Below are 246,852 nucleotides of genomic sequence, written 5' to 3'. Positions count from 1 at the left end.
GTGTTGTTACATCTCCGCGGAATGGAACAGCCGGGTTCACTTGTCTCTCGCCTTCGCCTGCCACACTAACGAACTATCCGGGGGTGGTGGGTGACGGGTGCGAGAACGCGGTTCAAACGCGAGTTGATCCGCACAAGATCAACGAAATTGGGATGTCGGATGTGGGAAAGCGCGCTGAAATCTTCCTAACAAGAGGAAGATTGTTCGTGAAAGTAGGCAAGTTTAAACTGAGCCAGCGTCGGCAAAACAATCAAGCTATCAAGCTCAAACTGACGCACGAAAACTATTAAATAATAATATTCACGGTATGGTATCATCACACAGATATTTTTAAATTAAATATTAACAATATCAAACATTATTACGTTTATTTATTACACAATAAATAATAAACAAAAATAGTGCTTTGTATATTAGAACACTCGGTTTAAATTATTTTCTACACGTGGGTTCAAATGTGTGAATATGTTAACTTTAACACCGTTGCACAGCTGAAATAGTTAAAGTTGTTGGCCTGGTTCCTGGAATTGTTGAAATTGTCGAAATTCATACACTCATAAACTCATATTAACTTTCTTAAGTATGTGACATCAACTAGGTCGCTCGCATTCGCACTGCAACTGCTGTTAATCCTCGAAAATATATTTCTATGTGGCGAGGCGTTGCTCGCTGTAAACTTTTCCAACTATTCAAACTTTGCGTTTTATTTCAACGTTAACACCTATATCGTACAACCGTTTGGATAATTAAGTAAAATTTATATAGGTTTAAATTTATTTCGTTAACCTTGGTGTTAATAAATAGTGTATATTGCATGCTAAATCTAGAACAGCAAAAATATATATTATAATTGTTTTAAATTTTATGTTATTAATTATAAAAACAAAAAAAATTAGGTCAATTTATATTAATTCTATATTCAAGAAATGTGTGAAACAATTTATTACACGAAGAATTTTTTGGTAATTTTTTAGCTTTTTTTTAATAAAAAATTTAATAAAAGAAAAAATCGTTTTAGTCACGTATTGTCTGCTTGATTTTCGTCCGAAATTTTGGAAGAACGTAAATTCCCAGCTACTGTTAACATAATCTACGTGCTGTACACGTCGAGAAGCCAAAATTTATTTTAATTCTGCGTGTTCTACTGATTTTTACCTTGTTATTAGATGTAAAAAATCTTCTGCACCAAACAAATTAAATGTACAATATTTCAAAATAATAAAAGTTAAAAACTAGGTCAATCTTTTTCTATGTTTATAATTCAGCTTTCCACTAGAGAATTTGTACATTTACACATTTTCTTTTTCCGTTCGTGGGCGTTTCTTCCGTCTTTTCGCTTTGCTTCGCACCGGTTTTTTTATCACCTCGCGCCGCCTTAATTTCCTCCCATTCATCTTTTAAACACATTACCAGAACGTTACCAAGTGTTTTCGCTGTTTTCGTATCTTATCAGTTTATATTTACGCTATATTGAAATATTTACAGGGAAAAGTGTTTAAAATTTTACTGGTTTTTTGTTTAAATAATGTAATGTTGCAACAGTGCAAATTTACATACAAGAGTATTTTATCTTCATGTTAAGTCTTGTCTTGTCTCAACGCGCCTCTTGGATTTTATCTCCAAAACACTTATCTCTAATTCGTTCGTGTTTTAAGCTAATTTTAACTTAAATTTAAATTTTATTGCGACGTAGTCTAAGCGTTAAATTAACGACTTGTATTTCATTAATTACCTCATTAATTTTTGCTTAAAATTAAGCGCGCTGCAAGTTTCACCAGGACTCTAAAGTTGGGTGCGTGAAGCCGACGAGTGTTTAAACATTTATTAAAGTTTGCCTAAACTGCACACGGCTCAAAATTAATATTAAAATAATTCCTACGCGGAAATAAAGTGTTTCTTGAATTGTGAAGTGAGCGTTTCTTGGAGATTAAGCGGGCTCATCCGTTTCGTGCAGTCATAAAGTAGATTCGTTAAAAACGTCTACATCTTCTATAATAAAATCCCTAAATCTTCTTATTATGCGATTCGTTATTGTCGCCATTTTGCCGGATTATTCCGCCGACTCTGACTCTTTTGCTACGGTTTACTACTCGTAGGCGATGAATTCGCCACGTGGCACTAGCGCAATCTATTTGTGCGAATGCAAATTTTATTAAATGCAATAAAACGCATTAAAAGTCAAATTATTAGCATCATAATTATTTTATATTCAAGTTATAATTTGATATAAGAAAAGATATTAAAATTTTATATCTTTGGCAATAAATTTTGTCAAAATTTAATTAAAATAGTAAAAATTAGATTTTTGTTTTCATTGATATTAGGTGTACCAATTTTCAGATCAGAAGTGCATAAATTTGTTACAGACAAACTTTTGCATTGTGCTGTTTTCTTTAGTCTTTAACTTCATATGAGTATATCATATCATCATGATTCGATATGGCTTGATTCGCCCCCGAAAGTTAGTTTCCCAGCTAGTTAGCCCTACCCCACCACTAGCGTCTGGGGCGTAACTCTCAGGACAATATAAGAACGCCGCGTTTATCTGATTATAACCGACTAATCCGTTTACGTCGCTTTTTGCCGGCTCCGCTGCTCTCCAGCTTTGCTTCGCAGTTGTTTTATTGTAGCACTTCGTTTATAATTCGAAGCCGGAGGAAATTTCGCAGGACCAGCCGGAAAGGATCTCTCGGGCGAAATTCAAATTTCGTAATAAAGCTTGATTTTAACGCTCGGACGGACTTAATCTACCTTTACAAATTGTGTTCGGGTTTTAAATAATTCGCCAAGATAATCATAAACTACCGTTCTGCGCAATATTTTTTTATAAATAACATATTCCTGCAGCCTTTTTGCCAGATTTAGATTTATTTTGGTGAATAAACTGAGTTTTACCTAGACAATCCTCTAAAGGATTACTTTCTTAATCAGTGATATAATAACAAAGTTGGCCGTCTGGGAAATATTTTCCTGATTACATTTCTCATTTTCTCATTTCGCTTTTGCCGATTTCGCTTTCATTCACTTTTCGTTGCCTTTTTTGTTATGTCATTATATTTAGTACACTTTTATTTTGTTCAAGCTTTTACATTTAATGGCATTAACCCAATTTTCAATGTAAAGTTAACTCTGAAACACATAATTTAAAAGTGTTTTTGTCCAATGCAAAAAATATTCAAAAAATGCTGAAACAAGCTAAATGTTCGTGATCAGAGCGCAGGATAGAAAATAAAAAGGTCGAAGGGTATGTGCTTAATCTACCGAGAGATAAGACACTGCCAGGACAAGGACGAGGACGATTTTTTTGCAGTAAAAGGGTAAAAAATGACAGGGGGACTTTTTGCATGAACCTATTCATCATTCAACAACAAACACTTCATTTTTTACCTCGTTGAGTAATCATTTAACGCGTCATTTAAATAAATATATATGTATATATTAAATAAAACAGTAAAAATAATGCATTTATTAAAGTGCGAGAAAATAGAAATGTTGCAGGTTAAACAAGTAAATTTATGTGAGTTTTGAAAAAACGATAAATACTCAGAATGCAATGCGAAAAATATTTTCTACTTTACAACACTCAGCTTTCAACGCGAGTAACGAAGGGATGATTTATCTGATGGAAAATGTGTGGAGCACGAGTTTCGAATATTAATTAGCTTAAAATCTGGTTTGCACTTGGCTGCGTTTGGCCCGCAGCGGGCGACAAATGATTCGAAATTAATAGGAATTTATTAAATTTTGTTCATTTCCGAGTGCCTTCGAATGTGACAAAATTAAAAATTGTTACAAATTCTAAAATATTGTTAAAATGTTACAACAAAACTACACCTATTTGTATTTCTTTATATTTTAGTCAAACATTTGTAGTTTTATAGTTTTTATTTCTGAACTTTGTTGGTATACTCCACAACTTCACAAAAATGTTTTCCGGACTTTTTATAGCACAGCAACGACATGTCCACCATATTTTTCTTGCAATGTTTCTCCCCCTTTCTGGAAAGTTTTTATTGCACTCTTTCTGGTTTCTTTCTTTTGCTCAGTTAGTTAAACTTATACAATGTCGCATTAAGGCTGGCAAAATGTCTCACCGAGTGCGTTTTGTAATAAATTTGTTTTCGTCAAAACGTCTTTAATGCACCTCTTAAAATTTAATGTTTACAACGACCATGAAACAAAATTGATTCATGTTTCTTTTAATTTCATTTCATGCATAAAAACTTTGATATTAAAATATTACGACAGGTTGTTAAAATATAAATTAAAAGCTCGAGATTTAATACATCATGTTAAAATTGTACACATAAGCTGTATTTCCACAGGAATAAAACTTGTTCTAACGAAACTTTTAGTAATTGAAAGTTTGTTTCATTTCTAGCAAACATTGTACATAATCAAAAAATTTATTAGCTAACGTTGAAAGCTTTCAATGGCATTAAAAGTTTTAGTTTTAATATTATGCTTTTGTGTCATCCGCAAGTGCTCAGAGTAAATCACTTCATATTAAAATCATAATAATATTTCACGCTGGAGCGTAATAGCGACGCGATCAAAGGTATGTATGATAGCGCAGCATTTCCAACCCCATAAAAGCCCGCACGACTTTACCGACGTGCATAAAGATAAAGAGGTATGAGGAACTTTGGAATATTGAACTATCTGCCGACTTATAGGTGGTTATCGACGGTTTCCGGACAATGATCTAGTCCTAGTGCCAGGGGTGCTTGGAGTATTCTATTTCCCATTCGAATTTTAAAGCTTCCTAACTCACGCAAACGAAGCGGATCTCGTGTTAAGTTATTGCCGTTTTATATTGCTCTATTACTTTATATTATAAAGCTATTTATCACAAAGTTGTGGTTATCAAAATAGGTGTGGTCTTATAGTAATAATTTATTTATAATATAACTAGAATTGTATTTTGTTTGTTTGTCTAAAGATTAGATTTTAAGAAAAAATTCTGAGGGAGTAAAAAATTGGTTTTTAGAACAATTTATATTTTGATATTCTAAACCACGTGTTTGATACAGCGCATCAAAACGTCCATTCCGCATAAAAATATGTGAAAACTATTCAAATTCGTGCATTGTCTCTCGACATCCTGGCAAGGAGAATGTCTGCGCGCGAGCAAATATGTGTTTAGCAAAATAAGCAGAATCCCTGCAGAATTGCGCGCAGGGGCAAGCGATTTGCCTGAATCTGCGATTTTCATGCACAGATGCAACAAATTGGTCGAAAGTCTAAACATTGCTGTAAAATCTGAGTCTCAGCTGAAATTCAAAGATGTGCGTTTATTAAATTTTTCATTGAAATGCCATCATTAAAATGTAACAAGGTAAAAACATTAAATATAAAAATATCAGAGACGAACTTAAAACAAAAATTTAAAAAAACACGATGAATATATTTATTTTAAAATATTTGGTGAATTTTTATAAAAATACTGTAAAATTTAGTTTTATTAGTAAATATTTAAATTGAAGTGTTTAATGCGGTGCTGTGTTTGTTTTCTGAATGTCCGCTACAAGTCAAAATAGCTGGGAAATGAAAAATAACAAAACGTTATTAAGTTATTTTCCTCGCAACGTTAACTAACGTTCTGGATGAGAAAATACGAGCATAAATCCTGCTCGTGACTTTATTCAAGCGTCTAGTGCATTTATATCTTCTCAGTTTGCAGCCATCCTGCGAGTACAATTCTTAAAACTCCGTGGTTTGCAATGAGGGCAGCAAGTCCTCACACAATTCTAGAAATTATTGAATGCACTGCATATTTAAATATAATTGTTTTGTAATAAAAAAGTTGAAGTATTTTTATTAGAGGCAGTTATTCTTAATATATCTTTTTATCTTCAATCAAACGTAATAGGATTGTGTCTTATCAGCCAGGAATTGTGGTAATTTGTGTAATTTGGCAGCGAATTCAGCATCTCGTCTTCTTGCATTTCCATCTAAACACATTTTTATACGCTCGCTTTGTCAAAAACGCACAATTTATTCCGCTATTTGCGGCCATGATGCGGCCAAACGCGTGTAATTTAATCCCGAATCTTGAATAAAATTAGCTTCCATTTGCCTTGTTTCGCTGCCGACCACAATAGTCTTCTGGAAGCGAGCAAAGCAAAAACAAATTAGAAAAAATGTTGTAATATGCAGGCCGCAACAATAAGTAATATCATAAATCATAAAGATTCTAATCTCTATTACACCCTCGCGCCACAGGGTCGCATTGTGTCTCGTCGCGTGCATATCTTCGAGAAGGCTGCATCTATCTTGTCTGCGGTGGTGGCGGCGGCGAAGGATTTCTGATATGATGCCACCGGAGCCGTCTCCGAATGCGGAACGGCGAGCGGCGACGGGAACAATGCAATGAGGTCTATTGTTTTGCTGAAATTCATTTGCACGCTCATCGCGCTCGTCAGCGGCGAGGAGCTTTTGGGAAGCCGCGAGGATTTTCTTCCTTCGTTGGAATTCTAAAACGGGCTGAATGAAGTACCACGAAGAAACGGGGTGAGGGCAAAAAATTTTCAATTTATAAATATTAAATCAGGGCGAAAACATTTTATGGTATTTCAAAATTAAAAATATGCAGTTTTGAAATAAATATATTATACGTGTTGTTTTCATTGCGTTTACAGTACAATGCTTTTATTTTGAATATATTTTCGAACTAGTGCAAGTGGTTGTTTTGTTCCCATAAAATAAATTCCCAGGCGACCAACCAACGATTGGGTAATTACATTTAGCATATTGATGGAGTTATAAATTGGAGTTTGATCGGATACGAGGATGCACGTCGATGCGCATAGATAACGAGACCAAGCGATCGCTGGCAACACAAAACATGAAGGTAAATCGTGATGCAATTCCCACTGTACTCAAATATTCCCTGTGTAATGCGACGTAATATACGCACCGCACCAACAAATTGACAGCAACTGAATGAATATCAATGTTGTGTCTAGACTGCATAAAAGTTTAAAAATATTATGATCAATAATATTTATTACTTGATTAACATATATATTATTTATTTTACTATTAAATTTATTCCAGGACATAAAGTGACCTCATAGAAATGTTTTTTGTTCGGGTAAAAATCTAAAAATCTTGTATAAGCCTAAACCGTGCTTAACTAGTGAAAAAAAAGGAAGCGTAAAGAGTAAAAGCGGATGATTGTAATATTGTGCTGTTGTGTGTTTTGCGTGGGAGATGAAACGCGCGCAAATCTTCTTTTACACATGAAGCGACCGACGCGGAGGCTGAACGTTGTCTTTCCGGGCTTTTGGGGGGTGCGCCGGTGAATAAAGAGTGTTACCGGTCGGGCGGACATCACAACATCATCCTGCTTCTCTTACATGAGAGGATTTAATCCGGCGCGTGTGGGAGATTTTCGAATGCGCTGCTTGAGCGATTGAATGTTGGATGTTGGGATTAGAGGAAGGAAATCTGAAAAAGATTAACTTTCAATGCGATATTTAATGTCTACATCGGCAAAATAAGGGATCGATTTTCAAAAGATAAGAGTAAACTGTTACGAAGGACAAATTTTAGATTTTATTATATATTACTGTGCAGTATTGATGTTTTGTATAAGTCCCTATGGATATGTCACATTTATTTGATAATCAATAGTCTGTAAAGTCTGCAAGCAATACATTAATGCAAAACATAGCCAGATTTAGAAGCAAATCTGCCACGCTAATTTCCATCATTCGACGCTAATCCCTTTTTGCCGGTGTGCATTTATTTGCACCGCCTGCGTTTGCGCTGCGCACGGAGGCAGAAAACCACCCTCGACGGGCGCCCACCGCAAGCCTGCCGCTCCCTTGCACCCTCGCGATGTTCAAAACTCCGGCTATGCATCGAACATCGACTCTCGTTTGGCCATTCGTTTTGGGGCGCTGAGGCGACGGCTGTTCTCTATGTTTCCAATGTTCCAGCTCATGTCGGAGGCGGCGAACATTTCTATTCGACGTCGCAGGCATCCGAAAGTGAGGAGCAAAGAGTGAATAGTGAATGAATAGCAATGAGCGTGATGGAAATGTCGGAATCCAGTGCGCTGGCGAGCGTATGTGATGAGAGGGCGCAGAAGACGAAATGAAGTGGTGTACGCCAACCCGCACCCTTGATCGACGGCACTTCGCTGGCCCGCCGAAATTTAATAAACATCATATCCTCGTTATATCCGATGGCTTACAGTCGCCCGGGCCTATATTACGTTTGAGCGTTGCGCTGCCGAACCAATATTTGCACAGATATAAAAGGTTCATCCTCGGACGCTTCATCTTTGGGGGAATATTCTTTTGCTTGTCATTGCCGGCGAGCTAAAATCGACAAGCGAATTGAGCGAACAAAAGGAGTGTTTAGTCAGTCGTGAATACCCATACGAGATAACTCAATATACTTTTTGATCTTTTTATTTGAAAGTTTTATGTTTGCGTTTGATGGTCATTTAATTTCCGCACATCAAATAAATATACAAGCAAAATATAGAAATAATAAAATGTGATAAACGAAAGAAGTGTTTTGTTCAATTTTCTTTAAATCCCATGAATACTAAAATATTTGTAGGTAAAAACAACTCGTTTTATGAATTTTAATCAAATTGACGAAAAGCAAATTCATTAAATCAGAAATTTAATATGCTACACTAAACTTTTGAATAACTACGAAAGCTGACATCTAATACCGGGAAGAGACATAATTGCATCTGAAAATTAATGATCGCAACGCAATCATTCGTCGCATCCAAAGACTTAACTTGTAAATCAAATTCCAAATCTTCAAAGTAAATTAATTAAATTATAAGTTTAGAGACGATGTTAGTTTGTGTTATTTTTTTTAATATACGGATATATCTTTGGTTTGCATAACGTTAATTAATTACCTAAATAAATATGAGTTTCAGGAGCCACTTTGCCTCACATTTCTGCTGTTTTCTTTTGTACCCTTCAAGTTTTTTCCTTCAATGCTACATTTCTCTATTGAATTTGCAGCACTGTACTTCTTTCACTTCTTATTTAATTTTTCTTTCTTCATTTTTGCTCGTTACGATTTTTTTGCAGACATTTTTAAAGTTTTTATTTTACTGCTTGAAGGAGTTGAACATCTCGAGTTGGAATTAAAAAAATCAAGCCAAATATAAAAATAAAAAAGAAATGTTCGAATGTTTTTTAATTAACAGCGTGAAGCAGGTCGGGTGAAAAGTTTGGAATTAATTAATACTTATTTGCACGCTTTCAACACGTCCGCATGATTTTTTTCTTCTTTATATCAATTCATGTTTTTATTTTTAATAAACGGAAATTAATATTGGCAATATGGCAACAATTATTTATGTATCGATTAATAGATTTACATAGCAATAAAGTTGAAATTTAGAACTTGCAGTTAAATTTATATGCGGGTGAAATTTTTGACACGCAAAACTGAAAATTTTAGGCGCAGTCTGCGAAAAGGATTATTTTGGATTATGCAAATCGAGTGACGGTTTTTAAAGCATCGGGCGACGGTAGTAAACCGCCGCCAGTTGCCGTCGTTAATGCAATAGAGATTACTATGGCTGGGTTGACTGTGCGATGGTTCGAAAACAACACAGTTTGCAATTGTTTGACAAAAAAATTTATATACAGTGTTAATTAAAAACAATCAATACTATCTCAAAATAAAAACTGATTCTGGGTGTCAGGATCACACAATATTGAAATTTAAAAATAAAACAGGAAATATTTAATTAAATCAATTTACGTGTTCATTTCGACAAGTCTGCGGTTTTTAAAAAATCAATTAATAAAATTCTTTGATTTTGCAATTGTTGCATATTTATGAATCAATATGTTTGTTAGATGTAGGTATTTTTAAGTAATCAAAGCTTAAGTATACGAGCTAAGATTTTTGTCGCATATTTTATCTCTGTTAGCTTATGGTTTTATATAAACAATTTTCTTTCTGTAGTTTTGGCATGAAAAGAAAACATACAAAGTTATTTTTGCATTTATTCTTGTTTTAATGAAATATACTCGTATTATTTACACTTGCGATGAGCAAACCTCATTTCCCACGAAGAAATCACCTCGATTTGCCCAATAACAATGATTCGGCAGTTGTAGCGAATATTTTATTAACGAACTAAATGAAACGGCCGACACTGCGGACCGCGATGCCATTTATGCGTCCATTACGAAGCATTAATAACCACCCGGGTGCGATGCGAGTCAAGTCCTCCACAATGAGGGCACTCGAAGAAGTCGAGCGCGATAGAAGCGCCGCATTCGTAATATATTATTATAGTGGTCGTGGAGGCATTGTGGGCAATGCGGAGAAACGGCGGAAGTAGAAAGTAGAAATAGTGATGGTTGGCGAGGGGCCGTAAAAGCCATCGAGATGCTCGTGATTAATAACGCGTTTTATTATAGCCACTGCTCGAACTTTCTATGTCGACTAACTGGCATTAAGCATCACCGGTAAGATGTTCTTCGATGGCATCATCAATAATATTTAATGAAACAACAAAATAACCCGAGAGCTAACTCTGGCGTTCATTGCATAAATATTACGAAACAATACCGCGGAAATAATTAACCGTAAATATTGCACATACTGTTATACGAGAAATAATGGGTACTATTTCTTTGTGAACAATGCAATTGTGTTATTTAATTATGATACATGTTAATTAGAAATAAATTTGTTTGAATATTGTTTGTATACTATTGTATTGATATCAATACACGTATGGTGCTTGACTAATAATTATTATTGCAAAAAACGTGAGGAAGTATTGTAATTAAGGGTTTTGTAGAATTTTGTATGCTTTGGATGATGTTTGAAGCATTGTATGAATCATTAGCTAAAAATTATTATTTGCAAACAAGTATCAAAGTAATAAAATAAAAAATAACATTAAAAATAAATCTATAAATTTTTATGTAGATCTACTGGTATGCTGCGCTTTAAGCATGAGAGGTTTAAAACTTATAATTGGCAACAATCGACTCCCAATGTAATCAAACAAATCTTGATAATAGCTTGAAAGCACCAGGTAAGATTCAAACTATCATATTAGTTAATTTTGATTGAGGTTATATCAAAAGGTATAGCCTTTGAAGGGATTTCCGGAACTGACCAAGCACAACAAGAAGCTTTTGTATGGATGTCAACAGGCCAGCCTTTCAGTTATACTAAGTGAGGTCCAGGCGATTTGAGCAATAGTTTAGGTGTCGAACATTGTGTACAAGTTTGTGCCGCACCGCCCGGGCAGATCCATTGGAACGATTTGGCATGCACAACAGTATTGTCCTTCGTCTGCAAAGACAAATCATGCGGCAATTATTATAATAATGATAATAATATTGTCAGAACGGAAATTCTGGTGGTATTGTTACAACACTTCTCATTACACTATTGTGATACAAATTTTAATTGCAAATTGTTAAATAATCTGTATCATGTTTTGTACAGCAATCAATTATAGTAAAAAGTTGTATTTTAATTAATTTTGATAATGGCTCAAAATTTGGTTTGATGTGAAACAATGGTGATAATTCAAAATGTTTGCTCTTTTGGTATGCTTATTGATGAGAACCTCTTTGCCTATTTTTTGGCAACCACAAGTGACTTAATTTATACAGGAGATTCGTAGTATTTTTCATTTGACTTTCTGAAGGCTTAGACGTCTGAACATCTTCATGTCTCTTTATGATTTTTTTTATCTAAGGATATGTACAAAAGATACCAGCCATTTACTATACTCAAATTTTAAATAAAAAATAAATAAATAATTTTTATTTAAACTTTTTTAGGGTATGGTTTCAGACACTATATGGATTTCGGCAACGGATCAATCGCAACAAGGTGCTTTTGTGCGAATGTCAACTGGACATCTATTCACTTAGACCAAATTGACTCAGACCGATCTAGACAATGACGAAGGTGTCGCAATGTGTCCCATGCATGCCAGGCTGATCAATTGGTACGATTTACAATGCACAACACTCCTGACCTTTATGTGTGAATACAAAACATACAGTAATAATAATAATTGTGGATGTCAGAAAAATTCCGGGCTAGTTCCAACAGTTTCTAAAAATATTTGGCAATTATATCATAAAATCTTATCCTACCTACGTACAAGTAGGAATGCTACATTTTCGATATACTTAAAATGATTGTGGCCATTCTAATTCGATAAAGAAATAGCTTCTTTGCTTTTTATATAACCACAGACATACCGCACAAAATACCACACAGCTATTAAAGAAAACAATTTTAGCGTCAAATTCCTAAAACAATACAAGCCTTCGATAACCTCCTTGCGCCTACGATGATGAATTAATTGTTGCTCAAAACAGTGTATTTCCCAATGCAGAGCATTTCATATTTTTCTCCATATTGCAGTTATATTTAAAAACAGGCAATGCAACGTTACACCAAATTTCAAATTTTATTTTTACGTAGTTTTGGAGGTTTCAGTCCTTCACATTTCTGTTGTTTACAACGGCATAAAATTGTGTGCTCAGTTCACATGCGTTAGTTAGATAGTTAGAGTAAAAAATATTTTTTCCATTTCTGGGAAATGATAGCCAGGTAGAATGGAAAATATTGTTTGTTTTTTCTGTGAAATGCACTATTGATATACAGCGCCAATTACTGTTTTTGATTTTGCTGTCTAGTATCAAATCACACAGATTCTAGGAAAGTTTCACTTCAAAATATACCAAAAATGAAACTATTTATTGCATGCACTTTTTCCAATTTCAATTTAACTTATCACAATTAACAACATATTTTTAACTTTCCAACATTGCATAATATTAGTAATGTTTAACTAAAGAACAATTACCTTCATATGTTTACACTTTTTATTTTAAAACAATTCCGTATTGAATTGCATAATTTTAGTGCTTTTCATATTGATGATATTAAATTTATGATATAAATACAGGGAGAATTGAGATAATTATCACAAGCAGTACATCAACAGTACAAGTAACTTACAAAGTCATTACTAAGTTATTAATCAAAAATATACAAAAATGAAATTGTTAATTGCATCCTGCTCAATATTGATGGTTTTTGGGCTTATTGATAAGGCATCAGCAAAAAAGTACTATCTACAAACTACTACTAAAGTAATTATTTTATTCAAAGTTTTAAAAGCATGATTAATATTTGTTTTATTTGTATCTAGGTAAATTGATATGCAGCTTACGAGGCTTGTGCGGCTCAAAACTTATAACTTGTCACTATTAACTCCCAATCAGAACAAACTGATTTGGAAAATACTATGAAGGCAGCTGGTAACTATTTGATAAAATAAATTTATTTAGAACAATATAATTTTAATTTGTTTATTACAGGATTAGCCAATGAATGGATGTGGACTTCCGGTACAGATCTCCTTTGTTTGGTTTTCTTCAGGACAACCCTTCACCAATACTTCATGGAGCCCCACACAACCTGACTTATTGGCACCTGAATTACGTGAAGTCGAAAACTGTGTGCATGTTTGGCCCATACCCGCTGGACAAATCAACTGGAACGACTGGTATTGCACAGAGCTTTTGTATTTTATCTGCGAGGATAAAATCTGCTCAAACAACAATAATAACAATTGTGGGCATGGTAACAGTTGTGGCTGCGAAGGAGGAAATTCAGAAGGTCTAGTAACTACACTTCTTGATCAACTTTTGTAAATAATGAGCTCAAGTGAAAAAATATATATCATATTTAATCTTTGCATATTAATTGTTTAATGATATGTATATCAATTTGTATAACATAATGAATACTGTATTGAATAATTAATGATTTAATTAAAACAGTACACATTTAATTAAAATTGTTATTTAATACAAATAAAAATACAATTCCTTCAATTCATCTGCATTTTATAGTTAAACTAACCAGCTATTTATTATTGCTTATTTCCTACCGCCCAGTAATTTACACGCTAACAAGTATATTAAAATTTCAACTGGAGAAAGTCAACGTTTACTGATTGAGACAAGGCACGTGACAGAATTTGGGGAATATTGCATCAATTGATTGTCTATTTAGTTGTGTTTAGTTGTGCAAAAACAAGAACACATATCGAAAAATAAAGACATACAAATGAAGAAATTAAGCGGAAAGCATCAAATATACGAGTAAAGAGAGACTGGACCAGAAACTTAAAGAACTTCAAGATACACAACGGGCAGCAGAGCTATGGAGACAGATGAAAGAAGAAAGAAGCAATGCTCGAGACAGCAATTGAAGAATGCGGACTTTACAATGTAATGAAGAAGAACCAAACCAAATGGTGGACTGAAGAAATAAAGGAAGCGATAATGGTGTTCGGGCCAAGTCCGACAAACGTATTGATAACGCGGCGAATTGTTATCATACATTTGGCAAACACCTGCCAGGGGACAGCTGCAATTATATACTTTGTTCTCCCGGTCAGTCCAGACAGCAGCTGCATCATTCTTGCAACGTTAGCAGGAATGTCCCCAAGATCTGCATTTACTTGATTTATAAAATTCATTCGCTCTTGAGCTCTTGTGCAAGTAACACGGTAAATAAACGGTTAAAATCAGCAAGAGTTTTCTTCACTGCATATCTCATCCACCACATCACTATCATATCTTGGAGCGCGATGTTAGACCGGCTAAACTCAGTCAGAGTCGCTTGAGCATCGCAAACAAAAATCGGGCAAACCGTCTTCGGAACCTGGAAGACAAGCAACGCAGGTTTCGCCCCAACAAAAGGAAAAGGAGAAGGCTTGGAAACAATATTTACAAAAAAGACGACATGAAAAATACAAGGAATATCAAGAAAGAAGGGCAAAAGCTAAGAAGATAGTATTAGAAGCAAAAAGAAAGAATTGGAAGAAATTTGGAAATATAATAGAAAATAATAGTAAACATAACAAAAAATTATTTTACAACGTAATAAAAGGATGCAGAAGAAGCAAGCAGTATCAAAACAAACAAATAATAGACAAAAAAGGAACTGTGTTAACAAACGAAGACAGAATTATCAGAAGATGGAAAGAGTATTTTGAAGAACAACTCAACACAAATGAGATTGAAATACCAGAAGAATGTGAATTTACAGAACAACTAGAACAAGAAGAAGAAAACATCTCAGAGGAGAATATTAAAATAGTACTAAGAGAACTGAGGCTTGGTAAAGCAGCAGGCGAAGATAAAATTGACGCCAAAATGATGATGAACATTGGAGAAGTAGCTACCAAACAACTATATATATACAATAATGCAAAATATATGGAATGGGGTAGATATACCTAAGGATTGGCTTACATCACTACTAACACCTATTTACAAGAAAGGAGACAAGGAGAACTGCGCAAGTTATAGAGGAATCACTATCATCAACACTGCCATAATGATACTGGAAAAATTTAGAAAAAAAGATCACAATATAAAAAAAATTCACAATAAAGAAGTTAATAGAGAAATTATATCAAAATCGAAAAAAATATATACCTTGGATTCATAGATGTAGAAAAAACTTTCGATACAGTGAATTGAGTAAAATTATAGACAATATTAAAAAATATAGGTATTAGTGATAAAATAATCAGAATAGTGCGTCAAATGTACAATAATAATGAAAACAGAATAATTTATGAAGGCAAAATTTCATAAACCTTTAAAACTAATAATGAGCTGAGACAAGGGGCAGGATTGAGACCAACATTATTTATTATGTATATATCGATGAGATAATTAAAAATGTAAATCAGAAATACAAACAAATTACAATAGGATATAATAACATGGTACCAGTTAGAATTAGTCAAGCAGCATTTGCAGATGATATTATGTTAATAGCAAAAAGGAGGAAAATTTGCAAAATAATATGACAATATGTAATAATGCGTTAAAATAATTTGCTCTGACAATAAAGAAAACTAAAACAAATGTCATGATTATAAGCGAAGAATATTGAAAATCAAAATAGACCATAATAATTTAGGTCAAGTCAATAGCTTCTGTTACTTTGGAATAAATATTATAAAAGACGAGAAAAACAAATTAGGAATAAGTTCCAGAATTGAGAAAACTGCTAAATTATATTACCAATTTAATAGAATAATAATAAATAAAAAAGAAATAGCGAATTAAACCAAAATTAAAGTGTTCAAAGTAATATATAGGCCAATTCTATCATACGGGTGTGAAACATGGGTGCTAAATGAAAATGACAAGAGTAGAATACAGGCGATAGAAATGAAATACCTAAGAACAGTAGCAAAAAGACTAGGCTTGACAAAGTGAGAAATGAAATAATAAGACAGGAACTAGAGATAGAAGATATTAAAGTGTACATAGAAAGAAGAACGCTAAGTTGGTGGAATGAATGATCAATCACAAGCAAAAAGAGTGTGGATGGCAAGACCGAACGGAAGTGGAAAGAGAGGAAGACCAAGGAAAGAAAAGTATTGTTTAGTAAGGGAAATTTTAGGAAATTTAGGAAAATTTAGATAGCAGAAAATTAACTATAATAGAGGCTATAATGTTATGTAGAAATTGAAGAGAGTGGAAAAAATTTATAAACACGTAAATTAAGAATTAGAAATATTTAAAATATGTAAGAAAAAAAATGTAACTGTAAAAGAAAAATCCGACACCGGAAGGTAAGTGGAGTATGACAATATATATTATATATTTTTAACGGAATGTTTAACTGAAGAACAATTACTTTTATATGTTTACACTTCATATTGCTACAAAGAAGATATATTTATTTTAAAACAATCCCATATGCAATTGCATAATAATAGTGTTTTTCATATTTATGATATTAAATTTATGATATAAATACAGGGAGAATTGAGATAATTATCACAAGCAGTACATCAACAGTACAAGTAACTTACAAAGTCATTACTGAGTTATTAATCAAAAATATACAAAAATGAAATTGTTTATTGCATCCTGCTCGATATTGCTGGTTTTTGGGCTGATTGATAATGCATCAGCAAAAAAGTACTATCTACAAACTACTACTAAAGTAAATAATTTATTCAAAGCTTTAAAAGCATGATTAATATTTGTTTTATTCGTTTCTAGGTAAATTGGTATGCAGCTTTCGAGGCATGCGCGGCTCAAAACTTACAACTTGCCACAATCAACTCCCAAGCTGAACAAACTGATTTGGAAAATACTATGAAGGCAGCTGGTTAGTACATGATATCGAAAATTTATTTAGAATAATTTAATCTTAATTTGCTCATTACAGGATTCGCCAATGAATGGATGTGGACTTCCGGTACAGATCAGGCAACAGAGGGCTCCTTTGTTTGGTTTTCTTCAGGACAACCCTTCACCTATACTTCATGGAGCCCCACACAACCTGACTTATTGGCACCTGAATTACGTGAAGTCGAAAACTGTGTGCATGTTTGGCCCGTGCCCGCTGGACAAATCAACTGGAACGACTTACAATGCTCACAGCTTTTGTATTTTATCTGCGAGGATAAAATCTGCCCAAACGACAATAATAACAATTGTGGACATGGTACAAGTTGTGGCTGCGAAGGAGGAAATTCGGGAGGTCTAGTAACTACACTTCTTGATCAACTTTTGTAAATAATGATTTCAAGTGATAAAACATATATCATTTTCAATATTTTCATATCAATTTGTATAATATTATGAATAATGTATTGAATTATTAATGATTTAATTAAAACAGTATACATCTAATTAAAATTGTTATTTGATACTAAACAATACAATTCCTTCCATTCATCTACATTGTATGATTGAACTAATCTAGTATTTTTTATTGCCTACTTTTTACTATCTAATTATTTACACACTAATGTACCGTCTATTGATTAAGAAAAGGCACATTGCATCAATTGATTGTCCATTTAGCTTATATTGTACAAGGTCTTACAAATATTATAACTGTATTTAGGAACTATTACAGTAATTGTAAAATTAGAAAAATGTGACTTTTAACCCTATGTCAAAGATTGTTTTTTACTCTCGTTTTATTTGCTATCAATTTATTTTTAAGCAAATAAAAATATTATAAAACACCTCTACAGTTATAAATCAAAACTTCAATTTTCTAATATAAATCGGAATTGCACTTACCACCAGAACCCTTAAAAAGATAAATTTACAATTTAATAAGTTTACACTACAATTGAATTATAAATAAAATACAATAAAATTCGCTATTCTGTTCTACTACTCTGTTCTCTCCTCTGTTCTACCATGGAAAACGCACAAACTTTGAAAATTGATTGAGTAAGTACCTACCACGTTGATTAACCAGGTATCAAATATAGGTTTGGTTGGTTGATGACAATTTACTTCTATTTGAAAAATACTCATATTTTACACGTTAAATTAAAAATTATGTACGCTTGGTAATATTTATGAAAAATAAACAGTATCATTCTAGTATTAAATTCTTAATTAAACACTAATTGAATGAAACAAATTATATATACCTGTCTAATTATATTCTTAATGCATTGTTCTATAGAGTGTCGTAATTGATTACATGAATGAACAACAATCTGAAAATACTGTTGATTACAGAACAATACCTTATTCACTTGCGTGATTCAATATTTTCATTAAGTAATTTCTTGGTAGTATAAAATGCAGTGAAATTTCAGATAATTATCATTGTATTGATTCACCTTATCAACAACAAAGCAACCGTTTAAGTAAAACGTTTTTAAAAAATGAAAGTTATACCTACCATTACAATGATTGTCCTTATTGGAGCTATCGATAATGTTTCAGCTAAAAAATATTATCTACAAACAGCTACGAAAGTAATGTTAATAAGAATAATGTTTAAAAAATAATAATTCGTATCATTTCAATATTTCCTGTAGTTGAACTGGTATGCCGCTTTTGAGGCATGTGCTGCCCAAAACTTACAACTTGCCACTATCAATTCACAAGCTGAGCAGACTGATCTTGAAAATACGATGAAAGCAGCTGGTAATTAAATAATATATCATAGTTTGACGGAAAACGGTATAACATTGTTTCTTGTTGATTTTTAAAGGCAAAGCAGCTGAATGGATGTGGACTTCTGGTACAGACCAAGCAAAAGAAGGTGCATTCGTCTGGATGTCTACTGGAAAACCCTTCACTTTTACCAAGTGGAGCCCCACCCAACCGGACAATGCTCTTGGAAACGAAAACTGCGTTCACGTATGGCCCATGCCAGCTGGACAAATCAACTGGAACGATTGGCAATGCACTCATCTCTTGAGCTTCATCTGTGAGGATAAAGTCTGCAAAGATAATAACAACAATAACAATAATAATAATAATAATAATAATTGTGGTGGGCATGATGATGGTTCCGGCGGTGTTTTACAAACACTTCTAGACAAACTCTTGTAAATTATGTAGTATTGATTTGTATAGACATTCTGTAAATGCTTTTATCTTTTATTCTATATGATAATAATTATGATAATAATGCAATTTTAAACAATTTTGGTATTTGTCATATGAATATTCGGTCATAATTTAAAGGATGCAGGTACTCTACCGACAATTCCATCTAAATAAAAACAATTAAATGAAAAAATCAGGATTTTTATGAATCAAAAATACCATTATTTGAACTCATGTTAAACGGTTCATTTACTGGTATATTAAGTAAGTATCATGTGGTAAGTATCAACGAGGGCTTTACTCACGAGATTGATTGAGAGTGAGCGTAGCGATCGTTTAATGAATCGAGTGATTAACAATGTTTAGACACGCTTTTTTTTCTACTTCCATTCTATTTCCACATTTAGGTTTTTGTATTTAAACTTTTGAATTTTTAAAATGCTCAGGTGTATGCAAAGTACCACTTCTTGTGTTTAAAAACCGTGGAAAAACTGGAGCTTATAGGTAAAAGTAAAAAAAAATATATATATATATACTAGCTGACCCGGCAAACTTTGTTCCGCCTCGCTTTTCACGTGCAATTTCTTGTTCTTCTTCAGTCCTTTCATTCGCAATCCTTCGAATCCTAGTTGCATTACGGTTTTGTCGGATAAGATTTGATCGTTTTGGTCGCTGCATGTTGAGTGGGGATGCTACGAAGCATCGCACAAAGAAGAGACGGAGAAAACTTGTTTAGTATCTTCCAAAGAAGTTTTCATTTAAAAAAGTATTTAAAAACGTATCCTACACTTACTAAGTCTTATTCAAACAAACACATCAACCGGGCAACTTCAACCAACACGTACAAACCCACGCACGTCTATGCTTAGGAGGACGCTACGAATCGCACAAAGGGGAGACGGAGATAAAAACATTATACTGGTGTGCTCTTTTTTTCCCGTAGGCTAAACCATATAAGCGAATATGTTTGTTTCCTTTTACACTGATTTGGGTTGCGGTTTCCTTTAAAAATGTAACGTTTCACGCACGTCTAGGCTTAGGGGGACGCTACAAATCGCACGTCTATGCTTAGGGGGAAGCTATGAATTGCACAAAGGGCAGACGGAGATAATAGAAAACATTATATTTGTGTGCTCTTTTTCTCCCGTAGGCTAAACCATATAAGCGAATATGTTTGTTTCCTTTTAGTGTCGTTTAGTGTTCTCTAAAGGAGTTTTCACTTCAAAAAGTATCCTAGTAACCTTCTCCAAACAAAAACATCAACCGGTCAACTTCAACCCACACGTACACACATACACACGTCTATGCTACGAAGCAACGCACAAAGAGGAGAAGGGGATAATAGAAAACTTTGTATTTGCGTTCTCTTATTCTCCCGCAAGATAATCCATATACGCAAATATGTTTGTCTCTTTTTAGTGTCGTTTAGTGCCCTTTTAGAAAAGTTTTCACTTCAAAAAGTATCCTATTACCTTCTCCTGGCCCTAAGCTACCTATCCACCAATTTTTTGCTAAATTGGATTAGCCGTTCTTTAGTTATAAAGGAGTTAACCAACACGACTTTCTTTTATATATATAGATAATATACACTGTTCAATTGTCTCATTTTTATAGACTGCAATTTCTAATAGACATAATAGGCAACCTACTATTACAAAAACAAAATATACATAATATTATTCAAGATATTTTTCGTAAGCAATTTAAGAAAACTTATTTACATTTTTGGATTTTGCCTACTCGGTATTGTGTTACAGATTGTTTAATTCTTTGTTATGTTATGCCGCAGTGTAGGTACATATCTTCTTAATATATATAAATCTCGTGTCACAATGTTTGTCCTCAATGGACTCCTAAACCACTTAACCGATTATAATAAAATTCGCACACTATGTGCAGTTCGATCCAACTTGAGAGATAGGATAGTTTAAATCTCAAATTATAGTCGCAATTTTAATTTATTGCTAATTATTTGTCTGTTATTACGTCTCCTCTTTGTGCGATGCTTCGTAGCTTCCCCCCCCCCAAGCATAGACGTGTGTATGTGTGTACTACTGGGTTGAAGTTGACCGGTTGATGTTTTTGTTTGGAGAAGGAAAGTCGCTTTCTCTGTCTGTCCCTTTGTATGCTTAAATCTTTGAAACTACGCAACGGATTTTGATGCGGTTTTTTTCTTCCGTGCGAAGCCGGGGCGGGTCGCTAGTAAATTATAAAACCTAAATATTATTATTTTCTTACATATGGAAAAAAAAACTAAAAGTACTTGAAATCTATAAATACGGTCTGATAATAGTTGCCAACCTCGCCAAAACATGAAACAAAACTGGCAATTTACCTATGAATAATTTGGTTACCTTTGAATTAATTATCATGAATAAATTTTGTAGATCTGCTTTAAATATTTTGACACACAAAATGCAAACAGTAAATATCCAGAACGTTGTTTGTAACAATTCAAAATGAAACCTTTATTGATATCAATTGTAGTATTATTGGCAGTAACAATAGTTTCTGCTAAAAATTACTACATATTTAGAATTTACAAAGTAATATCACCAAAATATTGTGCGTACAATAATATTATATCATTTATTTGTTTTAGCTTAACTGGTATTCAGCTTTTCAAGATTGTAAATCACGCAATTTGCAATTGGCAACAATTAACTCAGCTGCGGAACAGGCAGATCTTGAAAAAGTTATCAAAGCGAATAGTACGTAATAACAAATATTTAAAAAAGAATTTATGTTACTATGGGATCTTTAATTAGATATGGTCCAAGAATGGATGTGGACCTCAGGCACTGATCAAGGTCAAGAAGGAAACTTTCTATGGATGAGTACTGGAAAACCATTCATATATACCAGATGGAGTGCAGGACAACCTGATAATATGGACAGGAGCGAACATTGCGTGCACGTATGGCCCGTTCCTAACAATGGATTTGGATCGATTTATTGGAATGATTGGCACTGCTGGAAAGAATTGTATTATATTTGTGAGGATAGAACAATGATGGGTTAAATAATATTTTCTTGATGTTTAATGCTTCATTAAAACAATGTCAAAACATTCAAAGCTTAAAAATACATGTTATGCCATTGATATTACCAAATAATTTACATAATTATTAAACAGACGTAACTAATGAACTGATTTCAAAACATTATTTGGGACAAAATGTAATTTGCATTAAAATTACATTAAAATTACGCACGCACTTGCATGATAATAACTTTCATAGAATATCAAGAAATAAATATGTGTATATATTAACAAATATCTTTTACTCATTTTTTTATTTTATAAAGTATGAATAAAAAATTCCATGTTTAAATATGTTTACCAGATAATTAAGATCAGGAGCAAAGCATATTTTCTTTCGTAAATAGCATCAGATTTATATAAATAAGCAATTAATTGCAATTAAATACATTGTATTGTTATTTGTTATCTTTTACGATTATAAAACTCATTAAGATATATTTTTTACGTATTTTACTCGTATATATATCTTGTCATATATATACTCCCACGATCATTCAGATCTTGATAAAAAAAATAATATTAAAATGAAATATATCATTGTGATTTTTCTTGTTTTATTATCTCCGGGAACATTGGTTGAAGCAATATTTAAACAATACTACCTGCGAACAGATACAAAAGTATGAATAATCGAAATATTATGACTTTAAAAAATCTCATTCATATGTAATTGATTCTTTAAAAAGCTGGACTGGTATGATGCTTTTGATGCATGTAAAGCGGAGAACAAACGACTGGCTACAATTAACTCTGCTCTTGAAGAAGCATCGCTTGAATTTCAAATGATTGCAGCTGGTGAGTCATAAACTATTATAAAATTTAAAGGTATCAAAGTTTCATTTAAATTTAAAGGCAAAGATTGCGAGTGGATGTGGACGTCAGGTACTGATCAAGAACAAGAAGATTGCTTTGAGTGGGCGTCCACTAATGAGCCCTTTACTTACACTAAATGGAGTGATGATCAGCCTGATGATTACGGAAATAATGAGGATTGTGTCCATGTTTGGCCTGTACCCAATAATCAAATTCATTGGAACGATTATGAGTGCTCACAACTCTTGTACTATATTTGCGAAGATATATGTTAGTAATAATAATTACAACTATATTTGCAACCTTTTACTTGAATCAAAATTAGAAATAATAATTTTATAATTACCGTAATTTACAATAATGTACATAGAATGTGTAAATGTGTATTTGAACATTATGTATGCCCTTAATTATTAAAACACTTTTTTGTTAAGTTAATCGCTAAAATATTTGTTTTCCACGCGTAAAATATTATCAAGCATTATGCAGTTATGACGCAGAAAGAAGTTATCTCCAAATAAATTATTGACTTATACTACTATAAATTGGAGTAGATTGTAGTATAGTTATTTATTGAAACAAAAAATGGAGTGTTTCCCACGATTACTTTTAGTAGCTATATTTATTGTAGCTGCTTCTTCGAAAAACTATTACGTTTTTAGAAATAAGGTATTATAATATAATGGCATTGACGATTATAATTACTACTTAAAACAAAACATTTCCTTAGCTCAACTGGTTTGGAGCGTATCAAGACTGCCAATCACGATGCATGCAATTAGCTACGATCGAATCTAGTAAACAAGAACGTGCATTAAATAAAGCAGTACATGCTGCTGGTAAATAAATTTAAATTAAATTTAAGTTAATTATATGATATTTTAATAAATAATCCTTCATATTAGATGCCGCCGCAGATTGGATGTGGATCTCAGGAACTGATCTTCGCGAAGAAGGGAAATTTGTGTGGATGAGTACTGGTAAACCATTCCAATACAACAATTTTGGATCTGGTCAACCCGATAATTGGGGAAATAGGGAACACTGTGTTCATTTATGGCCTAATCAAACTAATACATCAGAAGTAACTTGGAATGATTGGGAATGTACCCAGAAATTGTCATACGTATGCGAAGATAAACCAATGCGATGCCACTGTAATCGTTCAAAAGAAGAGATGTAAAATATATACAAATAATAAATAACAAATTAAAAATACACGTTTTAAATTATTTATATATCTGAGCAGATCCATTAATTCTCAACGAAAGTGTGCGCACTTAGGTCAGCTATTTTAATACCGATTTTTTCTCAAAAGTACGCCATTCAAGAAGACGATCCTGAAAATTTGGGCCCGATATAATAAAATTCGGCCGCTGGAAAATTATTTGATTTTCAAAAATGTTGATTTTTTTTATTGATTCAATAACTTATATCTCAGCTTCTATTCAATTTAAAGACTCCTACCAAACGGAATTCTTCTTAGTCGACTCTCTACTTTTGAGAAAAAAAGAATAGATATTTAGTCTAAACTTATATCGAGTTTATCTAATTATCTCTGACTAACAAACTGTTTTGGTAAAATTTTACCTATTTATAAAATAGGTATATGTACAGTATTTGAAGTTAAGGGATAACCAGCATCTAATGTCTTCTCTTGGGGTATACTTTAATAGAATCTACGCAACATTTTTGAAAATTCAAAAATTTCTCCAGGGGTGGAATTTAATTATATCAAGCCCAAATTTTCAGGATTATCTTCGTTAAAGATGTACTTTTGAGATAAAAATTGGCATCAAAATCACTGACTTGAGTGAGTGAGTCCATATATATGAATATTGTATTAAAATTATTTCAAAAATATTTCAAATTTGAAATGCACACTTAAAATAAATTTGTAATATTTAATATTTTTCAATAATATATTCGGTAAGCTCGCACAATATACTTATCTTTAAATATACTATAAATACCAGGGAATACCCGTACTTATATAATACATATTTATATGATTTTGAAGTTATTTATCTTAAAAATTGAATAAACGACTAAATTTAAGACTTAAAACTTAAAAATGAATAATGTTTTACTATTAGTATTAGTATTAGTTGCAGCAGTCTCTGCTAAAAAGTACTACATATTTAGAAACAAAGTATTTCTTTTTCTATAAAAAAAATCTTAAATTAATGTTTTTGTATTTGCAGCTCAACTGACATGGCGCATATCCAGACTGTCAATTGCGAGGTTTGCAATTAGCCAGTCTTTGTTTGCAAGACTCTCTCTAAAAAAATCAGTAAATTGTGTTGGTAAATAAAACTTACTCGTATATTATATCAATTATAACGTTTAGAAATTATTTGGTGGTGTTTAAATTCACTAAAAGAATGGATGTGGATTGCCGGAACAGATTTGGGGGAAGAAGGGAAATTTGTTTGGATGACTACCAGATTTACCATTTTGCTTATAAAAAGTTTAGCGCTGGTAGGCTTGATAGTCTAGGAACACAACGGAGTTGTTTTTGGAATGATTGGCCCTGTAATAAATTATTAGTCTACATCTGTGAGAATAAACCCAAAAATTGTCGCACATAATAGTTGTTTTCAAAAATTGGAAAAACCTAATGTTAATTGATAATAAAATTTTAAAGCAAACTTTATCTATGTAACTTTGACCCACAGTTGATAAAAGTTATATTTATCTCCGGTAGTGGATATATAAAACAGTATAGCTCTGTTTATAACTCATCGTAACAGTTTACATCTTTAAAATGACTTCAACAACGTCGCCAATAGTTATATATAAACTTACAATAATTATATTTGTGGGATTATTAACATCAGAAGTGTCGTCAAAACATTATTACTTCGGTCACATCACTAAAGTATATTTTATTTATTCCCAGAAATTATGTACTAAAATTATATGTTTTTAGTTAAATTGGTATGCTGCCTTTCATGATTGTCACTCTAGAAATATGACTTTGTTGACGATACATTCCGAAGCTGATCAAAATGATCTTGAAAAACAAACGACGGATGCCGGTGACTGTTATTCCCCAAAAATGAAATATACTTATTTATTGTTCAAATGTTTTAGGATTACCTCTTACATCATATTGGACTTCGGGCACTGATCAAGCTGAAGAAGGAAAGTTTGTTTGGATGAGTTCAGGAAAACCAGTAATATTTAGCAGATGGGCTACTAATGAACCAAATAACATTGACTCTGTTGAACATTGTATGACTATATGGAAATTCTCTGACAAAATTCTTTGGAATGATTACATTTGTTCCCACCCGCTATACTACATTTGTGAAGACATACCAGATTGCTCTAAACCAATTGTTTTTGATATAACTCTAGATTAAATGATGATATTACAAAATACAATATAAAAATCTGAAGAAATTAAATTTGTATTCGTGACGCAAATTTAAGTATTTATTTTTAAACTTATGCATTTCTTTATTGTACTCTTATATTAAATAATTGTTCAATTATTAATTGATACTAGTAATTGTGTTTCATTAGTATAAAAATCATTATGGACAGTATTTTGGATCGTATTTTTTTATCTGCATAGCATTAATGGTAATTGTGCTAGTGCTACATCAAACGCAAGCTAAGAAATACTACGTACAATCTACAACTAAAGTAAGTATTAACATCACTTAACTGTTAAGTCTTTTTAGTCTTACGTTGTATTGTACGATTACAAGTTGGTATGTTTGTGATTCCTTTACGCCAAAACAACCGAACTATTATTGATAAATTTTCCTACAGAAACAATTTTAAGCAATGAAAAGCATATGGATATGTTTTGTTGCAAAAATTAAAGTTGTAGTGTTCAAAATAAAGGAGTAAAGTTGGCTTGGTATTGAATCATTGCTAAGTTCACTTTATATTTAAATTAAGTACTTAAAGTAATATTTGATTATAACTCAACTGATACGCTGCATATCAATCGTGTGCATCTCAAAATCGACAATTGGCAATAGTCAGCTCCCAAGCAGAAGAAACTGATCTTGAAAATACCATAATCGCATCAGGTAAAATAACCGTAAAATATACAAAAATAGTTTTTTGTTTTGTACATAGTAATAAATACTCACATTTTTCCATAGGCAAGTCAACCGAACAATTCTGGCTTTCCGGTACAGATCAAGCGCAAGAAGGTGCGTTTGTTTGGTTTTCTACAGGAAAACCTTTCACCTACAATAAATGCAGTTGCTTGCAGTTATATTCCATAGCACCTGGTAAAATTGGCTGGAATGATAGAGCGTGCTCAGTTCAGATGTACTACGTCTGCGAGGATAAAACTTGCAAAAAGAATAACAATTCTAATAATAATTGCAATAATAATTGTGGATGTAATGATCATTCGGATGGTGTGGTTACAACCCGTATTAACCAACTATTGTAAATTTATTACCAAATTTATTAACTTGTATATATTGTAAATATGTGAAATTTTAATCAAAAATTTTAAAAATCTTAAACCTATATTATTGTCATATACTTTAAGGTCGCCTTGATTAAAATAATTAAAAGAAAAATGTAGCAAAATCTAATTACTTCTAACCATCTTCTTATTACCTTCTTCTTTTTGGTTTAATAGGTTCACAACTGTCCAAGGCAAATTCGCAGTGTCCGATTGATTGTTATAAGTAAGAACAACAACAACTTGAGAAAGTTTTGAAAGATAACATTTAGTAATATTTTATTGTTATACTTCAATATGTTTATTTTAAATTAATTTATTTCTTTGTGCATTGTTATAGATGTATTAAAAACATATTACTGGGCTTCAGGTAACAATCTAACCTAGATTCTTTGTTGAAATATATCTTTTTCTACTTCCACCTATAAAGCGTCAGTTTTTCCACGGTTTTGCACGGCTTTTAGAACCTTATAGTTTGTATAAGTGTGCGAGCAAATTTCGATGATTTAAAATACAAAAGTTGAAATACAAAAACCGGAACGTGGAACTAGAGTGGAAGTAGAAAAAATAGCGTAAGCACCTCGTGGCACCTCGAGTAAAAACTCGATTGATTGACTGCTCGCTACGCTTGCCCTCAATTAATATCGTCTATAATGCCTTCGTTTAGCCACTTGTTACTTAATATACTATTTCGTAGAAATCTTTTGATTTGCAAAACACCAGGAATTAAAATTAACCTTTAAATTAAACATATTATACATTTGTGAACAAATATGTATACCAGACATTTACTGCAAGTTATTAATAATTACAACAATCCTTGATAAACTTTACGTAATAGGTACCCTTTGCGACCTGTTTCATGAAATGACCACGACCAGATGCAGCTTATCAAACTCTCACATAATCTAAGTGCAAATCACATCGGTCCGGAAAAATAATTTATATACATTATCATATTTACCCATAAATAACATTTACCTAACTATATCAATGTAAAAAATATCACAGCAAACACTATGCACAATAAAATATTGTTCACTTTATTGTAAATATAGGACAATTAATTCTACGAAGAAAGTAACTGTTACGAAATATATCCAATGTACAATACGCAATTGCACCACAAACCAAGAATTGTTCAATTACTCAAATAATAAGGTCTTATATAAGTCAATCTATGATGCTAACAATCATCAGTGTATCCTGGTCTTCATTCACCAATTAATTAAGTGAAGTACAAGACAATTTGAATTATAACAATGTCAGTATATAAGAAGTTAGTGTTATTTGCAATTTTTGCTATTCTAACAACAACAACACTAGCAAAAAATTATTACGTTCAAACAACAACAAAAGTAGGAACATAACTATTTAAAATGCTTGTGCAATAAATAATTCTAAATAATTACAGCTTAACTGGTACGCAGCATATGAATACTGTGAATCTCAAGGGTATCAACTTGCTACAATCAACTCGCAAGCTGAACAAGACGATATAAATGCAGCAATTAAAGCTTCCTGTAAGTGAGATAGTAGAACTCAAATTTTTAAAAATATATACAAATATTGATTTTTTAAACTTTTATAGCAAAACCATTAGAATGGATGTGGACTTCGGCCACAGATCAGGCTAAACAAGGAAGTTATGTATGGATGTCTACGGGACAACCATTCACCTACACCAATTGGGCCCTTCTTGAGCCAGATAACGTGGCGGGTGCTGAACATTGTGTGCATCTTTGGCCTGCCCTTGTCAAACAATTCACTTGGAACGATTATCCATGCGGAACTGCATTGTTTTTCATTTGTGAAGATAAAATTTGCAATTGATTAATACTCGTATATCTATTATTATTGTGAATATTGTAGCAAATATTATAGATACAATGTCAATATGTCAATATATTTCAATTTACGCTCAATTTTTTTCTTTCTTCTACTTCCACCTATAAAACGCCACTTTTTCCGCTGTTTTTAGACATAAAAAGTGATACTTTATATACGGACGGCCAAGCCGTACATAATATTCATTATGTACTTGTTTTATGCACGGGACGGAGCAGCCGCCTGAGCATTTGCCTACGGAGCAGCACGAGGCGGTATGAAATGCCATGCGACATCAGTCAAACACGTCAAAGCAGGTGCTGCTGGTGTTCGTATCGGAGGGGCATGATGTGAACCAAAGTGTCACATAGGCCGGCGCGGGGCACGACATTTATAATTTTACGGTTTGTAGTAGTATGCAAGCACATTTCGATGATTTTAAATACATAAGTTGAAATACAGTGGAAGTAGAAAAAATAGCGTTAGTACCTCGTGGGTAAACGTTGTTAAAGACTCGATTGATTGACCGCTCGCTACGCTCGCTCTCAATCAATTCTCGTCTGTAATGCCCTCGTTTAGCCACTTGTTACTTAATATACTATTATTATTGGTTTATTCATTTAAATTTATTATATGATTTTCTGCAATTTTTATATGGTTGTGGACTATTATCCTCCCCAACCAAGGTCCTTTTTGTCCCACTTGATTTAATGATTTGTCGGTTTTGAGAGCACTACAACTTCAAGTCTGCATTCATAATAATCGAAATAATCGTTCAGATAAAAAAAATATTTATATCTATTGATATTAAAATGCGCACAATGATGTCGATAAATCCTGAAAGGAGCACGTTACGCTGGCGACGTATGTTCCTAATGGCTAAGCAGTTAGATCCTCGAATTGTTGGATCGCAGGCTGGGCGCAGTATTGATAAAAGGAAAACAATCAGAGGGATTGTGCCGTCAAAGTACGTCTGTCGGAAAACGGGGGAAAACGAGAGTAATAGGGTTTTAGGATCGCCGAGATTCGCTCCAACTGCGATCGACGACGATGTACGACTGTCAAAGATTTAATTAAGCCATCTCAATGCGATCCAGGCATTCCTATCAGGGATAAATTCACAAAATTACAATTAATGTTTTTTTACGCTCAAAATATCATCAATCAGTTGCTTTTATAAGTAAATACACAATGGATACAATTTTTAAATCATTGTTGTGAATATGTTTGTACGAATATACTGAGAGTGCTGAAATATGTGGCTTGGTGCGTGTCCTATGCTACAAGGGTCTTCGCCAAAGTAATTACGTGCGCAGCTTGCCGCCACCCCGCCGCCTCCTACACACTGGCTTCGACACATCTCGCGCCCGTTTTGCCACTACTTCTGGCGTATTTCTGAGTAGACCGGTTGGTGTGCAGCTGCGACCTGCCGCCTTCGACATAACTCCTTCCACATGCAGCGCCAACTTCACTTTGAGCATCCACAGCGTGTTTCTCCCTGTTATTAAATTAAGTCTCTAGGTGCACGTCGTACACGGCCGTTTTGGCGGCAACCGTCGGTGGAGGCGTCTGCTGATTCTGCCGCCCCTACGCCCGAACAGCGAAACTGCCTCGCTGCTTCTAATTACTTATGTAAACTGCAGAGTAAAACTGAAGCGGTAACACAAGCGAGCGCACGAGGACAAAGAAATTTCAACGACGTCAACTCGTCCACGCTCAGCCGCCTCCCGACAACAGCAAATAGGAACGGGAATTTCGTGTGTTTCGACAAGTGTACGATTTACATGCCAGGTTAACTTGTTTTGCTTAAAAGATAAAAATAAACCTATTATATTATTAAATGAATAATATATTATATTCTATGCCAATAATGAATTTTTCAAAATTATTCATTAAATAATTATAGTAATGCAAATAATATACCTATACTTATTTGGATAAAATATAGATTATTAAAATCATTGATTTTCATTGCACATTACCATTATTAATAAAAAATTAAATCAACAACGCAACATAACCTATGTTTAGACCGGGTAACATAACCTGCAAAACATAAAATTGAATGGATTTTCATAAATATACAACATAGAAACAGGATAAAATTACCAACTAATGAAGCATAATACCCAAAAAATATATCTAAAATTAGAGAACTACATTTATAAAACATAAAAGATTAGTACTCGTAGACAATTCCCCTTCACCATTTCCACAGTCATTCCGCGACGATGAGTCAAATAATCAAGTTATTCGAACCGTTCTTTCTCGTTTCCTACGTGTTCACCAATGAATGTTTTGTGTTTGATAATGTTAGTAATAAAATGATTATGGAAACAACATTTCTCACACGTTGCAAACATTTAATTCACGCTATAATTGTTATATTCACGCTGGGGTACTACTTTCCTTTGCATGAAAACAACACAAATACAATAGTAATCCAAATGATACAATTGATTATATACATATTGGCCTCTGCACTGCAAATCTTTGGGTATTTGGATTACTACACAAATGGCTCTACTATTATGTCAATTGTGCATAAAATGAAAAAAATCGAAGAGAAACTGGCGCGTTTCAATGTAACATATGCGAGTAAATTTACAAAATCTCTACGAACTGGACTACTCTTAGACATGCTTGCAATTTACATGTTATGCATTGGGTTTATGTGTAATACGATTTACCAACAAGAAAACCCATTAATTTTAGAAAAATTACATGTGCTGTTATCATGGACAGTAAAAATGTGTTATTCGTTTGTGATGAATTTGGTAGTGAGAGAAGGTTTTGTGCATGTTAATAACCTACTGCAAGAAATTCGAGATGATGTTGGAAATATTTGTCAATTATGCAATAATATTGATTTCAACCACAACATCAAAGATATGTGTTTAAAGCATGCATTAAAGTAAATTAGTAATAAATATTAACAACACACATAATTACCAATAATGTTGTTTTGTAGTGCTGTGAAGGATTTATACAACGACTCATTGGAGTTATTTCATGCGCAACACGCTGCACATCGATCACGACATTTTCTTATCTTTTCCATTCTGATGCTGCAACTTGCGGAAACATTTACTGTTTATCCTAAGATATGGGAACTGGAAGTTCCTCGTTCTTATCAAGCAACAACTATTTTCATGCTTTCTGTAATGTTTGGTTTTGGTGTTTATATAATGCTCATTTTAAATCTTGAAAGTCAAGTGAGCTATTTTTACTTTGTGGCAATTGCTATTTTATCATTGTGTGTTATAGCATGCTGCAATTGGTAATAACATACATAAATTATTCTCACGCATTGGTTACTGGAGCGATTACAATACAAATGATCGCCAGATTGTTACAACATTGAGACATTTTTCATATGATGTTTATTCGAATGATGTAAGCACACATTGCGGTGTATTTTATTTGAATATGGAAAGATATGCAACGGTAAAAAGCACAGAAAAGATTAATAAATAGTGTGATTTTTCAAATTGCTGCATTTCTAGATTGTAACGTTTGCATTTTTTATTGCAACTTTATCAAGAGTATTGGAGATTGATTATCCGATGGTATTTTCGTAAAATATTAATTGAATGTACATTTAATGTGCTTGGTAATGACTAAATATTAATCAAAATTATTTAATCAAGATTAGTACATAATTTTGGGATTTTGGAATCTGTTTTCCTCATTTTGTGACTATGAGTCAAGTTATCAAGTTATTTAGGCCTCTCTTTTTGGTCTCCTATGTATTCACCAACGAAGGATTTGTGTGTAACCATGCCACTGACAGATTTATTATGGACAAATCTTTCCTTACGCGATGCAAAACATTCATACATGTAATATTACTATTTGCGCTGCCAGTGTATTATTTTCCTTTAAGAAGAAACGACACATCTACAATATTGGTTGCATCAGCGCAAATGTTAATCTTCACATACACTCTAATTACACAAATTACTGCATTTTTTGACTACATAGTTGGAGGTGCTGGTATTTATTCAATTGTGCATGATTTGAAACAATGTGAGCAGAAACTGCAATGCTATAAAGTTGAATATGCAAGTAACTTAACCAAACTTATACATCTTTTTCTAATGCTTTATATTCCGCCGACGTATTTATTTCAAATTTGTTTTACATGTCACTCTATATATCATAATGAAAATCCGTTGATTATGGCAAAGTGGTATTTGATGGGTCTTTGGAGTATTAAGATGTATTATGCAGCGCTAATCAATTTATTGATTCGAGATAATTTCCTGCGTATTAATGATCTATTGAAAGAAATACGTGATGATGTAGGAAACAATTGTCGAGTTTGCAATGGTATTGAATGCGATGATAAAATTAGTAATCTCTGCTTAAAACATGCGCTTCAGTAAGAAAACCTTACCATGTAGGTTGATAAATTGTTCTCAAATTGAGTTTTTGCAGTGCCGTGAAAGATTTTTACATTGTATCTTTGGAAGTATTTTATAAACAACACGCATCATACCGATTTAGAAATTTTCTTGTCTTTTCTACGATGATACTACAGTTGAGTGAGTTATTAAGCATTTATCCAAAAGTATGGGAATCAACTGTTCCTCGTACCTATCAAGCAGTAACATGCGGTGCGTTCTTGTTACTAATTGGTTTGGGAATATATATGAAAGTGCTAATAGATCAAGTAGATCAAGTAAGTTGAAGTTTTATAGACGTATAATTATATTAATTGATTGATTCAGCATTCTGCAATTGGTCATAATCTCCACCATTTGTTTTCACGGATTCCATATTGGAGTGACTACAATGTGGAGGATAATGAATTAGTCACAATAATTAGGCATTTTTCTTATGATGTTTGTTATGTTGATGTACGCACAGAGTGTGGAGTATTTCATCTCAGCATGGAAAATTATGGAGCGGTAACTTTTACTTTAAAAATGTTTTGTTAGGTATTATTAAAATTAATTTATTCTAGATTGTTAATGTTGGTATTTTTATTGCTATGTTATCGAGAGTTTTAGTTATGGATTTTAGTTTAGTGCTTGCATAAAATAATCTAGCAAAATGCAAAAATTCTATTGCAGAATTTTTGGTTTGTTTTGTTTGTTTAAAATGTGTAGTTTTTATATTAAGCTGCTACAATCACCGAAGTTGTATATCTGTTTAATAAAATTTGAATAATGGTTTCCATCAGATGCGAAGAGAGGCACATGGACATATCACGGTTTTATTTTACTTTTACAGCTTTTAATAATTCAACGTTAGCCGTTTTGTTTTAGCATGGAAATTTATGAATCAGTAAGTTTTAAATGTTTAGAAGTCAAAAAATCCTGTAAACAATTATTGTACTTTAAGATTGTTATATTTAGGTACATTTATTGCGGCAGGCTTACTAAGAAGTTTGAATATTGATTATTCGTTAATAATTATAGTATCCGAACAAATTATAATAGTATGTATCCAGGACATACTAGTACTAGGAAAAATGGTAATAACGGAAATTTACAAAATTATATTTATTTTTGTTTTTGAATAATGATTTACATTTTATAATATTTTACTTTTACCTAAATATGAATTAAAATTTCCTTTTATGTTTATACATATTTCGCCTTTAGTGCATCGTCAGAAACTGACAATAAAATAAAGTATTATAAAACTAAAAACATAAAACTATTGTATTATTGTATTTATTAAGTTGATAACGTCTGTAAAAATACTTGATCGGTATAAATAACCAATCTGCATTTCCGAACCTTATAACACACCCTGCTCTGTGCCGGTAATATAATAGTTGCTGAATTACAATCGTACATCTGTGAGCAACGTGTCTTAACATGTGACTTGTGCGGCAATAGATAGCAAATTTGTTAGATAATGGGAATACTATATTGCATTGCTCGAATTGTGCAACTATTCGTTTTTATTTAACGACTATTTTTAACTGACCCACTAACTAACTAGAAAAATCATGGATACTATTATAGTGTTGTTATTCTAAAGTGTGGTTAATTTAATATTTATAAAAGTATATATGCAAGGTTAAAATAAACATTAATGAGACAGGTGCAAACAGTAAAAAATGTTTCTCTCTGAGCATCGTTATCTTTTGCGAACGTTACCTACGGAAAACAATGCTAAATATTTCATGAAACAATGGCGTATAAAAGGTCGCCTCACCCATTGCCCGACACTATATTTCGGTGGGAACCGTACTGCAGGTTGTCCTTCCATTTCGATTCGGGAATTCGGCGGCGAGAAAATGTTCCCACTGCCTCGTTTAGAAGCACCCATTTTCGTACAACGCTATTTCTGTTTTTGTATTTGTCTGCTTATGGCATCGTGTCTTGCATTTGAAAACAAACAAAAATGCAACAGAAGTTTATTTAGCAGAAAAGCAGTGCTGATACCCAACCACAAATATAAATAATATATTGATTTTGTTTTGTACGATTTATAATAATATGCATATGAGTAGTCTGAAATATTCGATGCGGGAAGGAAATTTGTTGGTTTGTAAATGTGCGGAATATTTACCCTCTCGCCTGGCAGGAGAGAAAAAATATCGGTGGCAATAGTAAATGCCGAATATCGAAATGCTTCGGAAGGTTGGTTGTTGGATGTTGAATGTGTCCACATGCGCATGGTGCAATTTATTTTTCTTGCCTTTTTCCGGCCGTTTTCGCATCGACTACTCGTTTTTCACTGATAAAAAAACGAGTTTTCCATTTCGTCGAATCTACATGTCGGTTTGTGTATTTTCATACATTTTTATGCCGAGTAATGTAGACAGGATATCTTAAAATCATACCACAATAAAATTTCATTAAATTACTATGTATTGCTTATCTTTTAAGTCAATTAACTTTTAATATCTGTATTTTCTAATGAATAAGAAGATTTTAAACAAAAATTAACCTAGTTTTAAAACACTTTGTATAAAATAAACGCTGTGATTTGGATTCGTGACACAAAGTTGAATTTTTGGTTGATGTATTCAAATGATAGTTATTTATTTCAAAACGTTTTAAAGTTGAACAAGTTGAACAATTTTAGCAATAAATAAATAGTTTTCAGGCTAGCTATTAAAATATTCATTCACTGTCAATTCAGAAAAAAATTAAATATTTTTTGCTCATTTTTGACATGATAAATTCCCTGCTTTTATTCATTCGTCGATGTCGGTTGTGAAATTTCTAATTCCTACATTTATTCTTACTTTTAATCGCATTCATGCGAAAATTGGTGGAGTCCGTAGAAGCTTTCGAGAAGAATTCTCCCCTCGAGCGACAGCTTAACGGATTCGATGCCATCCACCGCGCCCGGCCATTGAATCGCTGAGTGAGTTTATGAATTCAATAAATTCCTATTAACTCGTGTCATTGTTCGTTTTCCATTCTTCGACTTCGACGCCGACTTCGGCAGTAAAGTATTGTTGGCCATTCGGCTTGTTCGATTTGCGTGTTAAAGTTATACCCGCAAGTCCGAAGGTCTGGAAGGGAAAGTTTTAAATTATTTCCGGGCGCCATTCGCGCTTAATCCACTGCTCAAAAAATTACATTAAAAAATCTAATCTTTCCAGTTCCATAAAATGTTTCTTTGTTATTTTTACGTTATTATGTTAAATAGTAAATTTTTGTTTTTTAAATTATATTTATTACGTAGCTTAAAAGAAAATTTTGAATTTGCGTCGTCAGATTGTACAACTTTTCCCACAATGAAACGTTTCAAACTTTTACAAAAGAACTTGTTTGCCTTTGGGCAACTTTTGCAGATTACGAAATGCGTAGGTACGCGAAAAGTTACATTGCGGCTCGAATTAAAACCGCACTTTTATTATCAACTATTGGCTGAGTTTGTAACGCTGAAAACGTGCTTTATTCGATGACCGAAAGCAAGATAAATCTAAGCGACAATACCAACACAACAATAGGTTTCAAGTTTTCAAGCTGACAAAAGAAAAGTTTTCACATAAATTATTTTTCCTCAAAAGATTAAAATAGATTTAAAGATTACATTACCAAGAAAAGTACATATAATATCTACTTTGGCGGTTAATCTAAGGTTAAAAATGTTTTTTTTTAATACATTTTAACATAAAAATAATACATTATTATTTTCTGCCCACTTTATCGATTTGCCTAGTTTGTCCTTTGTTTTTTTTTTAACCAACATTCAGTAAATAAATATGTACGCAATGGCTTGGCGCGTTATGAAGAGCAAAAGGTAGTCCGATCACGTTCGGGTCACCGCAACGTGTTTCCCGTTCCAATCCTATCCATCCCCCGGACCTGCCAAAAACCCCGGCAAAGTCAGACTGCAGAGGATCGAGGTTAAAATATAGATATAGTCTATATCGTCATCATCAACCCCCCGCTTGCCACCAGCCGGACTTGTAGCGCAGAATTATAAGCAACGTGAGATAAAACTTCTCGCCGGCTGCTGGAAAAAGTTTGCGACGGCGGACGATGTTTGTTTATTGCGTGGGATACGAGACGCCGTTGACATTTATTAATTAGATTTTTATTTTTAGTCGCAGCGAGCGAGCGCACGCAGGCAGGCGACGCAACGATTAATCAATTTTTGCACAGTTTGTAAGTTTTTAAAAAAATAGCCGGCTAAGTGGTGATTTTAACATCGTTACCAATTCGCGAGGAAAATCTGATGATGGAAAAACATGACCTGGAGTTTTTAAAGTTTTCATTAGAAAACATTTTGCTGTGCTTACAGATTTTTTATCAACGTCGTGATTTTTGCAAATTATGCATTATTTGTGATGCTGAGATGGTAGAATGTGGGGAAGATGATGAAAAGGAAAACTTGATATTGTAAGGATATTTTTTAGAGCAAGTGTGCACTTATTATGCTTAACAAGTTTAAGTAAACTTTAGACGATAACAAAAAGTGATAGAGTGAATATTTTGCTAGTTTTGACAGAAAATTAATTTCAAGACGTCAAGAATGAAAATTGATATTGTGATAGTCTTTGTTAGGGTTAAATTATATTCACCCCTTGCAATATTAATATCTATACATTTACATATTCTAATCTTGCTCAAACTGTCATATCAAGTGTTCAGATTCACTTTATACAATGAGAGATTTGTTTAACTTATAACATTAAATCATTATTTATTATAAGATTTCAAGATTTGCTTTTTTGAATTTTTGATTTACTGCAGTTCACTTCTTCGGATCTCAATGGAAATGTAAAAAAGGTCATCAAGTTTTGGGGCTGTGCGAGAAGTCGAGTGGAGTCGACATAGGTGATTGGCGATTTTGCTCGCCCGGCTTTGCGAAAGAGAGCTCTCCGAATATAAATCGACAATTCGGAAATATGGCCGCGTCGATCCGCAGTTTATGCGCGGTCCGAATGCAAACATACCTACATCGATATTGAATTTATTAAAAAAGAGAAACCCCGAAAAGCCCGAAAGCCCCGAAACGCAGAAATCGTCGGGTTCGGGGTCGTAAAACTTTTATAACTTATGGAAAGCATCCGAAGACGCATGAGCGCGGAACCGGAGCGGCAGTGAGCAAGCAAATCCTAATAAATATTTTAATAAATTTTAATAAAACCAAATGAATACGAGGATGGGCCAAACGCTTTCGCCAACATTATACGACCGGCTATCAATTGTTAAACAAATGGCCTCCAGGTTTTCGTTAAACCTTTTTTTCTTTTTTTGTTAAATAAGTAATATCACCGTTTTCAAGGGTCATATTCAAAAAAGAATGATCGAAGGATTTTGGACTTTTGTTAGTGACTAGAATGACTCAGCTTACTATCTACATGCTACATAAACTAAGCATGATTTGAAGAAATATGAGAAACCTACGGTTGTTTTTGTCCTGCAACACATGGTATATTCTTGAATGACAAAACAATGAAATGAAGTAAATCCTTCGATTTGTTGGGCCGTTCCGTAGAGTAAATGAAGTGTAATCCCGGCCACTTGGAGCTCGCTCAATTTTTGTTCCTCGAGCTTTGGGCTTTTGTCCCGAGTCACTCTTGAGAAATATCCTTTCAATTCAAGGATTGAAGAACTCTTGAAGCAAAGAAAGCGAAAATTCGCGCTAAAAACACAAGCCGTTAATACCATTAAAACGAATTTTCTTTATGCAATTTCGGCCGTTAATTGGAATCGAAAAAGCTTCAAGAAAACTTTCCCATCTAACTAAAGTAAATCTTTTTTTGTGCGCGTTTTTTTGCAATTGTAATTCTACGGCGCACTGAAAGGGCAAGTTTTTGATGATTCAGAGAAAGCTCCCATTGGAGCGCAAACTCCCCCAATAAACATAAGCTCGCGAACAGTGCTTAACGCGCCTAATGCGATGGATGAGATGGAAATGAAGTCTTAAGACGGTTTCCGTCTTTCTGTCTTTTCGTCCGCCCTCGCGAGATGCGTCTCCCTATTGCAACGACGAAGTCATAATAAATGCGGTTTTGCGTCGCGGCAGACAGATATTTGCAAATTAGCTATCTGCGCATAATGTCACAGGATATAGACCAGAAACGCGATGAGCGAATGCGTCAAGCTAGCTAAGTGAATAAACCTAATGCAATACGGAAGCAAGGGAATTCATGTCTGATTGGCTGTTAGAACTTATTTAGGCATTGATTTTTATGTTGTCAAAAATACCGTAGCTATATAGGTACGAAAGAGATGCAAGTTTGAGCAATTTTTGTAATAGTCTTGTATTTTTGTATTTTTTGTTCGCTTTGTCTTGGGAGGTAACGGCGACATCATAAATCTGCCGAGACTAAAGCCGGAATCAACGCAAAGCCGGATAAAGATACCTTGACAACGCGCGCCTGTCCGCCCCGTCTGACTTTCAGCCGCCCCCTGTAACCGTTCCAAAATGCCAACCCCTTAACGCACCTAACTCACGGAAGGCATTCTTGCATTTTCCACTAGGAAGACATTCATGACCTGGAAATCCGGCTAAATTCTACATGAATGTAATTTTACTTTTCAATACCGGAAATAAGTACCAAATTTTGACAGATCATGTTAGTATTAATAAACAAACATATTTAATCTTTGATAAACACATTTTGGAAAATATTGATTTGATAGATTTACGTCTCTCAACTCGCAGAATAATTATGTATTAAATTATGGAAATAATTCAATACGAAAAATTATAGAGAAGAAAATGCAGTTGCTTTGATTTTTTTAGTTATTAAAATTTGGTTGATGAATTTCTAAATTATTTTTTATCTAATGAAAGCTGCTAACGCGGCAAAATGTTCCAATTTGATATTCTGATTAGAATTTCCTGACATGACAGGAAACATGGCAGTGTGAACGTCTGCAGTGACACTGAGTGGACGACAACCACGCCAGGCGTTCCAGGACTTTGTCCAATTCGATGAAATATTCATTGAAATTGCATAACTTGCCACGTAACTAATTCACGACCTGAACAAAAACACGATAACTGCAAAATTAATACTTTAAATAATAAAACTAATCAAAATAATCACTCAGCACTTCAGAATATATAATTTACTCGTTAGAATACTTCATTAATTTGATTCATTTTTGGCTCTTAGCGACGTTGTTATAGGTATGTTGTTGTTGGATGCATAAATAACTTTGCAAATTCAAACTCATTCGGCGTGTAACTCTCAAATAATTTGATATTATACTTGCAAGTAATGTGGTTATCACAAAGTTCGCGCAAACGTCGGCGAGTGCTCGTGTGTAACTACAGCAGCGCAATTTGTGCCAAATTTAATTAATAAAGGAAGGTATTGACGTTGAATGCCGAATTGGCACAACTTGCCGTCAACGGCGAAAGCGCTCGAGATGCCACTCTACTGGCGGTACGTTGGGGAAAGAGGAAAAGTTTGGTTTGCAAATTAACGAAACTAATTGGAAATATTACGAATGGGAGAGGAAATATTTGAGTTTGGAAAATGGCAAACCAAATACCAAATATGCTACCAAACATGAAAAAGCACTTTTATCGCAAATTGCAAAAAACTCATTCCTAAAAAAAAATCAATATCGGCTACAAATACCTAGAATTTGTAAATAATAGCAATGATTTTTAGTATTCCGGGCAAAATGTATATTTAAAATTACAACAGAATATCGGGTGCAATTTGGAGGTTAAATAAATTTTAATCAAGTGTATTTTACAAATGACAGTGATTAGGTTGCGAGTAAGATAGAACCAGACATGATTAATACCAATATTAATAATATTCTTTAACACGAAAACATGCCTGCACAGCGGTGTAACTAAGCACCTAGGCATTAATAAGTGTCACTTGATCCTGTTTGATTTCCGGGATTAATATCGGCGCTCAGCGGCACATGGTGAGGGTGGTGAGAGTGGTTGTGGCACAGGCCGGTTGGAAATATGGCATACATCACTTTTTGATTGCGGCCGGTGTATCGAGCAAGCGAGCACTTGTTTTGTCGCAGAATGACCCGTTCTCCGGGCACAACCCTTGTTATTTGTTTAAAAGTGGTGCTTTGACAAAATAGCAACACACAGAGGGTGACAGGTCCAACCAGCAGGTTCAAAGTTAATCAAATTTAATTAATTTGCTTGTTTATTACAATATATGTTGGTACAGTGCACAAAATAATAAATATTGGTTTTATATACGTAAAAATTAATTTTAGATTCAAATTGCACTGTTAAATTTTGCGCCTTACGATTGAAACCCGACAATACCCGAACAAAACTTAGTAAACTACCGTTTCCCGCCAAAAATAATCAGCTGCTTTATGTTCACGGCGTTTGTTATGTGCAGTATTGTTTAACAGTAATTGTTAAATAAAACTAAAGTGTTAAGTGTGTGATGTGGTGAATATTCGATTTGATGCTGGCAGTTTGTAAAACTTTGCCAGGTTAATCAGTTTTTGCGCTCTGCTTCAATTCGGCGTACTTGGTGCGCGAAACTTTTCGTGCGCTCGTAAATCATAACCGCAAAAAACTTAAGAGCAGCAACTTTCTGCTACTCTTATTCCGTTCGCAACGTTCAAACATTAATCAGACACAACTTTAACATCAAGTTATTTGCGTCTGGAGTGTTGTGCTGTTTTAAGTTTATTGGCAGTGTGTGAGAGTGATAAACAATTGTGAAACATGTCATCATTATTATCAGCTGAACTGGTTGCTACCTGCAACTCACTGGGATATTATGATGTACAGCAGAACAAATACTATGCTGATGAGAATACCTTAGAGAGTGTTAAAGATTTGATTAGATATCTGAAGCGAGATGATGAATCTCATGACATTCGCAGGCAACTTGGGGAGACAAAAGTGGTGCAGACTGATTTATTGCCACTTCTGAAGAATTATTGGGAGCAGACTGATCTGTTTGATGTGCTGATAAGGTGACTGATTAGTATTTAATTATTTTAATCACATGTTGTATATTATACAAGTATTGTAAGTATTTTTTGAAATTTACATTATGTGTATATTTGGTTGCCGCGCATAATAATAGAATAACTGGAATGTGTTAATTTGATCTGGCATCCCTCAGATATACCTGCATATATTGAAATCATTGCCAACGGTGCTTTGTGTATTTATCGTCAATAATACCGCTAATACTTTTTAATTTATTGCGATGAAATGCGTCGGAGCATTGAATTGCGAAGCTTAAAACGGCAATTAATGGCGTGCGTTTGTTTGGTAGTGGTGATTTGGAGATGAAATTTATTGCGGCGGGGTAACAGGGGTGCGCTAATCAACATTATTTACGTCCGAACGCATTCATTTAGCATTATAGCGACGAGTTCGGCAGGCCGGTGATTAAAATTGCTTTGTGTTTTCGAAAAACAATAATATAATCCTAAAAATCATCTAAAACCAATTTTAAATTTGTAGATTGCTGGTTAATCTCACCACACCTGCATTGATGCTCTGGAATGAAGAAGTTCCCACGGAGAGGACTTCTCGTAACCAATATTTGCAAATTGAGGATCATTTACGATTATATAAGCAGGCGTTTACTGATGAAGCAGTTTGGGCCGTTTTGAGTACGAGAATCAGTAAAATATTAGAAGTGGTAAGTGGTTATTATATTTTGGTTTCACCCTGTACACCCTGCTAATTCTCAAGAATCTTTGCGGCGATGTGTTTTGCGCGCAATTAGCCGGAAGCAGGATCGCATTCTTCGCGAACAGACATTCATGCTCTGCGCATTAATACAATTCGCAATTAGGTCACTGGACGAGAACGACGCATGCTAACTTTATAGTTTGACTAAACGTGCTAATTATCAATGCTTCACCAGCAGGCGCCGGTGGTGCTCCGTGCTCCGTTTCTTCGGCTAAATGCTCTCGCGCCACTATCAGCGTCGAGAAAGTTTGCATAAGAAGTCCTTGAGTCCCGCTCGCGTTTCATTATTGCATAAATTAACGAAGCGCGCAAACGGCGCGTCGCCGAAGCGTGATTACGAACAAGGAGGCTATTTATTTTCTTCAAAGCCGGAAAAACTACAAGTTGAAATAAGTAATTTTATATTTTTTTGTTGACATAAAATGTTAAAACTTCTTTCAAGCAGCTTTTCTTTTATAATCATTGAATAGAAATTAATTAGTACACGGCAGGAACATCAAACGAAAAACATCACCCACCGTGCAACACGACTTAGGCGAGACTGTTAATGAAATACTCGTTTTGCAACGGTTTCGATTTTCTTTTGACGTCGCAACAAATCCGCAGATGTATTAAATTTGTACTCGGTCGACAATTAAAGCGGTTAATTACAAGTTCGAACATTGATTTTGCAAGTTAAGGCTTAAATTTTAATCTTTGCCAAATGACTAAATATTCAAAAAGTCGAGCCAAGTTTAATCAAGCTGTAAATATGAAGGAACTTTCCGAAAATGAAGAAAAATTATGTTTTCCTCGAGAGTTTCTTCGATGAACAGCGATTTTTTTTGGGTGAGCGAAGGGAAACAATTCGGAAATTCCGATAATTAAAACTTTTCGCCGAAGTTTTCCAACTTTTTGGCCCTCTAACAGAGTGGACGTCGCTTGCAAAAGCTTTACTCATCCTTGATGTTTCTCGCTGGCGAATTGTTTATGTAGTTGTTTACGCAATTTGTTCGACATGACGCGCGCGCGCCCTGAAAACGTTTGAGAGCGGAATTTGAAGAATTTTTGGTTAATGGTCGGCGACGGGATTAGTTAACTTGCCGGGGCATTTTTTGACTGAACGTCAATGTTTATTGGAAAAGTTTCGAAGCGGCAAATGAACACGCCAATCATATAATTGCTGTGTTAAAATTTATTAAATATATATTTTGCAAAACAAAAAGCGAAGCCAGTACAAAAAGCCGCTTTTATTTGTGAAATATAAACATAAATATCGATGCGTCCACCGGCATTTGTATGCCCAATATGTAAATGAAACCGCTTTTCATTCAATTTGACTTTTATTAATTAAAAATTAATTCCGCGAGCCGCACACATTTCGCGACCCAATACACAACGAAAATATCGAATGCCTGCATTGCTATTTGTAATCACATTTATGCTGCAATTTCTGTAATTTTTTAACGATTAGTTTTTGACTGCAGGCTAAAACGCAGCGAATCGAGTTTCATTTCCGAGTCTGAAAACTTGATTAAGTTATGAGAATGGCATAATACCGTTTTTGTGCGCGTCCATTTCTTTCAGCCAGTTTCTTTTGGGCTTTTTCTTCTTTGTTTGTTTTTTTGCGTGTCGGTGCTAGGTCGGATCCGATGGCATTTCCTGCGTTCGTCCTTTGACCGGACCGCAGGCACTGAACTCGTGGACAGGACAGCCTGCGCACTGCCAACGCCAGCCAGGCTTATATTTATTTTTTCTTTTTCTACGGGTTTAATTTTCTTCTTCGTATTATTTCGTGTGCTTTGATTTATTTTCTTTGCGAAATAATTGGGTAAACATTGATAGACTCTTCCGTCTTCGTTGCGGTCTGCATCTTGCCTGAATTAAATAAAAATAATAGAGTTTAGGAACTTTTCTAAACTATTAAAGAAATTCGTTGTGTGTGTTTATCTTTTTGGTTCTGCTGTCTTATGTCATATTCTGTGGTCGTCCTATCATTTCCATCAGGGTTATTTTTCATTATCTCTGGCTTTATCTCTGCGCGCCACGACATCCGAGGCTTTTTCAATTAACTTTTCCAACTTGCGACGCGTCTTGTGCAAGGCAGCGCGCACGTGTGATGGACATATTAATCTAGCGTTTTTTCATTTGTTAAAACAGTGCGCATTGTAATCATGGTAAAAAATAATTAGATGGTGTTTTTTTAAATATGTAACTTTTTTTTTGTTAAATTGATTTTTTTACTCAAATCGCGATTTTTACGTGTAATTAACTCTTGAGACTAAGTCATGACTTGCCATTAAATTGACTAATTAACCAGTTAATTAAACACGTAATAGCTTGAGCCGGCGTTTGGCGGGTTCAAGTTACGCCAGACTTTCTTCGTAAGACTTTCCAATAATTAACGCTTGCCGTTTCGCATCAAGCGCTTGAAAGCGGCGCCAAACTTCATTTTTTTTCTCACTCTCCGATAATTATTTTGTATATAGGACGTCGGCGTGCGCCCCGAAGAAAACGGGCTCATCATCGAACGTATTTTAATCCTCGTCCGGAATATTCTACACGTACCGGCCGATCCGGACGCGGAAAAACGCCCCGATAACGATGCCAGCGTGCACGATCAGGTGTTGTGGGCGCTGCATCAATCCGGAATGCTGGATATCATCTTATACGTCAGCTCGGCAAACGAGAAAGCTTATTACATGCACATTATTGAGATCATGTGCTACATGCTCAGGGAGCAGAACGCCAAGGAATTGGCGTCGGCGGCGCTGCAGCGTTCGCAGAATGAGAAAATGCGCGACGAAGCGGAATTGCTCGCGATACGACACAAGGAGACTAATAAGCGACAACAAAAGGCCCGAGACTTTAGTGGATCCAGGTAATTTTATTTATAAACATATTCTTACACTGTTACAACAACAAAATTTGTTTATTTTATAGACATAGCCGTTTTGGTGGCACTTTTGTGGTGAAGTCAATGAAATCCATCTCAGACAATGAACTCATCTACCATAAACCATTATCAAAACTGGATGAGATTGATTTTGACGGTAACAAGTCAAAACTGAAGACTCCAAAGAACAGGGCTCCTTTAAAAAGCACAACTATGGAACGTAGATCAGCGTTTTCCATTCGTTTGTTTTTGAAAGAATTCTGCATTGAGTTCCTTAACGGCGCTTACAATACTTTTATGTATACTGTCAAGAACCGATTAAGTCGCCAACAAGCGCAGAAACACGATGAAACTTATTACTTGTGGGCTGTGCGTTTTTTTCTCGAGTTTAATCGCAATCACTCATCCGATATCAAATTGGTGTCGGAAACTATGTCCGTAGACGCCTTTCAATACGTCCAACGTCAGCTGGAACAATATTCTGAGATGATGATATCCGATAAAAAATGTGTTCTACTGTGGGCGAAGCGCTTGCATGTAGCACTTCTAGCCTACAGAGAATTGATCTATACCCTTTGCGCAATGGATAAGTCTAAAGACGAAGCTGTGCGTGCTTCGTCTAGAGTGATCAAAAGCAACATTTTCTACGTACTCGAATATCGCGAATTGATCCTACATCTAATGATACAATACAACGACGTTACCATGACAGCCGAATATTTAAGGGATGTCATCGAAACGCAGCATGTGTTTCTAAAGATGTTTCAATCGTATTGTGCCGGTAAGAGTTTACTGGTGGAGGAACAGGCGAAGCGAAAGAAGAAGTCAGCACAGAGTAAACGTGAGTTCTCTTTGAATAATGTTCACTTAATTAATTTAATTTTGCTTAATTTGGGTTTAATGCATGTTTGTTGATATTTGCTTAGGTGCGCCGTCAAAGCCCAAAGGGCGCGAGAAGTCTGTGGACTTGGAGGAGCTTTGGCAGCACACGTCCGCCAAGCTTGTCGAATATTTGGACGGGAGTTTAGGGGTTCGGGAAGAAGTTCAGTGGAAGGTCAGTGGAATAATAAAAGAGCGGATGCCAGGCGAAGATGGGAAAACACCTGAGGCTAGGTAATTGAACAAAAATTTGTTGCTTTGAACGTTTATCAACAATGTGTTTTTTTTTTGTTGCGTTTAGTGATTTAGCAAAGTTAGGGGTGCAGGTATTAGCATCGGAGAACGAGTTTGAAGAGGCTATTGCACTAATGCTTGAATCAAGGTTAGTAATATTCTTTTTTGGTTGCTATTTTATTTTAATAAAAATGAACATTTGTTGTGCAGAGAGTTGTATCCTGAGATAGTTCATCGCTTTGAGGATACTACAGAGCAGTTAGAAGAGTTTCGAGCAGTCTTCTTCACAATTGGTAAGTGTTTACTTTTATATTATTTGTTACATATTAGAACAGCTTGTTGCGGACCTATAACAAATTAGATTGCCGAAGTTTGGCTTTCAAAAAGGCAGAGGAAAAAATATTTTATTGTTTCCACTTGAAAATATAGGAATTTAATATCGGGGGTAAAGTTTCCGCATAACAAAAACCCATTGTGGCGTGCGAAATCTTAAAATTCGATTATGTTTCGCGCGTAATTCGATTACAACGCCATATTTTCCGCCTGATTTTTCCATTTGCACCCTCCATGCAAAACACAACGCGCCCGAAATTTCATTACGCTGTTAATGCGTCCCTATTGCGCCAATTATAAAGACCAACAGAAATATATTTTTTATCAAACATTTGAATTGTACTCGCAATTAATGTCATTAGTAACCACACCCGATTCGTGTTTGGAACGGAATTAGAACATATTTTAGTGCTTTTAGTTTGTTTCCCTTTCGCCCCGCTCCCCGTGGCTTGAAAGCTTATTGGAATGGATGCAGACCGTGCAGGACTGATGCAGGAGTGCAGGTAGACGGGCTGGTTTACGCCGCGTTCGATCGCCAATTAAACGCATTCGTAATTAAATTTGGTGCCGGCGGCGGCGCGGCTCTTGTTTGGCCGGCGGTATGCGAGCGTGGCGTGCATCATCAACCCCTTTGTTGAGCACATATTGCCGTTGTTATTGCTTTTGCCCCGTTACGATAGTGTACCAATTGGCGGCGGGCGATCGGCGGGTTGCGCCATCGGAACGAGGCCGCAAATGTGGTCGTGGTGCGCGTTTCATTGCCGTTTGCGATTTTGCAATTGTAACTGCACGTCGATGCCGATGTGTGTTAATAATTTCTCGCTAGAATTGCAATCGAAGCGCAGCATCGAACGGGTATTTGTTTCATCAATAACATGCTGGTTCCGATTCAACCGAAGTTTTTGTTCCATATGCAATTTGTATTGGAACTGTAAACTTATTTGCTATAATTACAAGAATAAAACTTTTCTAAAGACAAGAAGATTTAACCTTGTAACTTTTAATGGCACGCAATTGTTTTTATTTTCACTAAGAGCTTCTAACAAACCGGGTTAATTCCTAAATAATTGCGATGTGTCTGGAATCGAATCCATGAAAAAAAGTTCTCTAAAATCCCCTGGGCTAAGTGATTTTGATTGATATAACGACACAATCATCTTCTCCTTCATCCCCATGCCATATAGAGTCCTGCTGACTGTTGGATGTGTCGTGCAGCAACTTGAACTCTGCTCGACTGGCAATTTTTTTGCTTCTCGCTCATCGAGGGTTTGAATTTTGAATGGCAGCTCGAAGCCGGCCCCGCGCATACACAGCCACCCTCCCATCATGCTCGTTTATCGCTGATAACGGTGGCGGCGGCTGGGGTGTTGCTACTTGCTACAGCTGACATTTTAAGCGTCGCCTGGCGTCGCGTTGTTAGCGATCGCGCGTCTGCAAGAAGTCAGCCAGTCGCTGGCGCTTTGGCGATAAGCGAAAAAATCCAAAAGAACGTCTAGACGTCGGGCCTTGTTTTTTTTTTCTGTTTGCTTCTGACAGCGGGCAATTTTTATCATCATTCATAATAAACCTGAACAGGATTTGCTAACAAATTGAGAAGCGAGAAACAAATTATATCATTGTTGAAATTTTTTATTTTTTTATTCTTCCCTAGTTGTAGGTGTGCTTTTTTTATTATTGGGTATTCTATTGCTTTCTACGCGTATCTTTCAATCGCACACGTGTATAAATTATATTGATGGATTGATCCTTTGTGATTTCACTCCCTTTTATCACTTTTTTGAGTATTCGTTGTATTCGATTTGCCCCTTATTCTGAAATGCCATTTTTGACGACGTTTTTGCTTTCCTCTCGCGTTTCTCGAATTTCTTCAATTTCGATTTAACGCAATATATTCATTCCCACCCTCGAGATTTTGAATTTTCCTGATAGGAATTTTACGTTAATTAAATTATTTATATTTGATGCGATGCTGAGTTGCTGTTTCGAAATTCAGAACGATTCAATTACAAGCTTTTCTTTGGAGGGTATTAGAAATAAATTTAATGCAGCAAATTACTTTATTGTATGCCGTGATAAGAGGAAATATCTATATCTTATTAGGAGAGCATAATTGAAATGTCGATTTAATACGATTAAAGCTAAAAATAAATTATTGTGCAACCCAAATTGTAACAATAATTTTAAGAAATGTTACGTTATGATTTATGAAATAAGTACCAGCATCTGTTTGCCAACTTTAAAACATTTTAAAGCACAAGCAGATGTTGATACAGATGTAAAAACTGAAATAAGCATTCAACAAAAGCTAAATTCGCCACTGTTCATAACAACCGACAAGAAAAAGTTTAAAAAAATGTGCACGTGGCCGGAATGGCGATTTGGTGATTTCTTTCATTTTATTTTCCAGCATTTTTTGTACGTTTGCCTGGTTTTTTTTTGCTCTTGCTTTTGCGTTTTAGTTGTGCTCCGAGTTTAACTTTAACTTTCCCTCGCCGTCGTTTTTTGCGCTATGGTTTTTCTTTGGTTCGACGCGTCGCCCTCCCGACGACTTCAAACTCTTGTGTGTCGGCAGTTGTGTTGCGGCGTGTTATTTCTCTGCGTCGCGGCGCCCTTTTCACATCCCTAGAAACGTCGCTGGGCGTTTGAAGGGTTGAGCGCTAACCTGTGCGCCAAACAGCACCCACCCGCTTGTTCCGGTCCGTTTGGTTTGGGAATAATAAGAACACGCGGCACGGTGAGGGGGGATGCTCTGGAATGGGTGGAAATGCGGGAAATACTGGAAAGAGTTGGAATATTTGAGTTGCGCACGTGTCTAATATAGTGGCACGGTTCTCACTCTCTCGCACTCACACTGATTCAAGAAAATCGTGTTTATTCACAGGGTGTTTAATATATTTTTTGTGGAAAATATTTAAAACCCTCGGTGTAAACTGATTTCGCCTCCGGTGTTCGTGCCACCACGTTTGCACCCTTACAGAATGTTGGTAGCCGTCATCGCCAGCGGCGTCCTCGATGTTCGATGTTCAAGTTAAAGTTGTGAGCAATCGGTAGAAGAATATAAAGTACATCGATGGTTTTCCGCCCCGACTAACAACAAACCGCTCTTCAACTATAACATAAACTTTTATTTTTATTGTTTTCCTACCGTCTCCACGAAAGTTTCGGTTGCGTTAAGAGGATAGCATCAGATGACAATTAGTTAAAAGTTTTATTTGTTTATTTGTTTCAACCTTATAACTATCACAAAATTACATCGAACAAATTCGCAAAAGGAATGAACCATTTTCCGTTTTATGTTTCATGTTGGTTGAGTTGCTACATTTTTATTTTTGGCGTGTGAGGATTATTGTATTATAACGTTGGTTTTGACATTTATTCTCCACATTTGTCGAAATTCAGTTTAATTTTGGTGTTAAAAAATATTTAAAACGAAACGTCGGGGAAAACACTCAACGTGTATTGTTTAATATAAATATAGGCATTGTATATAATATATGTTATGTTTTTGTGACATTTATATACAGGTAATATTTTTTGTAGCAAAATTTACACTTTCTCTTAATTAATTCATCATCATATTATTTTCTTTTTATCCAACGATAGTGTTATAATGATCTTAGATTATTTGTGTGTGATGTCAGAGTCAGAGTAGTTTATTATCATTAGGTTTCTTTATAATTATTATTAGTGTTAGCAAATGTATTTGTACCAGTCATTCAAACTTAATTTTAAACATTTAAAACATCTTTTACAACATATTACTTGTATTGGATACTTGTTTGGCTTAGTTGACTTTATGAAGACTTTGGAAGTAGTTGTGGGCGCGTATTTAAAAAATATATATTTATATTATGTTGAAATTAACTCATATCTTAGATATGTCTGAAATTTAACTTAGAAATAAGTGTTTGTTGTTTTATAATATTTCTTTCGTCTTGTATACTGTAATGTTGATTTTTCATCAACTTCTTGTTGACTTTGCGCGATCATTTTTGTTGCCATCTTTTCCATGAAGTTTGAAAACAGCGTAAAATAAGCAGTTGATGTTGAAATGCACGGAAAAATTTGAACGTATAATTTTATTTTAACTAGACTAGACTAGATTATTCAATATTTTATCAACTACTGTATCACAAGCACTTTTTTCTTAGTAGTAATCTTATTCACTTATTCACTTAATCAAATATTTACTTACACTTTACATAGTTTTGCCGATTTGGTTTTACACAATGTTGCTGTCGTAGAGCACCAGGCCGCGCTCCTCCTCGATGGAGGAGTCGGATGAATCCGAGCGCAGGTGTCACCACAGCTCAGTGACACTCGGCAGACTGCTCACCTCGATGAGCTCACCTTCGTGCTGGTCGTGCGGGTATGCGCGTAGAATTTGAAGGTCATCGCGCGATTTTCGAGACATGCGGGACGTGAGCGTGATGAGGATCAAGGTCGCGCCCATGATGCCGACGATCAGTAGATACATGCCTGGATGTGGTTGTTTCGGCCCCTCTGGTTGGCTGGTATAGGAGTACATGGATGCCTCGGTGTGACCGGTGGTGTTCTCTTGATGTTTGGTTTCCGTCAGCGATAGTGACTTGATTTGATTTGGTGCGTGAATTTCGCTATCATCTTGGCTTTTCGGTGGTGGTTTATGATCGTTAGCATATTGCGAGGGTTTTTTGCCGGATTCGCTCGAGTTTTTCATGAATAAATTACTGTGCGTTGCAGTGCTTGCCGGTGGGGTGCTTGAGATGCCCGCGATGATGTTCTGAGTGGTTTGGGTTGTGCTGGAGGCAGCGGTGACAGTTTTAATAGCTTTGGGCCAAATGATCGACTTAATAGTCGCGTCTAGGATGTCGTTCTCATCGGCCATGATCCTATTAAGCCTTGGTCGTGATGGAAGCACCGTGGTAACGTGCGCAGCCGGCCGTAAAATATTCATGACAAACGGTGGATTGAAAATATCCTCAACAACTTCCTTTTTTGCGAACTCATTTCGAGTTTGTTTTTGTGTTGGTTTTGCCTCGGTTGGTTTGCTTGTTGTTGGAGGGGTGGTTTTTGGTTGTTTTTCGTCAATATTTACCTCCTGCAAGCTTTGCAAATCGACTAGCAGAGTACCCCACAGTTCCCCGGGCGATTGACAATGCACATCTCTGTACTCCGCCACTTCTTGCAGACGCATCCAATCGGCGAGCCACTCTAGCCCGCTGCAGTTGAGCGTGTTGTCGCGTAAATGAAGCGAGCGCAGCTGCGGCAGATAGTGCAGTGTGTCTCGCGGAAGGGTTTCGATCGCACAACCGCTCAGGTCCAACTCCTGCAGTTCTCTGGCTGCTGCCAACGCGGCTGTGTCCCCCAACCATTGACGCGCTACTGTCGGGCTGCCGCTGAGATCTAGAGTAATCAAAAACTCAGTGGCGGGTAGAGGAAAAGCAGTTGCTTCGACTGTAACCATTGACACATTCAGCTGCGATAGTCGCAGAACTCTTAATTTTGATGGCCCGGCGAGGCAACCAGCTGGCAGCTCAAAAATTGGATTCTGAGATAAGTCCAGCGTGACCAAGTTTGGCACTTGCACAAATGCTCCGTCCGTAATCTGCTGAATATGGTTTCCACTTAGCAGAAGTACTTCCAACTGTGTTAACCCATCCAGATCCGCAGGGCGTAATGTTGCGATCTTGTTACGCTCGAGATGAAGCACTTGTAATCGTTCCGGCAATGAATGGGGCATCTCACTTAGCCGATTATCGGTCAGGTACAAAATGGTTAACATTTCGAGCCTACCCAGAGCATCCTCTTCGACTTGCGTCAGTTTATTGGAAGCTAGATCCAACAATTGCAAAAGAGGATATGAGTCCATGTCTCCCCTGCCTACGATTTGAATTTTATTTTCGGCCAAATGCAACGTTCGTATCGAATGTGTTAGTGCGCTTGGCACTTGCTCTAGTGCTATTGATGTCGCGTCCATGGTCTGTAACCGTCTACCGGTTGCGATGAACAGTGGCGATTCTCCATTTGACCCCAGTCGTTCATTGCCCGCAAGCACCAATCTCGTCAGAGTGGATAACTCCAAAGCACCGGGCGCGATATTGGTCAGGTCGTTGAAGGACAAGTCCAATTGTTGCAGGCTAGATAATCCTTTGAACGTCTCGTCTGCTAGCGATGTCAATCTGTTGCGGCTGAGATTGAGATGCTGCAGGTTGGTGAGGTTGTTGAACGCCTGCGCTTGGATTAACGAAACGTTGTTCTCGGCCACATCCAAGCATTTCAGCGACGATAAAGCGGCGAACGCGGCATTTGGGAGTAGATACAAATGATTGGCACTCAAGTTAAGCAATTGCACTTTGAAAGTCCGGAAATCAGGGAATAATCCGGTCAGAGACGTAATGTTCTTACGCGATAAATCTATCACCGAATTGTTTGACACTTGTTTCACTAACTTGTCTCCACTAACGTTAACATGATTGTGGTTAATGTTGATGATGGCATCTTTATTGTCCTTGTGTTGGACTGGTACTACATTCTCGACAGGGGTTGTTGTTATCGAAGGAAGACTTGGCTCTGTGACACTCGGGATGATAGTCTTGGATGTGGTTGAGTAATTTGTGGCATTTTCGGTATTTGTCTGTTTTAAGCTCACAAGAAAAATCAGCAGGACGAAAATGAAAGCGAACGATCGATGGCGGCTGATTCGAGTGTCGGGCCTCATGGTTGCAGCATTTTTTTTGCAAACCGCGTGAATGTTTAAATTAAAGTTGATGATTCGGCGCTTGCAGTTCGCAGTGCGTGCGCGGCGGATTGGTAATTAATTTAACGAACATCGCGTACGTGCGTGTGTCGTCTAAAGGTGCGTTGCGCGAACGGGAGGCGGCTGGACGACCGACGTCGACCGACGCTCAGCGAGGACTGAACGCTGAGGCGGCCCGGCCGGCGGCGCGCGGATGTTACGCGATTCGTTTCCGAGCGGCCGACAGCCACCCCCGACGACGGACGAACACATCCTGCCGCCTCCGTACTATCAAATTACTGTGGGTGGGTAGTGGGTGTATGTGTCGTGACATTTTTTGGGATTTCAAGAATATTCAAATCTACTTTGAATTGTACCTATTCTCTGTTTCTTTTAGAAATTTTTGTGGAACTATAAAATTAGGAGATATTCTGTATAATTTTATTCAATTACCGTTTTCTATTTTGTCTGGTTTAGTGATTGTTCTTTGTTATTTTCGAATGCATTTATTTGATTTATCATCTGTTTTATCACCATAAATCAGACAGGTTGGCATGGTGCTACATCCCGCATCGATGTTTTCAGTTGACTGTCTGCCAACCCGGTTTGGGCGCTCCATCCGCCCTCGCACGCTGGACACGATGCAGTGGCAATTTTTCGTACCTGTGGCGATCGAAACTGCGCCTCCACCACCTCAGCGGATGACTGATGGTTCTTTCGGAAACATTCTGTCTGTGCAATTTGTAAAATTACAAAAAATTCGATTCATTCGTGGTGCGATTACTTTCAAAACAAAAAAATGTGCTCTCATGTGCCAAAAAACTCACTCTTTTCTATATTTATCGAAAATTGGAAAAGTTTGGCGATAACACGGATTCGACACGGATAGTTTCTAAAGTTTTCATCTCTATTGTTGCAAGTTTTTGACTAGATTTGCTCTACTATATGACCGTGTGGATAGCCATCTAAGTGCTTGTAAATTGGCAATAAATATTTATTAACAGCGATTATTGATAATTCCGTTTGTGGCTGTTGAAGACCCCCTTGCTGGGGTGTGAGTAGTTGGTTGGTGGTTGTTGGGTCATGTTTAGCTGTAATGCTTCCCAGCGTGCGTTCTCGCGCTCCGTGGGTGCGTAATAGCCGGAGTGTATTGCCGTAGTTGACGGTAAATTCCCGAATCCCCAGTTATGCATATAACATAACCGAAATGCGCCCGCACTTTCTGGCATTACGCTCATTCCGTTAGGCAAACCACCGCGAGAGCACCGCCCCTGCGGTACGATTTATGTTTGATGTTGAACATCATACTTCTGACCTTGTCTGCACCAGCAGCTAACCACCATCCAGGGGACAATAGCATGTTGAAATCAACGTTTCTTGCTGTTTAAGAAACGATTTATAAATTAAAAATTAAACCCTTTTATGAGGAATAAATACGCTACAATAGGAAACGTCGAGTTTGCATTATTAAAACGTTACCTCTGGTACCTCACAATACCGGGCTTGATTTTGTGAATGTGGATTTTGGCATAATTGAGGGGTGAGCTCTACGCGGACATGAAAGTTGCTAATTGAAAGCACATAAATTCGTAATGCACCATCCACGCGTCCAACAAGCGAATCACTCACAGCACTCGTTGCGCTATTATACTGGAAATCACTCTCAACGAAAAACAAACAGTTTTCGTCTACACCCTCTCACAACAACGCACCTTCCATCGTTTTTGGATTCAATTAGTCAATCATTGTATTGTACTGTATTGATTCGATATTTTTAGATTCAGTCACATGTCAGAATTCTATCATTTGCGAACCCAATCCAGTTGATACTAAATAATGTAATAGGTATTGAATTTGGAACAGCGCGGGTGAAGATGAATATGTATCTCTGAGTCGCCAATCAATTTCGGAATTATGGTAATAAATGCCTGCGATTCGCTGGAGTGCATGACGCTGGCAGTGACTTCTCGCTGAGAGAATGAACGTGCATTGTACATGCGCCTACAATATGAATAATAGTCGTGGCGATGAGCCGCACACTGAGACTAGTTTATTGTTCACGATGACATGTAAATCTGGATGGTGCCGACTTAGACAATGTGGAAACAGTGACAAACGTCTTTACCGACGCACCACTCGCGTTTCAGGGATATCAGAGATTTCAGAGATTGATGATAATCATGCGCGAGGAACGGAATCATACATTAATATACATGGTGTGATGGATTGCAATCACCATTCTATTGTGTCTTAGACATAATATCAATGATGTCGTAAATATGTATTTCGGATCCGAGTGATTATTATTGTTAAACCTTTCATTTTACCTCATAATTCTTGGTTTAGCTTATCTTTCTTTTCAATGCGCTACTTACACGACTCTTATCTTGCCGGAAAAAAGGGCAAAGCTGACGAGGGTGCTTCCTGTCCCGTGACTATTTATTTCTATTTTGTTCGGCCGCGTGGAACGTCGTTGTGCATCGGATTATTACACCGATGCGATGCATCCGGCTTCGGCCGCATCTTCCCGACGCTAATAAATATAAAATATATCTCAGATACTTCCCTTGCGAAGAGGGAAAGTTACCATTGCCATGAATCGCCGACTTTCCATACTATCGCATTGTGTTGAATTCCGACAGCTCGAGAGAGGGTGTAACCTAGTGTAAGTTATTCTTTTTCTCTTTTGGATTGTGTCAGATTTCAACGCGGTCTGAGTGCTGCTGCAGCTGCATTCACCCTCAAAGTTTTCAGCTAGGGAATGTTTTCGCGTTCCTCGATAACAAATTGCACTTTTTGCTTTGACGGAAAGGGACAACAACAACAAAAATTGCAAGGATGGAAATTTATGGCAAGTAAAAGTTGCACCTTTTTTTAAGAGGGTTTCAAAGGTCAACTCCAAAGGACAACAAAATGCAATTTGGCGCAATAAATCAGGAATTTTAGCATTTAATTTTTGATTAACCTTTTCGAATAAAATGCGCTTACTTGGCCCGGAAATTGAAACTTTTTAAAACTTGTTAGTAAATAGTTTCTGCCGGAAATTAAATGTGAAATCAATAAAACTATTTCTATCAAAATGTCTTACACATTGCGTTTTCCTGGTTTTATGTGCGCTGCTGTGCATGGTTGGCGATTTTTCTTGTTTTTGGCTGTTGGCGGCGGCGGCGGCAGCAACGAGCGCAATTTATGCGTTTGTAGTTCACGACATTATACTCCCACTCGTCCCGGCATGGTTTATAGTTTATTGCCACCACATGGGTGATTCAAAATGTGAAATATATTTCAATCGAGTACTTTCCACGTACACCAGGACAATAAAGAGCTTTCTTTTCTACAGGATATTCCATAATTTTAGCTCAATTTACTTCGTCCCAGTTATCTGAACTTGTATTTTTCTTTGTACGATACCTCCAGATTTTCTTTAAAATTCGCAATGTTATAGAAAACTATAAAAAGTTATAAATGGATTCAAAAGAAAGATATTTCAGCGTTTTCAATTTCCACTTTTGGTTTTATTTTGCCTGTGACTCTATTTTTGCCAATTTATATTTTTATTTGCACAGAGTTTTTTTTTCTTCGACAATTTTCATGCATATGATGAAATTTTTATTTTATATCCTTTGATAATTCGACTTCATTTTGTTGCGCTTGAGTCGTGTGTTCATTACACTTTTATTTGCTTCAGCCTCGCTGCTTTATTTATTTGTTTTTCTTGCGCGCATTCGTATATTAGCCCAGTTTATGTGCTCGTCCCGATTGGAATTCGCATTGGAATATTTAAACCGTGCGGAAGAAAGCTATGTATGTGGATGTTGAGCATGTGTACATATGCAAATAGATAAGTTTGGATAAAGAAACGCGAATACGATACAAGTTTTCATTCCGGCAGGCAAACAAGTAAAGAGGCGGAGATGTTGTAGGAGGAGTGTAACGCTAAATTGAAAACATCAGACGTCGAAGAGTCGAAGCATCTAAGGCATCCAAGGAAGCGCTCTTCCTGGGTAACTTGGATATCGAAGTGAATAAAATAAGTTGGCAGGATGTGTTGCGTTGCAACGTGCATTCGCTGACATATTTTTTCATTGCATTGATATCCGGCACGGATGCTGAACCATCTGTGACTTTATACACTGGAATTGCTTATTTTATTTTTCGCTGAAATAAATATTCTAGACTTGATAAAATTCTCAGATTGTAAACGTTTTATCTTAAATATTATATTTCCTAGGGCAATATAAAGCACTAGATTCTCAGACAAACTTTGTATTACCTCTTCAGTAAATGCCGTTATGAAAATTCACCATTTCCTGATTTATCCGTGGTGTTTTCTTTTCTTCACGATTTCCAATATTGTAATTAGTAATTCTTGTAATCGGGGCCGAGGTTAATCAGAATCTAAGAAGATAAACTTTATTTTTTTTAATCATTATATTTCATTTTGGATTTAATTACTAGTGAAATATTTAACGAAATTCAAAGACTTATCCTGTCTTTTTATTGAGATAACACTGATATTACAGTATTGTGTAACTTTCTTAACACAACACAATATATAAAAATGTAAATAAATGAATATTATAAATTATTATTTTATATTAAATCTAAATTTCCCCTTGGTTAGATGTGTTTAAGTTATTCTTACTCTAGGTTTGTTCCAAAAATGTTATCTACATAGAGAAAGCCAGGAAACAACGCGAATTATTCACAGATTGAATAATAATGCCGAGTTTGGCGAAATGAGCCCGCTTCCTCGTCCATCCTCGTCGCGCATAATCCGTGGGCGGCAACGTCTTGTGTAATATGAAAGAGCAAGTTTCAGGCTGAACCCCCCTCTAAAACTTCCTTGACTAATTTATCGCCATATTAAGCAATGTCTACACTCTTTGAGCTACCTAATTGTCTCGCCGCTCCTGTTTCACTTGCTCTGCCTCGCTCGCGCGCTCATTCATTAATTATCATCTTAGCGAGGCGGACAAGGACGCCTGCACAAGAGTAAAACCCCGAGCTATATTGTTTATTATTTAATTTGTATTAAACTTCAATTACCCGTGCGCTAGCGTCGTCGGAGTCGTTGGTGTTTCCACCTAAGTTTCGTTAATTGTTAATTGTTTGTATTTGTGTATAATTAAAGTTAATTCATTGCTAACGCCTCGACTCTACGCACTAACGTACTTTAATTAACTTTTACATTCATTAAATATAATGCAGAGGTTCTGTTTTTGCTGGTAAATGATTTTCTTTATTTCGTACAAGTTTCCACTTAGTTTTGAAAGCTATTATCGAGTGTTTTATTTTAGTTAAACTTTCGATTTTAGATGCTGCGATTAGAACTTTTGTTGTCTGGTCTTTTGGTGGCGCGTTATCAGTACGGCGCCATTCGGCCAGTTCGATTTGCTACTTGTTTATAGTTTCTTATCGCCTGGTTTTCGTTTATCGTTCACTCGCAGCTAGGCTCCACTTGAGCGTTGCCATGTTCGAGTTTTTTCTTTCTGTTTATTGAGATGGCAAGGATTGGCCAACTTGTCCCGGTTGTGCGCGATCGGGAATCGCCGCCCAAGGACATTCGGGGACAGCGAGGACGAGATCGTGCATCTTGCCTTTAACCAATTTTGTCTTTAAACAATCTGGATCCACTTACTTCATTGATACATACTGACTGTTTGCATAAATTACTTAACTTGTCAATTAATAATTCAAATGATTGCACTGTAATTAACTGTTTAGAAGTGACGTTTGATGTGCAAATTTATGCACTGATTCGATTTATGTAACTAACGTTTGCTTTGGTGTTTGGCTGTATGTTCCAACTACTTTTGAAGGACTTGTAGGGACGAAAACAAAACTTTCCTTTGGAGATTTGCAGCTCGGGGATGGACGCAAGGGACATAAACACATTTCCTACAAACACAAAGTCCTCTTCGGACAAACTCTCTTCCTACTCTTTGGTTTCCTTTGCCGTTAGAAGTAATTTTTTGCTTTTGTTCTTGTTATCCTTTTTTATCTTCTAACACTTAAATGTCTGGAGATAATATTTTTGACTTTTTGGTCTTGTATCTTTGATAATCTGCTCGTTTAACACAGATGATTAACTTGTTATTAAATCATGATGGTTTCAAGCGGTGATTAGTATGATAACACGTTGGCGGTGTTTTCCTGCCATCAGGTGCAGTTGATGACCGTTTAATTAGTTGCTCGCACCTTAATGACCGTAATTTTTCGTTTGCATAAAACTTACGCTACATTTAAACTTGCTATTTACCTCTTTTTGCTTACTTTGTGATTCCACGAATGTCCCAAGTATTTATTTATCAGTTTGTTGGGAAACGAGAGGGTTGCACGCCCTGATGCACTCTGGGTGATGCACCCTGTATTGCCGGCGCACATCCCCCAATTCTTGCTGTCTGTTTGGGCCGTTATCTGTTGTTGTCTACTTTCGCGCCAACTGTGCTGACTGGTTTAGTGCTGGTTGCGCTTGTTTATCTGCCCTTTGCGTTCCATTGTCTCGTTGCGCCGTCGCGTCGCGCTGAATGATCGACATTTAATTGCTTTTCCTGCTTATCACTTGCAGGAGGCGCGCACGCCGCCGAATTACTTCCGGTGCGCGCCAACATCGCCGGAATAATAAACAACAAATTTGTATTGTTGCGTTCATCCCTTGAAATAGGGGATGAATCAAACCTTTTAGGATTTAGCTGAAAGGGTACAAGAATCGATTATTGCACATTAACTAATATTACAACACTATTTTATTGCGTGTTTCACACATGTTCACCGCGCTTAATAATAAAGATATTAAAGCTTTGCGCTTAAAGCTCTTGTGTAATTTTCACACGCGATGTACTGCTCCAACCATACTTGGTAATCCAATGCGATGGAGTCGGCGCGCGTAGGGCAATAAAATTATTATGGTTATTACCCGATAATGGTGTTATTTTACATGTTTACAATATTGAATGCACTTACACTACAAATATTGTTTTTCATCCAAGAGCATGTTAAATGATATTTACTGTCTTAAGTTTAGTCTTCGGTAAAATCACATTTACTGCGTTAGAAGAAAGATTTTTTTCGTATTTTATCTTTCAATAGCTCTAAATTTTCTTCCGGTTTTTTTTGCGCGCACACTTATCTGTGTCATCTATTTTTATCTCACTGCCAACGTCTTCGCCGTTTTTTTTCTTCTGGGGACGACTTGGAGTGGCCGGCTTTTGCAGCAGCCGTAGGGTCAGTCTGGATTACACCTTGGCCAGGTGCACCCCGACACGTCCCTTAATGGCGACCAGAAAAAAGATCGGAAAAAACCAAATCGACCACTCGTTTGTCCTTATCATTCGTTAATCCTTTACGCTCGCCAGCGTGAGCAAATCTTCCACACCACATCGTTTATTATGACGCTGGACACTGTCCGAAAATATAAATCAAGAAAAAGGATCATATACAGTTCGTTTAAAGTCAGCATCAATTTATTAGTGATTTTTTTTCTCACTTTTAATTTAACTGTGGATGATTTTGGAACTATGAAGTTTTCTGGGGTGTGTGTGAGGGGTTCTATTCTACCTCATCATTTATCATCCTTTAATTCTCTCCTTTCTTCCCATTGTTTTATCCCGATGTTTTATCATCCGTTCGCGTGTGGTCAAAGCGTGTTCTTGTGTTCGCCGTTCGGTCGACACTTTCGGCTATAGTTTATGACCGACACGATGACTTCCTGCAATTACCCTACTTTATAACCAAAAATGACCAACGCACGCACACGTCGCGCGTCCTTTCCTTCCTGCGCCGGTTTTCGCCACCGCAAGAAAATCCATCGGTTTTTTTATACGCACTACGACTCCTGCAAGCGAAAATAAAACATTTTTTTGCGCCTGCGAGTTCTTACATTTAGCTTCATCAAAAATTCTCTCTTCCTTTTCTTTTTTTACGTTGTTACTTTGCTAGGTCTCTATTTTATTTTTTTCTAAGCTGCATGGATGGTGAGGGCAGGTGCGCGTTATATTTTACGTCGTCTTTCTTGTGCGCAAAATAGCTCTGATATTCTAAACGCCCGGCATAAACGCAACTTTGGCTCTGGCATGAAGGTATTTTAAAACCGCTTACAAGTTATGGCCGTATCACCTATCTGAGGCGTAAATCAAACGTTTTTCTTTCGGGGTTGTAACGCACGACTACTGCATTCTTTTACGGATGAGGGAGAGGGTGCGTATATTTTAGTGTTATTATTTCATAACTGTTTTTGATAACGAAATAACGAAATTTAAACAGCACAGAGCTTACCGAAGGGGAAGCCGAACACTTCAACCGTTTTTTTATTTTTATTTCAAACACAATACGAAGAAGCAAAAATTCAGGAAAAAGTTCATTTTACAACATGATTAAATTGAAGTGGGTACTAGAAGTTTAAATAAAGAAGTTTTACTATAAAAAACATAGTTGCTTAAAATTGGTAGAAAAGTAGAAGGAATTTACTGGTATCTGATGGATTCGGACGCATTAAAAGTGAAATCACATACTTTCTTTAGTCGGTGGAATGTTTATAAAATGTTTTGATGTCTAGTGATGAAAGAAGTATAATACTGCTTGTAAGGATCGCTTTTAGTTCTATTTTTTTATTCTGTCTGTGTACCTATATTCATGTTTCAAAATGCAATGAATAACTACTTTTTACAGCGTCGTATATTTTCATGTTTGATTCACTGAAGCGTTTAGCTTAATAACATGGGAAACTATTTATAATATTTTTGTAAAATTTAATGCTTATTTAGATAGGTACCTATAATATTTTTTTGTAATTAGTTTTTTTTTGTCTGTAACGATATTTTTTAACGCTTTTGCTACCCTGCACTGAATATTTAATGTTTTTCACCTTTTTGGGCCATTCGGACGCAATGAACGCATGCAGTAAATGCAAAGCCCGTTGGCGCTCGCCGGAAAAATGTAACGGCGGTACGTAGGACGCGGGAAAATCTTTATGACGTGTTGTATGCCCTATCAAAGATGTATACCACCTATTCGTACACCGAACGAATACAACGTAAATAACCCATAAAGGCGACTCTGCGCCGCGCGGCATAATAGAAGCTCATAAAAAGCGCTTTTATAGCCGGTCGTTACCCGTGTGCTTCTCATTCTAGTCGCGCGGGGAAAACGCACCCCCAGCAGGACACATCAACGCGAAAATTGCGCAAACTCCAATTATCCAATGACATTGCACACAAGACAAACGAAGAACGGATCAGGACTGAAAATATGCTTTGGACGCACCCTCAGCTCGAGTTGCAAAGGGTGCATAAAGAATTCTATTATATGCGACTTGTAAACGATATTTTTACAGAGTTAAAAAAAAAACTAAGCGTCGGACATGAGAACATGAATGTATGATGTAAATATTGTTTGGTGGGGGTGTTGGTATAGAAACGAGGGGTTGGCAAACAAAGACGTCTTGAGGCGGCGAGTGACTGCGGCTTTGAAATGCAATCTCAAACAAAGAAACGCGAAAGTGATGTTTTACTACCATGTCGGTCCTAATAGGAGGGTAGTAGCATGTTTATATGCATTATTAAGGCAATAAATGACACGAAAGAGCGTTATTTAGAGTGTTTTCACCCTTAAGAATATCACCATGGAATTTGCACTCATGACATTTAAGTAAGTCGCGGATTATGATCATTTGATGATATGACGGTTGCTAGGGGATGGAAATAAAAATCGAGGAAAATTGCATGATGGCGGCGTGTGATGGACACGCATGCGGTGTCCATCATAATACGTGTTGCGGCGCGTCGCGACGCATATTAGTTCAATTACATGCATGACGGCGACGCCAGACTGCGGCGCGCCGAGCGAGACAATTAGACCGAATAATTACCCTCATTGTCGACGCGCGCACGTTGTAAAAGGGTGCGTCGGTGCGTTTCCTGGCGCGACGGGACAATACGTGCCCATAATTCATGCACGTACGCGGTATTAATTTTACTCACCAGGTGTTACCGAAAACCGCACAAAAACCGCCCTCCAGGGTAAAAGTCACCCCTTGATATTGCGTGAGGAAATTTAATTTCATTAATTGTTATCAACATTTTTATCGACAAGAATTTTTATGAAAATTAAATTTTCTACGCTTTATGTGCACTAGTGCGCTAGCGGTTCAATTAGGGGATGAATGATTCTCCCCATGCTTGTGAGATACGTTACGAACATGAACACCTATAATAATCGCATCACGCACGAGCTCGATATGTCGATGGGCGACGGGCTCCTTTGTTGTGCGTACGAATGCATTTATCGCAGACTTGGGGTGGCTCACAAAGCGCCATAAATTGCATCTGAATTGGAATGGCACGCCGACGCACAATACGCGAAAAAGCTTTAAAACGCTCGCGTCGCAAGTAAATCACACGAGATTCAATCATGTACGCCGATATTTCCATATTTCAAAAAGGCTCGGAAATTTCAAGTCCATTCTTCTATTCAACCCCATCGACATGCGAATCGCGCTCGTCCTGGGTAGGCCGCCATTTTATTAGCTTAATAAATCTGGGGATGCGAACCGAAAATGCTCTCGAGTAATATTAATTAATGCTTTATCGCGTTATCGCTTTCATAATTCATTTGCGGGGAAGCAAGTGTTTTAAGATTGAAATTTTTAAGGGTGGAGTGCATTTAAATTTTTCGCTGCTTATCGATCGATGCCATGGTGCCGCCGCGATTTCTTTCACGTCACTCGCACATTTTTGATTAATTTTATTAATTTGCGAGCGTAATTCAACCCCTTTTGTTTACTGCGCTTCGTTTACTTTGTGTTTTTTGTGCGTGTCTGCAAAGAGCCCCCTTTTTGCTTTTTTTGTGGTTCATATTTTGTTTCTTTCTTTCCAGTTCAATTCTGTGCGTGATTAAGCGGTCGTTTTAATTTTGAAAATTGCCACCCACATAATTGGTGGCATACATCACTCTGCAAGCGTTTGCACCCTGTGTGCGCTAATTTGCCCGCGTATTTCCTGGTGGAGCGTTTGTTGTATGAAATTCTTGCGAATTTTTACGCGCTTGAAACAAGTTATGTGCTGCTCGACGTGCGGGGGTAATTGCCGAGATAACAAAACGACTATTAAAAACAGATGAAACAGAGGTTGATGGAAAAACGCAGGAAGCGGAAGTTGGAATGCCAAGCCCGGAGCGGCAAACCTGAAATATGAAAAAATAAACGCTTTCCGAAGCGAAATTGTAGGGAAAATTACCACATGTACTCATATTTTCTTTCAATTTATATACTGGATAAATAATTTCCTGCTTCCAGGAGGGAAATTCAATATTGTAAAAGGAATATTCAGGGTGTGAAACAATGAAATTTAAATTTTTAATTCAATTCGCAATGCACTTGACCGCCGAATACACCGTAAAAGCACACGGTGACGGGACGCTAACCAACCGTCATGCGGTTTCTCTCATTTTCCGACTTTTGGTATGCTTTCCACCATTCCGGTTTTCGGTTTCTGCGTACAGTGTTTTATTTCCACCGCAAGCGCTACGAAACGCCACAAAACCAGCTTTTCTCCAACATTAATGAATTTAAAGGTGTGAAGGCGCTGCGCAAAACAAAAAAATGCATTTCACACATTAACTCTACTCACCGAATGCCATTATGTGTTTGGAAAAAACACTTTTTGCCATCAGGTTTTACTACAACTCACTTGTTCGTACATTCAGTCGGTCGGTCATGATTCACTTCACTATTATTCAACCTCCATACGTCGCCCGTCGAAGAAAGGGTTGTTAGTTACCCTCCGACACTTTATAAATTACGATCGCTGCGTAATTAATTAATTAATGATCAAAGTTTTCGTCCTCTCGGCCTGAGAGTTTCGAATTCGTAATTCGCAAGGTGTTTAACGAAAATTATCGTTGCCAAAACTAAATCGAAATTGTACGGATTAATAGCCGTTGTGATCAACTATTATGACGGGTTAATGTGGAAATTATTTGTGACAATATTTGCTTAAATTGTTTCGCATTTGATGAGGGTAATATTTCTGGTATTCTGTATGATAGAGTTTCGCGGGGATCCGGTGGCAGTTCGTAATAAAGACGAAACGCAATGTACAAGCTCGACGAGAATGACATGCATGTGTCGAGAGTGTCAGGCCGAAGGGATGCCAAATAATGCGGAGCATTTAATAAATTTCGACACTTCCGAACTACTCTCGAACAAAGTTTATCGCGGGGGTGGCGTAATTAAATCGTGATAAGCCATATTGTCAGCGTGAATTGACAACTATTACCTAAGTTAATATTTGGATGAAATTCTGAATACAATGTATATTTTAATTCTGAAGTTTCACTTTTCACCATTTGCTCGGAAGGTTTTTCTTGTCGAAAATGTGTGCCCGACGATTGTTCATTCGCAACATTTTATCGCTCGTTGCACGCAATCACCCTCGTAGCCCTTAAGGTTCTCCCTTGACGTTGCCGTGGCTGAACAAGGAAAACAACGGAAAATGCGTTTTTCATTCGCGTGAATTCTTTGCTTTTTTCTGCCTAGGGTGGTACTTGAAGGGGACTTCATCGTGGGCATTTAGTTGAATAATGTCCCGTCAACGTTTCCAATTGTTTCTTAATTTATCTGGCGGCAGCTCAAGCGCAAACGCAGGAATGCACTACCCTCTTGCTTTTGGTGGGTAATTTCCTAAGTCGTTTCTAATCTTGCTCTTGAATTTACCGCTTTATTTCTTATTCTTAGATACGCGCAAAATTTGCATTGGAAATTAACATTTTATTCTTTTGATTGCGCCAAGACGAATGACTAATTTGAAAAGCTGAATAAAATCACTATAAGAACGGAATTACACTCGTCGGGTGGTAGTTTGTTGGAAAGCAGGATGCGAGAGTTACGATGAGCCTGCTCATGCAATAAATGGCTTTTTTTGCTACTGTTCGATCTTCGATACAATTCGCCGGCATTCATCCGAGTCTATAACATTCAAGCAGTGCCTTCTTATCCGCCTAAGAACGTAAGAACACTAAATGGGCGCCGAGAAAGAACTAGCGTATAATGCCGGAGGACTCTCAATACAGTGGATTCGATTGCAGCTGATTTGAAAGGCGGAAACGACGGCGGGGGAGCACAAAAAGAATTAGATAAGCGCGGAGGAAAGAGCCTACAACAGTCATCAGACAATCGGTTGATATTCGTCGAAAAGAAGGAAATTGTTAACTATTGTTCGAACATTGGCAATTCATTTGACGCTTGAGTAATTCACGATAGTACGAAATTGGAAAGCGGATCAAATTTACTAACAGCAAATATTCACTAATCAATTACAATCCTACATTACGGCAAATATTGATCACCATATGTAATTAAATTTTGGCGTTTGCAGTTGAAGGTGGATTAAAAATTATGGAAGATGACGGGCCAGAACCAGAAGAAGAAAATAATTTCGAAGGTAAGTTTTTGCACTCGTTTCTTTTTCTTGGGTAATTTGCAGCGGTGATTTATTGCCACCGTCGGTTTACATTTAGATGAGGAGGACGAGTTGGAGCACGGCTACGAGATGCAAGAGAGCGATCTGAAGTTTGAGGATTTCGGCAAGCGGCTGGCGCATCCGAAGATCGTGCGTGCGTGCGCGCTAGCGCTACGGCGCTTCGAGGCCAACTCGCTGTTGACGAACCACTGCATCGTGAAATTGCTGCATCGCATCGCGTTCGACTCGAAAATGCCGACGATGCTCTTTCAGGTATCGATTTTTCGCGTTTTTCAGCGCATTTACGAGGCGAAAACTCTCCCACAGAATAAGGTACTAATATGACTTATAACAAAGAGAAATAATATAATCAAATCTGTGTTTTTCTTAAGGAACTGGTTAAATTTGCAACGTACGTAATCAGACAGTTTTTCCATGTGGCTCAGACGAATGCCAATGTTTACATGGAGGCGCTGTTTTGGAAGAGTGCTCGAGAGGCTATTGATATAGAGGATGGTTACAGCAGTTATAATGACAAGTAATTATTTTTACTTTTTTGTAGTCTGAAGAACACTTTTTCTAAATTTTGCAAATATTAACTGAAATTTTGATTGTCGAGTTGTACCAGTAGTATATTCGCACCTCACAAAGTCATTTTTCTACATTCTTCGCATTTTCCGTGCAATTTTAAACGTTTTTCCACTTCGCCAACAGATCGAAAGCTTTGGCACAGGCATGGAGCGAGCACGAGGAAGACGAATTGCGACGCCTGTTCGTGGAACATCAGCAGAATGCCATCGAGCGAGGTATTTACCATAAAAATTTTCATTAAAAACTAGGAATCCGACGCCTTTCGTTATGCGCTCACCGATGTGCGTTATTTTGCAGACGTAGTTGATTGGATCGTCGATAACCTGGTGGACAACTCGAAGACGCGTCGTGCTGTTCTCAAGAAACTCAAGGCGATGTATCTCCTAGTGGACTATAAGGCCGGGAAAAAGTCGGTGGGTAAAGTACCGATGAAGCAGTGGAGCGAGGAGGAGGAGGAGCAATTACGTGAATTGTTTGCGCAATTTGCTGAAGCAATGGGTACGTACCGGTTTTTTGCGTCAGGGTGACGATTTCGAGCGGTTTGTCCAAGCGTGTCTAATTGCGCGCAAAGTTTTCTTTTCGCAATAACGAGTGTTTTGGTCTCTTGTTGCAGATCCATTAACGTGCATAATGGAACGCCTGAATGTACGTCGGACGAAAAACCGCATCGTGGAAAAGTGTCTGGAGTTGGGATTGGTGACGGACAAAAAAGAGCTCCGAAAGAAGCGCATCGCAAAGGGAAAGAGCCAGAACAAATCTGGCAACCCCTTCCAATACGGTAGGAAAATTGTGGTTTTCTGTTTTCCACGTTTTTTTTTTTAGATTTTTTTGTACGTGGCGCGTTTTGTTTGTTGTAATCAGGACGACTCTAATGAACGCGTCGGATATATCGGATTATGTAACCGATGCCAACACGACCGGAAAAACATTTGCGCAAATTTTCCCAACATCATAAATGCCCGGAACAGTTTTTGCGAAATATTTTTATGCGAGATTTAAATTTGTTTAGTTTTGTAGTGTTGAATTTATTGAGTTATAGTTTGTCATAGTATGTGGACCCTCATGTCCTATAGTTTTGGCATTAAAACAAGTTGATGATGCTCTGGGTTTCGTAGGGTCGGACGCGGGGTCGAGTTATTAGGGCTAAATTGAAACAACAAGGAGCGTCTACGTTAGGACACAACTTATTCCGGGATGTCGCGCTAGTTGGGCTAGTTAATAGAAAATGGGCGCGCCGGTAGTAAATAAGCAAATAAGCTATCCTTACATGCGCAAAAACTCATCACGCTATTCATTACAGACACGCGCTTTGGTGCACAAAAAATAAAGTAAAATTGTCACGTCGGTTATGCTTGCTGTTTTTGTAAAATATACAGACGTATTAAAACGTGAAAATATTACTTAAAAAATACAATTTGATGCGTTTTTGACGTTTTCGAATTGAAAACATTTTTGATGGGACAATGCAAAACCGCAATTGTGCACATAGCTTCGACGTTTTCATTGTTTATCGTGCGTTTGTCGCTGATGTAATCACACCTACGAATTCACGATGCACAAATGAACAAACAATGAAAATGGAGCGCAAATAGTACCGGGATGTGTCCGACGACTCTGTCATTTTAGTCGTGCCGGTCGTCGATAACGGCAACAATACCCACCCGCACAAAACGCTCTCGGACTTTTGCACTTTGATGTACACGCCGCGCCAACTCGCCCATCGCCGTTGCTCGGACATGTTTGGTCGTTTAATGAATCGACAATATCGATAACACCTCGCTGGATGGCTGACGCGTGGTCGACAACGCTTTGTTATAAAATTGAGCGCTGGTTTGAGTGTAATGGAACGGCAGCACGTAACATTCATTACGTGCCATTACGCGCGGCAACAATTATAGCCCAAATTTATATATTAAATCAGAGGCAATTTGTATGATGGTCAGCGGAAGCATTCACATGGGTGTCCGATGGCGCACGTTCTTTCCGCCGATTGTTTGCCCCGTTCGCGTAATTTCATTAAAACGAAAAAGGGTTGCCTGTTCCGGTATTCTGACACCTAAAATGTTAAATAGAAATATATATGTGCGAAGGTAGCATGCTAATTAATTTGCGCGATGTATATTTTGACATTGATTTTTGCTTAGCATGGAGTAATCTGAAATGATTCGAAAACAGCTTGCGGGCGTTGTAACGGATCTTTTGAATGCGTGTTTGTTATTTCACATTTTGTTGACATTCCATTATACAATCACGAGGCGGCACGCAGGACGAGTCGAACGTTACGTTCACCTATTTAAAAAGCGAACCGCCTGCGAGATTACGTTGCGCTGTTCGCATTGTTGCTGTGTGTTTTGTCGGACGTGCCTTTAAATTATTGAATCTAATTGAAGTCGAACCCTTTCGCTTGCTGCCATTTGTTCTCGTTTATTCCGTGCGCGTTTGCTGCTCAGGACTTTCAATCTTCCGCGCAAAAACATAGCACGGACGGAATTAGAGTTTTGCTATGTTGCGGAATTACAAAACAAGCAATTACGAATAGAATAGAATAGCAAATAGCAAGGTTAAATTAAAAACAAAACAAAAACTATTGTGTTTCAGCTGGGGATGATATAAACAGTGAAGATGATTCGAATTCTGATTCGGCCCAGTCGGACAATGATGAATCGGAGAATGAAAGTTTTACTAGTAAGAGTTCAATAACAAACTCCTCTCAAGCCAAGATTAAAACTGCTAGAAAAACTCAAACTGAGAATAAGAAAAAGAGTAAAGCTAGACTGAATACATCTATTGCTGAAATCACCAGAATTCTTATTGATTTAGCCTCAGGAGGTTGGTACTTTTGACTAAACATGATGTAAAATAAATATTGTTTATTAATTTATTATGTAATCAGATCTAAAACAAGGAATTGACTGGCTCAAAGACAGTATCGAAGATGCAGCTGAAGACTGGAATGATATTTCTGAAGATGACGAGGGAGTACCTCTAGTTCCAATTCTTGAGTATTCCATTGCGGCTATGGATAATCCTGCATTTTTAGGCCTCCTGAGGGCATTGAACATTCAAGAGCCTTCTGCTGATGGACAAGTAAGTTTTTGAATCCTTAACGACCTCTCTTATCCTGCTTTTGTAAATACTTAAATAGCTCTAATTTTTGAGTAGATAACTTGACATTATTGATTTAAAGGAAGCATACTGGCGCATCCCCACCTCTTTGTCCTTGTCGGAACTGCAGGAATACGGAAAGCTGCTCACAAAAGCACTGGATGGTAGTTTAACATTGGAGGAAAATCCAACAGAGGGAGGTACTGACATAACTCAACTTCCTGATACCGATGGGAATCCAATAGAAATTGAAAATGTTGAAAATACCGAACATTTCGTAGCTACCCCAGAAAATAAATTAATAAATGCTATTAAAAGAGCAAAGAATGAAAAACTGCGCGCTATGATTAAGAAGATGGTTTCTAGTAGAGAAGAATCTGAAAATAATTTAGAATTGAGAATAGAAGGTACTGATCAACCTCTTAACAATGAAAATAATAAATCCAATTCTGATATTGATGAAGAAACGTCTCCTACCAAGAAAAACAAACGCATTCGTATTGTGGATTCGAGTGATGACGATGAAGAACCAATTGATAACAGATTCCTAGGAGAGGACGAGTCTGATAAATTGTCATTTAGACCAGCAATAATTCACGATTTTAGTGACGAAGATGAACCTAGTAGTACGCAGCGTTCGATTTTACAAGAGAACACTGAAGAAATGTTTAAGTCAGCTAGGATTATCGTAGAAAGCGATGATTCAGAGGAGGAACCAAGTATTCCTCTTAAAAAATCAAAAGCTAAAACAAACATTCTAGAAAGCGATGAAGATGGCGTGGCTAATTCAGATAAAGAAAATTCAGAGGAAAATAATGTGGATGAGTCGAAACGGCTTCGATCCACATCAGACTCAGAAAGTGAAAAGCCCAAGCCGAAAAGATCTCGAGTAATTATAAGTGATGATGAAAATTAGTTATGGTACTGTATTTAACGTATTTAAGTATTGAATGCTGGGGCCGTATATTGTATGCTGTGTCCAATTGATTATTGTTTCAATATATACGTCGTCTTAACCCAAAATAGTATGAATAAAATTTTGAAGAAATGAACCAACACCTAAATTACTATTAGTTGTTGTATGGGTACTTGTGTGTGTATGGCTGGAGGTATGCGTATGCGTATGATGCGATGAGTGATGGTCACTACAAGAATACCAGTCGTTTTCACTTGTTGATGTGTGGTCCTGAACATTTGAAGTATGCTCCTCAACATTTGATGATTGATTATCTTCATCAGATGTACATGATGGCTGGTTCTCATCTGCTAGGAGATATGGAGGCATGTCATTGTAGTTACCACTGAAACCATTAAATACGTAATTACTGGAGTTTAAAATATATTATGTTCTGAAGTACCATGGGCCATAATTGCACGTGTACAATGAACAAAATGGTGTCCATGGTTTCTTCGGATCAATGTACAAAATATAGTCACATCCTAACGTGTCAGAATCTGCCCAGGCCACCTACAAATATAATCAGGTATTTATAACATCACTTATACAATTGTAGGATTTACTTGTGTGTAATGTCCAACTTCACGACCCGTCAAGTCAGTATTCGGATATTGAAAATCATTACATTCATAAAACCATGAAGCCAAAGCTGCTGTCCAATTTTGTTCTGCGATGAATTGTGAATGCCATGCAATGTAAATATTCTGGCCCACACAATGCCATCGTTCTGAAGAATACATTATATACGTTGCGATCTAATTTTAATACTAGACTTATTACCGTCTGAGACATTTAGATGATTCATCCAGCACTGATTCGATATAGGCACACACTTCTCTGCGAGGATCTCATCATAAATCTAAAAATCACATTTTTGAAATTTATACCAGTCACAATTGAGATTTGAACAATTGCACACCATTGTTTTCATATATTTGGCTCGCGGTTGTCCGGGCACCACGCCGTCGACTAACATTTGCCGAAAACGATTGTGTTCATCGGTGGCAGCACGTTTATCGTCACTTGATAATCCTCTTACTAATTGTGGCAGACGGAAATATGAATCTGGTTTTATATTGCTCTGCTATGTTAATATATGTTTGTTTTTACTTACACAATACGTAAGAGCCGTCTGGACACGTATCTATTGCGTACGCGGACACGATTATTATCATTTGATATAATACTGGATAACGAACTTTCATGCTTTAGCGTTGGCGGGTTCAAGTTTGCATTTATACAAGATTTTTATGAATGCATTATTAAAGTTGTATGTGGTCATGTGATGTTTGGAATTCGACTGGAGTACTTTATTTGATATATTCGTTTTTATCTTGATCGCTTGAGCATATAACAATATTGTTATTATATTAAGTCAATACATAAGAAAAATGCATGCGTCTTCAATAATCTATTGTATCTGGAAAATTGCTCAAATAACAAATAAGGAATGGAAACGAGAAAAGGATTGATTAAATAAATGTTTACAACTTTACTATGTTCACATTATGATTTCAACATCGGAAACTATCCAGGTTTATTATAACGAGTATTGACAATTATTTTGATAAATCATGCAATTTCGTATGGTGCCAAATCAGAAAATCCTGGATTATTGGCACTAATTGAAAAAAATACATATTTAGAACAAATATTCTAATATGTGATTTAAACTCACCATTGACCATAATTGCAAGTATACAACTTACAAAAGGGATGCTCTGGATCATCTGAATTAATAAACAAATAGAAATCACATCCAAATGTATCCGTATTTGCCCATGCCAACTAAAATATTCATTGTCATAATTCAAATTAATTAATCCAGTTCATTTATACCTGTCTATAATGACTAACATCCAAGTTTCTCACTCTTACATTTGGATAAGCGAAATACTGTTTTTCGGACCACCAAAAATCTACTGCTTCATCCCAGTATTGATTTGGGTCAAAACGATCACTGCAAGTGTAGTATATGTTTTGGCCAACGCATGGCCATCTTCCTAAAATATTAAATTGACTCTTGTATTGTCACTAATTTTATTTATAAAGTAGTATATATTATGCAACACAGGTGAAATAATTTCTTTATTATGCCTACTTTGGTGACGCTTTAACATCATTATACCCTTGTTGTATAATACGAGCCTACTCTTAATTTTATAAGTACTTACTGTCTTTTACATCAATTGGGTTGTTTGTACATTGTTTTGAAACCGGTGTTGCTTTATGTGCCAGCAACTGGTCGTAAACCTGAAAAGTTAGTAAGTTATTTAAAAATAAGTTAGTAAGTACTGTCTACTACTAACCATTGTTTTCATGAACTTGGCCCGTGGCTGTCCTGCAACTCTTCCATCGGCGAGCGATTGTCTAACACGATTATGTGCACAGGTTGCAGCGTCCTCATCTGTTTGTTTTAATCCCTTTACTGAAATAATTACAGATTGAAGAAAGTCACATGTTCCGATTGTGTTGCTTCTTGTTTACCTATAACAAGTGTGCCACTAGGACAATACTCGATACTGGTCACAAAATTGAGTAAAGAATACCATAAAACAATGTGATAAAAGCGCATGGCGTGCGAATATCATACGGAAAATATATCTTGCCAGTTTCTCGTGCATACGGTCTACTTTACAGCACCACAAACGCATTGTTTATCAGACATGTGGGCGTGTATGTTTGCGCAAATATTTTTCTTAATTTTACTAATATTTTACAATTGGCTTTGTTTTCTTTTGAAGACATTGCAACGCGGAAAATTCTTATTGTTTATGAAAACAATACAATTCTGTAATTACGTAAGTAATTGTTTGCTTTTTGAAATCAATTATTGACAACGTTTGCAACCTAAAATATGTATTAAATATGTTTACCTTTAATTAAAAATAGCCATTCAATATTAACTTTATTTCTTTCCATTTCTGAATTGTTTTGCATATTTCTCAATATTACAATTTAAAGTTCCCTATTATCATGTAAATGCGAGAATGTTCCATAAGATGCTAGCTTAAAATGAGAAACGCTCTATAGGTATCTTTGGAGCTATTTCACTTATTTCGAGTTTCTCGCGATTAAGTTTGCAATGCCAAAGATCCTACTCATGCCTTTTCAATACCCAATACCCACAGAAAGTGCCTTAAAATGTTCATTGAAAATTAGAAGTTTTCTAACAATTTGAAAACCTAAGTGGAAAGCATTTTGTATTTACCTTTGTTTTTAGTTTTTTTACCATCGTATTATAGTTCAAGATACTGTTACATGATATATATCATTTTATAGTGCCGGAAAATGCTCATCAAAAATTCTCATTATGTTCAATGAGTTAAAATTTCTGTCAAAAAACAGGGTCTAACGATTATTTAAAATTAATTTTTTCCCAAAGACTGGGCCGCATTTTTGTCTTCATTTTTTTTTCTACTTCTACCTTTAAAGTTTTTTCACGGGTTTTAGGCACAAAAAGTGGTACTTTAAACACGTACGGCTAAGGCCGCGAGTAAAGTACCTACTTTACTAGCGGGCTTTATTCACGGGGCGCTTGCGCTTTTTCCCACAGTGCCACACAAGCAAGTGCTGCTTCTGCTCGTGATATTTCCCAGTAGTGTACAAGCGAATTTCAGAGATTTGCAATGCAATAACCTCAACATGAAAATAGAGTGAAAGTAGAAAAAATAGCGTAAGCATCACGTGGCTAAACGTTGTTAATAAAACTCCCGTTTAGCCACTTGATACTTAATCCTTACTAATATTATAAATGCGAATGTCCTGAAGTTTATCGTGCTTTCACGCAAAAACTACTTAACAGATCATCATGAAAATTTGTACACATATTCTTAGTGGTCCCCGAAAGGTTATAGGCTACTTTTTATTTAATAAAAAATATTATTTTTTAAATAAAATAAAGAAATTGTTTAGTCAATAATACCTCGGCATCTGGCGAATACTTTAACGCCATCTAGCATTCCAGCAATGAAGCTCAAACCTAAGTACTATAGTACCATCACACTGTATTATCACTGTATTACCGACAGCTACGTCAACATCAAATCCAATTGACTACACTATGGAGACTGTACACTATACTTCCATAGACCATGGCTGGCCAATCCCAGGCCCGCGGGCCACAAAGTGGCCCGCCAGGACATTTGAATTTGCCCGCCGCAAAACCCAAAGTTGGAACTTTTGTATGTGTATAATATTTTATGTATGAATGGCCATAGTCTGTGGCCCGGTGCCGCCGCAATCTAAAAGATTTTGCCCTCCAGGAAAATCCATTGGCCAGCCTTGCCATAGACTATACTTTCAGCCATTTTAAACTTCCCGCCATTCTACTTCATTGTTACTTCTTCTGTGACTACAGACGCGTACGGAAGCAACTTCATTGATTTCTAATATTTATTTGATGGATTCAACGCGAGCGAAGCCGCGGGATAAAGCTAGTATTCTATATTGGTCGAAAAGACAGGGTCGAATTTATTTTGACATTATTATGGCTTTCGTCGTGTTGACAACTTTAAGAATTTAATTTTTACATGCCAGTTTTGCCATTTTGTACATTTTTTCTATATATCTTCTTAATATATATAAATCTCGTGTCACAATGTTTGTTCTCAATGGACTCCTAAACCACTTAACCGATTATAATAAAATTCGCACACCATGTGCAGGTCGATCCAACTTGAGAGATAGGATAGTTTAAATCTCAAATTATAGTCGCAATTTTAATTTATTGCTAATTATTTGTCTGTTATTATTTTACAAAGTTTTCTATTATCCCCGTCTCCTCTTTGTGCGATGCTTCGTAGCTTTACCCGTAAGAGTAACATAAAATTAAATTGAATTACGAATATAGTCTAATAGTATATTGAATCATAAATTATTAGCCGTTATAAATAGATATTAATTATTTCACAAATTACTGATTGCACAATGTTAAATTATAGTTTAAATATTTTTACAAGTTACTTTTAATTTGCTGATTTAAACTAAGTAGTGAAAGGATTAAAATTGTTACGTTCTCCTCTCTCGAGCGCATTCGTCCATCATTTTTGTATCTCCCTCATCATCGCTTTTCCGTTGATGAGATTTTGCATGCTTTTCAGTGTGCGTAGATTGTAAATGCAGATTTACCCCGAGTTGGTCCTGTGGTGGATGCGGATGATGCTGAAATTGCTCGTCCAATCCGGGTGGCACATTGAAAACGCACCCCAGCGGATTGTAGTACGGCGCAAAGAGCGACGAATAGTGATGCGGCTGAGCGGGCGTCGGCGGCGCGAAATAATGCGACGCGAACAACCCCTGCCGTTGTGCCATCTTCAACCGTGTGGTCAACTGCTTCTTCCACTTTGTGCGCCTATTCTGGAACCAGGTTTTAATCTGCACCTCAGTCAAATTAAGTGCTTTTGACAACTCCATGCGTTTACTGACGCTCAAATATTTATCAATCTTAAATTCCGTTTCGAGTTTCTCAAGTTGCTTTGCTGAATAGGCTTGACGCGGTTTACGGTCGAGTCCGGGCTTCCTCGATCGACGACTAGACGGTTTCGGAGCTGCAAAAGTATTTAATATAATAATAGTTAAAGTTTATCACATTTTAGACTTGTGGTTAGATGTTAGGAAGTGTTTGACTAGTTAAACCATTTTTATTACGCGCAAAGGTGACAAATCACGTAACGAGAGCGGGGCGCGACGAATCCGTGCTGATGAGGCGGTAATTTAATTGTCGCCCACTCGCGATGTTTGCCGATCGTAAAAAGCGCAACGCGACCGCTTGATGCGTGTCAATCATCGTTAGCGGAGGCGATAATGTCGTTTAAAGTCGGCTCATTGTGAGCAAGTAACGAGGCGGCGCTAATTGTTGCGCCAATATTGTTTTTTTAAACTTCCACATCAGCGGGATGATATTATTCACTTCTAATCAAAGTTATTTTCCATCTGAATATATCAAATCATGCTTAAAAATATACATTTTCCGCAGTAGTGAATAATACCTCATGGTTTAAACAGTTAAATGTTAAGTTTTCACTTAGTAAAAGAGGAATTTGAAGAATTTGCCTTCAACTATGACGTCGCTAATTGTAAAAATCAACACGGCGTCATTTTGTCAAGTTTTAAAACGATTTACAACGTGTCGGTAAACATTATCAACGCTAACTTCTCGCGACGTGAAGAAACGCTCGTAAAACGATCACTGCATGTACAAACAGAGATGCACCGAAAACATTCTCATTTTCATTTGGACATCTCATTAAACGGGCGATAAACGAGCTGATAGTTTCAATAACAATTGTTGCCTAATTAATGTGTCAAGTGTTATTTGCGAACTGATTAGTATTCGCATCGTAATCACGTCGTGCAAAAAACAAAAACTTCCATACTTAGCATCTACATATTCTACACCTTTTGTCGATAATATGCATGATTTTCGAGAGGGTAGTGTTTCATAAATTAAGTTTGAGATCAAACAGTTGAAAATGTTGAGATGGTTGTGGTGTCCAGGAGGGGATGTTTAAGCGCACGCGATCTCGCCATTTAGACGGCCCTTCATCGCCCCCACTGGTATTATTGTTCATCCGCGCCGGCCCGCTATTGTGCGATAATGGATGGCAATTTACTTCTATTATGTGATTAATCGAATAGGTGTTAAAAGCGATTTATGAAAATATTATTTCATTTATCACCTTCACACGCTTCACGGAACCCTGAAGAAAGGAAGCAAAAAAAGAAAACAGATGAAAATCTGCTGTTCAGTTTTGCTTCCAAGATTTTCATTCTCGTTAATGGTTTATTACATCATCGAAACACAATGAAAAGAAAACAAAGTAAAATGTGGGTTTAGTATTTATGAAAATTGTGAATTTGTTTAAATATGAATTAATTACCTTGTAATTGAAATAGTTGACTAGATCTTTTTTGTTCTTGATTTAACCAATTCGAATACAACGCTGTTGATGATGATGAAGTTCCCGGATGTAAATATGGCAGAAAACTGGCTTCACTTGAAGATCTCGGTGGAGTAGGTGAGAATTTGCCGCTTATCAATTCTAATAATCCTTGATCTGCTGCGACTTGATTGCGACTATATTGTGGAAGTTCAATTAAGGAGTGATACAATGCTAAAAATCAATATTTAATCAATTAATTCAATTAATTATTTAAATTTCATATTATTATTGTTATTGTTATAAAATTACTTACCACTTCGACTAGCTTGAATTGGCGTAGGTTTTTTAATTTCTTTTTTGCTGCTAGAGTTCCCATATTTATCCTCGTCGATGCCCAATATTCGATCAATTGAAAATTTATTATTTCCACTTTGTTTATTGTTATCCTTATGACTTTGTGCTTCTGTTGATGATGTGTTGTGATGTCTTGCTGATTCAGTAGGATCAGACTCGCTAATAACATCGACGCAATCGGGATCATCTTCGTCACTGCAATATTCGTCAGTGTCGTGTTCTTCGTGATGATTTGCAGCTGGGTCATCATCGTCATCCGACGGTAAAACCTGATTTGGTATATAATTCATTATATTAACTGGGTACTACTTGTAACTTGGAGACTTTAATGCCCGTGTTAAAATTAAATGATTTAACAAAAATCGCGTTCACAAAAACTGTTTATTGAGTGTTATCGACGGTTTTGGAGTGTTAGGTGTTTGGTCCATTTAGTGCGCCCTTTTTCGAACAACTAAACATCACACGCTCGGACAGGTAGCGCACGCCGGCGGCGTATCTCGGTTTCCCCGCCCGCCTTGCGAGACACGTGAAAGATCCTTTCACACCTCCTGCGGCCGGCGTGTTTTCTATCTCGCTTGCGTTCGCAAACGAGGCGGAGGATGAGCGGATGGATCTAATGGAGAGAAATGAAGGAAGCCGCACGCCCTCAACGGGAGCCCCACGTGCTCATCCTTGCCGCCGCCGCCGCAGATTGGTGTTTCGCGTGTTTTGGCCGCGCCGATGATACGGACTCTAATCCATTTTTACACCTCGTACAACTTTCTAGTGAAAACAATTAGGAAACAGGAAATATCAACATGTACATTTATAAACACACACAATTTTAATAAATAAATCATTACAAAAACAAATTGTTTAATTTGTTGATATAAAAGTAATTAAATTGAATTCAATATTTTATTTTAAGGTATCATTTTACTCCTAAAAGAAACAAAACAGTTTGAGATTCACTGTCCAGTGCAATCCGTACCTATTATAATTTTCCCACACTATTCAAACCTTTTTCTTCATTCCCAACAATGGGGTGTGAGCTTCATATTGCCACTTAAAACGTGATGAATGAAAAGCACATTGTTTTCACTCGCATTAGCAAAACTCTTTTATATTAATCTTTGCTTAATATTTATCGTTCTAATCTTCTGCAAAAAAGCATTATTGTTTCAAAATTTTCAATAATATCATGAATATTTTTGTAATGTTTGAAGAAGGTATTGGTTTGTGTGCGCAGTGTAAGCGTTCGGAGAATGAGAAAAGCTCAGCTCGCCGCAAATGGCATCTGAAAGGCTTTTAAGCGTGATTTATCTGTTTATGGATAAACGCACCACCGGGGCGCGCTTTGTGGGCGACGCTGGTGGCGCGCGAGATGTGTGCGGTGGTTGATTGTTTGGAGGCGACGACGGTAAGGACCGCCAGCACGCGCTCACCGCGCAAAGAGCTTTAAACAGATGTTTCGGACGTTTTAGTTTCACATTACACACATTACCGGGCGCATTGGTAAAAGATTACAGATTACCAGCTAGGAACTACTTTATACAATCACTTAATCATTAAATTCATAACCAAAATCAATAATATTTAGGACAACTTTTGTTATGCAGAATATATGTTATATTGAGTGAAATACATTGAAACATTGTTATTGCAAATCTGCCTACGTTGCTAATTGTTTATATCAATAGAATGGTTGCGTCCCATCGCACTGCGCGACTCGATGCGATTGGAGGAATTTAAACGCCATGCGCCTTGCCTCCTTCATCTCATCCTCCTCGCAGAATGCTTGCTTCCATCTTGCTAAATGCGCTCGCGTTCTGTTTATTCGGTTTAGCGGCGCAAATGTATTTCATAATAAAACACGTAAAACGCGCTTTTATGCGCTTATTCTCGACCCATTTCCCTAAGCTTTCCCGACGCTCAAAACATCCCGGGAAATGTTATAAATGATGCTTTGCATCGTTTTCATCCTTCTATTTAGCCAGACACAGAAAGGAATTGCTGGCATGAATGGAGGATTGAATTAGTAGCACTTTAGATTTTCTTTTCACGTTTTTAATTCAAGATATGCCCAATGAATAAATTAATCATTTTCATATTTTATACCTGTACCACATTGACGGTTGAAAAAATTTTACTAGGTAGAGATTATTTAAAACTGTATTTTAAGTGATTAATGTGCGCACGAGTCGAAACTCAGTCACAATAATGAAACATCTGTGTCAACTGTGTGTCTTGTCTCAAGATGAAATTAACATTAGTCAGTCACGTCACGTACATTTAAACTCTTTCACGCGGTCATATGCTGGAAAATTAGCGTCGAAGACATCTTCTTGTTGATAAACTTCCAGAAGAATATTTAGTCTCAACTTGGGCATCAGATCAGCAACAACTTCCGATGTCAAAATGCGGCGTAAATTAAAACTTTTAAATAGTTTTCATATAAAAAACTTAGTGTATTGTATAGTAATTAGTGTTTTAATCAATTTAAATGTAAAAACTTGTGATGCGGTGTATAATGTCATCGATGTTGATGATATCCTCTCGGCGGAGTTTATGCCAGGCAGTTTGCTCATGCTTGAAAATCCTGAAGAAAGTGTCAAAATATTGACAAATTCAAGTCATGATTATCATCTTAACCCGGAAAGTAGAGGTGATAATACTACTCTTAGTAAACATGCCAGTGTCGGAACTGACGGTGGTATTATGGATGCCTTAAATACCATGGTATTTCATAGGTTTGTTCTAGATATATCTAATTAATTGAGTAAATAAGCAAACATAATTTTAGAGGAAAAATGAATGAATATTTGTGTCGGAATTTTATTGCTGAACAAATCATTGAGGATATGACTGTAACACGTATTAAAAAACGTCTTGGAGGAACGGACAAAAACTATCCAAATACTACAATTAATCCTAACCATAAAGGATTTTCATTAAGGGACAATATGATTGAAGATGAAGGTTCAAGTCAATATAAAAGTTGGCTAACAAAGTAAAACAACTGTAAATTTTTAGTATTTTAACTTATTTTGATAATATGTTTGTAACAGGAGTACTACTCTAGAAGATATTTATAAACACTATCAAGACGTTGAACGTCGCGAGGATGAGGAAGAAGAAGAAGAGGATGAAGACAAAGAAGAAGAAGAACAGTATGATCCGCATATTGCTGGTTATGCTTATGCACCTCAAGCTCAGCATCCGATTGCCACGCATCAGATACCCATTGGACCAGCGAAATTGGGCCATAGCGGACACAGTGCACCCGGAATTAGCTATCCGTCTAGCGTCGGTTACGGTTATGGTGCTCCGCCGTCGGGCGGTCACGCTCCAGCTCAATATGGTCACAGTTCCTACGCGGGTCACAGTGCTGTGCACTCCATTCCGAGCAGTCATGGTTATGGCCATAGCGGTCCACCGCTTAGTAAGAACTAATTATTTTTGTAATTTAAATCTGTCTCTAACAGTTGTTAATTGTAGCACATCATGGATTTGATGATCATGTCACAGTGCATCATACTGAGATTCATCACGATTCACCTAAGTATTCGGGAGGACACGACAGTGGAGGAAAGGATTTGAGCGAATTGTTTGAGATTGCTCTCACTGCTTTGGCGTATTTGTCGTTTGGAATGTTTATCGTACACGTAGTTATGTGTATATCGCATGGGGTAAGCGTTGTTGAACTTGTAGCAAGTGTTTTGTCCTAGTTGGCTGGAATTGGTTAGATTGGTCTTGTTTTACTTACAGAAAGAGAAAAAAGATTCCATGACAATTATTGTGCAGGCATCATCAACTACTGGTACGGTAGGAAATGGAATGGGTATGGGTGGAGGAGGTGGTAATGGAGGCGGTGGCGATGATGGGGGTGATGATGGTGGTGGTGACGATGGAGGTGATGATGGGGGTGGTGATGACGGAGGAGGTGATGATGGGGGAGGTGATGATGGGGGTGGTGATGACGGGGGTGGTGATGATGGGGGTGGAGATGACGGGGGTGGTGATGATGGAGGAGGTGATGACGGAGGAGGCGATGACGGGGGTGGAGATGACGGAGGTGGGGATGACGGAGGAGGTGATGACGGGGGTGGTGATGATGGGGGTGGAGATGATGGGGGTGGAGATGACGGAGGAGGTGATGATGGCGGAGGTGATGTTGGGGGTGGTGATGACGGAGGAGGTGATGATGGAGGAGGCGACGATGGTGGGGGTGATAATGGAGGTGGGGATGACGGTGGTGATGACGGTGGTGGCGACGGAGGAGATGATGGTGGAGGTGACGGTGGCGACGATGGAGATGATGGTGGAGGTGATGGTGGCGACGATGGAGGTGGCGATGGAGGAGATGATGGTGGTGGAGATGCCGGAGATGACGGTGGAGGAGATGGAGGAGACAATGGCGGTGACGGAGGCGATGACGGTGGAGATATTGACGGTGATGGAGGCAATGATGGTGATGACGGTGGCGGAGATGCTACCGGTGATGGTGGCGATGGTACTGAAGGCGATCAGATCCGTTTTCCTTTTATAACCAGTACCTACAACCGTCGACCAATAAAAAATTGGAAACCACCATATCGACCACCGCGCAAACCTTCCCAAAGACCTTTAACCTACAAACGACGTCCTAATACCATCAGAAAGAAACCTATTATATTACAAACGCAACTCCAGAGACCTCCAACTAACAAAAAAACAAAGCGCAAAAAATCTAAGAGAAAAAAATATAAATTCAAAAAAGCTCATAAAGCTGATACTGTTACTTTTCACAATGCTTACAGTGGTGACTGGAAGTCATGGGATAACATGGGGTCTGGTGAAGGTACCATTGATCCCGCCACCCAACATCCAATAATCTGACGTTCTATCTCTTTCAGCGGCATCAACGGGCCGTTCAATCCGAAGACGTCGCCGACGCCGTCGTCGTCGCCGTAGGAAGCGTCTAGTAGAACCACGCGATATGCCATCTCTTATGAACCCCAACATGGATGGTCTCAACGAGTTGGCACGACATGTTCTTACCTCTATCGAAGCGGCATTAGTAGCACATCAAGACGACGGAGCATGCTTACGAAAAGTTCTTTGTGAAAATAACAGATACTCCAGGAGCTTGGATAATAGTAATAAGATGTGGATTCCTGTTTGGAGGTAATGCTAAATTATTTAAAGTTAACAACTACAACACTAAAAACATTATTTACAGTCTTGGTATGAGCTGGCTGTCGGGCAAGTTAACAAAGGATGTTCCACAAGCGACATCTATGCTGGACATGCTAAAAGCTTCAGTCCTAGGATTGGGAAAAGCCAACTGCGAGATTATTTTCCAGGACTGTGATCTAAAAGCGCAGCGAAACAAACGTAGGAGGCGTCGCAGGAAAAAGTAGATTCCAGCAGCGTATCGATCCATTATATTCATGTAAAATTAGTTTAAAGACTGGCACACAGGTGGCGGAAGTCTCTGAAGAAGATTCTCTTTGTGTGGGTGACTTGATGGAGCAAATACATTACGTAATGAACCCCTGTAATTCCTAGCGCTTCAGAAAAGTATGATTATTCCCAAAAAAATCTGCTGCTTATTTTTGTTTAAGATAATACCAATTAATAATTTTAAGTTGATCATAAGAATTAAAGAACATTGTGAAAAGAAATTTTTGTTTTCAATTCAAAACGTTAATGATAAAATGAAAAGCTTATGGGATGCAGGCGAGAGAGTTACAGATGTTTGGCAGTATTCAGCCCTTCATTAAAAGCTATTGCCCAGAAAATTGCCATTTTTGTGCCTTCATGCGCTGCAGCTGCGTTTCCTTGTTGTGACATACAAAACACTAAAGCAAGCACGCACGAACGACCCGAGCGGCGTAAAAATTGCATGCGTCATAAGTTTTCGGCGTTGTTTAAGGAAATGTTGCGCCATTGCGCCACTGTCAACTCCAACCCAAACCCAGGCCAAGATTTAATGGCGTGGGATAAATTTACACTCGTTATTCATACAAATGCAAAATATTCTTCTGCGTGCATTGTTTGCACCAAAATATTTGAAAGCATCAACAAGATAAAATATTAATAACTAGAAGAATACAATTATTGATTAACTTTTCTGGGGTGCTCTTAATGATGGTAGCCTCTTTCAATTACGAGCTAAAACGTAAAAAACGCTAAGTATTAACTAGAAAAATAGGTCATGTAGAAATGATTGATTCTGAAAGCTAAAGCAAAAAATCGCAATAAAAAATATAGACTTTCTTTGCCTTTTTCTCTCTTTTATTTTAGCAAAACTGAACATATTTGTGTGGTCGGGCAATTTCGTATCCTTGCATTTGCTTGTAGTTCATCGAAGGTTTAATTACCCAGTTATGAGCGAGCAGTCTCGGCATGCGATGGAAGTGGAGGTGGAGGAATAATTAACCAGCAAGGCGCCCAAGACGGAAAGGACGGCGGGCGATTAGCGTTACGTTTGCGGGCAGCGTTCGAGGGGGTAAATGCGATCTTCGCTTCGACGTGTCGGAGGTGTGTCAGAAGTGCCCGAGGGGAACACGCTAACGCCTTGATCACAAAACGCAAAACCGTTTGTTGTCTATCTTCATTTTCAACTACTAGCACTAATCTCAGTTTGTATGAGAATACTTTTAAGAAAGTACAGCGCATGACAAAGTTTAAATATGACACCTGGTGATTTGCACAGGCGGAGCTATAGCATGTTTAATAGTTTTTATTATTTCCAACTTTTGCGTACAAGATGAAAAAAGTAAACTTTTTGTGGGGCAGTAGGTTTGTAAGGTACTTTACTGCCGGGAGCGGTTGTTCGCGGCGCTGGCGCTGCGCGCGAAATAAGGGCGCCGGAGCTGGCGGGTCTAGCGGCGGCTGGCTGGCGGCGGGCGGCTTGCGCGCGTATTCAGTGTGGCTCCAGAGTGCCGCGGTGTCGCGTCGCGATGCCTCCCACCGCCGCCGAAACGCTGCGCGCTTGGTTGCTGTCAGCGCTGGTGGTGCACGGTGCCGTCGCCGGCAATCCGGACGCGAAGCGCTTGTATGACGACCTCCTCTCCAACTACAATAAGCTCGTCCGACCCGTGGTAAACACCTCAGATGTCCTACGGGTGTGCATCAAGCTGAAACTCTCGCAGCTCATCGATGTGGTAAGAAAACAAAACTATCGAAAAGACAGAAGCAACAAAAACTATACGAAGCGGCTAACCTAGATAATCATCGTGCGTAAATGTCTAGATCTGAAAAACAACGCAAAATGACAACCTAGAAACACGCAAAACAATCATCTTATAAATCTAACATTGATATCTTGACTTTAAAAAGTTTGTTTCAAAGTAACTTTTAATTTGGCAGATATCAACTGGGAATGATTGAAATAAATAATTTTGGCCATTTGGCACTGATCATTCGAAATTGGCGAAATACACGCTGCTTCAGGTTGTGATACTAACAAAAAAACAACCAGAATGTAAATTTATGCTGCTTTCCGTGCCAATCGCACACGCTTTGATTCATTTCAAACAAATAAAGCAATACAAAACAAAACAATTTGAAAAAATCGGAAACGAACAAATATATAGCTACCAACCAATTAAAAACAAATATGAATATAAATAATAACTTGAAAAGTGTTTGAATAACGGATTAACTATTATTTAGCAACATGTTGTCGTGATGTATTGACATTTTGTGTGTGTTTTTTTGCCAATGGATACTTTCAGCCTTTTTTGGCCTTTTCTGTCGCTGTTTTTGCATAAAATAATTAATCAAAAACGCTGACAATGAGGGCCTTCGACGATGCTACAAAAGGCCACGCACGAACCTGGCTCGCGCAATATCCCTTCGAGACCCGCAGCAGGACGCCCGAATTTGGGGCGGTGCGTTTCGACGAAAACGTGCAGGCACCGAGAAGCGTTACGTAATTATCCGTCGGTCGGTCGGTTCCATCGCAAATCTCTCATTCCGACCAGGATCGTAGCATCTACCAATTTATACTGGCTATTTCATAAGTTAAAATTGCGCATGCGTAGATTTAAAAGTGACACGTAACAGTCTCATGAGGGCGGAGCTTACTGTACACAAAGTACATAAAATGCATAAAATCTTAATATATTTTTTATGTTTTGCAAAACGTTGACATAGATTCGTATAAACTTTTTTTTATTAAAAACGAGCCGTGAAGCAAATGCAAAATTTTCTTAAACGCCTTCAAAGTGCTAAATTATGTATAAACAGATTCAAAGTTAGGCGTTGCGCTCTGTGCTAAATAAACTAAAAACGAGCAAACAGGATGAAAATGCCCAAAGGAAGAAACAAGTTTTGGGGACGAGCTGCAAAAAAAAATTGCAAACCGAGGATAAATTCGAGTTTGCAAATAGGGCTTTAATTAACTGCAGTTAATCATCAAGTTTTTAGGGAGTTTTACTTCATGCGGCAACAAATTTATCTCCGTATTTTTAGTTGAGCTTTAAATACGAAGCAATTTTCAAATTAAACTCAAAGAAACGTGTGAAAAGTAAATGAAAAGTTTGAAATAACGAAATATATCGGTAGTTTTAGGAGTTTTTATTATATTTATGATCGAAATTTTGTGTCAAACACACGTTTGTCACTTAGAAGTTAAAATGAATATTTATGGACTTTTCGGTTTGCGCTCACCATAAATTTCAAATCAGTGATTTCGGGTGTCTTCAGTTAACGCTCAGTATACAGTGGAATCTATTCGCTGGCCTGTCGTCTTGTTGCACCCATAAACACTGACTAACAAGAAGTGCCCGCGCGCCTCGGATGACTTGTACAACAAGAAAATATATGTTCGTCGCCGAGTAAATTTGAACCGTACAAGAAGTGCAACTCCCCGCCGTCGTCAAATATATACGAATGTTGGACGGCGGCATGTCCTTCGCGCCCCGGGGCGTTGGCGAGAGAATTCCAAGTTAAAGGCGTCGCGCTGTTGTTCCTTCGTTTCGCATCGCGTTACTCACACCTCCTCGCCCCTTCGACTCCGAGGTGAAAGTCAGCGCACGGTTACATAACCGTGAATTATGGCGCGGGCGCGCTCTTTCTGCACTTTTTACTACATAAATCATATCAACGGATGCGGCCCCCAAAACGTAGAACAAGCAAAAAAACAAAATTGCACAAGGAAACCGCAAATAATTGGAACGTAAACTAATTTTGTCGACAAATTTTGGGAAATTTTATTTATAGACCTTTAAAACTAGTTCAATAAATAAAGTTACATTAGTACATGCTTGATTTGCATTCGATTGGATGTAGAGCGTTGCATTTCGGCCACTTTTGGCGTTCGACCTCTGACGTTGTGACCAAATGAAGCGCAAGCAAACACAGCAGATAGTCGTTTGTTGGAGTTTGCAATCGATGCTCTTCGCGCCGACATCGGCACCACACGCCGGGCGTTCGCACATCGCTTGGCCTGCCGCCCCCACGCCGGTAAACAACAAACAGGAGCGTAGGGCTTGGTAAACCGCGCTGATCACTTTACGAACCAACACCGCACACTGCATCCAGTTATTGACAAAACTGTCGAACGGCCACGACGTCAAACACAAATTTTTAAGTTGCGAGTAAATTATAAGCATAGAATAGTAAGGAAATATTGAAAAGTTTAACAAAAAACTTTGAGTAGCACAATTAATCACTCTTTGGATGCTCAGTTTTTAATGAAAAATAATTTAGTACGTTAAAAAATATCGAACGTCAATATTCCATTCTTTTCCTCTAGTCTCAGTCATTATAAAGCTTTCTTGGTGAAATTCAGCTTTTACGCTACGCCTCAAGATTTTCATTATTGAGAGAAAAATCTGAATAAATTATACGCGCAGCGCCGAGTCGTGAAGACCGCCTCCATGGAGGAGCGATGATGTCAACCTCGATTCCGGCTAAATATATGCCCTGGAAGTTAAGGGTCGCCGTTCAAAAAAATAAAAAGAGATTTTTCATTCGCAGGTTTCGAAACTTTCACACAAAAACACGACCAGCAATGGCAAATTGGAAAGCTTTAAACAAATTAATCAAAATGCAGATTTTGCTTATTTTTCACGCCACCAACAACGGCGACAGGCCTTCATTATTTTCTTCCGGCGAACAAACAGCGAATGCAAACATGTGACTTGGTCTTGTCTTATTTTTTAACCAAAAAAAGAAAGAAAGACGTGCCTGACGGATAATTAAGATGCGTTCACAAAGTACTGAACAATTAATTCAAGTCAGCTGAATTTAGTTTTTTAGCTTCTGGCATCAAGAATAAATCTCCATTCTTTGCGAAGCTAACAAAAACTTTTTCATTTAAATTGAAAATTTGAATAGTGGAAACTAAGTTACGTAAGTGAGCAGTTAATTAAAATTTTACTTATAATAGTCAAAGTTAAATATTCTCTTTTGTATATTGGTACACAATTTGAAATTGATTTTTTTTTATGATATGTGCTATTCTTGTCAGTTTTGATTAAAACAGAATGATCCGTACTGGTCGGTTTGTGGCGATAACGAGATTTTTGTTGCGAATTCAAAAATGCGTGTGGAAAAAATGATGGTAACGTGGTTTTGATAACGGCACGCCAGTAGACTCGCCGTGCATATCAATCTCGATTTTGGCGGAAAGCGACAGCAGGACAGCACTATTATTTGGCGACAAGTAGTCAGAGACAGAGAAAAAAACGTTTTGTGCGAAACGAGTGACGTGCTGGAATTTAGAATTTGAGAATAATAAACAAGTTTTTATGTTTTCGGCATTCGGCGACACTTTTTCGTATTTGTGATGTCAAGCACGGAATTCAAATTTTACTAGTTTTTGAGTGACATAAACTTGAAAAAAATTACTTTATTGAGATGTACGTATATTACAACTCAAATTTACCATATTTGTATATATTTGCGGTGATGATAAATAAAATTAAAAAAACCTAAAAAGTTTATTTTTTTCGCAAATGGACAAAAAAAGATTTTCCATAATGTGACATTGATATGCCTTTCAAAACCTGCTTAACATACCAAATGCAGTAAGGATATTTACTTTAGATAAAATTCACTCTGTGTACTTTGTGTACTCCGCTTGCGCCCGCTTTGAATTTTTTCCCCGGATCATTTTGGACGTTGTGTTGGATCGTTGGACGCACGACGATTTACATATAAATGCGGAGGTGCCGTGGTGTATAACATTCCGGCAGGACAATGGAAAATAGAAAGCGGGACGTCGTGCACGAGTCGGCCGGGAAAGCGCATGCACGCGACGTGCGTTCACCGCCGCTGGATTTATCGCTTCCAAAGCTCCTGTTTCTGCGATCCTGCTGGATGCGTGTGTATCCGACGAGCGGACAAAAGGTTAAAATTGCACTCGTGTTGTGACATGTATCACTAGACGGCTTTAATTAGTTTATGAAACTAAAAAAATCAACTTAAACCCAAATTCAATTTATATAAAAAGTGTAATTCTAGTCTAAAGTGCAAAATGTAAATTTGTGCTTTGCCTGTACCATTAGTTCCGTCTTAAGACTCGTGTCTACAAACGGTGTAGTTAAATTAACAGCACAGCATGAAGAACGAACAAACGAGCGTGCTTCGCATCCCAGCCAGGCATCGAATCTTATTTCATGTCGTAGAATATTCCTGGATGCGTGTTTATACAAACATACAACTCATACCAAGCCCATAAAATGTTGTCAACTTTTAATTGAATACTTACACATTTAATCACGGTATTTTAATATTCACCAAACATAATTAAATGTTTGTGGGGCAAATTATTAAAGTTTAGCTTTTAATATTTCGCTGTTTGTGTTACACGTTTAAACGTTTGGTATGTTTGATGTAGCAAACCGAATATTTGTGTTCCTGTGTAGTTATTTAGGCGCGCGCATAAAGGTTTCGCTTGTAATTAAGACAGTCGCCTCGATTAATTTATTTATAAAGGCGTCTCTACGACCCGACGCCCAACACCAACGCTCCGGTTTACTACGAGCTGGCGCTTGATTGTTGTCGCTGTGCATTGATATTAATTACTACTACTTTAGCGTTGACGTTTTAATGTCGCGGATATTGTCGTGGCGGAAGAAAACCGACGACAAGTGGAAGAAAACTAAAGTGATTATATTTATTAATTTTTATTTTAAATATTACATGTTGTATTGTGGTTTAGTACTGAAACCAATAATTTTTTTAAATTTTGCACCATGCAACTTTATTTACACATTGAGGTTTTTGCAATAATATAACTTTGTGAATAATGAGTTTCGCGTTTTTTATTTCATGGTTTCGGATTATCTGCGTTAACGAGTTGACCTAATTTCATATTTTGCTAGTTTTCATCCTAAAATTAAATGCACTCAACTCAAAATTCACATTATTTATAAAATATGTAAATATATTAATAACTGCATAAAATTATTTAATTATAAAACAATCTTTTTGTCACAAATAATTTAAAATATTTGGTGTATCAAATATTAAAAAAATTTTTACTACCCTTAATACTTGGTTTTTATATCATTTTCAGTACAACATAATTTTTAATCCTGTAATTCAAGCCCGGCTTTTCAACCATTATTTTTATATAGAATGCTGTTAATTACAGTTATCTGGTAAAATTTTAATAACCAAATAACTGAGGAGATTGCTTTTCATACTTTTTATTTTTTTAATGTTTATTTTTTTTTGTAATCTTTGAATATTTGTTGTGGTCCTTGTAGTTGGACGACGTCCATTTCCTCGATGATCCTCGGACCGCACCCGGCTTTGCAGCATGCGCGTCCGTTATCCATTTCATCCGTCATTTCATCGCAACGTTTCATTCCGTCGATATGCCTTTCTTCAGTCGTTATCCCTTTTGTTGCGCCTTTATAGCGCGGAACTTTATATGGGATGCGTTACGGCGATTGTTACGACTCCACGGCCGTCCGCCTCGGACGCGTCGACATTTTTGCCACTTTATTTGCTAGTGCACAAAAGTAAAAAAAAGCAAAATGTAAAAATATCAAATATTGTAAAAATCCTAGTTGAGCATGACATATTTCAAAAATTTAAATAAGAATCGCTTTAAATTTTTGCTTTTTACGAATATTTTTGCCGAGGATTTGCCGATAAACGTAATGAAAGATATGTGCCAGAAGCCGATTAAACTAGGCATTTTATTGAAGTCTGGCCACCGTAAACGTAGGTATATTGCGCACGGCGCGCAGTAAACGCAGAAAGCTATTCGTTTTCTTTTTTTATTATATTGTCTTATCAGCGCGTAGTTTGCGCTCGTGTGCATCTAGGCGTGTATTTTTACGCGCACATTATATCCCTTTAAGCGTAAATATTAGCAAACATTAAAAATAAACGTGCAGATAAAAAGACATAATCTTCTTTACATTTTAAAAATATAACTAGTGTGATATATTCAAACAAATTTGTCATAAAGTTTTACAACCAGCAGAATATATTTGTTTTAGTTTATGATTAATCGGATTTATTGTTATTTGCAAAGCGCACAAAGAGCAGGTGCTATTCAAACTACAATTTCAATACAATTTATACAAATATATTTGATAAAAACGGAGTCAATATTTTTGTTATTGAACCTTTTGGATTAATTTTTATTGGCGGAAAATTTTCATTAGTGTGAAAGCGCTTTGCGCCTCGGATTATTGCGTGTGAAATATTGCCCAACGCTGCGATAGCAACACAAAAACAAAATAAGGTAGCAATTTATTTTCTATTTATTTTCAACTAAAATACCAATGATTATATTTTGAGCTTTGATATGCATTAGTTTGTAATAATATTCCATAAATCGCAAATAAACACAACCCTAGGTCGTTTAATTTATAATAAAAGTTGAATGTTGAATGGTTTAATCTCAGTATGTCAATTATGTCAATCAATCTTCATTATTACCAGTGTAGGACTATTAGGTGCAGGTAGTTACAAAGTTACAAAGTTTTAACATTGGTGTTGTCGATGTTGTCCAATTTGCAAAATCCGAAACGTGTAACAAACCAAAGTGAAACAAAATTAGCAGATATCTTGATATCCGATATCGAGCATTGAGTAACATGGTGTGCAGGTATTAGATAATTACGTTGTAGATAATTTTAGCCAACTGTAATAGTACTTCTGCACTACTACAGAGGATGTTGTTTCAAGCCACAGCCCGTAAAAATTGCCTATATATTAAGTTAATTAATAGTTGCATAACATCAAATAATAGATACTCAGACTCAGGACATCGACACTTTGTCCATCTGCTAAACTAATCAAAAATTTCCTAATATGTTGGTACAAATGTTTTTTCAATTTCGGTTAGAAAGTGCAACTGTTTACAGCCTGATTTAAAGTAATCCAAGTGTTTCCATATAGCAACTATAACAAAATGTTTTACGGGGCACAAGTTGAGAAACACGGCTGTATTATATTATATTATATGATAATATTCCATACAGGTACCTACTCAGAATAGTAGCAACCTACATACGATATTGTGTGGTAATGTTCTTGTTCGCTTCTTGCAACGCATACTGATATCTAGATATTATGATATTATGAAGCACCTTAGAACCCACAGCCGCCATCACTACCTTAGGTTACAGTACTTGCATGCGAAGCATCCACGACGGTGCAGCTTCATATTCGCGGGGCGTATTTTCAATAAATCATGCTTTATGTTACAATATGGCGGATGGCGTGGCATGTAATCGAAAGTAATCGATTTTCGATTAACACTCTAATAAATATAAACGTCGTATATCTTGGAGTAAGCATGGTGAACCCCACATTCAAAACATATTTAGGTTGTTTTAAAGGAACGATTTAAGTCTTATAAAACAATGCATGTATTGATGTAAATATGATTTATACTAGGCCAAAAAAAGAAACTCAAGTTCCTTTACACGTTGTGACTGAATGCGATAGAATGAGTTTGCGAAACAGTCAAAAGACGCGCGAGCGGAAAAGAGTTAATGATGTTTACTGTGGAGAACATATTGCCTCGTGCTCCAATCTTCTCCTTCGGCTCACACAGAGCCACACTCTGCAACAAGAAATATCACACGCCACACAACACGCAGGACGGCGAAGGAGCCGCATCGGTTAATAACGGCTTGCGGTCAATTTCGATTCGTGGGAAAAGATTGCCTTCAAGAAGAAGAGACGCCCGACCATTCCAGTAAATAGAAAAAAATGTACAAAGAAGTTAATAATTTAAGTCGCCGGGATGAAACAGGCTTTAGTCTTGTTTTTGATTATTAGGAAACAATGAGAAAGGAAATAATTGAAAACGCAACGACTTATTCGTTTTCCAACTAGTAAAAAAATTATATTTTTAAGGAGAAACAGAAAATACTTATTTTATTCGGAATTTTTGTTTAGGGTTTTTAGTTTAAAAGTTGATACATAGTATTTAGGAAAGGTTTTCCTCCAGGATAATGTTGATTGATGATAGCTCTATGTCTTACACCTTGTACTTGTAGTTTGTACTAAAATTGTGTGACATTTACAAAAGTGTGAACATTTTCACGTTCAATTTTTTCCGACTTTAACTGACATCGTAAAAAGAAGTAGGTTCTTTTTTAAACGGTGAAATTAGCGCAAACAGCGATAATTTTCTTTCGCCAATGTTATCTATCTGAACTTAGCTACAAGTGCAGCGCAATGCTGTAAATTATAAATTATCTCAAAGTGGAAAAAGTGAAAAACCCCAAGCGCCAAAACGAGCCGGCTAGCAAGCAGAGGAGATAATGGAAAATGAAAAAGTATAGCGGGAGTGATAAATTCTTTAGATGCTTTTTGGTGTACATACAAATGTAATTAACTCTTTTTTGAGCCAAAAATTGTGCAAAACGCAAAAAAAACGTTTCTAATTTATTATGTGCGTATAATTTAAACAAAAGCACGTTTTTGGCAAACTTTTTTTATAGAAGTTGTAAAATTGTTAAAACAATTATTTTAGGAATTAATACACAAAACGCGTTAATTCGTAAATTTTAATAATTCATATCAATAATACATATAAATCAAAATTTGATGGTTATCGAAGCTATTAAATGTTTTGTGGACTAGTTAGATTCAAACTAAAAGCGCAAGTAATCTCTTAATAGAAATTAATTAGGATCCTGATGGTCAATTTATAACGTCGCTGCCCATCCGGCAACTGATCACGGTAACTGATTAGGGTATAGGATTTTGCATTGCGCAGCCTCGGACGTTTCAGATAACCCTTTTACCATCAGGTGCACAATCACAAAGCTCCCGAGCTTTGCAATTCACAAATAGAAGCACATAAATCCTTCACTGCTTCACTCAACAATGAATTAAGTAAGATAATACAATAATCCCGATATAATCACAATAATCACAATGATTCATAATAATTTAAGCAATTAATTGTAGGTATATTAAATATGATTGAGCAAAAGTTTCTGAAACTTTCAAATACGAGGGACTTGCAACTCAGAGGAGCAAGTGAACAGTGTAATGGATTCGGTTGAGATCGGATGTTCGTATAACTCCTTTTAGCTGCGGAAAGAGTAGGAGCAAAGGCACAGAATAAGGAATCAATACTTTGTTGCTCTGAGTGAAATCCAGAATCGAAAAACCTAAAATCTGCAACTTGGGAGTAGCACGCAGCAAAACAATAGACATAAATTGTTCTGTCTGTGTCTCAGATTATTTTTATTTTCAATTTACAAAACATTAATTTCACGCTTGATCGTGTGCATTTATATTCTGAGTTTCTAAATTTGGATTGTGAACAAACATGAGATTCCTATTTGCATTAAGTTGACATTCGATATCTTTTTTTATCTGATCGAACATTTGTAACGTTTTCAAGAAAAGCGACTTCCCCGATAAATTGAAAATGTAAAAACGTAAATATTTTCGTTTTATTTATATACCTATACTAAATAACAGTTTTACAACTTCAATTCAAACTTTAATTTAACATTTATATTGATGTAAAAATATATTGAAGGAATATAAAAAGTTGTGTATATTTGTACCCCAAAATGTTGGCAGTAAAACGCCTTGGCACTTTACACACGTTTGGCGAGTTCGAAATTGAAATGGTCGAATTTCATGCAATCGAGAAAAATAGAAAATTAATGGAGCGAAAATATTGTTGGGACAGAGGCCGTAGTCACATACCAAACAACGGGTGTGCAATACAACACGAAAACAGAAATTGATTAATGACGCGACTTTTTTTCCGTCAGGCAAATTTAGAAAATAGAACACTTCATTTCAATAATAAGTTGTGCATTTAATATAAAAAGTCTGAAATTTTTTATTTTATTTTTTTTTGATCGCTGAAGCCAAAGAATCTTGTTAATATTGCATTGCTAGTTTTCTTTCATTGGCCAAACTTTTAATAGCGTTTGCAGAACTTGAAAGTAACGTTTATAGAAACAGTTATTTTTATAGAAATCACACAAAATAACATTTATATACTTATTTCAAAACACTTAGTACACACAATTTGCAGACCCAACTTAAATCATAAAACTTTTTAAATCTTTAATCTGTTCCTGCAGATTGCAGAGAAAAAAGCTGCAATTACGGAAAGACTTTATTTTTTATTGTCTTAGAAATGAAATGCACTCTACTTCTTATAAAAGTTTCAGGATATCTGCAAGATTTGTTTTCCAATTAAAAAAATAAATCTAAGTTTTCTTGTAATCTCATGTTTTCTTATAAATATTTGTGTTGGAGATTGAGTTTACATTTTCTTGGTTTGTTATATAACGAACAATTGCTTCGAGAAAAAATATGACGAAACCAATTACACGTACAAACCAGTGTAGACATAAAAGGTAAATATTGCTATTAATATACGTTGGAAATAAACCATTTTGCACGAACGTGCCATTAACCTCGCAGTATCTTAACTATTTACTTACAGTTGTATATAAAACTGCACAACAAATGTTGACTCCCATTGGATGTTAAAACTTAATACCGAATAAACTAAAAAACATCAAAAACTGGAAATATGTTACTAAATATATACGGTTTTAGTGCCATATTCATAACTATTTTCATAGTTGTTTATCAAGTTGAAGGACTATGTAATCCAATTTGCGACTTGGCGTGTTATGATCCACCAAGCAATTGCACTAGAACAGGAGGTGCCATCAAAGCAATGTCTTGCGCATGTTGTGATACATGTGTTTATACAGTTGGTAAGAATAATGCATTTTATATTTTTATTGAAATATAAATTAATTCTAATTGAACCAATATTAGGTAAAGGTGATTCATGCGGGTATCAAAGATCTCTGACTGTATATAACGAATGTGGGTGTAACTTGCAATGCAATTCAAATACTTTGAAATGTGAAAAAGCATCGCAGTCGAAATAATTTCTACAAATATCGAAAAGAAGAAATAAAAACAAGATTTTATATGTTGTGATTTTATTTTACCACTCTGTATAAATCCCTTTGCCTGACTCAAAAATCTCTAGTCTCAAAACAGCACAGTCTAACTTATTCAGTTATTCGTACCGATAAGTTGACTCATTTAGCATTTAGCGCTCGCCCTTAATGTCGCTTCGCTGCTCCGGCTGCAAAACCGGCGGCAGCAAACTTTATCCACACGAACAACTTGGCATACAGTAAATATTGCATAACAAAGTACAGCTCAGCCATTCGAAACATTTCGTTAAGGAGCGACGCGCGCTCGCTCGTGTCAGCTTCATTATGAATTATGTATAGTCACTATTCATACGGGGTACGTAGCTGGAGCACTAGCTCTGTGCAAAAGTTAGGCTTGTAAGGATTCGCCAACATCTCTCCACCCTCAGCGCAGCAATGTCTCGTTTCGAGAGTGAAGAGTCGGACTATTTAGTCTGACTGCTGGCTTAAGTTTAGTTTGTCGTCGACACAAGCATCCGGCATGCCATTTGCACCAGGAAGTGATCCGGCTATTATTCATGACGAATGCAATTCGCTAGGATGTGGAAATCAAGCGCTAAATGCGTTTTCTCATTACTTCCGCGGTTTTGCATGCCTTAGTTGCCTGCGATTGAATTTCAAGGTAAATTTGATGTAATTTGCAATAAGCTGCTTAGGATTATGTTTCGCATGGCATGCATCATCTGGAGCGCTCGGAAGTACGATATTATTAACAAGATGCCCAATTTGCAAAAGCTTGCAATATGAATTCAATTTATCATGCACTAATTAATCATTGATAATATAATATTTATATATTTTTAAAATAATTTTATATTACCTTCACTGTTTAAAATGATGAAAAATGACGGCGAAATAACAATGGACAGGATATAATGAAAAATCAATGATGACATTTTTGCCTTATGAGATAGCCGCGGATAAATTTGTCTTTATTTATGTTTTTAGCAAAATTGACAAAACATAAATATTAAATACGCGCCACAGTGGAGCCTTGATCCTTGAATAATGCATTTTTATCGGAAAATATTCCTGGATTATACCGTCCGCCGGAATAACAGATTAATGAATGTTGAGGATGAATAGGAAATGCGATTGAGCTCCCACTCAAGCTGTGCGCACCGCACCGACTGCGAGGGAAAGCGACGGAAGTAGCGTGCGCGAGGATACAGGACGTTTGGAAGGAGTGCTTAATGCCTTAATCCAATTGTAAGACGTTATCAATGCGCTCGCAAGCGCGCACACTTTATTGAAATTCTTTTAGATCGGTATTTATATTTCAATGTTCTTCAATTCGCCTTCACAATTTGACTTAATCTACTTTTTGACTGAACAAAAACACAAAAACATGCATTTATCTACAGAATTTTTATAAGAACATTATACAAGTATACAAGTATATTAAATTTAAATTTAACACCCAGTATTAACACATTTATTTATAAATATATTGTACCCAAAAGTTTTGTAGATTATTTTTTGCTACTTTTAAAGGAAACACTTGCTTGAAAAACTCTCGACACATTCTTTGAAACAGCTTAGTACGCGGTGGAAAAGCGTTATTAAAATTGCATGTGCCGCAGGTTTTCTTTTCTCGTTGTTGTTGTCTCGCACACGTACTCATCGTACAGCTGTCAACAGCATCCCCGAGTGCATTTGTCTGCATTTTTTCAAATAAAACCTATTCAAACATTGATTACATTTGCATGAATACCGCCAGTGGTACTTAAAAGTATAATTCGTGCTATTCATTCATTTATAGATAGCAAATTCTAAGTACTGGAAAAATATCGTCGTGGTCGTTTTGATATCTGAGTACTTTATGGACACGAGAAAACGACAACACTATGTAAACTAGGACGCTCGAAACGTGCGCTTGAATGAAATTCATGTTAGCAGAAATTGCAAGCGTTGCAAACATGAGTTGTGCAAAGTGTTGAGAGTCACTTTAGAAAATAAGGCATATTATGCTGAAATGAAAAGAGGTCTTATTGCGATTTAAATAGGACGCGGTTTGTATTTATGTCGACTTTATTTCCATCTAGAAAATATAATATCTAGTGGTTTAAAGCAGCAAGTCCTTGTTTGTAAAACATCTATTCTAAAATATAATCCGGGCGGTTTGTTCTTGTGATATTGTTAATGTTTATGTTCTTCGCCAAGCCGTAAATTTCCATGTCCTCGGTTTAAAAGCGATGATTCAGGACCAAAGCGCCCGCCGCAGGTTTCAAAGACAGTTCAAGCAGCACACACCCACACGATTGCTTCCTTCCATGTGCGACCGCTCGAGAGCATCTTGAGGATAGTGTGGGTCACAGACGACGTTGTGGTAATTTGTTTCGAATACGGTTCAACATGCCCAAGAAAGTGGCAAGGAGTAGGAGAACACCAGCATCTAAGCTATTCGAGTGGTTGGGAAACTTGAAATTTCAGCTTGGTCAGCGAATGTTAGAAGTTTTAAAATTAGAATACCAAAAAATGCGAATAAATTCAGCGTTGGGATATCAACGCAAAGTGTAATTGACTTATCGGATGTTTCCACCAGTAACCAATAAACCTTTTGTGTATCGACGTGTCGTGCGTGGCGCGTTGTTTTCCTTCCGTTGGAAACACATCCGCTTTTGTGCGCATCAAAATGAAACTTCCCGCTTTTCAGTCGCGTGGTAGGTACTTTGTGGTAGCGGCGGTCATTAAAATACCCGGCGGTGCGCCAACCGAGATTGTTGTTTGTTTTAATTCCGCGTTTCCGAATTTCGAGTTTCCATTATTTCAATATTGCTCATGCTGAGTTCCAACCGCAAAATCCACTTAAAATGATTAATTTAAACAAATGTAGAAAAGATGTTAGTTATAGTTTTGCAACTGCAATGTTAGTGACATTTTTGAATACTGAATATACAACTTTGTCGCCATTAAATATGGATTTAACGTATATGTTTGATGTACATCATTTTATTTAACAAGAAACTAGTAGGTATTATAATTGTTTGGTTTCAGGCTGTACAATTATTAATGTGAAACTTCAAATTTACCATGTATATTAAATGTACATGAAAGTTATTTGCTCTATTATATCGATGAAATTACAATTATAAGCGAGCAATGCAGTATATCAGCGTATGATTAATAAACTTCCTGGTTTAATTAGAAGTGGAATGATATTGCTTTGATTGCCTCGATTTTCCTCACTGCCGCATCTACTGCACTTGCTTAATAACTTCATTAATATAAAGACTCATTTAGAACACTCCAAGTCGCTTTAATCACAAGTATTTAATAACAAAACAACAAAAATGATTTCTTTTTTCTGCAAATCAAATTTGTGAACAAATCGAATAATATTTTATTGCATAAATTTTATGCGAATAGAATCGAATCAAAAGATTCGATTGATGTAAAAATTTTCCCATATAATAAAATCACAATAGCGGAGACGATATAGGAAAGCTTGGACCAATATAACAACTACATTTTATTATCCAAATCCATTCTCGAATACAAAAATCGACCATCGAGTATACGTGCTCCTGTGAAGCGCGTTGGAATTTCTTAAGGATCTACTTTTTTTTCATAAGTCTGGTCCGTGCGGGAATAAAATGAATTTCCTATAAAGCTACAATAGACGTGTTAACGCAAGATATATTTGAGCATATTTCATGTGCTTTTTTTGTTTGTCCCCAAAGTAGCTAGAAAATCTATGAATTTAATATAAAGGAGACGATAAAACTTTCATTTTATTACTTTCTGTTTTTTCCAAAAAGAAATTAGCCAAAACTTACTGAAAGACAGGAAAAAGTTCCAATCAGAATGACGTTAATTGTGAGATGAATAATAAATAAACCGCCTAGAGTGTGAAACCTTTAAGACTTTGAGAAATCCTTAGCACTTTTAGTAGTCTTTAAGAAAATATGCGAGAAAAACTTGTGACGCCAAAGAAAAGGCAAAAAAAAAAAGCGTATAAAACCTGCCGTACTTCTTTACATCCTGCATCCTTGCATCTTTGGGCGTTTGGGTTTGTGGGTCTTTGGGTTTTCGAGTTGTCAAGTTTTCACTAAAGTCTTCAACTTCAGCTCATATCTCGAGAGGAACTACGATCTGCTGAAGCGGTAGCGCTGGCAACGTGCATTTTGTTCCAAACGCCCCGAAGGAATAGCGTTAATAACACAGGAAAACAGGATGAGGATGAGAAGGGACAGAATCTGCTTTTCAGACGCAAGCATAAAGTAGAACTATAAAAGTACCTTCCGAACTGTATAGACCAACCCAAGCAAAAAGATATTTTTTAAACAGGATATTAAAATAAATCAAAACTTAAATTTAAAATAAAAAGTCTTAAATTTTGAAAATGATTTGATAACAATGGTAAATTTATAGTAACTTTTTAAACAGTATTCAATTTAAAATGTTTTGTTTTTGTGTACATAATTTTTGTCGTTTTTTAAGCCTTTTAGGCCACATTTATTTGGTTTGTGAGATCCTTGTGTTTGCGCCCATCGGGATTATTCTCCGGAGTGGTTCCCAGAGGCATCTTTTTATTCGTTGCCCGTAAACCTAACGCAATGCAATAGTTGTCCGCCGCCCGGTAACCTCCCCACACCCTGACAGCAACTAATGTCGAAACAAAGAACTCCCACAAGCGCACACCGTGCACACAGCAGGCGGATACGTTGCGCGTAAATAAATGAAGATGAATATCTTCTATTTATATTAATAAACGTTTGCGATGTATGTTGGTACTAATGTTCCGTCAGGGGCGCTTTAACATCCAACTGGGATGAAATTACAAAATTTACAGGAAATACTTACCTTCCATTACGTTGCTAGATATTTAATACATACATCTAAGGTATTATATGGGCAATAAATTATAACATTTTGTAGCAACAGCAGATTTTCAAAAAAAGGTTTTCAAAAAAAAGTAAGGACCTGTTTTGATCGTACAAATAAAATCACATACTCGATTGTGATAACTTGTTGAGTTAGCACTCAAATCTGTAAATATTTACAATAATTGAATGAACGGTGAAACTCAATTCCTTTTTTGAAGGTTATATTTAAACATGTAATCTTGTACCAATAGATGGTAACGCTTGGGTAGACACAATCATGTTTTCAATAGTTTACTTTCAACTCAAACGATTTTCAACCTTTTACGTTAAAATTCGTTTTTATCGCGTAGCTAACGACGCACTAATTAATTTTGTTATACAAAAAACAATATGCTTGAACATGCTTGTTATCATCACTCGGGCCGTTTTAATTTCTTTATAGTCTTGGTCCTCAGCCATCAAGCACAAGGTTCTACTGGTACCTTGTGTTTTTGTCTTCTTCTTCGTAACGTAGTTTATGTACCTACTACCAGCGTGGGCTTGTTCTTGTGCATGTTCTTGTATTTTAGATTTCCGTGTGCAAACGGGTGAGCGCCTAAGCGTTTATTATTTTCCAAAAACGAGCCCGCGCATTTCCACCCTCCAAATATAAACGCGGCGCGTGAGAGCGCTAACGCTTTAATTAATGGTTTATTAAACGCCAACGCCTTTTCATGTTTGCGCCTGTTTGTTTGCATTCATGAATGCAAACGCCAATATGTTCAGATTGGAATATTGATTTAATTTAATGTTGATTTTATTTTGTGTGTTACAGAACTTGAAAAATCAGATTATGACAACAAATTTATGGGTGGAACAGGTAAGACTTTTTTATCAATGACAAACACATTAAAAAGTTGTAATTACCAAACTAATTTATTGCTAATTGCGTTGTAATCTTTTAGTCGTGGTACGATTACAAGTTGCGCTGGGAACCGAAGGAATATGGCGGCGTACAGATGCTCCACGTGCCGTCTGACCACATTTGGCGACCCGACATTGTCTTATACAATAAGTAAGTCTTGCAAAGCACTTCAATTTATATTAATTGCTATGAAATCAATTCATTTGCAAATTTCACAAATTTTCTTTAATATTTCTTTTCATTTGGTAAATCAAAGCCTAATTACTATATTTGTGGATTGTTAAAATTTTGAAATTTGAAACGATGTGAAAAGTCTCAAAGCGCTTGCACTAACTTGAAAAGAGTAGAACTTTTGCAAACTTTTCCATTTGCATACGCTACTTGCGCGCGTCTTCGGTATCCGTACACTCGAATAGAACGAATAGCGAATATCACGGCCTTCATCGGTGCGCTATCGCCGGTTGTCCTTCCTTTAGAAAATCCCGTCCTGCAGATTGCACTGCTTCCTGAGTTCTGCGACGTGTCCTCGCACTGGCACTCGTTTCCGTTCAATCTAACTTGGTAAATACTTTCCTTTCGGTCGTCCTTCCATTCGGACGCTTGCAATACCAGCGAGAAAGAAAGGACGATGGTAAAGAAAGGCGTGCGTTCAATTTACCGTGGGTAATCGTGAATTGCCTCGATATTCTACAACGTGCATTTCACATTCTTGTCACTCTCTCACATTTAGCATCACATCAAAAGTCTCACATTAATTGAATACAAATTTAATTTCTTGCAAGTAAACACAAATATTATTTTGTCATACGGAAAAAAGTTTCACGGTTAGAAAAACAGCAATATAAATAAAGCGGGAAGAATGAAGAATCGTCTTCCTGATATTATGATTTCAGGGCACGCATGCCAGGAGAAAAAAAACCTTTCCGGGTATAAGAATGCTTCGAAGTAGTCGAGTAGTAGTCAGTATTCCAACTAGTTATCTCTATCTTTATGTATGAGCGCCAGAATGGCAACGCGCAGTCACCCATTATCCTTCTTTGCGTGCGTGTTCGACTTACATACGCGGCGATACTTTCCAACACCTATAAAAACGTCAGGAGTTCGAGGTCTTAAATTTGGCTCGCCTTCTGCCTGCGCTGCAAAGTTTGCCAACCTATTTCGGCCGAAACATCAGCTGCATAACGCATAAACCCGTTCGAGTTTATTTTATTAATTCATTTTAACACTAGCAAAAAAACACCTTTTATAGGATAAAATATATAACTAAAATATTGAAATAGTACTTAGCTTATAAAAAATTACTATAAAAAGCACACGTTTTTGTACATTCTAAGCGCAATTCGTTCTTTTTCTTTAATGAAAGTCTAACAAAAACTATTTTTTGCTTTTCGTGGAAAGTAATTTTCTGCGAAACTTTGTTCCCAAAGACCAACAATATATTTATTAACTAATACTTGGAAACTCATGATAAGATTATGAAATTAACTATCCAAACAACTTACACAAGTAGTTTTTCAAACTTTTTTGTAGCCCAAAATTAGCAATAGACGGCAAAACAAAACAAAAAATAAAGTTTCCAACAAAAACTTGGCAATTTCCTCTCATTGCCCTCTACATTGCAACTCATTGCTTCTTATTACGCGCGAAGGTTCATTTCTAATCTTCTACAAAGACGGTTGCGGAAAAACTTTTTCTAAACCTAAAATCGTCCAGCAAAAATTGCTTCTGTCTCTTCCACTCTGCTCATGAAAATGTGTTGGAGTCCAAGTCCAACATCAAAGAAATGTAGATACTGTTACTGTTAAAGCGGTTACTCGACTACTTTCCGAGAGTGTTAAGTGAGACTGAAGAACTAAAATTCACTGTCGGAAGCGTGACGAACAAAGAGTCGAGGCGCGAGCAAAAACGAACGCAAGGAAGGTTCTGCGCCTGACACTATCAAAATAATAGAAGTCGTTCATTGCGTGCGTTTATCAACGTCAGTTTTAAACGAAAACCGAGTTCGACCAGACACACTGGACGCCTGCTAATGTTCTTTTATTCTAGCAGTAGAGGTCATTCTATGATCACACAGGAAGAATCCAAATTCTCACTGGCAAGGTGGGATTAATTGTGGATAATTATCTTGGCCATTACATTGACACTTAGTTAATTTATTTTAGATAAATCAAAATAATTGGTGATTTTTCTTTGTAAATTTGGTAATATTACGTTTGCTTGTTTTTTTTTATACTTTTAGGATTATTAGGTATACAGCAATAATTCTTGGTTTTGTGAGTTTGCACTCGTGGTTGCTTTTTTATCGAGTTGTTCCGGCTTTTCGTCCCAAAACGTGCGTCTCAAACGACGCATTTACGGTTTTATGCGTTGCTCTCGCCGAGATTAATTTCGGCGTTTTTGGTTGCTGGCTTTTGGCGGGGGGCGGCAATCTGACGTTATGCGCGAGGAGTCGTTAGAGCGGGTATGAAAAAAGCATCAGGACCTGCGATTCCAGGGTGTTTTACGACGAGCTTGCTCGTGATGAGTCGTTATCGCAACTTTCGCTTCGAGAAGAAATTCCGGAGACAATTCAAATATAAAAATGTTTCAAAAAATTTAAAATCTTCATAATATGGACAAATCCAACAGAAGTTGTACCAACATAAAAAATATTTTTTGCAAATAGCAATGGGTTTTATTGAAGTAGGTATTTTCTTCTGTAAATGCATGATTCATGAGTGTAATAAATTGCACTTTATCCGACGCACGTTTTTACGCGGTTTGCGGCAAAATTGCACAAAAACCAACGCAATCAAAGCGATGCAAAGACAAAATCCCTTGCGTTGGAATGGCTGGCATATACACTCGGCACGTTCTGAAGCGCCATCAAAGAGCGTGCTATAAGTGTGTTGACTGAAGCGGGGTAATCTGTTTGTTCTTTTTGTGTTACAACCGTAACAGCAAGTATGGATGCGTTACATTTTTGTTTACACGCGACTATTCGCATATGAGTCGCAAAATATCTCATATTATACATGAGAAAACTAAATTTGATCCAAAACTATTATGTCACACTCTGTATAGCAGAGATATGATTTTGAATCTATCGCGAAAGTGCTTCTCTAGTCATGTTTTGAATAGATATCCACAGTAGTTGAACAGTAAACAAACGCGTTCTTCTTAAAACACAAACTCATGCATACGCAAGCATACGCCAGTGAATATATTCGCTGATGGAATTTTGAGACTTAATGCTTATTGACATTCTGATGCTTCCGACACACTTTGAAAGTTATTAAAACACATGGCGTGTTTAGACATAATTGAAACGCGTCAGAACGAGCCAGTTTTATTCATTATGGGTACATAATTCTTTATGACTGCGCTCGAAATAGGTAAATTTATGAATTTATGACTTTATGAGACCGATGGAAAAACTGCCCTGTCTTGAGCTATTATAAACGAAGTAACGTTTTAATTAGTTCTTGGCCGCTTTGCACTTGACACATTTGAGTAATTTATGAGACAATAGTATCAGCTATAAAAATAATTTACTACTGATAGTGAATTTAATTTAATTTACAAAATAGTTTAAGTTCAAAAATATAAATAAAACAAATCGCATTTTAAGTTGAACATTTATGCCTCTTTACATATTCCCAAACGAAATGAAAGTTTATTTTCATTTCCCATTTGTTTGGGAGTTTTTTCCCTCTCGTCTCCCAGAAGAATTCATTGGTTTATGTTTATTAGCGAACAAACCACGCAGGACTCCAAGTAAATCTGTTTAACTTTCTTGTATACCCTCATGATGCTCACAGTTGGATTTGAATCAATATCAAACGCGAAGACCATGAGACAATTTCTTCGCACGCGAATTTTCAACAAGAAGTAAAAGTTTTAAGATGTGGAATGTTTTATGGAATAGATTTTGCGTGCGCCCTACTGTATTTTGGTAAAAAATAAAAATTGCTGTTACGTGAAAAACGTCTACTCAGTAAAATATTACAAAAGTGCAAAGAAAAAATATAACACGCTACACACACGCACATAGAATATGAATTGTTCAAAAGTGTCATTCTTCATTCGCGGAATTCTAAAAATGCGCAACGTTACAATTCCAGCATAAAAGAGAAATATGAATATGATTCAAGCATACTACAAAAATGGAGTTTTCATTTCTGAATTTAATAATTTACGCATTTGTATTAAAATTTTATGTAGTAAAAAATGCTGTCATAATATTTTTGACATTTTTCATCTGAGTCAAAATTTGCATTCGAAATTTGAAAAGTGTTAATATTCTGAATGTTGGACGATGTCTTTAACTACGACGCGCTTGTTCACGCGTGAGGTAGAGGACGAATCGTGTCGCCGTCGCCACCATCGCGAGAAACTGGAAACAACCGAATCGGAGGATCCCAATGAACGCGGCTTGCAATTGGAGAGAAAATTGGCCTCGATACGTCGGTCGACGCGCCACTTGAGAGATAAGCTGGCGGCGGAACACGACGAGCTGGAGGCCGCTCGCGTCAAGAACGCCACCTCCTTCGCCGCCTCGCATCAATACCTTCCGCAACCGCCAGCAGCACATCTACCACAAACATCTCTATCGGTATCTCATTTTAATTTTCTCAAAACCAGCACGCCCGTGGAATTGAACCGAAAATTAGATTTGAATAAATTTAAAAGTTTAGGCCATTTCTATTGGAAATCCAATTTCAAAGGGGTTGAAATGCGAAATAAGGGATAATTTTAGTTGCTGGCAGCCAAGGGTCAAAAATGTGGCCAGTTTTATATGTATATACCAATGCGGGTTTGATTAATGCACAACGTAATAAAAAGGGTCAAACGTCCATTTAGGCATTCATTACCCACGTAAATTATTTATCTAAGGTGAGAAATTCAACGTGTCAGAGTTGTGTTTGCACCGGAACTCAAACTACAAATAAATACATCAATTTCAATTACCAGCTGGCCTAAAAATACAATGGTTGTTTTTAGCATAGTCCAGCGCTGAACCAGTTTCTCGCATACCAAATGTCAATGTCAGCATGGATGCCCTACGGTTATCCTGGTTATGCTGGATATCCCGGCTGCTACCCGATGGATGCGCGCAATCCGTACGCGTCGTTGCAGAATTTGAATTACATGCCATTCTCGCCGATGCATCGATTATCGCCCTTCACATGGATGGACCCATACTCGTCCTACTCACCACCCTACCCGTATCCGCCGTACACACCGTACTCTTTGTTCGATCCACTCGGTACAAGCAGGATGGCAAGCACGGGAAACTTAGGAGATATTTTAAATTCATGCCCATCAGTCATTCCAATGATTTCGGAAACCAACGATCATCTGGATCGAATTGATAGGATGTGCAAAGAAGAATCCAAAAAGTTAAGGCAGTACAAAAAGAAAATAAAAACACTACAAACAAAAGTAAATTATCCGAGTGACGATATGTCATCTGATGGGAGCTATTCATTTCGAAAAGTCAAAAAACGAAGGAGATATAAATATCATTCATAAAAATATGTGGCGTCTGTTTTGGTTACATAAATAAAGTTTTTGTTTAGACAGTTTATTTCTTCATTTAATTCATCGGAGCAAATTTAAGTAAAATTATCTGGATTATAACTAGTATCAATTTTCCTAGTTTTGATTATATTTTGATAGACCATTGCTGATTTTTTAGGTGTTCTCGGTCTGTTTGGATCATTAAAATCAACATGATAGAGTCCAAACCTTGTTCTATAATCAAAAATTTATAAATATATTTATAAATGCCTTGTTGGCATTATTACTTACGTGTAACCGCTGGTCCACTCAAAATTGTCCATTAGTGACCACCAAGTGTAGGCATCAACATTAGCACCTTGGTTCATGGCATCTAATACCGCTTGTAAATATAAATTCAAATAATCAATGCGGGATTGATCATTGAAAGTTTCATTTGCATTTCCCGCATAACCATTCTCACTAATTACAATACGAGTTTTATTATTAACGTTATTGCCAACCCATAGCAGTAGTTTTGTTAGGCTGTCAGGCTTGACTGCCATTTTAAAGTCCTCAGTCTTTGTCCAATTCGGGTTAAAATATTCTACCTCATTTAGGTCGTTAGTACTATTAGGATATTTGGATGGTGGCTGATTATCAAATTTATTAACTACTGTTATATAATGATTCAAGCCCAGAAAATCAGCAGATCCGTATATCTCAAGCTTTTCCAATAAAGTAAACCTAGGAAGACGAGACTTTTTATAACCTTGCTCGCGACTGCGTTTAGCAACACTTTCAATCAATGAAAGCGGGTAATCGCCAGTTTTAAAGATTGGATAAGCAAACCAACCGAACTAAAAATGATTTATAAATTAAGTAAACAATTAATTCATAATTACAGCACAATTTCTTACATGAGCCTCAAGTGCTTTTTGAGCGGCAGCGCGATCCTTTGCAAGTTTCGGATTTTCTGGCTCATTCCAATAACTATCCAAAGCAATGCTAATTTTTCCATTTTGACTTTTTGTATTTTCTTTGATAAAGCCGGTAGGCCTTAGCATGCGCTCTGATTAAATTATGTGCACAAAAATACTCGCCGAAGCCTGAACTGTTTAGATACGGTGGAAATACAAGATTGTATCCACATCCACAATAATTGGCTGGTTCATTCATTGTAGTCCACATCTTAACCCTATCCCCAAAAATCTCAAATGCTTTATCGGCATAGTCCACAAACCATCCAATCATCTTATCGTTGGCCCAACCACCAAGATCTTGCAATGATTGAGGTGTGTCCCAATGAAAAAGGGTGACTACCGGTTCAATGCCAACTTCAAGCAAACCATTTATCAATTTGTTATAGTAGTTAACTCCATATGGATTCACAAAATTAGTTGTGCCGTAAGGAAATAGACGCGTCCATGAAAAAGAAAACCTGTAGATATCTACATTCAGTTGCTTAAGAATTTTGATGTCCTCTTCTACTTTGTGATAACTATCACAAGCCACATCGCCTGTAGAGTTGTCAGGAGTAAGGTTGTAGGTATGTGTGAATGTGTCCCATATAGATGGAAGTTTGCCATCTTCGTTCCAGCCACCTTCAATTTGATACGCGGATGTTGCAACCGCAAATTTGAAATATTTTGGAAAAGAGGTTAGATTTTCACGAGCACAAATTGAACTTATAGTAAGGCTCAAAAACAATACTACCTGTATGAAAGTCATTATTAGTTAAAGGTCAGTAAACACTATGGTAAAATAAATGTTATACTTGCATTATATATATGAAATAAAAAAATAAAACTGAATATTTTCTATTATCTTTATTACTAAACAACCAATAATACGTTAGTTTCCGATGAAACAAGCCTTTTACAGAAATAAATCACATTCAATTGACTAATAACTGTTCAGTTCTTACATTTTTGCTATGACTAAAAGTTTAATGTTTAAAATAACTTGGGTTAAATGTGGGATCAACTTTCCGCGTCACAATAATGTTTTGATAAACTTTTGCTGATTTCTTAGCTGTCCTTCGCCGTCTTGGGTCGTTAAAATCAACATGGTAAAACCCAAATTTTTTCCTGCAACACACAAGTTAGAGACGTAAAAATTTTAAAATATAATTTATTACGTGTATCCATCTCCCCATTCAAAGTTGTCCATCAAACTCCACCACGTGAAAGCTTTGACGTTGGCACCTTGATTCATAGCGTCCAAGACAGCCTGAACATAACCATTCAAATAATCTATCCTTTCCGGGTCATCCAAAGTTTCAGTGTCAGCTCCGTTGTATCCGCTCTCCGTAATAGCAATTTTGACATGACTGCCCAAATACTGGCCAATCCACAGCAGCAATTTCCGGAGGCTTTCCGGTCTCACGGTGAAACCAGATCTTGAGGTGGGTTTCCATGAAGGGTCAACTGATTCAATAAGATTACGATCGTTTTGCCTTGTTGGGAACATGCTAGCTGTTTGATTATCAGGTTTGGTCAAAAAAGTTGCGTAATGGTTGAGACCTAAATAATCAAAACTACGACGAATTTTCATTTGTTCTTGCCTTGTAAAAACAGGCAGTCTAGAACGCGGGAAACCTTGTTCTCTACTACGTCGTGCTATTTGAAGTTTCACTGCATCTGGATAATCTCCTGTTTTGAAAATTGGCCATGCAAACCATCCAAACTAAAAATAAATAAATAAATTATATTTCATTTTGTTATTAATTCTATACACACATAGAATTCCAATGAAAATTGAGCAGCTTTCTTATCTTCTTCAGAATTAGGATCAGCAGGTTCATTCCAAAATGAATCCAATGAAATACCAATTATTCCTTTTTGTCTGCTTTTGAACTTTTTCTGATACAAGTCATAGGCCCCAGCATGAGCTCTAATAATATTATGAGCACACAAATAACTTCCAATTCCAGAACTATTCAGAAACGGTGCTGAAACTTGCGTATATCCAAACTGGCAAAAATTTGCAGGCTCATTAAACGTCGTCCACACCTGCACGCGATCCCCAAACAACTCAAAGACCCGTTCAACATACTCCAAATACCAAACTATCATTGTCTCACTAGCCCAACCGCCTAGTTCTTGCAACACCTGAGGTGTATCCCAATGAAACAGCGTAATCATTGGTTCAACACCAACTGCTCTAAGGCCATCAATCAGATTATTATAGTAATCAATTCCGTCTTGGTTTACATTGTTCACTGTCCCATTGGGAAAGATACGCGTCCATGATATTGAAAATCGGTAACAGTGGACTTTCAGTTGCTTGACTATACGAATATCTTCGCGATAGTTATGGTACGAATCGCAGGCTACGTCCCCGGTAGACCGATCTGTGATGTATGGTGTTGTATGAGTAGCGCGATCCCAAATAGATTCTCCTTTTCCTGAGAGGTTCCAAGCTCCTTCGATTTGATACGCCGAAGTTCCCACTCCAAAGAAGAAATCTTCAGGAAAACGGTCATAAATTTGATTCTGTATTTTGTGACTATCAACAACCACCCAAAACATTAAGGAAAATATGAAAATCATCCTTACAGTGGAACTATTGACACAAGTGACTCAGAGAAAATTATATTTATAGCCAAGTATAATTATTCGCATAAATTATATCGTCGGTCGTTAAGAAAGAAATAATGTTTATTGGTAAATAAAAAATTAATTGCGTTGCAAAATTTACTGATAAGGTACAATTGACGTGAATAAATATAATTATAGTTTTGATTCGAACATGATGAAGTTATAAAAGTTCGTTTGCGAACTATTTTCTGAGAGTTTACCGGAAATTAGTGCGAAATTGCATCGCTGCCGGGCACATTTTCCGCACGACTGGAAATTAGCGTTTAATTGTGATGCATGCGGAAAGTGAACCGATTACGTATTCCGAGCGCGCGCGTTTCGCCAAAAAAATATTCATTATAATGTCTAATGAATCTCGGAGTACATGTGCTTGCATGCATTAAAAATACTGGAATACGCCGCGGAGAAATGAAGGCAATTAATTCAACTTGCCATTTTAGGCATTCCACTACTCGGAATATGATGACATCAGTCATTTTAGTATTTGATTTGGTTCTTTACATTCTTAATGCGATAAAGTAAATTTAATTTAGAATTTTATTATGTATTTCAATTTAGTTGTATCCTCTTATCTGTTTCTTTTCTGAAAAAGGTGGTTGTGGTTTAGTCAAGTTGAGAGAGTTATAGTCAGCAGAGTTAGAACTACCCCCAGCAAACAACTAAAACTGGAGAAAACTTGTTCCAGTCGGTTGGTTGGCACTAACTGTTTCTACAGTCGAATTTCTGAAAGGGAGGTGGGTGAACGACAATAGATCACGCAAGATTTAGCTTTGTGTAAAGTGCTTTTATTGAGAATTAAAAAAAATAAAATTTATTTGTGGATTCTAAATCTATTTAAATATTTAAGCAAGACCATTAAATAATAAAAGGCAAAACTGACATTCGACATTTAGGCCTGGTCCATTGAGAGAACTTGTCACTGGAGAAAATCTGGCAGCAGAGATTGAAAGGCCCGAAACGCATTAGCGAGCTGAAACCGCGATGGAAGCAATGCCACACCCAAATCAAGCCTTCGATTCGTGTGTCAGGCTAATCTCTAATTTCTATTCCACATAAACCAGGAGTTAATATTATTTAATAAATTCATTTCAAGATATGCTTACAACTAAAATTTCTTCAAATTTGAGTTTAGTTCACTGATAATATCGCTGGTTAAGATGACAAACGCATTGATGATAACGTGCAAATATGTTCTGATACTGCCTCATATCTTCGTCTCTTGACGCTTCTGTATACTTGCTTATGTTTTGTCTTGACTAGTCGTGCGTTCTGTGGTTTGGGTCGAGCGGTTTGAGGGTGCAAGCTCTATGGGAATGCGAAGATGTTGCGCGTTTCGCTTTGAATATCGTGCTGTAATCCGGATATCTGCCGAGGCATATCGCATGGATATCGGGGCGTTGTGAAGAGGTGAACTGGCAAGGGATGCGAGGCCCGCGGGGGATTCTCAAGTGTTTCGGATGCTTGAGTGCTAGCAGTGAGAGTGCCACCATCCATGAAGCTCAAATTTTGTGCGAAGCTATAGTCATGTCATTTATTTAAGGAAAAAAATCAATATTTCACAAATTTCAAGCAGAAATTTACAGTTGAATTTTTTGACAATGAATTTTAATAATTGTAGGTTATGTTGAAAATAAGCGAGCTAGGAGACAACGTGAATAGAGGTTAAAGCTTCTTCCCCGCTGGGAGCTTATCGATTCAGCGCGGGGGTGTGTAGGTGTGGTGCGAGCGGGTTTTCGGCAACGCATGCCGCGTTTAACAGTGCTGTGGGAACAATGGGCTAAGAGTAATTCAGAAATTCAAGCGAATCTGCGTGATATTGCTTCTGAACATATTCTGCATATTTTCAACTATTAATTTTAAACTAGTTAGCTTTCCTTAATTAAAAATAATAAAATCAGTCATTTTGCCTGGTCTATTTTATTTTCTATTTATTTGCACTTGGTAATTATGCGGCATAAAAATCGATATCAAGTACACGAAAATGTTTGTTAACACATACGTTGCAACACTTTTCCGCGCATAAAAATGCAAATTTTGCCATGGTAATTAGCAAAACAATTTGCATTTAAATTTGGCGTAATCTTTTTTACCTTATTTGACCTTGATATATTCTAGCGCATCCATTTATTTTTGTTAAATAATATGTTCGTTAGAGTTATAAATTAAAATGTACACACGGAAAATAATTGCTTATTAATTATTCATATTTATAAATTATCGGAACAATTTAACTATAACATGAGGAAATATGTTGAAAACAACTAAAATCTGTGCAGAAAGCGTGAATTAAAATTATTCAGCAGGTCAATTTTGATCGGAAAATAATTCAGGTTAATTATTGTATGGTAAATTTACGCTTCATTTAATTACAACAAAATATTAATCTACAAATTTGTTCTAATAACGAGAATGCAACTATTGAAATAATGGAAAAGCGCAAATTTTATTTTTGTTGAAAATTAGTGAAAAGAATTTTATACACGTTTTTGGCATTTCATTTGAAGCCTAAAATAATATCCTTTGAGTGACAATCCGTTCCCCGAAGGTGCAATAACGGTGAAAATAGGAAATTTAGCTTGGGAATGAACCGCATTCGAATGTTCAAATAATTGAACATTCTACGGCTTTCAATGACAAAATGACAACGAGAAAATTACAAACACATTGGTAGCGGTTGATTTCTACAAATGTATTATATACGAATTACTGAAATTTTAACAGAAATAGAAAGACCGGAATGCAAAATTATGGTATATTGTGCGCTTATTGTCAAACAATGGTGTACTCGTATTAAATAATTAATTATGTGAACTTGAGTCTTATAAATGAGTGAAATAAGAAGAACCGAAACCAAAATGCGGAAATGTCCAGGATCCCAAAAATTGATCACAATGTGCTGAAATCATCAAGTCATGAACTCGAGTCTCAAGGGTTGAACAATCAGCGCTTCGTTTATTTAAGCCTAAAACAAATCGGGTCTAAATATTCTGTGGAAGTCAATTTAAAAGCGAAAGTAAATATTAATAAATGTAAATTGCTTTCGATGGGAAATTTACATTTGTTTCAATTTTGTGAACAACTTTATAAATGCATTTATTTGAATTTGCGCAAAAAAAAGAGATTTCACTAATTGAAGTGCAGGTTGCATCATGAACCAAAATAAACTAAATCATGAATGTTTTAGTATATAAAAAGGGAGTTATGCTTTGTTGTCAGAGAAATGCGCTGTACTAGTACATGTTGAAAGGCTTCAATTTAATTTTAAAATTGTCTTATTTTAATGCAAAAATAAAAAATAGAATGTGAAATAGAAAAATCTACATCATTTTAATTACATTTTAATTTTTCGCATAATTCTACGTCAGAAAGTCTCATAAATTTAAAATATTTTAACAATTCCACAAATATGGTGTAAATAAAAATGACTATATATTTTATGTTCCTAAAATAATTTAATAAATAGCTTCTGTTTTACTTCTTTTATATTTTCAGTCATAAATTAAAACAAAATGTGCTCGCACGCATTCCAAACAAATAATTTACATTCCATCTTTACGCTTTCATCGCAAGTGCCTATGTTTTGGGTTTTTGGGTTTTTGATTTGTGAATTTTGAGTTTCAAGCGCGTACGAAAGAAGAATGCGTGCTGCAATGTGTTGATAAATGCAAACATTTATTCTCTGCTCATAAACTCACACGTTCTCATGTAAAATTCATGTGTTTTCTCTTGAGCGTAAAATGTACCTGTTTCACTCGTGTGTAATGTAAGGTGCTCTCTATCTTTCTCTCTTATTTTTTGATTTTATATTTCGTGTGTGTGCGTGGACAAACTAAAAATTGTTGTAGTCGTAGGTGTAGTTCATGCTGATTTAGTTGTTTTAGTCGGCTTAGACCATGAATACAAGCGACGGCAACTGTAATACTCTTTGAATCATTTTCAAAAACACAATATTTTCCTACTTGAAAACTTATTTTGCTCATAATTTTATCAAAAACAAACAAAATCTTGTTGCGGTTGCTGGACGTGGTTGTGTGTGTGCATTGTGACCGATTGCAGCGCCGACGGCAACTTCGAGGTGACGCTGGCGACGAAGGCAACTATCTACCATCAGGGTCTGGTCGAATGGAAGCCGCCCGCCATTTACAAGTCGTCCTGCGAGATTGACGTTGAGTATTTTCCATTTGACGAGCAAACCTGTGTACTCAAATTTGGTAGTTGGACCTATGACGGCTTCAAGGTAAGAATTACTTCACAATTTGCCACAAAAAAAAAACAACCAAATAATAGAAAGCAAAAAAAAAGTCGAGGAAAAAATATTTGGCCTGTAATATCAGCGGCACATTTTTTGTATTTTATTTTTGAGCAGTCAAACAAAAGCAAACTTCAAAAGTTTGTTTGTATTTTGATCGAAATTTATACCTCCCTTTTATTATATTATGTGATTTATATAATATGTTCCTCTATACATTTGTGAACACACCAAAACACCAATAACACACAAGAAATGTTAAATCAACTCGAGCATAAATAACTTGGTTTGATTAAACCGAAGCGGATAACTAAAAAATTGACGCAGAAATCGAACATAAAACTAAAGCGAACATAAATAAATATTAAAGATAAAACTGGTAATGTTGAATATTGTTATTCTGAACGCTGTACAAAATAAAATTAAGCTAATTTAGTTCTAGTTGCTGAAACATGAATTTTTCACGATGCAATTTTCTCCCATTCAAAGCAAATTTAGATTTTTTGGTAATTTAATGTTTGTCGCAGCGAGTTTTCGTATTCTGTCACATTTTCGCGATGAAATATCACTCACGTTGAAAATGTTCAACAAAGCTAATGGAGTATGCGACAGTATCACGCATTTCGCCATTTAGCATCTACTCGCTTTTTTAGCAACGCGGTGAGTGGAAGAGGGTGGCAAAAACAAGCCCAAAACGTTGAAAAACACTCTTCTTCGACGGTGCGTCGCGTTAATAGCCCTCCGACAAATCTAAATCATTTACTTGTATGATTACGTCTCATTAAGCACAGAAAGTTTAAAGTAATTTATCGTAGAAAAAGTTTTTCAAAAAAATAAGATTATTGAATGATTAATTAAATTCTTATCAATGCAGTCATAAACTAAATCAATTATGAATTCTGATGAGAATTTGATATGATTTTAAGATACTCGAGACTCAGTTTTTAGTGCTTTATTATTCCGCATGATTTTCATCACTTTTCATCACTTTCAAGTAAAATGAACGAAATGGAAAACGTGATATCGGTGGAAATTTAGTTTGAGATGAGATTGGGGCCGACATGGGAAATCGGATATGATATAAGCAACGCGTTTTCGACGATTTCCAGTAGTGGTTGTGTGCGTCTGTGAGCGAATAGGCGCGCAAGAGAAGAAAACGAATCGTCCAGTTTCTGACGACATGAAAGGTTTTATCGGTCAGCGCGCACGATGACAACCTGCCACGCAACACGAGAGTGACGCTTTTCTGATGTATCAATTTCAAGAAACGCAAGAGGTTACGAATGATATCGCGCAATGTGACAGCGGCGAAAATTTAACTTGAAATAAATTGATATTGAAAATATATCCGGAAGGAGAAAATAACTCGTCAAAAATTCAAGTATTAGATGAAACAGAATATTGTTAAAGTAAGAATAACATCGTGTGAATGTATGGGTATGAGTGCATAATTAATTTCTGCTATTGTACAATAATTTTGTAGACTTTTTTCTAGCTAGATGTATAAAGTGTATGCAGGTCTCATCGTTGTGTGGGGATTAGAATCGCAGTTGTGAGCCACAAAAAAAAAGTTTGTTTGTTTCTGCTTTGTCTGGTTGCAGCGCCGACGGCAACTATGAGGTGACGCTGATGACGAAGGCCAACATCTACTACAACGGCCTTGTCGTCTGGCAGCCGCCGGCCGTCTATAAGTCGTCGTGCGCAATTGACGTTGAGTTCTTTCCGTACGACGTCCAAACATGCGTGTTGAAGTTAGGAAGTTGGACCTATGACGGGTTTAAGGTTCGCGCACACATTCCACACCATTTAACCACTACTTAACCGTTTTACCATGACTGATGTACAAAGCGAATGATTTAATATATATATTATTATATATATTAATATTTATATATTTGCGAGCGCAACATTTAAGTGAACGCCCTAGCTCGTCACGATATGAACGAGATGCCGTAATGATGATGTTTATCTTTATATACCAATGGCCGTTATTCTGTACATTGTGATTTTATTTTTTGGTTTTTCGTTTTCCACTTCTTTGGATTGTCATGATTGATGTGTTTGTTTGGCTCCCTACTCGAGCGATTTCGTTTTGTCTAAATGATCATGATTTGAACGATGTGTGTTTGCTACTTTTACATTCAACATTCGTGTTTAACGAACTTAGATGCGATGAGTTTTGATGATCGACCATGCGTACAGTGTTTGCGAATACGTATATGAATTTAATGTATAAAGCAAGAAATTCACTTGTACATATGTTATATTTTCTTGCACATTATACATTTTTATACAGGACTACAAATTTAGACGTCAATAAAATTATTTCATATTTAAATAAGTCCTGTATAAATTTATATACCAATAGAAATATACAAACAAAAAAGGGAAAGGTATAAAATTTTAAAGAATTCTACCATTAAATGGTAATTATTTACAAAAACAAAAGTACACAAACCAGTTTATAAAAAATGTTAAAGTTTCTCTTTCTCTCAGTGTGATTTTTCATAATTTGCCCATAAGATGATAAAAAGAAAAGCATGCGGCAAATTTTTTAGTGAAATGGAGCGCAAAATTGCACTTGGCCATTAAAGTCAATTTACCGACTTTAATTTCACATATGCTCTGGTTCTAATGCACAATTTTTATTCTACATGTTTTGTCGACAATTTAATATTTATACTCTTAAATTTAAAAAAAAATGGTGTGAGATGTGTAAAACCACTCGAACATAATTAAACAAAAACAAATCTAAACCTAAACAAATTACACGTTTTATTAAGTTTCTTAAACATTTGTTTAACCTGATTTAAATTAAAATTGTTACTAAATAAAGATATTTGCTAATATTCTTAATTTTTGTTATTTGTTCTTTGATGTTGGTTTGCACAGCGTTATTTGTACTTTTGTGTCGCTTTGTGTAGTGCATGAAGAAGTAAACTAAGCGCATGCTTTGACAGGTTGCCGTTAAATTTCAATTGCAACTCACTCGTTACTCTTTGCGCGAATTTGCGTACATTATGGAAATTATAATAAGTAATGCTAATCTATTCACGGTCAATCTAATCATTTGAATAGTGGATTTGCAGCGTGAAATTGTGATTGTGTTATGGTGTGTGAGCATCAAACGTGGGCGTACGTGGGCTTAGGGTAGGGCAGGTGGAGGCGCCGGGCGTCAATTAGGATGATATGCAAAGCGCGACCCCAGCAGTGCGACCTCCTTCGTGTCGACGCTCACTAATTTGACACCTTGCTATTACTCCGACTATTTCAAGGATTCAAATATGTAATTAGCAAATTGGATTATGCATTTCATCGTTTTTGTCATCACCGAATTAATTAAAAACTCAAAAAAATTCATTTTGTCAGTTGATAGTTACCAAAAAGTTTTAGTAGATAACAAAGTGCGAACGAGTGTGGCCGCAGGATGCAGATTAAGCTTCAAGCAGGACGAATTCTCATCGTCCGGCCTTTCCGCACCCGTATGTTTTATGCATCCGGCCGCGAGACGCGGACCGGGAATGAGGTCGGGATTAAAACGTTTCTCTTTCGGCGCACCAAGCCACAGCCAAAGCCAATCGATAGCACACACAACACAGCGTCTCGCAGGGCGGTGAACACAAATGAAATTAAGAAAGTACATTCATAACTTCTGCAACGAGAGTAAAACTTTTGGAACTTGTAAAAGGCAGAGTCAAACGCAAACAAATTTATTGAATTACGAAGGATATGATTCTTGTTGACGTACATGAAAAAAATAGTAAGAAATTTAATTTCTGCACAAATGCATAAACCAAAATAATGCTAGAAATTTGCATTCTTTTGTATGGTGCAGCAGTATAATGGGTTTTTAATTTCACATTGAAATAATAACGCTTGCGGAAAGAAAAATAGTGAATGCACGAATCACGAGAATGAAAATAAAACTAGAGAACTAGACTAGAATTGTATTGTTTCATATGCATCATTTTCTTTTGCTCTAATAATATTCTTTTCAAAATGAAACAAATAACAAAAATAAAAGAGTAAAGTGAGTTTTTTTCAATGTTTTATTCTTTGTTTACTCAATGTGCTTATTTAAATTTTTAAACGCTTCTCTCTTATATTTTGTACTATTTATTTTCAATAATTTAATTATTTTTTGATTTGTCTGTGTTTAAAAAATAAACAACAATAAAACTAAAACTTTAATCAATTTATTATTAAAAAAAATATTGTATTTGCAAATTTCAATTTTTGGTGGTGTACTTGATGATTTTTGACGCACCACAATTTTATACCTTTTCCAATCAGAGCTTTAGATCACTCATTAGCGTTCAAACCGAAACCAGTTGGTGCTTGGAACTTGGGAAAAAATCAAATGTAAACTGCTAGACGTTTAGTCGTGCTGTCAGTGTTCTACATGTATGTCCGCGTGTTTGACGTGTTTTAGACACGAATCTGTGTTGTGACTCAATGTTAGGTGAATGTAAATTGTTATTATAAATCTGTTAAGATCCTAGCGCTTAAAACGCTTCAAAAATTACCATGGCATGATGAAAGTGAATGCGCTGAAGCATACTAATACAAAAATCAATGCTTAATATCTAAAAGCATGTTATTAATAATCGGCGTTAAAACTAAGTCTTGCTAAGTGTATTAAGACACAACCCATGTCTTGATAATTTAATAATTTCGTATGGCGTCGTATCTGACTCCGAGCGATTAAGCAAGCAAGAAACTAAATTTCACGCTGATGGTGGCGGCGCCGGGCAGAGCCGACCAGTTAATTAGAGTCGCGTTGTCCTTTAAGCCTCCACGCGCATAATTCATCGCATAGTTTCACTTTAATGCATAGTTGTCGCATTCCGGCGTTATTCATCGGCTCTGCTCGGGCGAGAAACAAAACACGAACCATAAGTGCGAGGACAATATATCCTTACGCATAATTGTATGTGCAGTAATAATTACTCATTATTAATATAACATACAAGCAAAACACAGTTTTAAATGTTATTAGCATTTTAGACTGATTTATACGCATTGGGTGTAGTTATTCATTGTCACGTTTTATTAATTAGCGTTTAATGTTGCATTTAGCATTACTGTTGTTAGATAACTGTAGTTCACTAATTAACAAAGCTTTTTAAGTTTTTATCTAGTAAAAAATTGCAAATATTCCACATATTTCATCTTGTGTACATCACTAAATGTAATCTACTGTAATGTTTTGTCGTAAAGTGCAACTTTTGAATTGAGTATGGCATGAATTTCTAATTGGTGATTTACGAGTTGATAGTTTTATGTTGTTTCCTAGTGTTTGGGGTGTCATTAAACGTAGTTAATATTAGTTAATTGTTCAGGTAATTACACTAGAATTGTGTTTTGCACGTATAACCGTATTAATTACATAATTGATTTATTAATAAATATTATTAGTAGCCGTTGAGCATGTATTCTGCGTAGATGGAGAAAATAATGGTATTGTGAAGTTTTTCTTAAATTTTCTCCACCAACTTTTTATATTAATTACATATTATTTTGTAAATGTTTTAAAATGAGGTTTCTAAAAGTTGTGAGAAATCGTAGAGTTTAATGATCATAAAAATTGATTTATTACCTCAAACAACAAGCAATTTTCTATGCAGCTTAGTAATATACAAATGCATGCGCTACTTGTCTGCAAAAAAGGCTCGGATGTAACTTTCCTTTGCATTGCATTTGAAACACTAATATATATTTTTTACTTGTTTGTGAGAATCATAATACCAAACCTACTTCTCTTTTAAATGTATGTTTGTAGAACGTAGTATTTGTTAACAATAAAACGTTATATTTATACTCTCTTTTTGATAAAGGTTAAAAATAAATACAACGTTTTATATATTTCGCTTTGAAAGCTTTACTTTTTATTTGATTTATATTGATTTAATAATATAAAAATTTATTTATATTATTTTTTTAGTAGAAATTATTTTAATTTTTTTTAACACTACCGACAAAATACTTACAAAAACATTATTTTCATATTTTAATAAAATATCTTAAACGCTTTCTATTATCAGAAAAAGCAATTTTCTTTAATTTATATTTATTTTTGTTTGATATCTGTGTACATACATTTTTTAACTCAGCCAGCAATATTACTGATTTTTCTGCTCACATAAACCTTAAACGAATAATAAATGAATGATGATTGTACAGATTATAACAATAATTAAATATCAATCTATATATATTGCGATAATATATATATTTATAAATAAAAATAATTGAATGTTGATATCGTTTCGTTTTTGATTAGCGTGTATGTTGTATGTGTTTTTCGTACGTAAATGTGTTTCAATATGTACTCAGATTTACCTAAGCGATTGACATTATGATAATTGTGATAGTTGATAATGTTGATATATACGTATGATACTACTACTACATGTTGAGAGAAAATATTTGCAATTTTTGTGTGCTGAAAATGCAGATGCATCTATGCAAAACATGTGTTTATGATTCTAATGAGTAGTTAATGGCCGCGTGATGCGACACTAAAGTAACTGTCATTTTGGTGGATGCGCAGGTAGACTTGCGACACATGGACGAGAAAGCCGGCAGCAATGTGGTGGAAGTCGGAGTGGACCTCTCCGAGTTCTACATGTCGGTTGAGTGGGATATACTTGAAGTACCTGCTGTCAGGTGAGAATTAAGTCTGAATTTAATTCTAAATTTAATATTACCATGTTGGATCATCTTTATCTCGTTGTGGCTTAGTTGAAACTTTGTCGCAAAATTCTTCATTCGTTTAGGGAGGCATAATGTGTTTCCAAAGTTAGGGTAGCGCGTTAATTACACGCGAATATTATTCGACACGTTGTGTGTAAACTTCACGAAAGCGCACAAGAAATATTTCGCAAGTTGACAAAAGATCTGCCTCCCAGATGATGGCAAAGTTTTCCGAAAGTTTCGACTGTATCAAAGAGCATATTTTTAAAACAATTAAGGCAGCTACATTGTTTTAATTCCGTTTCGTTGTATTTCAGAAATGAAAAATTCTACACCTGCTGTGATGAACCATATCTGGATATAACATTCAACATCACAATGCGTCGCAAAACTCTCTTCTACACGGTGAACATCATTATTCCGTGCATGGGCATCTCGTTCCTTACCGTTCTAACATTTTACTTGCCATCGGATAGTGGTGAAAAGGTAAATTATTTACTTTTGTACACACTCTGTATGTCAATTGAAAATTTTATCAGAGTTTCCTTTGAAGTGTTTTCAACTCCCCGAACGTTTTTCTCTCATCGATATCGCTTCGTTCGGTTTTGTTTCTCGTTTTTTTGTTGCTCGTTTTTCAAATGCGTTTTGGGCCAACGCGTAAACAAGAAAAAGTCGAGTACACGAGCGGAATCGTTCGGCGCGTGTTGGTCGGCTCAAAGATGATGAAAAAAGTTTTCACTTTGCATCCGCGTTTACGATCGGGATCGACCGAATTCTGTTGTTTTTTGTTTTACATCGACGTTTCAATTCGCTTCATTTTCATTGTTTTGCGTCGCATTTTTATTTATTTTTATTTCGATTCAAATTCAAAATACACTTCTATTCATTGTGGCTTTGTTCATGTGAAGTTAGTATTTCCTATTGTGACGCAAAACATCGGCAATAAAGATTAACTTGTGAAAAATCGCAGTCGATGCAAGTTTTTTATTTTATTTATTGCTGTTATAAAAGTTTTGTGATAAATAGTGAAACAGTGAATAAATATCCGGATTCTTGACAAGCACGTATTTTGGGAATTAATAAGCGCACGAATTTATTTCTGAAAGCCTTCTAGTGTTTTCTTACAGCTTTTTAGTGACAGCGTATAAAGTAGTAAAAATGACACATCATTTATAAAATTTCTACAAATGTTACGAAAAGAAATAATGTGTTGTAGTTTTTCTAGTATACGTTTGTTTATTCTGTTGTTGTTTTGCCTACAATAATAGATTTATTACTAGATTCGCTCAAATTGTGGTAATTAAATTCTGAAAATTTAAGAAAATATTCAAAATTTTCAGATCATAATAGTGAGTTTATCAGGTGAAAATGACACACAAGTAAAATAAAGTCTTTTCGTATACTGAAAATACCCTTAGATTGCATTACTGATACGGAATATACAAATTGCACAAGATAAAAAGAGTTTTGCTATAAATATTTACTAAATTCTAAAATTTAAAGGATTATTCTCCAAAATCATTTACATTAATGTTCTTTCAAGAAGATTCGTAAAAGACGTAAACTCAAAAGGGACAAGGAAATGTTTAATGTGATGATACAAAAAAGTAGGTATAAATTACGCGCACTGGAGGTTTAATTTAAATACGGAAATAAGAAAATAAGGAAATGAAGTTCACTTACTCAAAATAATACAGAGTGTACTATTTCCACGTTATTTGATCCACCAGCAAATGTAAGATGTGTTTTATCTCATTACACTTTGTAGATGAATCATGACTGGCATACCTTAAATATTTCTCAGTCAGAGTAATCTTTCCGACGTTACATCCAATAGGCGTGGTTGGGAACGTCTTAAAAGCTTATTCGTACATTAAGAAAACCTTCCTAAAATGAATGAGAGTTGAGATTTTATTTTTTTATTTATTAAATATCCTCACCAAAAAATTCAAGCCAAGGAACAACTTGGTATTTATTTTTCAATTATAATCAAGAACACTCCAAGTTTTGCATATTAAAGATTTTTTGAGTTTTTAATTTGTTAAATTGCTTCTTTTGCGTTTGTATGATTAATACAATGCGAAAGCTTTTTAGAATATTGTTTTCACAAACGCAAATGCTTGTCGCAAGTGCATATTTTAATTTGTGAAATTGCTGGATGGTATAACGCCGTACAACTGAACTATAAATTTCATTGACTGTTTACCTTGACAAATTATAAAATTGAAACATCAAAAGTAGCATATACAAAATAAAATAAAGTGATATTTAAATGTCGTTCGGAAAAAAACTCTATTTTCCTGATTAAAAAAGCTTTTTGGATTAATTTGACGTAGTGACATAAAATGTGAGTTGTTTACCAACTGAATTGTAAGGCAAAGTTTGGTAGACACCGCATGGGCGCGATGGTGTTCGAGGTGCACTATCGATTGGGTATTTGCACCCTTTGCCGGCCGAAAGCACGAAGCGCGACAACGCCGACAAGCCACCGAGCTTTACGCATGCCGGCGGCGGCGCGAGAGCGAAATAAGTGCCGGAAAGCGGTGTTAAAGCCATGCCCAGAGTGCAATAACACTTGAAAATGCAGGTCAGGAGTTTCACACTGATATAATCTAGCAGGACATTAAAAGAAAAAAGTTAAAAAAGGTTCTAATACACTTAACACATTGATTTATTTACTAAACTCCGATTTTGCGAAATAAACGAATCAAATTGATGAATGCACGTCTTGAGCTTTCACTGAGATTTCACATTAGAGCGTGACTTTGAGTGGCAAAACCACGTGAGGTTGTCGTTTGTCATTGTCAGAATTTGTAATGTTTTAACGCCGGCCATGGCGATGCTAATGCGGCAGCCATTTCGCTCGAGTCCTTTTGTACGCCTTGGCAAGGATGTGGCGCGCCGTCGACTTGCGAAATTCCATCGTCGAGAAGACGGAATACTTGCGTCAGCGTTGGCTCAAATCTCGATGCATCAGCATAATCGAAAATTCTAAAAAAACACACACACATAAAAAGGGACAACCAACTTTAATGAAAACCATTTTTATCTTTCAAAAAATAAATTACACATCAATCTAATCATTACCTTCACTTGCAGGTCACATTATCGATTTCAATCCTCATTAGTCTCCACGTGTTCTTTCTGCTGGTTGTCGAAATTATTCCGCCGACTTCACTGGTCGTACCTTTGCTTGGAAAGTACCTGATATTTGCAATGATATTAGTATCAATAAGGTAAGTAACACTCAGTATTTGTAGTTCTAACCATTCAGAAAAGTCTTTTTAAACATTTTCTTTGTCAGCCTCTAGCGACTTGATGTATTTTCAACACTGGCAACCGAACCACTTATCCCTCTTTAACTTTATGTAAATATTATCTTAACATTCTTGGCATTTGTCGTCCAATTCGTTTCCTCTTCCATTGACATTCCCATCCAAAATATTTGACTTTCATTCATTTCTTTATGCTCAAATATTTCCGCCCGAAAAGAAGCAGAAGTAAGTTTGTCATTTTATTTAACTTTAATGTGTATATTTAAATATTTTTCAGTATATGCGTGACCGTAGTTGTGCTGAACGTGCACTTCCGGTCACCGCAAACGCACAAAATGTCACCGTGGGTGAAACGGGTCTTCATCCACATTCTGCCGCGCTTGCTGGTGATGCGACGGCCGCAGTACATGTTCGAAACAAACAGGTAAGCCGCCTCCGCACGCTTCATTAATAAACGACCCAACTCGCAAATTGCGACGTCTTCTTCGGTGTCTTCGGCTCGGCCGCGTCCCAATCGATGGTTAGAGTGGCACGTGGTTAGAATTTTCATTTATCTCTTTTCGGCACCGGCCACAATTTCAGACATTCGGGTGAGAGTTTGAAGTTTTGGGTCGGCGATTTTCTCGATCGCTTCGCATGCAAAGTGCGAATGTCATGCACACAGGAGTGAGGAATAAGAATGATGAAAGCAGGAAACAGCCGTAAAGGCAGCCGACGTTGAAAAAAGGCAAAGGAGAAATAAATAAATATTAAAAGGCGTTGAAAGCTGGCAGCATTGAAGCATTGTAGGAATTGGATGGAAACACAACTTTGTGACAACACAATCGATTGAGACTTTTATTCATAACTTCTTAATTGTTGTTTTGTCCACAGTCGGTATGTCTCCGGCCGTTTGATGATGCGTGGCCGTCAATTTTCCACGTGCATGTACCCGTATCGAGGAAACGTGCAAACGTCAGACGATTGCAGCCCCCGACGATTTCCCAGTCGGACGCCGTCCAAAGACGATATGTCTCCAGGGTAAGTTCTACATTTATTACTCTCTATTTGCCGTTTTTTTCTTATCTTCTTCACTTATCTCTAAAAGCTAAAATATTTATTTTAAATTCAATTTAAATTCAAATGTTTAGTTATTTTTTAACTATAGTCGCAGTCGTTTCTTAGAGATGTTCTTTTTAAAAAAAGTTGTACCGTTTAACCGCACCTCAAAACTTTCACCACACGTCACTAGAACATGTTCTAGGACGTCTAGAGCATCATGAAAGTTTCGTGTTGTTCTTCCCGGGTTTGCGCTCACAGCGTTGTTTATTGTACCTTGGAGTCTACTTCCGGTCTTGAACGTGCTCCCGGCTGGATTTCTTCGGTCAGAACTAATGTTTTTTCACGTGCAGTCGTTCGAACAAACAAGCTTAATGTAAACTTTGTTTCTTGCAACTGTACGCTGTAGAGAAAGTGCTCCGACTGTTTTCTTTGTCATGTTTTTGCTTTAGTGGAACGTCTTAAGCCAATATTATCATTTTCTTGTCGCTAACATGATGTCCGGTGAAATTGCAGAGCTTTTCCGGGCCTCAGCGGTCCATTCGGCGGCAGTTGTCAAATCCACGGGCCGATCGCAATTCCGCCAAGCGAAAGCGAGGATCTGACAGTTTCTGGACTGGACGAATCCGGAATCAAATCGCCCGTGTTGCGCAATCCTGCGTTTTCACATTCAAGATGCCCGCCAGAGATACACAAGTCCTGCTTCTGTGTGCGCTTTATTGCAGAGCACACAAAAATGCTCGAAGATTCAACAAAAGTAACATGAAACACATATTTCTGAAACATTTATTAAACTACTCAAATTGTAGGTAAAGGAAGATTGGAAATACGTCGCAATGGTCTTGGACCGGCTATTTTTATGGATATTCACACTAGCTGTGCTCGTAGGCACGGCTGGTATCATTCTACAAGCGCCATCGCTGTACGATGACCGTATACCCATCGATAAGAAGTTTTCAGAGTTCGCAACCACGACAGTGTTGCGATGTCCACCTCCACAATAAATTAATTAAGCGCAAACGAATGCAAAACGAAACACAAATCTCTTCAACCGAGTCAAGTGAATGTGTAATTGGATTACAGCCAGAATAAATGGATTGCAGTGGACTGAGACTGAATATCTTATGAGTAATAATTAAATAAAAAAATTAATTAGGAAAAATTAACCAACAGTCGATGGCAAATATATACAAATCTTGTTCAAATTATATTTAACCAGTCGATGGGGATACAATGCAAGATGATATAGAAAGAAATATTTAAGAAGACATTAAATGCATTTTTATATGATTAAAATACTATTAATATATGATCAATGATCGACGAACGCGTTGTATAAATATATTTCGACGTATTGTATATTGAATAAAAACCAACACATATATACAAGAAGTACACACAATGATTTGTGTGACACAACAAGATTATTGCTCAAATAAATAATTTTTTACTTTTATTGAAAGAAAATTGAACTCAATTTGCTTCATTATTGACTCAATATTTGCATCAGATGCGTACGTAAGTTTTGCGATGCAACAAGAAACAACAACTGTAAAATTAATAAAACATTGTAAACGTAATAACAGAAGAACGTATTTTTATAAAATTTGCGAATATAAAATTTTAGAACGTTTCGAGAAAATAAAAACACATTCATCGCGGAAAAATGAAGATATCTTAGTATTACTAGAAGAGAACTTTAAAGGTATATTGAAATTTGACACGATGTTGATGATAATTATTTTACGCGAGGAACCAACTCATTTTTGGCATTGTCCACGTATTTTGTGTAAAAGAATATTGCATTATTATAACAAAAATAATGGCTTGAGAATACTAAGTTTCACAAATGCAATATAATGGATATGATAATAACAACATTATTATTATTAATAACAATGTTGATGCGTCTCCAATTTTATGTATTTACTGGAATACAAATTTAGTCTGAACGTTTATATCTCATTTCAAAAATATCATTGAGTCAGCAATATGAGCCGAATATAAATATTAATGATTTATTATGGTGACGATGCTTTTTCATGAAAATTATATGAGATATAAATGTTAAAAAAAATAAACAAAAACAAGATAAGGTGGAAATGTTAAGTAAATCTTAATGAGTAACTGTAGTGCCATTATATATAAAGATATCAGATAGATTAAATAAATGTTAAGTCTCGACAACAACACAACGCGCAAACATTGCATGTATTTGAAAGACGACAAATACAATAAATAATTTTTGCGTTCCAGTAGAAGTCACATTCCAAATAGAACTGATATCGTAAAATGGAAATCATAAATTAACCCAATCCAAAAAGAAGAAAAATCCTAAGCAGAATTAATGTAAAATGTAATAACGTAAGAAGATGTTAAAGTAAAGAAAATATCTAATTCAATGAATGTTAAAAAGTAAAACAGAAAATGGCTAAATATAAACGAATAAATATAAATTAAAGAATAATCTAAAGCAGAGTAAACCCATGGATACAATTTATTAATCGACGCAAAAAGATGAGAATAATTTCCCCGTAAAAAGTAAATGAATGTAAATTTATGTGTGTATAGACAAAACCAGATTAATAAAAACTAATGACTAACACATTCGAGATTCTTATATAATGATACGATACATTAAGAATACATTAAAACACGTTAACATGTATGAGATATATCGATGAAAGAATGCGAAGTCGTTCGTGTGAAATCGAGAATAATGTACGAAAGTTTCTAGTGTTTTTAGATGAATATTAAATTGATATAATGATGCAAATAAGATATTATATAACGACAAGATACAACTTGAACAAGAAAGACAAAGAAATATAAAAATTTAAGAAAATTATGAAGATTATAAAAATATTCTAATGACAAAAAAGAAATGAAAATAATGTGAAGAATTTAGAAGCATTTAATAATTATAAGCAATGTTCAGTAATTTTAGAAACTGGTGTTATTTATAAATTAAAACGATTTTACTTGTATTTATATTAGATTATTATGTTTATATATTGCAAGTTTTAAATTTTTTAATTGTTTGATTTATTTATAAAGTTAAATAAATAATGTGTTAGTAAAAAATATTGCTTACCAAGCCTTTTAATCGTTTTAATCCGACTGTCGATTATTATTAGAGACCGACCGAAACTGTATTTTAGCCGAAACCGAAACCGAAGCCGAAATTTCGGCCCTGCCCCCAGTTTCGGCCGAAACCGAAACCGAAACCGAAACTGTAACTTACATAAATATAATTTTCTACTTCTACCTATAAAACGCCAGTTTTTCCACATTTTTTAGACACAAAATCAATCTCGTGAGTAAAGTCTCCGTTTAGTCACTTGATACTTAATATAATATTAATTTAATTTTCTATGTGCGAACTGAGATGGCAAGGAGCGACCGCCATTAGCTGCGAAGTTAGCCGAATTTTCTGCCAATTTTTGCCGAAACCGAAACTGAAACCGAAGCTAGAATTCTTGGCCGAAACTGGCCGAAACCGAAACCGAAATTTCGGTCGGTCTCTAATTATTATATTGTTTTTGTACTTTTAATATTATTTATGCAAATTTGCTCATGGATATCATAATACCTATGGGATGGAAATATTCCACAACAAAAGATTTAAACAAAAATATTACGCTGGATGTTATTGCAGTATATTTCCAAACGTTAAGATGAGCGGACAAGGCGAAATCAATTTAGAAGATGATGGGAAATATCAGAAGTACGAATTTTTAAATTTAATTTATATAGTATAAATTTATCAGTTTTTTCCTTAAGTTGCAGAACTAATAAACTAGAATTTCTTCTGAATGGAACTAAAATCACTGGTATGTACTATTTAATAGTTTTCTTACAAATAGATTTTAATTTATTTTCTTAGTGGATACAACAACGATTACTCCTAAAACCACGCTTAATGAATATCTCCGTAAGAATTTAAATCACACCGGAACTAAGTACATGTGTTTGGAGGGAGGATGTGGTGCTTGTGTGGTGGCTGCTACTTTCACGAATCATAAATCTAATACCAAAGAAACTAAAGCTGTCAATTCGGTAAAAGGTCAAAAGCTCTTATTAGGCTTATATTTTAATATAAGATATTCATTCTAGTGCCTAGTTACTGTTCTGATGATAGCTGGTTGGGAAATCACAACTGTTGAAGGCATTGGCAATCGTGCCGACAGTTACAATGAAATTCAACAGAAAATTGTTCAATTTAATGCCACTCAGTGCGGTTTATGTACTCCTGGTATGGTGATGAACATGTATGCTCTGAAAGAATCTGGTGTAACCAAAATGGCTCAAATTGAAAACTCTTTTGGTGGAAATTTATGTAGATGCACAGGCTATAGACCAATTTTGTCAGCTTTCAAATCAATGGCAAATGATTCGGATAAGATGTTGTTAGGAATTGTTCCTGATATAGAAGATTTGCAACTTTGTTCCAAGAAAAATTCATGCCAGAAAAGCAATGCCTCACAAAGGCCTGTTTGTTGTAACGTACCTACAATCATGGCGACTAATACCGTTGGAGTTGAAATTGCAGACAACTGGTACAAAGTATCTAAAATTAAAGATATTTTTTCAATATTCAACAAGAATTCAGGAAGCACATATCAACTTGTGGCTGGTAATACAGCAAAAGGTGTATACCGAGATATGTCAAACAAGGACTATTTTATCGATATCTCTAGTGTAGCAGAACTGCAAGGCTATTCTCACAACACATCAGATTTAGTACTGGGTGGCAATATTACTTTGCAGGAAACCATAACTGTTTGTCAACAAGTTTCTGAAATGGATGATGATTTTAATTATTTGCAAAAAGTTGCTCTTCACATTGATCTTGTAGCAAATTTGCCAGTTAGAAATGTAAGCTATTATTTTAAAGTCACATAAATCTGGAATAAAATATTTATTTCGCAGATTGGAACTATTGCTGGCAATCTAAGTATCAAGCACACTTACAGAGACTTTCCATCTGATATTTTCCTGTTATTAGAAACCATAGGTGCAATTTTGGTTATAGACGATAGCCGACGTCAACGCAAAATGTCTCCCAGTGAGTATCTGGATTTTGACATGAACCAGAAAATTATTAGGAGCATTGAGATTCCACCACTAGATTACTCTTACCGATTTGAGTCGTACAAAATTATGAAGAGAGCACAGAATGCCCATGCTATAATCAACGCAGGTTTTCTCTTTAAATTTACAAACAATTTTGTTGATGAATGCACAATTGTGTTTGGCGGTGTTAATAATCATTTTGTTCATGCGTGTCAAACCGAATATCTGATTCAAGGTAAAAATCTCTTTAATAATAGCAACATGCAAAAGTTTTTTGCGAAATTATTGTCTGAAGTCCAACCGGATGATAAGTTACCACAACCCTCACCAGAATTTAGAAAACAATTATGTGTGAGTTTGTTCTATAAATATATTTTGGGTATTGCACCTATAGAGGCTATCTCAGAAAAGTACAAAACTGGTGCGGAAAAACTACTCAGACCTCCTGTTTCAACTGGTGTTCAGGATTATAAAACAAACACATCTATGTATCCGGTTGGAGAACCTATTCATAAATTGGAGGCAGCAGATCAAGCTTCCGGGGAAGCAAAGTATATTACAGACCAAGCAGATATTTACAATCAGTGCTTTGCTGTTTTTGTTGAGGGTAAAGCGTCACCTGGATCAATTTTAAAATCAATCAATGCTAATAAAGCTTTGGTAATTAATTAATTTTTATTATATTTGACTACTACTCTTCTTCTACTCTTATTTTTGCAGAATATGGATGGAGTAGAGGGTTTCTTCCAAGCTAGTGACATTCCAGGTGTTAACTCATTTACGATTCCAATAGCAGCTTACGATTTGGACGATGAAGAAATATTTCCTGCTATCGGCCATAAACTAAAATATTATTTTCAACCAGTTGGTGTTATAGTCGCACGATCTCAAAGTATTGCTGAAGCAGCAGCCAAGTTAGTAAAAGTTAGCTATGAGCCTGCTACGGAACTACCTGTACTTACCACCAGCGAAGCACTTGATCATCCTGAACGTATAAAACATTTTAATACTTGGATGCCAAAAAGTCAAAGTAAAGCATATTTTTTAGAAATAAACCTGGTTATTCTAAGAATACTTTTTAGATACCGAGGTTCCCGTAAAATTTAAAGGCGTTTTTGAGTCATTACCACAATATCATAACTATATGGAACTTCAAGTAGCTTCAGTTCATCCAGAAGACAATGGTGATTATACAATTCATGTAGGTACCCAATGGATGAGTGTGGTGCAATCATCAATAGCTAGGTCTATGAACATACCAGCTCATAAAATCAGTGTCATTATTAAACGAATAGGTGGAAGTTATGGTGGTAAAATTAACAGAGCAAGTCTGTTAGCATGTGCAGCAACATTGGCAGCAATCAAACTAAGGAAGCCAGTTAAATGTTTTATGAACTTGGAAGCAAATATGAACATAATTGGCAAAAGACATTCAATAAGGTCCTCCTATGAAGTTGGAGTTGATAATGATGGCATTTTTGGCTACGTAAACAATAATCTCTATAGCAACACAGGACTTTATAAGAATGCAGCAATAGAAGAGTTCTTGTATGAAGTATATGCAGGCCCCTATGTGACGGATACGTTTTACACTGAGGTAGATATTGTCAAAACCGATACTCCAGCAGCGACTTACATGAGAAGTCCTGGTTATATGGAAGGTAGTGCTATTATTGAGACTATTATGGATCATATTGCTCTGAACACAAACAAAGATCCTGTTGATGTTAGATTGGCTAACTTAAAAGATAATGATTTATTGAAGAAAATTATTAATGACGCTTTAGACTTTTCGGATTATAGAAATCGTAAATCTACAATAGATAAATTTAATGAGGAAAATATTTGGAGAAAAAAAGGGATTGCCTTAGTACCAATGTCTTATGCTCTTACTGGCTATACTCCGTATTATGCACAAGTATCAATCTTTATAGCAGATGGTACGGTTGCTATCGCTCACGGAGGTACTGAAATTGGTCAAGGCATCAACACTAAAGTAGCACAAGTGGTTGCATATCTTCTAGGCATAGATATGAGTATGATCAATATCTGGCCTTCTAACAATTTCATTGCTCCCAATAATTTTTCTACTGGCGGGTCGGTAACTTCAGAGTCAATATGTATGGCGGTCAAAGCAGCCTGTACCACTTTATTAGCCAATATTAATCAGGCTGCCACTGCTGCTAATCTTTCACCTGATGCTACATGGCTCGAAAAAATACAAAATACATACAACAGTGGTTTATCACTCAGCGAGAATGCATGTTACTCACATGATCAAACCAATCCCACGTTTTATGTAGTTTATGGAGCAGGTGTCAGTGAAATTGAATTGGATGTGTTGACAGGTCAAATTATTATACAGAGAGCTGATCTTGTTGAAGATACGGGTGACTCTTTAAATCCTTTTATTGATATTGGACAGGTAGAAGGTGCTTATGTAACAGGTGTGGGCCATTGGACGAGTGAAGAAATTATATATAATGATGACGGCAAGCTAACAACAAACAATACATGGAATTACAAAATTCCTGGAGCAAAAGATATTCCGGTTGATATGAGAATCAAACTTCCGGATGGCATACCTAATCCGTTGACTCCTTTTAAGAATAAAGGTAAACATATATTTAACTTTTCTTTTTTATATGCAGTTTTACTTCAATACTTACAGCAACCAGTGAACCGCCATTTTGTTTGGCATTTTCTGTTCCATTGGCCATTAAACATGCATTGCAGTCAGTTAGAACACAGTTTGCTCCAAATATTGACCCTTGGGCAACAATGGGTAAGCACTTTTTATTTTCTACTAAAATATGTTGAAACAAAATTTTTCATTTTTAGAAGGACCATGTTCGGTGGAATGGATTTTTATGAACTCTAATCATGATATCACACAGTATACACTGTAATTATAAAATTAAGCAAATTGAAGTAATATAATAGAGCTGAAAGCTAGTTATACGTATGATAATTATTAACAAACCATTTTCTTTATTTCTGGCCGAACTGAGTTGTTATTATTCATTTAATAATCTAGTAATGATAATACCCCAATTTAAAAATAATTGTACAAAATAGAATAGATTAATTAAGTGATTATGTGGTAATATTGGGCACGTGTATTTAAATATTACAATTATTCCAAGGTTATTGAACATGAACACGAAAAAGTGAAACCGCTGGACAACGTTGGAATTGATAAAGTTATGTAGACATTCTTTGATTGTTTGTTACCGAATTGTGTTACTATCGAAGTAGAATTTTTTTTTATGGATGCATGAAATTATATCTAAACTTACGTTATACTTTTACATTATTTTTAATCTTGTTTCTATTACATAGATTTATTATATTTTGGAGCATAGTGTAACTCAGTTCTAACATGAGGCAGTGCTAGTAAGGTATCAATTGACAAACAAACAACTTTGTAGGGCCGATTTTTTTCTACTTTGGAATTTAGATTTCAGAAATGTGTTTACATAAAAATATTTCTCATTGCATGTTGATATGTCATGTTACGAAATCTATAATATAATTTAAAAATTCTTATGTAATTATGGCATATTTACCAACCATTATTATAAAAAAATGTCTGAACTTAATTACACAAAACGATAAGGCAATATGTCCGCCAATAAATATAACTTGATTTGCACATTTTGGTGTAATTCAAGTCAAGATGAGCAGTGAAGAAGGCAGCGAAAGCGACTATAACAATGATGTTGAAAATAATTTTGGTCCTTGGAAATTTCAGGAGTGATTACTTTTTTTTAAAACTTATATTATATCATAATAAATTGTGTTTTAATTTTTAGAACAAATAAAATAATATTTTTCTTAAATGGCACTAAAATAACAGGTAATAATAAAAATATATTTTCGTCCAGTATTATATAAATGCTTTTATAATTTAAGTGGACACAACTACGATTACTCCTAAAACAACTCTTAATGAATACCTTCGGAAGAATTTACATCTTACAGGAACAAAATACATGTGCATGGAAGGCGGTTGTGGTGCTTGCATCGTATCGGCTACTTTCACAAACTTAAATACAAATACAAAAGAAACAAAAGCAATTAATTCGGTAACATTTTCTATACAAAAACTTTTGTTTCATTAATGCAATTTTTCCTTATTTAAGTGTTTAGTTACGATTTTAATGGTAGAAGGATGGGAAATCACTACTGTAGAAGGTTTGGGAAACCGCATCGACGGTTACAATGAAATTCAAGAGAAAGTGGTCCAATTTAATGCCACTCAGTGTGGGTTCTGCACTCCTGGTATGGTGATGAACATGTACTCTCTGAAAGAATCTGGTGTAACTAAAATGCATCAAATAGAAAATTCCTTTGGAGGAAATCTATGCAGATGTACTGGTTATAGACCAATTTTATCAGCTTTCAAATCAATGGCAACTGATGCCGATGAAAGTATTTTAGGCATTGTACGCGATATTGAAGACCTCAAGCGTTGTTCTAACAACGAAAATTGTTCCAAAAAATGCTTGGAATTTTCAATGAACGACGAAATACCTTCAATTATAATGACAAACCATAATCACGTAAATAATAACGTTACTTCGGCAGATAACTGGTATAAAGTATCTAAAATTAAAGATATTTTCGCAATATTCAGAAGGAATTCAAGAAGAACGTACCAACTTGTATCTGGTAATACCGCAAAAGGTGTTTATAAAGATATATCAAATCGTGATTATTTTATTGATATTTCGGGAGTAAAAGAGCTTCAAGGCTACTCTCATAATACTTCAAAGTTAATCTTAGGTGGTAACATGACGCTAAGTGAGACAATGCAAATATGCCAAAAAGTTTCTGAGATTGATGATGGTTTCAAACATCTGGCTAAAGTTGCAACACATTTGGATGTTGTTGCGCATGTGCCAGTTAGAAATGTTAGTACATTTTTTAAGAATATTACAATATTAAAACATTTTATAATTGTTTAAAATTACAGATTGGTACCCTTGCTGGTAACCTAGCAATGAAGTATACATACAATGAATTTCCGTCCGACATTTTTCTGTTGTTGGAAACAATTGATGCGGTTTTAGTTATAGACAATGGTAGACGTCTACGCAAAATTTCGCCCAGTGAGTTTCTTGATTTTGACATGAATAAAAAGATTATCAGAAGCATTGAAATTCCAACATTGGATAATAATTATCAATTTGATTCTTACAAAATTATGAAACGAGCACAGAACGCTCACGCCATCATAAACGCGGGGTTTTTAATTAAATTTAAAAAGAATGTTGTGGATAAATGTACAATTGTATTTGGAGGTGTGAATTCAACATTTATACATGCTAGTAAAACAGAAAAATTGATCAAAGGAAAAGTCCTTTTTGACAACAAGAATTTACAAAGTTTCTTCGCCAAATTGCAATCTGAAATCAAGCCGGACAATACTATGCCAGATCCTTCTCCAGAATTTCGGAGAAAACTCTGCATAAGCTTATTTTACAAGTTTGTTTTGAGCATTACTCCAAATGAACTAATTTCACCGCGCAATAAATCTGGAGCATCAAAACTAGTCAGACCTTCAGTTTCAACTGGTGTCCAGGATTATAAAACGAAGGAATCTATGTATCCGGTGGGGGAACCAATTCATAAAATAGAAGCCGCAGCCCAGACATCTGGAGAATTAAAATATGTAACTGATGAAGCTGATAATTATGGTCAATGTTTTGCTGTTTTTGTTCAGGGTAAAGCAGTACCAGGATCAGTTCTGAAATTAATTGATGCATCAACAGCATTGGTATGATATCATGCATTTATTATTTTTGTTGTATTATTTAAATTTTTTAGAAACTAGAAGGAGTTGAAGGTTTCTTCCAAGCTGCTGACGTTCCTGGAGTAAATTCATTTACGATTCCAAACAAAGTACTAGAATTCGATGATGAAGAAATATTTTTAGGAATCGGTGATAAACTAAAATATTATTTTCAACCAGTTGGTATAATTGTCGCAAATTCTCAAGAAATTGCTGATGCTGCATCAAAATTGGTTAAAGTTACTTTTGATTCTACTAAAACAGAACCAGTGCTTACGACTACAGACGCACTTAAACATCCTGATCGAATAAAACACTTCAACACCTGGATGCCAAAAAATCAAAGTATTACACGTTAACTAAAAATAATTCAGTTTTTCTATAAAAATATAAATTATAGATGATGCTCCTATAAAATTTGAGGGAGTGTTTGAATCTTTACCTCAATACCACAATCACATGGAATTACAAGTGGCTTCTGTGAATCCTGGAGATAATGGCAACATAAAGATTCACATTGGCACACAATGGATAAACTCTGTGCAATCATCAGTTTCAAGGTCAATGAACATACCAGCTCATAAAATCAACGTTGAAGTTAAATGGGTAGGAGGTAGTTTTGGTGGTAAAGTAACTCGAGCAAATTGGATGGCATGTGCTGCTACACTAGCAGCCATCAAACTAAGAAAACCAGTCAAGTTATTCATGTCCCTAGAAGCAAATATGAACATTATAGGCAAAAGACACTCCATAAGATCAACTTATAATGTGGGTGTGGACAAGAATGGAGTTTTTGGGTCCCTAAATACTAATTTGTATTGTAATACCGGTGTGTACAGAAACTCTGCAATAGAAGAGTTTATGGTTGAGTTATATGAAGGTCCTTATGTTACGGACACGTTCTATACTGAATTGGACATTGTTAAAACAGATAATTCAGCAGCAACTTACATGAGAAGTCCTGGTTATATGGAAGGTAGTGCTATTATTGAGACTATCATGGATCATATTGCTTGTAAATTGGATAAAGACCCAATTGATGTTAGATTGGCTAACTTAAAGAATGACAATCTTTTAAAGAAAATCATTAATGATACTTTAGAATGGTCGGACTATAGAAAACGAAGATCTGCAATAGAAAAATTTAATCAGGTATAATTTAAAAATTAAGTACCAAATCACTTACATATTAAAATTATGTATTTTTAGGAAAACATTTGGAGGAAAAAAGGTATTTCCTTAGTACCAATGGCATATGCCCTAACAGGACTATCTCCTTACTTTGCACAAGTTTCAATCTACCAATCTGATGGTACCGTAGCCATTACACATGGAGGGATTGAAATTGGTCAAGGTATAAACACTAAAGCAGCTCAAGTTGTTGCCTATGTTCTGGGAATTGATTTTAATATGGTCAGTGTATTGCCTTCTAACAATTTTACGACTCCCAATAATTTTGTCACCGCGGGATCAGTTACTACGGAATCTATCTGCATGGCTTTGAATACAGCATGTACCAGCTTGATCACACGTATTAACCAAGCAGCAACTGACAATAAACTTCCTTCTGATTCGCCGTGGCTTAAAAGGGTACAGAATGCACATGCAAATGGGTTATCTCTCACTGAAAATGCAATTTATGCTCATGACCAAACTAATCCAACAATATACGTAGTTTATGGAGCGAGTGTCAGTGAAATAGAGTTGGATGTTTTGACTGGTCAAATTATCGTTCAAAGGGCTGATTTAGTTGAAGACACGGGCGACTCTTTAAATCCTTTTATAGATATTGGACAAGTAGAAGGGGCTTACATGATGGGGTTAGGTCATTGGACGAGTGAAGAACTAATCTATGATAATAAAGGTGCATTGAAAACAAACAATACTTGGAATTATAAAATTCCTGGAGTGAAAGATATACCAGTTGATATGAGAGTGAAATTTCCAGACGGAATACCAAATCCTTTAACTCCGTTTAAAAACAAAGGTATGATATTAGTTAATATCAATATTCTAAGTCGTAATTAATGTAAATTATTTATAGCAACTAGTGAGCCACCATTTTGTTTGGCGTTTTCTGTCCCACTGGCAATCAAACATGCGTTAAAATCAGTCAGAACACAGTTTGATAAAAATCTTGATCCTTGGGCAACAATGGGTAATTATAAAAACAATTGTGTGATAAATACATAAATACCTAATTAATTTTTTAGATGGTCCTTGTTCACTGGAATGGATATTCATGAATAGTAATCATGATATTAAACAATATGAACTATAATTTCAGATTAATTATATTTTTAATTTGTGAAGATAACATCGTTAATATGTGACTAATAAATTACGTTTGGGCAATTCATTTCTTATCACCAGTACACGATTGGTCAAAAAGCAATGTTCATAACGTATTTCAAATTACATCCGTAAATATACTAAATAAATTAACTTTACACATACGTTATGATTATATAAATAAATATTTTCTAACTTTGAACCAGCAGTATGAACACAACAATACGATAAGCCTATCATCAAGAAACTGAACGGAAATTTCTCAACAACAACTTCAATCCAGCTGTACACTCGAGTGACATTCCTCTGTGTAGTTGATTGGAACTTTTGGTCGCGTGATATCCACGAAGCGTTGATACGGGCAGAACGCTTCGCAGTTATCAATTACTTTCACTTCCGGTTCGTACTTAGCGTCAACGTCACGGACGTATAATATCTGTATAAAATAAACATTTCTTAACATATTTTATAACCTTTCTAAACAACGTTGCAACTCACTCTAACTTTATAATCATCCATCTCCTTGGATTTGAAATTGTGCAGTTCTATGATAACAGCAGCGCTGTATTTCGGCACGTGCGGCTCGAAAACGTCCAGTGCGCTGAGGATATTGACGACGTTATTCTCGTGACCCGAATACAAATGGATTTTTGCGCCCGCCGTGACGTTTATCATCTTTACGCTCATGTTGTTAATCACATGACTCAAGCTGCGACCTTTAATTTGTACAATTAAATGTTTTTCACGATTTACTAAATGAATAAAATGTATAAAACAGTATCATGTTGTTTATGTTTATGTTTGTGTTGCAAAGTGAAAGTGATTACCTCCATTGAGTCGTTTCAAGATCTGATTGGAGTTTTCGAAGTAGCATTGACGACCTGCCAAGTCATGAATTTTGCGCGGATATACCGATTCAGTCCATTTCGGCAAGGTCATGTTCAATGCCTCTTCAGCATTTAGTGTTTGATAGAGCCGAAACACGTCCATCAAGGTCACCATTGGTTTATCTGTATTCTTCGAAATGTAATTTAACACTTGTTGGTTTTCTGATAATATTTTCATGATTCTTGGGTCAGTTTCAAGCACTTGATTTAGTTCTTGTACATATTGCGGGCAGTAGTGTGTTGGACGTCTTAAAAACTAACCATTTGTAAGTTCATAGAAAAATTATTTAAATTATTTATAGTTACAAAGTCATTTTCGGCTTTTTCAACATGATATGGAATAGGAATCCACGCCAAATCGTTATTCCATTTTTGTGCACTGGATGGTTGAAACAATCCGGCTAGCACAAGAAGGGCACTCATTTTAGTTCGGTCAAAATCTGTAGATTGAGTATAAGCCAAACCAGGCGTGTAAATATCACCAAGTAAAGTATCATAACGGGTACGGAGCAGTTGACCTAATTTGTACGCACGACGTTTGCCGTCCTTAAAAATCAAACACACATTAAATGTTAAATTTGCAAAATCATGGTCAAACTTGCGCTAAGTAATAAATTATAACTAATTAATAATTAGGTTTGAATCGAATTTGATTATAGCTGTGAGTGCACATTGAACATGAAAAAAAAGTAAAGTTTTGGTTTCCTCGCACGCGATACGTTTTTACATTAATTAATTTTAATTACATTTGTTAATTGTCCCCAACCCATTGGCATAAAATCTTTAGCGGTATACGGATCCATAGGATAAGTATCCTTTAATTCAGGAGTTCTTGATCCATGCCTAAAAAACTATCACAGCCACTTAATAGATTAAAATGATTTAATCTATTTTAATTATACTTACAACTTGAACTAGTTCCAGAGATGATGACTGCAACGTTGAATGCACCACCAATACAATACTCAAGCAACACACAATTAACTTCATATTGTAATGAACTTTTAAATGCAACCAGTCACTATATCGTCAGATTATTATTTATTTGTATATTGTTTTCCGAACGCTTGTTTACTTATCAGTGTATCATGTGAGATTTATTATCTCAATTTTACACCTTTGCAACCTACGACGAGTGACGCTGAATGAAGTGAAGCAGATAACACTTTCGTCTTTTTATTCGTTTATTGACTTTTATTCATGGCTATTTGCGTCCAGTGTGGGCATTAATAATAGTCCGCAAAACGTCATCGGACTGATAGCATAATATGTCGTAAGTGACCGCACGGAACTACATTGAACCAACACAAACTAATTGTAACCAAATTTGTTGCAAAGTGAGATGACCGCACGAGGAATAAAAAAAAGTACACAATGATTACGCTCGCGGTTGCGACGGGCACTAAATCATCTAATCTGTGCGTTCTTCTTTTATACACGCGACTTAAGTAACTTCAGTTGAGTAGGCATGGCAGCTAACGCATTGAGAGAGAAGGTCCGGTGATTTTATGCATTTGATAAGCATTTTAAACCGCTTTTAACTAGACAAATCTGTATTACTATTTGAAATATAAAATATATATTTAGGCTAAGAAAATCAGTGTCAAAGTCAAGATTGTGATAGTTTAACATGGGTTATTAGTAATAACTAACAATCTATCTAGGCATTAATTTTTATGCGTGGTTTTAAATATAAAATACCTAAGTAACTAATATTTATACATACGTTTCTTAAATTCTAAGTTAAGTCTTAAAATGATATAAAATACTTCAATTTGGTTTCAAAACAGTAGAAAAATTGTTCAAGTCAATCACTCTTAAATACTATTAAAAAGATCTGTTTGATTTTTAAAATTTACTGCATAATGGGATTTTCATCTGGAACCGCACCATAGAGACAATCGTCATGGGAATCTTTCCGAGAACAATTTCCAGTTTCGCTATAAATTTAAATATTGTTCATAATATGCCAAATTAAATTATAATTGAATATTTACCACATTTCAACATCACTAATTGTATCGGCCAAAGTATTTCCAGAATCCGGCAATGGTAAAATCAATATACTTTGCATGGCAGCACAAATTGCAAGTATTATCAACGGTAAAAACGGAACTGACTGTCCCATGGATACAACAAACGGTGAAATCATACTTCCCACCCTCGAGAAGGTAATACAGGCGCCAACTCCGACGTTTCTAATTACAGTTGGATACAACTCGCCGGTGAACAAATATAAAGTTGGTGTTGCAACCTTAAATTATAAATTGTTAATGTTATTTATGTCTTATTTTAGAATTTTGCCTTACCGATAGTCCGAACACGCCCAAAGCAGCAAATATGACCCTAGGCCAGTCATTTTGAAAAGATTGTGCTGGAATGAGTAGAATCGAAATAAAACACGCAGAAATGAATAAATTGGTGCAGAGAATTGTCCACTTGCGTCCGCATTTGCTGATTATAAAAACGCAGAGCAATGTGCCGGGTATAATGATTAAACCACCGACCGAGACGTTGAAATAGATGTTGGAACCGAGGTGGCCCAAGTATTGCGTAAAGCCATATAATGTCAATCCGCTCATAAACCTATTAAATAGAGAAAATTTCATACATATTAATACGCAGTAAGTGGCACTAAATAAGTACTATTCTTACCAACTTGATGTGAGAATAAAAGTGCGTTGTCTTAATGTTGGTGTTCTTACTAAATCAGCAAATCCAGGAGTGGATTCTGGTTTTTAAATCTTCTAGTTTCTAAAAATCTGCTGCGGACCCGCATTACATCAATATTGTTCATCTCAGCGGCTTTTTCTAAAATTTCACAAGCTTCTTTTCGTCTGTCCATTGCTAGTAACCAGCGTGGCGATTCAGGAATTATCCTAAACATATTTTATTAGAAGAAAAAACAATAAATAAATATTTATAATATTACCATGCGTAAACTATAAAGATTCCACTCATAAGTGATAACGTAATTTGAAATTCTCTCCAAGTCCGGAAATAGTAAGCAACTAAAGCCATTATAGTATTGCCTAGTCCGAAAGGAATTTGATATAAAATCGGAACAATTCGACGCCATTTTCCACCGACAATTTCCATACAGATTACAAAGGAAACAATCATTGTACCCCCATTGGCCATCGCCATGAAGAATCTGAGTGCTAGAAATATACTTATCCATGGGGACCATGCAGATACTAAACCACAAAAAGCTTGCATGACGATACAAATCATAAGGATGATTTTACGGCCAAATTTATCTGCTAATGTTCCAAAAACTGCACTACCTATAAAGTTATTTTTATTTTAACAATATTAATGAGATTAAAACATGTTTTATGTCATACCAACAAGAATCCCAAACATTAACATTGATTGGGTCAAGTCTACAAAATGTTCCTTTCCGCATACCAAATTCCATTCACTGATGATATTTGTTTCAAAAATAGAACGATCGTAGTCCATTCCCCATTTACAAGGTTGCAGGGCCCATGAATCTGAAGGTAGTTCTATGTTTCGCATCACACATCGTGCACTGTTTCCCTATGATAAAATGTATTTATTTAAAAAATTACCTTCAGAAAAACATAATTTATTCGACCAAATATTGAGTTATTATTCGTGAAATGATTACAAGGTCATATTTTTAATTGAAAAAAACAACCTAAGATGACCATTCATTATAGTATTAGTTAACAACATATGAAAATACAAGTTTGGACTGACCTAGCGTAAATTAATGACTAAAAATAAGATAACTGCAGTGCAATTCGCATTTGCATTAACGTTGAATTGATTTGAACTCTCTCATTTCCATAAATAAAAGGCGCATAAAAACCAGCACGCGTTGCGTTCATAAATGTCTTTCTTGTGCTGATTTTGCTTGAGTTTGAAATATATAATTGCAATTAAGTATGATTAAATTATTGATGCAAGATGACGACAAAGTATTACCTGGTCCACGGCACGTTTGCATTTCAATTACACTACGCGATAATGAAAGAAATTATACACCAGTTGCGTGTTCGCTACAAATTGGTTGGTGAAATTGCTAATTGTCGGTGAATTATAGAAAAAAACCGGCTGTTTGCGCATTCTAGCCAACTCAAAGTAATTATTAAATATGCGACACCGGCCAAGAATCAGATATAGAGTGTATCATTACCGTAATGAATCGCGTCAGTAATAATTATTTCGGTTAGAAATGAAAAACGCAATTTTGTAAAAAACGAATAAAAAGAAAATCTGTTTACGTGAACATTTTTTAGTGCCGCTTGGAAAGGTTACAGTGTGATAAATATAAAATTTTGCTTAATAATGATATTTAAGAAGGCTGTAAAAACAAGAACATAAAAACGAACTTAATTAATGGAAAAGTGCTGTTTTCGTCTGTTGAGCAATATTTTAACTGTGACACAAGTATATTACTTTTTAAAACCAGTTTTATTTAATATTGATGCACTTATCTAATAATTATCCGTGTACATCAAATAATAAATCTAAAAAGGCGATGCGTGTTTCTTCTTGTCACACGTGTGCGAATTTATTGTACATCCTTTTCACGTGTAACATTTTAATTACTATTTATTACTGCATATTGAATAATAATGACGAACAATACAAAACTTTTGTTTAAGATGGAGATTATTCTATTATTTTTTGGCGGAAGTTCAAATCTACTTATTTGTTATTTCGCGTTGCAAACTTGTTTTGCTTGCAAATGTTTTTTTATGGTTTTATTTAGAAGAAATAGTGTCTAGACAATTAATTTCTTATCATTTTATGTTTATTATTTTCGCTGTTTAAAGCAGATGTTTTTTATGAGCATGGTAAATGATTAGTTTCAGTCGGAACCAGAAGGCAATTCAACTTTCTCTTTATTTGCCTTATTTATGTTATTTCATTCAATACGTAACCGTCGGTAATCTTTGGGAAATGCTAAATGAGATAACCTACCTCAAAACTAGATGCATTTCCTGGTGCGATCAGTTCGATCCATTTTTCACGAGTATATAGTTTATAATCTTCCGGAGCACGACACCAGAACTCCGTTGGAGGCGCTAAGAAAACAATGCCTAGCTGAATCCACGCAATTGGCAATTTAAGCATCGCCATACAGAAAGAAATTACAAATTGCCATCGCCCAAAACTTCCCACAGTGGCTTCTAGGAGATCTTCTTTCTTTTCCGGTTCATGATCCTGATGATCATCATCATCTTCTTGGTATTTTAAATCTTTTTAAAACATTTATTAAAATTATTTAAATGTATGGGTATAATTTTATAACTTATTACTTACCATTATACATTTTGCGATGTTTTGTTGAAATGTATTGATTATAATTAAGTCATAAATCACTGGCACACTTAAATTTAAGTGAATTAACACGTTGTAACACAAATCAACTCAATTTATGTTTGTCTTTTAAAGGTGTTTGCACTTTATTTATTAGTTTTTCGTCGTATTGAAAATTCATTTACGACATTTCACACTTATATGCGAATTTCGACCACTCTTTGCAACAAGCGTTAAGACTCTCACCTCGCGCTGCTTCAATATCCACGCGCACACTGGAAATTGAAATTTTAAAATTTCAAATCGAAGGTGCGCGGCCAATTTCGCGAGACGACGCTTCTCTCGTTGTGTCACGTCATGTCATGCGTCACTAAAGTTATGTCATAATTACACTTTGCTTAATGACAGACAGCACTTACACTTAGTTATTTGATTTGTAATATTTTATTTTGGCAAACAGTTTTTATTTATTTGAATAACTTTATGAACAAAACTTAAAGGAGTCTTACTTGACATTGAAATTATTGTTGTTTTTTTCAAGCACACTTGTTTAAGAGTTGGTTTAATTTAAACTTTGATAACTAAGAGTTATACTAAATCAAATTGCCGAGGTCTAGCTCACGCGTAAATTTTCGAACAAAGCAATACGAACTCAGAAGGAAAACGAAGAGTAGGTTTGCGTACTGGAATTCAGTACGAGTTTAATATTGCCTATGCGCGCCAGTGAAAGTTGCGAAAGACGCTTAAACTTGTTATGCGAGACGCGTGCGATGGCGTGCTTGCTCGAAAAATCGTTTATTAAGTGCGCATACACGTTATAAAAATAGATACGTACCGTCCCGTGCTTTAAAAAGTATAAATAAATAATTATTGTTGATAGTCAAAATAATTATAGCTGGAGCAAAGTATTTTATGTGTTTTATTGCACTTTGATTTGCGTTCAAAATCGAAAATGAAGTTGAACAATGTAATGATTTTATACTGCACGCAATGCAATGTTTTATTGATATTCTGTCATCTCAAATTTAGTATTTTAATATTTGTTGAATAATATTATTATATGTTTATAAAACTTTATGCATTTTAAAGTAATATAATAATGAAGCCTTTTTTAGTTTGTAAATAGATACTAACGCAAATTTAGAAATTTATTTTGCGTGTTACAAAAATTGATTACAGTTATTATTTGATTAAACTATATACACAAATTGTTTAGATTAAGTTCACGAGTTCAAGTTTAAAAGTATGAATTTTCGCAATCAAAAATAAATCTTATCTGTGCAAAAATTAAAAACACTATTTTGGTTCCCAAAATAAATCTTCAAAAAGAAATGTCAAGAAATAATAATAAAATTATGCATAGCATGGACATCTAGTTACATTCAAATGAATTAAAATGTATTTATACATGGATGTTATGTTTGGGTTTGTATTGGCATTTTATAGAGAACTACTTAGCACTCCTGCAGTCTGTTTCTCTGTTCAGCGATGGCGCTGTGCAGCATTTTAAAATTACCGCTGGAAAGAAACTTGAAGAAACTTTTCAAGCCATGCGCAATCAAATAACAAAAACTGCATAATAAATATTATTAAATTATAATTCAATTTAATACTAAAAATTAAAGTAATATTGATTAAAAATTAATTGCATTTGGCAAAAAATTACAATATGTATTGTCATGATTTTATGTTGTTGTCTATGTCATTCACCCTGCGACTCCTGAGGTTGAAAAACGCGTTAGCGAACTGCTCAGCTGTTTTCCACACATCCACACACTTGTGCGCGTGTGCACACAGAAACGGCCTGCATGCATAGTACCGCAGGGCCGCAGGAAAATGCCACACGCATGCCGCACGCCGCGCAGAAAATGCGCCAATTACGCTTGCAAAATGTTCGCAAAATAGTCGTCTTTAAACTACGATTAATATTTCCGTTTTAGTTTTCCATAACTTTAACGCATTAACTCTAATGTGTACTTAAGTGGATAAGTATTACTCGCAAAGGTAAACATTCGGTGGGTGGTCATTTAAAATTAAAGTAAAAACTAAAATTCATATTTTAATAAGAAGAAGAAAAGAAATTTCAATTTTCTTTATTGGTTGTCTTCCGACCTGACTCGGCAAGTTTTCTGACGTTAAGTCATAGTAGAGATAGATCTTGTGAAATTTTTCGATCATCACGAAATGGATCCTCATAGATCTTTTATGTAATCGCCGCTGCGTCGGCCTGCGTTGGCTTGCAATCGACGCTGACCAGCAGGAGGGTTTTCTGCCACAATGGCGCGCGTTCTGCGCATTTTCTGCACGCCGGTGCCGGCGATGGCGAGATGCCCTGCCGCTCGGCTATTTCGCGCGACGACGACGATGCTCTCAAAGGCTAGGCCAACGACCGAGAGAGCACAGAGCTTTCGCGTTCGACGTTTCGCGACCTCTCGCCACTGCTCCGACTCTAAGTCTAAGTCTAAGGCCTTTAAGACCTGCACGGACCTTTAGTGGTCACACTAAAGACTCATTCATGATCATCAACCAAACTTTCACCATGCGTCCAGAATGCAGCCACTCAAATAATACAATCAAAGAACAAAGCAAATAAATATATCACAGCAAAATCTATAGTCGGTAGGTATATTATGCAATACTCCCGTTTCAGGTGGAGTTAGACCTGTGGAAACGCCAGAGCGTCGCCACCAGTCGCCACCGTCTAACTGTACAGATATCGTTCAAACTCGTCCGGAGATTTTTCATATCCATACATCAACGTACTTTTACACTCCAACAAGTCCAATGGTGAACTAATCCGTTTCTTGGTCTCATGCCTGTTGGTTCGTGTGCATGGTCGGTTATTTACTTATCAAGTACGCCGCGTCTTAATTAAAATAATTATCAAAGCATTACAAGATATTCCGAGACAGAGCTAAATAATTACCGCATAAATTCGCCAGATTAACATTTTTTGACGATCATTTAAGACTGCATTTAAATTGTAGGAAATCGTAACGTAATGCATTAGTATTCGTTTTTACGGTGTCTATGGAATAAATATGGTTTTTGAAACCTTCGGAAGTTTTACGTTTTTTTATGTTTGTTGTAAAGGTGATATAATTGCGCATTGTCAATGCCAGAGACCAGCCGGACCGTTAGTTTGAGGTTGACTTTGAATTCGAATTAACATTGAGTTGGAAAATCGTGAATATTTATGTAATGTTCGACCTTAGACATTCAAAATTTAATAATGAACGATCTACTATCAAACAATTGTAAAAAATAATTCTAATAATTGTGTACAAACAATTTTAATTTACAAAGTTTTAACTTAAAAGAGTTTCTTATTTCTTTTTCTAAAATCGAAAGCAGTCTGGAGAAGATCAGGAAATAAAACGGATATTAATGTAATCCTTTTTATATTACTTTAATAACATTCATATTAAAATTACATCTTCAATACCTACCTTCATACATAAATAACTATTTTCTCACCAAAGATTTTATTATTTTGCAACAGGGATTACATGAATATTCTCTAGGTGCTGGTCAGTCGTTATAGTAAATAAGCGAGTGTAGTTAATAAATCCTTTGGTGGAAAGCGCTCGTCGACGTCGACTTTCCTACGGTCGTTCACACCGCACCAACATGCATGCACTGGCATTATGCACATGAACATGACCACAAACCGAATGCACTCAGTACATACACACATTCGCACACGGTTATAAACAAGAAAGAAAAAAAACAGCAACAAGAAAAAAGCGTGCACACATGACAGTGCGGTGACATTTACAATAATTATATTAATCCTCATCCATTGTTGATATGTTAATAATCGGTAATTTAAATTTTACTGTCAATTTTATAACCGATTCAACAGAAAATTAACAATTACACAGCAATCTTGTAGAAAGTTAATTTTCACATAATTTTGACATTTAAAAATGTCTCCGGATTAAGAAAAATTACATTTACACACATGAGTTGTTACTACGCATGAGTGGAGTATTCAAACGCGGATGCATGTGCACCGCATTACTTAATTAATGCGTAATGAGCACGGAGAGAAATTCGGAAACGTGGATGCACTTACTTCCGATGTCGGCGGCGAGTTCCCAGCGTGCGCTGGAAGTGCATGGCAGCCGGGCGTCGAGGAACTGCACGGGCGAACGAACTGCAATGAGTGAAAGTGATTGCGTTCGTGTGCGAGCGCAACTAAATATCCATACTTCCACAATTAGCGTTTTGCATCTACATCGACAGCCGCTTGCATACATAATACGTCATTCAGACTTCCATCATGCGCATGTGTGGTATTAACTATGCATGCATTGAAGAAAAAAAAAATTAGAAATTTGCGTTTTGATGGAAACACTGATACGGCAATGGAAAATGTGCAAGATCAAAATCAGGAAATGAATTCATAATCGCGGTTTTGCATTTTACAACACCACAAATTGCTAATTTATTATTTATTAATGGCGCGTAGGAAAATGTTTAAAAAAATAATCAAACTTTCTTTTCCACTAATTCTTTGCATATTGTTTTCATAGACCTCAAACCAAAACATTGATTAATTGTGGTCAGACTTAAAAATCAAATATGATTAATTTGTCACATATTCATCTTGTTAAATTAACCAGCTGAATAGTTCGACAATAATAACATATTAACAAAAATTTAAAAAAATAATTTTGGCGTAAATTCACTACTTATTCTTGGTTATTAAAGCAATTATTTTAGCAATAAAATTATATTAATATTTCAACAAACGTTACATACATTATCGTGAAACAACATTTTTAACATATCTCATCGGTAATCAATTTAATTTAATAAGATAAATATCAATCTTTCTTTTTGTTATCAATTAAAATTACTCAATGCAGTTAATGCGAGTTTATGTTTGTTATTACGATGGCATCGAGTATTACGAATGTTACGCAGTGCGGTCGGTGCGGCGAGGTTGCCATCGTCGCGATTACCGCTAATTATCGCTAATTATTTTCGTTGTTTTCACTTTTTCTTCGCTCTGCGTGCCGCGCACGTCATGCGATGTGATTCAATTCACTCTTTATCAAGTCTAATGCTTGCACTTATTTCGTTGAAGTTTATTCCGCGAAAAGAGATAATTGAAACCGAAAGTGAAAGTGGGGGTGGAATGTTAAATTGAATAAGTATAATTTATTAATATTTGTTTCAGAAAATTTCCAAGTGTTTTCAAGTGATCATTAATATTCGCGGTGTTATCTTGATTAATCATAATTTAAAATTTCTATACGATTCGTTTACTCATATTCGATAAATAATGCAACAAGGAAGTTGAGTAGACTAAGGATAAAATTCAAAGCGTAAATAACAAAATAACAAATCGCTATAATCATAATAAGAATTATGGAATTAAGAATTAAGGAAAACGCTATGCGAATTACATTTATTCGCATTATTGTATTAAATATTTGCTAGTTTTAGATTAGCGGATGGTCATCATGCCTGCCCATGGCTGTCATGGAGATATCCTTGTTATTGAACAGGACCTTCTTCGACGATTTAATGCCGACAAAGGTCGCCGCGCGCGAAACCAACAAAGCAAGGACGCATCTCGGGAGAAACCTGTCGGACCGATCAAGGAAACAGAAAAAAGAACGCAAATTAACAACGCACAGCGCGCAATTAATTTGCTTCAGTTTTAATTGAATAAAGTGACAAAGCAACGAAATTATAGAGATGATAATCGATTCAAGCAATAGTAACATAAACAGACAACAGTACACCAGCACGGTAATTGATTTATTACATTCGTAGATGTAACAATCAACGATGGTAGTTATTCCGGTGGCGGGCATGATGGAAAAATCAAACAATGTATGTGAGAAGTTAACAATTGTCTAAAATACTGCCTGTATTAGTAAATTTTTATTTCAATATAAAAAATCATTATTTATTTTAAATTCTAGCCAAATACGAAAATGAAACTATTTAAGATTTTTGTAGGTTGAAGATTTTTTTGTTGGGATTTTGAGTAACCAGTATAATGTATCTAAGTCTAGTTGAACGAATCGAAACGAAACTGAAAGCGAAAGTAACTTTCTTCTGCCGTTGCTTATGTGTGTATAAATGTGTGTAAGTGTGTGCGTTGTGTCGAAGTCAAGTTGAGCAAATGGCGCGCTCCCGCGAGCATTGAACTAACAACATTCGAGTGCGCCGCCGTGCGTTTTTTCCATTCTTGTGTCTTGGCTCTCGACTCAAAGCGCTGGCGCTGCGGGCCTGGCGTTTTTACTTTCGGACGACGCTTCGTCTTGCATTTTGCATTCGGTTTCATTTCCTCGCGCGCGCGCCGCGTTCGCAGCCATCCTCGAAACAACTTCTACTTTCTACTAACTATCTATCGAGCGAGTGCTCTCACCCGAGCTGGCACTAAGTATTACCGCGTTTTGCACGAAAACCGATTCGAAATTGTCGACCGACTGTTACTCAACAGCCTATTCAGGAGAAGCGGTCTTTAAACACTCCACTTTACTGTCACCATCCGCAAATGATTGTTGCCGATGACTTTTTTCACATTCTCACGACTCGAAACTAATTTTATTGTCGCCGTCCAAATTGTATCATTATCAGCAGCAATCAGCAGTTCAGTACATAGCAAATTAACAATTCGTTGTATAGATTTTAGAGAAAGCGACTCTAAAATATAAATGATAGAATGACAAACGTTGGGTTTTCATTGAATCCAATCAATATTGATTTCAATGCCTTGTCTTTAACAGGTAACGAAAAACAGGTCGTAAAAAATAATTAAGGCCATCATCATTGCTGTTTTAAACAAATCATTTATACATTGCGAATATTCACATCTCACACACCTCGCATCACACACAAAGTTTGGGTTTGGGTTGTGGCTATGGATTTCTCTCTTTGTTTGTTACGTCGGATTGTATTGTTGCGCATGGCACTCACCAAACCTTGACACACTAACGAAAATTCGCGCTATTGACATTGGCACTAGATTTATTGTGATGCCACACGTCCAGCGGCGACCAATAACCGCCACACCAACTTGTTACGCTAAGGCTATCCATTAGTAAATTGTAAATTGTTTACACATTATACAATGTTAGACAACATAGCACTCTGTGAACATCACCTTCAACACTGACGTTAAATCACAAAATTCCCAATCAATATTTGGGCAGTGATAGTTTAACTTCAAGGAAATAGCATTGGCATAACTCATTTTAAATTTAAATGATAATATTATACATTTTTATGGGTACTACTCGTTGACGCCCGGCGCCTCCACCATATGCAATAAAGCTTTGTTTTAGTGCGGCTTAGAAGTGTATGCGGATGCAATGGATCGAGAACCACGTGGTATTGTTTGAGAAAATGCCTGAAAGTTAGAAATAGCTACGCTGCGGCCGATTTTGCAGCGTGTGCGAATTTAATTTCGAATCTGGGTCAAGTCGAGTCTCAAACTTCTGCCGATATAATTCCTTCGAATTCAATGCTCTCGACAATTCGGCGATTCAATGTAACAATCACCTTATTTGTAATGCGTTACATGATCAACATGTTTAAAAATTATTAATGAATTTTCCATCAGTCATACCTATAAAATATTTATATAGAGTTATTGATAATTGCAGTGAAATTAAATCAACCTCGAGTTTTGACTGATGAAAACCTAAATTACACTCGTTTTTTTTTCAAGTGCGAAACAATTTGTTTAAGCTTTCTAATTTCACTCTCATTCGAACGGTTTGCAAAGTTACTATCCGTACTTCTCTGTCCGTTATTTTTTCATGGATCGCAACTAAACTTATTCAAATTAATACGAGTACAAATTATTCTGTCTATCATGTCCTCGTGATTCGCGTCAGACAACAAAATTACATTCCGTGTAGTGCAACAATTAATATATTAGATAAGAGTTAACCAGCAGGCGTATTAAACAGAGTGTTGTCCGAATCTCTATATCATAATACTTCTAAACTTGTAAGTATCGATAGGAAAGTGTTGGATATCAAAGAGTAATACAAAACTGCGAAAATGAACGATTGCATTATGCTGCTTGTCTCATCGCATTGAAATGGCGTTTTCCTCTTTCGCATTTGTAAGCCGTAGAGGCAGCAGATAAACACTAGGTCAGGTCAATGCACCTCTCTCCAACATGCGCGGAAAGTGCAGATGCATGGCGGCGATCCGCACTCGTAAAACGCACCAACACACCGCCGGCCATTTTTCCATACCGGCACGAGCACGTAAGTACATTCCGAATAGATCAGAATACAATATCAATAGACACACAATCAAAACAATTCAAAATCAATCCATAGTAGTATATTCGAATATTTTGACAATTATTGACCTTTTGAAAACGTTATCAAGTGGTATGGAGTCAATGCCATCATTATGATATTTCGGAAACTTGTTTGAAAGAGTTAATTAAGTCAAAACAATAACTGTCAACGGCTATTGTTCTATGAACCCGAACAAGTTTTATTGTATTTTACAGAAATCACTCTACTATTTGATGACACGTTAAATTCAACAAAATGCACGTTATATCATAATCCAATCAACACTCGTTATCCTTGATGTTAGACTAGATATTCACCGTTGATATCACGGACTTGTTGATGTTCTACAACCAAGTACAGGAAAATGACAAGGATATTAATTGCAAATGAATTACCGCATCCAATCATAATCATGGTTGACGGCTGTTATTCAGCTACGCCTCTATGAATATCTTCAATGATATTCAATATATATTGATAGTGGAATATTATATAGTCATGGCGTCCTTTAGTTGCATGTGAATGTTATAGTTTTAGTTATTAATTAATTAATTAATACAAATACTCTCTTTTTGTATTGTTGGTAGGTGTTTAATTATTACCGATGGTTATTTTAGGGAAATCAAATGGACTTCTTTTGTAATGTTTAAATAAACTAAAAAATAATGATGGTAAAGAACGATTGAGTGGTTTATTACGCGCACGGCTCGTGTGGCTGCGGCGCGAGTCGCGCGCAATGTCGTCGAAACCTCGGAACCGCGTCGAAACGTAACAACTACCGAACGGATGAAGCTGAAAAAGTAGGTGACCCACATTCGGAATGTATTTCATTGTCAAGTATCAAAACGCTAAACTTCCAATATCGCACGCACTCCACACGACGCAACTACTACGAAATTTTTGCCATTGAAAAAAATACACTACTTGTACGTGCTAATATGACTAAGTAATGGTTTTATGTAATCGATTACGCACACTAAAAAGTTACTTAAAATATTTAAATAATAGTTGAAATTAAATAATAGATGTAGTTTATGTATAATTGTTGTTGTTGCTACAAGATAGTTGCTTTTCTTCGAGTTTTTCTGCTGCAAAAAGTTACAGAAAAAAGTGAACGTGGAAGATCCAGCCGAAGACTTTGCGGATAAGGCAAATGGTTGGTGCGCGCACGCCGCCACGTTGTTATGCATGTGTTAATAGACGTGAGAAAGAAAGTCAATGCACTTTGGCGCACGACGAAATGCAGGTAAAAGTAAAAGTGAAACAACTTCCACTATCACTCGTCATTACCATTTTGAACTATTCCGAAGTCAACAATCGCTGCATCCACAAACACTTTGCTAAAACATTAAGTTGGTAGGTGTACAAAGAAGATATGTGGTGTTTATAGGGTTGTAAATTATAAGATATTCTGTAAAAGTTTTTGCTTAGATTTTCCTCTAATAATAACTCATAATTTATCGTAAATTCTTATCTTGCGATGGGTCTGCTGGAATTTTCATTTCGCGAGCAAGATTTCAATACCTCGGCGGCGTGTCTTCAGCGCGGCTGGTTGCACTACATCTCCTCTTGTTGTCGGTCCGAGGCCGGAGTGTATTCACCCCGAGCGTTTACATCAAACGCTTCGGCGTTCGTTATCCGCGCGTTTCGCGCGCCGCGAAATGAGATGATAGCGGGCAGAGGCCGGTAATAGTGGTGGCGGCAGAAGATGGCCGGTGCGGCCGCCGAACCGACGCTCTTCTAATGCGCGGCGACTCTTCTATCGCTTTACATGCGCATTGTGCACCATCGGAAGGCCCGTGCTCATGACCAATGCGCATCCGTTGCAATTTTTTTTGATAATCTAAAGAAGTCGAAGAATCTCGTGAGCATTCGTAGAGAAAGTAGAGGGTTACAAGTTACACGTTTGCTTTTACTTTCATTCCAAGACAAATTCAAGTATAAATATTTATCGCATTCCGAATACTCTTCCCGAAACTATTCGTCTTTTGATTACCCTTGATAAGATTTATAAAATTTAAATGTTCATGGGCAACATTCACAGACGAACCTTAATTATTCTAACATTGATGTTTATTATAACTATGAATGTGAATCGACTTCCATGAATTCAGCGTCTCAACCGGAAAACGGCCTTGCTTGGAATTTGAAATAATCTGTTGCGTCGTTACTATCATTATGACAATTGTCATTGGCGACATTACAAACATTTCCTTTTTTATTATACCAATCAAAATTTAGAAGGAGAAATTATATCCAATAATAAGTTATCTATTTTATATTAAATTATTTAATAGAATCCAATTAATTAACAAGGATTTTAGATTATGAATAACATTAGAATTTAATATGTAATAGAATTAATATTTGAATTCACATTGAAGTTAGCATTTGTCTAGTCTGGCTGGCGTGATGTTTTTATCTCGAAGGGCAATAAAATCGTTTGTCAACTAGATAATAGTTTCGAATGCCGTTTGCTGTGAAGTGGGGGCAATTATAGGATAGGATAGAATAGAATCGCATGGAATAGAAATCGCGCGCCGTCGTAGTCGTTGATAATTCGCGGCGATCCTACGCATTTTAGTCGACCGTCAAATCATGGCCAAACCCGCACAAACGTCGCTCATTGACAAACTAACCTAAGTTAGCAAACCACAATCGCGAAATGCGCAAATCAAAACTTAAATTCACCAGCCACGACTTTCATTCTTTTAATATTGCAACAAAAAATGTTTTTAACATGTATTTTTTTGTGAAATTATTCAATAACAATAAAATTTATTGATGCTTTAAGTTGACATCGAAGGCAAGCTGCCTCCGGAAACGCAAACTGTCGTCATTGCGTAAACAACATAACTATAAATAATTTGATCCTTGAATAACTCCACAATCTTGATTCTTATTCGTTTCTCACTCAAATGCTATATTTTCTCTAATTTTTTCAAATATCTAACTGTAAATATAATTTAACTTATAGATGAACTCACTGATTAATTACCTCTTTCATCCTCTCTTTGTTTTACTCACTACTTGGACAAGTTGAATTCGATCGCGATTACTTCGGCAATAAATAAATTGCAAGCCGATGATAATAATTGGCGAGCGAAATTGATGCGATTATAATTCATCTGAAATGCTGAAATTATACACTCACTGGGCGTTGAATCCTGAGCTTAGAAAACTCGCCTTCCGACACCCAGCCATGCATAGCTATTATGAGATAAGCATGCAATAAAATGCAAAAAATCAGATTCTCTACTTTCTATTGAGAGCTACCCATATACAGTGTTGCCATGTGTATAATATCACAAAATTAAAACTTTTCAACGTTAAACATCCTGGGATGGTTCAAGATGAGTGCGCGGAATCTTCTTACCCGGTGTACACACCTCCAGCGCGTCTTGGCGGTTGTTGTCGCGGTCGTTGTGGCGGTGATTTATTCGAACACGTGGTATGCGTTCCTGCGCATTCATCGGGTAACGTACGCGAGCGTGAGCGCGAGCGCCGCTCGTCGAAACGTAGTACACATTATCGAAGTTGACCCATTTCACGGCGAGTGCATTCAGCTAGCGACCACACAGGTTCTTCACCTCGCGGTCATCCTGCCCGCCTGCAAGTTCGAGCCACGGCGAATACAAGTACGCAACGCGCAAGTACTTCAAGTACTGCCAACTCCCAGTGCAAAACTGACTTAAGTCACCAAGGCGTACAACCAATATGCTCTAGGTAGTCCAAATTATTAGAATTACCAAAAACTATATGCACTATTATAACATTGGGGAGAATGTTTTTGATTTTAAAGTCAGAAAATAAATATGGCAGTTTGTTATTAGAATATTTATCGATTATTTGTTAACGTTTACAATTATCGATGGCGCTGATCAATGCTATCAGACGCGGAAGTGTCCTTAATACAGTCGTTGCGCGCCTGCCTTTTTTTCGGTCCGGCGAGTCTTGAACAACAGTTCAAGGCGCTTGGCTTGCAGTTGCAATTCGCCGCATTTCACACCGGGCCTTGTACTTTATTACGCGGCGTGTGAGATGTTTTAAACAATATGATTGCACGCCATACGAATCAAATTGTTTTTGTGTACGCTTATCTACGAATCTGCTACAATTCAAAATAGGGCCTATAAAACATAATGAGATTTATCAAAAATACATCAAACTATTATCAAAATAATTTATACAGATGAATTGGTTTGGTTTTATTTTATTATTATGCAATAAATTATTATTTGTAAAGTTTAAGAGTGCATGTAACCGACGTTGGTAACCAACTTATCTGACATACTATAATAGTATTGGAATTGGTTAAAAATAATTTTACAAATATTCCCTATTTTTACTGAATACTTCCGTATTTTACTAAGTACAGTTTAGATGACAGCAATTATTTAGTAAAGTCGCTAATTATCCATACAATGTAAACTATAACAATTCTTTCTTCTTTTTGAATAAGTATCTAATTAAATTTGGCAATTATAAGTCATCTTATCTAGACATTTTCTATTTTATAGTTATATAACTTCTGCATTTCTAAGTTCATAAAAAGTTTATTAAAAGTACTTATGTTCATTAGATTACCATTTAATTTAAAATTAATATTTCCATAATATTTCTTATTATAGAATTAAAACGTGTGTTTCATAATAGAATTATATTGCATAATTTTTATTATTTATTATTTTTATCAAGAAGAAAATTTTTACCGTTTATAACAGATAAGTAATCCTTAAAGGAAACAAAGTCAAAATAATTAAATTGGCTTAGTATAACTCAGTAAATTGATCAGTTTCACCGTCGATTTTATAAGATGTTATGTGATATAAAGTGAAGATAAGTAGATTAGTCATAACCAAAACTATTCTACCCGCCCGCCATAGACAACAATAATAAAATAATTCTAGTAGTGCGCGCTCGCGAAGGCCGGTCCCCGGCGCAGCACGCCGCGGCCACAGCAAAGCCAAAGTACGCCGCGAATCGCGATACGTACTCGCGAGGTGAGCGTGCGTGCGTCGCTTTTAGTCTGTTTTAGTCACTCGGCGGCCGTTTGACGAATCGCGCGCGCACTCTCCGCACACTCAGCCGATACCGCGTCTTTGCAAAGCGCGCTAAAACTACGCGCAACATTGCCAAAACTATGCTCCAACTTTGCATCGATCACAAAAACTCACAGACAATCGTGCTGACACAACCAGCATCCAATCAAACCTGAAAATGACACTCAAATAAAAATGCAACCCGATTAACATTCAACCTGTATGGATTATATTTTGCTATGCTATCATGCGAAGGACTTAATTAGAGTTTAGTGATTAGTGATAAGACTCGAATTGGATTATAACAATGTGTGACAGTGATGATCAACTGTTAATAACTCAGTGACTTACAAGAATAATTTAGTTTGTGGCAAATCAGTGAGAGTGTTTACCATACTTGGATTATTTTATCGATCAACAATGTCATACGCATATCTGCATTGATACAACCTATAAACAATTTGGACCAGTTTTGAGCACTCTGGATGCACCAGAGATAAGGTGTGTTGTATATTTTAACCTTAACTAATTAAGTAATAATTAATTCGTTCACTGGGTAATTGTTATTGTTTAAAACGCACAACCGTTTGATTTTTTAATATAAATTAAGTTTATGTTTCTTATCGGCGCATTTAGAATGTTATTGAGGTAACCAATAAAAACAAAAATTTAAAAAAGTCATTAACCTGCGATAAAGATTAGGAATAGTTTATGTTCATGAACGTGAAAATCGACCACGCGACCAGAATTTGAACCGCATTGTTTAGTATTGTTTTAGTCGGGTTCACACTGAAATATCTATTGTTTAATGAATATTATTGTCATCATTTATAGTCTTACATTTTCCTGTAATCATCTACAGGAAAAATGTAAGGTGCAGCGTTATCACAAAACATAATCGTAAAGCAATACAGACATATTATTATGAAGTAATTTATTAAGCGGTGGGTTTAACAGACGTCAAGCCAAAAATCAAGCGCGAAATATAAATTTAAAGTTTAATTTAATTAAAAACACGCACCTATATATACCAATATTTCATATTATTGATTATTTATGATTTTACAATTTGTAAAATAAGTGCATTTCCGTTATTAAACAGGCAGAGTATGATTTTGTTGTTGTTTTGTATTTCTGGTTTCTTGTTGTTGTGGTCGTCGTGAGGCTCGTGTGCAACTAGCATGTTTTAGTAAGTAATTAAGCTATTTTCGTAAAGAAAGCATTAAACTTTGAGAACGATGATATTGTGCGGTAAACTATTATTGCTGGCGATTTTGCCACACGCGCGACGCAGTAAGCCGATTGCGCAACGTGCGTGCCATTCATAATGCGTCTGCGAGAATGCATTTTCAAAGAAAGGAGGAAAAAAGACAAACGGACGTACAAATCACACCAGAGCAAATTGCCGTGTGCGGTACTCTAACATCAGTAGAAAATCATAAATACTTCTATGAATTCAAATTTCATTCATGGTTACAAAAATTGTTTACGCAAAATCATTCTTCATATTTTTACACAAGACATCAAATTATTATTAGATTTTATTACAAATCTTGGTTTACCGTAAACAAGTTATTCTTTAAATATTTTATATTTACTGTTGAGTAAAAGCGTTAGTAGAAAAACGCCGACAGATTCGGTGAAAGTCTATCTTAAAAGTGTTTTTATTTACGATTTACATTTCATCTAATTATCCATTCGTGCAAGAAGTAATTAGAAAACCGAATAATCAAAATTACACACTGGTATATTCTATGACTGTTATTAAATATTTGTGTAAAATGTTTTTATTTAGAATATTATTTTTATTATAACAGAACAGTTGTAAAACTAGTATATAAATAAAATTAATGCAATATTCAATGACACGCTTCCTCAACAAAAACAAAAACCGCAAAACTCACCAAGTAACACACATTCAACAGTGGCACTGCCATTTTTGCAAACTCGTCGCGGCAGAATTTTAATTAATCAGTCTCCAAACTTGCCCAAAGCGTATTACATGTGTAGGAATAAAAAAATATTGCCTTGATGAATAATATTACCGCAGAAATAAATTAACATACAATATGTCTCAGAAACTAATCAGAATTTAAACGAAAATAAACGAATATCTCCTAAAAAATATAAATGATTAAATATTTCAAGCCAAAATAAAAAATTAATATGGTGATGATTTGATATGTAAAATGTTTAAAATTAATTAACATTTAAGTTCATAAAAATAGTCGAGATATTTCTTCCTACATGACGACATTTTTTAAGCAAATAAATAAATATATGCCGTATAAATGCACTAAGCGTCTTTGGAGCGTACAACATTGCAAAGAATAGAAAACGTGTGTAAAGTCTAATGTTATGATTGGCGGCCTTGCGCGATCGCGATAAACACTACCTGTTCGCCTCTAACGAGCAATTCATTAACGCGCCTATGGCAGAGCTCGCTATTTTTATTGTTGCGTCCGTACACGCCCGCCGTGAGCATCTTCGCCAGCTTGTGCATCTCAACGCGAATAGCCTCTGAGTCAGTCTTGTGCTTTTCAATTTCCGTGGTATCGATCACTTCATATGAAGGGAAATACTTCGCAAAGTTTTGATGGCTTGAGGCTTCACCTGAAAACACAGTAATCTCGGCGATAAAATTTCAGTCATCTGTTTTTATTAGTCAGTTATCGTACCAATCGCGGGCGTTTTTGCTTTTTTTCTTCTGATCCAGTACTCATTAACGTTATTCAACGTCATGTTCCAGTATTTATCGAATGCGGTAACTTTCGCGGAGATTACACCCCGAATTCCGTGGCTGTGGCGAATTTGTACCTGTAGAATTAGATTATAATTATTAATACGAAATCAGGGAGCGTCACAAATCGCAAGCAGCAAGTTAGTCGCAAAAATATAGCGTGTAATTGAATTGTCCTTGTGATTCTGACATTAAAAAAGAATTAGAATTGAATTTCACAAGGTCGACCGCCCAGCGCTGACTACTTCATCATAAAACCTCAACCGAATAGCTTCAAGTAAAGATATACTTCATTTCCTTCATAGAGTATTAAGAAAATTGTTATTAAAATTTAACTAAAAAATTTTTATTGCCTATTCTAAATTTCTTGTTGTACTTGTGATTTGTGGTGTGATGTAGGCTTGTTTATTGCTCAATACAAGGAAATGTTCACGCGCATTCATGGCCTCATGGCTAGCAGACACTTTTTGTCGGCAGCACAATTTCTATAAAACTCACGCGTCGACCTCCCCGCCATCGGCTGAGACATTGCAAACATTGGCGATTTGCTTGCTCGATAACGAGCCTACCTACGTTGTCTCTGCGGCGCATTACTGCTCACCTAGGCAGCGCCCAATGCCACACCAGAAGGTTAGTTAGTCAGTCGGCCGGTCGTTTTGCTTAATATCATGGTCAACGCCATGGCCAACACCAAATTCAAAACCAAAGCGAAACCAACAGCCAAATCCGCAACTTTGTCTTAAGTCATTATTCACCACAAAAGCAGTGGATTTAAACCGCATCATTTAAAAGATGATCACAATGGTAAAAACCATTATGTTTATAATAATACGGTTGAAGTGTTAAGTCTTGTTAAAACAAAGAATTATGTTGAGAAGGTTAGGCGCAAAGTTACAGACGTGAATAGCAAAAGCAACTTTTTACTTTCTCGGACCTTGTGCGAACTTGTGTTAACATTGAATCGAGGACTAATATGACAATTCAATTTGTTTAAAAATCTACATCAAATCAATAAATATTGCACATTTGAGGAATGAAAGAGCGAACACTAATTTTTCACCTTGTAAGATGATAAAATTAAACATAATCAGAATATTGCGCATAAAATTCGTACATCGTTACGTCAATGTCAGTAAGAGTTCGCTCTTTGCATGGTTACTTCCATATAAAGCGAAGAACGCGCTCACCGCCGATGGCATTGAAATGCGGAGGACCTTGGCAAAGGACCTTAAATTCAAAACCGTACACTTCACCTCAGACACTCTCACATATACAGACACAAACACAAAGTTAATTCACGTAATATAAATACATAATTATGTATAAAAATGTCCAAAACTGAGCATCATGCAAAAAACTTCAATAAAATAATAAAAATCTCATTATCATTATGATTTAGGATAATAATAACAAAACGTCTGTTCGCACAATGTTCATTAGTAAATATAAACTGTTGCGGTGATGAATATTTTGTTAGCAACAAAAATGTAATATTTGTTAACTTCAAAACGTAAACACTTAATGTTTGTTTCGGTTGTGGAAGAAAGTGAACAACATTATTACGAGTTTACTTCGTTGCGTCCAAATTCAATGTGGTGTAATAACAATGCGATTTACGATATGAATTAAATGAGTTAATATGAATGGGTAGTAATATCTCAGCTTGGATAATTATTACGTTAGAAAGCATGTTTGTTTTCACTTTCATTTTTACTGCAATTTAATTCATTGTGGCAAGAATAGCGTTTTTTAATGGTTAAATTACTTTAACACTTTGATTTATTGTAGGTTATACCTTTTTTGTGTGAAGGCGCCGGGCAATAGGATTTTTACAAAAATATAACAAAATAAATGACGATATTTGGATCAAAATACCTAACTTTATTTTGCTTGTTTTTAATAAACTTTAATGTGTTAACTCATTATTAGTACAAAAAATAGTAAAAATTGTTTAATATTATGAGTCTTATTAACGCTATAAGATAAAAATATTGTTTAATTTTTATTTTCGTCCAAATTCTGTAGCCATTAAGTTTGTTTATAATCACGCGGCATTAGAAATTGATCGTCAGAGTGAATGACTGCTCGGCTGGCGCTAGATACCGGACCGAATGAGAATGCGCGGCGGTTTGCGAACCGCGAGCTGTGAGTGCAGGCGCGACGCGTTCACTTTCTTTGGGAGAAAGTGCTTTTTACGCCAAACGCACCGCTAAACGCGTTGTAGTGTTGCTTTTTTTTCACTGGCATTACGTCGAAATAGCTGAACGTCGTAAATAATTAAGCTCACGCAATCGCCATTGAACATAATCCAAACAAAACATTGTTATGCATTAATAACGCATCGAAATTAAACACAATAAAAGTCAAATAAATTTATTTCCGTTACGCAATAACAAAAATAATTAAATTTTGATTACTTACGGTGATTTGAAGTTGATGAGTTCTTGCTTTTTCTAAAACACCAAATACTCCTTCACTATCTTTGTATGATTCCATTTTGGTGAAGATTGTTTGCAAAGGTTTACGCGTTTTCGTCGATTTTATGGGCACTGAAATTTTCAGAAAAAAAAAAACATTACGTTATGACTTACTCTGTATAATTATTGTAAACTTATCATCTTATCAATTAGGTCATGCATTTGTTTGGTAATTATTTTTATTAAAATTTACGCAAATCCAAATCATTTACATTTATTTATGTAACTATAACACAAGATTTTAATGTTTGTATATTTTTCGCTATTGCCTGAAAGAAAGTCTAGGAATGTCCAAATAACATTTTCTAAACATTTTCCGGCGATTCATTTTCCTAGGCTAGATTATAACCGCGATGCTATTGCCGTGTGTGTGCATGTGTAGCATGCGAACTTTGCGCGGTCGTTCAACTCGACCGAACCGCGAGCTCGCGAGCAAACGCGACGCGGAGAGCGCGAACGCGCGCGCGCGCACGAAACGAAACGCAAAACGGCGAAACGCCCGCCGCGACCGCCGCGACGAGCGACGTTTATTACGGAATAGTCGCGGTCTAGGATGCGCCGGCGAGGAGTGCATCGCGAAAGCGCGCAGATGAACGCGAACGCACTTGCACTTTGAGGAGCAACGTGCGCTCCGTTCCCTGTTCGCATCTAGTCGATCTAGTCTCAGTTCGTCTAAACAAGCTGGTCTTGCTGTGGAGAGAATGCCTTGCACTTGGTCTTGTTGCTTGTTGCTTTATGCAACAATCGTGTAGGTACTGAATGTCATAAAAACGCACGCATTATAACAGAAATAGTAATTTGCAATTTACTATTTAGCAAATTTCTAGGCAAAAGTGAAATGCACTCACTCGACTCCGTAATAGTGGAAGTAAAAGAAAGTTATTGCGCAAACACGCACCAGCATTATGATTGCAATTGCATTTAATTCCATCACAATATCTAAATTATAAAATAATGATTTTATACTTTAAACACAAAAATAACTAGATTATAGAGATTATAATCCAAATTTAAAAGAAATAAACTTGGGATAATGGTTGGCGCGACACAGTTTTGCGTTTGTAAAAAACCGTGCATGATAAAAATAGATATCCCTGACGTTGGCCAGGAAACTTGTGCGACACGAGGACATTCGAACATTCGTACATTCGTCTAGGTTCACTAATATTCATCTAAAAATTAACCATGTCAAACTTCACACACGAAACTTTTGCACAATAAAATAATATTTATTTGGCTCCCGGTAGGCATTCAATGAAGTTCATTAATCTGTCAGTGGCAAACCTTGAACCTATTCCGAAAAGTTGCACAATTGTCGCGTTTCCCTGCCAGCTTTATTCGAAATTATATTTTTATTCAAAACATGTGATAATAATAAATGCTGGTAAATTATGGATGGAATTTAGATGCTTAACACGGTTTATCTCTTTAGCGTAATTCGCCGCATTTTCCGACCACCAACAAACGAAATATAAATTTCTGTTTAGTCTGATTTTGCACACACTCATAGTAAATACTGACTCATGAAAACTATTAGTATACATTCACATGTATGTCAACACGTGTGCAAAAAAAATATATTGCTATAAAGTTTATTATTTATTTTCCCTGCAAAAGTATCACTTTTTTATCCCCTTGACCTACTGATATAATTTCCGGAATAAAAAATGTTCGATATATAATTTTAGCTTGCTGCAGAGACTAATTTAAGAGAAACACAGATAGATCACCAAATATGAGACCTTTTCACCGATGGAACTCCCGCTATCCTATTTATATTCATATAGATCTACACGTGTACCTCATTTCCGCGTATTGTTAAATCTCCATTATTCTTCTGCTGTCATCGTCGTGCGCCACTTAAGTTTTATTTCAAAAACTAAGCACACACTCATTTGAGATTTTTTTTGTGACATTTCCAACATTTTCTTTTGTAGTTTTTCTCATCTTTCTTGTATTTATCTTATGGTGATAAACCTTTACGTCTAATTAATTACCCAAAACAATTTTTCTTGTGTTTGTGCGTTTGCGTATCTGTAGATGTATGTGATTGTTAGTTTTGGCTTATTGTGGGTCGCATGTAAATATAGAATGGCCATAGACGGGACAGCGTGCGGAAAATTACATAAGTAACAATAATAAAGATCTCGTCTTCTGCTCGCGTCTGGCGCGTTTTCCTCGCTTTTCACGCGCGCACGACGAAAAACGATCGCGCCTGCCAAGTCTGTGCAGGCCGTTGCTCCGAAATTCAAGCGGGAGCACTGGAACAAAACTATATTTAAATTAACTGTCAATGACTCGCCGAACCGCATTCGATATACTACATGTTAATACAATTTATTTCCTGTATTTAATATGGCTATCAGCATTATTCAATAAAACATCAATCACGAGTGGTCATCTCTCACTCATCGAAAGATCTTAATAAAATATTTCACCCAACGCAAATACTATAAATATTTACTTTTATTTTTAACTCGTCAGTTGTCACTTACTTTGATGCGGTTGGAAACGTCTCTGAAACTGGTCCACCTGTTGCTCCTTAGAACTCCCCGGCTTGGGTTTTTTAAATACATCGCGCTGTGGCTGATTTGCGGTAGCGCCACCTTGTTGCATTCGCTTTAAATGTGAATTAAACATTGCTAGGTTATCAAACGTTTTCGCGCCAGGAACTGGTGGTCGCGCCGACTTGCACTTCAACGCTAACAACGGATCGAATTTTTCACTATAAAAGTCCAACTTTTCTTCAGTCGTCGTTTCCTTCGCTCCCGTATCCTTGTCATCGTCTTTTTCCTTATTTTTTGGCGCACTATCACCAGGACCAGGCTCCATTTCACTCGCTACCGCACATAAACACAATAGAGTAATTATCAGCTGGTTTTCGTACGTCTGGCGCCATCTGTTGCAAACTAGAGGAAGTGAAACATTACGCGCGCGCGCTTAGTGTTTAAATGTTTCAATTTGCAAGCGCACGCGAAAACTTTCACTGCTTGAAAAGTGCATAATTGTTTCCTTGTGTTTTCTTCGCTTGGCCCCCGCGTAAATATTCTTGAAATGCAAGATTATGAGTTTGTAAAGTTGCATGCAACACGCGCGCACGCCGTAATTGTGTAAAAGGACGAGTCGTTTGCATAATTTCACACAGTTTTAAAACTATCTGATAGGAATGAACTGAAAGACATTGCAAAAAAAGTTAACGAGCTGCTGGTAAAGGTGATAGTTAATCAGATAGAAAGTTTTGTCGTGTGGTAATGGACATGAAATTTCCATATGTTAAACTGGACATTAATCCTACAAATAAATATGATTTGCTCAAACAAAATGTTCCTGTGCTAATTGTTTCGTGAAGCGATCGATTTCCGCGTTTCTAAGCCACGCACACGAGACAATAATTATTAAATTAGTCGCATCAATGAACTGTGGACTCTTTGGCATGTTGCGGTGCTGCTGTTCAAGATGCAAATTGCACTTTCGCTCTCGAACCGATCACCGCCGCTGATTATATTATTACTTATTATTACCTGCCGAAGAGCGCAATTAACAGCGGCACTTGCGTGTTGAACGCCTTCCGCATTTATTCTAATTAAGTCGACTATTTTTTAACTTTTTATTGCATACTTCCCTACTTCCTACCTTTTTAATAATTTGTTTCTAATCATGTTGCTTTTTGGCTTATTGTTGTATCTTATTGTTGCAGGTGCTGTCGGAGCGTCAGCGTTCATGTGTCGACAAAAGTTCGATATCTATCGCGAAATCTCACGGTAATTCATACTCTATAAAATATATCACATTATGTATACATATTGGTAATGATCAAAAAATATTATTTTAATGGCTTTGACATATGAATGGGTGCATGCAAAATTTAATGATTCAATTTTACTGCCAATACATAACAATAAAATCGTAAAATTCAGTATGTGGATAATAAAAATCATAATATTTACAATATCCCAATGTAATGGATTTATTAATATAATTTTTAGATCTTTGTTAAAAGCCAATTGCCTTGACGGACGCGCAACTTTTGGGGGATAAGTCGGGGCAGCAAGTTTTGGACCCAAGCAGCGTCCCTCAGCCGCGCAACCGTGGCGGGGACCCACGTCCTGGGGGCCGTTTCGCCCATGTCGCTGGCGATGCCCTTTATTGACAACGACCTGCTTTGGTGTCCCGACAACGATGGCAAAATGGTCGATTTGTCTTCCTGCCTGCAGGTGTGTACAATAAAATATTACCTTAGTATTAAGTGAGCTAAACAGTAATTTAGTCTCACTATACTTACGCTTAACTAATCGACCCTGTAATAAAGTTTAGAGGCGTGATGCCTTTGCTATTTTTTTACTTCCACCCAATTTTCATATTAAGGTTTTTGTAAGGCACGGCATTTTATATGGCCCTATCCAATATCAATGCAGCCGCGACAAGTTTGGCAAGCTTTACCCGTGACCAAATCCCTTGACTAAAGTACTTCGGTCACGACATTGACCGTACGTTACCAAACTGTCGCTTTTTGGGCCACGATACCGTGGTAAAAGAGGCGCTATAGTAGTGGAAGTAGAAAAAAAAACATATTATTTGCGGAATTAAATTCATTTATTATTCAAATTCCACTCTTTTTACTAATATTACCATTTATGTTAGGATGCATCAGTTGCAATTGGGCAACAAAATGGCGCCGCCGGAGGCGGGTTGGGTGAATTGTCCCAGTCTGACCTCTCAAGCCTGGTGCCGCCGATGCAGGAGGATCAAAATCACATGCCCGACACCGAAGACATTTTCAAGCATCTCAATGATCCCACATTTGAGTTGGACAACCTACTGAATGAATTTAATGCTCAAGAAATTAAGGTAAATATTACTATACAGTTGTTTTCCTACCATGTTTGAATTGTTTGATTCTAAATTTCGTACTTTTTAGCAAGAAGAAAATAACAATAATGTGCCGAATATGGATCACACGGTGAGCAGTTCGAATTTGAACCAAAAGAATCCGCAACAGGTGATGTTGGAGATGCGTTCCACGGCTATTAAATTTACTATAGCCGCCGCCAACCCGTTGCTGGCGGAAAAATTAGCAGCGCCAACTACAAACGGTCAGCATCTGCACAATTTAAATACTCCACAACAACGGCAACAGATGGCGCAGCTGACACCAAAAGTTGAAAAAGGTAAGTGTAGGAATGGTTGCCTATGTTGAGACACTATAAACCACTGCCAGAATCGTGAACGTATTTCAATACCATGAGTCGTGACGAAACTTTAATAAGACATTCTTACGAGTAGATCGAATTTTTTTGAAACTGTATCCCGAATGGAGGTACATATTTTGAAGATTTTCTTGTATTTTAATAAGTGATTTTAAGTATTTTAATTGGACAGCATTTTACTGGTTCACTTTTAATTTTAAAAAATTAAAATTTTCTGCGAAAAGAAATTTAACACTATGAACGAAAATACAACTCTTATGAAAAATACACCAATTTGAAACATAATGCTTGTCATTATGCGCATTATTGGTCTTCGTCCATGTGTCTCACGCGATGTTCAACTCACGGAGGGTCGAAGGGTGTGTATGCACCACTTAATCACTGACGTATTCATTCGGTCTGCGCTCGAAGCCCTGATCTACAAAGACACAACGTAACGTATTCAAACAGTAGTCCAGTCACGCACGAAAAATGCCATCATTCATCCGAACGACAGAGTCAAGTGTCACAACTTCCAAGCCATGGTGGTGTCGAACTGTTTAGTGTCAGATTTATTAGGGGGTGTTTTAATTGCCCATTGAGTAGCCATGGATAAAAGTTCATGTAAACAAAAAATACTATGGGAATAAAACCTCAGAAGACAAGATAAAAAAGGTTGAGATCGGGTAACTCCAATTTCACGTTGATTTCATGGCTGTTTATTATATTTCATGTATAGAAGCTGTAATGTCGTTAAAACTTTGTTGTAGACAATAATGAGGTCTGTGTTTTTGAATAACAGTTGCTTCCTGAAGAAATTTAAACAAACATGTAGCCACTGAATTAGTCTTTAAAAGCTTTACTAATAATGTACGAGTATAATATTCATCACATTTTTTATAAGAGATTAGGAATGTTATAAGACGTGACATTTAATGTTATTTTAAAATTCTCCCTTACGAACAAAATTACTCGACTGATATATTTGAGTGTTAGGCACGTGTTCAATTTTCACCCCCAAATTAGTAAAAATAGTAAAAAGTTAACTTAGATAAATATTTTAAACGATAATTTTAAAATGTGGAAATAACATGTAAAAAGTTTTTTCCTGGCGTGATAAATTCCCCAAAAAGTAAATTAAAAATAGAATTCGTTTTACTGCATAAATCTCCACATGCATATTTAATAAAATTATATTGTTTTAAATACAACAATAGTTTGCCTAAATTCATAGTTAGAATGTTTTAGGAGTATCACATATTATATAATACATGCTAACAAATTTATAACTTACGAATTCAACTCGCAGTAACAAGTCCATAGTTATTCAAAGAACTTCTCCCACATTTCATAAATTTGGGTCGCCTTAAATACTTCGGAAGTAGAACATGGAAATAAATCATGCGGCACTCACCGAATATAACGTTTGCGACTTTATCTGCGTTTTACGACCTACAAGTATGCCTAATTAATTAGGCCACCCCAGATATCATACAATTAACGAATGTGGTACAAACCTTTGAAACATGGCTGGCGTAGGCGTCGAATTGAATCAACAGGCACAACCAGACTCAACAAAGACAAACAAAAAACATGAATAGGGGGATAAATTGGGAAGCGGCGCAAAAAGTGTTGATTAATTGCTCTAGGGTGATGTTCAAATATTAAAAGTAGAAAAAGGGTTAGTCTAGAAAGGAGGTGACCTAAAAAGGACCACTAGAGGATGTTCCAATGTGTAATATGAACTTTACAGATGATTGATAATAATTTACCGTGTAGTAAGTTGAAAGAAAGGAAAAGGAAACTGTAAAAACAATTTCCTTTGCTGCGGATTTTCTGTTGTAATTTATCTACCAGGTGCAGTTTAACATTTTCGTTAAATATCAAAAGTTTGAAAGTCTTTCATAGAAAAAGCTAGTTTTTTTCAAACTACGCATTAAAATTCTAGACTCTTCGAAATTCTGCCAACCTGAACTTTAGATAGTGTATCGTAAATTACGGCAAACCACCACATGACTATTAGCAACAGGTAAGACGCGATCGAGCGTTCAACGAGTCGAGCGTATTCTGTGTTCAAAATCAGCCTTGTAACCGTTTCGCCGTATTTTAATTTTTAATAGCCATCGCGCGAATACGCACTCGTGCTTCATCATTTTCGTTTGGACATACTAAAAGACGACAAAACAAAATTTTCTAATTATATTTTTATGTCTTTTAAAAATTATGTAAATATCAACGCATCTGCAATTAAATACGTGTTGATTGGTGATTCTGATAGTGATTGTAAGCATGATTCCAATTTCTAAGTATCCGGTGAATTGCGCAGAGGAAAAAACGCAAAAAAGTAGCATTTGACGTCGTCGTCGTCGTTGGCAGTAAGCAGGTCATGGCTGCCATTGCGTCAGTTTCACTTCTGCATAAGGAAGTCGCGTAGCGGCGTCGAAAGAAAGGGAAATCCTTACGGGCGCACCGCGAAAAGCAGCCACGAAACCGCTCTCGGCGCGATTGGCAAACGTGTACGCGAGATTAAATTGTTCGCGGAGATGCCGCAACACCTCCTTCGCCGGTTGCCACACACACCGACTAGCATTTATTCTGCGCAGTTCTCATCATCATCATCATCCTAGCCGATCGCAAGCGCCGCGCAGAGTCATTAAGACGATTCCTTGGTTGGATGCCTGAATTACTCTTTCACAATACGAGAGGCATTTTAGCGCAAGACTGTGATGCATGAAATCGAAAATGCGATTTTTAACGTTCACTAAAGAAAATGCATAGGAAATGCACCCAGTTTCAAATGTCGTTATATTGTGACAACAATTGGTTTGCTATTATGTCGTCCAGAATGCCTGGCTTGACTTTATTGCCTTGCATCAACTGACATTTAAAACGAACATATTAGTACATACTATTAGTACATTTGATATTTAACTTTAGTTTTGAAACTTTAAATTGTATATAGTTTGTTAACAAAAATATAATTCATTCCTTATATAATTCTGTAGAACTAAATTAATTTCTACCCATACGTAGATTTTCTTGATTTTATATATTGGTCAGTATTGACGATGTAACTCTTGATAGTTTTGAATTAGCACGAGCTGGGTGATTAAAAAATCACACCGTGTACGGCGTTGCGTTGTTGCGTATCGCAGGGAATGCGGTTCAAAACTCGCCTCAACTTGAGGCGACTTAACGGTCAGAGCGCTTATCTCGGTTGCTCTTTACGCACTTGTCGATTTAACTGATTTTGCAATCGTCGTAATGAAATAATGAAAACCTGAAATATACCTTATGGATACTGAGATATTTGGGTATAATTAATATCAATAATGATCTGGAAATATTCAAACATCTTGATAAATAAACTATATCAAGGATAATACACTTTGATTAAAATATTTTCACGTATCAACAGCTTTTACTAAGATTTAATATTTGCCCACGGTAGATGTGTACATGTAACATTTATTGAAAAACGTTTAAAGCATTTAAGACGCTTAAAACGCTTAAAATGTTTACTGGCTTCACTGGGCTTGCCAGATTCGCTTCTTAGCACTCTGTGTCTCCGCTGATTGTACACGGCGAACGAATCGAACGCTGACTTGCACAGGTGTAGTTCACCTCGTGCCAAATAAATACTCATTTTGGCACGAAACGGATTAGGTCGACACTCGCGGCACGAAGCCGCAGAACGTGAGACATGTGTACAAGATGCGCACACATCCAGCGAATTCACCACCACGTCTTTTTTCTAATAAAACTAAATTCTAATAACTAATAACTAGCTGGTTTAGCAATCGAAGGAATTTCCAACGCAAAAATTTCAATCTTTCTCAATATTAATAGTAGTTGCAAGTGTTTGTGATATCCGAGGAAATTAATGCGGAATTGCGCAAGCGCTACGAACTAAATTATAATTTATAAACTGGAATCATACATCACGAGCGCCGCAATGAAAGAGAAAACACATGTGAAAAAAGCGCTCTGGGCTATTGTTGTTGTTGCAAGCGCACGAGCGCACGAGCACAAGTGTCGTGTCGAAATTGAGGCGTCCAAGAACAGAAACACAAGAACTTTGCGCACGATGTAAATTGGTGAAGTGTTAAATGCCATAATTGCAAACTTATACCTTTTTTGCCCAACTACATATTAAAATATCTTTATTGCCTCTTTACTACCGTTAGGGTAGTACGATATGGGTTGCTACACTAATATGATACAATAACATTAAATTTCTGTTTAATAATAATAAGTTTTGTTGTTTGTTTCAGGTACGTCTAATTTTCTTTTGGATTTTTGATGATAAAGTGTGAGTACGCTCATGATTTATTGAATTTTGTTTAAAATCCAGTTGGGCACATCCTGTTTCTTTTTCTGTGCGTCAAGTCATTAAGTAAAAATAATTAAGGGTTGAAACATTTGCAAAAACACAAACGTTAAAATCTGAAATTTCCAGCCGCGCACGTTTTTGAGGGTGACATATGTTTCCCCTTTCCTGACTTTTGAGCTTTCTATGCCCCTGTGTTTACATTCCGCAACATAAAAAATACATAAAGCGCTTTTTGTAGTTGCATCTAAACAGTTCCAAAATATTTTTACGGATGGTAGCGGTTTATTTCGTGTTTGAGTTAAGAAGTAGCAATTTATGTTACTCAATAAGATCGTCGTCATCGTTGAAAAAAAAAAGTGTTAGAAGAGATACCGACACAGAAAATGATCATCGAGAGCCATTAACATTCCATGCGCGCAGAAATGTGCACTTTGAAACGTTTTTACGAGGCTTGCTAGTGTCATGATGACCTAATTTTTTGCATGGTAGTCAAAACATTCAAACAACGCTAAAACAAACGGCAACACGAAAAGATGAAACGTGACAAGGAAAGGGAAATCTCTTGGGTGTTACAATATCATAATTATGTCACACTTCAACGTACGATAATACTTACACTTTGACTCAGCTTTTAGTTTCCAGTTTAAAGAAAGGCCGAAAGCGGTAGGAATCAATCTGGAAACACTTCAATCGCTAAGGGCACTTAAAAGGTGCCGATGAATAGTTTCAAAGTTTTTTGATTTGAAATCAACAGGTGCATTTTTTAACGTTTACGTAATTATTACTTTTCAAATGCAAACGCACCAAATTAAATATCATATTGATTGTTTTTGTCACCTGTCACCATGTTGGAAACTCTGCAACCACAACTGGCATTAGAGTAAAAGTAGAGCACGCGCGGATAATGCCAAACCCACTCGAATCAATGCTGATGTTGAATATTGAATTCAATTGAATTCCCGACAGAAATTGGACATGATCGCTACACTGTACAACGTTGTTGTTTCGGAAAACACATTTCCGGTAGTATCAAACTATATCAGCTCGACAAGATTAAATTTCCTGCAAATTATTGTGCTTAAGCTTCTCAGTATCTTATTCACAATATCAAAATTTTTAAGGGGTTTTCAAAAAGTCAATTAAGTGAATATTTTAGAATAAATTTCATTTCAAATGTGCATTTCTGTCATAACGTATTTGTAGTCTAAATTTCGTATTATTTGATTATGCTAATTAAACTGATTTCATTTAGTTATGACCACTCTTGACATTTAAGTATTTAACGAAACCACCAATTTCTTTACATTACTGGGACACATAACTAAACCAAACAAACATTTTGATAATCATGCAATCGACAACTAGTCGCGATTGAGTTCAACAATCAGCCTTCAATCGCAGTTGAATCGGCCACACAAGAAAAAAGAAATTTGAACTGTCCTGCTTCGATTTCATTGTTGTAATTGACATAATAGTTAAATACACAACACACCTATTTGCACATGTCGCACGTTTCAAACTCGTAACCGCAGTGTGTTCAGAATATTAAATTAATTTAGCGTACCGTAATGCTTTAACCAAATGTGTTTTAGCGTAATAATTTTTTGCAAAAGGGTGGATATCAGCCGCAAAATCATTGATGCACACACGCAGGATGATACTAAATGAAAACGAAAACAGAAAAACAAGTACGTGTCGACGCACGTTAAAAAAAAGAATAAAATAAACGAAAACGAAAAAAGTAGGTTAACATTGTACGCTTAATTTTTGCAGTTACGTAATGGCCGCGCACGCGGTGTAATCCGTGTCGGCGTTATTGTCCTACGTCCGCGCGTCCATACACGGCATGAATCTTCACATTCATATACACTGTGCACCAAACATTTCTGCTCGCTAAACGAATAAAAACGAAATTACAACGCGCACATCATCAGGCCAACGGTGTTTGGTTATGTAAACAAAAATGTGAACCAAGGTCAGCAAACGTAATATAATACGTCCTAGTTATTTCCTTAATGTTTTCACATGGAAAACGGAAAGTGGGAAACCGAAAACGAAATAAAAACGGTTATTTTAGTGATGTGGACTCGATTCCATCGGTTTTTGGTGTTCTTTTATCGTTTACTTTCGTTTTCACGCGTGATTTACGTATGTTATTGTTTATTTATAGCCGAGCAGAGTCTAAAAATATCCATAAAGCAGTTATTCTTCTTTGAATATATTTTTATATTATATTGGTGAACGTGATCAGGCAAAGGATTTATGATAAAATTCACTTTTCGCCCGGATTTAATTTTCTGCGTGAATTGTTGAATCACGAAGCGTTTTGCATGACGTCCGCCGGCGTCCATTCCGTGTCGGTTTCGGTTTCAGTTTCGTTTCGGAAAGTGTTATACGGGGTCATGGTAGCCGCCGGAAAGAGAGTAATCGACACAAACCGACGCACGCAGGCATAACCTACAAATCCGAACGTTACACAGAATTATCTCACCTTGCTAACCTGAAGTAATAATTACGTTTAGGTTATTTATATATATATATATCACCGAATTTTGTTTCAATATTGACGAAAAATGAAATTATCTTTCACTTTAACCCGGATATTATAATATTTTTTATCCAAATATTATCCAAATTAATTTATACCTGGTTTTGTTTACGACTATGTTACTCAGAATTTTAGTAATATAGTACGCATTCTGAAAATAATTTCGAATAATTTTTCATCATCATGTTTTTATGAGGCACACCTACCCATATGACCCAACTACGTGCTTCACATTAAGTCTGCAGTTAATTCGGAGCGGTTTGCTTTGTTTCGGAGTTGGCGGCCGGTGTGTTGAGAGTGAAAGTGAATTATATTGTTCTTCCACGACGAGACACACCGAGATCTCGACAAGTAAACCACTTACCACGCGATTACGTACCTTCAAGTACTTGAAATTTGGAGTCGTCTCATGTTCTCTTCGCGGCAAAAATTAAGGCGGGCGAAGAGAAACTTTTCTTATATTTTGACATGTTAATTTTTGCGTGGTCGCCAAACCTACATATGTACATATTATGTCTATTAGCTTATTATGTAACTTATAGCACACTTTTTAATGCTAGTCCTTGAACTTCACGCGTACATTTGACATTTTATCTGTGAGGACTTTAACTGTCAAAAGTTCTCCCCATTTTGTCCTGGATTTGTAGCTAACCCTGAAAACCGAATGCAGAACGCATGTCATGTCATGGTACGCACTAATTTCTATTACTGGTAGCTCTTTCATTTAATTAACTTTACCCACAATACTCTTACTCATTATGCCTACGCAGCTAAAACAGTCTCCAAGGACAAAACGCGCGTTACACCACAACTGAATAAGTTGAACAAGTGTTGCCACTCTTAAGTGAAGGACTTTTCCCGGACGCTTTGCTTCTGCTTGTCAAGTTTCCGCAAACTGCCGAAAAGATAAGCTCTAGCAAAATGTAGGTCAAGAGAGGGCTAATGAATATTTGCGCACCCAAGCGGTAATAAATTTTCACAAAGTACAAAAAGTATTAGAAAAAAATTATTTTCTTCGTAAAATACGTAATTCTAGGTTAATATTATGTTTATGAAAATTTTACTATATTGCCCTCGAGGCGAAAGATGTTTAACTCAAACAAATTGTAATTCATTCCCGTATAATTTAAATATACATAATATTAGAAAAAAATGTTAATTAATGGATAAAAGATTTTTTTGAAACAATATGTCACTTACTCGTACATTGTTGCGCCCGAAACTTTCGGTTAAATATACTTAATCAACAGCACGTGTGCATAACTTGCAAAATTACTGGAATGTCAGTTAAAGGAACAAAATACTTTAGCATTTTTGCAGAAATAGTTTGAATTATTTAAAAAAATGAAAGTGGAAATGCAATGATTTTTTACAACACACTATCATGCTTAAATATTCGGATATTTCATATTTAAACTTTGTGAATTAGCTTTTGCAAAATTGCAAATTTCAAGGTCATCTTTTGGGTATTATCGACCAAAACCGGCCGTAAATGGAATTATCACCCGTTGGGCATGCTGCTACCGTAAATAATCCAATTTTCATGTTTTGGCGTTTTACGCGCTAACGGAGAACCTGCAACAAATCTACTGAGAAACATATTTATTACAGAAATATTTGTAATAATTTTTTTACAAGCAATATATTTAAATAATAGAAATCAATTTTATATACAAATCTACTACTGAAGAAAATTATGGATATTTCTTTCCGGAACAAGTCAACTGCGAAAATATAATTTACCCGCCGGGCATATTAAAGCAAAAATGTTCCAATATAATAATTGCGTGGTGGTTTATGGTAATATGAAACACCATGTGCGTGCGTGCGTGCATTCCCTGACCTTTCCTTCGCTATCCTTGATTTATCCTTTGGCGTCGGCTTCCAGTTGAATCCTACCCCAACAGTGTTCGCCTTAAATCTTCGCTGCCAGAGCGGTTGTTGTCGGGCGAGTGCGTGCGTAGGAGGCGGCCGTTCAATAGTGCCGCAGGACTCTCGGCCGGGTTGCTTCGTTGCCAGGATACACGCACAGGACCAGCAGAAATTACGATTCATCGATTTGTTTTGTGATTGTTATATTTTGAACTCGATGAAAAAGTCGAGTAAAGAAATGCAACTGATTCCATAGAAATTGTTTTGATTGCTCTCTTCGGCTAGGAATATTTTTTTAATCACTCAGTGAATTTAATACGGATTCGATTTGTGTCGACGTTGTGACCATAACCTTTGACTATATTCCTCCTTTCCTCAAGGTCGTCGCTGACCCACTCTACTTTCTGTCTCGCGGCGCCGCCGCTGCCGCCCCCGGACACTCACACAACTACCTGTCTAGCCAAGTAAACAAATATATTATCATCAAAATATAGGAAAACATTTGTTTTCATATAAAAATAGTCAAAATTAGAAGAATACCAAAACAAAAGCTTATTATTATAATTAAGTAAAAAAAATAACTACAATATTTATAGTTATTTATAAAAGTATGCTTGGTATCCATATAGATTTATTTATTTGCAAAGGTAAAAAAGATAAGATAATATGTTGATTAAACATTACTGACCTAAAAAATACACCCAAGTCTCATTCTTGCTCAGTAGTTTTTATTTCAGTGGTTAAGATCACGAGCAACGCAAACAAAAGCCAGACGCAAATACGTAACACTTCTCAGGGCGCCTTATAGATTGTTAGCAAAATAAAAACCGATCAACAAAACGTCGCCCTGGAAAAGCCATACATCTTCGTCGCGGGCATTGTTATGACACCTCTCGAACACGTTCAAACAGGTTCAGTTTCCAACTGCCTTCTGTGTCTAGCGGCGACGGTGGTGGTTCGTGGTTGGTGGTTGGCGTCAAGTCGAGACGTCGGTGGTGTGAGCGGGCGTCGACGTCTGCCGTCCTCGACCTTGTCCCTAACCTAGCACAACCGATATATCGTAGCGACGACCTAGGCCTCCGCCAGACGCAACTCACACCAATGGTGTCGGCGGCGCGCAGCCTTTTCCAAAAAAGCGTCTGCCCATCCTTGTTCCGTCTGTTACGACAGGTCGGGTGCAAACCGGGCGACCCAGACGCGTAGGCCTCGCCCGGCCTGAAACCAGACGGCAAACAACCGGGTTTATCTGCGCCAGACGGCGGCGGGAAGAGGGAAGAGGTAGTCGTGGTGGCGGCGCCGAGCGGGTGCGACGTGACGAGGGATGTGGAAAAACCCAGACCCAGACAACATTCGATGTAGTGCCTATTACCGCCGGAATCGGCGAGGTGGCAAAGGGGGTGGGGGAATACCCGGCGGCGGCGACGGCGAGGCCCATGCCCTCATAATGTCACACCTATAGATTGTTACACCACAGAGAATTCTACACATAAAAAGTTTTTGACAAAAACATCCGAACAAAACCATTTATAATCTGAGACTTTGCATCCAAGTCTTAGCATAATGAAAATTTTCAGTTTATTCAAAGCTCAACCAGAAGTAAATATCTTATAAAAACATAGTCAAACCTTCAAAAATACCAAGTTCACGCAATTGACTATCGATCCAAGGTGGAAAATTCTCCGAAGGCCGCGTGTCGTCGTTTCAATTCCGCTTTCCCTTTCCACCTACAGTCTCGACTCTCCCTTTTCCCATTTCCCTTTCGTTTGAACCCACCCCATCTCCGATTGTGTATCCTCGTAATACACGTTCGAATGTTCCAGATCGTGGCGTGCGCGGTGTGAGTGCCGCCGCCGCCAAAGACCTCGTCCTCGTCCCGGGGAACGAACTTGAACTTGAACAGTTTTGGAGGGCGTCGCGCCAACGCCCAAGCGGCTTCGTCCCGAGTCTGCCTGCCCGGCTGCCTTCGTCCTTGCCTAGGGTTAGGGCTGCCGGCTGACAAAGGACGCGTCGCCTAACCCCCAGTTCAGAAATTCGGCGTGCTTTTCCGGGGCGGCCGGAGGCGCCCGCGGGCCAGACGCTCTTATCGATTTTCCGCTCGCGAGGAATCACGTCAAGCACCCAAAATGCTCAGGCAATTTACGAGCGGAACACACTTTCGCTTTTATTTTTATTATCCACGATAGAATCGAGCTTGGCGAACAAATCGGATTTACATTTGAATCTTTTTGCTAAAACAATTTTATTTTGGACACATTATTGCGTAATTCTCCGCTGTTTATTTATTTTTATGGCTGGTATATGTGGAATTGTGCGTTGCAAGCAATCAGGCGAGTATTTACTTATTGAAGCAAGCAATAAGCAAACATTTAGCGTTGTTTAACCCGATGCCTTGACACCGATTGTCCCCCGTTCCGTTTTTGCGTTTTGCATTTGCCACACACGGAGATAACCGAGCTTGGTATGTTTGCTACCAACTTCTAAATAAATAAAATCCTCCAGTAACTATCACAGATGTGAATAAAATTTACTTACCTTGTCGTAATTGTCTTAGCAAATCAAGTTTATATTTAATAATAGTTGACAGTTCAATTAGTAAACTTTTAAATAGAAATTAATGGGACAGCTCACTGACGTTCACCACATCTACGGAGCATCTTTGTAAAACGTTGTACTTGTTTGTACAATCTTTGTGCGACTTTAACGATGTTGGCGCTCTTGATGAACCTCTGAATGCATCGTGTGCAAATTGCAAGAAGAACATCTGCGAGACCTGATGTTGGAGTTGATCTGAAGCATCTAAAGACCAATCCGATTTTGTGTGGCAATCCACGCGGCGTATTAGTGCATCTTGTACTATTTGTCGATTGTACGCCATATTCTTTTTTCATTCCATTACGGTTTTCTATTGCTGTGTGCCACATCCAAAAGGGAGAGACTTTTTCACGTTCACTTTTCGCAACTGGATTCATCTACTAATTCCATGTATACAAAAACATACAGTGTGTTCTTATAACAAGATAATTATGTCTAATTGAGGTCACAGGCGGGAAAATTATAATTTAAGGATTAACATTAAGGATTAGCAGTAACATTATTGCTTTATAAGCAACAATGATGAATTTAATTGATTGAATTTACATTATAACTGAATTTGCTGAAATTATTATGTTTTTATAACCGAATCAAATTTTCATTTTCTTCGTTTTGTACGAATGAACGCATCACAAAATAGCATATCGTATAAAAATATAATTTAGGCGAAAGCTATAAAAAATATTTTCGTCGAATTGGAACTTCTTTTTGTGCTGACGGAACGATAGCTACGATATTCTTAGTATTTTATTATCATACTGAGTGGTCGTATCAAATCATAACATTTATTGCAAGCAACTACGAGTACGTTTTTTAAATTAAAATAATTTTTCTTGTTAAATTATGCACTTTGGTCTTTTTATGCTGCAACTTTAATTCTGACATTTAGTATTATCGAAATGCGTGACAAGCCAAATGTTGACTTCCGAAAATAAATTATGAACGTCACTTTGGTGCCCCCGGCCGGAAAATACGGAATCGTTTCGTGCGTGTCCTATTTCTCCTCGTTTGGCGGATTTCCGAGCTTTGTACGAACAAAATCTCTGCATTAGCACAAACCAACACGTTTCCACTGTAATTCAACATCATAATAATTTTGCAATTTTATTTTCATTTATAACATTTACTTTCGGTTATAAATAAATAAATTAACTTGTACCTATACAATGTCCTTGAACTTTTTGAGTTTTAAAGTCATGAAGCGTTCAAGTAACAAATACAAATTCGATTGTCCTTGTTTTATTTCGTTTCTTTTTTTACCATCCTCATAATATGTGTTTTATCTTGTTTCCGTTCGGCTTTGCCCTTCAAGGACACGCCTGCGGAACGATGAACAGAGCTCTAACGCGCAAAGGAAATGGAAATGTTTCGGCAAGGCCACGGGTCGTTTTGTTCGTGCGCGTTAGGTTAGGTTATGATCGTCCTTCGTCCTTCGCGAACGCGCTTAGCAACGCAACGCGTCGCTCTCGGCATGAATATTTAATTGTTTAAATAAAGAGTTTCCAAACAGCCGTTTACTCCGGGCCTTTCATAACAAGGCTATGTGCTTTGTTTTGCGCAGTATCAGGGTTGGATTAATACAGATTATTCAGAAATTATAATCACAACATAGATAGCTGTCAACTATTTAACAATTAATAATTATGAATTTTGTCTGCCATCTTCTAATAAATGAATTATAGTGTAATTCTTTAACATATTAAGTTTTTAAAACAACTTTATCATAACGAAATGCATCGAAACAAAAAAATTTTCTAAAAGAAAATGAATATTCTAGTTTAGTAATCAAATAAAAAATTAAGAGGTGAAATATACGCTAAGGGATTGATTTAAAAAGACTTTTATAAAGAACACAAGCTTGTTACGGACCTGGTTGAACACTAAAGTAACAAGTATTAAACAACAGTACGCTTCACTAACATCCCAAAAAGGTCTCATTATTGACGAACCAAATGAAGGCAAAATGATGAGGAAAATATTTCACACATTGTTTATCTTCTCCACTAAATTAATTCTAGCAAGTTTCTTAAAACAAACTTGTATTACATAGGCACCAATTTGTTTTTTTTTTGTATGGAATTTAATTTATAACAAACAGTTTATCCAACAAAATACTTTTGGGATGTAACACCCATGTGCTTAATACATTAACATTGTTGACTTTGAGGAAGGACGCGTATTATCGTGTTTTTCTCCTCAGATCTTTTGTTCTCTCATCAACGCGCCCCCGGTCGACAACGAGAGGGAAATGTCGACCCTCAAGGACGCGCTCAAGGACCAACCATACCCGCCTGTTAAATAATTAATTAATTAATTAATACAGAAGTTAAAACCAAGTGTGTCAAATTTTATTTTACCGTTAACATCAGAACACCTCGTTTTGTATGAGATGTAATATTCGAAAAATACATTTTTAGTCAGGTATGCAATGTATGACTTGTAATTGGTACTAGGTACTTGCCAAAAATGTTTAGTCGCGACACTTATTTTTATTTTTGTTTGTGGAAGATATGTCGCAAATGTTGCTATATGATTGCTCTATCTGGCCCGATAAAAAAGACAAATTAGTCGGATAACTTGACATTTTTTCTTGGCTGCATGAAAGTCCCGGTTATTTTATTTTTAAACATTTTTTATCAGCACCAAGCGCAAAAATCACTTTCACCGCTTTTTCTTTCTTCCTTGTGTGCTTATTTTAAGCAGATTCACATACGATTTTCTCGCCAACATGAAAAATGCTATGTTCCAAAGGTGACCAAAATATATTATTGTCAAGGATACGACGTATCGTCATAAATGAATCTTATATATTTTGTTGCGGTCAACTTCATTAGGAGTTGATTCTTGTGTGAATGAAACTAGGTGCAATTTATATAATCATCATGTTTGAGATTTATTTGATCTTGATGTGCATCTCGAGTGAATTAACGATGCCCCCAGCAGAGACGGCGGCGCACCGACGCTCCGCAAACCAAACCAACCTCAAGTCTCGCTTTAGTAACCAGGGTCAGGGTTGATTTAACTGATGTAAAAACTATTTCTACAACTCCCTGCTGAGTTATAACTATCTATCAAATGAACTAATTACATTGTTGGCTAAGTATGTTGATTCGTAACTGAAATATATAATAATGACAGAATATCTCTGGAAATATATAATCGCATTACTTTCAAGGTCAATAAAAGAAAACAAAAATTAAAATTTTAAAGTGATACTATTAAACAAGTCAACAATGTTGATAACGTGACTACCATAGTCTAGATTTTTTCTGAGACCATTGTTGCCTTTTTGCGAAGTTTTTTTCGCTAATTGTAAAGTGCAATTTGAATGCCGACATTCTATTGACTAAAATTGACTTAAATAAATGCCTAAACCGGAACAATGACAATGAAAATGACATTTAAAAACGAAAACTATCCATGTTTATTAGAGTATAATATCATGTCGGTAGGCAGGCTCGTGTGCAAGAAAGTTGAACGTGAGTGAATCGTGCATGAGACTGAAATGTCAAACCTAATTTAATAGGAAATTATTATTAAACAATATCATAAACAAAGCTTCTTAATGAATATTAGTACGGACCAATGTAAGTTCCTTTATTGATACCGTACTATGATTATTTAACATTCAGTACCGCTTCTGAGATATTTGATACAAGTTTCAAAGCAGTTCTATGCTATTTTAAAAAACTGAACACAGCAAATTAACCGTTACATCGTTTTTTATAAAATAATGAAGAAATAATTTAAATGTAGCTGTTTAAACACACGAGACAGGGTGTTGCACACCTTTTTTTGTGAAAAATTTCAGGCGGAACAGAATGCTCTAGGATGTGTCAAAAATTCGAAGAATCATACAACCTTTTGAATATCAGAATTCATAAAAACATTTATTCCTATTTATATTTTAGGATTTTGTAGGATTGAAAGTTTAAAGTCATGTTTTTCTGTAAGTAATATCAACAAGTCGATTCACTTTCTATTCACTTTTCCTCGTTTGCGTGCGGATTTCATCGGATGTGCGTTCAGTCATCTTCCATTTTCATATCCAGTCCATCGGCGCCGCCAAGGAAAACGCAAGAGGCGCGCGTGCAGTCGCGGTAGTTGAATAACATTAGAAACGAGAACGAGAACGACTCGCTGAGAAATGAAAAACAAAGCGTGAAAACTACTATACACGCACCTTGCAATATTCCACTAATACAGGGCGAAACAAAAGTAAACAAAAAATACAACTTATTAATAATGATTAATAGTTTAATTTCTAAAACACATAGTCACCAATAACAAATCAACCGGATACAATATTATTTTGTTTTCATTTTGCAGCTTTTGTAAATACTTTAAGAAAACAACAATTCGAAATGATGCTCGTTAGACGTCGAAATTCTTCGCTCACGTGTTGCACACACAAAGATGTGTGTTTAATTGCGAGCGCTTTGCAGAAATAGAAATTCATCGCGTACGCGGATAATTAACGAAAGCGAAAAAGTGGAAACGATGCATGCGCGATTTTCATAGAAGAAAACGAGCGCACGCCAAGAAATCACTTCGGCATAAATTATCGCTTTTAATACAGCATACAAAATTAATAACATATTAACGGAAATCACGGTTTTACAATCGGGAATAATTAAATGAAAGTGTACCACCTGCAACAAAATACAAACATTCTATCTCAAGGTGATTCGAAAAAAATTTCAAGTGGCAATAATAAATGAACTTGTAGGAAATGACGAACTTATAATTTTACGACGTAATTCCAAAACGGTAATTGATAACCATTATCTCAACTGTAAATGCGTAAAATGCATCTTCACTTTAATCTTTAATCGAGAACCTATGTAGTTTGATCAAAATGTACGTAATTGTACCATGCATTAAATAATGGGAAATTTCCGGGATTTGTTTATAAATTTTCAAGTGTCACATGACTCGAGTGATTCCTAAGTGAATGAAATTGAATAAAACTTTCATCGAAGCATAAAATGCAAGTAAACTGCATCTTCGTGCCGTTTTAGATTAGAAAATTTGTTTTCCTTTTTATGCGCACAAAAAGTGTAGCACGTTCGCATGCATCGAACCCGGTTTCGCTATTATTCATTCATTCATTCATGTCGCAGTTCGTTTCACTATCAACGCGAGGATAACCAGCGAGCGAAACCGACTTAGTCACTGTGTACTCGTATGTGTGTGTATATATATATATATATATATATATATACTGAGTGTGTGTAATTCTACTCCACTGAACTATTTTTTCGCTACGATGAAGATGAAATGAATAATCATTTCTCTTTTATGGAGTAAAAAAAATTTCTATTCCGTGCGAAATTTTTCATGAACCGTCACATTGATCTTGAAATTCTAAAATAGATCATTGGATTTCGATAACTCTATAAAACTGGTTATGTTATGAAATAAAATAATTCAGATAAGATTATACGAGTAGCTATTATTGCATTTATGCGCAGTTAAGATGCAGTTGTGAAATTGAAATTTTTAAATTGTTGGTATCTTGGTTTGTTGGTCTGTTGGTCGCTTGGTCGGCGGCGTGTGACGAGGAAGAGGACGAGGAAGACGTCGGATTCTTGTAGACCCGCCCCGGTCGGCCGCTCTGCGGATGCTTGTGCATGTGCATGTGCAATCAAGACACGGGGTCAACGCCAAGCACCACTGACCTTCAACCATAGCGTTGAAGAAAACTAAGAAACCGGCGCGAAACATCGAGAAGGAGCGAAAAGGAAGCGACCGAGATGCTTGTCGCTTGCGATTTAATACTACATGTTACAAGAAATATTTATTTCAATTATTTATTCATATAAAGAAATAACTTGAGTCAGTTTCAATATTGTTTGCTTTGTTTACTTTTGAATCTAAATATTTATACAAATATTTAACATAAATGTTAGTTTTTGTAATAATTTATTAAATTATTATTTTTTCTCGTTCTGGGTAAGTCTATCGATAGAAAAATTGACATCACAAGCATCAATATCATGTAAGTTTAACTCAGTGAAGTTTAAGTAAATGACATAAGTCGACTTGACGCGGCAATCGAATGAAAAGTACGCAAGTACGCGTAAAGCGCGACGACCGAATCGGACGAAAGCAAAAGGCGCACAGCGAAAAGTAGGAGGCCATGACATAAAAATAGCCCCGGCGCGCATAATAACTACCGTATTTGTCGTTGCCGACATTTCCAACCGAACAAACAACAAGATTAAAAAATAAATTTCAATTATCAAAAAAATATAATTGACGCAAAATATTTCGAGTACTTTGATGTATAGAGTTATTTAGAGTTAATTAGTTCGAAACATTGGACGCTTTGTTACTAAGTTACAATGATTCTTTACGTCACCCTGTATAAGTTTAAATGGCGTGTTTGTTAGGGAACAAAATAATACCCGCGTTGGTTATACGAGTATTATAAGAGTGAGAGTCAACCTTGAATGCGTTCGCTGCACTTGCACTTCCTCGCTGGCCTCCTCGGCCCCCACCGCCCTGCTGGCGTTCGCGAGTCGCGAACGTTTTGTCGCGGACGCGGTTGTTTGCGCGCGCCCGGCAGGAACACGACGTTCGACGGCGGGGAATATGCCCGGAGCCGCATACCGACGGACACTATGCGTGCCCATGCGGCAAAGTCGTCTCAAACCAGAAATACACCCGATCGCAGGAAAGCAGGAACAGGCCAACAGGCTGCAACCGCTGAGGTGAAGAAGTAAAGATGATCGTATCAGATTCTAACAGCTCTGCTTGTGCGAACGAACGAGCCACTTTTCTCTGCCAAAGCCACGCCTACCTGCTTAAAGTTTTCGCGTTTGCAAAGTTTTGCGTTGATACAAGAATGGCAGCAACTGGTGGAGCAGAAATTTCATCTGTGTCAGATGTTGCCAACTTTAAAAGCAAACATTTGATGGAAATTAAATTTATTCCACATCTTTGTTGTTTTTCGTCTTTTGTATCTTCTATATCAATTAATTACCCACTGCCATCGATAAATTGCCGAGTCGTTGGTTGGTAATTATGCGCGCCATGTTATTATCAATTTACCTTCCCGCAAACAGGCTGCCAATAAATTGCTAATTGTCTTTGGCTACCGAGTAATGAGTTGAGCAGGCAGCGCATGCGCTCTGGGCAACTGCAATCATTAGAACATCCCAGCCAGTAAATGAATAACTGGTTGCATTTTCGCGAAACGAAAGTGGTCGACTCGAGTTTCATTCAGCGTTCACTTTGCTTTAGTTTGCATCAATTTCTGTTGCAGTAAGTAAAAGTATGTCCGATGGTTGTGTTTGTTGTGCTCGCGCTTCTCGAGACTAGAGGCGGGGATCAATTTGCAATTTGAAGCGTTAATAATTTCAATGACTTGTTACTTATTATGCATGGAGCTACTTACAAGCATCTACCAGCAGCTACTTGCAGTTTTGTTTCAGTCGGTTGGACCGGTTAACTGGAATTCAAATGCATTGTGCACATATATGTACTTATACTCTCTCTTTTATTAACTAAATATGTATTTAAAAATATCCACCTTACAAATCCTGACTAATATTACAAATGTGAATGTGAGTTTGTATATTTGGTTGTTTGTGACGCTTTCACGCTACAACCACTGCAACAATTTTGATCAATTTTGGTGTAGAGATATTTTTGGTCAAGGAAAAACAACAGGGTTACTTTTTGTTGCCAAAATATAACTTGCAAGATGTGAAATAAGGGATGAAAGTTTATAAATTGCATTACTACTATTTCTTATTTCTTTAAAAGAAAATCTTATTGGCATAGATTCACTTTTTAATCTAATCTATGTGGACAAAGCGGTGGACACCGTTAGTAAAAGGTAAAATTAGTTGATTAGTCAAAACTCTAACATGTAGAGGGTGCTGCTGCATAAATTAAACGTTTTCAGTTTTTATAACCAAACAGCAAAAAATTTGTTTATTAAATCTTTTTGTACTCGTAAATTTTGAAAATTACTTAGCTTCAGTGCAAACGCATAAAAACACTACTTCAAGTAGATTTGAAACAACTTTTCCGCTGATTACGAAAAAAATGTATTAATAGAACGTCAAAACAAAATCATAATTGATAAAATCAACGATACACCCATTTGCACTTACACAAAACTAATTATAACATTATCTACCTACGAAAACCATCATATAAAAACAGCGTCTAGCTCTAGTGAAAAAAAATACATGCATAGTTATTTAATAGTTCTATTATTAGAACTGACCTGTAAATTATTAAATCCTGCCTATTCAAATATACAACGTGTTCAACAGTTAATCACTTTAAAATGCAATAAAATGATGTCTCGTCTAGTTTATTCACCACAGTTGTAATTTTACACACGCTTACTACGACCGTCATAATCATGCCTCGAAACTACTAAATCATTAATAAACTGTGGCGCATGTGTGCGAGCGCGTCGGATGCGATTTTATATTATTTACTAAATGTCGAGCACGTGTATGCCCCCTACATGAGTAGAGTTACTCCTCATTTGTACGTACAACGCATATGATCGCATTGTAATTAAATAATTAATGAACAATTGTTGATGTTGATCACAATGTTATTCTACATCTAATGGATTTTCTGATTATATGTTATTTCTATCAAGATTTGCATCCGTTTATCAGTGATACTTATTGTTTTATCAATATTGAATCGAGATTTTTGGTTGTATGTAGCGCCACGAGCACAAGTCGCGTATTTTTTATCTCGTCGTTTCGCGTGGCGAATGTTTACACCAAAAGCGTCCTGTTTACATTTACGCCTGTTTCAAGTGGAAAATTATCGCAATTTAACACACTACACAATTTGCCTAAAAGCGAAATTTTAGTGTTCTGCTTCAATGAGGAACCGGCAGAAAAACAAACTATTATTAATTTAAGTCAATAATGATAAAAGTTATGTATATCTACTACTCAGTTGATTTTATTATGCAAGCAATAAAATTACTCCAAAATTTGCGGATAAATTAATGTATTTTATGAATAATTTTGATACAATTTACGCTGCAATAACAATTCAAAATTTTATGAATTAATATTTTATTAAATTATATCTCTAAATAAAAAGGAACGTTATTGATTGGATTATTGTTTACAAAGTTATTAGCTATTAAAAATGGTATTTTTTTAAAATTTTTAAGTTGTTGCACAACACGATACGGAAGTAGGAATGTGAGTTGCAGGTATTTTTAAACTTTTATAAATTTTAAATTAACATTGTAGCTTTACATTATCATTGTTGCAAAGTATGAAAGTAAAAGCATTTCAGAACATTTGGAATTTAGTAAAGTACAACATTTCCACACGTGCGCACTAAAATGAATTTATTATTATACATTTCTTTTGACGAATCCAAATCGGAATGTGCATATTTTTACAAGTGAACGAAACGACGTCACCAGCGAAATTTATGTTGCGCAGTTCAACTGCAAACTGCATTAACGGTCAATTATTTGTGGTGCGACTGATTGCCGAATATACAATTAGTCGTAATAGGCGCAAAGTGTCGTCTGATGACCTAAGCACGATTTCCTTTTTCGCTATCGCGACCGACAAGGAAATGATAGCATCAGTAGTTTACTAATGGTCAAATAAAAACAAATTTTGTTTGATTTATATAAAAAAATAATACTATATTGATAGTGTTATTATTTAATGGATGACAATGTCACGAGTGATTCGTGACATGTGCGTGAAATGAAAACAACTTGCTCAATACGATACGCATGCGATTTCATCAATTACGAAAAAATAACCCATTCAATTCGGAAATGTATAAACCATTAATCAGCACACGTTTACTTCTTTATCAGTTTTGCGGCTGCCACGCGTGTGTATTACATAAAAATATAGTTTTCGGATATATTTAGCTTGGTAAAAACCGCGATTAATTGTTTTATTGATGAGAGAGTGTTTATGTAAGTTTTTTGTTAGTCTGGTAGAAGGCAAAAAAATGTTTGCGGCGCCGACACCTCCAACCCTAACCTTTCTCAATGCGGAGCACGATCATGCGCCATCTCCGGCTGAAAAGGGGAAGAGGGGGTGGCAAGCGAAAGTGCCAGCACGGTGGCGGTGGCGGCGGCGCGCCTCTTGCGTCGAGCGGCGTGCGCACTCTCGCCGGCCGAGTCGACACGACGCGCCGCACGACGCGCCGCGCCAGATATCTGAGTCACTAGGCCATCGTCGCGTTGCGCCGGCGAGCTACTCGTAGTCGTACTCCAGCAAGCGCACGGACGGCGGTGTTCGCACGCCACGCTCGCAATCGCACGTGATAACTCGCTCCAGCAACACACACGCTGCTGCAGCGCGAAGAAAACTGCGGACGAATTTTTTCACCTCTAAATCAATTTTATCGAAATCTTTAAAAACAAAAATAGCCTAACTTGAGTTTGTGTCAGTGCAATTGAAACATTCTGGATTACATTCGTAAACAATCGACTTGGCGACAAAGTGAACATTGTGTCAAAGTGACTTTCGTGACATTCCATCAAGTTGTAAAGTGATGAACCACACAAAATAATTTCATTGTTATAATTCTTAAATCAATTTTATCAAAATGATACTGCAACAACAACACGCGCCGGGTTTGATTATTCAACGAGTTCAGGAACAGGATCATGATCAGGATAAAGATCATGATGTGCATCAGACAGTGATCAAGGAGGAAAAGCCGGATACAAGCGAAGATCTCACTGAAATTGATCATGATGCTGATGTTAATGTGGACGTTGAAGATGAAAAAATGACAAATATAAAAGACGACGATGAAGAAAATATTGACGTTGTGGATGAGGATGAAGACGATGAGGAGTGCATGCCGTTGGATTTAAGCTGCAAACGGATGGTGGAGTCGCCACCGATGATGAGCAACATCGCTAAGAGGCGTAAGTTGCGCGGAAATTCCTGCGGGTCTCGGGATAGAGATTCCGGATCGGAAAGCGATGATTCCGCAGGCGGGAGAAGTTCACCCGGCGATGGACACGATCACAAGGCTTACAAGAAAAGTCTAATGCGGCGATATTGTAAGTTAAAACTTATGTTTCTAAACGATTTCTACGCCTATTATAGACCTGCAAGAATCATTAACCATGTTTATTGGATATGTTGTTTGTAAAAGTTTGCATCGAATAATTGCCAAGTGAAATTGAATTTTGAGCCGTAATTTATGTGGATTTTATGTAAGCGCGTTTTGCGTTTCTTTACTTTTTATTTTTATTCGCGCTCTATTTGTGTAAACAGGAAACCGCGTCAAAAAAATTTATATTTTTCCAAGCGCGCACGAAAATACGCTTTTTTCCTGAAAAATATGGCGTCTATTTTTGGTAACGTACATCTCAAACATTCCGGTCGTTATCTTGCTACAATTTACATCGATTTCCGCAACAAGCCGCAACTATTTTTCATTATGAAACAGAAAAATTTAAATTTACTACGTTGGTGTCAAAGTGGACTATAAACAACTATGGCATTCTTGGAAATGTATGTAGTTTAACATGTGTAGTCGAAAAAAAAGTGAGAACGAAATTTTTGATTTGTAATTTATTTGCTAAAAATATTATCAGACTTCCTGTTGCGAAATTTTCGGTTTTTCTAGTTTATTACTAAGAGGAAGTTATCGAATAATTTGTTATATTGGTGGGATTTGTCACCCGGCGCGGAACTCGTCATAATTATCATTCCGATGCGAATTGATATCGATTGATATCGATTGTGAAGTGTCGGTTGCACCTTCGAGCGGCGGCGTGATCTATCCGGCGAGGCGGCGCGCGAGTGCGTGCGCTTATATACAGTGCATTAAATACGGATTCCGATTTAGAATCGAGGTCAGGACGTGCCTGTGGCGCGCGACTGGCTTTTGCTTTTTGCACAACATCCACAATGTTGTCTGTAGCCACATCGCGCATACACCAGAAGGTGTGTGTTGCAATCGCGAAATATCAGTCGGAATACACTCATACGCGCTCTGCAAACATTCAAATGAAAACGAAATTAATTTTTTTTTTAATGTGAAATAAAACTCTCAAATTGAAATCGAACAATTTTTTGATTACTGTAAAAATTGTTCGATCAGCACATTTTTAATATTTTCACCCCCATCTACAATTTTGTGTGTACAAAAGAATTTTCTCACCTTTTTTATTGAAGATTTTATATTATTTGATGCTGACCTAATATTATTTTGGTCTATATATCCTAACGGGTCTGGGTTAAGATAGCAACCCCTCGATCTTGAGACGGCTCAAGATTATTTGTATGCATTCAGCATCCACCAAATTTTCTACCTGTTCACCCCGTCGATCAGTGCCTCAAAGCACCTTTTTTATACATTCGCGGCGGTTTTTGCCCCACGCACGGTTAAGTAATCAAATATTAGAAGGTCTACCTGTTGTAAATGCCACCCTCGCCATCGTCGGCGTTGTAATGACGAGGAAATGGGAAAGAAACAGTTGATGTGTCGATGCGGATGGATGGAGACGAAAAAAAATTACTGTAAAATCACGCTGCACATTTCGGGGGTGAATTAATCTCGATAGAATAAGGCAAACAACAAAGGGAAACTAACTGTGCTGTAACATTGTAAAACTGTATTTTATACAATTTCACAAGTCCTAGTATCGAATAACAGTAAGAATGTAGTAGGTATATCAGATGTACTGTAAATTTTTTTTGTTCCTGACACGATGTTAGCAAAAGTAGGTCATTTTTGTGATGTCGTTTTTTGTTTCTCTTCATTTATAACTACAAAAAAGTATTGGCATGTGAATGGGTTTCATTTAATCAAAGATTTTCTATTTTCTTGAGAGTATGCGAAGAATGCTTGAAATTTGAAATGCGCAGAAAAAGTGTTCTTGTTTGAAATAGCGAAATGTGAAATTGCGTTTTCACTAACTTCCACTTGGACACACTTGCGCTATGGAAAATTGCTTGCAAACTGGTCGTCCACGTGGAAGTAGAAGTGTTCCGTGCGTGTAAGCTGAAAATCAAGTAGCAAACAAGCATCATGAAGAGTCAATTGAGATCTACTCTTGTCTAAAGAATCGAAAGCGCGCTCGCTGTTATTTTGAAAACAAAATATTAATAATTTAGACAACATGATAAGACTTACTTTGATTTTTGATTTATGAATAAGTATTTACTTGTTGTTCATTATACTTAAACTAAATTTATTCATTTATTAAGAAAAAGGAAGGCATTCAATTTTGTTGTCTGCTGTCGATGTTGCCGTCGAAAGAAAGTAATCGAACGGACGTTCGTTCTCTAATTCTCTCTACCGTTGCAAGCTGCAACCGCATGCAAGAGTGCAACCTCATGCGCCTACTTCTGGGCGAAATGAATGGCGTCGGATGCGCGCACATTCAAGTTTCACATTTTCATTGCCATAACTTTCCCGCGATTTCGAACGCGCCGGCAAAGCGCAAGCGCTTAAACAATTTTCTTTTCCATTAATTAGACCAGCCTAGACCAGAAGTATTCAACTAACATAACTAAAACGAAAGAAGAAAAAACTGAAACGGAAATTCAAGTAAAAGTTTTCAACTTTCCGAGGGCCGTTCAAAAATCAGAAACAGGTATAAATCGTCCTCGATGACCATTCATTTATTCTTCTTAAGTCTTAACTCCTAAGATTTTGGGGTTTAAAAAAGTAAGAAAAATGAGTCGAAGCGTAAAAAAATAAATTTAACCCTATTACGAGGAGTAGTACTATCCGAACCGCTATTATGGGGGAGACTACTCGCCTTCTCACAAGCAAACCCTTTCTTCTGTTTTTTTCTTACCTGTCTCAGCTGGACGGTTACGGGTTTGACCTACCAACCGAATACTCGCATTACTACACTCTAAATCTAAATGTGGAATATCATTAGGCATCACATTATACAAGCAAGTTATAAAAAATAGTTTTAACCCTTTTTATTTCAAGGGTTGACTAAAATTGAGCGTTTTCATCAATCATGTCATATTAGCTATTATTCATTAGATTCTCTCTGTTTGTAACTATATTTTCAGTTTGTGTATTCTCTTAAGAATTTCTACAATGTAAACAAAGTGGAAATGGAAAGGGAGGTCGAAGAAGGTGAAAAACGGAATTCAAATATAGTTAGTCGTAAGTGGGGCGCACGCGGAAGGAAGCGCACGTGTTCGAAAGTGACCGTAGTCGGCGGTGGTGGCGGCGGCGGCGGTACTTATTGAATTATTAACGTATCCCGTGCGCGCGACAACTTGTGCACGCGGACGGTGGAAAATGGGCGGTAGAGGCGCGTGCAACTGCAGCGTCATCCGTTTAACACGAGTTTGACACGACCCGAAAGCAAACACGTGGCGCGGAAAATAAACTACTTAAACGTGCGGAAAAAAACTTTATATTTTCTATATAAATGTTACCATCTATCTTTATAAGGTTTAACTTTAGAAATTCAATTGACGTTATACCAAGAATAAAATGGTGAAAGATGTTAACTGAAACTCCCTTGGTGTTTTCAACTTTGGGCTTAAATTTTTTTTGCTAGTGCGTGGGCGCGTTTTTGATGCCCGAACGCACGCCCGCGGAGGGTAGGTTCTGTTCGGCGGCCACGACCCTGACCTAGATTCGCCTTCGGCGTGAGGTAGGCGCTGCGGACGTCGATATGTGCGTGCTGCCTCCCACTCACTTCCGCGGGTGCGCGCCACGCACAATCCACCAAGGGGTTTTCATCCCTTTGGAATGTTGGAAAGGGCGCGAAGTAGGAAAAGTGGAATACTCTGTAAAAGTGGGACAGGCCAAATTCTTTCTTTCGCTGCTCTCTTCGCGTTTGTTCATTTTCATGTTCATGCTGATGTTGACGCTTTAGGCCCGTCGGGGATGAAAAAGTGGAACACGTTACGCAAACGAACCGTGCGCGGGGGTGCGGCCGTTTAGAAAATTTTCCACATGCGCAACAGTCCACACAGAAGGAACGATCCCATGGGCGCAGGATGCGCAATCGTAAAAAATTACCCTCTAAGCATCCGCAGTCTTTTTGTTTGTTCAACACTAAGTTCTCTCATTTATTATTACCTTCCAATTAAATTGTTCCACCTGAATATGAAATTTTCTCTAATATCATTGCACAATTTGCGCGCGCGACGCAATCGCGTTTGTTTGCAATGTTGCATAATTGCACCTCGCATTCTTTCCGCTCGGCGCATGCAACAACTGCAGCGGATAAATAACTGTATCACCTATTTATTTGCCACGCATTAAGCGCATATCAAATCAAGTAAGCGGCCAACACCTCCTGAACTAAACAACTGTAACAACTGCATAAATATTTGCAATATTTACTGTTAATTTGCTCTCGGCAATCACTTGATTGAGTATATTAACGGTTTAACACGTTAATATTATTGAAGATTAGTCTTATATTTATTTCCGATTATGTTTGATCGAAAATATAAACTGAAGTGTAATTTCACCAATGGCATTTCGGAATAAACATAAACTAATGAATTATTGCTAGGTAACAATAACAATTATAGATCTGACATTCATGCATTCAGATAAATCTAAAAGTGAACTTGAAAGTGAGAATGATGTAATGATCACTGTTACAACGGTAGTTTGCTTATTCTTGTAATTAAAAACACATTCATATATTACGGTTTATTACACAGTTAACTATTTATAAACATTCAGTGTACCAATAACTAAATATATATTGACAAAAAACGATCGAAAATATTTACCAACGTCTTATGCTGACCTAGCTCAATCGTGGCCACAATGAAAAATTTAATCCGAATGTGAATAGTCATAAATATGTTTTCTAATGGTTGGTCACAGGTAAAAACAGATTACAAACCCTTCCGGCTTCTGAATGTTTTCAATTTTCAATCGTCCGTTATACGACTGATGTTTTGAAGGTTTAAACACCGTGGATCTTAGCCATTAAAGTTTTTTATTTATTACGCAATGCGGACGTGTGTCCGTAATAATTCAACGCGCCAATTTCAAAATTGGGTCGAGCTACGCAAATATCCGCCGAAAATCAACATTCGCAGCGATAAATACGCAGTCCGTGTCACGACCACTCATGCTTCCAAACGTCGTTTTGATTTAGTGATGTTTGCTGTTTTCTAAGTTTTTGTAAATTGCGGAATATCAGAAAATTAAAAATAATTAGCAAAGACGTTGGTATGAAAAGCCCACGACGGTAACAATTTTTTTTTTGAGTTTCACCCACAATATTTTTTTTAAATATACCACGGCTTAGGTGGTCAGTGCCAAGAAGCATGTAAACACATTAAATTCGACAATTAGTTGAATTTTTTTAACGTTTATTTTTTTATGCGCCTAATTGACGGACGCCTAACCGACCGTGACAAACCGGCAGCAGGTACCTATTTCTAATGCGGATTATAATTTTTATAAGTTTTGTTCACCACGCAATTCGTTAAGTGAAAGCGAACCGGCGTTGATTTAATTTTGACAAGGTCGTGTCCGTCACGTACGCGTAATTTCCGATTTGTTTTTGTTATTGTTTCGTCTGGTTTTACGCGAAAACGTTTGTCATTAACGTTAGACGCATTGGAAAGTTAACAATAAACTCCCGCAGCCAACAATAACATATTCAACGGAAATATTGGAATTTTAAGTAAAAAATATTTTTTTTTCATATCAGATACATAAAAATGATTCTAAGAAATGGCGGAAGTAGTGGAAATTAAAATGTGAATGAACGCACAATGAATAATTGATTGCGTGGTGTCGTTGGCGTTTGGCGGATTGTCAGAGAGACGCACAGGAACAGGAACTCGGACAGACTGAATTGGCGCAATCGCCACCGCGCGACACACATGCACACACGAAAAATGCGATTGTTTAACATGCAGCAGGCTTCGGCTAGACTAGACACTACGTCGAAATGTCGACAGCGTAAATAACAGGCATGCCGATAAGATAATCTAAATCCACGTTTTGAGTTTTTTTTTAATTTTCAACAACAACGCACGCACTTCTGCTACACAGACCAGACTAGGCAAAACTAATTTGCGTAAAATTTCGCGCCCAATTTTGGCTGCAGTTTAAATTATTCCAGCGATAAACATTTCAAGCCAACTGCTGAAGTGAATAGATAACGGTTCGAGCACATTGTGTGTCAGCGAGTCGCGCAGCGGTGAAAAAGTGCAAGTGGTTTTAATGTCGGTCGTAAAAAGCGAAATTTTTTGGTACACTCTCGCTTTCGTAAAGTTGAACAAGAAAAATAAAAAATACAAGAGCATTAAATATTTTAACATAACATTTTCGGCCTAGTAATGAAATAACAAAAATTTTCTTGAGCGAGGTTCCGGTTGTCGACTGGGTGACGTCACGCCAGGAAACATCGATCCGTTTTCGTCGGCAGCGAACTCAACACGGAAGCAAACAGGAAGACGAATATTCCAGCACATCAAAACATTCTACTACATATTTAATGGACATAATCTGAATGTTCTATACGTAAAAATAGGTTATATCGATAGTGGCGCCATCATACTGACAAAATATCAAGACAGTTAAAAAATAATATGATGATGATTATTAAGATAATTATACGCAGGATCACTAGAGATGATGCTAACATTTACTGAAATATTTATGGCTGCAAAACACATGCAAGTACATTGGTTGCTTTGAAACAATCACGCGTGACATTTAAAAGACGGTTATATAAACGCTTAAGATGCATCCTTGTGAACTTCATGTCTTCATTTCTTCATCCCATGCTGTTTAGTTCAATATTGATGCAGCAAATGCAAGTCAATTTTTGTGTTGCTGTAGAATTTTGACATTCATTAGTTATTCGTCGAATGTCGAATGCGTGTTTTAATTCATGCGTGCTCCTCACACTGCTCGTATAAGTTGAATAATAGTCGCGGCTGTTGTATCGTCAGCGTGTACTCGTAGAGCCGGTGTGTAGAAATGAGGTATCTAGGTCGACGTTCACTTATTCAACTTGTGTTTTCGATGGAAGCGCGCCGTGACACACACGTACGACAATTTATATTTTGTTGCTCGTTTTCATCAAGTACTCTCACGTGGTTGAATTTTTCGCCATATTTTTTCGCAAAAAAAATATTTTTCTTCCATTTTTGTTGTATTGTAATTATACGCACTTAAGATTACTCTAATACACTTGAAAATTTTAAAACATTAAAAATTGTTTGTTTTTGACTTTTGTTTTGAAATATTCAAATGTGTTTTCCGATGACATTTTGCACAATTCGTCGACACGCCGAGTGCTGAATACGTAAAATCGAACACGATTGGTCGACTAATGTGTCATGGATGGTGTGCAAGCGCCGACGGGTTTTTCGCAAGTTTCGGGCGGTGTTTTGCAATCCGCGCTCGGCGCTCAAGACGGACGCACAAATCTAGATAATCCGCGCACGTTGTCTATGTGTGTGAATGTGTACGAGACGCGGTTGTAAAAAAAATTGCGCAATTGCACACAAATACGAACGAAACCACCAAACGCGAAATAATTCCTGCGAGAGGGAACGCGCATTCAATTGCGGCGAATTAACATCTCTTCAAAAACCGATGTGGCAACTTTACAACTTAACAAATTTTACAACGCGTGCGCTAATCATCCACGTAATTGCGAAACATTTAATGAGACATCATTTTGTGAAAAAAGACCATCCTAACAAATTAATGTTAATTCCATACAAATTTGAATTTTGATGATTCGTGCAATTGCCAAGTATGAAATCGAAAGTTTGTAAACACGTAGCCAGTTATAACATAAATATGGTGGTGTTGACCCCAGTTGTGTACTCGCTGGGGATGAGTGCTTCCGCCGCCTCCACTGCGGCGTAATGCCGTGCAGTTCACCGATATCAAACTATATCTGAAGTGAGATAGCGGGCACTGGCTCCGGCACTAGAACCGTCTGCGTGCACAAAGCGAAAGCGCAAAAACGACATCACCCCGTCGCTGTGTTGACTAAACGGTTCAAGGGGGGCGGGCGGCTTTCGTCTAGCCGTATCGACCTCTCTGCTGCCGTCGCCGCCACCGCGTGCCAAAGTAGCGCAAACGAGACGCTCGGGACAGACTGCATTTTACGACCGCAGCGGCGGCGCTCGACGCTTTTTTGATGTTTTTCAACTTGCCATCACGCCTCCGACCACCCAACCGTGCCTGCCAACGATAGCGAAAGTTTATGAACGCTATCAGACTGAAAACTGCAAAAAATTACAGACCACCAGTATAAAAACTACCTTAAACAAGGTTTATTAAGTTGATTCGTATAGAAAAGTATTGTAAAGTGTATATAATTAATATTAAGTGTAGATGTAAGTTTTAAATTTTGTTTACATGCAGTCATGTTTCGCATGTTGCGCGTGTCACTTGTTTATATTTGAAATCTATGCGATTGCGACTTGTTTTCTAGACAGAGACCCACTTAGAAGTGTTTGTATGCACTGTTTTTGTTACAACCTACATTGTAATTTCATTAATTTTTCTCATATATAGAACAATTTTTAAATTTTAAAATCCACCGCACTTGATTTCCGCCGACTGATTGACGTAGCGCGCGCGCGACAACAATTCCTTATTTGAAAATTGATAAGACGCATTTAATAAGTATGTCAGTAGAGCACTAATTGATTGGTATCACGCACACATGTGACGGGGCGATACAATTTTTGAGTTCTATTTTCACATGAGACGAAATCATTTAAAGACACAAATAGATAATTGACTGCAATCAGTGTAAATTGTCACAATTTACAAGAACAAAGAATTTAATTTGTACTAATACATTTTTTAAGTTATGCACTTTAAGTGAGTTTTTTTTGTGATATTTTAGAGCCTAGTGTAATTTGTTAGTACACACTCAAAGTGTTGTTTGCGTATGAGTTAGTTAAGAGCGGTGCGCGCATGGTTTGTCGCTGAGTCGAGCGCGAGCCGACTATGCCGATTTGGGTTAAGGCTAACTGGTAGGAAAAAAATTAAGTACTTGATATGTAGTTTTTTTTATATATATATTCACGCGCATGTGCACGCACACACATTACAAGCTTGTGTAGTGAAACTATTACATAACCGAATTTTTCAAGCTCATTCTCAACATGAGGTCTATTGAAAAGCTTTTCGTGAATTTCTCATGAATTGCATGGATTTGTATTGTTTACTTTGGGATTTGATTTGAGGCGAAACATTGCAATACCGTACAAGAATTTCATCGTCTGCATGTTTCTGTAGAAAGATTGGAACTTGCAGACGTTGCAAGCCAAACGGAAGATTGACTCGATTTCAGCGTCTCTTGTGTCGAGGATTGTTTCGTGATAGTTTGCTCAAACCGACAATCTTGTAACGCGCCTAAAGAACAATCGTCGAGCGCACTACCGCGCTGCAACACTCCATTTGCAATATTGCGATAAAATAATTACGCAAGGATCGTTCAACAGTTTCTCGCTTCATGTGCGCGGTTCAAGTCAATGCAACAAAAGTTAAGAGGTTAATTCTGCCCAACCCAGTATAAAACTTTGTTCTCAAACAAACAAGGGAAGTATTAACCTAGTAGAAGACTAAAAATTTGCGTAACTTTACGTTGTTGTTTGTTGGGTTTTTTCCTCGCTCGGTGCGAGATGAATAGGCGCGAATAATTATGAGTTGAGATGTTGTAACGCGCACTTGCCTACTTTGTTTGACGGTTTGGGTCGGTTACTTCATTTCCCGTCATCCGACGACCGCATTACCATTAAAAATCGAGACGCGTCCGACGAAATTTTTGCAGAAATCGAAAGCGCACTTTTTTGGGCAGTGTGCGACGACGTGCGTGCATCAGCCTAAAAAGTATTACGCAATGTGTTTTCGACGTGTGGTCTCTTCAAAGTTTACAGCGTTGTTGCTCTTTGCGCACAAGAAGCGATCGTGTCTTGTTGAGCGCGCGCGAGCGAGAGAAGGCATTCGGGTCAAGGGGACTTTCCCTTCCGGTCGAACGAGAGACACATCTAAAGTGCCGGAGCCCCGGTTCTCTTCGCCTTCTTGCGATCGCGCTTTTGCTCGTTGAAGTAAGTTGAAGTCATGATGCGATTGCCACATACTCACACGATCGGACTTAAGCCAACTCAATGACTTATGTCATAACATATGTTTGTTAAATACTACGATAATAATTGTAATATATCATACAAACCTGATCATGTGTGGTTGAGATTTAAACAGTTTATGATAATATGTAGGTGAATAGTAATCATATTCCGGTGTCCTTAAAATTGTCTCCTGCCGACAACAAGCGAAATAAGTGGAACACAAAATCCTTGGAAGTGAAGCCTTAAAAAACAGCGCAATTTCCTTCTTTGTTTTCGACATATCAACACAAAATATACGAAATTGTGTATATAATGATTTTTGTTTTTGTTTTCAGACAATAGCGAAGTAGTTTTCAATCATTTGTCACCATCTCCGCCACCCCCGAGTAAACTACATCGTTCAGCTGAAGCAAATCGCGCATTACTCCATGGCATCCTCTCCGGCCAGCATCCGAACTTACATCATGCGCACGCCCTCATTACGGCGCCCAGAACGTACTCAACGACAACCGGTGAGTCCGCTGAAAGATGCATGCACGTGTAGGCCCTTATAATTGCATAAATCGTATGCTGCATACTGCTGCACGTGTGTTTGTCGGCTTGTCTAACAATCAATAATGTTACGTACGGCAAAAACTGACAGGCCCAAGTAAACAAGTACATCTGTACTTTCTGCACACTGAATCAATGGAATGCAAATTCTGTTCTATAACTCTATAGATTTATTCTTCTATTGAGTGCCAATCATTATATGGATACTATTGAATTTCGCTCTTGTTGCGTGTTAGCTGAAAAAGGGTCAACCCTTTTTCCACATTCGTGGAAACCTGACACACGGCGCGTGCATCTGCCAAAATATATTGTTATGTCATCGTGCGTTTGATTACACAGTGTTGCATCAAAGGATTGATTTTGGGTTTGGGATGACATGCGAGATGGACATGTGGGCGAAAGCGCACACATTGCACAGGGATTAAATTCCGCTATGTCACCATTGACGGTAGAGGGTGGTGATCGGTCAATGTTTAGTCAGCCAACAACTTAATTCGTTTTGCTAATATTTACGAAAATATCATATAGATTCATATAGAATCGGACTTGTAAATTCTAAACGCGAGAGAAAAAATTAAACCTTTTTTTACTTGCTCTAAACCTTTTTTTTTGCTAGTTCTCACCTCATAATCGGATGTTGTGATTTTGCGGATTGTAATTGCTTTGTAATCCACACCCGGAGGGACGACCAGGTCATTTTCAGCCTCAGTTCGGTTACACAGTAAGATTAAAGATTTAACAAACAGATCTCAAGGTGTTGCAAAGGTCCATTTTGACCTGCCTCTCATCTATTTAAGGGTGTTGAACTAAGAGGCTGCCAAAAGGAACAAAACGTCTCGCATTTCACAGCATTGTCTCAAGGTGTTCGAGATGTGTGTTTGTTTGGATACTTATCTGGTGTTAGGCAATGGCTGTCACTGCCTGGTTCATCAAGGACCTTACCGGGAAGTAAAGGGTTTGCTTTACTTTACCTCACTTTTTTTTTGTTTTAAGCTTCTCCAACTCCCAAACTGGAAGTTAATCTGATATGATTCATAGAGATGACTTGCTTTGTCCACGAGATTTGCTTACAATCAAATTTTGAATACCTTCAAGGTCTTATCAGTAGACACAATCTGAATGCCCAATTTTGAGGAAGTCTATGAATGCTGATTGATTTTTTAGAATACAATAACCGACCGTTCTCACTATTAGGTACATACAGTTTTTTAATTTAAAATTTGAACCCTTAGAATTTATAAAGTAATTTTTGAAAAGGAATACAATTTGAAGAGCACCAGTTTCTGTCCGCTGTCACACGCAACAAGTTTCTAGGAGTAATTCCATTACTTTGTTCCCGGTTTTCTAAAAATACTGATAACTGGTTTCTCTGTTAGATCGTAAAAGGGTCAATCATTATTGCAACACTGGTGAAATTACATCCATGTCAACCCTCAAAACGTTCACCTAGTAGAAAAATAGAAACAAGTCCGCTACGTTTGACCAGTGGTCAGTATTCAACTAGGTGTAATCTTTGTACCGGATGACCACTCAAGTCTAGTCTAGTCTAGTCCAGTTAGATTTTAATTCCTTGTGCCGGGTATAACCCACTTGTCTTGTCCTGATGTGATGCTTTCATCAAAGGTTGAAGCAAAGGGGAAGCATGGGAAAATTACATCGATTAAACTGACCACTGGTCAGTTAAAGAATAAATTAAATTTGAATCCAAACAAAAAAAATTGCAGATATTTAAATTTATTTTTGATTTAAATCTGTATGTTTCATGTATTAACGAAGAAAATTGTTTCCTCTTCCTGTTGGTGCAACATTTAACTGTAATTTATAGCGAGGCACGTTATTAAGGCTTTGATTTAAGTGTGTTGCACGATAGTGGGATCAAGCACTCGGCGTAAAAAGTGTGAGAATCCGGATGGACGCGTATCGAAAACGCGCATACAATGGGCGCAAGACAAAAGAAAAGTAATTAATAAGGGCCGGCAGCCGTATCATTAGTCACGCTTGCGTTCGTCCCCTCATTGCGATGCATAACTTAAAGAAGGAACTCGTCGTCTTGTCGCTTTCCGCTTCCAAGTGCAAGTTTTTCAATGCATTGAATTGGTAGGTCCAAAAATCTAAGCCGCTTCTGGTATTCTGATGTCCAGGTATTCTCTCGGCTGTCTCCAGCTCTTCCTTTGGCACACTGGGTGAATCCGGCAGTAAATAAACAGTGCTTAGGCACGCAAAGCCCTTCTGGCTCTCGCCCATATTATCCTTTGTCTCCTCGGCCCCTCGTGCTGTAGGAAGGGTAGACACTCGCCGCGGTGTGGTGACTGGTGGAAGAAAGGCACCCGAGCCTTGGAACCTGTTTGGATTCCGCGATGCGCTCCTCGCCGGCATTGTGTGCTTTCTGCGCGTCTGTCCGATCCCTTTAAACATGTCCGGCGTGACCCGCCGACCTCGCTGCCCATTAATCACGTCCATTATGCGCCGCGAGGTTTCGGCGAAGGGGTCGGTCGCGAGCGCCCCTTCATCGGCGGCGTAATGATGACTGGGAAGATTCACCCGATTATGTCGTTACCTACGATGACCGTTGGATAGTTCCGTCGTCCGGCATTTCGGCGATTCGCAAACGCGTCGTCGTCCTACCTTCGTGAGAACAATCCCAACCCCTTCAGAGCTTGCCCGGATCATGGGGATCATGTGTTTTTTGATTGTTTTGCATGCGCAGTCAGGCAATTTGCATAACGCATTCAACACTATGAAATGTTTTGATTTATTATTTCGCCGTTTTTTTCCTTCACTCCTCGGCTTGAGAAACTCGGACACTCGGACAATCGCACAATTGCACAATAGTCCCTTCAAAATGTCTCTTTTTAGAGAGGATTCAATTCAGAAAGACAACAAACAGTTGCTGATTTTTTGCGCACTGTCTGTGCGTGTTTTTTTTTATTCTAATGTCGCAAATGTTTTGCTTGCAGGTTCATTACCACCATCTCCGGCGGACTCTGGTGTTTCGGACGTGGACAGCTCATCTAGTGGTCACACCTCCACCGACGAGCTCAAAGCACGCCTGCAACCCTCTGGCTCGTTGGGTCCTCATTCACCACTCGGCTATCATCACAACCAGCAATTCCTCACGCCCTATCACTATCCCACCGGACAGCAGCATCGCTCGCATCTCTCGCACCCGCAGCATCATTATGCGTCGGTGCGGACGCCAAGTAAGTGCAAATTGTTATCGGTGACCTCCTCTACATTTTTTATCTTGTGATAACCGACGAGTACCATTAAGAGAGAAACTGTATAAAAACAGGCGATATTGTAATCTTTTTTAAAACAAGCTCTACGCACGCTACAAAGAATAGAACACGTTTATGGGTGCAATTCGCGTACGGGTCTTATCACTCGACTCAAACATGTTTGCGGCTCCACATTACAAATATTACAAAATGCCTATCTCAATATAAAAAAGCGTGATGCGTACGTCGCATAAAAAATACTCCCAACGTCGCCGCGTAACTAAATATAACTTTCGTTCGGTGCGCAACACGCGAAAAGAAAGCGAAATTGCCCTGTAAAAAAATCCCAGTCGCAAAAGAAAAACGTCTAGAGGTTTTCTAAATTTACTCTGGATCAGGATCTGTTTGCGCTCGTTTCTCACTTATTCAAGTCACTGCTTGGCAACCAAGTTGCACTTTAACATTTTGCAAATTAGGGCAGGTCGTGCCAAAACCATTTGAATTTTATATGCAAATATGCATTAGTATTTTAATATTTTTCAAATTTACAACATGATAACCCAACGAAAACATCCGCGAATGGCAAGAATTCAAAACAGGACATTCAATGTCAAATTTAATTAATTAATTTTATTGATATCATTATAGTCGTAGATTGACCTCAACTGCGAATTTCTGCATCCAGGGATCATCGCAATTGCCATCACATTTTTATAAAATAAATAATCATTACGCAAATGGAAAAAAATTCCACTTCTGTTCTACTCCTGTTCAAGTGTGTTTTTTTTATCGCTGAATAAATATCAGCTTGAGCCCGGGCGCGTTACTGGTCTAATCAAGTGGCTTCTCGATTATTTGTTATGGCTGTGGTGCTTTTTGCGCGAGATCTCTCCCGCGGCGCGACTCGCGTATGCTTTTCGGTGCGGTATCGGTGCGTTACGTAAACCATGACCTCGCGCAATGTCACAGTCGAGACGGAAATAGAATCCTCGGCAGCGCGCATTAACAGCGTTTATGTTTAGCTGCCGTCGCGCGCGCCTCTAATCAAACGAAACGTCGAGCCGCGAGGCACGAGCGCCAATCGCGTGAGCGAAGTGATGTTATCATCGTCGCGACAATTTTTGGCCAACGCGAATACGGTCGTGTTAATTTTTGGCGTTCGAGAGTGCATGGAATGCGCATGAAACCGTCGTCAACTTGTTTTCACTTTCGCTTTCAGTTGCGGTTTCAGGCCTTGCTTTCTGTTTCTATGCAGGGGAGACCAACGCCAAGATATTCCAAACATTGAAAGACGCATTAAACTCCTCGTAAAACTGCTATTTATATAAACGTGGCGAATTTTCCTGCACACTTTCTGTATCGCGTCGCTTCTTACACAATACCCTGTTTGTTATTATTTTAACCATCCCGACGATATGATAATACTATGCAAATATTTATCGAGCGAAATTTCATTATATATTTTTTTGCGTTTGGCTCCCTTGGCGGTCGGTCATAAATAAGCATTAAAAGAGTGGCATAGGTCTTGGTCTGTGTTTGCTTTTCCTCAACACTGTGTTTGGTTTGCGCATTTCATGATTTCGTCAAAAAGGTGTTTTTTTTTTCTGTTTAAATTGCGTTCCGCCAGGCGATTTTTGAGCGTTAATATTTTCGGCAAATATTTCCAGCGACAATGTCAAAAAACAGCAGGTTTTTTATCCGCACGTAATTGCGACTCGCGGAGATGATAAGATAAACAAATAAATAAATCACCTTTAATTTAAATATAATGTCGGCGATTCTCGCAAATCGTTGGATTGTTCGATTTTAACCAATGGTTTTATTGAGTTTGCATAAGTTGAGCCGCAATAACAGGTTAGTACCGTCGATGGCTCATTTACTGCGCATTAGTCTGGTCGACTGGTGGAACGTTAAAAATTCCGTTTTGTTGCCGCGTCTCTCGTCGCCTGCCGGTTAATTATACGCCAGCGGAGGCACATAAAAAGCGGTAGTAAATAGACACACTGACCTATCCCATAATCCTAGATTAAGACAGAACTAGCGCTGCGTCACTCCTCGCAAAACATCCAACCGACTACAACTTCTACTCTTTTATTTACTCAGCAAGTGTACGTGTATGAACCAAGCGCCATTTCGTTATTTGGGTATTACAAGAATGCGACAGTTTACGCGTTAAACCAAGTTGAACGTCAAGTTCGACGCGGAGCACACGCATTGTACATGACCTTGTAATAGGGAAGTGCGCGGTTCTATTAATAAGCTCATGCACAGCCTGCACAGCTCGCATGTGTCATGCGTTTGTCATGTCGACTTAATTAAATCATACCGCATAATGGTCAAAAACAACTCATTTGTCAAAGTGATAATACAGAAACCAGTCTGAAACATAACCAAACTTATGACAAATTTTGATGTTGAATGTATTTTGCTAGTTTGGTGTATGATGCATGTGCATGCGAGTGGTGGTCGCAAAGTGCAGGATGACCTTCAGCTCGCGGAAAGTCGCAAAGTCGATGAACTAGTGACCGCCGCCGCTCGCGCTAGACAGAGCCCGACGCACACACGTAACCACGCCGCGAATCGCGAAAGCAGACGCCAAACGCGCGCCGCATTTCCGACACCAACTCGCGCCGGCGCTGCCCACAACAAATCCGCTCGCGGCCATCTCGGATACTCTTCCTTCAAACAAACAAAACGTATCTCCAGGAATTATTCAAAGCTGACGCCTATCGTTACCGCACTGCAAATATATATTGTAACGAAAATGAAAGTGAAAATGTACACACACTGAATATAAATAGATCTCGTTGGCAATTGGCAAGGCAATTCGTAGAGTGCGGAAAAAGTTGAAAGCTATCCAGAAACACTGAATTGCGCTAAATCTGGATCGCGATGTTGATGCGTACTTTCGTTTTCCGTACATGTACAACATCTATTTTAAGCATGCAAACATTAAAGTTTTAAGTTTTTTCTGCGGAGTAAGATTTTGTATGGCTTTAAACTTAGGTTAGATTCGTTTGTAAGTATATATATACGAGACGACGATGCAACCGAAAGATTCTGAGATATCCATAGCTTAACCAGCAACAGCATGACACCATTCGCGAGGAGTAGTGTAATCGCGTGAGTTGATGTTGAGTGTGTGCAGTTGCAGTCGCGATGCAATAGTCGCGGACCTTGAATCGGGCGTCCACCCCGGGACCCGGCGTGCAAGCCGTATAGGCGCGCCGGGCGCGAGCGTGCACGCACGCGTTTTCTAACCCTTTGCCCCCGCGCCGCGCGCGCACACAACATCGTCGTCAAACGGCTACATCCTTCGCCTTCCCGCTCGCACTCACATCTCGCCACACTCGGATCTCACATCTATTATATTGAGCTTTTTGCGTTTTTGCTGCTGCCTTCCTTCCTTCTCTAGCGCAGCCATGAACTTATTAGGCAGCGCGCCTGATATATCCCATCCGTCTCATTGCGGCTCGTCGGCGCGCCATCCTATTTAGTCGAAGGCTGTGCCATCCTTGGCGCTGTGATATAATTATAGCGCGATTGTATGTGCCACATACCGAAGATTGCGCGGAGGGCTTGCTGCAAAAATGTCGTGCCATTGCCACTACTGCGTGCTAATAAAACCGGCAGGAAATGCACATTAAAACAATAACAAATAAATCAGATATAAAAATTATTTTCAATACATATTTGGCGGAGGAGCCGGCTGTAATAATGAGTATATTAACATGATTTCCTGAATTTTGTTTGAAACATAAACATAATAATAGTGCATTGTTTGTGTAATGCAAGGACATGCACCGTTGAAGGTTAAACCGCGTCACTTGTGTTTCCTGGTCAACGATCGCTAACACACCGCATATTGCAACAACCGCGATGCGATCAACCGTCTCTTGCACTCAACTATATTAAAACATTTCCAACTGAACCGGAAGTGACAACATTCGGGCTATATGTTTGAGATGTTCAAGTTTTGTTTGTTTTTTGTTTCCTTTCCACTTTTATGAAAACACCTTGAATATTCTAATAGCTGGTGTTTGCCGTGTTTCGGGTTTGGTATTATTGAAGGGATGTGATTTAAAAAGGGCACATCCTTTCTTCTGCATGCCGCGTGCGCCTGTAGTACCTGCTCGACCGCACCGACACCGGCTTCCTTCTTCCGGCATTCAATTCACCCTCTCTCATTATAATAGGTATTATTACCGTAGGTATATTCAGGTAGATGCCATTCTTCATGTTTGCGGTTTGTCAGTCAACCTGAAAGCGCCCGACCCTCAAAACGTGTTCAAACATGACCTAAATTCGATGACAAAATGTTTTTTTTATGATTATTATTGGAAATATAATGCATTTCATAAATATGCCATGCGTAACATTGCAATATTATTTTTTTATCGGCTCTTATCATTTTATCGTATTATTGACTTACCGCACGCGTTACGTAAATAAATCGTTGACGGTGATTGCACTCGCCGTGCGCAGGGGTGAACGAATTGGCTGATTGACTGATTATTACCATGTTTGTTTGTTTCAGTACCAGACAGTTACAGCAGCTACCTAACCACCCTGCAGCAGCACCACAACCAAGTACAATCCACACACCACATGCAGGCCTACCACCACCATCAGGGCGGCATGCACTCATTTGCCACACCTTCTGCCCCTTCGCCACCGAACAACCGTCACGCCATCCCCACGTCGGTAATACAGCAGCCGACGTCGAGTGTAAACGACGAGCTCTCCTACATGTTGGAGCTTGGGTTTCCTCCGCGTAAATTGAAGAAAGTCAAAAAGCCGAAGGCAGGTGAACCTGGATCTGTCAAACGTAAGAGTCGTGAAGGTTCCACCACGTATCTCTGGGAGTTTCTGCTCAAGCTTCTGCAGGATCATGAATATTGTCCACGTTACATCAAGTGGACGAACCGCGAGAAGGGCGTTTTTAAGCTGGTTGATTCCAAGGCGGTATCACGGCTTTGGGGAATGCACAAGAATAAACCGGATATGAACTACGAGACGATGGGAAGAGCACTGCGCTACTATTACCAGCGAGGCATCCTCGCCAAGGTGGACGGTCAGCGACTGGTCTATCAGTTCGTCGATGTGCCGAAGGATATCGTCGAGATTGATTGCACTGGCGCGTGAACACGCACCCTCTCGAGAGTGCTGTCAAGTCTCGATAAGTACAAGGATGGCATTGTCCGCGACGAGAGTATTTATTTCGAATTCGTACTCCACCGATCACACCCACGCACATCACCTAGAAACCCACTACCAGAACGTCATACGTCACCACCATCACAGTCGGATCTTGCGACATTAAAAGACATAGAATTTAATATTAATACTTGAAGTTACAACGATTTTAGCATTCGTAAGATGATGTTAGATCTCACGTTTATTGGTAATTGGTAAAAGCCAGTGGCGAGGATAGGAAAAGAAGATGGTTGTGATATATGAAATGAAACATGGCGCCGGACAATAAGAACATGCAGCAAACACGGTTTAGGGATGCGTTGATGAATATTGATGAGTTAATTAAGTTAGGCACACAACAAGGCAACGTTTTTTGCTCATTGCTGAAATTTGCGAATTTCAATATGATATTTAATTTGGTTACCATTAAATTATTAAACTATGAAATTTTGATGTTAAGGAATTGGAATTCAAATGTGATAAAACAAAAAGAAACGATAAGACAAGGTATTTTTGGGATAGATTTTTATAAGAAGCGAATTACACAAAAGTCGAGACAATGGTTGGTGCTGAACTATTGTAGGAAATGAGACTGCGCGAGGTGCCTGGACATTTTTTAAACAAAAATGTTAATCAAATGTAGATCGCGTGCGGTTAGGGTTTTGGCTAACGAGATAACTTAACGTCAATATTTTTTAACATTTTCGAGCAGCAAGTGGCCAAGGTGCAGAAGACGCCGATTATGAAATGAGAATACGTGCTGGTTAGGAATAAAGTCAATAAGGTATGAATTTTAACTTTTAAAAACGGAAAATTACCAACTCTTAGCTCTCTTTGAACATAAACTACTACGCATATTTTAATACTAAATAGTCTATGATAAGGAAGTAAGTTCTAAGTGTTTTAATAAATGTGGCTCATTTAAATGTGGAACGAATTGAAATCAGGCGAAATTACGAAAATTGATCTCAGATGTACACAAACTTAAAAAAATGCAAACTCATGGTGGCGGAGACCAAAATTTTAGCTAATACCCCTTCTCCTCTTTTACCTTACTGCTACTCTTTGATGAAATTAACTTAATTCGCTCTGCGCGGCACAATTGGGTCAATTTTTTAATTAATTAAATTAATTTCTTATTTATTTTACGTGTCTACTAAGTGTACATTCTGTATAGTATTTATTTATAAAAAAACCGCAGGATTTCGTGTTTTTAAGATGCATCACAAACGCCCCAAGCACGGAGTAAAAATTATTGATTGTTATTAACTGTTGTAACGTTCTGTGATTTGTAACTACAACTTAGTTTAAATATTAGGTTCCCGTTCTCAGACAACATTAAACGAAATTACAATTACAGCTGCCTTACACACACACACACACCCACCCACACTTACAAACACACGTATGATGGTGTGTTGATAACAATTTGGTGATGCAAAAAATTACAACACAAACAACTACATTAAATCGTACCTCTTTCAAGTGTCTTCATTAGTAAAATTTAAAATAATGAAATTTCAACACGCCAAACAAACAATTGTGAAACAAACTCAGTGCAACAGTTCAGGAAACTTAAAGAAAATTATTATATGATATTATGCGAAAGTATAGAGATCTATATTTATAAAATATATAACGACAAACGTGACAGAGAGTAAATTAAATGTAAAAGAAACAAAAACTGTTGATCGAACCCAGGATTCAAACTCAGTGGACATTTTATAATTACGGTATATGTATGTAATACATATTTTTGAAGGTGTTTTTGGAAAAAACGCACAATAATTCACTCTAGAGTTTAAATACTTTTATAAAACTACCGGATATTGAATGTATCAATGTACTGTAAATGTTTGCGTCCAACACAAGATTCTACTCTCATCCCGCATTCTAGACTTCTTCTACTCATCTACAAAGTCGTTGTGTATATCCTTGTTGAATGTTGAAACACCCCCAATGCGTAATGTAGGCACTAGTTAGAATGTAGTTACATTGATTTGTACTTGACAAACATCTTTGAATTCTTTTTGCATTTTTGTACGATTTCTACAAAACCAAAATGTTGATTGGTTCTATTTTGCTATGTATTTTTCGTATGCATTTTTTATTTCTTCTCAGACACAATCACAAACAGTAAATATGGATTTATAATCGTTACATAGTTAAATAGTTGAATAGAAAGAGGACACGTTAATTAAACGTATTCATTAATTAATTACGAAAGCGTACAGATTTAAATAAATGTAAAACGATGATGCAGAACATGCCGAGGCGAAGACCTGTTGCGAAGATAACATGGAAATAATGTCAATCAATAATTGCCGAATCTTTGATAGATTTGACGAGAATTGCGAGATGTGTGCGAAATTGTTTGGTGATATTTGAAAACAGAGATGTTAATTGTATATATAGGAATTTAATTAAATTGTAATTATAATTATAAATATATAAATATATATTATACATATATCCCAGAATCACTATGATGGAGTATATTGCAAGATGAGAAAACATTTTTTAATTGATTATGATTATATGATACTGTATAGATTTATTAAATATGATAGGATTTAAATTGGAAGTACTTTTATTATATATAAATAGTTTATTATTGTAATATTTTGTCTTATAAATACTACTAATGTAGTTGATAATTAACTTATCGTTATTTTTTTCTCCCTTTTCTAAGATTTATCATTTCAATCTTTCCATCTCTGATACCAAATTAAAACTGTGCGTAGATAGTGTTTCGTGTACTTTGTTAAAACAAAAAGTTTTAAACAACTTATATTTTTTGTTTTGCTTGGTGTATATTTGGTTGCGTGCTTTTGGTTTGCCGCTTGGATAATTTTTCGTTTGACAATTGCCTGCATCTTACGGTTCACGACTGTGCTACAGAATTGTAATGATCTATCACCTCCATCATTAACAATGCTTTTAATTGTTACTTTTCAATTAAAAGTATATAAATTATACTTTAACACCATCGTGCTGTGATTTATTCCTCGCGTACTTTGATAGTACCTCCAGGAATGTCGCTAAAGCAAAAGTTTTCTGAAGGTAATGTAAAGTTAAAAAAATTGGTATGAAAACAGTGTGTTATGCTCACAAATTATCATACTTTCAGGTGAAAAAGTGCTGTGTTTTCATGGTCCACTTATCTATGAAGCTAAATGTCTGAAGACCACAATCACCAAGGATAAACAATCTAAGTATTTTATTCATTATGCTGGTTGGAATAAAAAGTAAGCTAAGTGAATATTTACTATTATATTTATCATTTTTACATTAATTTATGTTTTAGCTGGGATGAATGGGTACCAGAGACCAGAGTTCTCAAATACAATGAAGCTAATCTCATGAAGCAAAAGGAGGTACAGAAAGCACATCAAACCCAACCAAACAAAGCTAAGAAACTTAAATTAAGGAAGTCTGATGCTAAAGATACTGATTCCCGATCAAGCACACCAGTGAATGATCCTCCAAAGACAGGAAAACATAAACTGCCAAGTACACCATCCAGTGGTGATTCTGGTTCAGATGTGCCAAAAAAGAAAAGAAGCAAATTTGATCCATCAGTAGAAACAGAGGAACAATTCTTAAATAAGGTAGAAATTAAAGTCAAAATCCCTGATGAATTAAAGCCATGGCTTGTGGATGACTGGGACGCTATTTCAAGACAGAAGAAATTAGTCAATCTTCCAGCCAAGGTGACAGTAGAAGGCATCTTGGAGAATTATGTCAACTACAAGAAATCCTGCAAATCTACCAATGCAAGCAAGGAAAGTGCCATCAATGAGATGGTAACTGGCATTAAAGAATATTTTAATGTGATGCTAGGCACTCAGCTTCTGTACAAATTTGAAAGACCCCAGTACACTGAAATTCTTCAGAATCATCCAGAGACTCCTATGTGTAATGTCTATGGTGCTGTGCACCTGCTGAGACTGTTTGTAAAGCTGGGGCCTTTGTTGGCTTATACACCACTAGATGAGAAGAGTGTAATGCTGCTGGTGCAGAATGTACAAGACTTTCTGAAATTTTTAATCAAAAACAGCTCAACGTTGTTTCACTTAAACGATTACACTAATGCTACACCGGAATATCACAGAAAAGCGCTGTAAAGACGAATGCTGATATTTATTGATTGTTACTTCTAGTTTTACTTATCTGAATGATGTTTTTAAGCATATTTGCTCATTTGATTGGTTAATAATTTGAAGAATGCAATCAATTATTACTATTATATTATACACAAGTCAGTATTGATAAAATGAAGGTTTAGTTGAAGTAATTGATTTTTGGATGTAATAATTAAACAGTTCATGTAATTCAGAACTCTGAATCTGAAACACCTGCGCGCCTTTTATAAGCCTAAAGAATAAATGAAAAATGGTTTACTTTCATTAGCTACTAAAGTAAACGAATAGCCAGTCAATGACAGATATCAAGGGATAATTGAAATTGATATTATTTTCGAGTGGAACCGCTTATGCTTGAACACGTTTTAGGTGATTCAACTTGTGCCAGCATATCCATACATACTAAATTTTAATCTAACCTCAAAACATTTTATTGAAATAAGTCTGACCGTTCATTAGTGAGGCTCCCGCTTATTAACGAATAAGTTTCCCTTAATTTCAAATGATTTAAGTGTTCATCGAAAATTATGCGCCAGGAAGATTTCTTTGCCATTCTTGTGATTATTGCCATCAATCTATCCTATACTTATAGTGGTCGTAAGTAATCAAGGAAATAGAAAAACATTTGTAATTTGTGTTTCATGAAGTTTGGTTTTGTAGCGAATAATTTGCACCTTTCGGATGGCACATCGACCGCGGAACTGATATCTGGTGATGTGTTTTTTGAGATTGTTGAACCTGAAGTACTAGAGTACACATATAGATTGAAACCTGCTAAAGATTTTGGGATACCATTTGTAAGTATTTTGTATTACATTTTAATCATCAATATAAATATATTAAATAATTCAAATAAGTTTTACAAATTATTTGTTTCTAGAATAAGTCCATTGAGTTCAAGCATATTTTATTGGTGCCAGCACAACCAAGACATGCTTGTACTGACCTTACAAACATTGATGACATTGAAGGAAATGTTGCATTTATTGAAAGAGGGTAAATATATAAATAGGGCACATTAAAGTTTGTATCTAATTTTAGTTTATGTGATGAACTTAAGCCTTGAACATCAATTTTTTAACTATATATATTTTCTAGGGATTGTTCTTTTAAAAAGAAAACAATTATAGCTGAAAAAGCAGGAGCTCGTGCTGTAATAATAACTGATACAAACAAAGAGAATGAAGAATATTACGTAGAGATGATTGATGACGATCTGACAACGGACGTAAATATTCCCGCGGGTTTTCTAATTGGTCGCAATGGAATTATGATCATGAATCAATTGCGACGGCTCAATATGAAGTATGCAGTAATCAATCTACCCGTGAACCTTACATTCACGCCGGTTCATAAAATCAATCAGCCGCCTTGGCTAGACTGGTGACCTTACTATCTATTTAGATACTTTTAAAGAAGTGCAGTGTAGGTACAAATTACAACTCATAGGACAGTCAATATATGCAATAGCATCAGAAGCAATAACTAATTTAAAATACACTCTGGACATGATCTAAAAAGGTTCTAAACTAATAGTAATCATTGTAGGCACATAAGTTTTAAGTTCTGTTTTGCCACACCCATGATTGTCGACTGATGGGTTTGCGTGTTCAATTTTCACATTGATGTTGTGTCGTATTTATTGCCAGTTATGTCGGAAGCTGTTAGTTTATATGATTACGATGATCTAGTCATAATATTGTACCGAAATTGTTACGTTTTAAATAAATTCATTGTTAAAACTTGGGCGCTTACAATGAGTATGCTACATAATACAAAAACTAACTAAAACTAACCTGTATGTTTACTATTTTAAATACATTTCAACGTGCTTGCGAAGCTGTGGCAACTTCCAAGCTTCATCGTCACTGTTTAATACTTTCAAAGTTTGTAAATTCAATATGCGTTCCTCTTTTTCAGACTCGTGCAAGTATCCGTCGATGAAAATTATCTAAAACAATGAGTGTTAATTAACCTCATTTCGGGACTACCGGGTGGACGTTTTGCTTACTTTCACATAGAACTCATCGTTGACTTTGTGTAGTTCGAACGTTAGGCTTCCAATGTACAACGGCCAAATCAGTTCAGGAAACTTCAAGATTTGCATCAGAGCAACGACGTTTATATCATGTCCGGAGTATAAAATAATCTTAGGTGAGTCACCTTTTAAGTTTTCTACTTTTGCCTCCATTTCGGAAAGAATCTTTTGCATTAAATATCCTATACCATCTTTTAAATAATCTTTACGCGCCATATTCTCAGTCAAATAGGTGGAAATTTCTTGTTCAATCTTTTTGGGATAGATATCCGCAATCCATTCAGGGAGCTCTAGCCCTAAATCTAACTGACTCTTGATGATATCATAAATCATTGTTAATTGAGAGGCATGGTCAATTTTCCAATTGAGTTTGCCTTCAACATGTTTTACTACTTCGATGCTGTTTTGGGACTTTTTGAATTCCGAATGATTTTTGTTGTTAGTGACCTGCAGAATCATAGGTCCGAACAGGGGATCTTTCGTTATACGTTGATAATTGAATGGAATAGGATGCCAGTTTAGATCCTCGGTTATTCTAGTAGTTTTAGTTGGAGGAAATAGTCCGGCTAGGACCAATTGTAGGGTAGTTCTAGCCCGTCCAACTTCGGAACTATGCGCTTCCAACAGGGAGTCATAATATTCAGCCCCTAAGAAGCTATTATAACGATCACGTAGTTCCTTACCAAATTCATAACATTGCTTACGACCATTCTAAATTAAAATTTGGTATCAATTTTTTGAAATTGAAGTTTGCATAATTTTACCTTTGTAAGTTGGCCACGCCCAAAAGGTTCAAATTTGACATTTTGATAGGGATCACCGGGATAACTAACCAAATGATCAGGGGCGCGAATACCATGCCTAAAAACCTTGAAGTTTCGATTTCTAAATGCGCTAGACGCAAATGTTTAAACTTACTACTTGCACCAACACCAACGTAGACTCGTCCATGGCTTTTTTTTACCGAGATAAGATTAGTATATAATTATGACGTTGTTGCAGTGCCTAGCTTCGTGTTGTGACTGTTCTCTCAAAAATTACGCTTGCCACGTTATTCGTCTCGTCTGGTATGTGTACAAGCATTTGAACATTCATGGTTCCAACCAAATTTCAAGGTCAAATATAATTTATATGACCAATGTCAATGATTGCACCATCAATACAAACTACACATATAGATATAATCCATATATTTGTTCATTGCGGTGAAATTTTTATCATTAAATACACACATTAATAAAATTATTTATAAATTAATACTTTTAAAATATATTGGTTTTATAATTTAGTAGCAGTCGGGAAATACTCTTGAACGTGCTTGGTGAATTCACTTAACTTGCACATCTCTTCATTGGAATTTGGTAGCTTCAAAATGTTTAATTTTTCTTCATTTGAGAGATTTTTAGCATCCTCTGGTCCATTTTGGTGCAGTATCTTTACGTAGAATTCCCCATCGATTTTGTGTAACTCAAACGTAATATTTGACATGTAGTTCGGCCATTTTGTAGAATCAAACTGCTTGAAAATACTTAAAATACCCGCGATGTTAATATCATGTCCAGAGTACAGAAAAATCTTGGGAAGTTTCTCTCCATTCCTAGTAATTTCTTCAACTTTTTGGGTCATAATGTTATTGATTTCTTTGATAAACTCACCAAATCCACCAATAATAAAATCCTTTCGGGCGAAGTTATGTTTGGTAAAATCTTCAAATTCTTTTTTCAATTTGTTTGGGAAAATTTCCACGCACCACTTTGGCATTTCTAGGCCTACGCCAATCTGAGTTTTCAGGGTATCGAAAAGGAGTAAACATTGTGCTTGAACTCTTACATTCCACTTCAGATCTTCTTCTATACATTTAATCACCTCTTGACTGTTGGCAGTTTTACGAAATTCTGGATGGTCTTCGTGCTGATACATATTTACAATAGCTCTACCTATGAGAGCGTCTTCTTTTAGTGGTTTATAAGTGAAAGGCACGGGTTGCCAGTTGAGGGTATCGTGAATTTTGCTGGTTGATGATGGTGGAAAGAGGCCGGCTAGCACTAATTGAAGAGTGGTTCGCGCACGAGAGATTTCGGAACTTTTTGCTTCAACTAATCCGTTGACGTAGTCAGGGCCTAGGAATTTCGAGTAGCGATTGCGCAGTGTTTGGCCGAACGCAAAACATTGTTTTCTTCCAATCTAAAAGCAAATTAAATGGTTAAAATTTCTTCTCGATGTTTTATTATTTTTACTTACCAAAGTTAGCTCACCTCTTCCATATGGTAAATAGGGCTCGAGTTCATACGGATCTCCAGGATAGTTGAGTTTTTGGTCTGGGGATCTGTGACCATGTCTAAAAATCTGTTTATTTATCAATAATTAATATTCGCTATAATTTTATTTACTTAAATTCTTACAACTTGAGTCAAAACCAATGTTGACTGGTCTATATTATTGGACTTATTAGATCTAGACATGCTAGAAAGGCTTCTAGCCAAGGATATTGATACTAAAAATATAAAAAAATATGGATATACATATAGGATATAAATTACTATTTCATTTGTGGGATTAATTCAAATTTTCTACCTGTTATTCTTAAACTATTCAAAAGCAATGTTTTCACAAGCAATGTGCAGACTAAACTAACTTTCACTATTAGTAATCACATGGTCAGGTACTCTGAACGATATCGATTATTTTATTTTTTACCGAGTAGAACAGTCCGCTCCATAATTGAGATATAATGATGATAATACAGATCGATAAGTACTTACGTTTTGCAGGCATGTTTTATATGAGTTATACTGTTATACTGTTTTACTCCGCTTTAACTTCGTCCATGCATCCCGCGCAAAATTAAATTTCCAGTCACGTTTACGATGATTCACTCCTAAAAGATGACCGCGTATTCGCCGGAAATAAGTTAAAAAGCTAGTAATACTAAAGTAGCTTGCTGTATCAGTCGCGTGTTAGTTTGCATCTAACACGATATTCAAACAGCATGACTTGATGAATTACACTCACGCGTTATTATTTATGGTTTTACGTACACCATGGACTAAGCATTATCACTGGCTACAGTGAGTATACAAATGTGGTGGAATTGTGCGGTTCGGTAAACACATTTCTCCACGTTGAATCAACCTCATTCAAGTTCATTTTGATAACACAAGTGGATTCCAAGGTATTTAAAAAAATACTTGTAATGAATGGTCGTCAATGGCAGGCATGCAGATATGATTAAATAATAATTAAATACTAATTATTTTATAATGTGTGGAATGATGTATTGAAATTTGTTTCTAGGTAGTGATTGATTTCTTTAAATATCATCACAAGTGCATCCCGGTGCGTAATGTTCCTCAGTATAGTTTTCAAATTCTTCTAATGTTATAAAATCGTCATAACCAGGAATGGTCATCAATTTTGGTTCATTATAACTATTTTGGAAGAATATCTACAAAATAAAAATTAATAAAATTAAGTTGTTTTCTGTGGTTAAGTGACTACTTTAAAGCCATAAACATCGTCAATATTATGCAATTCAAAAATTAAGTGGGCTCCATATTCCACGGTTTGATCGTCCCAAATGCTCAATGCTCCTCGCAAAGCATGAAGGTTCATATCATGCACAGCGTAAAGATACATTTTCCTTCCATGCGGGTCATGAATTTCCGAAATTTTTGTTTTTGCTTGATCAATGATTTGTTTTATCATAGGTCCTGCTGCAATAGCACGTCGTTTGTTTTGGAAATGCAACCAGAATTTGTAAGCTATGTTCCTAAGTTGCTCCGGCCAGATTGGTTTCACCCAATCTGGCAGTTCAAGACCTGCTTCGAGCTAAACATATTTAAAAATAATTTTAAAAAGTATTTAAAAAAAATTCAATTGATCCGTACCGATGTTTTAAAAATGTCATAAACTCGCATGGCGCTCAGGTATTCCAATTTGTCAAAACCACTGTGTTCTTGAATATATTCTAATAATTCTTTATCTTCTTGCGGGATGCGTTCAGGATTAATGTTTTGAATTAATTTAGGACAGTGTATGTGAATGGATATTAGCTAGAACACAAATTTTAATTAACTATCGAATTTATTTATAGGATGGAGCTCATTTACTTTATCAGTTTCGAACGGGATAATTTTAAAAGGGACGGCTTGCCATAAAAGGCCTTTACATGGTATACCCGTTTTAATATTTGGTGGGAAAAGCCCAGCATGGACACACTGTAGAGACATTTGACATCTCGTATAGCTGGATGTGGTGGATTCCACAATGTCCGTGTAGAATACATCGCCCAGGAAGGCTTCGTAACGTTTACGCAGGTCATTGCCAATGTTTATCATTCGCTCTTGACCTTTCTGCAAATTATCTTAAAGGATATTTATATATGACAATATAATGCAAAAAATTCTTACATGAGTAACTTCTCCATTTTTATAAGGAAAGAATGTATGGTTTTGATATGGATTCAATGGAAATGTGTCTAATGTATCAGGGGTGCGATCACCATGCCGAAAAATCTGTAAATTATGATTATTAAAATGACAATGTTACAATTACAAATCAATGCTTCATACAACGGTGACCAGAACTAACGTATCTGTATCGGCCATTTACTGCAAATTTTTGGTGATGATGTATTAATTTAACTATGACAGTTTGACTATTTTCAATTTGACATAAAATGGTCAGGAATCAAATGAATTACTCCATAGTTACAATTATCTTTTAGCTTTATATTTTGTTAAAAGGTGCAATCAGGATTCCCATAAAGAAGGTCACTTAACTAACCAAAAAATGATTCTACTTGTAATATTTTAACTTTTTACCTTTATTAATATGTTGTACTTGGGTTCGTGTTCAGTATATTTCTAATAACAGACTGCCAAGTCTATTTATATACTATCTATAACGACATTCCTACAGAGATAAATATTCATTATACGTTGAATCCTTTTAATTTATGATGTGTAGTACAATATGGGGCCTACCTTTTATTGGAATTGTACAAAATTAACAGCATATATTGATTTAAATATTATATATATATTGACAGATCCATTAATTCTCGACGAAAGTGAGCGCACTCAAGTCAGCGATTTTGATGCCCATTTTTACCTCAAAAGTACACCTTAAAAGAAGACGTTCCTGCAAATTTAGATATAATCAAATATGGCCGCCTGAGAATTTTTTGAATTTAAAATGAACAATCGATTTTTTACTGATTTTCAATAAATTATATCTCAGCTTCTATTCAATTTAAAGATTACTGTTAAACGGCATTCGTCTCAGTAGACTCTCTATTTGTAAGAAAAAAAAATTATATTTGGTGTAAACTTACGAGTATATCGGGCTTAGCTGACAGCCTCTAATTAACGAACTGTTTTGGTAAAATTTTGCCAATTTGTAAAACACCAGTATATGTACAGTATTTGATGTGAAGGGTCGACCAGCAGCTACAGCAAACAAAGTTTCTTTAGCGAATCCTGTGTGCTGCCAACGCTTTCGCTTCATTCCACGTTTTTTGAACGGGTTCAAGTTCTTGTAGTATGGTCCGACGCCAGCTGCTTTTTGGGCGGCCTCTGGGTTTACTTTACTACCCTGTGGATTCCAATTCAATGCTCTTCGTTGGATGCTATTAGGTCTTTTGAGCGAGTGATCTATCCATCCTCTTTTACCTTTTTTAAATTTCTATGCCTACGTGTGTTTGGTTGCATTGCGTCCATAGGTCTTCGTTTGTTATTTTTTGCGGTCAGAAAATGCGTAGTACATTTATTACTAGGAGACATTTATTGATGAATTACAAGTAGTTTGTTATTGATAGCTTTTGTTGTTTTCCATGATTCACAACCGTAAAGCAGGACTGACTTTACATTGGTGTTAAATATTCTAATTTTTGTATTCTTTGAGTAGTTGGTATTTCTCCAGATGTGGTTAAATAGTCCAGACGCGGTGTGCGGCTTTGGCTATGCGCATGTCGACGCCTTTTTTGGTCCTGCCCGTCACATTAATACTGCCAAGATATATGAAAGTATTTACTATCTCGATTACAATGGAATCCCGGTAATCCGACAATCACTTTGCAGGGCAGTGTCGGATGAGCGAATTTGTCGGATTATATAAAAGACCCCTTACAGTCCGGAATGTTTTACAAAAAAATACCTTGTAATTCGACAAATTACAAATCCAAAAGTACAAACATATGACATATGACCATGTCAGATTACAAGGTGTGCCGGATTAAGCCGTGTGCGGATTACCGGGATTCCTCTGTATTTCGTTATTGATTATTACATTTGTTAAGAAATGACTCCGCATTTGGTCTCTAATTCAAAATATCTATTATAATTTATTTTCTAATTATACAATCTCTATTCGTTTCACGATCTCAACTTTTCCCCTTTTACACTGTCGTCTCTGCCGCGTTCTTTACTTGACTCCCCTCTGACCCGTCTTCTCTCGCATTCCCTGAATATCCTTCTCCCTTCACTCTCAGCGCTTACGCGCAGTCTAGCTGACTACGCCACAAGGCCATACATAACATTCTGCCCTTCCTGACTAAGACGCGCTCCTCTTCTCCTGTGGTATAATTCTTTAGCCAGGCTGGTCGTCGCCGTCATCGAGATAGTCGGCGGCGCGGTGGTCCACTTCGTCATTGTCGCTTGTTGGCGCAGATGTTGGCCAGTCACCCACCATTTCCACACCTTTTGCTCCTTCTCGGTCTTATTCTTACGCTTCTTCGGACTGCTAGCCGGCTTCTTCTTGACAACCGCTGGCGTGGACTTCGACTTCTTCTTCTCTCTCTTAATTGGCTTCACGTTTTTGTTGTTTTCATTGTCTTCCAACGGCGAGCACTTTTCCGATTTAGATCTTCTGTGAACTGCTGTGTTTACGTCTATCCTTGTCTTTGTCCTTACTCCTATCCTTACCCCTATGTTCGTTCCTTGCTTGAAGACTTGGGCGAAGAACTCTCTTCTTTGGAACTGCTGTGATGGCGATCCTTGTCCTTGGAGCTCTTGTGGTCTTTGCTGCGACTCTGGTGATCACGATGCTTGTTGCTATGCTCCGACTTGGAACTCTTGTGCTTGTCTGGCGAGCTGAACCCGTTCGACATGTCATTTTTATGGTGATGGTTGTTTGATGGCGAGACAGGCTCAGACGCTGAATTATTGACGTCCATAGCGGCATATTCGGAACACTCCCCTTGGTCGATTGCGGGCGCTGCGACGTCCGAAGAACCCACGCTTAAATTTTCGACTGCAATGGGATCGCGATAAGTACGCCCACCTTTAGCACCGAACCGATTTTCACGAAAGCGACGGACGGTAGATCTAAGAGCGTTCTCCCCAGCAGCGTCCTCTAGGACGAGTAGCTGTACCTGTTCGCACACGTCATCTATATTTATTGTGGTCTCTACCTTACTCTTGGTCTCCACAGTCTTTTGGCCAAAACCTCGCAAAGAGATCACGTGTGGCAGCATCTTCAGTCGTTTTGCTAATGCGACGTCTCTCTGATTGTGCACACAGCACACCCCGGATCTACGTAGGCAATCACTGTGTGGTTTCCCCCTATGGAAGCTTCTTTCAGGTACTTGCCACACTCCTCTCCTGGTAGGGCGACGTGGAACTGTGCCTGGGTTTCGGGGATCTCTTGTTTAACTTCGGCGGCAACTGGAGGAGAATGGCAATAGCGTGCGACGTGACCGTAGCTTCGGCAACGAAAACATAACCGGGGTCCGTCCCTGTCTCAAGCTGGGAGTCTTGTCGCGGCGGCTGGTTGGTCTTGCACTGCCGAAGGTGTCGATGTACGCCATGAAGTGCTAGTGGGAATTTCCCGCGAAGACATGGTCGTTGGTAACGGGGTAGTCCGCTCCGCCGTCGAGGGCTCCTCACCTTGCCTAAAGGGCTGCCGGTGGGCCCACCTTCGGTCAAGAGATATCTTCTCCAATATAAAAAAAATTAAATTGTGAGCAATTGGATCGGTGAGCAAAAGTCGCTGTGGGAAGTATTGCCTGTGAGCAATTGTCCGTGTGCGCAATTATGACTGTGGGAAGTTTTCTGTGAGTACTCGTAGTAGTATTCGTGTGAGCGATCGTTTTGTGGGCAAATGTTTGGGAACCCAAAATATCTATTTTATTCTCTAATTATACAATCTCTATGCGTTTTACGATCTCAACTTCTCCCCTCTGGCCTGTTTCTCTCACACTCCCTGAATATCCTTCTCCATTCACTCGCAGCGCTTGCGCGCAGTCCAGCCGACTACGCCACAAGGCCATACTTAATAACAGCGATCATTTATTTTCTTTTCTTTGGTTTTGTTTGTATTTATTTCTCACTTTCCTTGCTTTTTGGAACTCATCTTCGTCATCTATGTCTTCGAACGTATGTGACATAAAGCATATGTCATCGGCATAGTCTAGGTCTCCTAGCCATAAGTTGTGTTCCGGTACTATGTTGAATAGTAGCGCGAAAGAACACATCCCTGTTTGACTCCGTTGCAAATTTCTAATTTGTTTTGCCAATTTTGTTCTTGTGTAGGACTTAGCAGTTAGCATCGCTGAATAGTTCTTTGATTATTTTTGGCGGGACACCTTTTCCTTGTAGTATTCGCCAGATTGTGTATTGCAGGGTGTCAAATGCTTGTGTGAAGTCAACATTATTAGATAATGTGGCGATCTGTATTTCTGTAATTGTTCTATTATGATACGCAAAGTATTAATTTGGTCCGCGCAGGATCTAGTACTCATAAGTCTAAACCCTGCTTGTTCTTCTCTCAGTATAGGCTCCATTTCTTCTAGTAAGCGGTTCGCAATTATGGCCGCCATGAACTTATTAATGGTGTTCAATATGGTGACACCTTTGGTAACTTTTGAATTAGTCCTCTTTTCCATTCTTCCGGTAAGTGCTCGTATTCCCATAGACTTTGGAGGATGGGTTGTCATTTTGCGCATGCAGTTGATCGAGTCCCGCAACTGTCACGGGTTTCAGTTTGTGTATTACTAATCTCTTACAAAGTTGGGGCAGCACAACTAATTCGTAATAAGTTAGCTGGCAGTTTGGTTTCTTGTGGTTGGATGTTTGTGAGGGGGTGTGGCTAAGTGTTTTTGTGAAGTACTTTATCCACCTTTTCAGTTGTGTGTCTGTTGTTGTTATCGATAGTCCATCGTTTGATTTAATTTGTGAAGCCTCCACACATGTCGGTTTGTTTGCCAGTTGTCTTGTTATTCTATACAACTTTCTGGTGTTTTCCAAATCTGCTACAGTCTGGGCTCTTTGCGCCAGGTTGTCCGCTCATCTTCGTTTATCTCGCCCGGCCCTTCTTTTTTATTTTTATTTGTAACTAGCTGACCCGGCAAACTTTGTTCTGCCTCGCTTTGCTCTTGTGATTGAGAAGCACGAAGTCGAGTCATACTAACACGGCGCTTTTCTCGTGCAATTTTTTGTTCTTCTTCAGTCCTTTCATTCGCAATCCTACGAATCCTAGTTGCATTACAGTTTTGTCGGGTAAGATTTGATCGCTGCATGTTGAGTAGGGAAGTTACGAAGCATCGCACAAAAAAGAGACGGAGAAAACTCGTTTAGTATCTTCCAAAGAAGTTTTCATTTCAAAAAGTATTAAAAAAAGTATCCTACACTTACTAAGTTCTATTCAAACAAACACATCAACCGGGCAACTTCAACCAACACGTACAAACCCAGGCACGTCTATGCTTAGGGGGAAGCTACGAATCGCACAAAGAAGAGGGGGAGATAATAGAAAACATTATATTTGTGTGCTCTTTTTTTCCCGTAGGCTAAACCATATAAGCGAATATGTTTGTTTCCTTTTAGTGTCGTTTAGTGTTCTCAAAAGGAGTTTTCACTTCAAAAAGTATCCTAGTAACCTTCTCCAAACAAAAACATCAACCGGTCAACTTCAACACACACGTACACACATACACACGTCTATGCTTAGGGGGGAAGCTACGAAGCATCGCACAAAGAGGAGACGGGGATAATAGAAAACTTTGTATTTGCGTTCTCTTATGCTCCCGCAAGATAATCCATATACCCAAATATGTTTGTCTCTTTTTAGTGTCGTTTAGTCCCCTTTTAGAAAAGTATCCCATTACCTTCTCCTGGCCCTCAGCTACCTCTCCACCAATATATAATATATATAGATGTATTCGTTGTATTCGTTGATACGTTATTACCTATAGGCTGTGTCCGCTGATTGTAGGACCAGTGTATTTATTTCATTACGTACCTGAATTTATTGCCAATTCTCCGTTAGTCATTCTTTCTTCATTCTCCGATTTTCGCCTAGTAGGGTTTTGCTGATTGAGTGCAATGTATTCTCAAGAGTTTTTCATTGTGTGATTATTTCATGTATGTTATCATTTGTGGTGTTGCCATTGCTTTGTGGGTGGAAAGGGGTCTTTTGTAGTTCTTCTTCTACGCGTTTGCCGTCACGTATGGGGCGATTCTGTGTTCACCACGTAACGAACGTACGTACGGAAGCTCCGAGACGCTTCGTTTGGCGAAGTTACGATTCGACCAACAGTACAAACACGCATTCTTTATATTCTCTTGCGCACCAAATACTCAAATTATATCTACTTGTAATTTAAATAATTATTAAATAAACCTAAAATATTTTTTTAGTAGGATTCTAGCAATATAATAACTTTGTAAATGAATAAATCGGCAAAACAACTTGTTTTAAGCTGAAATCTGCGTTTTAACGTAAGAAACAGTATAAAAACGATAATTTATTTTTTAATAAAAACTGCTTTTTTATTGCTATAATCGTCGTTTTCAAGCAACTAAGCAGTAAAAAAACGCATTTTTTATATTTTCTTGCGCAGCAAAACACAGGGATACTTGTAATTCGAATAATTATTAAATAAACCCAAAATAAATCTTTTGTCGCTTCTGGCAAATATTATAAGTGTGAAAATGAATAATGTAGCAAAACAACATAATTTTCGTTTAAACGCCAAAAACAGCATAAAAACGACGAAATTTTATTCTTAATTTTTTAATAAAAACTGCCATTTTAATGCTCAAATCGTCGTTTTTAATTAACTTCCAAAACGCATTCTTTGTATTTTCTTGCGCACCAAAACTTAAATTATTCTTGCAGTTTGAATTATCATTACACAAACCTAAATTATAATTTTTATTGGATTGTAAAATGCACGAAAATTATGAGTAAAGCGAAATAACTTATTTTAAGCCAACGTAAAAATCCGCATAAAAAGGAGAAAGTTTTATTATTATTTTTTAAAATAAAAATAGCTATTCTAATACTCAAATCGTCATCTTAAAGCAGCTAAATAGTGCCAAAACGTACTCTTTATATTTTTTTGCGCACCGATATTAAAATTTGTGGGAGGTAGGCAGTGTCAAGGTGTTAAATAAATAATAAGCGTTAACTAATGAAGGTAGATTTGGTGATTTTATTGTACGTTGTACACGCAGTAAGATTTTTATGTGAATGCATGTTGCAATAACTCTATACGCATATATATACATGTGTATGGAACTGCGCCGAGTGCCTGCGCGGTAGCACACCTGCTGTGTAAATACATGTGTCGTCGTCGTCGATTGTGTGTGCGTATTACCATTTCCTACACTCTCCCTTAATACGTACACGTATAAACAATTTGGGTTTTTATACTTAATTGTCACTCATACCAAGTTTTCGAGTGAGTTCTTCGTGTCGGTCCCTTGGTAATGCTTTGGTGAGGATGTCGGCGATCATCTCTTCCGATTGCAAATACTCGACGTGGACCTTTCTTTCAGTTACTGATTCCCTGACGAAGTGGAAGTACATCTTGGCGTGCTTCGTGCGCTCGTGATGTTTCGTGGACGTCGTTAATTGTACTGCGCCTAAATTATCACAATAAATTAGGCCATCCGATAGCTGAGATAGTCCCAGTTCGCTGAGAAGTCCCCTTAGGTATATTGACTCTTTCGTCGCTTCGGTAAGGGCTCTAAATTCTGTTTCCGTCGTTGATAGCCCAACTGCTCGCTGCTTCTTCGCTTTCCAGCTTATCGCCGCTCCTCCAAGTATAAATGCGTACCCTCCGTATGATCTCGAGTCGTCTTCGTCGCATCTCCATCCCGAGTCCGTGTAGCCAATTAATTTTTCTACCTTTCCGTTGAATACCAGGCCTCTGTCAGGAGTTCCCTTCAGGTATCTCAACACTCTCTTCGCCGCACCCCAGTGTTCCTCCGTGGGGTTTTCGTTATATTGGCTCAGCACGCTTACACTGTGCGCGATGTCGGGTCTTGTTGCTACTGCCAAGTACATGAGAGATCCCACTAATTCTCTGTACTGCGGATTCTTTGTAGGCTTGTTTGGGTCTGTCGCTGTTCTCAATGTCGACGTCGGGCTCGCCGGTGTACTGTTTGGTGTGCATTCGCTCATTCCGAATTTCGCCAGCACCTCTTCCACGTATCGCCGTTGACTTAGGCATATTCGTCCAACTTCTTGCTTGAATTCAATTCCTAAGCAATAACGAGCCTCTCCCAAGTCCTTTATCTTAAGCTCTCGGCTTATCCCTTGTTTGAATTCCTCTATTAATTTTGGATTATTCGATGTTGCCAATGTGTCATCGACATAAATTCCAACAATTAGTACGTCATTGCCTACTCGACGTGTAAACAAACATGGATCTGATACCGTCGGCTCTAATCCGATTTTGGCCAGTATACTGCGTAGTTTGGTGTACCACTTCTTGCCGGATTGTTTCAACCCGTACAGTGATTTTCGGAGTCTACACACTTGATCTCCTTTCGTCAGGCTGTTTGTCATTTTCACCGCTTGCGCATGTACTTTTGAATCCCGTCGCTCAGTTCGTATAATTTCTTGGATAATTTCTTTTAGCTTCGCCGGTGTCTCCATGAACAACTCCTCATCAAGTTCCGCGTTCAAATATGCTGTGATTACGTCCATCTGATGGATTTTCGCTTTCAAGCCTGCTGCCAGTGATGCTAGTAATCTGATTGATTCTAGTCTAGCCACCGGTGCGAAAGTTTCGTCGTAATCAAACCCTGGTCTTTGAGTGAATCCTCTGGCCACAATTCTTGCCTTTCTTCGCTCAATTTTCCCGTCGGCGGTCAACTTGTTCTTGAGTATTACCTTGGATCCTATTATGTTCCTGTTCTCTGGTCTTTTTACCAGTTCCCAAGTGCCGTGTTCCAAATGTGATCTGACTTCTTCCATAAGTGCACGCTTCCATTCGAGCGATTCGGCTCCATGAATTGCGTCTTCTAAGTCAATATCAGACATCATAGCCATTTCTTCGACGAATCCAGTCTCCATGAACTCCTGTTCATGATCATCCTGCGCTTCTTGATAATCCGGCGATTTTTCAGGATCGCTGTTGACATCTTGTTTCGACCTTTTGTCTCCTTGAAACAACGATGTATCAAGTGGCTTCCTTTTGCTGCGATTCTCGTCGTCAATGGCTTGCTCAAATACGTCGTCCTGCAGTGCATCTTCTACCTCGTTCTCCGGCGGTTCATCCTCTGATAAATTCTCCCGGTTCGACGCTTGGCTGGATGCTACACTCGACATACTGACGTATCTATACAATTTTTGAGGTCTACCCGGCTTCCCGGTCTTTGCTCTCCCTGGCCTTCCAGGTCCTCGTCGTAATGGGGGTCTCGTGGTCTGCTCCTCGCACGACCTCTCGCCCTGAGTTACTCTCCCTGGCTCTTGAGTCTCTTCATGTGGGTGTGAGTATTCAACATCCACCGGGATCACTCTTTTCGACGCTAGCGCGTCTTCCTCAACTATTTGTACGTCTCTCGTCTCGACAATCTTTCCTGTGTCATTTAGACGTACTCTGTATGCCTTCGCCGTCCTTGAATATCCAACAAATTTGCCTTCAATTGCTTTATCATCAAGTTTTCGCCGTCTGGGACCCTTATCCAGAATGAATGCTCTTGCTCCGAATACTCTGAGATGTCTTAGAAGTGGTCTGTTACCAATCCATAGCTCATATGGGGTCACCCCCTGATGACTTCTGCTTGGACTTCTGTTTCTCAGGTAATTTGCCGTCAGTATAGCCTCTCCCCAATACATCGTGGGTAATCCTGATTGTATCAGCAAACATCTGGCCATTTCGACGATCGTTCTATTCATACGCTCGGCTACTCCATTCTGCTGAGGCGTATATGGCACTGTTAGGCGTCGTTGGATGCCTTCATTCCTCAAGTAATCGTCGAACTGCTTATTGCAATATTCTCGACCGTTGTCCGATTGCAATTTCTTTATTTTCGCCCCTGTTTGACGTTCTGCGAAATTCTTGTACTCCTTGAAGGCCTGGAATACCTGGTCTTTGCTCTTCAACAAATACAGCTCGCACCAGCCGCTGTAGTCGTCTATGAACGTAGCAAAGTACCTGTTTCCACCTTCTGATTTCGTACTTGATGGTTGGCATAAATCTGAATGGACTATTTCGAGCAATCTACTGCTCCTCTCTGTTCTCGGCGTAAATGGTTTCGACGTTATCTTTCCTCGATAACATATGTCGCACGACGTTCTCCCAGACGTCAACTTTTTGATTCCTGTCGCTTGTCCCCTCGACAATTCGACAACTGCGTCCATGTGTAGGTGGCCAAGTCTTGCATGCCACAGCTGTGCATCCGTGATGCTCGTTTCTTTCGGCGTAGTGGCTCCAGCTCGCTCGCTGCGTTCACGGAGGTAATACAGGTCTCCTATCCGATCTGCTATCATTACCGTCTCACCTTTCTGGTTGCGTATAATGGCATCATCTCTCCTGAATAAAACCTCTCGATCATTTCGAGTGATTTTTGACACAGATATTAAATTAGTACGGAGATCTTTGACCAATAATGTATTACTCAAATTTAACGTTACCTTGAAGTCATCTGTCTCCGTGTTGACGTGCGCCGTGCCCCATGCACGCGCCACCGTCGATGCTGAGTTCGCCATGTTCAACGTTGCTGTACAGTCCTGCAAGTCTGTCATCAGCTCCTCGCTGGAACACATGTGCGACGTACATCCGCTGTCCAGGCACCATCTTGGCGTTGGTGTCACGGCCCATGCTTCCTCGATGTAGCTGTTCTCTACTCTGTCCACCTGCTTTGCCGCGTTTTTGCCTCGGTTTGGGCATCTTGCCGCCCAATGATCAGTAGCTCCACATATGTAACATGGTCGTTTTGCATTTGGCGTCGCTTTTCCTTTTGCTCGGCCCCTGCCGTGCCGACCGCCTGCATAGAGCACGTTGTTACCTCCTTCCTGTGGGTCCACATTCCTGCTCCTGTGTTCGTCCAGAATTTTTCCCATCAGTGCGTCCATTTTCGGGAGTTCATCCTGTGACCTGATCACGCATCGGTATCCCTCGTAGCTTGGTGGGAGGCTCTTCAGTATCAGCACTACCAGCATGTCGTTCGCTATTTCGACGTTCATGCCTTCCAGCTTCTCCACGGCGTTTGAGAATACGTTTAGACGCTCCCGGAAATCATCGTCCTCCTCAATTCTGAATGACGTAATTATTGTCAGCAGCTCTATTTTTCTCACTGGTCCTTTCGACGCATGTATCGTCCGTAGTTTTTCCCAAATCTCCTTCGACGTATTACACTTCGATACTGTCTTCAATTCCATGTTACTTATCGCCAGAAGAATGTCCGCCTTTGCCTTCTCGTCGTTGGTCGTCCATTTCTCCAACTCGCGAGGTGTGGCATTACTTCCCGTAGGCATTGGAATTTGGCCGCTCACGTAACCCCATCGGTCGTGTTTCACCAGGATGGATCTCATCCTCACCTGCCAGACATCGTAGTTGTCCCGGTCCAACATCTCAATCCTTGATGATCCGTCCGCCATTTTTAGGTTAGCGTCGCCACGCGGTCACTAAATTTCTCTCGACGATTATTAACTGTTATTTCAATTTATTTAACACCTTTAATCGCTGAATTACTCGCCACTGGGCCCATAACCTGTGGGAGGTAGGCAGTGTCTAGGTGTTAAATAAATGATAAGCGTTAACTAATGAAGGTAGATTTGGTGATTTTATTGTACGTTGTACACGCAGTAAGATTTTTATGTGAATGCATGTTGCAATAACTCTATACGCATATATATATATGTGTATGGAACTGCGCCGAGTGCCTGCGCGGTAGCACACGTGCTGTGTAAATACATATGTCGTCGATGTGTGCGTATTACCATTTCCTACAAAATATTAATATAGCAAAATAACATGTTTCAAACTTCAATCTGCCATGTACCACTAAAACAGCATAAAAACAAAATTTTCTTTAGTATTTGTTTTTTAATAAAAAATTGAGCTATTTTAATGCACCAATCGTTATTTTAAAGCAACTAAACAATACAAAAACGCATCTATATATATAAAAGAAAGTCGTGTTTACCATGTTTATAACTAAAGAACGACTAATCCAATTTAGCTAAAAATTGGTGGAGAGGTAGCTTAGGGCCAGGAGAAGGTAATATGATACTTTTTGAAGTGAAAACTTTTCTAAAAAAGCACTAAACGACACTAAAAAGAGAAAACATATTCGCTTATATGGATTATCCTGTGGGAGAATAAGAGAACGCTAATACAAAGTTTTCTATTATCCCCGTCTCCTCTTTGTGCGATGCTTTGTAGCTTCCCCCTAAGCATAGACGTGCGTGTGTTTGCACGTGTTGATTAAAGTTGCCCGGTTGATGTTATTGTTTGAATAAGACTTATGGTGCTATTCTGAGCAGCACCCGAAGTGCCGTACTGTCGAACGAACGCAGATTGCAATTCTGAGTGCCCAACGGAGGTCTTTTGGAGGGTTCGGGTCGCCTCAATTTTTCGAGCAGCTTGAGGGTGCCGATAGCCTTCGTAACATGTTGTACGCATGCGCTGCTCTCTTGGCGCGGGTGAAACTGCCTTACCGCAGCTCTTCGTTCTCACTCACAACCGCACTCGGTCGTCTGCTGTCTCAGTCTGCCTATTCATCGAAATTGGTAAGTGGAATATTTTGCCGAGCCGTGTGCTCAGCAGATGTGAAAAAAGATGAAGATGACAAAGAATTGCACGCATCGAGTGTATCTGTATTTTTCAAATGCAAATATCCACGTTTTCAAGCAAAAATTTCAAATTAAAAAAAAAACTCGTAAAACCAATAAATTTGGGATGAATATTTTGTCAATTTTTCACAAGTATTTGCTAATAATGAGCCAAATACGTAGCATATAAAAGATTATTTATATTTTTTGATTGTGTTTCTTCAAAGGTGATTTAAAAATCAAAGCAATGAACAATAACAACTTTTGATTACGACTTTTCAAACGTCAGTATTGAACCGAAATAGAAATAATAAGTATTAACACATATTTGTTGCATATTTGAATAATTGAAGAACCCATACATTTGAAACTCGCGCGCTTTCTGTCAAATTCTATCGTGCAGCGGGGTTGACTTTAGGTAAAGTTACAGATGAGCGCACAGAATACCACTTAAGGCCGATCCATAACTTCGCCGTACGAAGCGTCTTGGAGCTTTCGTACGTTCGTTTGTTAAGTGGTGAACACAGAATCGCACCATTAGTAAGTGTAGGATACTTTTTTTAATACTTTTTGAAGTGAAAACTTCTTTGAAAGATACCAAACGAGTTTTCTCCGTCTCTTCTTTGTGCGATGCTTCGTAGCCTCCCCACTCAACATGCAGCGACCAAAACGATCAAATCTTATCCCACAAAACCGTAATGCAACTAGGATACGAAGGATTGCGAATGAAAGGACTGAAGAAGAACAAAAAATTGCACGTGAAAAGCGCCGTGTTAGTATGACTCGACTTTGTACTTTTCAATCACAAGAGCAAAGCGTGGCTGAACAAAGTTTGCCGGGTCAGCTAGTTCTTTATATTTTCTTGCGCGCAAAACTAAGTGATACTTGTAATTTGAATAATTATTAAGTAAACCCAAAATAAAATTTTTATTAATTTATTGTATACTAGCTGACCCGGCAAACTTTGTTCCGCCTCGCTTTGCTCTTGTGATTGAGAAGCATGAAGTCGAGCCATACTATTGAAGTTGCCCTTGGCTCCGGCGCCCTCTAGCGGCGAATGGGCTACGAGCACCGCCGACTAGACCTTGCTAAGAATCAACCTCGTCTGAGCATCGACACATTACAAGCGTGCTCAACCTCCCAGAACAGCCATATCTTCGTCAGTTAACCGTTATTCAAGTCCTTCACCACTCACACAGACAACCTACGCATCACTATCATATTTATTCTATATTTACCACGAAACTAACGTACGTACGGAACTTCCGAGACGCTTCGTTCGGCGAACTTACGGTTCGACCTTAAGTGGTATTCTGAGCGCTCATCTATAACTTTACCTAAAGTCAATCCCGCTGCATCCTAGAATTTGACAGAAGGCGCACGAGTTTCAAATCTATGGGTTATTCAATTAGCCAAATATGCATCAAATATAAATTAATACTTATTATTTCTATTTCAGTTCAATTCTGACATTTGAAAAGTCGCAATCAATAGTTGTTATTATTCATTGCTTTGATTTTAAATTAAATCTGCATTTTAACGCCAAAAACAGCATAAAAACCACGAATTTTTTTTGTTGGTTTTTTATTAAAATTGTTACTATTTGAGTGATTTCAACGATGTCTAATACTTGAAAATTATTATTATAACAAAACAGCATCTTTTGCGCTTAAATCTGTGTTTTAACACGAAAAACAGCATAAAACCGACGAAATTTTTATTGTTGGTTTTTTAATAAAATTGCTTCTGTTTGCACAATTTCAACAATTTAAAATGCTTGAAAATTATTATTAGAGCAAAACAGCACGTCTTGAGCATAAATCTGTATTGTAACGCCAAAAACAGCATAAAATCCCCAAAATTTTTATTGTTGTTTTTTTAATAAAATTGCATCTATTTGAACGATTTCAACGATCTAAAATGCTTGAAAATTATTATCATAGCTAAACAGCGCGTTCTGAGTGGCCAACGGAGGTTTTTTGGAGGGTTTGGGTCGCCGCAATCTTCCGAGCAGCGCAGCTTGAAGGTGCCGATAGCCTTTAGCCGTTACATGTTATACGCATGCGCTGCTCTCTTGGCGCTGTTGAAACTGCCTTACCGCAGCTCTTCGTTCTCACTCGCAACCGCACTTGCTCGTCTGCTGTCTCAGTATGCCTATTCATCGAAATTGGTAAAGTGGAATATTTTGACGAGCCGTGTGCTCAACAGATGTGAAAAAAGATGAAGATGACAAAGAATTGCACGCATCGAGTGTATCTCCATTTTTCAAATGCAAAATTCCACGTTTTCAAGCAAAAATTCCAAATTCTAAAAAAAAAACAACTCGAAAAACCAATAAATTTGAGATGAATATTTTGTCAATTTTTCACAGTATTTGCTGATAATGAGCCAAATACGTAGCATATAAAAGATTATTTATATTTTTCGATTATGTTTCTTCAAAGGTAATTTAAAATCAAAACAATGAATAATAACAACTTTTGATTGCGACTTTTCAAACGTCAGTATAGAACCGAAATAGAAATAATAAGTATTAATACATAATTGATGCATATTTGGATAATTGAAGAACCCATAGATTTGATTTAGATCCATAACTTCGCCGTACGAAGCGTCTTGGAGCTTTCGTACGTTCGTTTGTTAAGTGGTGAACACAGAATCGCACCATAAAACACAAAAATTTTAAATCAGTTTCTGACGATGCCCACAGGGCGAAACATGTAAAACTCATGCAAAATTGTAAAATCCAAATAAATCACAAAACAATTTAATAAATACATTTTATAAACATGGATTACGTATTCAAATTAGAAAATAATAAATTTGCATGTTGCAGTAGAATGATGTTTTCGGAAGCCAAATTGGGAGTCAGGTATAACTTTAAGTAATTGGATGTGTTTTGCTAGTTCTACATTTATAATTTTTTCGTTAAGTTTACCGGGCATAGAAATTAACCTAATAGGACGATAATTTTGTAGAAGTATTGGGTTTTTAGGGTAAATGAGGGAAATGGGGGTCACTTAAGGGAGAACTCAAATATAATTTAAATTATAAACAAAATACTTATTACAACCGCCTTTAAGCATTGTTTACTTAAAAAGCTAGTAGGGACGCCGTTTACGCGTTACTTGCAACTATTGTTTCGTGGATATATGGGTGACTCCCATTACCCGCTGACTCCCATTACCCTACTCTCCCCTATTCGGTTTTGCTATTGGGATTACTACAGAGTGTTTAAATTGTTTAGGGAAGTAATTTAGTTGGTAACATGCATTATAGATTTTTACTAATTGAAGAATAAAGTTGTTTGGATATTTTTTGATCATTTCGTTAGTAATTTTTAATAAGATTTAATAAGTGATTGTAATGACGTGAAATTTATAATTGGATCGCCTGGGTTTGTTTGAGGTTGTTGTAGGAAATTTTTAATCGTATTTTGTATGTGGTCATGAAATGTGTTGTCGTGTAGGTGATCGGTAAGGGAGGAAGATTTGGAAAATTCGTCAGCCAGGGCATCACTCTTTTCTTGTGTAGAAAATTTGATGCCATTGGCCGTGTGTAATGGAGTGTTTTTTTGGTTGGGAATTCTTAGTTGTTTTATGATTTTATGAACGGATAGGAGATTCTTGATATTGGATAGTTTATGATTCCATTGCTGGTTTGGTGTAGTTAATTTGGGGTTTAAAGATTTGAAATATATTACATATTTGGGAAGTTTTACGTAGTTTGTTTTTGGTGTAAATTCAGTTTAGGATGTCACGGGGAAGTTGTAATTTATGTGAGGGAGTCTTTATAATTTGTGTGTTTTTGTGGTATGCATGCAAAGTGGCATTTGTCAGTCGGTGCAGGGCTTTGTCAATGCTGTTAGTACTGTGTAATGGAAAATTGGGATTTTGGTTTTTCAGGTAGTTTTATAATTGGTCTAGTTTGTAATTCGGGAAATTTTGGTATTTAATTTAATGGGGACTTTTAAGTTGATTCGCGTGGCGACAGGAAGATGATCGGAATCCAGGTCATTGACCGTTGAAGGAGGTTCAACATAAAATTTTAAATTGGTGACGATTAGGTCTATTGTGGAAGGATTATTGCCATCTGTCGGATAATGGGTGTAAGAATTTTGTGGGTAAAGTAAGTCAAGTTGTGGATGATAATTAAGGAAATCGTTTAGGATTTTTCCATTTTGGTTAGTTGATGAATTATTCCAGTTTGTGTGTTTCTAAGTTGTAGAGTCAGCATTCTTCGCGACTTCTTATGGCGCGCGTTGCCAAGCAGCGTCACTTATTATTAGCAGCTCGACTAGATAAGTCAAGTAGTATAAGACATTTGTCAAATTTTATAATTTGATATAACTCAAGTAACAATAAACGTTTTATTTTTAAACTCATCCGAGTGTTCAATATAATTGGCGCAGCCGGTAGGATAATCGGTACGGTAGTGTTAATTAAACCAAAAAACCGGTGATTATCAAATCTCTCAACTTCGAAGACATAAACTTTACTAAAACGAGGGCATCTACCCCTGCGAGGAAGGACCGTTGGCCACATCGCACCTTCCACAGAACGACTTATCCGACATGTTAATGGCGCAGATCTTGCTGTAAGTCGACGTTTTCCTTTTTTATTCCTATTGTATAACGCATAAAGCATACAATTGTTAAAATTTATAAAAAGACAAGAACCTACATTGGTTAATGTCCGTGAATAGAAATAGAAGTCGAAGTCCGGTTCGAACTTTATATAATTTAGAAGAAGAAAATACAATGGCACAACCGGGTAATATCGAAATTCAACTTGCCTTATTTCTTAAAACAAGCGGAAGCTTTCTTAAATTTACTAAGGAGGTATTCTCCAGAGTGCTTATTCAATAGAATTATATTCGAGAGAATTAAATCAAAAATCAAATGTGAAGCGAGAGAAGTATTAATAAGTGCCAATTGTGATACGTGGGCAAATCTTAAAAACGCGTTAGTTGCAAAGTACGGCGATCCGCGTTCGGAAGAGCTTCTTGTCCATGATCTCACGACGTGTTATCAAAAGCAAGATGAAACCTACGAGTTATATTACGAAGATGTAAAACGCAAACTCCGCGTTCTCACCGAGCATGTGTCCTTAAGGACAGCGAACGTTGATATAAGACAGCATAAAATTACCATGTATGAAGGCCAAGCGTTAGCCACATTTAAAGCTGGTGTAACGGAGCCGTATTGTGCTCATTTGCTAAACGTAGCTTGTGACACCTTAGAAGCGTGCATCTACGAATGCCGACGTTTCGATAATCATATGACTCAAACATCTTTTATGAACTGCGCAGCAACCGGCAAGAAAAAATACTCAAGTTTCAAATTCTAGTAATGCGCAATTTACTAATCGGCAAATAAAATTTCACATCAACAAAATTACGTCGGAAATCAGAATTTTCCACGCGGACCAATTAACATGCCAAAACCAATTATAAATAAACAAAACTATCCAACAAACTCCCAAGTTTTTGGACAACCAACATTAGACTTGAACACTATTCAGTCAAAACCGCGACTACCTTTCATAATTATTCCAAAATTTAATTTAAAAATTCTTATTGATTCTGGAGCAAGTAATTCGATTATTAATCCAGGACCAGTCTCAAATTATTTTTCAAATTTTCAATTCAAAAAGAAATTCGAAGTTACTAGCTTAAAGCAAAAAGTAACAAATGACACTTGCATAAAATATCCTATTTTAGAAGATTTTAATATCAATAATTCATTTGAATTCCTAGTCATGGAATGGCATGATCATTTTGACGCATTAATTGGCAATAATGATTTTAAAAAATTAAAAGCATTAATCGATTACAGAAATTCATTTCTTTGCATAGAAAATAAAAGAATTCCATTCTATTTAGAATTAAATTCAAATAACTGTTAACTGGTATTGAAATACCAGTTAACATACTTGAAGGCCAAATATTATTTCCAAATCTTAATATTAATGATATAATGATGGAATGTATAGCAACAGCTAAAAATGGAATAGTTACCTTACCATTAGAATTACAAACCAAAACGGCTTCAATTAGATTTAACCGCAGAGTTGAAGTACAACCGTTTTATAATTTCAAGATAAAAGAACAAAATGGTACGCACAATAATAAGTCAGAATCAACGACACGTCTTGATCTAAATTCACTCAGAGTTGATCATTTGAACGATGAAGAAAGAGCAAAATTAAACGAGTTATGCAAAAAACACAAAGCCATTTGCTAAGATGAAAATTCTGAATTGACTTTCTCAAACGCAGTTAAACACAAAATTCGAGTCACAGATGAAGCACCAGTTTATTCAAAGTCATATAGATATCCCTATTCATTACGAGAGGAAATTCAAAGTCAAATTAAAAAATTAATTAGTAATAAAATTATCAGACCATCTATGTCACCATACAGTTCACCTGTTTGGATTGTACCAAAAAAACTAGATGCATCGGGAAAAAAGAAATGGCGTCTTGTCATAGACTACAGAAACTTAAATAAGAAAACCATTGAAGATAAATACCCACTTCCAAGAATAGAGGAAATTTTAGACAATCTTGGAAAATGTTTACAAATGGACAAATGCGAATTTTTAAGAAAAGAAGTTCAATTTTTAGGTCATATCATAACACCAGAAGGTATCAAACCAAATCCTTCAAAAATTCACGCTATTCAAAATTATCCAATTCCAAAAACGGTCAAAGAAATTAAGTCATTTCTGGGACTGACGGGATATTATCGTCGGTTTATTCAAAATTTTGCAGGAATAGTTCAACCATTTACAAAATGTCTTAAGAAAAATTCAAAAATACAAATTGACGATGAAGAGTATCTTCAAGCTTTTCAAAAATGTAAAGATTTGCTAAGTAACGCACCAATACTTACCTATCCAGACTTTAACAAAACTTTTTGTTTAACCACCGACGCCTCAAATACAGCGTTAGGAGGTGTATTATCACAAGATAACAAACCAATTGCTTACTATTCCAGAACATTAAATTCCGCTGAACGAAATTATTCAACTATCGAACGCGAACTATTGGCTATTGTCGTGTGTACAAAACATTTTAGACCTTATATTTTTGGACGACGTTTCGTGATTGAGACAGATCACAAACCTTTAGTATGGCTATTTTCAATCAAAGATCCAAATTCACGTTTGACCAAATGGCGACTTAAATTAGAAGAATTAGATTACAAGGTTAATTACAAAAAGGGGAAGGAAAATTTTGTCGCAGATGCTCTTTCACGTGTCGAAATCAATACAAATGAAATTAAAGCAAATGATTTAGACGATAATGATAATCTATCAATTTCACCAAATGTTGACGAAAACGAAAACCAGGAGTTAATCGCTGCAGAACTAGATCAAATTCTCGAAATTTCATCGGGTGAAACAGCTCATACTTCAGCCGAACATCCAATTTTCACAATGCCCATCAGTGAAAAATCTGTAAATTGTTTCATGAATCGTATTATTATCGATAGAGCTGACGAATTCAGGGTAAAAATATCAAAAACATTTGACAAACAAAATTTTGACGTAACGGTAAGAGCAGGACAAGAAGAAGAAGGTTTTGAAAGATTTATACAGCAATACTTAATTCCAAATACACTTTACGGAATTTATTTTAAAGATAAAAATCTAGAAATTCCATTTATACAAGCATGCCAAGAAATTTATAACGACGAACTCAAAATTGTTAAATCTAACACGATTTGTCAAGACATTACAAACACTCGTGATCAACACAAAATCGTTGAGGAATACCACACGCAAAATCATAATGGTACGACCGAAACCGTAAACCACCTGAAGAAGTTTACTGGCCAAAAATGCACGAAATAATAAATAAGATAATCAATACATGTGAGTTATGCCTTCAAGCTAAATACGAAAGAAAACCTTACAAAATTCCAATGTTAGGTCCGATGCTTGCTAAAAAACCACTCGAAGTCATCCACATTGATACATTCTCATTCGAATTTAAACTTTGCCACCTCGTATCTTGTGCGCTCGCGCCACCATCTTGGAAAAATGGTGCCTAAGAACAGTTTTTTGGCCATATCTCCTTTCCGACTCATTTTACAATAAACATATCTATATAATAAATTAGACTAGAGAAAATTTCCTATAATTTATGTAAGTACCTTTTTCTTGTAAAATTAATAGTTTTAGCGTACGGGCGCCGCAAAGTCTACTTCAACATTCGAATTTGCCAAAAACTCATTTCCACACCACCATGAGGTAGAGTACGTGGCGCGTTTTTTTATCGTGGTATCCCCCGTAGGCCTAATCCACACGCACTATTCCAAAATTTAATAGATTATCTTCCGATTCGCTCTTCGTGATGGACCAGGTGTTGTGCGTTAATTGTTTTCAGGACCGATCGAAATATCACAGGTAAAATTTTCTGCCATACTATCCGCGATGGGATTATAGATTTCATTGCTATCTTGGTTCTCGAGTTCATCGAACGTGTGCTCAAAAACAGTAATCGATTCTTCCTCTTCATCGCTATCTTGTGATGGAATTTGCGAATTATCACAGGTACCACTGCAATTTGTACAGATAACGGAGCACTTCAATCCAGCCTTTCTGCAGCCGCAGGCTTTCTGACATCCCGTTTTACATTTGCAAGATATTAGTTTTAACAATGTTTCGGGAGCTGGGGGCTCAAGTGTAGTGACAGGAATTAGCCCATTCTTGCTTTTTTTCCATCCCCATTGTTCTGCATTTAGTTCATTCCCATACCACTGCTGAACTTGGTGATAAGTTCTGAATGAATGTTGTCGGGCTGCGGCTTCTGTTGGTGGTAGCGATGCAATATTAAATTTTCTTTTGTATGCTGACTTTGTGAAGCTGGCATATCTATAGATGTTTAAAGACATATTTTGCATAGTTTTCACATCACTGTAACTATATAATTTAAGAAGAAAGCGTTCGCCAGCTGTAGCAATGATCTCTGGACAAGCCTTTGGGTTTTTGAATACCTGGACAACTTCGTTTAAATCTGGATTTTTGCGGAGTTCATTGATAAATTTTAATTTTCCTTGATGAAAAAGTGCAGATGTTGTATCACAGCCACTAAAAGCGTGTAAAAATAATATGTGATCTGCCGCCGTTTGATCGATGATGCTTTTGGTTGAATAGATTTGTTGCAAAATTTTTCCTTTCCCTGGCTTTAGTAAATATATGTTTGAATGCATTGATAGCCGTTAAAAGAATAAGAAGATTTACATCTTCGCCTATAACAATTACAGAATTGAATGATGCAGAAACGCTTATTTGCAGTATTGATTATTAAAGTATCCGCATCTTCCGTGGCTTGCAGTGGAGTTTCACAAATAAAACAATTTACGTTATCTGCCATGGCGTCAAAAATGCAAACGACACGACTATTCAGAACGACAAATATGTAATAATGACTCAAAGAAGAAATACTAAAACAAACATATACTCGGCCGGCGAAACTTTCAACAAGCGAGGGGGAGCCGGAGCACCCCTCAAATCATAGCAAGCAAAAATTGCAAAGTCATGATGACGTGGAAATGAGTTTTTGACAAAAACGAATGTTGAAGTAGACTTTGCGGCGCCCGTACGCCAAAACTACTAATTTTACAAGAAAAAGGTACTTACATAAATTATAGGAAATTTTCTTTATATTAATTTATTATATAGGTACCTTTATTGTAAAATGAGTCGGAAAGGAGATATGGCCAAAAAACTGTTCTTAGGCACAATTTTTCCAAGATGGTGGCGCGAGCGCACAAGATACGAGGTGGCAAAGTTTAAATTCGTAAAGAGCACATCGAAATCTATATGAATACCAATTTTCAACAATCCAACACTATTTTCCAAGCAACCACGTTTTTTAGCACCAAATGACTGTACTATTAACCATATAACCATACTCAATAACCATATCTATCTATAATCTATATATATAAAATTTGCGTGTCACAGTGTTTGTTTCCATACTCCTCCGAAACGGCTTTACCGATTTTTACCAAATTTTATATGCGTATTCAGTAGGTCTGAGAATCGGCTAACATCTATTTTTCATACCCCTAAGTGATAAGGGTTGTTCACCCTTAACTTTTTTTTTAAATTTTTGGACAAATTCTTTTGTTTTTATTTTTTTATAATGGGGAATTAAAAAATACATACAACCCTAAATTTTTAGTTTTTTATCACCAACCCCTATTTCTTTATAGCCATTTTAGTAATTTAATCATTTTTCATCCCGCTCAAAGAAAATTTTTATATGCGTATTCAGTAGGTCTGAGAATCGGTAACTTCATATCTTTAAGTGATAAGGGTTGTTCACCCTTAATTTTTTTTAAATTTTGGTCGAAATTTTTTGTTTTTATTTTTTTAATGTGGCATTAAAATATACATACAACCCTAAATTTTTGGTTTCTTATCACCAACCCCTATTTTTTATAATAAGTAAGTTACTTTTTGTCTACACTAAAATTTATCTAGAAACTTGAAATAATTTATATGGCAAAACAACGTTTGCCCGGTTAACTAGTATATATATAAAATTTGCGTGTCACAGTGTTTGTTTCCATACTCCTTCGAAACGGCTTTACCAATTTTTACCAAATTTTATATGCGTATTCAGTAGGTCTGAGAATCGGCTAACATCTATTTTTCATACCCCTAAGTGATAAGGGTTGTTCACCCTTAACTTTTTTTTAAATTTTTGTACAAATTCTTTTGTT

At 36.7% G+C, this 246,852-nt stretch overlaps 21 protein-coding genes, 3 long non-coding RNA genes and 1 pseudogene across 30 annotated transcripts; 13 read left to right on the top strand and 12 right to left on the bottom strand.

The window, feature by feature from the left end:
• Positions 1–16,932: 16,932 nt before the first annotated feature.
• On the top strand, positions 16,933–24,439 carry LOC135800787 (macrophage mannose receptor 1-like). Its single transcript, XM_065314109.1, has 10 exons — positions 16,933–17,028; positions 17,088–17,196; positions 17,257–17,576; positions 18,881–18,989; positions 19,057–19,205; positions 22,000–22,108; positions 22,166–22,314; positions 23,130–23,238; positions 23,296–23,526; positions 24,162–24,439. The coding sequence occupies exons 1-10, from the start codon at positions 16,933–16,935 to the stop codon at positions 24,437–24,439; spliced, it is 1,659 nt and encodes a 552-aa protein (XP_065170181.1).
• A 900-nt stretch (positions 24,440–25,339) lies between these two features.
• Positions 25,340–25,907, top strand: LOC135801113 (uncharacterized). The gene is made up of 2 exons (XR_010550302.1): positions 25,340–25,408; positions 25,461–25,907. It is a non-coding gene; the product is annotated as an uncharacterized lncRNA (long non-coding RNA).
• A 714-nt stretch (positions 25,908–26,621) lies between these two features.
• Positions 26,622–27,755, top strand: LOC135801089 (uncharacterized). Its single transcript, XR_010550292.1, has 2 exons — positions 26,622–27,305; positions 27,381–27,755. It is a non-coding gene; the product is annotated as an uncharacterized lncRNA (long non-coding RNA).
• A 14,497-nt stretch (positions 27,756–42,252) lies between these two features.
• Positions 42,253–72,859, top strand: timeout (circadian regulator timeout). 2 transcript variants are annotated; one of them, XM_065314374.1, is made up of 16 exons: positions 42,253–42,882; positions 43,382–43,562; positions 46,084–46,475; positions 46,538–47,331; positions 47,417–47,603; positions 47,671–47,751; positions 47,814–47,896; positions 68,028–68,093; positions 68,170–68,444; positions 68,504–68,649; positions 68,826–68,917; positions 69,000–69,200; positions 69,316–69,480; positions 71,301–71,531; positions 71,596–71,789; positions 71,865–71,902. In XM_065314374.1, the coding sequence occupies exons 1-16, from the start codon at positions 42,629–42,631 to the stop codon at positions 71,871–71,873; spliced, it is 3,351 nt and encodes a 1,116-aa protein (XP_065170446.1). In that variant the 5' UTR covers positions 42,253–42,628; the 3' UTR covers positions 71,874–71,902. The 2 variants fall into 2 exon arrangements, with proteins under 2 accessions (XP_065170446.1, XP_065170445.1); XM_065314373.1 differs by having other exon boundaries at positions 42,254–42,882; positions 71,890–72,859.
• On the bottom strand, positions 51,136–54,818 carry 2mit (leucine-rich repeat-containing protein 2mit). The gene has a single exon (XM_065314378.1). It carries the CDS (start codon positions 54,634–54,636, stop codon positions 52,237–52,239), a length of 2,400 nt encoding a protein of 799 aa, XP_065170450.1. The 5' UTR covers positions 54,637–54,818; the 3' UTR covers positions 51,136–52,236.
• On the bottom strand, positions 72,714–74,085 carry LOC135801019 (venom allergen 5-like). Its single transcript, XM_065314386.1, has 6 exons — positions 73,880–74,085; positions 73,685–73,803; positions 73,546–73,624; positions 73,329–73,492; positions 73,166–73,275; positions 72,714–73,108 (listed from the first exon to the last, which is right to left on the bottom strand). Exons 1-6 carry the CDS (start codon positions 73,968–73,970, stop codon positions 72,820–72,822), a joined length of 852 nt encoding a protein of 283 aa, XP_065170458.1. The 5' UTR covers positions 73,971–74,085; the 3' UTR covers positions 72,714–72,819.
• Positions 74,086–74,271: 186 nt separating this feature from the next.
• LOC135801021 (venom allergen 5-like) lies at positions 74,272–75,391 on the bottom strand. Its single transcript, XM_065314388.1, has 6 exons — positions 75,253–75,391; positions 75,075–75,193; positions 74,940–75,018; positions 74,605–74,768; positions 74,444–74,553; positions 74,272–74,386 (listed from the first exon to the last, which is right to left on the bottom strand). Exons 1-6 carry the CDS (start codon positions 75,338–75,340, stop codon positions 74,338–74,340), a joined length of 609 nt encoding a protein of 202 aa, XP_065170460.1. The 5' UTR covers positions 75,341–75,391; the 3' UTR covers positions 74,272–74,337.
• Positions 75,392–77,472: 2,081 nt separating this feature from the next.
• Positions 77,473–80,546, bottom strand: LOC135801018 (T-cell leukemia homeobox protein 2-like). The gene is made up of 3 exons (XM_065314384.1): positions 79,963–80,546; positions 79,647–79,880; positions 77,473–78,314 (listed from the first exon to the last, which is right to left on the bottom strand). The coding sequence occupies exons 1-3, from the start codon at positions 80,291–80,293 to the stop codon at positions 77,776–77,778; spliced, it is 1,104 nt and encodes a 367-aa protein (XP_065170456.1). The 5' UTR covers positions 80,294–80,546; the 3' UTR covers positions 77,473–77,775.
• A 1,721-nt stretch (positions 80,547–82,267) lies between these two features.
• LOC135801013 (uncharacterized) lies at positions 82,268–85,648 on the top strand. Its single transcript, XM_065314381.1, has 7 exons — positions 82,268–82,732; positions 82,786–82,992; positions 83,051–83,424; positions 83,481–83,671; positions 83,751–83,802; positions 84,878–85,148; positions 85,204–85,648. Exons 1-7 carry the CDS (start codon positions 82,401–82,403, stop codon positions 85,382–85,384), a joined length of 1,608 nt encoding a protein of 535 aa, XP_065170453.1. The 5' UTR covers positions 82,268–82,400; the 3' UTR covers positions 85,385–85,648.
• Positions 85,649–86,907: 1,259 nt separating this feature from the next.
• Positions 86,908–131,555, top strand: LOC135801012 (acetylcholine receptor subunit alpha-like). Of its 2 annotated transcripts, none has more exons than XM_065314380.1 (11): positions 86,908–87,133; positions 104,039–104,083; positions 104,169–104,278; positions 119,062–119,242; positions 124,014–124,129; positions 124,474–124,642; positions 127,256–127,392; positions 127,709–127,855; positions 128,305–128,451; positions 128,986–129,226; positions 129,279–131,555. In XM_065314380.1, exons 1-11 carry the CDS (start codon positions 86,930–86,932, stop codon positions 129,471–129,473), a joined length of 1,692 nt encoding a protein of 563 aa, XP_065170452.1. In that variant the 5' UTR covers positions 86,908–86,929; the 3' UTR covers positions 129,474–131,555. The 2 variants fall into 2 exon arrangements, with proteins under 2 accessions (XP_065170452.1, XP_065170451.1); XM_065314379.1 differs by lacking the exon at positions 119,062–119,242 and adding an exon at positions 117,268–117,448.
• Positions 97,787–98,383, top strand: LOC135801022 (uncharacterized). The gene is made up of 2 exons (XR_010550271.1): positions 97,787–98,161; positions 98,226–98,383. It is a non-coding gene; the product is annotated as an uncharacterized lncRNA (long non-coding RNA).
• LOC135801020 (uncharacterized) lies at positions 104,319–109,697 on the top strand. Its single transcript, XM_065314387.1, has 2 exons — positions 104,319–108,722; positions 109,112–109,697. Exons 1-2 carry the CDS (start codon positions 108,426–108,428, stop codon positions 109,640–109,642), a joined length of 828 nt encoding a protein of 275 aa, XP_065170459.1. The 5' UTR covers positions 104,319–108,425; the 3' UTR covers positions 109,643–109,697.
• On the bottom strand, positions 109,679–111,361 carry LOC135801016 (myrosinase 1-like; annotated as a pseudogene).
• Positions 111,424–113,206, bottom strand: LOC135801014 (myrosinase 1-like). Its single transcript, XM_065314382.1, has 3 exons — positions 112,351–113,206; positions 111,750–112,297; positions 111,424–111,699 (listed from the first exon to the last, which is right to left on the bottom strand). The coding sequence occupies exons 1-3, from the start codon at positions 113,161–113,163 to the stop codon at positions 111,558–111,560; spliced, it is 1,503 nt and encodes a 500-aa protein (XP_065170454.1). The 5' UTR covers positions 113,164–113,206; the 3' UTR covers positions 111,424–111,557.
• A 574-nt stretch (positions 131,556–132,129) lies between the features above and the next one.
• LOC135801010 (uncharacterized) lies at positions 132,130–136,500 on the top strand. Its single transcript, XM_065314377.1, has 9 exons — positions 132,130–132,196; positions 132,259–132,302; positions 132,356–132,528; positions 132,586–133,347; positions 133,402–134,205; positions 134,266–134,575; positions 134,628–136,160; positions 136,217–136,330; positions 136,387–136,500. The coding sequence occupies exons 1-9, from the start codon at positions 132,147–132,149 to the stop codon at positions 136,452–136,454; spliced, it is 3,858 nt and encodes a 1,285-aa protein (XP_065170449.1). The 5' UTR covers positions 132,130–132,146; the 3' UTR covers positions 136,455–136,500.
• Positions 136,501–136,636: 136 nt separating this feature from the next.
• Positions 136,637–141,697, top strand: LOC135801009 (uncharacterized). Its single transcript, XM_065314376.1, has 10 exons — positions 136,637–137,301; positions 137,361–137,404; positions 137,461–137,633; positions 137,691–138,461; positions 138,524–139,327; positions 139,378–139,687; positions 139,743–140,494; positions 140,552–141,329; positions 141,387–141,500; positions 141,556–141,697. Exons 1-10 carry the CDS (start codon positions 137,225–137,227, stop codon positions 141,621–141,623), a joined length of 3,891 nt encoding a protein of 1,296 aa, XP_065170448.1. The 5' UTR covers positions 136,637–137,224; the 3' UTR covers positions 141,624–141,697.
• On the bottom strand, positions 141,619–143,996 carry LOC135801017 (venom acid phosphatase Acph-1-like). Its single transcript, XM_065314383.1, has 6 exons — positions 143,428–143,996; positions 143,268–143,372; positions 142,828–143,067; positions 142,462–142,777; positions 142,133–142,350; positions 141,619–142,070 (listed from the first exon to the last, which is right to left on the bottom strand). Exons 1-6 carry the CDS (start codon positions 143,509–143,511, stop codon positions 141,909–141,911), a joined length of 1,125 nt encoding a protein of 374 aa, XP_065170455.1. The 5' UTR covers positions 143,512–143,996; the 3' UTR covers positions 141,619–141,908.
• Positions 143,997–144,083: 87 nt separating this feature from the next.
• On the bottom strand, positions 144,084–148,297 carry LOC135800970 (solute carrier family 22 member 3-like). The gene is given in 9 exon segments (XM_065314321.1): positions 144,084–144,461; positions 144,519–144,775; positions 144,831–145,107; positions 145,177–145,261; positions 145,264–145,400; positions 145,454–145,808; positions 145,869–146,064; positions 147,478–147,755; positions 147,820–148,297. Coding segments are annotated over 9 exon segments (1,680 nt in total). The 5' UTR covers positions 147,830–148,297; the 3' UTR covers positions 144,084–144,376.
• A 12,859-nt stretch (positions 148,298–161,156) lies between these two features.
• Positions 161,157–215,580, top strand: Eip74EF (Ecdysone-induced protein E74). Of its 2 annotated transcripts, XM_065314756.1 has the most exons (8): positions 161,157–161,644; positions 170,058–170,121; positions 170,347–170,574; positions 171,002–171,208; positions 171,279–171,528; positions 204,289–204,465; positions 207,463–207,705; positions 212,261–215,580. In XM_065314756.1, exons 3-8 carry the CDS (start codon positions 170,485–170,487, stop codon positions 212,866–212,868), a joined length of 1,575 nt encoding a protein of 524 aa, XP_065170828.1. In that variant the 5' UTR covers positions 161,157–161,644; positions 170,058–170,121; positions 170,347–170,484; the 3' UTR covers positions 212,869–215,580. The 2 variants fall into 2 exon arrangements, with proteins under 2 accessions (XP_065170828.1, XP_065170829.1); XM_065314757.1 differs by lacking the exons at positions 161,157–161,644; positions 170,058–170,121; positions 170,347–170,574; positions 171,002–171,208; positions 171,279–171,528 and adding an exon at positions 193,099–193,938.
• On the bottom strand, positions 162,915–169,225 carry Lsm11 (U6 snRNA-associated Sm-like protein LSm11). Its single transcript, XM_065314765.1, has 4 exons — positions 168,856–169,225; positions 166,305–166,432; positions 163,822–163,960; positions 162,915–163,756 (listed from the first exon to the last, which is right to left on the bottom strand). Exons 1-4 carry the CDS (start codon positions 169,190–169,192, stop codon positions 163,500–163,502), a joined length of 861 nt encoding a protein of 286 aa, XP_065170837.1. The 5' UTR covers positions 169,193–169,225; the 3' UTR covers positions 162,915–163,499.
• A 200-nt stretch (positions 215,581–215,780) lies between the features above and the next one.
• MRG15 (MORF-related gene 15) lies at positions 215,781–217,260 on the top strand. The gene is made up of 3 exons (XM_065314763.1): positions 215,781–215,982; positions 216,050–216,167; positions 216,227–217,260. Exons 1-3 carry the CDS (start codon positions 215,955–215,957, stop codon positions 217,044–217,046), a joined length of 966 nt encoding a protein of 321 aa, XP_065170835.1. The 5' UTR covers positions 215,781–215,954; the 3' UTR covers positions 217,047–217,260.
• Positions 217,261–217,445: 185 nt separating this feature from the next.
• On the top strand, positions 217,446–222,574 carry LOC135801329 (PRADC1-like protein). 2 transcript variants are annotated; one of them, XR_010550353.1, is made up of 6 exons: positions 217,446–217,661; positions 217,725–217,861; positions 217,945–218,060; positions 218,163–218,489; positions 218,985–222,274; positions 222,397–222,574. XR_010550353.1 is itself a non-coding variant. In XM_065314766.1 (4 exons), the coding sequence occupies exons 1-4, from the start codon at positions 217,592–217,594 to the stop codon at positions 218,449–218,451; spliced, it is 612 nt and encodes a 203-aa protein (XP_065170838.1). In that variant the 5' UTR covers positions 217,446–217,591; the 3' UTR covers positions 218,452–218,806. The 2 variants fall into 2 exon arrangements, 1 of the variants encoding a protein (XP_065170838.1); XM_065314766.1 differs by lacking the exons at positions 218,985–222,274; positions 222,397–222,574 and having other exon boundaries at positions 218,163–218,806.
• On the bottom strand, positions 218,441–220,160 carry LOC135801325 (venom acid phosphatase Acph-1-like). The gene is made up of 4 exons (XM_065314760.1): positions 220,021–220,160; positions 219,867–219,971; positions 219,076–219,813; positions 218,441–219,015 (listed from the first exon to the last, which is right to left on the bottom strand). Exons 1-4 carry the CDS (start codon positions 220,051–220,053, stop codon positions 218,872–218,874), a joined length of 1,020 nt encoding a protein of 339 aa, XP_065170832.1. The 5' UTR covers positions 220,054–220,160; the 3' UTR covers positions 218,441–218,871.
• LOC135801324 (venom acid phosphatase Acph-1-like) lies at positions 220,278–221,980 on the bottom strand. 2 transcript variants are annotated; one of them, XM_065314758.1, is made up of 4 exons: positions 221,865–221,980; positions 221,505–221,596; positions 221,344–221,448; positions 220,278–221,286 (listed from the first exon to the last, which is right to left on the bottom strand). In XM_065314758.1, the coding sequence occupies exons 1-4, from the start codon at positions 221,875–221,877 to the stop codon at positions 220,381–220,383; spliced, it is 1,116 nt and encodes a 371-aa protein (XP_065170830.1). In that variant the 5' UTR covers positions 221,878–221,980; the 3' UTR covers positions 220,278–220,380. The 2 variants fall into 2 exon arrangements, with proteins under 2 accessions (XP_065170830.1, XP_065170831.1); XM_065314759.1 differs by lacking the exon at positions 221,865–221,980 and adding an exon at positions 221,677–221,719.
• LOC135801326 (venom acid phosphatase Acph-1-like) lies at positions 222,353–223,820 on the bottom strand. 2 transcript variants are annotated; one of them, XM_065314761.1, is made up of 6 exons: positions 223,674–223,820; positions 223,512–223,616; positions 223,212–223,454; positions 222,990–223,154; positions 222,601–222,930; positions 222,353–222,547 (listed from the first exon to the last, which is right to left on the bottom strand). In XM_065314761.1, the coding sequence occupies exons 1-6, from the start codon at positions 223,707–223,709 to the stop codon at positions 222,413–222,415; spliced, it is 1,014 nt and encodes a 337-aa protein (XP_065170833.1). In that variant the 5' UTR covers positions 223,710–223,820; the 3' UTR covers positions 222,353–222,412. The 2 variants fall into 2 exon arrangements, with proteins under 2 accessions (XP_065170833.1, XP_065170834.1); XM_065314762.1 differs by lacking the exon at positions 223,674–223,820 and having other exon boundaries at positions 223,212–223,465.
• Positions 223,821–246,852: the final 23,032 nt, after the last annotated feature.

Source organism: Atheta coriaria, unplaced genomic scaffold (genome assembly GCF_025399875.1).
Source record: "Atheta coriaria isolate IRGN ID8LTWV9N9 unplaced genomic scaffold, Caltech_Dcor_3.1 hic_scaffold_10_pilon, whole genome shotgun sequence".
Classification (NCBI taxonomy): domain Eukaryota; kingdom Metazoa; phylum Arthropoda; class Insecta; order Coleoptera; family Staphylinidae; genus Dalotia; species Dalotia coriaria.
This window is presented reverse-complemented; position numbering and strand designations above follow the sequence as displayed.

Excerpts from the sequence above, each read along its gene's own strand:
- LOC135801017 (XM_065314383.1), bottom strand. The coding sequence starts at position 143,511 with ATGAAGTTAATTGTGTGTTGCTTGAGTATTGTATTGGTGGTGCATTCA. Across the intron at positions 143,373-143,427 it reads CTCTGGAACTAGTTCAAGTT|TTTTTTAGGCATGGATCAAG; the intron begins GTAAGTATAATT and ends TGGCTGTGATAG. Across the intron at positions 143,068-143,267 it reads GTTGGGGACAATTAACAAAT|GACGGCAAACGTCGTGCGTA; the intron begins GTAATTAAAATT and ends TTGATTTTTAAG.
- LOC135801325 (XM_065314760.1), bottom strand. The coding sequence starts at position 220,053 with ATGGACGAGTCTACGTTGGTGTTGGTGCAAGTA. Across the intron at positions 219,972-220,020 it reads CGTTGGTGTTGGTGCAAGTA|GTTTTTAGGCATGGTATTCG; the intron begins GTAAGTTTAAAC and ends CGAAACTTCAAG. Across the intron at positions 219,814-219,866 it reads GGCGTGGCCAACTTACAAAG|AATGGTCGTAAGCAATGTTA; the intron begins GTAAAATTATGC and ends ATTTTAATTTAG.
- LOC135801019 (XM_065314386.1), bottom strand. The coding sequence starts at position 73,970 with ATGAAAGTTCGTTATCCAGTATTATATCAAATGATAATAATCGTGTCC. Across the intron at positions 73,804-73,879 it reads AGACGGCTCTTACGTATTGT|TAAGAGGATTATCAAGTGAC; the intron begins GTAAGTAAAAAC and ends TGCCACAATTAG. Across the intron at positions 73,276-73,328 it reads AAGTTGGACATTACACACAA|GTGGCCTGGGCAGATTCTGA; the intron begins GTAAATCCTACA and ends TTATATTTGTAG.
- LOC135801021 (XM_065314388.1), bottom strand. The coding sequence starts at position 75,340 with ATGCGCTTTTATCACATTGTTTTATGGTATTCTTTACTCAATTTTGTG. Across the intron at positions 75,194-75,252 it reads TAGTGGCACACTTGTTATAG|TAAAGGGATTAAAACAAACA; the intron begins GTAAACAAGAAG and ends TAATTATTTCAG. Across the intron at positions 75,019-75,074 it reads CCAAGTTCATGAAAACAATG|GTTTACGACCAGTTGCTGGC; the intron begins GTTAGTAGTAGA and ends CTAACTTTTCAG.
- Eip74EF (XM_065314756.1), top strand. The coding sequence starts at position 170,485 with ATGTCGCTGGCGATGCCCTTTATTGACAACGACCTGCTTTGGTGTCCC. Across the intron at positions 171,209-171,278 it reads TTAATGCTCAAGAAATTAAG|CAAGAAGAAAATAACAATAA; the intron begins GTAAATATTACT and ends CGTACTTTTTAG. Across the intron at positions 207,706-212,260 it reads TGCGTCGGTGCGGACGCCAA|TACCAGACAGTTACAGCAGC; the intron begins GTAAGTGCAAAT and ends TGTTTGTTTCAG.
- LOC135801012 (XM_065314380.1), top strand. The coding sequence starts at position 86,930 with ATGCCTCCCACCGCCGCCGAAACGCTGCGCGCTTGGTTGCTGTCAGCG. Across the intron at positions 87,134-104,038 it reads TCTCGCAGCTCATCGATGTG|AACTTGAAAAATCAGATTAT; the intron begins GTAAGAAAACAA and ends TGTGTGTTACAG. Across the intron at positions 104,084-104,168 it reads CAAATTTATGGGTGGAACAG|TCGTGGTACGATTACAAGTT; the intron begins GTAAGACTTTTT and ends GTAATCTTTTAG.
- LOC135801324 (XM_065314758.1), bottom strand. Across the intron at positions 221,449-221,504 it reads CATTGGTTTTGACTCAAGTT|ATTTTTAGACATGGTCACAG; the intron begins GTAAGAATTTAA and ends ATAAATAAACAG. Across the intron at positions 221,287-221,343 it reads GAAGAGGTGAGCTAACTTTG|ATTGGAAGAAAACAATGTTT; the intron begins GTAAGTAAAAAT and ends ATTTGCTTTTAG.
- LOC135801018 (XM_065314384.1), bottom strand. The coding sequence starts at position 80,293 with ATGAATTATATACCAAATCAGGTTTTACCGTCGGATGACGATGATGAC. Across the intron at positions 79,881-79,962 it reads AATTCAAGCTAGTCGAAGTG|CATTGTATCACTCCTTAATT; the intron begins GTAAGTAATTTT and ends ATTGATTTTTAG. Across the intron at positions 78,315-79,646 it reads TCAACTATTTCAATTACAAG|CTCCGAAACCGTCTAGTCGT; the intron begins GTAATTAATTCA and ends ATACTTTTGCAG.
- LOC135801009 (XM_065314376.1), top strand. The coding sequence starts at position 137,225 with ATGAGCAGTGAAGAAGGCAGCGAAAGCGACTATAACAATGATGTTGAA. Across the intron at positions 137,302-137,360 it reads GGTCCTTGGAAATTTCAGGA|AACAAATAAAATAATATTTT; the intron begins GTGATTACTTTT and ends TTTAATTTTTAG. Across the intron at positions 137,405-137,460 it reads AAATGGCACTAAAATAACAG|TGGACACAACTACGATTACT; the intron begins GTAATAATAAAA and ends TTATAATTTAAG.
- MRG15 (XM_065314763.1), top strand. The coding sequence starts at position 215,955 with ATGTCGCTAAAGCAAAAGTTTTCTGAAG. Across the intron at positions 215,983-216,049 it reads AAAGCAAAAGTTTTCTGAAG|GTGAAAAAGTGCTGTGTTTT; the intron begins GTAATGTAAAGT and ends TCATACTTTCAG. Across the intron at positions 216,168-216,226 it reads TATGCTGGTTGGAATAAAAA|CTGGGATGAATGGGTACCAG; the intron begins GTAAGCTAAGTG and ends TTTATGTTTTAG.
- LOC135801020 (XM_065314387.1), top strand. The coding sequence starts at position 108,426 with ATGTCTTTAACTACGACGCGCTTGTTCACGCGTGAGGTAGAGGACGAA. Across the intron at positions 108,723-109,111 it reads TACCACAAACATCTCTATCG|CATAGTCCAGCGCTGAACCA; the intron begins GTATCTCATTTT and ends GGTTGTTTTTAG.
- timeout (XM_065314373.1), top strand. The coding sequence starts at position 42,629 with ATGTCATCATTATTATCAGCTGAACTGGTTGCTACCTGCAACTCACTG. Across the intron at positions 46,476-46,537 it reads CGAGACTTTAGTGGATCCAG|ACATAGCCGTTTTGGTGGCA; the intron begins GTAATTTTATTT and ends TTTATTTTATAG. Across the intron at positions 71,532-71,595 it reads TATTGATTTAGCCTCAGGAG|ATCTAAAACAAGGAATTGAC; the intron begins GTTGGTACTTTT and ends TTATGTAATCAG.
- 2mit (XM_065314378.1), bottom strand. The coding sequence starts at position 54,636 with ATGAGGCCCGACACTCGAATCAGCCGCCATCGATCGTTCGCTTTCATT.
- LOC135801329 (XM_065314766.1), top strand. The coding sequence starts at position 217,592 with ATGCGCCAGGAAGATTTCTTTGCCATTCTTGTGATTATTGCCATCAAT. Across the intron at positions 217,862-217,944 it reads AAGATTTTGGGATACCATTT|AATAAGTCCATTGAGTTCAA; the intron begins GTAAGTATTTTG and ends ATTTGTTTCTAG. Across the intron at positions 218,061-218,162 it reads GTTGCATTTATTGAAAGAGG|GGATTGTTCTTTTAAAAAGA; the intron begins GTAAATATATAA and ends TATATTTTCTAG.
- LOC135801013 (XM_065314381.1), top strand. The coding sequence starts at position 82,401 with ATGCGGCGTAAATTAAAACTTTTAAATAGTTTTCATATAAAAAACTTA. Across the intron at positions 83,672-83,750 it reads TTATGTGTATATCGCATGGG|AAAGAGAAAAAAGATTCCAT; the intron begins GTAAGCGTTGTT and ends TTTTACTTACAG. Across the intron at positions 85,149-85,203 it reads ATGTGGATTCCTGTTTGGAG|TCTTGGTATGAGCTGGCTGT; the intron begins GTAATGCTAAAT and ends CATTATTTACAG.
- LOC135801326 (XM_065314761.1), bottom strand. The coding sequence starts at position 223,709 with ATGGCCGATACAGATACGTTAGTTCTGGTCACCGTT. Across the intron at positions 223,617-223,673 it reads CGTTAGTTCTGGTCACCGTT|ATTTTTCGGCATGGTGATCG; the intron begins GTATGAAGCATT and ends CATAATTTACAG. Across the intron at positions 223,455-223,511 it reads AAAATGGAGAAGTTACTCAT|AAAGGTCAAGAGCGAATGAT; the intron begins GTAAGAATTTTT and ends GATAATTTGCAG.
- LOC135801010 (XM_065314377.1), top strand. The coding sequence starts at position 132,147 with ATGAGCGGACAAGGCGAAATCAATTTAGAAGATGATGGGAAATATCAG. Across the intron at positions 136,161-136,216 it reads GACTCCTTTTAAGAATAAAG|CAACCAGTGAACCGCCATTT; the intron begins GTAAACATATAT and ends CAATACTTACAG. Across the intron at positions 136,331-136,386 it reads TGACCCTTGGGCAACAATGG|AAGGACCATGTTCGGTGGAA; the intron begins GTAAGCACTTTT and ends TTTCATTTTTAG.
- LOC135800787 (XM_065314109.1), top strand. The coding sequence starts at position 16,933 with ATGAAATTGTTTATTGCATCCTGCTCGATATTGCTGGTTTTTGGGCTG. Across the intron at positions 18,990-19,056 it reads AAATACGATGAAAGCAGCTG|GCAAAGCAGCTGAATGGATG; the intron begins GTAATTAAATAA and ends TGATTTTTAAAG. Across the intron at positions 22,109-22,165 it reads AAAAGTTATCAAAGCGAATA|ATATGGTCCAAGAATGGATG; the intron begins GTACGTAATAAC and ends ATCTTTAATTAG.
- LOC135801014 (XM_065314382.1), bottom strand. The coding sequence starts at position 113,163 with ATGATTTTCATATTTTCCTTAATGTTTTGGGTGGTTGTTGATAGTCAC. Across the intron at positions 112,298-112,350 it reads AATTTTCATTGGAATTCTAT|TTTGGATGGTTTGCATGGCC; the intron begins GTGTGTATAGAA and ends ATTTATTTTTAG. Across the intron at positions 111,700-111,749 it reads GAATGGGGAGATGGATACAC|GAAAAAATTTGGGTTTTACC; the intron begins GTAATAAATTAT and ends TGTGTGTTGCAG.
- Lsm11 (XM_065314765.1), bottom strand. The coding sequence starts at position 169,192 with ATGGAGCCTGGTCCTGGTGATAGTGCGCCAAAAAATAAGGAAAAAGAC. Across the intron at positions 166,433-168,855 it reads ACGTTTCCAACCGCATCAAA|TGCCCATAAAATCGACGAAA; the intron begins GTAAGTGACAAC and ends TGAAAATTTCAG. Across the intron at positions 163,757-163,821 it reads AGCAAAAACGCCCGCGATTG|GTGAAGCCTCAAGCCATCAA; the intron begins GTACGATAACTG and ends CTGTGTTTTCAG.